The 288,358-nt window shown below is 42.6% G+C and overlaps 2 protein-coding genes across 2 annotated transcripts; both read left to right on the plus strand.

Moving 5' to 3' along the window:
* Positions 1–76,608: 76,608 nt before the first annotated feature.
* Positions 76,609–237,737, plus strand: ELAPOR2 (endosome-lysosome associated apoptosis and autophagy regulator family member 2). The gene is made up of 22 exons (XM_082253203.1): positions 76,609–76,737; positions 136,793–136,913; positions 158,740–158,935; positions 162,595–162,742; positions 163,863–163,949; positions 168,729–168,834; positions 177,264–177,416; positions 181,804–181,892; positions 182,970–183,150; positions 187,031–187,159; positions 191,196–191,286; positions 194,597–194,699; positions 201,123–201,260; positions 202,937–203,200; positions 204,140–204,313; positions 209,620–209,809; positions 211,668–211,761; positions 214,769–214,870; positions 218,659–218,785; positions 232,957–233,135; positions 234,965–235,130; positions 237,141–237,737. The coding sequence occupies exons 1-22, from the start codon at positions 76,648–76,650 to the stop codon at positions 237,198–237,200; spliced, it is 2,988 nt and encodes a 995-aa protein (XP_082109329.1). The 5' UTR covers positions 76,609–76,647; the 3' UTR covers positions 237,201–237,737.
* A 38,930-nt stretch (positions 237,738–276,667) lies between these two features.
* Positions 276,668–278,266, plus strand: LOC309552577 (general transcription factor II-I repeat domain-containing protein 2-like; the record flags this gene model as incomplete). The annotated part of the gene is made up of 1 exon (XM_082253525.1): positions 276,668–278,266. The coding sequence occupies one exon, from the start codon at positions 276,668–276,670 to the stop codon at positions 278,264–278,266; it is 1,599 nt and encodes a 532-aa protein (XP_082109651.1).
* Between the last annotated feature and the right edge of the window lie 10,092 nt (positions 278,267–288,358).

Below are 288,358 nucleotides of genomic sequence, written 5' to 3' on the forward strand. Positions count from 1 at the left end.
GCCAGAGGTCAGGAACCAGCAGGGTAGTCAGACGAAGCCAGGATCAGGAACCAGCAGGGTAGTCAGACGAAGCCAGGATCAGGAACCAGCAGGGTAGTCAGACGAAGCCAGGATCAGGGACCAGAAGCAGCAGCAGTCTTAGAAGCATGTGAACACAGGAGGACCAAGCAAGGAACTGAAGCCACAGACCTCCTAAATATATGAGCTAGGCATCCAGCTCCTCCCAGTGGGAAGGAGGAGCCGCAGGGTGGGAGGCTACAAGAAACCCAGAAACCAAGATGGCCGCCAGCACATGTCAAACGAAGGAGAACAGCAAGAAGGTAAGACCATGACACCTGGACTCTGCTCAGGCAAAGGTGTTCTTGCCGGAGGACAAGCTCCGGACCTTGCAGGACGAGATCAGGTCCCTCAGGGACAATCCGTCCTTGTCACTCAGGACCTGTATGCGAGGCCTGGGGTTGATGGTTTCGGCCTTCGAGGCGATACCCTCTGCCCAGTTTCTCACGCGGGCTCTCCAAGCGGAGATCCTGGCGAGGTGGGACAAACTCCCTCAGTCCCTGGATCTTAGTATCTCTTTAAGTCGCCAGACCAGATTGGCTCTTCTGTGGTGGCTCCAGTCCCCGACGGTGTCGGAAGGCAAGTCGTTCCGTCCGTTACTGTGGACGGTGATTACCACGGATGCCAGCCTGTCAGGCTGGGGTGGCGTCCTGGGCAACCTGTCTGCCCAGGGCCTTTGGTCGGAGGAGGAGTCTTCTCTCCCGATCAATGTGCTGGAATTGAGAGCGATCAAGCTCTGTCTCTTCCAGTGGTCGGACTGACTTCGGGGCCGTCCTGTTCGGGTACAGATGGACAATGCTAACGCGGTGGCTTACATCAACCACCAAGGGGGCACCAGGAGTGCCCGGGCGGCCCGGGAGGTGACCGATATTCTGTCGTGGGCCGAGACTCATGTCCCGGCGATTTTGGCGGTTCACATTCCGGGTGTGGAGAACTGGCAGGCCGACTATCTGAGCCGTCAGACCCTGGACCAGGGGGAATGGTCCCTGCACCCGGAGGTCTTCCAGATGCTGTGTGCGAAGTGGGGATCCCGGACGTGGATCTGTTCGCATCTCGGTTAAACCAAAAGGTGGAAAGGTTCGTTGCAAGAACGCGCGATCCTCTGGCAGACGCCTTGGATGCGTTGGTGGCCCCTTGGCATCAGTATCGTCTGATGTATGCCTTTCCCCCGATCCAGTTACTATCCCGGTTCCTCCGCAGGTTGGCCTCGGAACCGCACCTGGTGATTCTGGTGGCGCCTCCGTGGCGGCTGCCAATGCGGGAAGATCTCCTGTCTCAAGGTCCGATCTTCCATCCTGCTTTACAGTCGCTGGCTTTAATGGCCTGGCTGTTGAGACCCAGGTCCTGAAGGACAGGGGTTTATCCCCTGAGGTCACCCCTACCCTTGTCAAGGCTAGAAAGACCTCCTCTGGTAAAATCTACTACCGTACGTGGAAGGCCTATTTCGCCTGGTGTGAGTCCAGGGGGTTCTCCCCTCGTTCGTACTCGGTGTCTAGAGTGTTGGCCTTCCTCCAGTCTGGGGTGGACCAGTGCCTGGCGCTGGCCATGATAAAAGGCCAGGTGTCTGCACTGGCCGTTCTTTATCAATGCCCTGTGGCGTCTCATTTCCTGGTTCGCACCTTCATTCAAGGTGTGCGACATTTGGCTCCTCCCAGGAAGGAGCCTCTACCTCCATGGAACTTGAACTTGGTTCTGTCCGTGTTACAAGGTGCTCCGTTTGAAAACATACGGAAAATATCGTTGCCTCTGCTGTCCAAGAAGGTTGCCTTTTTGGTGGCGATCACTTCGGCTCGCAGGGTTTTGGAACTGGCGGCGTTATCTTGCCGTTCTCCGTACTTAGTGATTCACAAGGATAAGGTGGTTTTGCGTCCGCAACCCTCCTTCCTTCCTAAGGTGATTTCTGAGTTCCACCTTAATGAGGACATTGTCCTGCCTTCGCTTTGTACGAAGCCTAAGCATCCGAAGGAGATTGCTCTGCATTCCCTGGATGTTGTCAGGGCGATCAGGGTTTACCTGTCGTCCACGGAATCCTTTCGGAAGACGGATTCCCTCTTTGTCCTTCCTGAGGGACCTCGGAAGGGCATGGCTGCGTCTGCAGCGACTATTGCCAAATGGATCAGACAGACCATTGAACAAGCTTATGCTTTGAAGGAACGGGTTCCACCCTTCCCTGTTAAAGCGCACTCTACCAGATCTGTGAGTGCGTCTTGGGCCTATTGGCATCGGGCCTCGGTGGCCCAGGTGTGCAAAGCTGCGACTTGGTCGTCGGTGCACACTTTTTCCAAATTCTACAAAGTAGATGTTCTGGCATCAGCTGATGCCTCCTTTGGCCGCAAGGTTCTCAGTGCGGCAGTGCCATGAAGGACCCTCGTTTCTTTCTATGGGTCCCTGGCTATTGGTGTTTGCTTTCCTGGGCTGTTGCTCCTGTTGAGCATTGTTTTCTGTTGCCCAGCAGGTTCTCTTACTGTGCATGTAAGGTTCCTTTCTCTGATGTGGGTACTGCGTTGCCTTTTCTACGGTTGCGTCTCCCACCCCTCATGTCTATACTGCTTTGGGACATCCCAACAGTGATGACTTAGAGGCGGCGGCGACTGTCGGAGGACTTAAGAGAAAACTGAATTTTTGTAAAATCTTACCTGTAAAATTCCTTTCTCTGAGTCCTTCGACAGTCGCCGCCCCCGCCCCTCTTTTGGGGTTGTGTTATTATTACCTACTGCTATGCTACCAAACTGAGTTGGGAGTGACCATGCAGGGGGGGTATTGACCAGAGGGGCAGCCCGCGTGGGTGTGTATATGCAAACGCCTTTGTTCTTTTGACTAAGTCTTTATGCCTAACCACACCTGCGGAGCGGAAGTCAATACCCAACAGTGATGACTTAGAGGCGGCGGCGAGTGTCGGAAGACTCAGAGAAAGGAATTTTACAGGTAAGATTTTACAAAAATTCAATTTTTGAACTAATTTACAATATAATACAAGTTAGCAAGTGATATGGGTATTGTCCCATTACATGAACATATTAGTGACATGGGTTGAGGCCCATGGCGATAAGTGAAAGGAGAAGTGTAGAAGTTTGTGACAAGTGAAAAGAGTGACTTTTGTCAGACTTTTGTTCTCTCTGTTGTTCCGTAAATTGGGAACTGTGTTCAGAAAGAGGTCTGTATTGTTATCCTACGCGTTTTGGCCAAGTATGGCCTTTTTCAAGGATTAGTCACCAATTCTATGAATGACAGTAATCAACATAATATTAGTATTGATGTGTACATACAATACTGTTTCGATATAATTAAGATTTTGATGTGTTACATACATCTTATTTTGAGTCCTTTCCATGCATATATGTATGCCTTTTCCAGTGTTATTAGATTGCAGCAGGAACTCTGGCTGCTCCCATGCGGGTAGTATAGTGATGGTGTGTTCTTAGACCTCCTGATGGGAGGAAAAAGAGAGGTAGTTTTTCAAGACCATCAGACATGTCTTTAGTGTTAGTGATTTTTTTGGCTGAAAATCCAATCATTGGTAAAAGAGGGGGGGGGGGGTATATATAATATATATTTACTTTTATCCAGTAGTTGGCTTTTGACTGCGGCGGTATATTACTGATTGTGCGTTCCCTTAGGCTTTAAATCCCGGGGAAGACAGTAAGCTTGGAGTCTAAAAAGATTTGCAGATTGTATCAATATCTGATGGAGATGAGACAGATTGAAAAGTAATTTTTGTTATAAATAAAACACATATTATTGAGGCATGCGGGGATCGGTAAGTGTCCTAGAAAGCTCAATTTTGAGAATCCATATGGAATTTTTCACAAGAATCTGTTAGGGCACTCACTGTTAGCTTTAGATTGCAGTCTAGAAATGTAGTCTGGATGGGTCGCTGCAGTGTCTCTCACAGTCCTGTCCTCTCCCTCTGCTGGAGCCGGACTGCGGACTGAGAGTGTTTCCCGGCCTTTTTATGTGAGGCGCTGCGTGACGCCGCGTGACCGGCCTGTGATGTAAGCCGTTGGAGGTGTGCATGCGCAATGCGAAATTGCATCCCTTGAGGCCGTCCGGTCGTGTCACGTAGACCGCCAACACGATACTGGGGAGTCTTTGCTATCCTGGATGGTAATGGATAGCGGGAGGTGCTAGCACCTATCCTTAGACATAAATTATAAGCAGAACGTAATACATTATAAGTATATAGGCATGTGAATATACACATTTAGTTACATAGTATGAACAGCAGTTTATAGAATATAGGATAGGAAGTGGTACCTAATTGGTACCTTTTTATAGGGTATACTTGGGTTGGCGAGGAGGGTGGCCACCCAGAGATGAGCACAGTCCAAAGTATCATGGCAAGGTAGATTTGTGCCTTTTTGAGGATATAGGCTGGTGATAAGAAAAAGTTGGTCTATATGTTTATATTCAGAGTTTGGAGAGATGATATCGAGGTTTTTTATTGTTTTGATATGGGAATTTATTTCTTTTGAGTGATGGAAGTATTTTAGTCGGTTTTCCCTGAGGAAAAACCTTCTAGAAAGGGGGCGAAAGCTTTGAGCTTCGTTCAGCCCTGGTGGATGTGTAGCCTTGAGTCGATTGATCCATCGCATTTCCATCTGTAAAAGGATTTTATTCCAGTCGCCGCCTCTGGCTGGAATATGGAGTCAGTCGAGGGGCAAGAATTTTATCTTCGGCATCTTGTACTTGTGGTCGTACACCACATGTCTACCTAGTGGTACACAGTAGTTCCCAATATGCATCGTATGTAGATGTTTGTTCACTCTTTTCCCAAATTCCTGTTGGGTTTTCCCGACATAAAATGAACCACATTCGCATATCATGATGTAGATTATACCTTTTGTTTTACAGTTGCAAAAGTGTCTGGGTCTGAAGTGGTCTCCATTGGGGAGAATAAGGTCGATGGTTTTGCATATAACTGAGCACTGGGCACAGCTCCCGCAAGGAAAGGTTCCCTTGGTTCTACAGGGATCTCTTCTTGAGCCCTCTTTATGTTCACTATGAACTAGGGTTTGTTTGAGAGAGCCTGCTTTCCTTAAGGTGATGGGGGGGTATTCGGGTAGTAGGCTAGAGATACTGGGTTCCTCTTTTAGGATGGACCAGTGTTTTGATAGGATCCGTTTAATTTGTTTATGTTCATTGGTGAACTTCATTATGATCCTTGTGGTGGGTTCCTTCTATGTTTGTCCTTTATTGTCCTTAAAGAGGAGTTCCTCTCTTTCTTTTTGGTTTGCCTTATTGAAGGCTTTTCTTAATGCCGTTTTGGAATACCCCCTAAGTAGGAGCCTATTGGTTAGGGCGTTTGCTTATGTCTAAACTTTATTTTAAATAAGTTAGCGGCACTTCTGGTCCCCAATGTCGTCATTATGCGATTCCCTTGGATTCCTGTGATATCGGTGTCCTCAATCCCAGAAGTCCAAGGGAAATGCCTGATTCTCTTTTGATTGACAGGTTGCGATAACAACGAGGCAGGAACTTCCGCTGCCGCCGCCATCACTATGGCAATCTGCAATCAGAAAACTGCGCAGGCACGAGATTGGGAGGTGCATGCTGGGTAGCCAGCTACAATTAATCCCGGAAATAGACACAAGTGCGCTTCAGATGCCCAGAACTGCGATGGCCCCTGCCTGCTTCCGAGATCGGGTCATTTTTTTACAGATTAAATAAACATACATAGTTACATTCGCAACAGTATCCAGACGGTAATGTACAATATGTGCCAATCATGGGGGTGCTTTCAGAAAAAAACTGATTATGGTGACTGGAGCTCCACTGTAAGGGCTCAATTAGGCCCCTTTCACATTTGTGCGACTTGGGGCTGCAAAGTTGCATGACAAGTCATACCCCATTATTCCAATTATTTCAGTCTCTCAATGTGCAAAACTGATAGAGACATACCCCAAGCGACTTACAGCTGTAATCGCAGCAAAAGGTGGCGCTACAAAGCATTAATATAAGGGAGCTGAACCCAATTTTTCAGTTTTTTATTTATTAAAAAAGTTTGAAATATCCAATAAATTTCGTTCCACTTCATGATTGTGTCCCACTTGTTGTTGATTCTTCACAAAAAATTACAGTTTTATATCTTTATGTTTGAAGCCTGAAATGTGGCAAAAGGTCGCAAAGTTCAAGGGGGCCGAATATTTTCGCAAGGCACTGTATACAGGTATGATAATTTGTTTCATCTCTGCATATCACCTAGGGCTAGTCACCTCACTGGGTATATATAAGGGTTTACAACCACATTGTCAGGGCACTACCCAAAAACAGAGGTGTGCATCTGCTAATTCTTAGGCCTGCACTTCCGCCAGTATCTTGCATGGGTGCGCTCATCTGTGTGGGCGCACAAACAGGCACCCAAGCCCAGAACTGGCACCAAACACCCTATTTAAGGGAGGAAGCAGTCACAAAATATTGCTGGATGACCTATAGCTTTTATCTTCCCCAGGGGTGCTTGGACCACAGCCTCAAGAGGATCCCTCTTGTTACTTCAGCTTCCAAGCCAGTATTTGACAGTATCATCTTGTCAGGATGTCTGGGGTCGAAAGAGGTGCTTCCCTGCTGGAGACCTTATGCCAGCAAATTTCCAGCTGGAAGGTCGACTCCAGAATTTTACTGCCTCTGCTGCATCATTTACCCATGGCCCATCAGGAAGGTCTACAGTGGGGATCGAAAGTTTGGGCACCCCAGGTAAAAATTTGTATTAATGTGCATAAAGAAGCCAAGGAAAGATGGAAAAATCTCCAAAAGGCATCAAACTACAGATTAGACATTCTTATAATATGTCAACAAAAGTTAGATTTTATTTCCATCACTGACACTTTCAAAATTACAGAAAACAAAAAAATGGCGTCTGCAAAAGTTTGGGCACCCTGCAGAATTTATAGCATGCACTGCCCCCTTTGCAAGGCTAAGACTTGCCAGTGTCATGGATTGTTCTCAATCATCATCTGGGAAGACCAGGTGATGTCAATCTCAAAGGTTTTAAATGCCCAGACTCATCTGACCTTGCCCCAACAATCAGCACCATGGGATCTTCTAAGCAGTTGTCTAGAAAACTGAAACTGAAAATAGTTGACGCTCACAAAGCTGGAGAAGGCTATAAGAAGATAGCAAAGCGTTTTCAGATGTCCATATCCTCTGTTCGGAATGTAATTAAGAAACGGCAGTCATCAGGAACAGTGGAAGTTAAAGCAAGATCTGGAAGACAAAGAAAAATATCAGACAGAACAGCTCACAGGATTGTAAGAAAAACAATTCAAAACCCACGTTTGACTGCACGATCCCTCCAGAAAGATCTGGCAGACACTGGAGTTGTGGTACACTATTCCACTATAAAGAGATACTTGTACAAATATGGTCTTCATGGAAGAGTCATCAGAAGAAAACCTCTTCTACGTCCTCACCACAAAAATCAGCGTTTGAACTTTGCAAATGAACATATAGACAAGCCTGATGCATTTTGGAAACAAGTTCTGTGGACCGATGAGGTTAAAATTGAACTTTTTGGCCGGAATGAGCAAAGGTACGTTTTGAGAAGAAGGGGCACAGAATTTAATGAAAAGAACATCTGTCCAACTGTTAAGCATGGGGGTGGATCAATCATGCTTTGGGGTTGTATTGCAGCCAGTGGCACAGGGAACATCTCACAAATAGAAGGAAAAATGGATTCAATAAAATTTCAGCACATTTTGGATGGTAACTTGATGCCATCTGGGAAAAAGCTGAAGTTAAAGAGAAGATGGCTTCTACAAATGGATAATGATCCTAAACACACCTCGAAATCCATGGGGGATTACATCAAGAGGCATAAACGGAAGGTTTTGCCATGGCCTTCACAATCTCCTGACCTCAACATAATTGAAAATCTATGGATAGACCTTAAAAGAGCAGTGCGTGGCAGACAGCCGAGAAATCTCAAAGAACTGGAAGACTTTTGTAAGGAAAAATGGGCAAAGATACCTCAAACAAGAATTGAAAGACTCTTGGCTGGCTACAAAAAGCGTTTACAAGCTGTGATACTTGCCAAAGGAGGCAGTACAAGATATTAACTCTGCAGGGTGCCCAAACTTTTGCAGACACCATTTTTTTGTTTACTGTTATTTTGAAAGTGTAAATGATGGAAATAAAATCTAACTTTTGTTGACATTATAAGAATGTCTAATCTGTAATTTGATGCCTTTTGGAGATTTTTCCATCTTTCCTTGACTTCTTTATGCACATTAATACAAATTTTTACCTGGGGGTGCCCAAAATTTCAATCCCCACTGTATGCTACAGCCTCAACTTCTAAAGATCAGCATGTTGAAGCTCGTTTAAAGTTTGCTGCACAGTATTTAATGAAGTCAGTGAAATACTGGCAGAATATAGTCTGTTCAGATAAAACCAAAATTGAACTCTTTTGATGCCATAATAATAATAATAATAATACACACCATGTTTGGAGGTCAAATGGCACTGCCCATCACCCCAAAAACACCATGCCAGCAGTAAATTTGGAGGTGGGAACATCATGGTATGGGGCTGGTTTTCAGCATAGGCTACTGGCAAACTTCATATCATTGAGGGAAGGATGAGAGGAAAAATGTACCAAGATAGTCTTGATAAAAATATGCTGCCATCTACCAGGATGCTGAAGATGAAACGAGAGTGGATATTTCAGCAAGACAATAATTCCAAACACAAAGCCAAGAAAGCTCTCAATTGGTTTCAAAGAAAGAAAATAAAGCTGCTAGAATGGCCCAGCCAATCATCTGACATAAATCCAATAGAAAATCTATGGAAAGGACTAAAGATCAGAGTTCATAGAAGAGGCCCATGGAACCTTCAAGGTTTGAAGACTGTTTGTGTGAAAAAATAGTGACCTGCTGCTGGCAACATGTGAGGCATACGGGATTTGGAGGAATGTCCCTTTGGGGTAGGCCCATAGACATACATGGGAGAAGGACATTAGAAAGCTGATTGGAAGGCTGAGCGGTAACGCCTCGTTTGATGCAAGAGTTATCAAAGATTGTTTATTTGAACAAGTACCAAAGTGTCCTATGGAACCAGTATGAAGCATAAAAATATGTCAGTAGCCGAAATGGCAATGTTCCCCATAATCAAGATGTGTGATACCCCATCTCATTCCTGTTTCAGAAAGATGAAGAGAGGGGCCCTGGGCCAACATGACTGTTGCTGGTGGTCAACCACGGGTCTACTTTCAATTCTACCTATATTAGAGCAGCATTAGCAATACCTTTGATCATCACACCTGTATAAGGATAACATTAGTGGTGCCTGAAATCTTCACACCTGTATAAAGGCAACATTAGTGGTACCTGAGCACTTTACACCTGTAAAAGGGCAGCATTAATTGTCTGAGATTTTAACACCCATATAAGGACAGATTTAGTACTACTGGAGATCCTCAGACCCATATAAGTGCAGCATTTATGTAACTGAGATCTTGACATTGATATAGGGAGGCATTAGTGGTACCTGAAATATTTGCACTGATATAAAGACAGAATTAGTAGTACCTGAGATCTTCACATCCATAAAAGGGCAGCTTGACCACGATATCATGGATCAGCAGCCATGATTACCATGATCACTTTACCTAGGGGGACACAAGAACAGGTTAGAGATACCTGAGATCTTCACACACATATAAGGGCAACATTAGTGTAACTGAGATCTTGACACTCATATTAGGGTAGCATTAGTGGTACCTGAGATCTGCACACTAGGGTTTCCACCTCATCCCTTTAAACCAGGACACACATTAACTACACAGGTTCTGTGGCTGATGAAGGTGGTAATTAAACTCACTTAGTACCTTATGTGCATTATATTAGCCTCAGAACCTGTGTAATGAATGTGTGTCCTGGTTTAAAGAGATGAGGTGGCAACCCTACTGCACACCCATATTAGAGCAGCATTAGTGGAACCTGGGACCGGATTTTGGAAACACATCCTTGATTGAATATTTTAATTTTGTAAAATAAATATATTATATAGTACATTTTAACATATGTAAATTGTGATTCTGATTTCTTGCCGCAATTTTATCTTTTTGGACCCTGGGAGGTATTGCTATCACTTTCTTTGACTAATATTCTAATTAGAGCAAATATGGCAAATGCAAGCATATTACATCTGCATGTACAACAATCCTCATTGTCGGAATATATGGGCATTTAAAATGTATTGTATCATTATACTGTACAATAGATGTTTATGTTACCTACCTTTATTTAAGCATTTACTGTAATAAGACAGCATAATGTACATGTTCTTTATAATATTGATTCCAGTTCCATTAGCTTATATATATATATATATATATATATATATATATATATATATATATATACACACACAATATAGGACACATTGTAAATCTGCATTGTCATGTGTAAAACACCAATCTTGTTTCATGTCTATAAACATTATACCTGCAGACAAAAATAATAAAATATTGCTATGTGAATTTTTAGCACAATAATGTATTATTTTACTGTTTCTATGGAACTGCTATGTTCCTCCACAGACTCTCCACCTGCAGAATTAAGCATGCATAATAATAGCATCTTGTCATTCTGACACACAATGTTACGTTTAACGTGATTATTATACTTTTACTAACAAAGGTTAAATCAGAACTCCAATAAAATAGTGAAAATAAATATTGCTCATGTCTTGCGTGTTGGACTTAGCATTTCTCTACTGCAGTGAATAGTACTGCTTTGTCAACCACATCTCCCTTTCCCTGATGAGATCACTCTGCTTTCACCTCCTGCCAGCATTCTTTACTGTGTACTGCAACAGAGGCTTATTGACTTGCAAAATAATGCTGTGGCTTGATGTTTGATCCTATGATCTGAAATACAGAATCTTACATTTTCCACCATTGTAGTGCTTGGCACTTAGACTCCTAATCCAATGATCAGATCTTGAAGAGATCTCCCATTGCCTGCCACTGTTCATCTTTGTAATTATCAATAGCTACAAGTTAACTGATTATATATGTTAAATTTATATTTATATTTGCTATTTATATATTTAAATAACACACACGCACACAATTAAAAAGAATAAAAAAAGAAAAGAAAAACCCTGGCTGGACGCCATTTGAAAGTCTATTTACACTGTTATACAAGCTATGCACTCATTACTTTACATTGAAGCAAAGTGTAATTTCTTAAGTGTTGTCACATGAAAAGATTTAATAAAATATTTACAAAAATGTGAGAGGTATACTCACTCTCTATTAATAACTATATATACCCAATTATGTGTGCACATAACATGATAACGACCCCAGACACACCTCCAAGACGACCACTGCCTTGCTAAAAGAGCTGAGGGTAAAGGTGATGGACTGGCCAAGCATGTCTCCAGACCTAAACCCTATTGAGCATCTGTGGGGCATCCTCAAAGGGAAGGTGGAGGAGCGCAAGGTCTCTAACATCCACCAGCTCCGTGATGTCATCATGGAGGAGTGGATGACGACTCCAGTGGCAACCTGTGAAACTCTGGTGAACTCCATGCCCAAGAGGGTTAAGGCAGTAGTGGAAAATAATGGTGGCCACACAAAATATTGACACTTTGAGCCCAATGTGGACATTTTAACTTATGGGTGTACTCACTTTTGTTGCCAGCGGTTTAGACAATAATGGCTGTGTGTTGAGTTATTTTGAGGGGACAGAAAGTTTACACTGTTATACAAGCTGTAGACTCACTACTTTACATTGTAGCAAAGTGTAATTTCTTCAGTGTTGTCACATGAAAGAATGTATTAAAATATTTACAAAAATGTGAGGGTGTACTTACTTTTGTGAGATACTGTACCTTCAGATGTATGTTGCAGCAGAGTCCAATTGCAGGGGCCCCTGAGGATGTCTTTGTGCCTGAAGATAAGATCTGTGGTCAAAGGGAGATCCTCTAACCGTTCTCCAACCTGCCTGCAATGGGGCTTCTCAGCGGCAGGAACTGTGGTGTGGTACTGGAACTGTGGCACGGGAACTCAGAGTCAGCCTATCTACTCTGTGCCTTAGTCCCTCCCTAATAGTTTCTTATATAACATGCAGCCGGATCTCTACGCTAATGATACCGACATGGTCACTGGATGCCTAACCTGGCTCGAGCCCTAAGCTAAAACTACCTAAAGAATCCAAGACCAGAAGGGACAGGGTTACCTAGAATTTATCTACCAATATGCTGGAAGGTGACCACTACACATAGAGTGGACAGACATAGCTGTCTGGCACCGTGCATGTAAAATATTAACCAGGACGTGGCAGAGATGCCCTGTCGGCCCTAAGGATTTAGATAGACACTTAGCAGCTGCAGTTAAACTATCAGATCATAGAAATACTTGGATAATAGTCCCTTCTGGCTTGGGGTTTAGCAGCCTGGACAGGACATGTGGCTGAGACTTTCTCTCTTTCTCCACTTCCTCCTTCCAGAATTTCAAAGCCAACAACCAAGGGACCAAAAGTGTATTAATACATAATACATAATATTTATAATAATAATAATAATAATTATAATAATAATAATACATGTACATAATATTTACAAATTCAGACAGTATAAGGCAGCAGATCTCTACACCAGGTTTGGTATATTTTTTCATAGTTACATTGGTCCATCTTGGACCAATGTAACTATGTACAGTATATACCATACCTGGCAGATGCCCCTGGAACAGGGTTGCCAACCTCCCGCAGCATTTTTTACTGACAAAACATGGGAAATTTTACATTCATGCAGAGAATGAAAATCATTCTAAGAATGGCACTCCTGCTGAGTGGCCAAACTGTGTTCAGAAAACAGTGCGGGACCAGGAAGCTAGTGGAAATGAGTGTAGTAGCAGTGCCTACTTCAGTGATTTACAACTTCCAGGGGCATCGGCCAGGTATGGTATATACAGTCAGGTCCATAAATATTGGGACATCGACACAATTCTAATCTTTTAGGCTCTATACACCACCACAATGGATTTGAAATGAAACAAACATATGAATATGACCAATATTATCTGCTCATATTCAGCCAAATGCTTCAGAACTCATTGGATGGCGCTTCACAGTGCACATGGACAATGACCCGAAGCATACTGTGAAAGCAACCAAAGAGTTTTTCAAGGGAAAGAAGTGGAATGTTATACAATGGCCAAGTCAATCACCTGACCTGAATCCGATTGAGCATGCATTTCACTTGCTGAAGACAAAACTGAAGGGAAAATGACCCAAGAACAAGCAGGAACTGAAGACAGTTGCAGTAGAGGCCTGGCAGAGCATCACCAGGGATGAAACCCAGCATCTGGTGATGTCTGTGCATTCCAGACTTCAGGCTGTAATTGACTGCAAAGGATTTGCAACCAAGTATTAAAAAGTGAAAGTTTGATTTATGATTGTTAATCTGTCCCATTTCTTTTGGTCCCTTAAAAACTGGGAGACACATATACAAACTGTTGTAATTCCTACACCTTTCACCTGATTTGGATGTAAATACCCTCAAATTAAAGCTGAAAGTCTGCAGTTAAAGCACATCTTGTTTATTTCATTTCAAATCCATTGTGGTGGTGTATAGAGCCTAAAAGATTGGAATTGTGTTGATGTCCCAATATTTATGGACCTGACTGTAACAATGTAACTATGTAAAAATACACAATGCCTGGAATTTTTAAAGTGTTACTAAACCCAGGACCCTGCATTCACTATAGCTGGTCTCCTACAGTACACAGAATATGGAAATGCAATTATTTTAGTAATATAAACTGTTAAATACCTTTTTTCATTAGCAGTATTTAGCAGTCTTGCGACTTCTATCAGTGTTCAGCCAAGCAAGCACTGGTTTAAGCTTGTAGGAGGAGTTTTCATTCTCCTCTGATTGTCCTATGAGGCTATCTGACTCGCTATCTAGATAGTGCTGATTGGACCTGTGCTGATCACATGCACCCTCCCAAATAAAAACCAAAACTCTCTAGCAATACACACTAAACTGAGCATGTACAGAGTGCCCCCCCCCCCCCCCAGGGATCTATACTATGGATGGAGATGGACTGGGGACTGTGGAAGAAGGGGAGGATCAGAGAAGACAGGATCGAACAGCCTTTTAAGCAATGCAGAGGATTAATCTCTTAAGTTCCGCAGTGAGTATAACAAGCATGCTTTACTGCATATGCAGGCTGCTTATACTGTTGTGGATTTAGTAACACTTTAAGTGCACTTCTTTATACTGTGTATGTGGTTTGAACTCACTTTTCACTGCTCAGAAAAAAACTATATTAAAAATGCATCTGGTACATATGAATTTTCTAGAACTAACCTGTGTGTGACTGTAACCAAAAGAGACAAGCTGTAGCACTCTTATTTGAGGTGTTGCTTGGAATCATTCAGCTTTTAGTTTGTGGTGAAAAGGCCATCTGAGCATTACCATTTTCCTTTGGATAGTCAGCTTGCTCATTCTTTTGGAAAGTGCAGGACTTGTACATGGGACTGCAAGCAGCTAATTTCCAGACAGCTAAATTAAATAAAAAAACACTCCACAATAAACTTGGAATAATAATTTGGCCGTGGCCTTTATTTATTGGTTTAAACATAATAATATCAAATATCATTAAACAACATCATAATAAATTTCCAACAGAATTCATCAATAACTTTTTCTCCAAGCATGAATATAAATATTGAAATAAACAACTCAGCTATTGTAGCTTGAAGTGTATTAATCCAGCCATAAATGTAATAATAACTTGTCCCCAATGATTTAGGAGACCCAAAAAAGGACTCCGGACTACAACCCCCAGCCCTTGGCCTGCTCAATAGCTGTCTTGAAATTTAAATTTAATATATCCAAGCCTAAGGCCCCATGCACACGGGACGTTTTTAACGCCGCTGTAAGCAGCGTCAGGCGTTTTCTTTTTGCAGCCTAAAAACGCCCCTCCATGTTATTCTATGGCCTCATGCACACTCAGACGTTTTTGAGCTGTAAGTGGCTTAGACGTTTTTAGGCTGCAACAAGAACCCACCACCTGCGCGTTCTGAGGACCAGCGTTACAGCGTTAAAAACGCCTGACGCTGCTAAAAGCTGAATAACTTTGCTATAACGTTGCTTAACGTGCGTTAAGCCACGTTATACGTTTTTTTTTCTTCTATTCAAAATCAATGGTTCCCTATGGGATCCTATTGATTTGAATGGAGGTCGCACCGCAACACCGCAAGTCGGATCCGACTTGCGGGGTGACTTGCGCTGTGGGAATCTTGAGGGGGAACGCCACACCAAAATGGGAAAAAAACGGCGTGGGGTCCCCCCCAGGGTTCCAAACCAGGCCCTTCGGGTCTGTTATGGAATTTGAGGGTAGCCCCATGCCGAAAAAACGGCATGGGGTCCCCCCCCAAAATCCATACCAGACCCTTAACCGAGCATGCAGCCCGGCAGGCCAGGAAAGGGGAGGGGACGAGCGAGCGGCCCCACCCCCCCTGGACCACACCAGGCCACATGCCCTCAACATGGGGGGGTGTTGGTGCTTTGGGGCAGGGGGAGCTCTGCACCCCCCACCTCAAAGCACCTTGCCCCCATGTTGATGAGGTCAAGGGCCTCATCCCCACAACCCTGGCCGGTGGTTGTGGGGGTCTGCGGGCAGGGGGCTCATCGGAATCTGGAAGCCCCCTTTAACAAGGGGGCACCCCAGATCCCGGACCCCCTCCCTATGTGAATGGGTATGGGGTACACTGTACCCCTACCCATTCACCCCATAAAAGGCAGTGTATGGAAATAACGACAAGAGACGTTTTGGAAAGTTTATTAAAAATCTTCATCCGACTCTTCTTGTCTTCTCCTCTCCGGGGTCTTCTCCGGGGTCTTCTGCTCTTTTGCTGTCCGCCCTTCTTGTCTTCTCCTCTCCGGGGTCTTCTCCGGGGTCTTCTGCTCTTTTGCTGTCCCCCTCTTCTTGTGTTCTTCTCTCCGGGGTCTTCTGCTGTCCCCTCTTCTGCTGTCCTCTCTTCTTTTCTTCTCCTCTCCGGTCTTCTGCTCTTTTGCTGTCGGCTGTCGGCTGTCTTCTTCCTCCGGTCCTCCTCCGACGACGTCTCCGCTGATTATGCCTATCTCCGGTCTCTTCAGCTTATTATATAGCCATTAGGGGCGTGGCCCCGATGACGTCATCTGGAGGCCCCGCCCCCTCGTGCCACATATGACGTCATCTGTGACATGAGGGGGCGGGGTCTTCAGATGACGTCATCGGGGCCACGCCCCTAATGGCTATATAATAAGCTGAAGAGACCGGAGATAGGCATAATCAGCGGAGACGTCGTCGGAGGAGGACCGGAGGAAGAAGACAGCCGACAGCCGACAGCAAAAGAGCAGAAGACCGGAGAGGAGAAGAAAAGAAGAGAGGACAGCAGAAGAGGGGACAGCAGAAGACCCCGGAGAGAAGAACACAAGAAGAGGGGGACAGCAAAAGAGCAGAAGACCCCGGAGAGGAGAAGACAAGAAGGGCGGACAGCAAAAGAGCAGAAGACCCCGGAGAAGACCCCGGAGAGGAGAAGACAAGAAGAGTCGGATGAAGATTTTTAATAAACTTTCCAAAACGTCTCTTGTCGTTATTTCCATACACTGCCTTTTATGGGGTGAATGGGTAGGGGTACAGTGTACCCCATACCCATTCACATAGGGAGGGGGTCCGGGATCTGGGGTGCCCCCTTGTTAAAGGGGGCTTCCAGATTCCGATGAGCCCCCTGTCCGCAGACCCCCACAACCACCGGCCAGGGTTGTGGGGATGAGGCCCTTGTCCTCATCAACATGGGGGCAAGGTGCTTTGAGGTGGGGGGTGCAGAGCTCCCCCTGCCCCAAAGCACCAACACCCCCCCATGTTGAGGGCATGTGGCCTGGTGTGGTCCAGGGGGGGTGGGGCCGCTCGCTCGTCCCCTCCCCTTTCCTGGCCTGCCGGGCTGCATGCTCGGATAAGGGTTTGGTATGGATTTTGGGGGGGACCCCATGCCGTTTTTTCGGCATGGGGCTACCCTCAAATTCCATAACAGACCCGAAGGGCCTGGTTTGGAACCCTGGGGGGGACCCCCACGCCGTTTTTTTCCCATTTTGGCGTGGAGTTCCCCCTCAAGATTCTCACAGCGCAAGTCGGATCCGACTTGCGGTGTTGCGGTGCGACCTCCATTCAAATCAATAGGCTCCCATAGGGAACCATTGATTTTGAATGGAAGAAAAAAAAACGCTGCTAAAAGCAACGTGTCAAAACGTGCTATAACGCCAATGGAAAAAGCTACTGAAAGCACGTTTTTACAGCTGCTTTTTCCGGCGTCAGAACTAACTTTGACGTACGTTTTTTCTAACGCCCCGTGTGCATGGGGCCTTAATCTGAAAGATAGATTCCATCTCTCCTATGTAGACCTGGAAACCTACCCTCTAAGTCCCTGTGCCTAAAAGATGAACCGTATCCTAAATTCATAAACTTTTGATACACTTCTGATTGATACACTTCCTAATCTTTTCAAATACTGAAAAAACTTCAGATTTTAACCAAACTAAACGAGGAATTATTTCTGAGAATATAATGTCATTGTTGGGTGATAAAGCCTTAAATCTTCGAATTGTAGCACAAATCTGAAATGCTAGATTCACCGTTTTTTGTCTACCTATATTATTTCCACCCAGATGTATTATGAACATATCTGGCAGTGGTCATCCGTAAGACAATCTACCCAAGACTAACATCAACTCTCCCCAAACCATTCCTCGTCTACCAAACGAATAAATGTTAAACATTTTCAGATCCAAATCCAAATTTTTTCCATAAACTCTTTCCATTGCTCTCTTATGAGACCAGAACACAAAGGACTGTCCAATGTTCCAAATAATTCTCTTTTTTCCTGAAATTCAAAAAGACAAGTTAGGTCTGATATATGAAGCATAGACATTTGATTTTCATCTACCTATCTTCTTAATCTTATCCTTATCTAACCCCAGCTTTGCAGCTTCAGTCGCTGCTCCAAAACCTGAATGAATGATGTGAAATTGGGATTTCTTCTAACTGCAAAACTTTCAAACAACTGTTAAGCACTCTAATGAACTGAAATCTCGTCAGTCGTAAAACTACCTTCATGTATAAATAGTAACTAACGACCTAAAGGTCTAATACTAAGGTACTGATTTAAAAGCCTTACCGGACAAATTACTGGATTATTACATGTATATAAATTTATCCTTTATGGACCTTTACCCACTTGGAAAGTTGTAAGAAAATCCTAACAGAATAAGTATTAGATAACATTGCTTTATTATGTGGTACTAGTTCAGAAATACAAAGGGTCGCAAAAAAACATATTGAAAAAGCTGCTTTGAACAGATAACTTTCAAAAGGAGAAAAACATATACCCTTAGTTCCTATGCAAAGCTTTTCTAGTATCTGAGGACAGGGGCGTAACTACAGGGGTTGCAGGGGTTGCGATTGCTACCGGGCCCCATGCTCCAGGGGGCCCAGTAGCAAACCAGTGGGTGAACTTCCAGGATTGCAAAAGTCACACTTGCGACCGGGCCCTGGCATTGCACCACTGTGGGGAGGCCCCAAGATTGCAGGAAGGGAGCCCACTGCAGAACTTGTGAAAGGATCCTGCTGCGGGACCGTAATAAAAGGCCATGCAACGAGAATAAAGAGCCCCAGGATTAGTGGGAAGAGCCCTGGGCTTGAGGGGAAGGGCCCCGGCCAGGGATCTGGGGGGGCCCTTCATGGTTTCTTGCATCGGGGCCCTGAAGGCTCTAGTTACGCCTCTGTCTGAGGAGTAATGTGATGTCTATTTTCTGGTGAAAGTTTAGCTTTTTTTTATAACTCTTCATGGCCTGTTGCACTGAAAGAAACTAAATATAGAAGGGAAGGCATGTAATTTTAGGAAAAAGGAAACTCCACATAATATTTTGTTGATATGTGACCATGAATACTTTCTTTCTAATAATGAATTGTGAAACGAAAGCGCTACATTCTCATCAAAAGCGGACCAAGGTATATGATTTCCATTAAGAAAAGCTATCCATGAAAACCAGGCCAATGAATAACTTAGCCACCTTGCAGGCGCCAAGAATTTCCTTGTATTTTCATATATTACATTATTTCCCAAAGATGCTGTGGGCATACTGTACCAACTTTGTCTGCATCCGGTAGAAGTTCAAAAAAGCGGGTCATCTGCAACTGAGAGAGAGCGTCTGCTACTATATTAACTTTCCCTGCAATATATTTTGCCTTCAACCAAATATTTAGAGTTAGACATTTGGATACTATGTAACATAACAATGTTGTCACTGGTAGGGATTTGGATGATAAACAATTAGGATTCATGTACACGGGACGTTGCTAAAAGTCCCTTGAATGCTGGAATTTTTTTTTTTTTTAGGACGTTTAAAACGTCCGTTGTGTCGCGTTTGCACCCGTGTTTAGCGGGCGTTTGCGGGTTTTTGCATTTAAAACCGTTCCTAGAGGTCAAAAAAATCATTCCCCTTTAAAATGGAAAAACGCGAGCACTAAACTCGGGTCATCGTGTTCAGTCGCGTTCGGACGCGTTCGGTCGCGTTTTTGCGTTTTAAACGCTGGGAAAAACACGTTCGAATGCAAATATTTGCTTTCCAAAAAACTTCCCTGAACTCAACTGCCTGCAAATGACTGTAAACGATCCTGTGTACCTGAGATAAGATAACATAGAGGTGGGTTCAGGGGCTTCTGAAAAAAACGCCCAACTGCTCCTAAACGGCCGTTTACAAGTTGCAGTGTACATGGACCCTAAATACATAACTCCTTTATTATCCATACTAATAAGAAGGCGGTGGTTACTGAAATATTCACCCCAAATGTCTAGTGCTACTACAATATGAAAACGCGCCAATAAAACATTATTTTTTAACCAACCCTGATTTTTCCACCTTAATGGCCACTTTTCAGCATACCAATGATTTCTCCATATTGCAGCAAAACCAACAGAACCTGCTGAATCAGTGAATAAACAAAATTCTTTATCTGAAATAAATTCATGCTGCAATATGGTTTTGCCATTGAAGTGTGCTAAACATTGAATCCATACTAACATGTCTTCCCGCATATCATGAGACATGTGCACATGTGAATAAGGGCTCTTTAAACCAGCTATTGAAGAATAGAGTCTTCTTGAAAAAATTCTACCCACAAGGAGAATCCTGATTGCAAAGGCTAATGAGCCTAATAAATTTTGCATTTCTTTTAATAACACTTTTTTTTTCACAAATTAAACCCATTAACAAACCAGAAATGTTTTCCAATTTTTCTTTGGGCAAGCGAAATTCCAAAAGAGATGCATCTATTGTGATTCCTAAAAATTCTAAACAAGTGGTTGGTAAAACCGTTTTTTCTTTTGCAAGCGGAATCCCAACTTTTTCACAAGTATCCTAAAATAACTGTAACAAATTTAGGCAATCCACTGAACCAGAAGGGCCTAAAAAAAATCATCTAAATAATGTAATACGTATGGGGAATCCTGAAAAATCTTTAACTACTCATTCCACAAAAGTGGAAAAAGCCTCAAAGTAGCGACAAGAGAGGGAACACCCCATTGGTAAACATTTGTCAAAATAGTATCTTTCCGATAGAAACCTAACAAATTGAAACTATTCGGATAAATAGGCAATATTCTGAATGCTGATTTCACATCTGCTTTTGATAATAAAGAATTTGGACCAAGCTTTTTAAGTAATATTAGAGCATCCTCAAATGATGCATATTTAACCGAATATGTCTCTTCTGGAATTTCATCATTAGGTGACTTGCCCACTGGATAGGATAGAAGATGAATCACTCTAAATTAAATTGGTTCTTTTTTGGGTAAAATGCCCAAGTCCGAGTTCACACATATGTGATGCGGGAACCCTGCGAATCTACTGCGGGTTTCCGCATCACACTCAACTCGCAGGCAGTTCACTATGTGAATCGCTGAGGGTGTCAATACAAAGTTAACGACACCCCTAGATCAGTTCGCATTTTGCAGTGCGAAGTGTCAGTTTGAACATGAATCAGATCGCATAGGGGTGAACTCCCATGCAATCCGATTCTGGTGCGGACCCAAAAAAGGGTCCTGTGCGAGTTTGGTCCGAATGCAATACGAATTCAGCCATACAATCTGTATGGCTGAATTTGCATTACACAGACATCTCATGTGATTTGGAGAGCAGTGAGCTGCGATCTGTCATCGCATATGTGTGAACCGGCTTTAAAGGTGATATCTGAAAATTTTAAAAAGGTGGGTTTTCCAAAGGACCTGCTATTCTTTGCTCAATTAATTCTTTATTTATTTTTTCCCTCACTATATCTGCTATACATCAACCGATTTTAAATGTTTTACCATTTTATAACCTGTTCCTTTAAATCAGGCATGTCCAACCTGCGGCCCGGGGGCCACATGCGGCCCGGAACCCCAGGCAATGCGGCCCACTGCCCCCTGACAATTTTTTTTTTGCTGGGGAGGAAGGAAGTCGGGTTGGGGGCATGGCCACAGCGGCTTTCGACTAATGGTAGGCAGAGGCTGCCTTGGAGGGGAGGCAGGGGGGGGGGGGGGAGGCGAGCATGTGCAGTGTTTCTGACTCCTACCACCATGACCACTTTTTCAAATCACTGAAGTGGTCATGGTGGTTAGAGTGTTCCTTTAATATCTCTCAGAAGAAGTAAACCTCTGTATACTGATTCCATTTCATTTGATCATCCTCTAGTTGTGTTAAATTAGTGTGGGGGGGGCTGCGGCGGCACGGGAAGGGCATGGCGGCATTTTATTACTTATATACCTTAACTATAGTATATATTTTATATGCGGCCCAAGAAAATTTCTCTACACTCAATGTGGCCCAGAGAAGCCAAAAGGTTGGACACCCATGCTTTAAATGAAGGTACCTCAAAACCTTAATTTAAACCATTATAAAGCATGAGTGCTGTCTGCTGATCTGGATACCTGTGCAGCCATGGCAGGATGTTTGACAAAATCACCGGTGATGGAGCTTTTAGGAAAGGAATCTTTTATTCTGATATTGCATAGAAGAAGACGTTTTCTTAAAGCCCTTTATGACTGGATGCGGCCCAGAACAGAACGCACACTCATGTCTATAATAGCAATATGAAGCCCTTTTACATTGGGCATTATTAAAAGCAAAACAGATGCCTTTTTTTATATGATGCAGGGTTACTATTGACTTGCAAATTCTGTTGATGTACCATAGGAGATTTTTGTGTCAGTAAAAGATTTAACCATGACCCAATATCTTTGCTTCCCCAAATTAGTTTTTTTTGCACAGTCAATTTTTGTTTAAACGACTAGTCGTAAATAAACCAACCTAAACCTCCAAAATGTTTGTAGAATTATATCAATATTATGAAATAAACCAGTGCTGCGCCCTGGAAATTTTTCACAGATGATACTTGAATAAATACAAAAAGGCCAGAAGCCAGTTATTAAACGATCTGGCCACAGGCCTTCTTCTATCATCCTTATTTTTGTCTTTGTCCTGTCTGAGAAATTCCTTGCTCGATGGAAGTAATGATAATAAATCAATAAATTCTTCATTCCATATTTTTTTTTTTTAACTGTAGCTGATAATTGAAAGCCTAATGGCGTTGGAGTGCAAGGCATACTTTCTTTTGTACAAATTTCTGTCACACCATGCATATTAGCATTACTTCAATCTAGCTGAGAAGAATCTAAAACTGTAAAAGTTGCCGGTCTAGGAACAGCATTGGTTTGCTGCTGTGGCACTGCTCATACACTAGAAACATTCTATATGTTATTGTTAACAGCATTGACTGACAGACACTAAATGGTTGATATAGAGGACACTAGTTGAGATATAGACGTGGACAGATTATTCAGAACTTCAGCATTAATTAATTCACTAGATACTGCTGAAGCAGCCAAAGGCATCTCTCTGCAGCTGGGAAATTCTGTTCCCTTCTCTGCTGTAATTTGATTTGACCTTGCTGGGCTCTCTTGTCTGCCTGTTAAGCGCTGCAGAAGCCGCTTGTGATTAACCCTGACACTGGCATCTGTGGTTGCCTAGAGAACCAGCTTCTTTTCTCTGCCTCTACCAGGCTCTGAGCCCGCCTTTTCTGGGCCACGCCTTCAGTGACGTCGCTCCATGTCTGCCATGCCCCTGGCGAGGCCAGCCTCCCCGATACTCCTCTTCGTCCGACCACTGGGGGACTGTACGGCCACCGGGACTTTCCCATCTTCTTCACCCACCTTCCGATGTCACCAGCTCATCCTGCCGTTTCTTGACCTCGCCAACCTGGAACTGGAAGGAAGCCGTCTTCATCTGGAGAGATGCCTTCTGCATGGGCCTCCTCTTCAAGTTCTCCGCCTCTTCCCAGTCCGCTGCCGCTCCTTTTGTCCGCTGAGCCTGCAGCCTCCAGCCCGTTCAGTAAGGTGAGGCATTTTCAAATCCAGGCATCTCCTCATTCTGCCTCGGTTCGTTCCAACAGCTGCCGGAGTAGAATCTTCATGTCGCCTAAGGAGTTAGTGGCAGAAAAAACAGTATTATAGCTCTGCAGTCCCATGAGAAAAGGGGTCGGGGGATCTTGAAATCCCCTATCCCTTTTCTTTTACATTCTAATTTTACAAGCATGTCTAAGAGCAGACAAACATTAATTTTTTTTTGTTTATCTAAAAGCAAGAATTTTTCTCCTAGAGAATGATTAGTCATCCCAATAAAAGTTCATTTTATACTGCATATGTTCAGTTCTAGAATTAGTGACTAAGAATGAGTATCTAATACAGAAGTAAAAATATATAATACTATAAAGCAGTGACATACAACATATTTTTATTATTTTTCTGATACCACAAGATATTATAAACCTCCAGTTTACTAAATCCCATACCTGTAGAAATCTGTAGTCTTGTTCAACTCATGTCAGACAATATGTTCATCAGGGTCAATGCACAGTGCTTTGAGCCATTATCACAACAGTGAAGAGTAACTAAACCCAAAAACAAACATTTAAAAAGAGAAGTACTGCCAAAGCTTGTTTGGCTGTATTTCTCCTGTGGATCACAGGAGTGTAGTCCGTTCTGCACTCCTGTGACCAGTTTTCAGCAGACAGCGGCTGACGTCCTCAGAGCTGGTACAGGCTCAGGCAAGATCGCGACACTGGAGTCAGGATCCGCCCACATACCTGGATCGGCACCTGGCTCAGCCTATTAAGGAGCTGCTGAGAGCCTGAGCTGGCTGCTCCCGCCCCACCACAGCCCAGTACTCCAGTGAGCGAAGAGGGGCAGAGCAGAGAGCGGTGACTGACAGTCAGACAGCTCCCTGTTTGGGGAGCTATGAGAACTGAGCGATTGGTAGTGTTTGATCGCTCGGTTATCAGTGTTAGAGGTGACTGGATACAGATGCAGCATCAGACCGGTGCTGCATCCACCTAGGTAAGTATGAGTCTGCAAAAACCCCAAATCCTATACTTCTCTTTTAACCACCTCATTACTGGGGACTTTCACCCCCCTTCCTTCCCAGACCAATTTTCAGCTTTCAGCTTTCAGTGCTCTCGCACTTTGAATGACAATTAATCATGCTACACTGTACCCAAATTAATTTTTTTTATCATTTTGTTCACACAAATAGACCTTTCTTTTGGTGCTATTTATTCACCACTGGGTTTTTTTTTTTTATTTTGTGCGATATAAGCAAAAAAAGAGCAAAAAAAAAAAAACAATATTTTCTACTTTCTGTTTTAAAAGAAATCCAATAAAATCAAATTTCATCATAAATGTAGGCCATAATGTATTCTGCTACATGTCTTTGGTAAAACAAATCCTGATAAGTGCATGATAATAGGTTTGTGTGAAAGTTATAGAGTCTACAACTAGGCTACGTATCATTGAAAATTGATCAATCCTGATGTACTGACTGCCTATGTCATTTTTTGAGGCCCTAAAATGTCAGGACAGTACAAATACCCCCCAAATTACCCTTTTTTGTAAAGATGACAGTCTAAGGTATTTATAAAAGGCATAGTGAGTTTTTTGAAGTTGCAAATTTTTTCTGACAATAGTTTGGGTAATGAAGATTTTTCCCCACAAAATTGTCATATTAACAAGTTATTTCTTACACATGGCATACAGTGCCTTGCGAAAGTATTCGGCCCCTTGAACTTTTGCCACATTTCAGGCTTCAAATATAAAGATATATAACTGTAATTTTTTGCGAACAATCAACAACAAATAGGACACAATCATGAAGTGGAAAGAAATTTATTGGATATTTCAAACTTTGTTAACAAAAAAAAACTGAAAAATTGGGCGTGCAAAATGATTAAGCCCCTTTACTTTAAGTGCAGCAAACTCTTTCCAGAAGTTCAGTGAGGATCTCTGAATGATCCAATGTTGACCTAAATGACTAATGATGATAAATAGAATCCACCTGTGTGTAATCAAGTCTCCGTATAAATGCACCTGCACTGTGATAGTCTCAGAGGTCTGTTTAAAGCGCAGAGAGCATCATGAAGAATAAGGAACACACCAGGCAGGTCCGAGATACTGTTGTGGAGAAGTTTAAAGCCGGATTTGGATAGAAAAAGATTTTCCAAGCTTTAAACATCCCAAGGAGCACTGTGCAAGCGATAATATTGAAATGGAAGGAGTACCAGACCACTGCAAATCTACGAAGACCTGGCCGTCCCTCTAAACCTTCAGCTCATACAAGGAGAAGACTGATCAGAGATGCAGCCAAGAGGCCCACGATCACTCTGGATGAACTGCAGAGATCTACAGCTGAGGTGGGAGACTCTGTCCATAGGACAACAATCCTATACCTATACTATTCTGCACAAATCTGGCCTTCATGGAAGAGTGGCAAGAAGAAAGCCATTTCTTAAAGATATCCATAAAAAGTGTCGTTTAAAGTTTGCCACAAGCCACCTGGGAGACACACCAAACATGTGGAAGAAGGTGCTCTGGTCAGATGAAACCAAAATCGAACTTCTTGGCAACAATGCAAAAGGTTATGTTTGGCGTAAAAGCAACACAGCTCATCACCCTGAACACCCTATCCCCACTGTCAAACATGGTGGTGGCAGCATCATGGTTTGGGCCTGCTTTTCTTCAGCAGGGACAGGGAAGATGGGTAAAATTGATGGGAAGATGGATGGAGCCAAATACAGGACCATTCTGGAAGAAAACCTGATGGAGTCTGCAAAAGACCTGAGACTGGGACGGAGATTTGTCTTCCAACAAGACAATGATCCAAAACAAAAAGCAAAATCTACAATGGAATGGTTCACAAATAAACATATCCAGGAGTTAGAATGGCCAAGTCAAAGTCCAGACTTGAATCCAATCGAGAATCTGTGGAAAGAACTGAAAACTGCTGTTCACAAACGCTCTCCATCCAACCTCACTGAGCTCGAGCTGTGTTTCAAGGAGGAATGGGCAAAAATTTCAGTCTCTCTATGTGCAAAACTGATAGAGACATACCCCAAGTGACTTACAGCTGTAATCGCAGCAAAAGGTGGCGCTACAAAGTATTAACTTAAGGGGGCTGAATAATTTTGCACGCCCAATTTTTCAGTTTTTTATTTGTTAAAAAAGTTTGAAATATCCAATAAATTTCGTTCCACTTCATGATTGTGTCCCACTTGTTGTTGATTGTTCACAAAAAATTACAGTTTTATATCTTTATGTTTGAAGCCTGAAATGTGGCCAAAGGTCGCAAAGTTCAAGGGGGCCGAATACTTTCGCAAGGCACTGTAGATAAAATTGCAATTACACCTGGAAATATAATCTGCTACTTCTGAGTATGGCAATACCGCATATGTGAGACTTTTCCACAGCCTGGCCACATACAGAGGAACAACATCCAAGTAGCACAGTCAGGCTTTCTAAAGGCATAAATTACACATTTCATTTCCTGAGTACCAATCACATTTTTGAAGGCCCTGAAGCACCAGGACATTAGAATTACCCACAAAATGACCCCATTTTGGAAAGAAAACACCTCGTAGTATATTCTACGAGGCATAATGAGTTGTTTGAACATGTCATTTTTTTCCACATGCTAATATTTCTAACACATAGCATGTACATAGCAAAAAATACACCCCAAAATACATTCTGCTACTCCTCCTGAGCAAAGGGTAAAAAAAAAAAGGGATTACCTGTGTTTTAGCAGGCAGGAATACTGTCCAAGCGCAGGAAAAGACATTGGTCCTGAATTTCTGAATGTCCAAAGTATTGGTCCTGGTAGTAGTTCAGGTAGCAGGCATAGGCATGGCCAGTTCAGGTGGCAGGCATAGGCATGGCCAGTTCAGGTGGCAGGCAGAGGCATGGCCAGTTCAGGTGGCAGCAGGCAGCACTAGGGCTTTGGCCAGGTAAGACCTGAGGACAGGGGTAGAGGCTTCTCCCACCCAAATCTCTTTGAAGCCTCAGACCCTCATCCAAGAAAACAAAAACCTGGAGAAAAAAGTTTTCTCCACTTGAAAAATAAATTCTGGAGCCCTTCACATATGGGAGACCCCTGTGCTGTCTTGAATTCCACTAATACAGTGGCAGGGCAAACTATCAGGTTCAGGAGGCAGGCATAAAGCATGGACATTTACCAGGCCGAGAAATGTGGTTGGCAGAGGCATAGTCGATAAACAGTCCAGGTCATACACAGAAATAGCAGAAACTGGAAAAATATCTTCACATCATAGTCGATAAAGAGTCTGCGTCATACACAGAAATAGCAGATAGTGGAAACTGGAAAAATATCTTTACTTCACAAATACTTCACTAATAGTGTAGTGAAGTGTGATAAATCTGCACTCTCCAATACAGAGGCCTGGCTGGGAGGGACATTCAAGACAGTAGTATTGGGTGTCACGGCAAATTCCTCTACTTGAACATACACAACATTTTTTGGGGGTTTGCAGCATGTTTGGGTAAGAGGGAGGTTACCGGGGAAGTGCCTTTCATGAAAGTTGTCTAATGTATCTGAGTAAATTTGTTCAGGGGCATGGCCATGGGGCGGAGGGAGGATAACGTCCTCTTGAAATTTTAGATAGGTTAGGGATCTTTGTGTGCACTTGGAAAAAATAACACATGAATTGAACAGGGCTAGTTGAATCAAATAAATGGCAACTTTCTTATACCAAAACAGTGATCTCCTGGTGGCCAAGTAGGACTCCAACAGCTGGTTGTTCATATCCAGCCCCACCATGAATAGGTTATATTCATGAACACATTTTGGCTTCTGGACAGGACCTCGTCTTGTTTGAAGTTCCACTGAAGTGTTATCATGTGTTGTGGAAAGGATGTAGACGTCTCTTTTATCTCTCCACTTTAGAGCTAGTACCTCTTCATTCTGCATACTGGCTTTTTCTACCCGTTTCAATTTCATGGTGACCAATCTCTGTGGGAAGCTCTTGTAGTTGGACCATGCTGTTCCACCAGGCCACGGTCTTCTTTAGGTAGAGATGGCGGAAAAGTGGGAGACTCGTGTAGAAATTGTCTACATATAGGTGGTAAGGTATCCCTTCCCAAACAATGGTTCTATCAGCTGCCAGACAATTTTACCACTTGCCCCCATATAGGTAGGGCATCCAGGCAGGGGTCAAGTTCTGTAAACTCACCCAAGACCCCCCCTCACCTCAAAAATATAAAAATGTGGCTTTATATATAAACTGACCCACGGTCTACATCTGACACTCTTAAGAGGTGAATGGAGAGTCCTATTGGGTCCACCTGAAAAACAGACAGGCGGACCTGATCGGACCGATCATGTGAAGGGGCCTAAAGATGCGGTTTACCTGCAACTCAACTGACCTCAATCTTCACTTCTTCCTCAGGATTCCTGCAGGCATCACTGACTGCTGCTGTCCCCCAGCCGGGTATGGCTGATTGCTGCTTCTGGCTGTCCTCCAGGGCTGGTACTGCTGGTGGGTACTGCTGGCTGGTAGTTTTGGTGGGTACTGCTGGCTGATACTACTGGCAGGTACTGCTGGTTGGTACTACTGACTGGTACTGCTGGTGGGTACTACTGCCAGGTACTGCTGGCGGGTACTACTGGCAGGTACTGCAGGTGGGTGCTACTGGCTGGTACTGCTTGCTCGTTTTACTGGCTGGTACTGCTGGCTGGTACTGCTGGCTAGTACTGCTAGCAGGTGCTGCTGGTGGGTACTGCGGTAAACTGACTTATTCACAAAAAATAACTTTTCCTATTTATATTGTGAGACCGAGTTCATTTTGCCAGTAGGTGCTGCTATTTTGCCACTTGCATGGCACAAGGAAAAACCAGGCTTGCATGTCAAAGACACCACCATGCGTAAAGGGTAACTTCACTTTTGTGGGGAAAAGATAGCAAATAAAGAAAAAATAATATAGCTTATACAATTGCGACACAAGTCCTATTGTAATTGAATGTTATTAAAAATTACCTTTCCTTTTCAATCTGCAGCCCCTGTAATTTTCTGAAAATGCAATGCAATATGGCTACCTGGAGTTGTTCTGTACACAGAATGTATACTGATCACACCCCAGAAACATAATTTCCTGCTTGTGTGATTGGTTCACTGATTTTCCCAGAAGTCTGCACTAAGATACAAGTTAGATTTCTGGCATCCTCTGCAACAAAAATTTCATTTTTTGGTGAAATACTCCCTATAGTAACACGTCTAAAGGGATGCAGGCCCAGCAGATTTTTTCATTAGAGCCCTACAGCTGCAGCAGCTGATTGATAATTATGAAACCACTCTCATTAGACTCACTTAGCACAGGGGCACAGAGGAGCAAACAGAATAACAAAAGTTAGGAATCTGCAACAAAGGTTATTATTGTCAGTGTTGTGTTAGCAAAGAAAGTAGACTGGACATATCAGGAATCAAGGGTAGACCCACAAGGTAGATATCTCATGATAAAAGGAACAGTAGCTCAAAGAATAGTGACATTGGTCAACGTTTATTTTCCAAATGTTAACCATTTAACATTTTTACAGCAATTAATACCCTTGATACTGGATTTCCGGGAAGGTCATTTAATAATGGGCGGAGACTGGAATTATGTGGCAGAACCCCTGCTGGATACTTCATGGGGCTCTTCCCATTTATCATATGCAAAACTCAATGGGCTTAGGAGGGAACTCGCCCTCCTCGACCTAATTGATCCGTGGAGGATTATGCATGCAGGGGAGAAAGACTATTCATACTTCTCCGCATCTCATAACACATATTCAAGGCTGGATAGATTTCTGATCCCTCAGGGTGACCTGGGCAGGGTCAAGGCTACCGCTATTGGGATGCCCATCATGTCAGACCATGCGCCTGTACATATGGTGATTGACTTGGACTCTGTACCACCGAAAACCTCCTACTTGGAGATTAAACGAATCCCTATTGCAATCTCCGGAGTTGAGACTAGAAGTAGAAGTAGCTTTGGCAAATTATTTTAAGGAAAACACAGACCTGCTAATATCCCCGTCTATAGTATGGGAAGCACATAAATGCGTGATTAGGGGGATATTAATGCAGCTGGGTTCTCGCCGTAAAAGGGAATATGAAAAAAGCGTAACGGAACTGACGACGCGTAATAAAGCACATAAAAAATCATTGGCGCAGGAACACCTGCAACCTCTTATCAGGACAAGGGAGGAGTTAAATAATCTTCTATACCAAAGAACAGTAAAAAGCTTGTCTCTGATGAGGAGACAATTATATGAATTCTCTAATAAACCGGGAGCCATGTTGGCTAGGGCACTTAGGGGACCCCAAAAAAAGACAGCGATTGCACAGATACAATCAAAACAGCATGGAAAAATTACTGAGGGGAAAATTGTAGAGGAATTTGGGAGATTCTATCAATCCCTTTATAATATAGATACAGGGGGAGATAAGGACGAAAGGGCCAGATGCTTGCTTCCAAAAGTACGGGAGTATATCGAAACATCCGGGATGCCCTCGTTAAAAAAAGAGCAGGCGGAGGCAATGGAGGGAGACATCTCAGAGGAGGAATTAGATTATGCCCTAAGTCAAAATAAACCACATAAGGCCCCGGGCCCCGATGGTTTAACTTTACCGTACTACAAACAATTTTGGGCACAGCTAAAAGTCCCCTTATTAGCCCATCTTAACAGCATCGGGAAGGGGGGTTCTCTGCCCTTAGATAGTTTGCGGGCATATATCTCACTGATACACAAAGAAGGTAAAGACCCGGCATTATGTGGTAATTACCGCCCTATAGCTTTACTGAATTTAGACTTGAAACTATTCTCTAAGGTTATTGCAAACAGAATTATAACATTTATACCTCAACTGATCCACTTTGACCAGGTGGGCTTTGTCCCCTCAAGAGAGACAAGGGACAATACGACTAGAGTAATAGACCTCATATTCCATGCCCAGAGTATACAAAAGCCATTGATGCTTCTATCTGTTGATGCAGAGAAGGCATTTGACAGGGTGGCCTGGGACTTTATCCGGGCCACCCTGTCACATATTGGGCTGGGGGAGTGGATGAGAACTTGCATCATGGCTCTATATTCAGGACCTACAGCAGCGGTAAAAGTTAACGGCTGGAGGTCTAATTTTTTTTAAATTAAAAATGGTACACGCCTGTAACGCTCCTGCGTTTTTTGTAGTAGGCTGGATTTGCAGCTGCAGAATCTCCACTCAGTAGTCATGTAGAGATGTGTTGAATAACCAGATCCAACTCTCCAGACTCATCACTGTGGGCCTGTCAGCTTCAGCATACAGATATACACACTCAATAAGATGTTCCTGGAGTGATAGGATGTATATGATAGTATGAAGATGATGTGCTGAAGGGACAGGTGTGAACAGTGACAGAGATGGTAAGCACTTGATAGAAATGTTCAGGAGAGTATTGGATGGTATTTAGGTAGAATGCAGATAGGTTAGTAATCGAGTATAAGAGCTGCATAAAGGGATGCTCACACCAACTGTGTTAGTTTGAAAAAATCTTTATTGAAGAGCAAAAAGACACATTGTCTAAAATACCCCCTGTGGGGAAACAGTATACAAGGTATAAAGGTAACAAATGGTGAAAATAAACAACAGACACGACACTCAACATGAAACAATGACTCACACACACAAGGCCGGCCACACATTCACACCGGAGGTTTTGACCCACAGAATAACATACGGGCTGCATACGTTCCTGAACGGAATCTATGGATGCTGCTCTGTTATGAGTCTGTAGGTCGGCATGCCACAATTACAAAAGTTACACCACAAAGTAATATCTAAGTCACTTCAACTTAAGGTGTCATCACAGTGCAGTACACATATTGCATATGATATATGCCTAATTAGTCAGCAGGCTGCTTATAAACCAAGTCCCTAAATTTGATTGGAGTTCTGAAAGTCAAAATTCAACAAAGGATGAGAAAAATAGGATAAACCAATAGATTTTCAATCAAAGGCAATGTATGTCATTCTTGAACTCAATTGGATTGTAATAATTTTTTTTGGGACTCTGCAACTTCAATTGAAGTCCTCAAAGACTGGAATGCAGTTGGAGGAATATCTGTGTGTCACTGCTGACAGGCTGGATGTAATATCAGTTCATTTAACTGAATAGTGATAAATGACTCCCAGTGGGTGACAAAGACAATCCACTTTGATTTTGGGGATAATAGGGTCAGGCCAACATGATCACCCTGCCACAATGAAAGTCTCTCCTTGTTTTGGAACCAAATACGGGAGCTGGGGAGAGACGCAGAATTGCTTGCTAACTGCGCAGGCTCACACCACTTCAGGGCTATGTCTGGTATCGAAGCATAGTGATTGACACTTAGTCGGCCTCAAAGATATGAGTATCAGCTGGATATTTAGCCCAGACCTGCCGGTGTTCACTGCCCTTTCTCTATCCCCTATTGCCAAATAAACTGTAGCTCACCGTAAGTTTCTCCAGGCTGAAAGAGCTGCTCAGAAACGGGAGACCGCTGTGACCCCTCCGTGGGTGAGGTGAGCATGAAGGCTCAATGTTTGCGTTCCGCTATCGGCGTGCCACGAGGAGGCTGCATGTACCATACGTCGCGGACTTGTTACGCCATGAACAGGAGCTGGAACGCATCGGTGGCTCTTCCGGGTGTTGTGCGGCTGGCGTGTGACGTCAACGCGCTTCGCGTGCATGACGCACGCTTCTTCAGGACGTCATTGGTTAGTAAGGAAGATCAATATAAAGGGGTAGCCTGATTGGTAAGTGCAGACAGGTGACAGCACAACAGACATTCCTCAAGTACTGCTTCCTATTAAATTAAAAGACCGGATGGTGTAGCACCATCTTGTGGTTAAAAACCGGTAATGCTAGTTATTTCATATTCACTGGCTATTTTTGGTGTGGCTCAAGGGCTTGATTCAGCATAAATATTTAAGCAGGATCAACAAAGGTATAGCGATATGGTGGAATTACTTTAAGTTAATTACATCACTTAATGCAAATTTTGCTGCTATAGTTCGGCTTCATTTACTAGGTGACAAAACGACTATTCCCAAGATGGATTCAAATAGACATGCTAAAACGTACTTGAAGTTAAAAAAGTCTTCATAAGGGATTTATGAATCGAAATGAAGTTCAGGCCAAACCGTAGCCTGCCATTTTTAGCATATACAGAAAGTAACTATATAGGTGGAGTTCACTCATCAATCCATAGAGGGGAGAAAATAATTAATAATGCTATTGTAGGCATCACCAAATGCTATTGTGAGAACCTACAGCATTATTTTCTTAAATAGAGGGAATTAATGCCTATAATGGTATGAAATTAGGTAAATCGACCAAGGCAGTTATAGCATAATGTCCCAGAGAGAAGAAAATGGCCCGCATAAAGTGAAAAATATATAATACATAATCCAGCCTGGTTCACGGGCAACAGGGATGATGTCACGTGAAAAAATCAATAATCAAGTGGTCATATTCCCCATTTTATCTATACCATATTGGGACTCTATTCTCCTATAATTAGATTTTCCCAAACAGATCTTTCCACCTATAAAGTACCTATTTCTTTAAACCAGCCTGGTCCACCTACTCTTCAACAGTACCTAGGTATTATGGTTCCAGAAAGATACGAAGACTCATCTCTGTATTCAGGCCTAGAGGAACTAAAGTCTGGAGTCTGAATATCCAGGCCTTCTCCTCTTTTAACAGGACTTTATCAAAGTCTCCTCTCCTAGAGGATATCTTAAGGGCCCAGAAGCCTATTACCTTCAGACCTGAAGGGTCACTATTATGCTTCTCGGCAAAGTGTGTGCCGATGGGAGTATCTTCCTTGAGGCGCACACTTTTGAGGTGTTCTCCTATTCTAATGCGTAGTTGCCTTTTGGTTTTTAACTTCAAGTACGTTTTAGCATGTCTATTTGAATCAATCTTGGGAATAGTCGTTTTGTCACCTAGTAAATGAAGCCGAACTATAGCAGCAAAATTTGCATTAAGTGATGTAATTAACTTAAAGTAATTCCACCATATCGCTATACCTTTGTTGATCCTGCTTAAATATTTATGCTGAATCAAGCCCTTGAGCCACACCAAAAATAGCCAGTGAATATGAAATAACTAGCATTACCGGTTTTTAACCACAAGATGGTGCTACACCATCCGGTCTTTTAATTTAATAGGAAGCAGTACTTGAGGAATGTCTGTTGTGCTGTCACCTGTCTGCACTTACCAATCAGGCTACCCCTTTATATTGATCTTCCGTACTAACCAATGACGTCCTGAAGAAGCGTGCGTCACGCACGCGAAACGCGTTGACGTCACACGCCGGCCGCACAACACCCGGAAGAGCCACCGATGCGTTCCAGCTCCTGTTCATGGCGTAACAAGTCCGCGACGTATGGTACATGCAGCCTCCTCGTGGCACGCCGATAGCGGAACGCAAACATTGAGCCTTCATGCTCACCTCACCCACGGAGGGGTCACAGCGGTCTCCCGTTTCTGAGCAGCTCTTTCAGCCTGGAGAAACTTACGGTGAGCTACAGTTTATTTGGCAATAGGGGATAGAGAAAGGGCAGTGAACACCGGCAGGTCTGGGCTAAATATCCAGCTGATACTCATATCTTTGAGGCCGACTAAGTGTCAATCACTATGCTTCGATACCAGACATAGCCCTGAAGTGGTGTGAGCCTGCGCAGTTAGCAAGCAATTCTGCGTCTCTCCCCAGCTCCCGTATTTGGTTCCAAAACAAGGAGAGACTTTCATTGTGGCAGGGTGATCATGTTGGCCTGACCCTATTATCCCCAAAATCAAAGTGGATTGTCTTTGTCACCCACTGGGAGTCATTTATCACTATTCAGTTAAATGAACTGATATTACATCCAGCCTGTCAGCAGTGACACACAGATATTCTTCCAACTGCATTCCAGTCTTTGAGGACTTCAATTGAAGTTGCAGAGTCCCAAAAAAAATTATTACAATCCAATTGAGTTCAAGAATGACATACATTGCCTTTGATTGAAAATCTATTGGTTTATCCTATTTTTCTCATCCTTTGTTGAATTTTGACTTTCAGAACTCCAATCAAATTTAGGGACTTGGTTTATAAGCAGCCTGCTGACTAATTAGGCATATATCATATGCAATATGTGTACTGCACTGTGATGACACCTTAAGTTGAAGTGACTTAGATATTACTTTGTGGTGTAACTTTTGTAATTGTGGCATGCCGACCTACAGACTCATAACAGAGCAGCATCCATAGATTCCGTTCAGGAACGTATGCAGCCCGTATGTTATTCTGTGGGTCAAAACCTTCGGTGTGAATGTGTGGCCGGCCTTGTGTGTGTGAGTCATTGTTTCATGTTGAGTGTCGTGTCTGTTGTTTATTTTCACCATTTGTTACCTTTATACCTTGTATACTGTTTCCCCACAGGGGGTATTTTAGACAATGTGTCTTTTTGCTCTTCAATAAAGATTTTTTCAAACTAACACAGTTGGTGTGAGCATCCCTTTATGCAGCCGTTCTACGGAGCTGTTCTATAGCCCCCATCCTCTTTTACTTTGGTATTGCTATTTGGCTGCGGTGGCTCCCCACGACCTAATAGAGGCTATCTGATATACTGATTAGTCTCCAGACGGAGTGTGTCAAGTATACACAGACACCACAAACTCAAGGCCCAGTGTATACCTCCTATTTATTAGTAATCGAGTATGGTAACAGGTGGTAAGGACAGCAGATGACAAATACGGGATAGACTAACCCAGTGCAAGGATAGATGGTAGTAGACTCAAGAGCTAGCAATCTATGTAACAGTGCAGATGATAGAATTAGTATGCATAGATAGTAACAGTCCTTAATGTGCAGAGGTAGATAGTGTAAGTAAGGTTATGGAGGATTCCCCTGTGGGGTACTTATCACCAGTAAGGTTAGTAGTAGAAGGGTCCAGTAGTGAGGGAGTGATCCAGTAGCGAGATACAGGGATCAGTAGCGAGGTTCCGGTCTGTTTCCAAGTAAAAGAGAATAGCTGGAGGTTCCGGTAGCAAGACAAGCTTGTAAGCATGTGGACACACAGGCAGGTTGAACGAACAACGTGAGAGAGAACGCCGGCGGTTGAAATAGCCGCTCTGCGGCGATGACGTCATCCGTCTTAAAGGTGTATGCGTACCACCTAATTAGAAAGGTGGGACGCATATCGAAAGAAAATAGAAAATAAGGGTACAAGAATCTTACAGTACCCCCCCCCCCTTAAGGCCGGCTCCGGAAGGCCTATAGCACTGGTTTCTCCGGGTATTTTGAGTGAAACCTTCGTATAAGCCTAGGTGCGTGAACCTCAGTGGTATCCAACCAGGTGTCGTCTTGGGGTCCATAGTTCTTCCATCTTAGGAGATACTGGAGTCTTCCTCTGTGGATACGAGAATCCAAAATCTCCTTAATCTCATATTCTTCTCCGCCTTCAACTTGTACTGGAGGTGGAGGCAAGATGGTAGGCCTTATTCCTTGATTAGGAACATGGGGTTTCAGTAGCGACACATGGAAGATGGGATGGATCTTGAGATCTGCTGGTAAGGTGAGCTGTACTGCAGCTTTTCCAATAAGTTTCTTAATTGGGAAGGGTCCCAGAAATAAAGGTCCAAGCTTTTTGCTAGGGATCTTTAATCTTAAATTTCTTGTCGATAGCCAAACGAGGTCCCCAATAGCATACTGAGGAGAAGGTCTTCTACGTAGGTCGTAGTACCTTTTTTGTTGGCTGTGGGCGTGTGAGATAGTGGTATTAAGTAAACCCAGAGAGTCCTTTATTTGGGTAAGATAGTCTGAGGCTACTGGGTTACTTGATGGTAGGATGCGTGGTGGAAGAAGTGTGGGGTGAAACCCATAGTTCAAGTAGAACGGACTTTGCTTAGTAGTACTGTGGGTTGCGTTGTTATAAGCAAATTCCGCCAGAGGGAGAAGGTCCACCCAATCATCCTGTAGGTATGATGTGTAGCAACGCAGATATTGTTCTATACACTGGTTGACTCTTTCAGTCTGTCCGTTGGTCTGAGGGTGGTAGGGAGAAGTGAGCTTTCGCTCAATCCGTAATATTTGACAAAGAGCTTGCCAAAATTTGGAGATGAACTGTGAACCATGGTCGGATAAAAGAGTCTTTGGAATTCCGTGTAACTTGAACACATGTTTCATCAGTAGTTCCGCTGTTTGTTTGGATGAAGGTAGTCTACGGATAGCGATGAAATGTGCCATCTTTGTCAGGTGGTCCACTGACACTAGAATGGTATTAAATCCTTTAGAAGATGGTAGTTCCACTATAAAGTCTAAGGACACAACTTCCCGTGGAACCTGGGGTATTGGTAGACTGCAGAGTAGACCAGATGGTTTTGTAGTGTCAATTTTGGACCTTGCACAGATGTCACATGAAGATACAAATTTTTGTACAGACGTCTTCATATCAGGCCACCAAAACTGCCTAGTAAGCAAATTAAGGGTTTTCGTCATACCCATATGTCCTGCCATGGGCACATCATGTGATAACTCCAAGATCTTGGTGCGCATAGTAGGGCTAATGTAGAGTTTGTCGTTGTAGTAGACTAAGCCTTCTGCATCAGTACTTAATTGTGGTGGAGGTGAATCCAATCCTATACTGTGCAAAATTTCTTCCTTCAGGGAACGAACAACCCCAATAATACGTTCATAGGGTATTATAGGAATAGAAGGGATTTCAGCGCAGTTACCTTCGGTTAATCGTGATAGCGCATCCGCTTTTTTATTTTTGTCTGCAGGCGTGTAGGTCACTAAGAAGTTGAATCTTAGGAAGAATAATGACCATCGTACCTGCCGGTGGGAGAGAGTTTTGTTAGTCTGGAGGTATTGAAGGTTTTTATGATCTGTATATATGAGTATGGGTAACCGGGTACCCTCAAGTAGATGTCGCCAATTCTCCAGTGCCAGTTTTATGGCAAGCAACTCCTTTTCACCCACTGGGTAATTCACCTCTGGGCTGCTTAATGATTTTGAAAAGAAAGCAACTGGGTGGAGTGGTGAAGTATTTGTTGGTCGTTGGGAGAGAACTGCTCCTACTGCCATATTTGACGCATCTACCTCCAGAGTATATTGGAGGGATGGGTCTGGATGGCGTAGTATGGGAGCAGAAGTAAAGCTTGATTTTAACAAGCAGAAAGCTCGATTTGCTTCTTCTGACCATTTGAATGGTTTCTTTATACTTGTCAGTTGTGTGAGAGGTCTCACAATGGCAGAAAAGTTCTTGATGAACTTCCTATAGAAGTTTGAAAATCCAAGGAATCGCTGTAATGCCTTACGAGTTGTTGGTATAGGCCAGTCCAGAATACGGGATATCTTGCTCATATCCATCTTAATTCCGGTTTTGGATATGATGTATCCTAGGAATAATATTTCTTCTTTATGAAATAGGCATTTTTTTAATTTCACGTATAGATTGTGTGCGAGTAATCTGGATAACACAAGTCTTACATGTTTTATATGTTCAGAGAGAGATCGAGAATAGATAAGTATATCGTCCAGATATACTACAACACAGACATCAAGTAAGTCTCTAAAGATGTCGTTTATGAACCTTTGGAAAGCTGCGGGAGCATTACACAACCCGAATGGCATCACAAGATATTCGAATAATCCGTATCTGGTTCTGAATGCTGTTTTCCACTCATCTCCGTCACGGATTCGGATTAGGTTGTATGCCCCTTTCAGGTCTAATTTAGAGAAGTAAGTAGCCCCACGCACTTGTTCAATGAGTTCAGGGATGAGCGGTAAAGGATAGCGATCCTTTATTGTAATCGTATTTAATTGCCTATAATCGATAATAGGCCTAAGACTTGAATCCTTATTGCGGACAAAAAAAAGTCCTGCAGCTGTGGAAGAAGTAGAGGGTCTGATGAACCCTTTTGTCAAATTCTCATCCAAGTATTCCTTGAGATGAGAAAGTTCATCCTGTGAAAGAGGATAAACATGACCGAAAGGCAATTTGCTGTTAGGGAGTAGATCGATAGTGCAATCATAATCCCTATGGGGAGGCAACATTTGAGCATTTTTTTCAAGGAATACTTCGGACAGATCCTGATAGCATAGTGGTGCAATCTCATCTGACACCACAGACAGGATCTTTCCATAAGATGGGAGGTTACACGTAATCTCACAATAGTGAGAAGGGAAAGACAAAGTCCGTCTTTTCCAATCTATGATTGGTTGATGTGTGTGTAACCAGGGGAGTCCCAAAATAATAGAAAAATGGGGTGAAGATAGTATATCAAAAGTGGTGGTCTCCATATGAGACTTGTTAGTAGTGACGAGGAGTGCTTGTGTCTGGTTGGTGATTGGACCAGAAGATAGTGGAATACCGTTAATGAAACTAACAGAAACAGGTTTAGGTTTTGAAATAATAGGTATTTTATTTAAGGTAACAAAACATGTATCAATATCGTTTCCACAAGATCCGGTGTCGATCATAGCCTTGGTGGTAATCCTAGTCTGGTCCCACTGCAATGTCAAATGAACAAAGAGGTAGGGGTTAGAAAAGGAAGTCATTAATCCTCCTAGCAAGACATGTGAACACTCACCCTCTTTTTTGCGGACAAGGGGACAGACGCTTATCAAATGATCCGGGGATGCGCAGTACATGCAGAGGTTTCTGGATCTTCTTCTGGCTCGTTCAGTAGTTGATAAAGGTGGGCGTATGGTTCCTACCTCCATGGGAGTAGGGTCAACGGCCGAAATCCGAGAAGGACTAGACAATGGCATTCCCATTTTCTCAGCCTTTCTTTCACGCAGTCGCCTGTCGATGTTGATACTGAGTTGTATTAAGGCATCCAAGGTGCCAGGTAAATCCGCTCGGGCGAGCTCGTCTTTAACAGCTTCTGACAAGCCGAGTCTGAATTGAGTTCGCAGAGATGTATCTGTCAGGGATACCACATGCAGGCATCCAGCAAGGGTGATCAGATCAGTTGGCTGCACCAAGGAATCAGGACCCAGATGGATAAGATGTAAATAAGTTTATTAAGCAAAATGACACACTCCAATACCAACACCAGTGACCATAAACAAGTAAACAAAATATAAATGATAACAGTACAAAACCCCAATAGAACCTAACAAACTATATACAAAGGGATGGAGCAAACAATAGCAGGACAGGACAGGGACAGGAGACAAGGAAAGCAGGGAGCCAGGTACAGGAAGCAGGATGCAGGGAACAGGACTCAGGATCAGGATACAGGTTTCAGGATACAGGTTCAGACAGGGACACGGCTAGCAGAGAAAATACTGAAGCACTGAGCCTCAGTGAAGGGCGGGCTTATATTCCCTCAGCAGTCCTCCTCAGGTGCAGCTTAATTAAAAGAACAGTCCAGCTGCTGGGAGACACCCGCTGGTGGGCCCTGGAACTGCGCCCCTCAGTTCCAGGAACAACAGTGCCACCAGCAGGTGACCCATGTAATGACACAGATCCTGACAGTTCCCCCCCTTTAAGGAGCGGCCTCCGGACGCTCCATTGTGCTTCTACCCCAAAAGTCCAAAAAGGTCTCCCCTCCATGTCTGCGGGTCTTCTAGCACTCTCTAGGCCAAAGTCCTTTAACTTGCCGGAAAGGCGTGCCACCAGAGTCCAGCAATTGATCATGCGCCCCACCACCAGGGTCTGGAAGCCGTCTTGGCACCCCACAGGTCAAGTTCCTGAAGAGGCGTAACATTAGGGATACACCTGCCCTCATTGCAACACATGTCCCAACACTGGGACTGAAGGCAAGCTGGACATCAAGCAGGGGAGCGCCAGCGGCATGCAGGATATCCAGCAGTGGCACACCAGGCTGGGCAACAGACAGTGGCACATCAAACAGGGCGGCAGACCGTGGCTCAGCAGGCACTGGATCAGCAAACACTGGGTCAGCAGGCACCGGAACAGCAAGCACTGGGTCAGCGGGCACTGGAACAGCAAGCACTGGGTCAGCAGGCAAAGGATCAGCAGGCACAGGATCAGCAGACACATGATCAGCAGGCACAGGATCAGCAGGCACAGTAGTGGTCACCAGAACAGCTGGCACCGGATCAGCGGGCTGAGTAAGAGACACCGGATCAGCAGGCACCGGAACAGCAGGCACTGGGTCAGCGGGCACTGGAACAGCAAGCACTGGGTCAGCAGACTGGGTAGTGGTCACCAGAACAGCGGGCACCAGAACAGCGGGCACTGGATCAGCAGGCTCAGTAGGAGGCACCGGATCAGCAGGCACTGGACCAGCAGGCATTAGAACAGCAGGCACTGGATCAGCAGGCTCAGTAGGAGGCACCGGATCAGTGGGCACTGGATCAGCAGGCTCAGTAGAAGGCACCAGATCAGCGGGCAATGTAACAGCAGGCACTGGATCAGTGGGCACTGGAACAACAGGCATCAGAACAGCGGGCACTGGATCAGCAGGCTCAGTAGAAGGCACCGGATCAAAGGGCACTGGATCAGCAGGCTCAGTAGGAGGCACTGGATCAGAGGGCACCGGAATAGAAGGCACTGGATCAGCGGGCTCAGTAGGAGGCACCAGATCAGCGGGCACTGGAACAGCAGGCATCAGAACAGTGGGCACTGGATCAGCAGGCTCAGTAGGAGGCACCGGATCAGTGGGCACTGGATCAGCGGGCACTGGAACAACAGGCATCAGAACAGCGAGCACTGGATCAGCAGGCTCAGTAGGAGGCACCGGATCAGTGGGCACTGGATCAACAGGCTCATTAAGAGGCACCAGATCAGCGGGCACTGGATCAGCAGGCATCAGAACAGCAGGCACTGGATCAGCAGGCTCAGTCGGAGGCACCAGACAAGCGGGCACTGTAACAGCAGGCATCAGAACAGTGGGCACTGGATCAGCAGGCTCAGTAGGAGGCACCGGATCAGTGGGCACTGGAACAACAGGCGTCAGAACAGCGGGCACTGGATCAGCAGGCTCAGTAGAAGGTACCGGATCAGTGGGCACTGGGTCAGCAGGCTCAGTAGGAGGCACTGGATCAGCGGGCACCGGAACAGCAGGCACTGGATCAGCGGGCTCAGTAGGAGGCACCAGATCAGCGGGCACTGGAACAGTAGGCATCAGAACAGTGGGCACTGGATCAGCAGGCTCAGTAGGAGGCACTGGATCAGCAGGCACTGGAACAACAGGCATCAGAACAGCGGGCACTGGATCAGCAGGCTCAGTAGGAGGCACCGGATCAGTGGGCACTGGATCAACAGGCTCAGTAAGAGGCACCAGATCAGCGGGCACTGGATCAGCAGGCATCAGAACAGCAGGCACTGGATCAACAGGCTCAGTAAGAGGCACCAGATCAGCGGGCACTGGATCAGAAGGCATCAGAACAGCAGGCACTGGATCAGCAGGCTCAGTAGGAGGCACCAGATCAGCGGGCACTGTAACAGCAGGCATCAGAACAGTGGGCACTGGATCAGCAGGCTCAGTAGGAGGCACCAGATCAGTGGGCACTGGATCAGCGGGCACTGGAACAACAGGCATCAGAACAGCGGGCACTGGATCAGCAGGCTCAGTAGAAGGCAACGGATCAGTGGGCACTGGATCAGCAGGCTCAGTAGGAGGCACCGGATCAGCGGGCACCGGAACAGCAGGTACTGGATCAGCGGGCTCAGTAGGAGGCACCAGATCAGCGGGCACTGGAACAGCAGGCATCAGAACAGTGGGCACTGGATCAGCAGGCTCAGTAGGAGGCACCGGATCAGTGGGCACTGGATCAGCAGGCACTGGAACAACAGGCATCAGAACAGCGGGCACTGGATCAGCAGGCTCAGTAGGAGGCACCGGATCAGTGGGCACTGGATCAACAGGCTCAGTAGGAGGCACCAGATCAGCGGGCACTGGATCAGCAGGCTGGGTAACAGGTATAATTGTAAGTGTTGGGAAAAATCTCCTTTTCTTTTTAGGTTTAGATACAGAAATCTTGCTAGTGGTTGCAGGGCTATGAATAGATTGTGAAGTAGATGGAAGCGAAATGGCAGTATTGGGAGATGGTGGAAAAGGAGAGACAGTTACAGAGGAGAATTTCTGAGAGGTTGCTAGAGGCAACAGAGTAGTAGAGGAAGTTTTCACAGAGTTAAATGCAGGAAAAGTGCAACTCGTTAAGCCAGGATATGAACAAGCAGTGGAAAGCAAACCATACCTAACTGCAGCTGTGGTTGCTACGGGTAACGGAGAGGATAAACTTTGAGAAAACTGGTGTCCAGAGGCAGAAGTGGATTGGTGTGAGTTAGCTGATGCTAAATTGGAAAGATCTGACCAGGTTTGCAATAAGGCCTGAACAAAACTCAATTTACAACCCCCTTGTCTGATTAGAGAATATACAGCATTCATGCAATCCAACAGGGCCTCTGGAGAATACACTGAATAATGTTCAATAAAATAGGGTTTATCATCTTCCAAGAGCCACACAAGAGATACCACCTGAGAGACACTAAAAGGAGGAGAATAATCATCACCACCCTTAGGGGTATTAGATAAAGCCAACTCTGCACAGAGCTGAATAAGTGGCTGAATCTCTTTGAACAAAACTCTGCCTTTGTCAACAAACGAGTGGGCCAGACGGATGCATTCCAACAACTGCTCGCTAGTGTAAGTTTTCAAAATTTGGCGACAATATTCCCTGTCTTCTGTTACAAGCAAAGAAAAATAAAAGACCTCCTCTGACTGCATCTTGCAACAACCAGAAAATTCCCAATTCCCAGGTGCAACCGATCTGATCGTTAGTGGCTTCAGTATTCTGTCAGGGATACCACATGCAGGCATCCAGCAAGGGTGATCAGATCAGTTGGCTGCACCAAGGAATCAGGACCCAGATGGATAAGATGTAAATAAGTTTATTAAGCAAAATGACACACTCCAATACCAACACCAGTGACCATAAACAAGTAAACAAAATATAAATGATAACAGTACAAAACCCCAATAGAACCTAACAAACTATATACAAAGGGATGGAGCAAACAATAGCAGGACAGGACAGGGACAGGAGACAAGGAAAGCAGGGAGCCAGGTACAGGAAGCAGGATGCAGGGAACAGGACTCAGGATCAGGATACAGGTTTCAGGATACAGGTTCAGACAGGGACACGGCTAGCAGAGAAAATACTGAAGCACTGAGCCTCAGTGAAGGGCGGGCTTATATTCCCTCAGCAGTCCTCCTCAGGTGCAGCTTAATTAAAAGAACAGTCCAGCTGCTGGGAGACACCCGCTGGTGGGCCCTGGAACTGCGCCCCTCAGTTCCAGGAACAACAGTGCCACCAGCAGGTGACCCATGTAATGACACAGATCCTGACAGTATCATTCCACCCTGAATCAAGGGTCCATCTTTTGAACTCAGCTACAAAGTCTTCTACAGGTCTCCTTCCTTGTTTTAAAGCCCTCAATTGAATATCAGCAGTACTCTGCCTGTTGGGATCATCATATAAACTAGCGAGTTCCGCTAGGAATAAAGAATAGGAGTTGAGAAGCTGATCATTTTTCTCAAAGAGAGAGTCTGCCCAGGCCCATGGATCACCCGTTAAGTATGAGATAACGGTACAGACTTTAATTTGATCAGTAGGGTATGTACGAGGTTTTAACAAAAAAAGCAATTGACATGCGTTTTTGAATTCACGAAATTTTTTCCGATCACCTGTAAACACTAGAGGAGGGTTTATTTTAGGTTCAGGGGGTTGAGCAGCAGTGAGCCGTGAAAGACGGGTTACCTGCTGTATCAGAGTCTGATTTTCTTCTTTTACTTCAGTAAGAGCAAGCATTAATGCATTTACTTGTTGTGTTAATTGTGTCACTTGAGTGGGTAATTCTGCTGAATCCATTTTTTAGGTTCGTTCAATCTGTAACGCTCCTGCATTTTTTGTAGTAGGCTGGATTTGCAGCTGCAGAATCTCCACTCAGTAGTCATGTAGAGATGTGTTGAATAACCAGATCCAACTCTCCAGACTCATCACTGTGGGCCTGTCAGCTTCAGCATACAGATATACACACTCAACAAGATGTTCCTGGAGTGATAGGATGTATATGATAGTATGAAGATGATGTGCTGAAGGGACAGGTGTGAACAGTGACAGAGATGGTAAGCACTTGAAGGAAATGTTCAGGAGAGTATTGGATGATATTTAGGTAGAATGCAGATAGGTTAGTAATTGAGTATGGTAACAGGTGGTAAGGACAGCAGATGACAAATACAGGATAGACTAACCCAGTGCAAGGATAGATGGTAGTAGATGGTAATAGACTCAAGAGCTAGCAATCTATGTAACAGTGCAGATGATAGAATTAGTATGCATAGATAGTAACAGTCCTTAAGGTAGATAGTGTAAGTAAGGTTATGGAGGATTCCCCTGTGGGGTACTTATCACTAGTAAGGTTAGTAGTAGAAGGGTCCAGTAGTGAGGGAGTGATCCAGTAGCGAGATACAGGGATCAGTAGCGAGGTTCCGGTCTGTTTCCAAGTAAAAGAGAATAGCTGGAGGTTCCGGTAGCAAGACAAGCTTGTAAGCATGTGGACACACAGGCAGGTTGAACGAACAACGTGAGAGAGAACGCCGGCGGTTGAAATAGCCGCTCTGCGGTGCTCGGCGATGACGTCATCCGTCTTAAAGGTGTATGCGTACCACCTAATTAGAAAGGTGGGACGCATATCGAAAGAAAATAGAAAATAAGGGTACCAGAATCTTACAACGCCAAGGATGTCCGCTATCTCCATTAATTTTCATATTGACACTAGAACCATTATTATGTAAAATTCGGAATGATTTAGAGATTAAGGGCCTTCAGGTGAAAGGGACGCACCATAAATTAGCAGCTTATGCAGATGATTTAATTTTCATTATAACCAATCCAGAGCAAATGCTACCATTAATTCTAGGGGCAATCCAGGAATATGGGAATCTCTCCTACTTTAGAGTAAACTTAACAAAATCAGTGGCATTAAATATCTCAATCCCCAATGATAGATGGAGGGAATTACAACCACTTTATACTCTTAAGTGGGCAAAAGACTCACTAGTATATCTTGGGGTGCATATTACATCTAAAATAGAGGACATGTTTGAGGCTAATTTCCTCCCTTTGATGAAAACCCTGAAGAGAGACACTCTGAAATGGCAGTCTCTAGCCTTAACGTGGTTCGGAAGAAGTAGTGCGTGGAAGATGAATGTACTCCCACGAATGTTGTATCTTTTGCAGGCATTACCAATAGAAATACCAGAATATTTTTTCAAGCAAATGAGAAGTCTATTGAGAACATTTATATGGGCCAACAAATCCCCGAGGATAGGTATAAATACTCTCTCTAAGCCCAAGTGTGAAGGGGGGATAGGGTTGCCGGACTTAAAGGGTTACCATAGGGCGGTACACCTTACGCGGGTGCTTGATTGGCATAGTAATTCGTTAACCAAACAATGGGTGAACTTGGAAAATGAGATGATAGATCGACCAATCCCCCTGGCCCCTTGGGTTCCAGTGTCAAAGGATGATCCTATACTTTCTCATCTGTTGATAGGAACCACAATCAAGGTATGTAGGCACATACAAAGAAACGCAGGGATTGCACCCACAATCTCTCCAATGCTGCCGTTAGCGGGAAACGCGGACTTCCCGCCAGGATACTCAAAGGGGAAGATAAGAAATCTTGCCCGGAGGGATAAAATTCGTTTGGTAGACATATGGAGGCGGGAGAATCCTCCCACTTTGAGGGAGATCGTGTCCTGGTCGGAAGAGACCTTGGATGTGTTCTCTGCGTTTCAAATTAGACATTATCTCAGTAAATTACAAAAACAGGGATATTTTCCTAGATCTCTGACTCCATTTGAATCCTTATGCAGAGGAGGTAGTCCAATCCCACATGCCTTATCTTTTTTCTATTCCCTTTTATCTAAAGGACAGGATGAACAAACACTGACCTTTTTTGGTAAATGGGAACGAGAGTTGGGGATTAATTTAGATTCTCAACAAAAAAAAAAATACTCGTACTCACACATAAGGCCTCTATAGCTAACAAATACCAGGAGATTAGTTATAAAATATTGACAAGGTGGTACAGAGTCCCAGCAATATTGCATAAAATGGATGGGAAAAACCCAGATAATTGTTGGAGATGCGGAGAAGGAGGTGGATCAATGCTCCACATCTTTTGGTCATGCCCTCGGATTAGGGGTTACTGGTCAGAGGTAGCGAAAGTGATAAAAAATCTCACTGCAGTTGAGGTGGGAGGGGACCCGGCCTTATGTCTTTTACATGCGACAAAGTTATCAATTAGGAAATATAGAAACTCCCTCTTGAGTCACTTACTTAATGCAGCTAAAGCAGGTATTCCGGGGGTATGTAGACAAACCAACCCGCCTGCCTTACATACCTGTTTTTCGAAGGTGAATGAGATACACCGAATGGAAACGTTGATAGCGGTACGCAATGGGAGGGAGGAGAAATTGCGTAAGTGTTGGCAGTCCTGGAATGCCTATACTTCTTCCGAAGACTATCTGAGGGTTTGGGGAGATGGGGAGGAAGAGGGACGAGATATATAGAGAGCCTGATGGTTGGGTGTTAGATACATACTGTGTACAGAATAGGGATTGTTTCGTTGGGGGGGGGGGAGGGGGAGAGGAGATAACCCCCTTTTTTTTTTGCGTATGTCATGGTCTCGCTGTGGGTTGGAGGGGATATATCAATGCTTGGCAGTAGATAGGGAGGTATATGGAGCTCAGGGGGACACAAATCTCATATTTTTTTTTTTCTTTTTTCCTTTTCTCTCTCTTCTTTGTTTCTTTGGTTGATAGATAAGGTTATGATTATGGTATATTCGGGTTTTTGTATTTCACTTATATAGTCTTCAAGATTGTGGACCGTTTTTAAATAACATATATGTGGTCATGGGTGGGATGTGGTTTTTAGGGTGGTAATTCGATTGAGGGAAATTTTTTTTTTTTCTTTCTTCCCCTCCTTCTCTCTCGTACTCTCCCTCCCGTCACGGGAGGGGAGGGGGAAGAGAAGGAAGAGTAGCACAAAGGAGTTTGGTTGGCGGAGAAGGTTTGGTGTTTGGTATACCTCGGTATGCCCTACATTTCACTTATATATTCTACAAGATGGTAGTCCTTCTCAATAATATGTTTATACGAATGGTGGGGTTTTTTTTTTTTTCCCTCCCCCTTCAGCCCTTGTGCTCCCCCCTCTGGGATGGGGGTGGAGGGAGGGGGGGGAGGGGTAGCACAACAAGTTGGGTTGATGGAGTTGGTTTCGGGGGTGGTATACTTTAAGTATGTCTTACACTATTCCTTTATGGTTTACAATTATATATATATATATTTTTTTTATAAAATGTATATAAGAGTGGTGGGTGGTTTTTATGAGGGTTGATCACCTTTCTCCCCCTTTTTTTTTTTCTTCCTTCTTTTTCCTTCCTCCCTTCTCTCTTGCATTTCCCCCTGCTGGGGATAGAGGGAAGGGAAGGACGGGCAGCACACATGAGTTGGGTTGTTGGAGATGGTTTTTGAGTTTGGTATATTTTAGTAAGTCTTATGCTTACATAATCTACAAGTTTTGTAGTCCTTTTCAATAAATATGTGTATATGAATTGCGGGTGGAGGGGTTTTTTTTTTTTTTTCTTTCCTCTCTTCTCTCTTGCATTTCCCCCTGCTGGGGATAGAGGGAAGGGAAGGATGGGCAGCACGCATGAGTTGGGTTGTTGGAGATGGTTTTTGAGTTTGGTATATTTTAGTAAGTCTTATGCTTACATAATCTACAAGTTTTGTAGTCCTTTTCAAGGGGTTTTTTTTTTTTTTTTTTTGGGATTTGTGGAAGTCGGGGTGAATTTACAGAAGGGAATGCTTCTTATCTTAATAGATATACAGGCAAACAAGTACTGTCAATTTGTTTTTGGATTGTATGATATGTTAATGTTTTGTATTTCTGTTGAAAAATAATAAAATTGGAATTATAAAAAAAAAAAAAAACAAAGGTTATTATAATCCTTGCAATGTACAGAGATCACCCAGAGGGGAATGTTTTTTCTCAACAAAAGTAGAGTTACGCTTTAATGGGACAGTTCGCAGGATGCAAATACCTGCCAGTTGTTTTTCCTTGGGGCAGCTTTTGATAATAGGAATACGATAGTTTAGGCTACAATGCCCAACTATTGTTGTTTACCCATAGATAAGTAGCAATGAGAGGATATTTTCTTTTTCTGTCCCATTCCTCAGCACTAATATATTTGCGTACTCTCAGCAAACTAAATGTGTCTGAAAAGCTCTCTTCAACAAATATAGCCTGAGAGAGTTTACATCAGGTCTGCATGCCTGACTGCCCACTAGGGTCTATGGCAGCCTTTTTCAACCAGGGTCCCCAGGCACCATGGGGTGTCTTGAGGCTTCTTCAGGGATGCCTTGGCAAAATGCCTAAAATGTGCCCAAAAATTATATACAAGCTGGCGTGTGGATGAAGGCTGCCTTTTTAGTTACACAAAGCCACAGGTTTTCATTGTACACCATTACAACCTTCTATCTGTCGGCGTCCTAATGACCAATAGCATGATCAGTTGTGAGGAGGATATCAGTCGCCTGCATAACATCCTTATTTGACCCTCCCTTGCCCGTCTCCATCAGTGTTAGGGGTCACATTAGCTGAGTGATGGAGATAAACTGAGGGAGAAGAGAAACATTGGAACATTGGTCAGCACCAGTTTGCAAAAGTGTATTTGCTTTGGAAGAATAAATCCCTCTAATGTTAGGTGTCCTACATGGACCTGTGGATTTTGCTGCATTATGTAAAACTATTAGAATAGCTTTTAGATTTTGGAATAGGGTGCCTCGAGACTGTCCATAATTTTTAATGGGTGCCTTGTGACTGTCCATAATTTTTTATGGGTGTCCCAAAACTGTCCATAATTTTTAAAGGGTGCCTTGACTGAAAAAAAAGGTTGAGAAACGCTGCTCTATGGACACCCTAATGGTACTATAATGGGGCACTATTTATCACACATTAAAAGCATTGGTGCTATAGATAGTATGTCACTATCTGTACAATTTAGATACAGTATCCAACAAAAGTGAGTACACCTCTCACATTTTTGTAAATATTTTTTTATATCTTTTCATGTGACATCACTGAATAAATTACACTTTGCATGTTTAGACACAGTGGGAGTCGGGCCAGGGAAGAAGAGGTGGCAATTGCCGCCTCCCTCCCCCGATCGTCGTGGAAATGGTGAGAAGACCCGCCAGCTTATGTAAACAAAGCAGGCGGATCTTCTCATGTAAACAAAGCAGGCGGATCTTCTCAGTGACAGACAGGAGGAGATCACAGGATTCAGCATAGCTGAACCTGCGATCTCTGTCTCTGTCACAGAACCCCCCCATTTCAGTAAGCATGAGGCATACATTTAACCCCTTGATCACCAACAGTGTTAACCCCTTCCCTGCCAGTGTCATTATTACAGTAACAGTGCATTAATGTCACTGGTCCCCCCAAAAGTGTCAAAAATGTCAGTTAGGGGTCTGATCTGTCCGCTGCAATGTCGCAGTCCCGCAAAAATTCACATATCGCCGCCATTACTAGTAAAAAAAAAAAAAAAACAATAACAATACAACTTGTCATGAGACTTTGATGTCCAAAGTTGCATGATAAGTCGCACAAGTGTGAATGGAGCCTAATTCTGTTGCTTTTAATCAGAACAAATTGTCCTGCAGATGTAGCAGTTAAGCTGGCCATACATGGGTCATTTTTTTTCTTTTTTTCAACCAGGGGGTTGAATGAAAAAAACTGACACGATTCCCCCATATCCATACATTTGATGTGGATGGGGAAATCCTCCCTACCATGTCATCGTATTCTGATGGCAGGGAGACTCCCTCAATACACAGCTCAGCACTGCAGCCTATTTGGACCATCTGTGGCGCTGATCGAGAGAGAATATACTGAAAGTGCAGTTGAGTAGAAGTAATTTAGTAGATCGACTTTTGTTCAACCACAATGACAAAACATGGATCAAAATTCAGCTGGTCCCTGCTGACCTGGACAAATTGCGATCCAGATAGGCCCAGCCTTAGAGGGTTGAGACAAACCATATACCACTGACAGGTGCTTACAATGGTCAGCTTTTATTTATTTATGTAAAGCCTTTATCTCAAACAAAACTGTTGCTGTAACTGCTCAAAAAGTGTTAGCTGGAGTTTGGCTTCAGTTTGTTAGTGTATCTAAATCTGCTAGTGTATCTAACTCTAACTTCCCCTAGACTGGCAATGCTGCTGACCAAAGGTGTCACTGTTGCTCCTTCATCCTTCTGGCAGAGAGTAAAGCCTCGTACACACGCAACGATTATCGGCCGACTTTTGTCCAAGTTGTGTTTTGTTGGTTGGAATGTGCCTAGACTGCACACTAATTTTCTCGGCCAACAAAATTCTACTTCAGAAGTGATGTCATGTGTTGGTTTGTTTTCTTTGTGTTCTTTCTTCTCTGAGCATGCCCAGACTTGCTCATCAGATTTTTCCCTGTCGAAATCTGTACTGACTGCACGAAAATCGGCCGTTGTGTTGACGGCCAACAAAAATTTTATAGTCTGCACACCAGATTTTTTTCGGCCGAAAAGTCGGAGTTGGTTGTCGGAAGCATCATACTAACAAGCCGAAAATCGGCAGATCGGACATTGGCTGAAAATTCCCTGCTAATTTTTGACGCGTGTGTACGGGGCTTTACTGGTCTGATCACTAGGGGAAAAAAAGGGGAAAAAGCTTACAAAGAAAACTACTGCAATCACTACATCTAAAGATTGGTAAGCTGCAATTTATACAATTTTTGGGTTTAACCACTTGCCGACCGCTGCAAGTACATTTACTGTGGCAGTCAGCCGCTCCTGGGCAAAGTGACATAGTACTACGTCGCTCGCCCAGGAGCCTGTAGGGGGCGAGCACGCGCCGCCGGAGGCGTGCTCCCGCCCCCACTCATTTACAGGGATCCCCGCGCGTGTGACCGGCGGCTCCGATGTCCGCCAGCCACTCGCAATCTCCCGCAGGAGAGGGAGAAAGGTCGACGGCTGATGTAAACACAGCTGCCTGTCATTCTCCCTGATGTAAGAGCAGAGACTATATGATCCTGCTATGCAGGATCGTATGTCTCTGTGGTTACATCACAAGCCACGCCCCCCACAGTTAGAATGACGCCCCTAGGGATACATTTAACCCACTGATCACTAATAAAGTTAACCCCTTCCCTGCCAGTGTCATTTTTACAGTAACAGTGCATATTTATAGCACTCATTACTGTAGTAATGTAACTGGTACCCCCAAAAGTGTCAAAAATGTCAGTTAGGGGTCCGATCTGTCCGCCGCAATGTCGCAGTCCCGCAAAAAAAAAAAACGCAGATCGCCGGCCGCCATTACTAGTTAAAAAAAACAAACAATTTACTAGTTAAAAAAAAAAACAATAAAAATGACATAAATCTTTCCCGTAGTTATTAAACGCAATAACTTTTGCGCAAACCCATCAAAATATGCTTATTGCTATTTTTTTACCAAAAATTTGTAGCAGAAAACAAATTGGCCTAAAATGTTAAAAAACTTAGATTTTTACTTTTTTTTTTTGGGAGAATTTCATATAAAAAATTTTGAAAAATATTGTTATTTTTTCAAAATTGTTGCTCTTTTTTTGTTTATAGCACAAAAAATAAAAATCGCACAAGTGATCAAATACCACCAAAAGAAAGCTCTGTTTGTGGGGAAAAAAGGACGTAAATTTAATTTGGGTACAGCGTCACACGGCCACGCAATTGTCTGTTAAAATCACGCAGTGCCGAATCGCGAAATAGGGCCTGGTCTTTGAGCAGCCAAATCCTCCGGGGCTTAAGTGGTTAATGCTGCTTTAAACCTGTACATGAAGTTACACTATAGTCCATTTAAAGGTGGCATTTTATGTATACAGCGGCCAGGGATCTGTAATTTAGCAGCAGTATCACTATCACAGCTAAATGACCAATCTCCAGCCAGCTTCTGAAACCACCTCCAACCAGGGATCTGTCATTTGACGTCACTCAGAATCAGTAAGAACTTAGAATCAGGAAATATTGTTTGCTGGCAGGTTGTTGTGGCAGCGGACCATTGTGACTGATGCTGGATCTGTATGAGATGATTGATGCCTGATGATTGATTTACATTGAGGGACATTACTTGTTTTGAAAGGAGGGGAGATGATTTAATACACGTTTTTCTTTTTCTTTTTTTTTTTTTGTGAATGAATATCAAAGAATACTATGTACTTCACAGTCATTCATGTAGGGGGGAAGAAAATACTTGGCAGAAAATGGGTCATGTATAGAGAAAAAACTTGTCTTAATTCAATTCGTTTTTTTTTTGTTAAGTCTTTTGCTCATGCCCCTATGTGGGACCTGTTTTTCTTGTTTGCTGTTTGCTTTGCTTTACACTTCTCTTGTGAATAAAATGTATTGCAGTAATCTGCTGTAAATCTCCGGTCACAATGATTGTCATTTGCATGCTAACATGGTAGTGCATTACAAAGAATATATAAACATAACATAGAATACTTGTGAAATGTATTTTGAGTCTTTACTTGTATGCTACCACCATGTTAACCCATACTTTCAACACAATGCTTGTTAAATTAGAACTGTCAGCAACCATGACCATGTTATATATTGCTACGTATAATCTCTTCCTGGTTATAGCAATGGTATAGTACTCCATAATGCACACGGCAAGCAGATGGTAGACTGCAGATTGCTCACTCACTTCCACATTAGCTGCTAGAAGTAAACGCAGCAATGACCAGAGATAACTAAGTAGAACTACTTCACTACTGTACTTAAGTACCGAAAGGCGGTATCTGTACTTTCCTAGAGTATCATTTTTTTCTCCTACTTCCACTTTTACTTCACTACATTTTTTCGATGATTTCAATACTTCTACTCCGATATTTTTTTTCTGTGCTGCATAGTTACTCGTTACAATTATAAAAATTACCACTGCCAGAACAGTAGATGGCAGGTTTCATTAAGCTCAAAACATGTGTATTATCAGCGCATACGAAAATAAATGCTACTGTATGCATAAATAAAAGCCGCATTTGAAATAATAAAAGACAATATGATGTTCAAACTTTTGACTTCTTTCTTTAATAACTACATAACACAGTACTTGTACTTTTACTTTCAGTACTTGAGTAGCAATTTTTTTTCAAAACTACTGGTACTTTTACTTTCAGTACTTGAGTAGCAACATTTTTACAAAAACTACTTGCAATACTTAAGTACAAAAAATGTTGAATACTTTAGTACTTCTACTCAAGTCACTTTTTGATCGAGCACTTCCACTTCTACTCAAGTCACTTTTTGATCGACCACTTCCACTTCTACTCAAGTCACTTTTTGATCGAGCACTTGTACTTTTACTCAAGTATGGGTTTCGAGTACTTTATACAACTCTGGCAATGACATGATCACTGGTTACCTTTGGCACTGGCGGGAACCTTGCAGAGGACTTATTTGTCTTCTGCCCTGGTCTTCCAGTAGCCACCCTGGGAAAGCCTGTGTCTGATTGGACACAGAACTTTTCTGAGATATAGGCAGCCATTGTGCACCTAGAAAGGCTATATACTGTAAAGCCCCTGCTGGGTTATTTTGGGCCCATGAGGAATGAGTAGATAGGGATAGATCCTTGCTGGCTAGTAATAGATCAGAAACAGCGATGCTGTGCGCCACAGACACAGCAAACGTTCCAGAGCATGTCGCATTCGGTGGGCACTACCACCACTGAATACAACCAATGCAAATCTATGGGGCAGTGCTGCAAATTTAGTTAAATTAGGTGATATGGAGGTGACTTATTGCCTCCTCATCGTCTTTCAGATGCCCTCTAAACAGTGATCACCTGCAGATCACTTTTCAGAGAAACAGCAAGGGCTTCCGCACATGTGAGCGAACCCTAAAGGGACCTGTTTAAGGCTGGGTTTGTCAGGGGCCTGTTCAATGCTTCAGGTGCTTATCTGGCCCGCATTTTTGCCTGAATGCACCTTAATTGGACCCAAAACCGCGCAGGACCCTCCATTGAGAAGAGCCAGTCACATTCCCCTGTCATGCGAATTGGATGCGGGGAAAGCCGCATTGAATTTGCATATATGTAAACCTGGCCTAAAGGAGCACTGGCATATGTACCTTTTGCATAATTTAACTGCCTTGCTATGGAACAGTAAAAGTGCCTTATATTACATAAACAAGAACATTCCTAAAGATGTGCTCTCTTTAAATTAGCAAGCAAACTTGCCCCACCCACATGCTGCGACCATTACAAGGGGCTTCTATACTGAAATTGTAATTCATTTAATATTTAAATAATACAACAGAGGGAAGACTTAAAACTTCAGAGCAGACAGGAGTAGAGCCCAGGGCAATATAGGTAGGCCTGAAGTCCAGCCGGAGTTTCCATAACATATAAGAAACCAACAAATATCCTGTAATTATAGTGTATGTGTTTACCATAACAGTAGAAAACACTATACCTGAGCCTGAAAGGAATTATGAAACCTGACCAGTGCACATCTTGGTTTCTTGAAGCAGAGCCTGGAAGTAGAGCGTAAACTTTATAGCTTGGTGGTGGTGACGCTTGGAACGTTTCACTGAATAGTGGGAATGTAAATTTCACAATAGCTATAAGCACCTGCTTATTGATTCTTGGGTATATCACCTCCCCTGACGCTGAGTGCTCACAACATGGGAAGCATCATCCAAAGCAGACATTATATCTCACCTGAGGTTATGGAGCCAAGTAAATGTTCACTTAGCTTAATGAATAAGGAGAATCTAAGCGAGTAGAATGACTTCTACTCCTTTAGCAGGAACTTTCATGACTTTAGCCATTCGTAACATTTCTTCCACATGTGCCCAGTGAAAAGACTAACGTTTTCTCCAGCTATTCTTCAATATTTGTCACCCCGAGAATGTTCAATAGCACACAAGTTCAATGAGGAAATAAAATGAAAACTACAAGACATAATATATGTATGAAACCTTCTGTACACAGAGGTGCCATGTGATGTGTTATCTAGAGAGCTTGACTGCTAACATTTTCTCAAAAGAAACAAGGGGGGGGGGGTCCCTAACCCTTTCCTGTTTGCCCCAGCGCCCCTTTAAATAGTTTGAAATGCCTGGGGGGCATGGAACATCGGTTACCATGTAACCATTGTCCAAAGCTCCCAACTGTCCCTGATTTCGAGGGACTGTTCCTCATTCGGCATAAAGTCTTTAGCCTCGTACACACGTACTGATCGTCGGCCGAACGATCGGCCGTCTTTTGTCCAGGGCTGTCGTGTCTGTTGAAAACTGCAAAAGACTGCACACGAATTTTGTCGGCCAACAACAGCCGACTGCAGAAGTGATGTCATGTGATGGTTAACTTTCCTTGTCTTTTTTTCTTTTCTGAGCATGCCCAGTCTTGCTAATCTGCTGTCTGTCGGCCGAAATCTGTACTGACTGACGAACAATAGGTGGTGACGGATAACAAAAATTTTAAAGTCTGCACGACAGATTCTGTTCGGCCGAAAATGCGCTGACAGCTGTCGGAAGCATCATACTAACAAGCCTACAATCGGCCGATCGGTCGTCGGCCGAATATTTTCGGCCGACAATCGGTACGTGTGTACGGGGCTTTTCTGTCCCTCTTTCCCCCTTATTTGTCCCTCATTTTGGTCTGATCTATATAGTTGTGTTATGTAATGGTATCAGCCAATGATCAGACCAGTGGTGATGTGCAATTTCTACTTTACTTAACAATGTGGAACGTAGATTACACAGGAGATCATGTGAACAGGGGTTTGCAGTACAAAACAGCAATATAAGGAAAGGAGAAATATTCATAAAACGTGTGAAAACAATTATATTGCAGTTCTAGTAATGGCCACTAGATGGCAGCAGAGTGTTCTGAGTTCAGTTTACAGATAGGAAAAGATCTGAATATTCTCACGTGTTCCCAGAGATTGATCGTTCATTCAGCAGACTGGGAGTTGAGGGTATTTCCTGCTGGCACAGACTTCACACAGGCACTGCTGATGCTGACTTTGGTCAGGAGGCTCTGGGGGCCGTAGATAGGACCAACCGACTGCTTGGACAACTTCTCCACATGGACTGTAACAGAGTCCTCTCCAGTGACTGGGGCTTGGATAAATACTGTGTGCTCTTGTGCTCACTGCTGGAGGCCCACACACCAGACTTATCGAATGAGGACCCAGCACCTGGGGACAGCTCACTTGCCCAGTCACTGCTGTCCCATCAGGCAGGATCTCTCTGAGCACAGGAAGCTGGGCGGAGCTGGCATTTATACTCCCTGGGCATGTCCTGGAACTCAGGGGATGCTGGGAGCCCAGAGGATTGTGGGGAATTGAGTTAAAGGGACTTGCACCTGCATCTGGATAAAGGGGCACACCACTACACTCCACCCCACTTGAACTTGCGATCCCAGGCAAGTTCACAGACGATACAAAGTCCTCTTGTGCAAAGCGTTCCGGTGGTTTCCCAAAGTTGCGCCTCTGAGAACATCTCAAGGGTTGAGGTTCAGGCTCTTCTCCAGGAGCAGGCAAAGGTGCATCCTCACTTTCAGGCCTCTCCGTAGACAGTGGGTCAGAGGGCTCCACAACAGGAGTAGGAATCTGAGCTGGGCAATCATTGGGCTGTACGGCATCGTCTGTACCTGTAATCTCTCCTGAGAGACTTGGAGGTAGCAGTGGGGGAACAGGGAATAGCCAACACTGATTCTCTGTTGGGGTTGTTACTGGTGGCTCTGAAACCTGTTCTTCTGGCTCTCTAGATGAGCTCCCATGAATCTCCCTGTAGCTTTCAATAGACTTAAGGAGCCTGCGGTGTAGCCGTCTTGGCCTGTCTTGAGTATTTTGCTTCTGTATGTCATAGACTGGCACTCCTCGGATGGGTTGCCGTAACACAACTCCAGGCATTTCCTCCCATGGAATTTGTAGCTTACCCTGCTGATGTGCACCTTTGCGCCGGATCAGGACCCTGTCTCCAGGTTTCAGGTCATGGACCTCCGTTCCTGACTCTTCTTGTTCCACCCAGGTTCGATCCTTTACGAACTGTTGGACTTCTGACAGGCGTCGCCTCCAATCTTGAATCCAGGATGCTGAAGTATACTCCAGTTCTTCAGTGGGGACAACACCCCATAGATCTGTGGGTCCCCCAAGAGTACGGCCGAACATCACATGGTAAGGAGAGCGACCTGTCGCTGAGTGCACAGTATGGTTATACTTCCAAACCAATTCAGCCAAGTAATGGGTCCATCTGGTTCGTTTCTCACGGGCCAGTCCTCTCAACAGCTGTATCAGGGTACTATTAAACCTCTCACATGCTCCGTTACCCTGTGGGTGGTATGGGGTCGTATGCGTCTTTTTGACACCTAAGGAGCGACACCATTCCTGGAAGAACTCACTTTCAAAGCAGGGCCCTTGGTCTGAATGTATCTTCTGAGGGCAGCCATAAGGGAGACAGAAATGCTTCACACTGCTTGGGCTGCAGTCTTTGCAGTCTGGTCATGAGTTGGCACGGTTACTGCAAACTTAGTAAAGTGATCCACCATAACAAGGACATAGCGATGTCCATCTTCTGACATGTCAAGGGTGAGAAATTCAACTGTTAGTACTTCCAATGGGGCAGACGTGTTCCAAGTCATGGGAGGCACCTGGGCCTCAGCCCCTTTTGTCACGGAACATACCGCACAGTGCTGAGATATCTGATTGATCAACTGGAACAGCCCCACACACATGGCTTGCCTTTTGAACCAGGCGAATGTCTTGTGGACACCCCAATGTCCTCCTTCCACATGGATTCTTTCTGCCACTTGTCTAGCTCTGGCCCGAGACAGTACGACCTGCCAGGTTACCGAAGAGTCATGGGGGAACATTATTCTGCGATACAATATGCCATCTCTCAAGAAGAAACGTGACCATTCACCCAACAGTTTTTGTGTCTCTGGCAGCAGTCGCGATCTTTCTCTTCTACTGGGCCACCGCTGTAACTGCATCGCTTCTCTTACTGGGGCAATCACAGGATCATTCTTCTGTATTTCCGCCCAGTTATACTCTTTCAATACATGGATGAGGTCCACCCGTGGTTGACTCTTAGGTCTAGCCCTCATTACGGGTGGAATTTCTTCTTCTTCAGCCTCTTCATCCACATCTCGCTGTGGTTGTACTGAAGGGTACCGTGATAGGGCATTGGCCACGTGTTTGTCTTTTAGTGCTGCCAAGGTAAGAAGCAGATTTCTAACTTCTTTAGGTGGTCCCAGGTGGGTAGGACATCGTTTCAACAGCTTGGGCTTCAGCCCCTGGATGATATTCATGCCCAATATCACCTGCGGCTGTCCTTTTCCAGATACACGTGTAACCACCACACCTTTTTGGCCAAGGTCCTGTCCCCATAGTTTTACCTTCATCCAGGTAATCCCAACCACTTCTATAGGAAGTTCGTTGGCAGCTGTCAGTGAGGACCATGGGGTATCTCGACTCATTTTCTTCTTTGGGAAGTATTGCTGGAACAAAGGTTCTGGTAGAATAGTGACTTGGGAGCCAGTGTCGAAGAGACACTTGATCTCTTGGCCATCGAAGTACCCATGTACCACAGGGCAATCGACCCCCACGTCCTCTGTGTGTGACTGGGGAGTCGTTTTGCTGGACCGCCCCACTGCTTGACTCCTAGCGGCGGGGCGCTCTGGGTTTAATGGCCCCCTTGGTATTTGATCAGGACAGTCCCTCAAGCAATGTCCCTTTTGTTGACAGCCCCAACATGGGGAGGGTGACCTCTCCCTTCTTGGTCGCTGGTGGGGCGGTGATCGGTTTCTCCATGAAGGGATGTTCTCCCTTGGCCCCCTTGGATTATCTCGCTCGCGCCTCAGCGTGGCAAGTTCTGTCTGGAGCTGGGCCATTCCTTCAGTCAGCTTGTGGATGGCCACCTCCCATGGAGCTATTTGTTCAGTTTGTGGCAGTTTACATGGTTTATCCCCTGTGCTGGCCATGAGAACGTCCACACTGGCACGTCTGTGCTCTGAATACAGGATAGCTGCTTCTAAAATTTTGTGGAATTTTAAGTTTGGGTTACTTCTGTCCTTTTCTTGTAGCTTTTCCCTGACTTTGTCAGACAGAAGTCCATCCAAAAACTGATCCTTCAGCCACCTGTCTGTATCACTCCAGCCAGCACATCCTGCTCGCCTCTTCTCATTGCGTCGGATCTCGGCTGCTATATCCTGCAGTTCCAGAGCGTACTGCGGAATGGATTCTCCCACTCTCTGCCTTCTACTGATAAAGCGAGCCCTAAGATCCCCTAATGCAACCGGTTGGGTGTACACTGCTTCCAAGCGGCTGATTATCTTGTCTAGGGAATCCTGGTCCTCTGCTGGAAGGTGCAAAATTAACTTCCTTGCTTCCCCTTCAAGGGCATTAATGGCCAGATCTGCCTGCTGTGTGGGTGGCACCCTATATGACCGGATCAAGCCCCGCAATCTCCTAACCCAGTCATCCAAGTCCTGATCTGGTCCTGTGTACTTAGGCAGTTGCTGTGGTAGCAATCCTGCCAGCAATAGGGAAGCTATGGCAGACTGTTTGACACCCTCAGTGCTGCTTCCCTCACCACTGACTGACATGGCTGATCCTGTTCGTGACGCCAAGTGTTATGTAATGGTATCAGCCAATGATCAGACCAGTGGTGATGTGCAATTTCTACTTTACTTAACAATGTGGAACGTAGATTACACAGGAGATCATGTGAACAGGGGTTTGCAGTACAAAACAGCAATATAAGGAAAGGAGAAATATTCATAAAACGTGTGAAAACAATTATATTGCAGTTCTAGTAATGGCCACTAGATGGCAGCAGAGTGTTCTGAGTTCAGTTTACAGATAGGAAAAGATCTGAATATTCTCACGTGTTCCCAGAGATTGATCGTTCATTCAGCAGACTGGGAGTTGAGGGTATTTCCTGCTGGCACAGACTTCACACAGGCACTGCTGATGCTGACTTTGGTCAGGAGGCTCTGGGGGCCGTAGATAGGATCAACCGACTGCTTGGACAACTTCTCCACATGGACTGTAACAGAGTCCTCTCCAGTGACTGGGGCTTGGATAAATACTGTGTGCTCTTGTGCTCACTGCTGGAGGCCCACACACCAGACTTATCGAATGAGGACCCAGCACCTGGGGACAGCTCACTTGCCCAGTCACTGCTGTCCCATCAGGCAGGATCTCTCTGAGCACAGGAAGCTGGGCGGAGCTGGCATTTATACTCCCTGGGCATGTCCTGGAACTCAGGGGATGCTGGGAGCCCAGAGGATTGTGGGGAATTGAGTTAAAGGGACTTGCACCTGCATCTGGATAAAGGGGCACACCACTACAGTTGTATATAAAAATGCACTACTTATCTATCAAAAAGTGTTTTACAGTGCTAAACCTTTCTTCCAATTTCTAAATTTCTGCATTTGTAAATTCCAAAAACCAATAAAAAGTAGTAGTGGTAAAAAAGCACTTGTGGAGTTAACCAATGTTTTTTATAAGGGGGCATGTCCTATGCCTAAATACTTTTGCAAATAGGTGTCCCTTATTCCCATCCCAGAAGGTTGGGAGGTATGCCATTGTCACAGTGGTCACATGATGGGAAACCGATTCCGCCAGCTACAGATCATTACTCTGGACCAAGGCTGTCTTTAACCAGGGCAGACATCAGGCCCCTTACACACTTTGATGTTTGGGTCCCCCTGGTCCTGACCACCAACATTCCCCAGGGCCAGCCCTCTTCCTGTGCCGCCAAATCTGCCCACTGGCCATCCAAAGTGCACCCACTTTTATTTTAACACTCTTACAAATTAAAATATATCCTCCATCCCATGTCCTTCTCCTCCTCTAGTCCTATCTCCTCCTCCAATCCCTTCTCCTCCATCCCACATTCTCCTCCTCCTCCTCCTCCTCCAGTCCCATCTCCCCCATCTTATGTCCTCTTCCCTCTTCATCCCATGTTCTCCCTCTTCCTGCAGTCGCATCTCTCCCATCCCACGTCTTCCTCCTTTTCCAGTCTCATCTCCCCCATTCCATGTCCTCCTCTTCCAGTCTCATCTCCCCCATCACATGTCCTCCTCCATTCCATGTCTTCCTCCTCTTCCATTCCATACCCTCCTCCTCCAGTCCATGTTCTCCTCCTCCATCCAATGTCATCTTCCTCCAGTCTCATCTCCCTGCCATGTCGGTCCTCTCTCACGGTGTCCTCCCTCTGTAGTCCCTCTATCCCTCCTGTGCCCTCAGTACAGCCCTGATCCAGGTGATATACCTCAGTGTACAGTCCCTCCTCGGTCCCAGGGCTCACTTCGCTCTCTCTGGACACACAGCTCTGATCGATTACACTTCCATATTCAAACTTCCCGCTGCAAATCTCTCACCCTGTTGCAGCTTATTGGCCCAACTTATTAAAGGCAGAGGGTCCGGATTGCGCGCTATGCACCCCTGATTGGACAGACTGCAGCAGAGGTGGAGAATTGTGGTGGGGGGAGATGTTGGAGAGGGCCAGGAGAGAGACAGAGCGGTGGAGGAAGATGCAGCAGCTAGAAGAGAGAGCAGACAGGGATGCTGCTGTACCTGCAGCTCATATTTTAATAACTCGGGACACAGCCTTCTCAGTACAGCTTAATGAAAATCGTGGCAACTATGTCGGCAGCATGGGCTCAAGGGGCAGCTGCTTTGTGCCCCTCAACAATGATTGAGAACAGAACACCTGCCCCTTTTTCCCCATGTTAAAGACAGCCCTGTTTGGGTCTCAGTGAGGGAGGAGAGTGCCTGCTGCAGGAGTTATGTTGGGGCTTCATGAAGACCCCAGCTAGTGAATGCAGCCACTGAAAAATCAGAACACAGCTTGGGGGGGGGGGGAAATCATATCAATCCCTAGGCATTCACCTACAGATCCGTTTACAAAGATCTGTGATTGAAAGGCTACAAATCCCATCTGCCACCACAAACTGAGGGGCTAGAGGTTCTCAATAGACCATTGGTCTGCAATCTGACTGTACAATCTCCTAAAGATCTACCAACAACTAAATATTCCAAAAAATCTGCCTGATTGGATACAAATTGATTCAATAGATTTGAATCAATTTGATTTTAGATCCTCATAATAATAGTTTTGGTAAGCCTAACATTGATTGCAAAGAGGTTCTATAGTCAAATTGTAAAGTGTATGGTGCAGTGGCGGCCCGTGCATAGGGGGCGCCAGGGCGCCGCCCCCCTACCCCTAAAAAAAAAGAAAAAAAAAAGAAAAAAAAAACAAAACGAAGAAATAAAGTTGTACAAAAAAAAATTGGGTTCGCCGGCCTCGCCTGAAGGAACTGGTGGCTAGGGGGGGGGGGGGGGGGTTACGTCCCAGAAGAGGCGCCGATTAGCTGCCTTCTGGGGGGTAGGGGGGTATCCTGGGCGCAAGTCTTTGCGATTGGACACCCCCACTTTCTGATATCCTGGCTGTGATTAGTCCAGTCTACAGCCTGGACCAATCATCATCCAGGATATCGCTGACGTCGCAATGGGGGCGGTGCCGGTGCGTGCGCCAGTCACTCACCGTCACCGCCGCTCAGAGAAAAGGAGAGGCCGCCCGCCGGTTCCCGCCGCCGAGACGAGGGAGAAGGACCCGCCGCAGAAGAGGAGGAAGAAGCTGAGCCGCGCCGCCGCCAGGTAAGTTTGAAGGGAGCAGGCCGCCCGCCGGTTCCCGCCGCCGAGATGAGGGAGAAGGACCCGCCGCAGAAGAGGAAGAAGCTGAGCCGCCCCGCCGCCAGGTAAGTTTGAAGGGAGCACGCACGCTGGTCTCTGCATCAATTGGGGTACAATGCTGGCACTCTGCAAACATTGGGGGACAATGCTGGCACTCTGCAATCATTGGGGGACAATGCTGGCGCTCTGCAATCATTGGGGGACAAAGCTGGCGCTCTGCAATCATTGGGGGACAATGCTGGCACTCTGCAAACATTGGGGGACAATGCTGGCGCTCTGCAATCATTGGGGGACAAAGCTGGCGCTCTGCAATCATTGGGGGACAATGCTGGTGCTCTGCAAACATTGGGGGACAATGCTGGCACTCTGAAAACATTGGGGGACAATGCTGGCGCTCTGCAATCATTGGGGGACAATGCTGGCGCTCTGCAATCATTGGGGGACAATGCTGGCACTCTGCAAACATTGGGGGACAATGCTGGCGCTCTGCAATCATTGGGGGACAAAGCTGGTGCTCTGCAATCATTGGGGGACAATGCTGGCGCTCTGCAAACATTAAGGGACAATGCTGGCACTCTGCAAACATTGGGGGACAATGCTGGCGCTCTGCAATCATTGGGGGACAATGCTGGCGCTCTGCAATCATTGGGGGACAATGCTGGCACTCTGCAATCATTGGGGGACAATGCTGGCACTCTGCAATCATTGGGGGACAATGCTGTGGCGCTCTGCAATCATTGGGGGACAATGCTGGCGCTCTGCAATCATTGGGGGACAATGCTGGCGCTCTGCAATCATTGGGGGACAATGCTGGCACTCTGCAATCATTGGGGGACAATGCTGGCGCTCTGCAATCATTGGGGGACAATGCTGGCACTCTGCAATCATTGGGGGGAGGAGGAAGAAGCCGAGCAGCGCCGCCGCCAGGTAAGTTTGAAGGGAGCAGGCCGCCCGCCGGTTCCCGCCGCCGAGATGAGGGAGAAGGACCCGCCGCAGAAGAGGAAGAAGCTGAGCCGCCCCGCCGCCAGGTAAGTTTGAAGGGAGCACGCACGCTGGTCTCTGCATCAATTGGGGTACAATGCTGGCACTCTGCAAACATTGGGGGACAATGCTGGCACTCTGCAATCATTGGGGGACAATGCTGGCGCTCTGCAATCATTGGGGGACAATGCTGGCACTCTGCAATCATTGGGGGACAATGCTGGCGCTCTGCAATCATTGGGGGACAATGCTGGCACTCTGCAATCATTGGGGGACAATGCTGGCGCTCTGCAATCATTGGGGGACAAAGCTGGCGCTCTGCAATCATTGGGGGACAATGCTGGCGCTCTGCAAACATTGGGGGACAATGCTGGCACTCTGAAAACATTGGGGGACAATGCTGGCGCTCTGCAATCATTGGGGGACAAAGCTGGCGCTCTGCAATCATTGGGGGACAATGCTGGCGCTCTGCAAACATTGGGGGACAATGCTGGCACTCTGCAAACATTGGGGGACAATGCTGGCGCTCTGCAATCATTGGGGGACAAAGCTGGCGCTCTGCAATCATTGGGGGACAATGCTGGCGCTCTGCAATCATTGGGGGACAATGCTGGCACTCTGCAAACATTGGGGGACAATGCTGGCGCTCTGCAATCATTGGGGGACAAAGCTGGCGCTCTGCAATCATTGGGGGACAATGCTGGCGCTCTGCAAACATTAAGGGACAATGCTGGCACTCTGCAAACATTGGGGGACAATGCTGGCGCTCTGCAATCATTGGGGGACAATGCTGGCGCTCTGCAATCATTGGGGGACAATGCTGGCACTCTGCAATCATTGGGGGACAATGCTGGCACTCTGCAATCATTGGGGGACAATGCTGGCACTCTGCAATCATTGGGGGACAATGCTGTGGCGCTCTGCAATCATTGGGGGACAATGCTGGCGCTCTGCAATCATTGGGGGACAATGCTGGCGCTCTGCAATCATTGGGGGACAATGCTGGCACTCTGCAATCATTGGGGGACAATGCTGGCGCTCTGCAATCATTGGGGGACAATGCTGGCACTCTGCAATCATTGGGGGACAATGCTGTGGTGCTCTGCAATCATTGGGGGACAATGCTGGCGCTCTGCAATCATTGGGGGACAATGCTGGCACTCTGCAATCATTGGGGGACAATGCTGGCGCTCTGCAATCATTGGGGGACAATGCTGGCACTCTGCAATCATTGGGGGACAATGCTGTGGCGCTCTGCAATCATCGGGGGGCAATGCTGGCACTCGTCAATAATTGGGGGACAAAGCTGTGGCACTCTGCAATCATTGGGGGACAATGCTGGCACTCTGCAATCATTGGGGGACAATGCTGTGGCGCTCTGCAATCATTGGGGGACAATGCTGTGGCGCTCTGCAATCATTGGGGGACAATGCTGTGGCCACTCTGCAATCATTAGGGTACAATGCTGTGGCACTCTGCAATCATTGGGGGACAATGCTGGCACTCTGCAATCATTGGGGGACAATGCTGTGGCGCTCTGCAATCATTGGGGGACAATGCTGGCACTCTGCAATAATTGGGGGACAATGCTGTGGCGCTCTGCAATCATTTAGGGACAATGCTGTGGCCACTCTGCCTTCTCCCATCCTTTGGAATGCCCTACCCCAATCTGTCCGACTATCTCCTAATCTATCCATCTTAACACGATTACTGGAAGCCCTTCTCTTTAAAGAAGCCTATTCTGCTTCTAATATGGGATTTGGGAACTGGAATTGATTTACTAAAGGTACAGTGCCTTGAAAACCTATTCACACCCCTTGAAATTTTCAGAATTTTGTCAAGTTACACCCAAAAACGTTAATGTATTTTATTGGGATTTTATAGGATAAACAAACACAAAATAAAAAAAAATAATTGTGAAGTGGAAGGAAAATGATAAATGGTTTTCAAAACGTTTTACAAATAAATATCTGAAAACTGTGGCGTGCATTTGTATTCAGCCCCCTTTACTCTGATACCCCTAACTAAAATCTAGTGGAACCAATTGCCTTCAGAAGTCACCTAATTAGTTAATATAGTCCACCTTTGTATAATTTAATTTTAGTATAAATACAACTGTTCTGTGAAGCCCCCCAGAGGTTTGTTAGAGAACCTTAGTGAACAAACAGCATCATGAAGGCCAAGGAATACACCAGATAGATCAGGGATAAAGTTGTGGAGAAGTTTAAAGCATGATTAGGTTATATAAAAATATCCCAAGCTTTGAACATCTCACTGAGCACTGTTTAATCCATCATCTGAAAATGGAAAGAGTATGGCACAATTGCAAACCTACCAAGACATGGTCATCCACCTAAACTCACAGGCTGGGCAAGGAGAGCATTAATCAGGGAAGCAGCCAAGAGGCCTATGGTAACTCTGGAGGAGCTGCAGATATCCACAGCTCAGGTGGGAAAATCTATCCACAGGACAACTATTAGTTGTGCACACCACAAACCTGGGCTTTATGGAAGAGTGCCAAGAAGAAAGCCATTGTTGAAAGGAAGTCATAAGAAGCCCCATTTGCAGTTTGCGAGAAGACATGTGGGGGATAAAGCAAACGTGGAAGAAGGTGCTCTGGTCAGATGAGACCAAAATGTAACTTTTTGGCTTAAAAGCAAAACGCTATGTGTGGCCAAAAACTAACACTGCACATGATCCTGAACACACCATCACCACAGTGAAGCATGGTGGTGGCAGCATCATGTTGTGGGGGATGTTTTTCTTCAGGAAGGACAGGGAAGCTGGTCAGAGTTGATGGGTTGATGGCTGGAGCAAAATACAGGCAATCTTAGAAGAAAACCTGTTAGTCTGTGTAACCATGCCCCTGCAGAGACTGCTGGATACTGACTCTGCGGGCTCCCCTGGTTACCAACACATGGTTATAAGTAAATACAGTTCCTACATTCCTCTTGGCTCTTCACTGCAATAAACAGTCCAGGGGTATTGGGTTTTTGTTGTATATTTTGTAATGGGGATAGGAGAAGGGAATAGTGGGATACTCCAATTTAACTATTCACAATATCTGAGGACTTCAATCTTCACAACTCCGCTTGTAGATATGGAACAGCCAGGCTGTTAATTCATACTGCCACTTAAGATGAATGGGGTTAAGTCTCTTGTTTTCTTTATCCTCTCTCACAAGACGACTTCATGAACAATATTTTATCTTCAGGATACTCTCCCTAGCATCCTCTTTCTGGTGACACCAGCCCACTGACTATCCTATGAGCAGGGGTGGCCCCCCTCAGGTCAGGCCCCTTGACAAAGGTTCCTATACTCACGATACTGCAGAAACAGGATTTCCAGTGCCTCCCCTCTCAGTCAGCTTCCCTTGACCTCTGGGTTCAGCTCCTGTCGTCCATCAGAACGACCTCCTGAGACTGCATGGCACCTCTACAGAGAAGTAGGCAGTCGCCCCCTCCCTCTGGGACTCCGCTCTCCAATGAAAGACCCCAAGCACATGTGCTCCTGGCTTTTACACAGTATCCCAGCATGCACCGAGGCGACCTGCCCTCTGCAAATCATCAGGACTGTGTCAAAAGCCTATGCACCCATTCGTCTGGTTTACTCCCACTGTCCAACATGCCTCCCTTTTGGACCAGCGTGAAACACTCTCTAGACTGAATGAATCACATACTGAGCACAGTGAGTAGACCTCGCTAACAGAGCCTGCTCTCTGGTAGGCAGAGAACAATATAGATTTACCTGCAGCCCCTCTGGTAAGCAGACTGAGCTCAAAGCTATACTCTCTCACTAGCACCTACCTAGGAGGGTACTACACTCCCCCCCCCCCCCGCCAAAATGAGCCATGTCCTTACTGGCTCTGGGCAGCCGTCCCTACAAAAATTCTTTGTACAAAAATTTCATGGAGTATCCCACAAACTTGGAAAAGGGTTAAAGGGAAGTAACATATGTACAGGGCCATGGGACATACCCCATTTGTGGCCAGTGAATACAATAAGTTAAGTGGAAAAATATATGACTCTGCTGTACAAATCTTCACACATTTATGTACATATACACATACCAAGTGCATTTAGACCAATGTACCCCCCCAAACAAAAATCTGCTTGACAGGTAAAGGCATTACCCTATCTAACTAACTAGACACAACACCAACGTTGTATAGAAGTTTACATTGAACAGTGGAGGGCCTATTCAGACCTGGAAGTCCCATGCAAGCCTGCAAAGGAAACAAAGGTTAAGCACAAGATGTACATTGTTACCTATTCATGGTGAGACTGCCCTCTCCTCAGAGGCTACCTTTCACCAACATTATCTCTAACTGTGACATTTCCGTAGAGATCTTCATCACTCCAGGCCCCCTAAGGGCACGCTTGACTTGTCGTTCTGTTGTGTACCTGTAATAGACAACAAACAGATCCTGCCAAGCTGACTATCTACCACTTCACCATTGATTCCTACCGAGAATCATATTTTTGACTAAATAATTGGCACAGTCCCTCTCAGACACCAGGGCACTGATTCTCTCTCCTATTATAGCCAGACCCACAAGTTCAGAATGAAGAAATGCGGAGTCCACCTGGCTAGTGTTCACAGTGTCCTCTCGTTCTGTAACACAGAGGCAACACATCTTCTTCTAGTGACAAGCTATTTTTCTGGAGCCTGAGCAAACTTGCCTACCTTGTGAGTCTCTGCAAATCTCTTCAAGGGGTCCTTCACTCTGGCATCCCCCTCTCCGAAGAGACAATAAGCCACTACCTCCTTTTCCCAAGGTGGCAACTCACACAAATTTCTTTCAACCGGCCCACTGGCCCGAAAAGATCTTCACAAAGTGTCCTTTGAGCAAAGTATCTTTGTAAGGCATCCTCTTCCATCCTTCAGCCAACCTGGCCCACTGGCCCAAGTTCTCCCCAGAATGTCTTTATCAGCATTTCATGATCCTGGCCCGTTGGCCCAAGAGCATCCTTGACAGAGCATCCAGTAGACATGGCTTCTTGTAGCAAGCTGTTACACAAAACTAATTGTCTACTAAAGTTCTTTGAACAGGAAGTCTTTGTGTGTTAGAGGGTCATCCCTCTTCCACATAGAAAACTGCACAGTGGTAGTTGTTTTGTTGAGTCCCCAACTCCTCTTGCAAGGATAGAAGGGAAAGGGGATTTGGAAATATGGCTTCCGGCCCTAACAACAACTTTGAACTCAGTAAAAGCTCTTCAGGCACTCTAGCCTCTTTTACTGTAACATCACATCTCAAGCAACACTCTGACTAACTAGCCTCTTAATGAATCAGCTCTCCTGATAAGAACAGTGACTCTGCACCCTCAACAATAGTAATCAGGATGAGGAATCCAGACAGTTTTTCCCGCAGAGTCCTGAATTCGAACAGCCCAAGCCTGGCCTGTTCAATTTGGGCGGTGAACTTCCACACGGTCTCTTCCGGTTGCGATATGGTTTGGGGATGTAAAAGGAAATCCCAAACTGCTTCATCACACCATCCCTCCCTCTTGGCCTCTATCTCCTCCATAATCTCCCGAGGAGCGTAGGGGTAGTCATACCCGTATTCTAGGGCCACCTTCTTCTGGATCAGGCACTGGCATCGAGAGAACCTGGGAGGTCTCTATCTGTCTCCTCTCCCAGGTAGGGTGTATAGGGTCTCCTCCCTCTTGATGAGATTTACATAGGCTTCATTCTGATCCCAGGCCCCGGGTGTAGGTGCGAGATGGGGATAAATCTGGGACCCTTGTGGCAAAGGCCTTACAGAACCCCAAGTTCCTGGCACACTGCATACGAATGACAGCCCCCTCAGTCTCATCACTGAGTGACCTAGGACTTGCAGAACTGCTCCTCCTCTCTGTTCCCCAGTCCCATTCAGTCTCCTCTACTGACTTCCACACATCGATGCCCTCTTCCAGGGACCCAAACCGACATTGGAAGCGGGGTGACCCTATGTCAATGGCTCCAGCCTCTTCCTCACTGGATACACTAGAGGCTTTCCTCTCAGGAGCCCATTGATTCCCCTCCGCCACTTTAGGAGCGGTGCATTCTGCCTCTGCAAGGATTACTGGCCCTCCTTACGGCCGAGACTCGGTCTGCACAATCTGTGTGCATCTCACCTCCGAGATACGGGTCTCCCTGGCCTGGCATACTGTGGTGTAGGTCTGCGCTACTGGTCCCGGTCCCAGCAGTGCTCTCAACACTCCTCTTCCTCTGCCCTCAGGGATCCCCATCGTAGGTGCCAGAAAATCCAGAGTGACTCATGCCTCCCAGCTCACACTCTTCTGGGCCGACAATCACTCTGCACCACCTGCATGAGCATATCACCGCAGTGCCCACAATGACTCCACACCCGCAGCTGCATGGACACATTCAGGTATTGGCTACATACCAGCCCGAGATGCTCCTTGTCCCCTCCATTGCACAAACCCAGTCTCCCAATGGGCACCAATCGCACTCCTGTTTCCCACAGGGTCGAGTTCGGTGATTCTGCTTGCTCCTCTGGTATTCCGCCAACACGTGGGATAGACCCTGCGCTCACTTGCTCCTCCACACACATGTCTGCTCCTCAGCTACACCCGATGGCAGAAGTGATGTCTCAGCTCTCTTCCTCCACTCAGACTGGCAGCCCGCAGGCGGCGATCTCACTAGCACCTACCTAGGAGGGTGCTACATCTGCAAAAGACTTGAGACTGGGGCTGAGGTTCACCTTCCAGCAGGAAAACAACCCTAAACATACAGCCAGAGCTAAAATGGAATGGTTTAGATTAGGGAACCTCAAACTATGGCCTTCCAGCTGTTGCGGAACTACACATTCCATGAGACATTGGAAAAACTCTGATATTCACAGACATGACTAGGCATGATGGGAATTGTAGTACCTGAACAACTGGAGTTTGAAATTTGAAGACCCCTGGTTTAGAACAAAGCATATTCGTGTGTTAAAATGGTCCAGTCAATGTCCAGACCCAAATCCAATTGAGAATCTGTGGCAAGACTTGAAAACTGCTGTTCACAGGTGCTCTCCATCCAATCTGAGAGAGCTTGAGCTATTTTGCAAAGAAGAATGGGCAAAAATTCCACTCTCTAGATGTGCAAAGCTGGTAGAGACATCCCCAAAAAGACTTGCAGCTTTAATTGCAGTCAAAGGTGGTTCTACAAAGTATTGACTCAGGAGGGCTGAATACAAATGCACGCCACACTTTTCACATATTTATGTAGCACCCTACAGGTAGGTAAAGGTATAGTGGGCCTTGTCTGCCTAACAGCAGGGCTGTTATTTATTAGTCAGGGTGTCATGGTTTCCAGGTGTGCCTGCTGAAGGGGGAGTCTCCCCACTGGCTCCTGTGAGAGGCTTCTCATAGGGCGGTGGAGGAAACCCAATCAGGGGACACATCCAGGCTTGTAACTACCCCAGAAGGCAGATTGTGCTGCAAAGGATTCTGGAAGTGGGTATAAATTTTAGGGGTGGAATATTACACGATGTCTTTGGCGGGAGCAGAGTCCCAGGAGGGAGAGAACGGCTGTCTCTCCTCCTGTCTGAGGAAGTGGATGTCTCGGGGTGTTGCTTGAGAATCCAGAGAGTGCTGAGTTGAGCTGAGGGGATCCGGTGTGCCGAAAACCAGCGGAGAGCAAGAGGGGTCCAGTCCCAGGAAAGCCTACACAGGTCGTGAGTACTGAGGATTGCCCCTGGGGGTCTGCCTGAAGAGTTAGAGGGGACCACTCCAGAAGAGGTTCTGGGATCCAGTGCCAGCTAGCTGAAAGGGGGTACCTAGGTTGAGGAACCTGAAGTAATAGAGGGGGTACATTGTCAGTGGACCCTGAAGAGCTTAAAGTGTAAAGAGGGCGCCTGTGGTTTGGGCCCTGAAGTGATAGTGCACAGTGAGAAGTGTGCCAGTTGAGAGTTGCAGCAGTAAAGGAACTTACAAGGAGTTTCTCAGCCAGTGCAGTGCTGGAGGGAGCCATTCAGTGACTCTGAGCCAGTGGCGGCCGGTGTACTGAGGGCGCAGGGGCGCGGCCGGACACATGGAGTTCAATGGGGCTTTTTTTTTTTTGGAGTCACCTGATTAGAGCCAGAGGCTCTAATAGGGCGATGCAAAGGGTGGAGCCGGGGCGCAGAGCAGTGCGTCCCGAGCCCACCCATTGTGTGACAATAGCGAATGAAAATTTGCTATTGTCACACCGATCCTCCTCCTGGCTAATCAGGAAGCGCGTCCGATACGTGCTTCCTGATTGGCCGCAAGGCAAATCCCATGCCATTGGCCGAGGAGGAGGCGGGAGCGGGAGGACTGGAGGAGACGCCCCGCCGGGACTGAGGAGAAGCCGACGCCGAGAGACTGATGAGAGGCCGCCTGCCGCCGCTGCTGCTCCAGGTAAGTAAGGGGGCACGCACGCTGATCTCTGCATTGGGGCAATGTATGCTGGTCACTGCATTGGGGGCATGTATGCTGGTCACTGCATTGGGCATGTATGCTGGTCACTGCATTGGGGGTATGTATGCTGGTCACTGCATTTGGGGGAATGTATGCTGGTCACTGCATTGGGGGCATGTATGCTGGTCACTGCATTGGGGGCATGTATGCTGCTCACTGCATTGAAGGGGGCATGCTGGTCACTGCATTGAAGGGGGCATGTATGCTGGTGTCTGCATTGAAGGGGGCATGTACGCTGGTCTCTGCATTGAAGGGGGCATATACGCTGGTCACTGCATTGAAGGGGGCATGTACGCTGGTCACTGCATTGAAAGGGGACATGTACGCTGGTCACTGCATTGAAAGGGGGCATGTACGCTGGTCACTGCATTGAAGGGGGCATGTACGCTGGTCACTACATTGAAGGGGGCATGTATGCTGGTCACTGCATTGAAAGGGGGCATGTACGCTGGTCACTGCATTGAAAGGGGGCATGTATGCTGGACACTGCATTGAAAGGGGGCATGTACGCTGGTCACTGCATTGAAGGGGGCATGTACGCTGGTCACTGCATTGAAGGGGGCATGTACGCTGGTCACTGCATTGAAGGGGGCATGCACGCTGGTCACTGCATTGAAAGGGGGCACGCTGGTCACTGTGCATTGAAGGGGGCATGTACGCTGGTCACTGCATTGAAAGGGGGCACGCTGGTCACTGTGCATTGAAAGGGGGCACGCTGGTCACTGTGCATTGAAAGGGGGCACGGTGGTCACTGTGCATTGAAAGGGGGCCCGCTGGTCATTGTGCATTGAAAGGGGGCCCGCTGGTCACTGTGCATTGAAAGGGGGCACGCTGGTCACTGTGCATTGAAAGGGGGCCCGCTGGTCACTGTGCATTGAAAGGGGGCATGCTGGTCTCTCTGCATTTCACACTTTTGCGACCTCAAAGTCACACAATTTTTTACAGCGTTTTTTGCCGCAAAGCAATGCCTATTACATTTTTCTGTTTGTGCCCCCCATAAATTTTGAGCACCAGCCGCCACTGCTCTGAGCTATTGTAGTGTTACAAGTCAAGCAGTTCTACAGTCCTGGATCTTCTGGACTAACGTTGAGGACCCAGCACAGTTTCAGTAATTACACAGTGTTCAAGCGTCAGGAAGCATTGGCTAGTGTCGGCTGGCGTCAAGACAGCGCCAATAGGCATTTTTTGCCAGAAAAGTCCCACAATTGTATCTAGTTGAGCCTAAAGGAGTATCCCACTCATTCCCTTCTCCCATCCCCTTAAATACAATAAAACCACAAAACAAAGATGTCGGAGTTGTCAATGTCTCAGTGCTCACACCCAGGGCCGCAGCTTACAAGGGCTGGAGAGGTAACCGGTACCGATGGCAGACCCACATCAAGCCACAGGCCTGGAAAACCTGCTACATTTATTTGTAAATAAACAAATCATTTGTAAATAATTTGTAAATAATTTTGAAAAACATTTATCATTTTCCTTCCACTTCACAATTATGTGTTGGCCACTTTGTGTTGGTCTATTAGATATAATTCCAATAAAATACATCTACATTTTTGGTTGTAACATAATAAAATGTGGAAAATTTCAAGGGGTATGAATACTTTTTCAAGGCACTGTAAATAGTCTGCGCACTGCAAGTACAGTGTATATATATAATGTGTTTTGTAACTGTAATGTCTACGCAAACTGATGGCCCTATATAAATCCTGTATAATAATATTAATAATAATATTAGTTTTAAAAAAAGTGCAAGGAAAACATGTTATTTTATTTAAATTAAATTTGTTCATTCATAAAACTTTTTCCCCATGAATATTTGTAAAATGCATGATCAGGCCCTCCAAAGTTTGGATTCTCCTGCTGTGGAGGGTTACAGGGAACCCTGGCTGAGAGAAAAGCTGTAGAATAGCAAAGCTTAATAAAATGGGCATCTAGATCAGCACATGTATGGATTCTGTAGAAGAATAGATTTCTATTGTATCCCATTCATTCTCAGAATGCAGATGTCATCCTCTGAACTCATTCTAGTGCTCAGATAGTAGATCGGGAGGATGTGTCATTGTTGCAAAGGGAAAACAAATACATTAACCCTTTCCCCAGCTTTCCTATCACAGCTCTGTGCTGTGTCCCCCCCAGTGAATGTGTGTCACCCAAGCACAGCCCAGCTCAGCCCTCCCCCTCCCTCCTCCTTTGTCTCTCCACCTTGTCATGATGTCACAGGCCGGCGTTGTCAATGCTCCTTTAGCCCAGCGATCAGGTGAAGACAGCAGCAGAAGCAGTAGCAGCAGCAGAGGGAGCATCCTCATCCTCTCCATCTTATCCTGAGAGCCAGGACTCTGCTCCATCAACCCCTCCAATCTGATTCTGACAGCCCGGACTCTTCTCCATCATCTACTTCAATCTGATCCTGGCAGCCAGGACTCTGCTCCATCATCCCATCCATCTGATCCTGAGAGCCCGGACTCTGCTCTATCATCCCATCCAATCTGATCCTGACAGCCAGGACTCTGCTCCATCATCCCCTCCAATCTGATCCTGAGAGCCTGGACTCTGCTCCATCATCCCCTCCAATCTGATCCTGACAGGGACTCTGCTCCATCATCCCCTCCAATCTAATCCTGAGAGCCTGGACTCTGCTCCATCATCCCCTCCAATCTGATCCTGACAGCCAGGACTCTGCTCCATCATCCCATCCATCTTATCCTGACAGCCTGGACGCTGCTCCATCATCCCCTCCAATCTGATCCTGACAGCCAGGACTCTGCTCCATCATCCCCTCCAATCTGATCCTGAGAGCCCGGACTCTGCTCCATCATCCCCTCCAATCTGATCCTGACAGCCAGGACTCTGCTCCATCACCCCCTCCATTCTGATCCTGACAGCCAGGACTCTGCTCCATCATCCCCTCCAATCTGATCCTAAGAGCCAGGACTCTGCTCCATCACCCCCTCCAATCTGATCCTGAGAGCCCGGACTCTGCTCAGTCATCACTATGCCATTCTTCTGCTGGACTGGATGCTTCGCGATCTGCCTTCAATTGCTGCTGGGAACAGCTCTGAGCAATCTGCCCACATGCAATGAGGTGAGCCTGCCATTTCTCTAAGCCTATTACATGAGATCCATGAGAGGCAGCTGACAATGTGCCCTATATTAGAGGACCAGCAAAGCAGCCTTTGTTGTTCATGTCTTGTGAATTGGCCATGGTGCCTGCAGGGAATGCTCTATATTTACACTGCTCAGCACTGGGCAGGGTTCTATACAGCTGGGAGAGCAAATACACCTTGTACAGCTTCACCCTATCTGCTTGATCTCCTATGATTCTAGGCTAGGCCCTCTGATCACCACTAGGCTCTGTGTGCTATGATTGAATTATATAATGTCTGCCTAGGCATGGCATAGACGATCTTTTCATTGTTATATGTTGAGGATTTCTATATGATTCACATGTAGCAGTATTGTAAATCATCCACACAGTGACTGTAAACCCAGGGACATATCTCTAATGCATGCCTTACAATGCCACCATAACCAAGGATCTGATCTTATTCTTGTAGTTCCAAACAGTATTTTCTATTATCTGTACATTCTGATTAATGGGATGAAGGGAAAATCCTTTCCTCTTCCTGGCAGTGCCGGCTGGAACGTAGAGGCCAGGCTTCCTGCTTTTATTACGCCAGGGAGGCTGATGAGCTACAGGCTGCTACAGACCTGTCAGATATGTTGGGCTAATTTTTGTTTGTAAGTGACACTAAACTGGTTAAAGAATTCCATTCAAGTATGCGTCCTTAGAGTGTTTTTTCAGTACCCCCCCCCCCCCCCCCCTAAAAAAAAAAGGGTAAAAAGTCAGCAGCTACAAATACTGTAGCTGCTGACTTTAAATAAAGGGACACTTAGTGCCAGGTCAAACATATGTGATGACAGACATCACATGTGATTTGCACCACATTGCTGTGCAGATCACAGGCTATGTCTGTGCGATGCGAATTTAAGCCAAAAAAACTGTATGGATGAAATCGCATTGCTTTTACACCAAAATGGTGCAGGACCCCTTTTTTGGTCCACACTGTAATGGGATTGCATGGGTATTCCCACCTATGCAATCCGATTCCTGCACCATTGCACGGTTTCCACTGCGATCTGTTAACCAATGTGGGAGTGTCATTAACTTTACATGGACACCCCAAGCTATTCTCAGATCTCCGTGTGAACCACTGTGCAATTCAGGTGCAATGCGGGCACCCGCACTGAGTTGCAGGGATTCCCACATCGCACCAGTGTGACCAGGGACTTACCTCTCCAGAGATACAACGCCATTCTCACCTTGGTGGGTTTTTTGCTGGTCTTTAGGTCCCCGGCTCTGCCATGCTAACTGTGGGAAACTAGCTGTGACTTCTTGCAACGTCACAGCTGGCTTCCCACTGCGCATGCGCGGGTGCACTGTGCTGTGTGAATGGTCCCGCAGCTTTCTGCGACCTGTGAGGTGTTCCAAGAGACTACGAGCAGTGGGGGGGGGGGGGGGGGGGGCGACTTTCACTCACATTGATAAGGTTAGTGGTTGTCGACCTAAAACCTAATGGGGGCTTTAGATGTGGCCCCCCGACATTACAAAAGGGCCGCACATTTTGTTTAATATATGTGATGCTTGAGAGGACTGTGAAATTGCAGCCCTAATAGCGGAAATGAGGGTCATGCTACATTTTTAGCTGAGGATATGCTGCAGAAGACGATATGAATTGAGTTACATAAAGCTAGTAGCGATTAATGCTATTAAAGATACACTTAAGTACGCCCATTATAGCCAGTGTGCCCACTATAGACTGCTGAGGTCCAAGGGATGCACAGATGCACCCCAGATGCTTTGGAACTACATTTACCATGATGCTCACCTACACTTCAGAGTTCATAAGCATCATGGGAAATATAGTTCCAAAACATGATCTGGGGTGCCAAGGTTCACCATCACTGGCCTAGGATCCTATGAATAAAGAGGAGCCCTTAATAATCAGTTGCAGCAGAACTAGTGGAAGGGACTCAGAGAGTGCTAAAAGTCCATGTGTTAGGGGGCGCAAATAACTTGCCTCGCTCCGAGCACTGACAACCCACGCTATGCCACTGAGTGGGTGCCTGTCAAAACCAGGTGCCTGCTTCCCCCCCCCCCCCCAAAAAAAAATATGTATTCAAAAGTTGAAAGTTTGGTGCTTGGTTGCAGAAAAGTGGAACTTTTCCTTTCCTTTTGGGTGAAGTCCAGCTTTTGAAAAAGTACCTTCTATTGCTCTCAGCCTCCTCCAAATCTCCAAATTCTTTTTTTTTTGTGTTTTGATGCTGTGATCTGGCTTCCTGTTAGAGGGTGGCTACATTTATTCTCCATTGTGCCACTGTATGTAGGAATGTAGCCACCCTCTCTTGTTTTACTCTGGACATGCACTAGGGACTATGGATTATGGTATTTGGAGTGTGTATGGGTTATTTTTTGGAGAATAAGGATATAGTTTAGTGTAACTTTAATTCTTATTTTTACTGAAAACAAAAGAAACAACACATACCCAAAAGCAAAATCAATGGCAATGCAAAATACAGTTGTCATATTTGTGTTGGTGTGTGTTTATACATCGTGGAGGCAAACAATAAACATCAGATCCTTTTTCTATATCAAAATAACAGCAAATATTTATAGGAAAAAGTGAGAAAGATCTGTCATTTTATTGCATTAGTCTTACACATGATGAACCTGATCTCCCTGGTTCCCATTTATAAAGAATAATGAAGCCTGAGCATGTCCTATACAGTACACACAGGCTTTGTCCGGAGGATACTGGGACTTGTAGTGTTCACTTGTACAGGTTTGGCTTCCGCAAGCTAAAATCTGATTGGCTTTTGTTACTGAACTTTGCATGTCATCATTAGGCCGTGATAGTGAGTGTGTAGCTATAGGATCAGGGAGGCTGGGAAGGAATACTTTAATATATGCAAAATAAGGAGAAAATCATATAGGGACACCTAGGAGACAATGGTTGACTTCAATTGGACTCCAAAAATTAGATCTACCCTTGTAGAGGCCCCCCCCCCCACACACACACATGGTTACATGCTTGTTTAGCCTAGAGGTGAAGTGAGAAGGTATAGTACTTACCTTATTCTGAAGAAAAAGCTGTTTGTTAGGCTATGTCATTGTGCAAAGTGAATCTGAATGGGAGTGACGTTTTCATTATTAATCAGCTGATGCACTTGCAGTGTTCTAATGAGGTAAAATTGCAGTCTCTGCATCCCTTTGGAAGGGATTAACTCTTTGGGAGTATCTCACCAAAAATTACATTTTTGTTGCAGGGGATGCCGAAAATCTGACTTGTATCTCAGTAAAGACTTCTCGGAAAGTCAGCGAGCCAATCACACAAGCAGAAAATTACATTTCTGGAGGTGTTCTGTACAGAAGGCCTTGCACTGAAATTTACAGACATTTACAGCACTGCAGATTGAAAAGGAAATGTCATTTTTAATAACATTATAGAGGAAGTAAAGTCTACTTTTTTTTTTTTCTTTTTTTCTTACCTGCAAAGTAAAGGCCTAATGTGCTAGTATGCATCACATACTAGCACATTATGTGACACTTACATGAAAAGGAAGCCCTCGTCGTCCTGCTGGAGGCTGCATCCATCTTCGCCTGTCTTCCTTCTGGGTCCGCGGACTTCGGCTGTGATACTGGCCGGAGCCACGTGACATCACTCCCGTGCATGCAGACGGAAGCCGCAGGTCATGGCACAGGGCTCCAAAGAAATGTCATTGGCGCAGTATACAATAAATATCTCCTAAATGGTGCAAGTTTAGGCGATATTTACAGTACCTATAGGTAAGCCTTATTATAGGCTTACCTATAGGTACAAACATTATAGGGAAGTTTGCAGCCACTATAAAGAGGAGGTCCAGTCTGGGCAAAAAATAAATAAAAGTCAGTAGCTACAAATACTAAAATAGACTTTCCTTTCCAGGGATCCAAGGGTGTCAAAGCTTAAAATGGCCATATAAGGTACTGCAAAATGACGACAATTTATGATACCCAAAAGTTTTCGTAGGTGATGCCTAACCACTTGTTGACCGCAATGCGTATATTTATATATATATATATATATATATATATATATATATATATATATATATATATATATATATACACGTTGCAGTTTACAAGTGGTTTATCATATCATATCAGCCATAACCCTGGTATTGTCTTCTCTTTCATTCATTCACAGACACAGCTCCTGGTATTCATAACCATTGGGTTATACTGCCCCCTATAATATTCAGGGCATTCCCCTGCTTATGCTGTCCCAGAAGGTGGCCTTTTGGGTGGCTATCAACTCTGCGTGCAGGTTGTCAGAACTGGCAGTGTTATCCTGTTGTTCACCCTGTCCGGCAATTCACATAAGGTGGTTCCTTGCCCCTGTCAGTCTTTCATTCCAAAGGTGGTCTCTCATATTCATTTGAATGAAGACATTGTGTTGCCTTCCCTGTGTCCCAGGCCTAAACATCCGAAGGAAATTGCCTTGCATGCCTTGGATGTGGTCCGGGCAGTTAGGGTGTACTGGGCAGCTACAGAGTTTTTCAGAAAGTCAGACTCTCTATTTGTGCTCATGGATGGACCTCGAAAAGGGTTGTCCGCTTCCTCTGCAACCATTTCCAGATGGATCAGACAGACGGTGGTTCAGGTCTATTCCATCAGGGGTCAGGTTCCTCCTTTCCCTGTTAAGGCGCACACTACTAGGATGCTTAGTGCCTCCTGGGCCTTCTGTTATCAAGCCTTAGTGACGCAGGTTTGCAAGGCGGCCAAAAGGTCATCGGTGCACACTTTTACAAAATTTTATAAAGTGGATGTGTTGGCATCTGCGAATGCTTCTTTTGGCCGGAAGGTTTTGCAGGCTGCTGTTTAAGAGGACCTGATCCTTTTTGAGGGTGTATTGTTTTTTTCAGGCGGGCTCCAGTTGTTTGGTTGAGCTCCTGTTGCCTGGTTGGCTAATGTGTAGCCTTGGGAATTTTTTGGTTGTTCCCACCCCTCATGTTTAACACTGTTTGGGGTGTTCCAATGGTTAAGAATACCAGGAGCTGTGTCTTTCAATGAACGAAAGAGAAAATGGGATTTTTGACTTACCGTAAAATCCATTTCTCTGATGTTTATTGACGGACACAGCACCCACCCCTCTGTGGAATTATTATTCTCCTGACACTGCTTGTAACAAGTGAGTGGCTATAGCAGAGAGAAGGAGTATACCCCCTGGGACTGTCCATGGGTATAGCCAGAATTCTTTTCTGCCTAGTGTCCTACTCCTGTAGGGGGGAGTATAACCCAATGGTTATGAATACCAGGAGCGGTGTCCGTCAATGAACATCAGAGAAATGGATTTTACGGTAAGTCAAAAACCCAATTTTTCACAGCCGGCGGCTGGATTTGTCTTGAAAGCCTCCAGAGTGGCTCATGAGCTGCTGGAATTCTCTTAGAAGAGGCAGGATGGAATGTTAACCCCCCGCGCCGCTTACCGGTGTTTCTCGGACAAGCCAGCAGGAACGATCTGTCGGTGCAGCTGGCTGGTTTACAGTGAAATCTAGTCTTTGATCGTCCCTATGGCCTTGGAGGACCAGAGCTGGGTCATTGTGTCACTTCTTGTCTAGGGTGGAAGTAAACAATTTTTTTTAAATTCTTTGCTTTTAAAGGAAAAGGAGAGATTTGGGGTCTATTTGACCCCAGATCTCTCCATAAAGAGGACCCGTCATGCTTATTTCTATTACAAGGTATGTTTACAGTAATTATAACAAGAATAAAAGTGATAAAAAAAATTAAAGGGAAAGTGTAAAAATAAAAAAAAAAATAAATAGGAAAAAAAAAAAAGCACCACTATCCCTCTGTGCTCGCGCGTTGAAGCGAACACATACGTAAGTCGCGCATGCATATATAAATGGTGTTTATACCAAACATATGAGGAATCGCCGCGAACATTAAATTGAGGGCAGTAATTGTAGTGCCAGACTCCCTCTGTAACTCTAAATAGGTAACCTGTAAAGGCATTAAAAGCATCACCTATGGAGTAATATAGTTTGCTGCCATTCCCGAGCGTGCACAATTTTAAAGCGTGACATGTTAGGTATCTATATACTCGGCGTGACATCATCTTTCATATTATACAAAAAAATTGGGGTAAATTTAATGTTTTTTTTTTATTCAATAAAATATATTTTTTTTCCAAAAAATTGCGTTTGAAAATCCACTGCGCAAATACCGTGTGACATTAAAAGTTGTCATGATTGCCATTTTATTCCCTGGGGCCTCTGATAAAAAAAATAAAATAAAAAAAATGATATATATATGTATATATACATACGGCACAGTGGTGTAGTGGTTAGCATTTTCACTCAGCAGCAAAAGGGTCGCTGGTTTGAATCCCAACCATGACACTACCTGCCTGGAGTTTGTATGTTCTCCCTGTGCCTGCGTGGGCTTTCTCCAGATACTCTGGTTTCCGTCCACACTCCAAAGACATGCTGGTAGGTTAATTGGCTCCTGTCTAAATTGGCCCTAGTGTATGTATGAATGTTTAATAAATAAGCAAAAAATTGGGGGAGCACACCCTGAACATGTATATCTAAAGCCGGTGCAGCTATGAACCAAGCGGCATGTATATTAAAAAAGAATAGCGCAACCGTGCAAAAGAAATGAATCAAATATAGAGACAATCCATAAATAAAAATGGGGATTTGGTCCCACCATATGGCCATATCTTGCTCAAGCCCACCACTACATCAAAGTACCCCATTGTCAGTGGGTTCTACACTATCCATAAAAAAGGATGAATCCAGCCTCTCTAACCCTTGGAGTTATATCTACTTTATGGATTGTCTCCATATTTGATAGTCATTTCTTTTGCATGTGTGCGCTATTCTTTTTTAATATATATGTATGAATGTTAGGGACCTTAGATTGTAAGCTCCTTGAAGGTAGGGGCTGATGTGAATGTACAATGTATATGTCAAGTGCTGCATAAAATTGACAGCACTATATAAGTACCTGAAATAAATAATATATTTATAATAATATAATATATAATGTTTGGGGGTACTAAGTAATTTTCTTGCAAAAAATACAGATTTAAACTTGTAAACAAAAAGTGCCAGAAAAGGATTTTAAAAAAGACTTTACAGCTCATCGATATATACAGTAGATATGGCCCTAGATTAGAAATAATATTACCTAGCTGTATCTGCTTTCAAGTCTTTCTCAGTCCCTGTTCCCTGCATACAGTAGTTGTCCATGGTCAGAGACTGAAGACATGGTATCAGTGACCCAGGGACCCAGGGAACTAGCATTCTTAGGAGGTGAGCTGTGGCCGCCTCATATTTTCTGCTACAGGTTTCTTTTAAAATTAGAAATTAAATATACATTTGTAGTATTAGGAGGAGGAGACATGAACAGAAGAGTGGGGTTTTATGTAGAAATTCCAAAATATATTAAAATGCTGCTTTCAGTAGGCAGACTTTTTAGCTTTTATCTAAGGCCTCATGTACATGGGCACTAAGGCCTGTACAATGTGCATGAGGCAATTGTTTACAAATTTAGGGCTGCCTTGAGCTGCGTGCAGGCTGCCCATATAAATGAATGGAGACGCAGCAGTTGTATGGGCACAGCTGTACATCTGAGTTTGACAAGTGTGCACGGGGACGCCTGTCAAACTCATATGTGCCGCTGTTTGTACAGCCATTCGCTTCTATGGGTGGCCTGCATGTAGCTCCAGGTGGCTTCAAATGTGTAAACAGATGCTTTATTGACAGGCTTCAGCGTTTGAATGAATGAGGCTTAATTAAAAAAACAAGTGCAAGTAATTATGCAGTGCTACTAGTAAGTAACAATAAAGCAATATTATAAAGTCAATATTACATACCAGAGTACATATTACATACTTATACATATTACATACTTATTACATACTTATACATAGTACATACGTATTACATACTTATACATACATATTACAATATTACATATGAGAGTAAACCTAAAACCCAACTCCAGGAATTCCAAAAAACAGCCCTTACAGTGGGACCCCCCAGCACTGCAAGGATTTATTGCTTCTTAATAATACTAGGGATAGCATTAGGGTTTAGGTGCAATACTAATTGCACCTAACTATTATACCTTTATCCGTGCTCTGGTAGGCTCTTTCCATCTGTGTATCCAGTTGTCTGAAGCTGGCTGGACACTAGTAGAATTTATTACAAAATGTTTCATTTCAGGAATGTTTGTTTATTTTTCTAATTGTATATGTGGCCAAATCGATGTTTCTTTTTAGCCCCCGTTCACATAGGGGCGACGCTACTTCGGAGCGGCCGCCACGGACTTCATAACATTGAAGTCTATGGCGGTCGCCTCCTGGTCGACCCAAAGAAGCTCCGGACCCTTTTTCTAAGTCGGAGCGACTTGTGTCGCTCCTATTAGAACGGGTCCGCAGCTTCCCTATGGGAGGCGACCTACGGCGACCTGTGAGGCGACCAGGTCGCCTCACAGGTCGCCTTAGTGTGAACGGGGGCTTAACCTCCCTGGCGGTATGATTCTTTCGGATTTTAGGTGCTGAAAGCAGTACCATTATTTTGCATGTAATTCTTAAGAATGAGCAGCCCAAACCAACTATTTACATATGATTTTTCTTTTACTGTGCGTTCTTCTTTATAACATATTGGGTATGATAAAGTTTGAAACACAAAATAATAAATTATAATATAATAAAAAACTATAAATAAGTTAAAGTATGTATATATATATAAATATATAAATATATATATATATATATATATATATATATATATATATATATGTATACATATATTATATATATATATACATACACTCCTATGTATGTATGTATGTATATATATATATATATATATATATATATATATATATATATACATACACTCCTATGTATGTATATATATATATATATATATATATATATCTATATATATACGTATATATATATATATATATACACATATACACATATACAGTATACATATATATATAGATATAATATATATATATATATATATATATACACACATATATATATATATATATATATATATATATATATACATAAAAAGTACAGTAAAACTGCAGGAAAGGGCACTGGGGGAAAACGAATGTGAATTTATTTTATTTTGCATTGTATCAGTGTGTTTGGTGTGTTTTACATTTGAATTTGCCGCCGGTTCCGCCCCAATGCGAACATCACGTCGCAGGAGACGGAAGCCGGGGCACACAGAGGATCGGGAGGAAGATCCGCCGCCACACATCGCCGGGATACATCGCTGGAACCCGGTGACAAGGTAAGTAACCCCTCTACCAGGATCCAGCGATCTTCCTAGCGGTACTCCGAGTGTGGCTCGGGGTTACCGCTTTTGACACTGAAATTTAACCCCGAGCCACACTCGGGAATACCGCTAGGAAGGTTAACTGGGGTGATTAGAAAATTTAGAGATGCATTTTTTTGCTGCACAGGAGTATGGGTGGACAAGGACAGTATGCACCGCCGTACTCAAAGCAGCAAAAACGAAGCACAGACACAATTAGCATTTTGACAAAAGCAGTCAATCAGTGTCAACAACAAAGACATGGATGAGCAAGTTTGGGGTGGAGGAACTTGACTGGCCTGACCTCAATCCGAAAGAACACCTTTGGGATGAAGTAGAGCGGAGACTGCGAGCCGGGCCTTCTTGTCCACATCAGTGCCTGACCTCACAAATATGCTTCTGCAAGAATGGTCAAACATTCCCATAGACACACTCCTATACCCATAGACAACCTTCCCAGAAGAGTTAAAGGCTTGAAGCTGTTATAGCTTCAAAGGGTGGGCTAACTCAATATTGAACCCTATGAACTTATGACTGGGATGCCATTAAAGTTCATGTGCGTTTAAAAGCGGCATCCCAATACTTATAGTAATATAGTGTAAATATACAGTATATATATTTGTTGTTGACACTGATTGACTTCCTTTGTTAAAATGCTAGTTGTGTCTGTGCTTTCATTTTTGCTGGTTTGAGTATGGTGGTGCGTACTGTGCGTACTGTGCCGCCCATCTCTTGCTATGATTTTCCTTATTTGGTGCGCCCACTCTCGTCCCTTTCTTTCCAATTTATTTCGGCTCACTACATTGGGGATCAAGTTTTGAAGAAGGAGCCTTGTGTGCATGCTCTGAAATGCGCCACTGCTCCTTTCTTGACGGTATTTCCGGCATGTGCAGTCCACCGGGGTCCCAGAAGAGCGGTGGCCATCTTGATTTGGTGATTCTATCCTCCCTCACAGCTAATGGCCGGCACAGGGAGATGGAGAGACAGTGGCAGGAGCCCCGCCAGGAATGTTTTGCTATGATGAGCCTACTAAACGTCTAATTCTTGTAGATGTTTTTAGCTGTGTTGTTTAATAAACTGCTGGCATTCTGCACTTAGAGACACCTTCTTTGTTCTTCTCCTGAAATTATTGAATTTAATAAGAATTTTCATAGGAATGTTTATACAAATTTTCATTCAAAAATATACTGGGTTATGGCCAGTTTAGGATGCCCCGGAGTCGCTTTCGAACAATGAAGTATATGTGAACCTTTACATTTAAAACAACCCATTCAGTTTAAAATAGAAATGCAAAGCAAATCATTTGAGTATATATTGTATATATAAAAAACATTTTAAACACCTTTTTTTTCTTTCTTTTTTCTTTAAAGTGATTACATAATCACTGTTCTGCTGCAAAAGGGGCTTAGAGAGCTAGGGATGGGGAAACAGTAGTGCACTGATGGGGTGTCAGCACCAGTTGGACTATTGTAGGACTGGCAGGCTGTGCACTGTGCTCCCAGCACATCCAGAAAACTGACCACACTGGGATAGATGTTCTCTCCTGCTTAGCATGGTCATTTTGAAATACGAAAGCAGAGGGACTGGTAGGATCACCAGGTATTTCACACAAAGCAAGAAATACAAAGAGAACAGGAAACTTTTAAACACAAGTACCTGGCACAGCAGGCACATATGAGGAATGCAGAATGTTAGGGTAACATATTCTTGAAGTATAGCAGGGGTGAAATTCCTGGTTTGTACCTGAGGATGATAAGGGAGTGCGCACAGGCTGGGGCAGAGGAGAGCGCTTGAGCCTGCAGGAGCATGTTAAAATAGAAGTATGGCCAAAGCTCTTTTGGTCATACTTTTCACGTGGGTCACAGGAGTGCACTAAAGCCCGCTGTCAGCTGATTTCACAGAGCGGCTCCAGACTCTGGAGGGAATCTGACAATATTATTGGGATCCATTTAGATGACCCACAGGCAGCTGGTTGAGCCTCTCTCTGCTCAGAGCGGACGCAATAACTGAGTGATCAGCGGTCACGTAATTGCACAGTTCTTGGGCTTTTGCTGGCAGGCGACTGCTGCAGCATTGACTGATGCTGCAACAGGTAGGTGAGTATGTATGTTTATTTTTTACATTCCCTCACTTCACCTTAAGTATTACACCTTATTTTTCTACCCCTAGAGTTAACGAACATTCCACCCTTGCATTGCAATGGTAATTCCTAAAGCTGGGCTTTAGGCTAGGTTCACATCTTTGCAGGTGGAGAACGCACAAGAAATCATGCATGTTCCTGACCCACAGAGAAACACGCTGCACTTCAGCAGACGTGTGGGTGTGCCATTAATCTTTAGTGGCATCTCCACGCATCAGCGACCACGGCATATTTTCACGCTTGCTAAACCAGTGCTAATTCAGCATGGCTCAATTTAAAAAAGGGTCTGGGACCTTTTCCCCTGCGTTTGTGCAGGAAGGGGAGCCCATTGAAATGAATTGGCTGCCTACACTCAGAACTCAGACCCACACAGATCTGAACAGAGCTTTAATGCACACCTTTCATCAGGTGAAGGTTCTTTAAATAAACACTCCAAAGTGCTGTATATCTTCCCCATGGTCTTTTCCCCCCCAAAATGCATTTCAATCACAATAAAGTAAATCCCTGGCCAAGGTTTGATCATATTCTTAACAAACACTAAAGGTTTTTTAAAACAAGCAATCACTGACCATTTTAGCAGCCTTTGTGACCTCTGTGGAGCAATTCATCTTCAAAGACCACAACAGTGGTACTAAAAATGTAACTAAAGGCAAAACATTATTTTTCATTTTAGATAAGGAAGTAGGAAAGGTCAGTTTGTTTAGTTTTTTGTTTTCCTTCTGTATCCCACTGGGGAGATTTTCATTCACTTCCTGTCCCATGAATTCTGTATAATAATAGTCAAAACAGTAAGTGTAGCACCCTCCTAGGTAGGTAGGTGCTAGGTAAATGCATTGATTGCTCCTTCTGCTTATCAGGTGAGCCTGATCTATTAGGTTGCCGGTTACATGTTTCCAGGTGTGATTCACTGAGTCTGAGGGAGTATCCCCACTGCATCCAATGAGGGAGCTTGTTGGACAGTGGAGGAAACCCAGCCAGTGACACATTAGCTTTTATGGGAGTCCCAGTGGGAGGGCATTCTTGCAGTGCTCATAAAAGCTGAGGGGGCATGTGACAGGGCGTCTTTGTCAGGAAACAGAGTCCCAGGAGGAGTCAGATGGCTGTCTCTCCTCCTGCTGTGTGTTAGGAAGGTGGTCTTAGGCAGTCAGCCTAGTGAACCAGGTGTGGAGCTGAGCTGCCGAAGATCCAGTAGAGCTGACAGTGGAGCTGCTGGCAGAGTCTCTCTGGAAAAACAGTGTCCGTGAGTACTGTGGGACTTTCCAAAGGGTCGGCCCAGGAAGGGTGACAGCTCCAATGAAGTCAGGGGATCAAGGAGCTAGCTCACAGAGAGAGAGAGAGCTACAGGTGCCGTGTAGAACCCTGAAGAATAGGGATAAAGGGGGTGCCTAGTTAGGCCCGGAAGAGCGATTAACAGAGTAATACAAGTTCATTAAATTCTTCTTCACTGCTAGTGACAAGGTGAAGCACTCAGCTACATCTAGACGTCCCAGCAAATTGTCCATTGTTCATTCAAGTTGGAGTATCCCACTCATCCCTTCTCCTATTCAAGTTCTCAAATAAAACTACAAAAAAACAAAAAATCTAGACTGTTTCTTGACTGAGGTAAGCACTTTAAAGATGCTAAACTGTCGTGTTGTTGCTATGGGTAACCCTGGGGAACCTGTAACCAGCAGCTCCCAAGGGAGTAGTGCTACAGTAAGTGCCGGTTCACACTACGTCGCTCCGACTTCGGGGGCGACCTGTGAAGTCGCGTGCACCGCGACTTCGGCGCGACTTGCACGGACTTCATATAATGAATGTCTACGCAAGTCGCTCTGAGGTCGCCCCGAAGTAGTACAGGACCCTTTTTCTAAGTTGGAGCGACTTGTGTCGCACCTATTAGAACGGGTCCTGTAGCACTGCATGGACGCGACGGACCGCGACTTGTCAGGCTGACAAGTCGCCTGACAAGTCGCGGTAGTGTGAATGGACACTAAGTGATAGACAATCCTGCCAAAGTGAGAGAATCTCTGGATGTAAATGCGATCAACAGAACTAATGTCCCCATTGAAAGATTTCTGATGACAACCCAAAATTTGGGATTTTCTTTTAGTTTCACTTTTGATGAAAACAGTTCTAACAGGAGTACAGAAAGCAATAAAAACTGACAGGTGTACTAATCCTTCTACATTCTATTAAAAAAAAAAAAAAAAAAATCTTTCCCTTTAGTTATACTTTTTATAGCCTTGTGATTTCCATACAATTAATGTTTTCATGTAAAACTAAAAACTGCAGTGCTCTGTGAGAGTATAAGAAGCCAAAGGATAAATTCTTAGGCCATGGCCAACCAATAATCCTTATTGTTTCTGGATTAAGAGTTTGTCTGTTTTTTAGGGCTGGACAAAAGTTCAAATTTAATCTCTTCTTATTTACGCTATTTAGGTGTTTGCTGTGTGACCGGTTCCCATGTCTTATTTGTAATGATATAAGACCTATAAAGTCTAATAGGTGCTGCTCTGTATTTCTTTTTACACTTCTTTACAGGCAGTAGACAGAATAGCAAACAGAACAGAAGTTGCAGCCACAAATAAGTCTAAATTTCTTTGAGCACCTCTTGCCATTTTTAAGCATTCAGTTAAATTCAAGCTCTTAGCCTGGCTATACACAAGAAATGAAATTTGTACAAACATTCCTATAATAATTCGGGGGCCCACCCCCCCTGCCGAGTCCCCCCTGAGCAAGTCCCTTGCTATGGGGACTCATGTGTGCTCAATCCATAAGACACAGAGAGTGTGGCTTAGCCCTGTCCCCTGCTCCCTATTTACTGGGTGTGATTGACAGCAGTGGGAACCAATGGCTCCTGCTGCTGCATCTCAGCCAATCAGGAGACCTGGGAGAGCCGCTGCTCTCACGCATATTGGGGTTGAGATCAGGCTTAGGTTAGTGTTAGGGAGAGCTGAGGGAAGAGCTTCACACTGAAGGTGTTTTTTTACCTTTATGTATAGAATGCATAAGGATAAAAACTCTTCAGCCTTTAAAACCACTTTAACTGCTTCCGGACCGCCCGCCGCAGACTGCGGCCCGCAGTATATAATATGTTATACTGCAGCAGGGCGGCCCTCCTGCGCGAACCGACGTAGGTATATGTCGGTCGCGCGCCTGCAGCTTGGGGGCGAGCGAGCCCCGCCAGCGGCGTACTCCCGCCCCCACTTGGCAGCGTGGGACTCCGATGCACGGGGCTCCGATTGCCGTCTGACACCTGCGATCGCTCCCTGCTGAGAGAGAAGGACGATCAGCTGTTGTAAACACAGCTGACCGTTCTTCTCTCTGGAATGATCACAGAGTCCCTGTGATTCTTCTATGTAGGATCACAGGTCTCTGTGATCATTTCACAAGCCCAGCCCCCATACAGTTAGAAACACGCCCCTAGGTACACATTTAACCTGTGTTTTACTGTGTTAACCCCTTCCCTGCCAGTGTCATTATTACAGTAACAGTGCATATTTTTAGCACTGATTACTGTAGTAATGTCACTGGTACCCCCAAAAGTGTCAAAAATGTCAGTCAGGGGTCCGATCTGTCCGCCGCAATGTTGCAGTCCCGCAAAAAATCGCAGATCCCTGCCATTATTAGTAAAAAAAAAATACAAACAATAAAAATGACATAAATCTTTCCTGCAGTTTGTAGACGCGATAACTATTGCACAAACCAATCAAAATACGCTTATTGCAATTTTTTTTTTTAACCAAAAATATGAAGCAGAAAACAAATTGGCCTAAAATGTTAAAAAAATTTGATTTTTACATTTTTTTTGGGAATGTTATATAGCAGAATGTATAAAATATTGTATTTTTTTTTTCAGAATTGTCGCTCTTTTTTTGTTTATAGCGCAAAAAATAAAAATCGCAGAGGTGATCAAATACCACCAAAATAAAGCTCTATTTGTGGGAAAAAAGGACATCAATTTTAGTTATGTACAGCGTTGCACGACCACACAATTGTCCGTTAAAGTAATGCAGTGCCGAATCGCAAAATATGGCCTGGTCATTAGGGGGCAAATCCTTCCGGTCCAGAAGTGGTTAAAGAGAAACTGAACTCTGAAAGTTCATCTCCCTATAGCTTATCTTTCCCTCCTGGCTGCCTCCACTCATACACACTGTGCAGAGGAAGGTGAAGAAGGTACCTTCTTCTTCACTGCATCTATGAGTGGAGGCAGCCATCTTGAAGGAGGCTGTGCTTTTCTTCCTCATGTCAGAACCTTCAGCAAGCAGGTTCAGGTCCCCTTTAAAGTACTTGAACTGTGACTTTATTTTAGCTTCCTCTAATCCACTGTACACCAAGGCTTGGATTGTACAGGAGGTTTCAGTATTGTCAGCCAATCAGAGTTCAAACTGCATTGCTTCTTGCTGTCAGTCTATGGGATTGTGTATTCAGACATTGCGAGCGCCAGAACTATTTTCTACGCCCCATACAATTGCACTGGGATGCAAAAACAGCTTTAGGTAAAAGAAAGTTTAGATGATGTACCTCCATTTGATAACCTTTATGACTTATAATAGACAATTTTTCCCAGAATTTTAAACATTTTAGACTTTAAATGTTGTTGCCTATTGTTGCTGGGCATATATATTTACCTGTGACAGTATTGAAGTCATTTATTCTGGGGATCTTTGTATAGCCTCCTTTGAAAAATTGCCCTATTCCTCTAAAAATGTGTTGTGTATGTTCCTAATCACCCTTTTTGGGTACAGCATGCCACTGGGGGTCATTCAGCTCAGAAGATTAGGGGCCCTACATTGCTGGAATAATAAGTCCGCAGGGGATGGCACCAAAGATAGGATGAATGTAGCAGCAGGATTTGTTTCATTTTTCTATTAATGCCGGTGACAAATATTTACTTTTTTTTACTCCTGTATCGGGGCCTTAATGTGTTAGGCTAAGTCACTGGACAGGACAATATATATATTTTATATATATATTTATATATACCGCATATGATTTCAAATATGTATTTGCTTTTTGATTTCAATATGTATTTGCTACATTACACCACACTTTCAATATATATCTATATCTATCTATCTATCTATCTATCTATCTATCTATCTATCTATCTATCTATCTATCTATCTATCTATCTATCTATCTATCTATCTATCTATCTATCTATCTATCTATCTATCTATATATATATGCAATATCTCACAAAAGTGAGTACAGCCTGACATTTTTGTTAATATTTTATTATACCTTTTCATGTGACAACACTGAAGAAATGACACTTTGCTACAATGTAAAGTAGTGAGTGTACAGCTTGTATAACAGTGTAAATTTGCTGTTCCCTCAAATTTACTCAACACTCAGCCATTAATGTCCAAACCACTGACAACAAAAGTGAGTACACCCTTAAGTGAAAATGTCCAAATTGGGCCCAAAGTGTCAAAATTTTGTGTGGCCACCATTATTTTCCAGCACTGCCTTAACCCTCTTGGGCATGGAGTTCACCAGAGCTTCACGGGTTGCCACTAGAGTCCTCTTCCACTCCTCCATGACGACATCACGGAGCTGGTGGATGTTAGAGACCTTGCACTCCTCCATCTTTCGTTTGAGGATGCCCCACAGATGCTCAATAGGGTTTAGATCTGGAGACAAGCTTGACCAGTCCATCACCTTTACCCTCAGCTTCTTTAGCAAAGGCAGTGGTCGTCTTGGAGGTGTGTTTGGGGTCGTTATCATGTTGGAACACTGCCCTGCGGCCCAGTCTCCGAAGGGAGGGGATTATGCTCTGCTTCAGTATTTCACAGTACATGTTGGCATTCATGGTTCCCTCAATGAACTGTAGCACCCCAGTGCCGGCAGCACTCATGCAGCCCCAGACCATGACACTCCCACCAACATGCTTGACTGTAGGCAAGACACACTTGTCTTTGTACACCTCACCTGGTTGCTGTCACACAAGCTTGACACCATCTGAACCAAATACATTTATCTTGGTCTCATCAGAGGACATATTTCCAGTAATCCATGTCCTTAGTCTGCTTGTCTTCAGAAAACTGTTTGCAGGCTTTCTTGTGCATCATCTTTAGAAGAGGCTTCCTTCAGGGACGATTTGATGCAGTGTGCAGCGTATGGTCTGAGCACTGACAGGCTGACCCCCACCCCTTCATCCTCTTCAGCAATGCTGGCAGCACTCATACGTTTATTTCCCAAAGACAACCTCTGGATATGATGCTGAGCATGTGCACTCAACTTCTTTGGTGGACCATGGCAAGGTCTGTTCTAAGTAGAACCTGTTAAACCGCTGTATGGTCTTGGCCACCGTGCTGTTTCAGGATATTGGCAAACGTCTTATAGCCTAGGCCATGTTTATCTAAAGCAACAAATATTTTTTTCAGATCCTCAGAGAGTTCTTTGCCATGAGATGCCATGTTGAACTTCCAGTGACCAATACGAGAGAGTGAGAGCGATAACTTCAAATTTAACACACCGGCTCCCCATTCACACCTGAGACCTTGTAACTCTAACGGATCACATGACTCCAGGGGAGGGAAATTGCTAATTGGGCTCAATTTGGACATTTTCACTTAGGGGTGTACTCACTTCAGCGGTTTAGACATAAATGGCTGTATGTTGAGTTATTTTGAGGGAACAGCAAATTTACACCGTTAAACAAGCTGTACACTCACTACTTTACATTGTAGCAAAGTGTAATTTCTTCAGTGTTGTCACATGAAAAGATAAAATGAATTTTTTACAAAAATGTGAGGAGTGTACTCACTTTTGTGAGATACTATATATATATATATATATATATATATATATATATATATATATATATATACGTATACATAGATTATCAGACAATCAGTAATGACACCACATAATTGCAAATTATGTACAACACTAATAAAATTTAGGGCAAAGTAGATAAATCCTAATACATACATTTTTCTTATTTCCATGTGTTACCTGGATTAAAAGGATATGATGATAATGCATTCATCCAAAAAAAAGCATTATCCTGGTATTTATAGCCTGAACCAACATCATACCACACACATGCCCCAGTTTATGCTTTAAAAATAGAAGCCTTATGCCGTTGTTATAGTACTGTATTCCAGTTATGAATATTACCATCAGACAGCAAAATTTTGCCTAAATATAGTGTTGAATATTCCTGACGTCATAAGCTTCCATAATCTGCACACTAGCTATGTCAGTCTATACTGAGGCACATGTGATAAGGAAGTATGCAGGTAAGAAGTACATAATATGCTTTGCATTTAGAAAATACCTGCGTGGAAAGCACCGATTCGGTTAATACATGTTACATAACTGAGAAAACTGTGGGGTTGATTTATCAGAACTGGAGATTGCAAAATCTGGTGCAGCTCTGCATAGAAACCAATCAGCTTCCTTTTTTTTTTTGTCAAAGCTTAATTGAACAAGCTGAAGTTAGAAGCTGATTGGCTACCATGCACAGCTGCACCAGATTTTGCACTCTCCAGTTTTAGTGAATCAACTCTTGTGGTCAAGGCCCCTTTCACACGGGCTTTCCGATCAGGTCCACCTGTCTGTGTTTCAGGTGGACCTGATTGAATGCTCCATTTACCCCTATGGGGCAGCGGATGTCAGTGGTGATATGTCCGCTGACACCCGCTGCTATCTGATCCGATCCTGTCTGTGAAATCCAGGTGGATGATAACCCTATTCTCCATCGTCTGGCGAATTGGATGAAATCGGATGAAAACGGACAGGCGGTCCATTTCCATCCAATCTCCTCATAAAGGAGACCGGGGCTCTGATAGGTCCGTCTCTGCACAGTGATCGGTGGATCGACCCCCCGCTGAGCAAACGGAGCCTACTGGGCGGAACGCTTGTGTGAAAGGACCCAAGCAGATTCAGATTTGTGGGTTACCCACAATGGTTGGGGCTTGGACAGCAAGCCCACTAAAATTGGCATAGAATGGCCTGATCCCTAAACAAATCTGTTGTTTGGGCACAGCAGTATCACTAATGCCCCATACACACGTGCAGATTATCTGCAGACTTTTGTCTGCAGACTTACCTTTTCTATGTAGTGCAAGGGCCTGCCGGATTGCATACAAATTGAAAGTGTTTAGGTTTGACCTCATATTATATGGTTTTGGTAAGTCTGCAGACAAAAGTCTGCAGATAATCTGCACGTGTGTATGGGGCATAACTCTATAAATTTCTGCCAGTAAACCGAGCTCTACTTCTACAACTAGAGGGGAGCATGTAATGGTCTAAGAGTATTGCTATAAACCTTTCCTATCTGCTGGTATTTTCCCTCTTCCTGCAGTAGCTTATGGGCAGCTTACTGACCATTAGGGCTTGAACTACAGGTAGTGTATCCCAATGTCTCTTTAGAAGTATGTGTCATAATGTTAAAGTAGAAATAAAGGCAAAATGCTGTTTGGATAGAGTAAGTATAACTGTATTTTTTTATCCATCTGTGTCCCATTGGGGAGATTTCCCTCCACTTCCTGTGCCATAGCCAAAACAGGAAATGAAAGAAAATCCCTTCAAAGTGAGGGAATCTCTGCTTGTCTCCAGAGTCATCAGTGTCCCTGCAGGAAAACTTCCTTTATTCCTGTTCTAGTGACAAACCAACATTCTTTGACTTTCTCTTTCAGTGATAACACTGGAACACATAGAGAGGGTGAAACTCTTTAAAGGAGTTGTAAAGTCAGAAAGTTTTTTTTTTATCTTAATGCATTCTATGCATTAAAATAAAAAGCCTTCTGTGTGCAGTAGCCCCCCTAATACTTACCTGAGGTCCCTCTCTGTCCAGCGATGTCCATGAGTATCTCAGCCGCCTGAGATTCTCCCTCCTGATTGACTGAGACACAGCAGCGGCGCCATTGGCTCCTGCTGCTGCTGCCAATCAAAGTAAACTAGCCACTCAGGAAAGAGAGAGGGCGGGGCCGGGTCGAGGCTCAGTATCTGAATGGACACAGAGAGCTGTGACTTGGCTCAGGTGCCCCCATAGCAAGCTGCTTGCTGTGGGGGCACTCAACAACAGGGAGGGGCCAGGATCACAGAAGAGGGACCTGAGAAGAGAAGGATCCAGGCTACAAAGCAATTACGCAGAGCAGGTAAGTATAACATGTTTGTTATTTTTATTGGAAAAAAACAAGACTTTACAATCACTTTAAGGCAGGGTTCACACTTGTGCAATCACAGACATGGCATGTGATTTGCACCGCATTGCTTTGAAGATCACATGTGATGTCTGTGCGATGCAAATTCAGCCAAACAAATTGTATGGCTGAAATTGCATAGCATTTGCACCAAAATGGTGCAGAACCCTTTTTTCGGTCCGCACTGGAATCGGATCACATGGACGTTCACACCTATGCGATCCGATTCCTTCACCATTTAACCACCATTTGACAGTTCGCACATCTGGGGGTGTCATTAACTTTACAATGACACCCCCAGCGGTTCGCAGATGTCAGTGTGAACTAGTGTGTGATTCAGGTGCGATGTGGGAACAGGCACCGAATGGCAGGGTTTCCCGCATCGCAACAGTGTGAACCAGGACTAAGGGGGAGCACAGAAAGCAATAAAAACCTAAAAGGTGTTCTCATCCCTCTCCATTCTATGCAAAACTAAAAAAAAAAAGTTCTGCCTTTAGTGATACTTTAATATGCAGAGTGCTACAATAAATCGCACTGAAAAACCACATTCTGGAATAATTCTTTCTTCAACTACATGATATTTTTTAATCTTAGAATGAAATCTAAGACAGTGAATCAAAGCTTTGCTTATTGACTTAGCTAATTGATACAAAGTAAAGAAGGCTGTGAAATGAGCAGTCTCCTGAGGTTTATTCCTCTATATCCAAAATGCCTTTGGTTTCTTTTACCCTTTTCATTATAATGTGTTTCTGTATGCTTGTTCTTAGAAATGAATCATTTTTAAGCATGCCTAGGTTTGATAAAAAAGCACTTGAACTTTGTATTAGTGACTTATCCTCTAAATCCAATGCAGAAATATTCATTTGGTACAGTATTCGTGACACTTCAATTACGTGTTGGTAATTTCAATTGGAAATAGAGTTACTAAGAATATCCGTGTCTCTTATAATTAAAAGCTTGAAAGTCCATGTCAGAGGTGTAACTAGGGATATCTCTGCCATGTGCAAAGAACATGTACTAATATTTTCTCCCAATAAATAACTCCAACCATACTATATTTTTCCCATGCTTTTTGTTGATTTTTTTTTTTTAATCAGGTTAATGTTACTTTGGAATAATTGCCATGTTAAGATGAAAGTTCACTGTTCAACCTCAAACAGTTATATTAAAGAAACTTTAACCAGTTCTGGACCGGAAGGATTTGCCCCTTTAATGACCAGAACATTTTATGCGGCACTGGGTTAACGGAAAATTGCGCAGTCATGCAATACTGTACTGAAATAAAATCAATGTCCTTTTTTTCCCCCACAAATAGAGCTTTCTTTTGGTGATATTTGATCACCTCTGCAATTTTTATTTTTTGCGCTATAAACAAAAGAAAAAGAGCGACAATTCTGAAAAAAAAAAAACAATATTTTCCACTTTCTGCTATATAACATTCCCAATAAGAAAAAAAAATTAAAGAATACATTTTAGGCCAATTTGTAATCTGCTACATATTTTTGGTAAAAAAAAAAAAAAATCCCAATAAGCGTATTTTGATTGGTTTCTACAAACTACGAAAAAATATTTATTTCATTTTTATTTATTAATTTTTTTTTTTTACTAGTAATGGCAGTGATCAGCGATTTTTAGCGGGACTGCGACATTGTGGTGAACAGATTGGACCCCTAACTGACATTTTTGACACTTTTAGGGGGGGGGGCAGTGACATTACTACAGTAATCAGTGCCAAAAATATGCACTGTTACTGTACTAATGGCACTGACAAGGAAGGGGTGATCCCAGGGGTTAAATGTGAGCCTAGGGGGTGTTTTCTAATTGTGCGGGGATGGGCTTATGGAATCAGCACAGGGACCTGTGTTCCTAAATAGGAGGAACACAGGAGCTCTGTGTTGATTGCTGAGAGAACAACGGTCTGCTGTGTTTACAACAGCAGAGGGCCATTCTCTCATCACGGGGAGTGACGCCGGCCCCGCGGATCAGCTTCCCTGCTGGCGAATGGGCGCGCAATTCGCGGGAACCTGCCGCCGTACATGTGCGGTGGCTGGTCGGCAAGTGGTTAAAAAATGTTTTATTTTTCCATTTATTGTTATCTCTTGTCTAGTATCTGACCCTCTAAAGCCTTCTATAGAGAAAACCTTTACTGAAAGAGATGCAAATATGGCCAATGTATGTTATTTGTTCTGCTGTTTTTCTTCTTTAATTTAATGTATATTTAAAGTACGACTATAGGCATTAATTTTGGATAGAGTAAAGCCTAGTACACACACAAGCCAAATGTCGGGCAACATTAGCCGGTTCAATAAAAACCAGCCGACATTCAGCCCATGTGTATGGAAGCCGGCCCGGCTCACTTCTGTCATACGAGCATGCTGGAAAAACAGCAACCGACCGGCTCCCGATCAGTGCTCCAAGCCAATTGGCTGGTAGCACTGACTGGAGTGTTCTGGTGTAGGGGCCGTCCCCTTCAGAACACAATAGAACAGCAGGGGAGTTTGCTGTACTAACATTGTTAGTACAGCGACTCTTACCGAGCTGGGTTTGAGTGGAAAAAAAAACTAGTGGTGTGTACTAGGCTTAAAACTGGCTACACATTGTACAATTTCCTTGTACAATTTTTTGTTAGATTTACCAAAACCATGAAATATGGGGTCAAACTTAAATACTTTCAAGTTGTATGCAATCAGGCAGGCCTTTGCATAACATAGCTGAAAGTAAATCTAAAGGAAATTGAGCAAAAAGAATTGTATGATGTGTAGCCAGCTTAAGGGAGGGTTATAAACCCTAAGGCCCCTTTCACATGGGTGTGTTCCGTCGATGGAGCCGTTCTGCTCAGTGGGGGATCGATCCACCCATCCCCTCTGAGCAGGCGGATGACAGCTCCGTCTCCGCTGTCCTCTATGGGGGAATCGGAGGAGAACAGACCGCCTGTCCGTTCTCATCCGATCCCATCCGATCCGATCCACTGGACGGATGGAAAATAGTGTTTCCATCCATCCGGATTTCACACGCAGAATCGGATCGGATAGCAGCGGGTGTCAGCGGACATGTCTCCGCTGACATCCGCTGCCCCATAGGGATGCATGGAGGATCCTATCAGGTCCGCCTAAAAAACTGACAGGCGGATCTGATCGGATCATTCGTGTGAAAGGGGCCTATCAGATTTTTTTTTCGCTATTTGTGTCCTATTGTGGAGATTTCTGTTCACTTGCTGTCCCATTGCCAAAACAGAAAAGTGAAGGGAAAACTCTGCAAATATTTTTTCTTGGGGACCCCAGGTCACCAGAACCAGTGTCCCCATTGGAAAATTTCCCCTCTATTACTTTTATGGGTACAACCCAAAATTTGGGATTTTCTTTTACTTTCACTTTCCATTAAAATGGTAAACAGGACAAATAGAGAGGGTGAATCTCCTTAATGGGAGCACAGACAGCAATAGAAACTGACAGGTGTTGTAGTCATCTCCCCTCTATCCAAAACAATAATTTTTTGCCTTTTAATTATGCTTTAAATCCAAAAACAAAAATGGTGCTTAAAGTTTAGTAAAAAAAAAAATAGCCATGTACAAGAAACAGACTTAAAGTCAGTACAAGAGATATGACTTACTATCAATGCGATGTGTCCCTTGTACTGCTGTCTACTGCTTTAGATGAAATCTTTCACCTCCATTTTCCTCCTACCTCTGTGGCCATAATCTTCCAGTGTGGTGGAAGTTAATAGAGGGACATGTCACAAGCACTCAGAGTGCCGACTATGCCCACTCTTTCCACCCCACCCCCTATTCAATAAAGCTGTACTGTAGCCAGGGCGGGTGCTTCCACTAGGCAAACTAGGCAGCCGCCTAGGGCGCATTGCAACCTAGGGGCACAGCCATGAGTCGGCACTCTCTGTCCATCATGAATGATCCTTGTGAGCTGAGGGAAGGGGGCGGCAGTGGGGGAGGAAGAATGGACAGAGGAAGATGCCAGGTGTCTGGGGCAGGGGCTGAACTACCAGGCCCTGGCTTTCCACCACTGTTGGGGGGGGGCCAAGAGGCAGGAAGGGAGCCCACAGAAGTGCTGCCTGCATGATGATCCTCTTTGGCTGGAGCTGAGTGGTGTAAACCCTGAGCAGGAAGTGACTCTCTGCACTGAGTGGTGGGCAGCCGTTCATTTCCTGGGTCAGTATTAAGCAGGGAGTGGAGGAGAGCTGAACCTGACCCCAAGCTTGGCACTGGAGGGCGGCACCTTTACTGGAGCAGAAACGACGAGGCACTGGAATCGTCTGAGGAGGTTGGGGATTAGGGACGTGCGGAGTTCTCTGACTGCTGCTTCTCCCTTCACCAGGAGCCGGTTGGAGCTCTGGTGAGCACTGTGGTCCAGAAGAGGAGCATCCTAGGAGAAGGAATCAGAAGGATCACAGTGAAGGAGGGCAGAGTGCGGGCCACTCTCTTCATACCGCCCAGTGAGTGTCCCCAGAACAGGGGATCAGGGTCCCTGGGTGTGACATGGAGGTTCCCTGGTGTGAAAGGGAATCAGGGTCACCAGGTGTGCCATGGGGGATAGGGGTCACCGGGTGTAATAGGGTTTCAGGGTCACCAGGTGTGCCATGAGGAATTGGGGTCCCTGGGTGTGCCATGGGGTATTGAGGTCCCCAGGTGTGACATGGAGGAACATCAGGGTCCCCAGGTGTGACATGGAAAAACATCAGGGTCTCTGGGTATGACATGGAGGAACATCAGGGGCCCCTGATGTGACATGGAGGATCATCAGGGTCCCTTGGTGTGGCATAGAGGGGCATTAGGGTCCCCAGGTGTGACATGGAGGAATATGGGGGTCATCAGATCAGGGTCACTGGGTATGACATAAAGGAGTTTTTAACCCCTTCCCTTTTTATTTAATTTTTTTGGGGGTGGGGGGCGCAAGTAGCTGATCTTGCCTAGGGCGTAAAATAGTCTAGTATCGGCCCTGACTGTAGCTTCCATGAAGGAAAAGTGATCTATGAAAGGAGGCTGGACGGATAATATAAAGGTTTGTCCTCCGTTCATAAATCATTTTTCATTAATGGAGGCTATAGTGCAGCTTCTATGAATGGAGGAGGTGGGCAGAAAGAGCGAGCATAGTCGGCACTCTTGAAGAGTGCGCATGTCCAGGACCCTTGGCTTTATTACCCTAGCCTCACCGGAAGATTATGATGATAGATGTGGTGGATGATTTGAATGTGGTGGCTGCATACGTTTTCTTTTTCAAGCACTTTTACCCTTTATTTATTTACTTATTTTTTAGTGATTTTGTTAGACACACTTCCAATTCTAGAATGACGAAACCTCCTATCCCTTCTGTATCAGGGCAATATAAACAAAATAGGACTGCAGAACCCTGCCCTCTTCTATTATCTATACACATAGAGGAGCATGATTATGCAGTCCTCAGAGATGCAGTATCTGAGAACATAATTGTTGGTAGCAGTAATGTGAGTCAGAGTCAGGAAGTTATCTCATAAGATCTCTGGCAAACCAAACGGTATATTTTTTTTAAACAGATACAATTTTTACCAGTCCAAAGGGGACCAAGTGAGAGAAGTTCATTGTTATATGGTAAAGTGTCCAGATCAGGGTTTCTCAACCAGGAACACTAGGGTTCCTCCTGAGGTTGCTAGGGGTTCCTTAACCACTTTACCGCTAAGTACTGTAATAGTACTGCGGCAAAGTGGCTCGTTCCCGTCTGACGACGTAGACCTACGTCGTCAGACTCCTCCCCTGTAGGCGGCGCTCGCGCGCCGCCGGAGGCGCGCTCCCGCTGTTTTCATTCACAACGGGAGTCAGGCCAGGGGAGGAGCGGTGGCGATCGCCGCTGCTCTGCCCCGATCGTCGGGGATCTAGTGTGGAGATCCGCCCGCCTGTGTAAACACAAGCGGGTGGATCTCCTCAGTGACAGGGAGTGACAGATCGGACTATTCAGCATAGCTGGACATCCGATCTGTCCCTGTCTCACAAAGTCACCTTCCCCCCACACGTCAGTAAGCACCAGGCATACATTAACCCCTCCCTCTCCAATAAAGTTAACCCCTTCCCTGCCAGTGTAATTTTTACAGTAACAGTGCATATTTATAGCACTGATTACTGTAGTAATGTCACTGGTACCCCCAAAAGTGTCAAAAATGTCAGTCAAGGGTCCGATCTGTCCGCCGCAATGTCGCAGTCCCGCAAAAAAAATCGCAGATCGCCGCCATTACGCGTTAAAAAAAAAAAACACCAACAATGACAAAAATCTTTCCCTTTGTTAGTAAACGCAATAACTTTTGCGCAAACCAATCAAAATACGCTTATTGCGATTTTTTTTACCAAACATAGGTAGCAGAAAACAAATTGGCCAAAAATTTAAAAAAAATTGGTTTTTACATCTTTTTTGGGGGGAATTTCATATAAAAAAATGTGAAAAATATTGTTATTTTCTCAAAATAAACGCTCTTTTTTTGTTTATAGCGCAAAAAGTAAAAATTGCACAGGTAATCAAATACCACCAAAAGAAAGCTCTGTTTGTGGGGAAAAAAGGACGTCAATTTCGTTTGGGTACGGCGTCGCACGACCGCGCAATTGTCAGTTAAAGTCGCACAGTGCCGAATCGCAAAAAGTGGCCCAGACGTAAGACAGCAAAATGCTGTAGTGGTAAAGTGGCAAATTTCTGCCTCTCAGATAAGTTTCCAATGACACCATTGTTACTTTTAACTATCTGTAAGGGGGTCATTTTTCCCAATGATGACATCAGTAAGGAAGGAGCATTCTTCCCACTGACTGTCACGAGTTGTAGATTTTTTATTTTTAACAGGGGTTCCCCGAGACCAGAAATTTATTTCAAGGGTTCCTCTGTGTTGAAAAGGTTGATAAAGGCTGGTCCAGATCATGAAGTCAGTTACTGTATAACCCAGAACTTCTACATACTTCTCCAGGCCAATGAATTGATAAGTACTATAACCAATGAAGGACTCAAAAACATATTTTCAGAAGGAAAGGTCAGCAATGGCAGCCTCCATACTTCCTCGTTATAGGTTTCTTTTCAAGTATTTTTGGTGTTTATTTTACATGGAAAACTGGAGACATTCCAGTGTGTCTGATGTTAGTTACATAACAGTTATGTCAGGCAGCTGTCCTTGTTGTATGGCAATAAAAAGACAACTGGGTCCAATAATGGACCTATTGAAAATAACAGGAAACGTGTAGGAAGCCCTAGTAAAAGAAAAGACTAGTAGAAAGACTTCTGCCAATGTCTGTCAGTAGATTTTGTGCTCATTGACGCATAACCAGACAACTATAAGAGCAAGTTTTCAGGGTACAGAAAATAGAACAGTTCTTAATTCTTCTGATCTTATTATTAAAAAATGTAATAATATATATATAGATATATAGATATATATATGATACAAATCAATTGAAACTGGTTACCAGCTTCTCTGTACATGAGGGCTGGAATTTGCCAGAAAGAAGCGACACAAGGAGCCAATCAGTTCATGTGTTGACCTAGGCTCAGAGGAAGTGGCTTGAATGATGCTGGATGGCAGACTGAGGACATCTAGAGGCAGAAAATAAGTACTATGGGGGAGATCTCGGGATTGCAGGTGAACATTGCAGCAAAAATGTATTTTTTTTCTTTTTTTTTTCCTTTTATGGGCTTTTTATTTTCATCTTTTAAGATTTGGCTTTGAGCTTAATGAAAAATGTATTTGAGTAGGGCTAATCTAAGATAATTAGATTGTTTATCATATCTTTTATTTGAGGTTGCCTTTCAGTTTGATCTTGGTAAGAACTTGATTTAAAGCGGTTGTAACCCTAAAGAAAAAAAAAAAAGATACTATTGCTTTAAAGCATGATATACAGCACGGTGCCTCTGTAAACTTGTTCTATTGTATGTTATAATATATCTGGTTGGTCCTGCCTGTTGCTGTGTCCCCCTAAGTGTGCTGACCACAGTAATCATGGCTGCTGATCCATGATACCGTGGTAAATTTACCTGCCCCTGGTATTCTGCAGTCTCTCCCTCTCCCCTTCCCTACCTACCTGTCAGCTCATTAGTCATGATGTGAGAGCTGATCTGCTCCCTCCCCCTCCCCTCCCCTCCCTTCCCTTCCCTTCCCTTCCCTTCCCTTCCCTTCCCTTCCCTTCCCTTCCCTTCCCTTCCCTTCCCTTCCCTTCCCTTCCCTTCCCCTCCCCTCTTGCTGCTATTTCATGTGGCTGTAAAGTCACTATGCACAATTGCTGGAATCCCCTCTGTTATAGCAAGCTATGTTGCACAGTGTATGTGTTTTTTTTTTTTTTTTTTTTTTAAATATGCAGCTAAATACCTTATTTCACAGCACTGCTGTGCCGTCACGTGACTTCCTGACTGATGTCAGAGTGGAATCTCAGCCCCTCCAGCTGTAGTCCTCAGATCGGGGAAGGAGAGCGCCGGGAGGTCATGTGACCGCACAGACGGGATTCCAATAATTATGCACATTGACTTTACAACTACTTTTAGTTGGTCATAGATGTGGGGATTAAAGTGTCACTAAACCCACATCAATAAAATGCTGTATGACATGTTGCTCATACTCCCTCTTTGACTATGAGATTAGTTTCTGTATTCTGCAAACAAACTGGTTGATCCTCCTCTTCTTAGTCTTTACCTTCTGTACATTACTTCAGTTCAGCTAGGGATTTTGCAGCTGAGGTGGCAATTCTGCACATGCTCAGTTTTCAGTGAGTTTGTATGCTGAGCATTTCCTCCCTATCACATCTGAGCAGCCCATGTGACTATAGAGTCACACATGTGGGCGTATACACAGCGGTAAATAACAGCCCACTCTATCTCTCCTCCTCCGTGCCCACTAACCATCTAAACACAATGAGGGCGGGACATTACATGTAGAATAATTGGGGTTTCACCTCCCTCTTATTCTAAGACACAGACTGGGGGGGGTGACACAAACAGGAGGGTGTGACACAGTCGGGGGGGGGGGGGGCGTTACACAACCTGTGACTGGCAGAAATCCGCCCACACCATGTTATTTCAATAAAATAATAAAGATTTGATTTCAAATATGTATTTATATGCCAATTTTAAACAGTTTATTGATATGAATTATTTATTTTTCCTCTGTATTCCAAAGGCTGTTTTTTTACCAGCAGCAGATGATTAGAAGCTCCTCCTGCTTATGATTCCCTGCAGACAGCCTGGGAAAGATCTAGGTCATGTAACAGCTGTATATCGATTAGGAAAAAGATACTTAGATGGTGTTTTTTTTTTTTTATTAAAATAAGTACATTGCCGTCATCCACATACAGAAATAGACAATGTAAAGTAAACAGGGGGTGTTTAGTACCACTTTAAGTAGAATTCTGATTGTATCTTGACTATTGGCCATGAAGAAGAACATTTGGGACACACAAAGGGTTCCATTTAGGGTATGCTTTAGGTTCATCACATACATTTTTCTGTACAATCACAATTTGATCCACCAGCAACTATGTTGTACAAGGGCATAGCTGATTAGATGCAGATTGATTGAATAGCTTATGTAGATCTAAATATTACACAGTTTTGGTAAATCTAAAGTTAATTGTAGAAAGAATAAAAAAGTCAGATTGTAACACATGTGACTAAACAGTTTAAGGGAAAGGGAAGAACTGTCAGCTGGGACCGTCTGAGGCCTCCCAAAAAGTGATTGGAATAGAAAACTGTCATTATGGGGTTGATTTACTAAAACTGGAGAGCGCAAAATCTGGTGAAGCTGTGCATGGTAGCCAAGCCAATCAACTTCTGACGTCAGCTTGTTCTATTAAGCTTTCTTAAGGTTTCTATGCAAAGCTGCACCAGATTTCGCACAGTGTCTACTGTAACCTCCCCTCAGCCACCAATCAGATTCAAGTCTGCTGTGGACATTTGGTGGCAACTCTTTGAAAATATCTACAGTTCTTAGCAAGATCATGTCATATAACTCCGTTCTAAAGAGCAAGGGAGTTTGGGCAAATGCCTTAACACTTAAGTATTAGGGAGGTGAAAGGGGCTGCTGCACACAGAAGGTTTTTTTTTTTTATCTTAATGCATAGAATGTATTAAAGTGTTACTAACCCCACAACATTAACCACTTTACCACCGGAGGATTTTGCTGTCTTCCGTCCAGGCCACTTTTTGCGATTCGGCGCTGTGCGACTTCAACTGACAATTGCGCGGTCGTGCGACGCCGTACCCAAACGAAATTTACGTCCTTTTTTTCCCACAAACAGAGCTTTCTTTTGGTGGTATTTGATCACCTGTGCGATTTTTACTTTTTGCGCTATAAACAAAAAAAGAGCGTTTATTTTGAAAAAATAACAATATTTTTAACATTTTTTTATATGAAATTCCCCCCAAAAAAGATGTAAAAACCAATTTTTTAAAAAATTTTTGGCCAATTTGTTTTCTGCTACCTCTGTTTGGTAAAAAAAATCACAATAAGCGTATTTTGATTGGTTTGCGCAAAAGTTATTGCGTTTACTAACAAAGGGAAAGATTTCTGTCATTTTTGGTGTTTTTTTTTTTTAACGCGTAATGGCGGCGATCTGCGATTTTTTTTGTGGGACTGCGACATTGCGGCGGACAGATCGGACCCTTGACTGACATTTTTGACACTTTTGGGGTTACCAGTGACATTACTGCAGTAATCAGTGCTATATATATGCACTGTTACTGTAAAAATGACACTGGCAGGGAAGGGGTTAATTTTATTGGAGAGGGAGGGGTTAATGTATGCCTGGTGCTTACTGACGTGTAGGGGGGGAGGTGACTGAGTGAGTCATGGACAGATCAGATGTCCAGCTATGCTGAACAGTCTGATCTGTCACTCCCTGTCACTATGGAGATCCGCCCGCTGTGTTTACACACAGCGGGCGGATCTCCACACTAGATCCCCGGCGATCGGGGCAGAGCAGCGGCGATCGCCGCTGCTCCTCCCCTGGCCCGACTCCCGCTGTGAATGAAAACAGCGGGAGCGAGCCTCCGGCGGCGCGCAAGCGCCGCCCAGAAGGGGGAGTGTCTGACGACGTTAATACTACGTCGTCAGACGATAACGAACCACTTTGCCGCAGTACTATTACCGTACTCGGTCGGCAAGTGGTTAAAATCAGTGTGTATATGCAGTAAAACGTGTCTGTTATACTCACTGTGGAACCTAAGGGGTTATTCCTTTGCATTGTGCATCAAGGCTGTTTAGTCATGTCTCTCTGATCCTCCCCTTCTTTCACTGTCTACCAAAAAATAACCTGATATTTAGAGAGCCAGGGAACGGGCTGCACATGCTCAGTTTGGTGTGTATTACTAGAGAGTATTTTTTATTTTCTTGGGAGAGTGCATGTGATCTGTACAGGGCCAATAAGCACTGTCCAGACAGAGGATCAGGGGAGAATAAAAACTCCTCCCACAAGGTTTACTAGGAACTGATAGAAGTCACAAGACTGCTATAAACTGCTGATAAAAAGGTATTTATCCATTTAGTTTTACTAAAATAATTATATTTCCATGTTCTGTGTACTGTGGGAGGCCAGATATAGTGAATGCAGGGTCCTGGGTTTAGTAACACGGTTTTATACCCCCCAAAAAAACAAAAAACAAAACCCTCCAAGACAAAGGCATAATGTGCTAGTATGCATCGCATTCTAGCACATTATGAAATACTTACCTTAGACTGAAGCCCCTGCAGTGGCACCTGTTCACTGCTGAGGGGGCTGATATGTTCCCCCCAGTCTTTCTTCTTGGTTTGCGAGCTCCGTCACTGGGAGTGGCTGGAGCTGCAATGATGTCACTCCCGCACATGCGCGCGGGAGCCCTCGGTTCCGGCAAGAAGCTTGGATATGCCAGACTTTCAGAGCGCATGTGCCACTGACACCAGCGGCTGCATGCAGGGTGAATATCTCCTAAACTATGCACTTATTATAGGCTTACCTGTAGGTAAAAATAACAAAGTGGGGTATACAACTGCTTTAAAAAAAAAAAAAAAAAACCTTCTACCTTAAGAACCACTTTAACGTTTATAGTCTGTTTATTGTGTATGAAAAATAAATTGTCCAATAATCACAACATTGTATCTAGTGTGCAATGAAAAAAATAGCATGAAAATACTAAAAAGAATAGACATCTCCAATCCAAAAAGTAACGGCACAAATGTGCGCAGTGCCATTTGATTGGATCCAGTTTACTAACACGTAGTGTTGAGAGCTCTGCACTCCATGAGGTTTCCTATAAATAGAAGAGACTAAAACACTGATTACATGACAAAAGCAACACGAAGATAGAAAGTTACCGCGACTTCTGCATTGTTTCTAAGTGTACCTTGGAACAGGATTGCCTTTTATCATTATTTATTACTAATTTTAACAAACAGATGTGGTTGTGATATACCTATTATACAATATTATACAATATTACATCAGCACATTTCAACAGCAGCTTCTGTTAATGCATAGAAATATATCATTTTGTCATATGAATAAGTATTGATTTCCAGCGCAACCACAGACTTAATGAATGGCTAGAAATTGCTGGCACAGTAAACAGACCTTTAGTTTTATAGGGCCTGTAGAGATCATTATTGGAATATAATAGGCAGACAAACAGTTCTGATGAATGCTTTAAATGTGTCCATAAAAATCATAGCGTGCCTTGCGAATAGAAGTAACATCTTAAAACGGAGTTCCAGCCTGTAAAAAATTTTTAAAAATTAAAAGTCAGCAGATACAAATACTTTAGCTGCTGCCTTTTAAAGAGGTTGTAAACCCATACAATTTTATTTTTTTTTTGCAACCTGAAAGAGAAACACATAATGTATACTAGCTCATTATGAAATACTTACCTCAGAATGAGCCCCCGCCGTGCCGCCCGCTGACCTGTATGACGGGCGACTGGGATCGCGGCATCAGGCCATCTGATTGGCCGGAGCCGCGGTGACGTCACTCCCGCGCACGCGCGCGGGAGCCGATGGTCACGGCACGGGGCTCTGAAGAAATGGCACCAGCTGCCGCTCATTCAGAGCGCATTCACCAGTGACGTCACTGGCTGCATGTAAGGTAAATATCTCCTAAACGGTACATGTTTACAGTACCTATAGGTAAGCCTTATCATAGGCTTACCTATAGGTAAAAGTTGCAGAGGAGGGTTTACTTCCTCTTTAATATAAGGACACTTACCTGTCCAGGGATCCCACGATGACGCACCCTGGCCAATTCGTTAATAGGCTTTGGGTGCAGGCGTCGGCATCTTCTCTAAGGGAAGCAGAAAGTGAAGCCCTGCGGCTTCACAGCCTGTTTCCTACTGCACATGCGCAAGTCACACTGCGCTTTCTAAATGGTCCCGCTGTCTTATGGGACCTGTGTGTCTCCCAGAACGCAGCAGGGGGAAGTAGGAGGGGCTGGAAATTTTGTAGATCACAAAGTTTGCCGTGCAGCGATCTTACCCGGAAGTGGGAGCGGGTACCTGGTTTTGACAAGTATCCGCTCCCCCCAAAAAAGTGTCAAATCTGGCAGTGGAGGGTGCGAACAAGTGGAGCTTTCTCTTTTGGGTGGAGCTCCGCTTTAACTTATAACTAAAGGCAAAAAAGTTTTTTTTTGTTTTGGATAGAGGGGAGAAGAATCAGAACAGTTTTTATTGCTTTTTGTGTCCCGGTTAGGGAGATTCCCCCTCTCTATTTGTTCTGTTTATCCTTATTATTTAAAGTGAGAATAAAAGAAAATCCCACATTTTGAGTTTACCCCAGAAAAGCAATAGAGGGGAAATCTTCCAATGGGGACACTGATTCTGGGGGGCCCAAGATATTCCCTTAATTTGCAGGAATTTTCTCTCACTTCCTGTTTTGGCTATGGGACAGGAAGTGTAAGGCAGTCTTCCCAATGGGACACAGATGGCAAAAAATATACTGACTGGGGTTATGACCCTCCCTTACTATATCAAAAATGAAAAAAAAAAAAAAAAGCTTTGCCTATAGTTCTACTTTAAAATAATTGCTTTCAACTAACCTAAATAATGTTTTGTTTTAAATTTAAACCCTTGCCACAGATTCACAAATTTGTCCTAACCTTCTGTCCACCGAGATACAATGAGTAACACAGTTGTCCAACAACAGTAGGGAATGGAAATGGGAATTGTAATGGTGTGATTTTAATGGCACCAGAAAAGTTATGTACAACCATAGAAATTGCAAAAAGTTTATTGTACAAATATTTAAAAAAAAACAGACACATGGACTTAAAAACTGTACATTAACTGTGTACATTGGTCACATATATAGATACATATATACCCTGAAAGGATCACACTATATGCAACATGTGTGAAGATGCACCCTGACAGGTTTCAACTTCATTTTGGTTGTCAGCTCCCTATGTCCCTATCGTTGCAGGCTTGCCTACCCTCTGAAGAAGACTACTGAAGTCAAAACGCGTCAGTGCATCTTCACACTTGTTGTATATAGTGTAATCCTTTCAGAGTATACATGTATCTATATTTGTGACCAATGTACAAAGTTAATGCACAGTTTTTAAGTGTATGTGTCTGTTTTTTTAAAATATTTTTTCACAATAATTGTTTTGTATTTTCTATGGTTGTATATAACTTTTCTGGTGCTGTTAAAATCCCACCATTACATTTTCCATTTCTAGTTTACTAAGGGATGTGGCACTGTATTTTGGGACACATGTTGAATGTCTGACCTTATTACAGTTAACAGTAGAGAATGTACAGTATGCTTAGCTAATGTCCCTTTCCTTTTCCATAAAACAAAGGAAATTTGCCAAAGGGGTTATTTAGGCAAAATTGGCTCCGTTCTATTATATTAGAAATATAAGCAGATATGTTAGAAGAAGATCTCCAGAGCAAAACTTTGATCTTCATGTTAATTAGTAGTTTTTTTTTTTGTTTTTTGTTAACTTGAGATTTATTGAATTTTCAAAAATGCAGAGTACAAGGTGATACAGTGGTTTTTATGGATACATTCCGTATGTAAAACATAACAATACAAAAGGTACAAGATATAGAGGATACATTCAAACTGTATGATAAAGAGTTCAACAGGTGATAAACTGTGATTTTAACATGGAGGGACAGTTTTGAGGTTAGCACAGAGGTGAAATGAAAGCATTATGCCAGGAGGGGCTGTTCAAATTGGGTATGGATAAGGTATAAAGGCCAAAAAGCAAGAGTAGGTCATGGGGGTTTAGGCATTTGGGGTGACGGAGCCAGAGTCCCCATTGCGTTTGAAATTTTGGGAGTTGTATATGAGCCTTGGCGTACATATACTCCATCAGGCAGTTGTTGTTGAGGATTAAGATCACGTCTGAAATAGAAGGGGGGTGTAGGGATTTCCAGTTTCTAGTAATAGCTAGCAGCTATGAGTACATGGGGGATGAGCTGAATTAGTAATTTTAAAGTCTACCTAAACCCAAACACAAAAATTCTATTGCAGTCTAGCATTTCTTTGATGCATTGTCCTTCTGTATCAGGACAACAGGAATTGAAGATAGGACTGCAGACCTTCACTAGCTTCCGGGTCCTGTGCCAAACGGCTGCTCTGCTACATTCTGGTAGGCAGATGGGGGAAAAAAAGTTGGCGCAATCAGACAGTGTGGGTAGCTGCCGCAGTGTCACCTGTGGGCAGAAAATGGGGGGCGATCCGATGGCTGTGCACTGGGATGGCTGCAGGCTTGTAAAGGGTGAAGTAACCCTGTAAGATACCAAGAAGAGAGAGAGAGAGAGAGCCCAGCGCCGATCTGAGTGTAGCACAGCAGTACTTTAATGACACACAAATTACAATGCTACTCACAAGAGGTAGATAAAAGCAGGCATCTAAAATCAATGGGGGGAAGTCTCTGTAGTCACATCCACGGTGGAAGGTCCGGTCAGGCGGGAGCGCTGTGATGAGGGAGGGCAGCCGATGTCCTCATGTGGGAGGCGGGGGACGTGCCGATCCTCTTTGATGTTGATGCAGCGTGGGACCGCCGGTCGGATGGGTGCAACGTCACTCAGGAGACACCAGGGGATCAAACGGCGACGCGTTGATCGGCCTGAAGAAGGAGCTGAGCTCCGCAACGCGTCGCCGTTTGATCCCCTGGTGTCTCCTGAGTGACGTTGCACCCATCCGACCGGCGGTCCCACGCTGCATCAACATCAAAGAGGATCGGCACGTCCCCCGCCTCCCACATGAGGACATCGGCTGCCCTCCCTCATCACAGCGCTCCCGCCTGACCGGACCTTCCACCGTGGATGTGACTACAGAGACTTCCCCCCATTGATTTTAGATGCCTGCTTTTATCTACCTCTTGTGAGTAGCATTGTAATTTGTGTGTCATTAAAGTACTGCTGTGCTACACTCAGATCGGCGCTGGGCTCTCTCTCTCTCTCTTTTCTGCTACATTCTGAGAGGTGGGGCAGTGACATCACACTCTCCACCTTGTCCAATCAGAGGACGCCCTGCATTTATTGAGTTGGAAGCTACTAGAGATCACTGGAGTAGGGGTACCTAATACAGTGATTTCTGGTTTCTAGAAGGATCCCACAGCTATATATGAAGACATATGGAAATTATCTTCGCCCGTAGGCAATTCATTTGTATAATCTTTAAAAACATCTACATGCTAATCCAAGAGACAGGTGTTTCCATTCACTCCCTGTGGCTTACTGTTCTCTTTTGTCTCATATATGATACTGTAGCAACTATCTTTTGTTTAAAAGACGTGACAACAATGAAGGAGCCACACAAATTGAGCCTCGCATATCACCTTCAATTTGAAGAGAAAAACGTTTTTGCAGATCAAAATCTATTAAGATTCTCCATTTAAAGCAGAACTTACCAAAATTTTTTGGCCTACCGCCCCCTTTTCAGAAAAAAAATTACTCCACGCCCCCCTGGACATCTCCCCTAATTACGGGAACAAACAGAAAGATGCAGTAACAAAATTGCATTCTTTTACATATCTATGTTCTACCCATATTCTACAGAAGAAAGATAAAAGGCGATATACTTATTAGATCCCAGCTCCTGCACCCCCGCACTCTAGCGGTCTTAAAGTCCCAACGTCGTCAAGCCCAGAGCAGTGTTCATAGCCCTGCTCTGATCATGAAGACTCCAGGAGCAGTCCACCGCTGGATTGTGAGGAAGTGCTGTTTGCCGGGCGGGGGGGGGGGGGGTGGTTAAGATTCAGGTAAGTTTAAGGGTTTCTCCTCTCTTCTGGACCCAAGAAGTAGATGACCCTTTCAGTGCGGGCGCATCCCCACTGCAAGAGATATTTTTTTCAAGCCCGGAGTTGGATTTTAAGACCTGCCAGTGGACCACTGATCGGTTATAACTTGCATTTTGTGTGTTTATTTTGGAAAATAAAGTAATCAATACGGATTTAACTCAATGTTACACAACAGATGAAACAAGTACAAATGTTTTTTTTTCTTTTTGCTTCCACCACCCCCTTAATTTTATTCAGCACTTCTCAGTTACTTCTGAGGCTGCTACTACCCCCCCCCCCCCCGGATTCTTCTAGCACCCTCCAGGGGGCAGTATCACACACTTTGGGAAGCAACTGTACAGTATGATAACTAACAAACAAATGCAGAAGCTGCTGCCATCTCTCCACTCCCATATTACATATATCACAGATAAAAAAACAGTTCTTCTTAATATGTGACAGCCTTCTACAATTCAGTTGTCGGGACCTGGGTGAACAATCTCTGAACCACAGCTGTCTGCTTTATGGCCCAGGGGTTTTCTTTAAAGTGGTTGTAAACCTCTGAAATGAAAAATGAACAAAGCATATTCTTCTATAATATGTACTTGCCTCTATTCAAAGCACTATATTTAAATTCTGTCTTCTGTATCCTTCCTCTGCTATTTGCATGAGTCACCTTTTGACAGGTAATGCCAACTCACAGAGATCCAGGGGGATGGAGAGGGGTCTCAAGCACACAGCCTGTGATTGATAACCCCAGCTGTGTATGTCTCCCTATGAGACTCTTTAGTGGGAGTTGCCTTTCCCTCCACTCAGTTCTCAGATTACAGCCCTGCTCTATGCTGTGCAGTGTGCAACATCAGATCCCTGCCCCCTCTCTTCTGACAATGTTGTGTAAACTGTAAACTTTGAACTGCTGTGGATAAAAGATAGCTGCAGATAAACAGGTACAACATAAGTAGGAGGAGCCTGAGTCTAGTCACTTCAGAAGGTAAATATACAGGTTTACAGTCACTTTAAAGCCTAGCATCAGACAGTTTTTTGGTTAGCATGGGGAAGGGTTAGAAGTTTTGGTTCCTTTTTAGGAAAGTTCTTCTCATTTTCTGTTCTGGTAAAAGGTGCTTCCACTGACAGTGGCTGGTCTTCTTAGTGGGGAGACAGACAGCAATAAAAATAATAATTTTGACTTGAGTTGGCCTTTAATTTAACAAATTAGAGATGGAAAATGTTGCTGTGAGCAAACAAGATGGCTCTCAATCAGCATTGGCTATTTTTGGCTAAAGTAGAAGCAAAACTTTTTTTTTTTCATCTTGGATAGAGTAAGGGAGGGTTATAATCCTTTTTTACATTTGTTCAGTTTCTTCCTGGTTTACAAGCCTAGGCAAATTATGTCATATACCCCAGGTATCTTCAGGAAAGGTGTTTTACAACTAAACATGCCTTCCTGCCTGCATGCCTATGCTAAGGGCAGATGAATTCCAGGATGTAAACGCTATATGAATCATCTGCCCTTACTCAAGATGACCACAGCTAGGGGGAATTTTTTTACATGGATTGTTCAGCAAAATAAAGCATGGATGGATAGGCAAGTTTGCTGTGAATATTAAAAATAAATAAAATAGCCTTTTTTGTTTGCTGTGCACAGATGCAGTATGGTTCCGCTTTAATTTCCATTTTATGTAAAAAATACTCATAGTAAACCTATGTAATATTTATGTGTTTGAACTGGACATTTTCATAAAATAAATGAAACGAGTTAAAGCGTAACTCCACTTTTGTTGAGAAAAAACTTTCCCCTCTGGGTGATCTCTGTACATTGCAAGGATTATAACAAACTTTGTTGCAGATCCCTGTTTGTTCCTCTGTGCCGAGTGGGTCCAATAAGAGTGGTTTCACAATTATCTATCAGCTGTGGCAGCTGCAGGGCTCTAAAGAGGAAATCTGCTGGGCCTGCATCCCTTTAGACATGTTCCTATTGGGAGCATCTCACCAAAAATGACATTTTTGTTGCAGGGGATGCCAGAAATCTGACTTGTATCTTAAGCAGACTTCTGGGAAAATTGGTGAGCCAATCACACAAGCAGGAAATGATGTTTCTGGGGTGTGGTCAGTACACATTCTGTGTACAGAACAGCTACAGGTAGCCATATTGCATTGCATTTTCAGCTGCACATTGAAAAGTAAAGGTCATTTTTAATAACATTCAATTACAATATGATTTGTGTCGCAATTGTATACACTATATTGTTTTTTCTTTATTTGCTGATTTTTTTCCCACGAAAGTGGAATTACCCTTTAATATAAAGATTCGAGTTTCAGGTAGATTTTTAACATTTAGAATTTCTAAAAAGGAACATCTAATAATTGCCTAAAAAACTGAGCATTTTGAAAAACAGTGATTAAAATATGCGTATTTAATTGCTCTCAGATCTTTCTGAAAAATGTCACTTTAAAAGGTCATGCTACCTGCAGCAAATTTCTGAGTGCAGTGAAGAATGTTTACAGGTTTTTTTTTTTTTTTTTCCTTGTTAGTAGCTAATCATTTATTTACTTGTGAACTTACTTTTTCTGCAACTGGTTTGTATTTTGCAGCATTAAATGTAGAGTAGCAAGATGACACTGTCATTTGTACATATAGGTGACATACCATGGCCGGTCAGACTACTTTCCCTAGGGTCATTTACAACAGCCGCTGGCAACCTTTGTTCTAAAAAATAGTAGTGATTGATATATTCATATGCAGAACCTGTTTGGATAGCACATGATATACACTCCCAGATTTCTTTCTTTGGGCAACTGTTTCAATATGGACACAACAAGATACTCAGCTACACAATACAAGAAAAAACAAAGTTACATTGGAAGATTGACTGGAGTTAGGGGTAAGGCCACCCTAAAACTAAAATCCCTGCATCTATAGATCTCCATGATCTAACACTAACCTATATAGCCATGTAAAGAAGAAATCAGTATACATACCAGTCAATCCGACCCGGTCTCCAGCGGCAGAAGCTCTGCAGAGGACACGGCCAACAACAGCTGTGAAATGAATGGAAAGTGACGTCGCCCATAGACTTACTATGGGGCTTCCATTGTTGGCTGTGTCCTCCGCACCCGCCTTCACAGCAAAGTCGCCACTGACAGCTCAGCGTGGGATCGGGTCGGATCAGCTTAAAAAAAGTAAGTATACATATTTCTTCTTTACACGGCTAGATAGCTTAGTGTTAGATCGTGGAGATCTATAGCTGCAAGGATTTTAGGGTTATGGTGGACTTTGAAATTCATATTAAATGACAAAATACTGCATGTTAAAGCGGAGTTCTGGCCGAAAAGACCTTTTTTAATTAACAATACCCCTTTAATAATAACACATAGCTATGTACAGGACCTCTATTTTCATATCTATAACTAGTACAGTATTTTATGGTATACAAATTCTTACTTTTAAAAACGTTAGCAGAGCGTGGCCATCTCCATTGTGGGCATCTGAAGCCGCTGTGGAAGCCGATGTGTCCTTCTTCCTGTTTCCAGTGCAAGCTGGCTACCCAGAATGCACCTGGCAATCTCACGCATGCGCTGTAGATTGCGATCTGCAATTGAGAGGATCGGCCGGCGATGCCCATTGCCTCCTGGGATTGATGACAAACATTTCCCAGGATGCAATTCAAAGCTGGAAGTGACGTCAGGGGCCGCAGCCGCAGAAGGAGGAAGTATTACCAACTATACCAACCTATAATAAGGTAAGGGATCCCAAAAAAAAAATTCTTATTGCCCAATTCTTTTTTAACATACCTATCACTGCTGGAATAACTAAAGTTTAAAATTAGGGTGGAACTCCGCTTTAACACATCATTTCCAGGACAGGCCTGAAGGGAGAAATACACTGATACATGCAATAATTACATTACTTATTAGATAAAGGAGCAGTAAAGTGGTCTGCACTTCTTCCACACTCTGACACATTTGCCGTGGCCGAGTGATGAAAGCCAGCACAGACGCCTTTTCAAAAACAGTTGTTTCTTTTTTAAGTCTTGCAAAAAAGCCCTTGTTAGTAATGCAGAGTGCTGACATACACTTCATGTGTGGCATATATTATCAGCACTGAATTTAAAAAGGTATTTAATCTCAGCTCACAAAAGCTATAAAAAGCAACACATAGTATTTGCTGCTACTAACATTATCTAAAGGCCCATTAACACCAGCGGGCGCACATTATAGTGTTCATAAGACCCGTAGCGCATCACAGTATTTACTATTTTCCAGGTTTTTTTTTACTTTTTTTTCACTACTTTTAACTCTATGCACTTCAGGGTGTTGCAACACGCCACCAATTTCTAAACAGGTTTTGTGCATTTTATGGCATAAAAAAATGCGGACATGCTGCATTTTTAGGCGACACACACCAAACACACTTGTATAGTGTGAACAGGGCACCTTGCTCTGAGCCTACATTGATCAATGCAATGCACCTGGTGTGGAAAAGCCATATAGCCAGACTTGGGCCACTTTCACACTGGTGCACTTTTGCAGCACTTTTCCAGGGTGACAAAAGTGCATGAAAACTTTTCCCCATTGAATACTATGTAACTGTTCTCACAGAAGCTGCACTACGCTATAGAAAAGTCCTGCATGCTGCATCTTTGCAGTTTTTCAAAAGCACATCAAAATGCACTTTCTATTGTAAGTGAATGGGAACACATTAAAAGCGCATCAGTGTGAAAGGGCCCTTAAGCTGCACAAAATTGCATGAGTGTGAAAGAGCCCTTATGTAGCTTGAATTTAAGCCAGTTCTTGCCAATTTGACCAAAATCTGAGCTGTGGATTGCCCTGCCAGCACCACTTGGCTCTACAAAAGTTGATTCAAAAATCAACTGAGCCTACTGGAAAATTCTTGGCTCATCTGTGATTGCATCCTAACAGATGTAGTCATTGTAAGTGGTAGTTCAGACATATGCGATGCGGGAACCCTGAAAATCCACTGCGGGTTCCCGCATCGCATTCAACTTGCGGGCAGTTCACACTGACATATGCAAATCGCTGGGGGTGTCAATACAAGGTTAACAACACCCCCAGATCAGTTCACATATTGCAGTGCGAACTGTCAGTTCGAACATGAATCGGATCGCATAGGTGTGAACACCCATGTAACCTGATTCTGGTGCGGACCCAAAAAAGGGTCCTGTGCGAGTTGTTTCCTAATCCGATGCAAATTCAGCCATACAATCTGTAAGGCTGGATTCGCATCGTACACAGATCGCATGTGATTTGCAGAGCAGTGCGCTCCAAATCACATGCGATGTCTGTCATGGCATATATGTGATCCGGGACTTAAGGTATTCAGGCAGCCATGGGTGCTGCAAGGGCCTGAATACAATAGCAGTCAGCCGATACTCTTCCATCCATGCTGTGTATTGTGGATGGAGGAATCTTTCAATTTTATCTCATTAATCCAGCAGATATCTAGTGTAGTTAGATTTCTTTTTTAAAGAGTCAGCCTACATTTACTTTATAGTTTGGGGAAATGGCACAGATCGGAGGACTTGGAAGTGGTGTTTGGGGACAGGGGAGCTGAAAAATAACTGGAGCAGTTTTTATAACCTTAATGCAGAGAAGGCATTAGGGTGAAATATGCCCAGAATTTGGTACCACTTTAGAGTGGAACTGAACACCACAAACCAAAAATACAATTTAATTCATTTTTATTATTCAACGCAATCTCCCCCATCCACCCATGTCCCCTTGCTTTATGTTGCTGAGAAATCATTTTTAAAAACACCCTCTAGCATTTCTGGTTGTGGCCATCTTGAGTAAGGGCAGATGATTCATGTATTATTTACTTCCTGGAATCCATTTGCTCTTAGTTCAGGCATAGGCTGAGCTGAGATTCCTCCCTCCTCCCCTGAAGACTCCTGGGGTGTATGACATAATTTGCCTAGGCCTGGAAACCAGGAAATAACTGAAGAGATGTAAACAAAAAAAGTTTAAAACAAGTAAATATCATATCACTTTCCTATTTATTTACTAATGCAGCATAAGGACTAAAAATAGTCAATGTTGATTGAGAGAGTGAAGTTCCCCTTTAAGAGTTTCTCTATGTCACATGTGTCAAAAGCAATGGCCCACCAGGCCATTTCATGTGGTCCTCCCACCTCTTCTGCATCTGCGGCACCCCCTTGTCTCTGCCCCCACCTTAACTCAGCAGTTGGCAGCAAAGAGAAGGACAAAACACCTCTGCCAGATCCTGCACTTCTTCATGCAACCCCGGAGAGGCTTGCCTCTCCCAGCCCCCCACTTCAGTAGTCGGCAGCAGAGAGGAGGACAGAACTCCTCCTACAGATCCTGCACCTTTCTTAGCAGCCGCAGCACCCCCTCGCCTCTGTCTTACCTGGACTCAGTATAGCTGACTCCAACCCTCCTCTAGTCCTCCTTCAGACCCTTCACCTTTCTGAGCAGCCGCAGCACCCCCTCGTCTCTGTCTTACCTGGACTCAGTATAGCTGACTCCAACCCTCCTCTAGTCCTCCTTCAGACCCTGCACCTTTCTGAGCAGCCGCAGCACCCCCTCGTCTCTGTCTTACCTGGACTCAGTATAGCTGACTCCAACCCTCCTCTAGTCCTCCTTCAGACCCTGCACCTTTCTGAGCAGCCGCAGCACCCCCTCGTCTCTGTCTTACCTGGACTCAGTATAGCTGACTCCAACCCTCCTCTAGTCCTCCTTCAGACCCTGCACCTTTCTGAGCAGCCGCAGCACCCCCTCGCCTCTATCTTACCTGGACTCAGTATAGCTGACTCCAACCCTCCTCTAGTCCTCCTTCAGACCCTGCACCTTTCTGAGCAGCCGCAGCACCCCCTCGTCTCTGTCTTACCTGGACTCAGTATAGCTGACTCCAACCCTCCTCTAGTCCTCCTTCAGACCCTGCACCTTTCTGAGCAGCCGCAGCACCCCCTCGTCTCTGTCTTACCTGGACTCAGTATAGCTGACTCCAGCCCTCCTCTAGTCCTCCTTCAGACTCTGAACTTCCTGCTTCCCAGCTCTGCCCCCAGCTTCTTCCCGGTAGCAGCACAAGGTAAGGGGGGGGGGGGCATTCTTATGTAAGGGAGGGTGGGGGATTCTTGACTTCTGAGGGTGGGCGGGCATTTGACATCTGATGTAAAGGGGAAGGGGTGCTCTGCACATCTAGTCTTACAGGGCAACCATAATGCTGATGCGGCCCATAATGAAGTTGAGTGTGGCCCGCCTACTCTATGGTTTTGTGTTTTAAACCATGCTATTACATTACTTACATCATGCTAATTCTTTGTAAAGCATTGCAAGTATCTGATTGGTGCTTCCTGTTATAGCAATGCTTTGTAAATAACAGTAGCATGACTCAGGCTTTATAGGTGTTGAAAGGAAGCTGTGTGTTTCTGAAACAGGGCTGATAAGGCATGTCTAATCAAAGATAAAAAACTCTTTTAGTGTTGACTTCCAACTTCCATAAGGTCCCATAGGCAAGGGCTTCAGTTTCTGCAGGAATAGTTGGAGGTCTCCTTTTTCATAAGTCATGCAGCAATTTCACAATACACATATTGTAGGTGTTTTATAAGGGACTGTAAAGTGTTTTATTTTTTAATACATTATATAGTAAACTGCGTGATTATTCTGGGTGTCTGTGTGCGCAAGATTATTTGAAGCTTAGATACCCTCACAGTTTAGCAGTGTCAGGTAACTTGATTTTTAGTAAGCTTGTGAAAACTCATGCACTTATTATCATATACACCAGGGGTCTTCGAACTATGGCCCTCCAGTTGCTCAGGAACTGCAATTCCCATCATGCCCTAGTCATGTCTGTGAATGTCAGAGTTTTGCAATGCCTCATGGGATGTGTAGTTCAGCAACACCTGGAGGGCCAAAGTTTGAGGATCCCTGCTATACACTCACTGGCCACTTTATTAGGTACACCTGTCCAATTGTTTGCTTGGTAACACAAATTGCTAATCAGCTAATCATATGGCAGCAACTCAATACTTTTAGGCATCTAGACATGGTGAAGATGACTACACCTGTCCAATTGCTTGCATAGGCGTGCGCACAAGGTGTGCCAGGTGTGCCTGGGCACACCCTAATCACCCCTTGTTGTGCAGATTCCCCTAGTTTAGACTCCTGATTAGAGATGTACCGAACGGTTCGCCGGCGAACGGTTCCCGGCGAACTTCGAACGTTCGCGTTCGCCGCTGCGGGCGAACATATGCGATGTTCAGTCCGCCTCCAATACATCATCATTGAGGCAAACTTTGACCCTGAACATCACAGTCAGCAGACACATTCCAGGCCAATCAGCATACCTCCCTCCCACACCCTCCCACCTCCTATAAATAAGCAAGGGCAGCATCCATTTTAGATCATTTCTGTGTTACTGAGAGCAGGGAAAGTGCTGCTGCTGCTGTTATAGCTGGGGACAGTTCCCGGTCTTGTTAGCCAGTGTTCTTGGTACACTCCTGCTGTAAGGACAGCACCCCAAAAAGCCCTTCCTAGGGCTGGTATTTGAGGTTTTTTTTGGATAAATATATATATATATATCTATTGTCCCCAAAAGCCCTTTTGAGGGCTGGTATTTGTGTAATTTTTTTTGTTCTGTGATATATATATATATATATATATATATATATATATATATATTGTCCCCAAAAGCCCCTTTGAGGGCTGGTATTTGAGTATTTTTTTAATATATATATATATATATATATATATATATATATATATATATATATGTAGCATGTCCAGAACCAGAAAAAAAAGATCATATAGGTGTAAAAGGGGTTCCCACCATCCCTGCTCTACTGAAAAATTATCTTTTTTTTCTGGTTCTGGACATGCTACAGAGCTGAAACTTCACAGGTACACTTTTTAGACCCCCTAGACACTAAATCACACAAAAAAAGTTCTTAAAAATTGTCATTTTTGATAGAGAGCCAATTATTGGAAAAAAAAAAACTTAACAAAAAAAAAAATTTCTTTGGATTTATTGTCTGGGGGGTCTAAAAAGTGTACCTGTGAAGTTTCAGCTCTGTAGCATGTCCAGAACCAGAAAAAAAATAGAATCAGGGCTAGGGTTAGGGTTAGGGTTAGGGTTAGGGTTAGGGTCAGGGCTAAGGTTAGGGTTATTTTTAGTGCTTAGGGTTAGAGTTAGACGGGTAGGGGTAGGGCTACTAACTCTAACCCTAAGTATCTCACCTTAACCCTAACCATAGCCCCTAACACTAAACCTAACCCTAACCCTCTAACCATAACCCTAACCCTCTAACCTTAACCCTAACCCTCTAAGCCTAGCCATAAAAATAACCCTAACCCTAAACCTAACCCTAACCCTAGCCCTAGCCCTAACCCTAGCCCTAACCCTAATTCGTATTTTCTTCTGGTTCCGGACATGCTACAGAGCTGAAACTTCACAGGTACACTTTTTAGACCCCCCAGATGCTAAATTTAATTTTTCCAATAATTGGCTCTCTATCAAAAAATTACAATTTTTAAGAACTTTTTTTTGTGTGATCCCTCTCCGGCATGCCACAGTCCAGGTGTTTGTCCCCTTGAAACAACTTTTCCATTACTATTGTGGCCAGAAAGAGTCCCTGTGGGTTTTAAAATTCGCCTGCCTATTAAAGTCTATGGCGGTTCGCAATGTTCGCTGGTTCGCGAACATTTGCCGATGTTCGCGTTCGCCGTTCGCGAACAGCGAATTTTATGTTCGCGACATCACTACTCCTGATATTTCACCAAAGCTCCCTAACTGGGCTAACAAAAAAATAAAATTGTAAAAAAGAATAAAAAATAACAATAAAACTACAGACACCGATCTCTACCCTACTGACACCATTAATATATACACATGGATATGTGTTTAAGCTTTGGGGTGCACACCCTAATGCAATAGGCTGCGCACACCTATGATTGCTTGGTTAGTAACACAAATTGCTAATCAGTCAGTCACATGGCAGCAACTCAATACATTTATACATTTAGGCATCTAGACGGGGTGAAGAGGACTTGCTGAAGTTTAAACCGAGCATCAGAATGGGGACGAAAGGAGAATTTAGTGACTTTAAACATGGCAATGGATGTTGGTACCAGACGGGCTGATCTGAGTATTTCAAAAGCTGCTGATCTACTGAGTTTTTCACACACAACCATCTCCAGGGTTTACAGAGAATGGTCCGAAAAAGAGAAAATATCCAATGAGCGGCAGTTGTGTGGAGGAAAATTCCTTGCTGATGTCAGAAGAGAATGAGCAGACTGATTTGAGATGATAAAAAGGCAACAGTATCTAGCACCCTCCTAGGTAGGTGCTAGGTAAAAGCATCTGTTGCTCCTGCTGCTTATCAGGGGAGCCTGATCTATTAGTTTGCCTGTCACATGTTTCCAGGTGTGATTCACTGGGTCTGAGGGAGTGTCCCCACTGTATCCAATGAGATAGCTTGTTGGACAGTGGAGGAAACCCAGCCAGTGACACATCATGTGTTATGGCAGTCCCAGTGGGAGGGCATTCCTGCAATGCATCCTGGGATTGACCATAAATACGGAGGGGACATGTGACAGGGCGTCTTTGGCGGGAAGCAGAGTCCCAGGAGGAGGCAGACGACTGGTCTCTCCTCCTGTAGGTGTGAAGAAAGTGGTTCAGGCAGTCGGCCTTGTGAACTGGGTGGTGCTGAGCTGCAGAGGATCCAGAGTGCTGACAGTGGAGTTGGTGGCAGAGTCTCTCAGGAAATCAGTGTTGTGAGTACTCTGGGATTTGCCACAGGGTCCGCCTAGGAGAGGGGACCACTCCAGAGAAGTCAGGGGGATCAAGGAGCTAGCTCACCCAGGAAGTTTAACAGTAAAGGGGGTGCCGTGTAGTTGACCCTGAAGAATAGGAACAAAGGGGGTGCCAGGAAGGGCCCTGAAGATTGTTCTGCAGTACAGTACAGTTTACCTCAGGAAGGTTACTCAATTCTACTTCATTGCTTATGACAAGGTGAAGCAGCGGCCTAGCCGTGACTAGCGTTATACAGTGCTATTCAGCGTTAATCAGCATTAATCAGTCATCCCAGCTGTGCATAGTTATATAAGTTGGAGTATCCCACTCATTCCCTTCTCCCATCCAACTTCTAAATAAAAAAACACAAAAACCAAAGCCACTGGACTGTTTCCTGACTGAGCCAAACATCACTTGGAAAATGTTGAATTGTTGTGCTGTTGCTAATGGTAACCCAGGGGAACCCGTAACCAGCAGCTCCCAAGGGAGTAGTGCTACAAGAAACTCAAATAACCACTCGTTACAACCAAGGTATGCAGAATACCATCTCTGAACGCACAACACACCGAACCTTGATGCAGATGGTCTACAGCAGCAGAAGATCACACCGGGTGCCACTCCTGTCAGCTAAGAACAGGAAACTGAGACTACAATTTGCACAGGCTCACCAAAATTGGAAAATAGAAGATTGGAAAAGCATTGCCTGGTCTGAGGAGTCTACATTTCAGCTGCGATTTTCAGATAATAGGACCAGAATTTGAACAACATGAAAGCGTGGATCCATCCTGCCTTGTATCAACAGTTTAGGATGGTTGTGGTGGTGTAATGGTGTGGGGGATATTTCTTGGCACACTTTGAGCCCCTTTGTACCAATTGAGCATTGTTTATATGCCATGGCCTGTGTGAGTATTGTTGCTGACCATGTCCATCCCTTTATGACTACAGTGTCCCCATCTTCTGATGGCTCCTTCCAGCAGGATAATGCACCATGTCACAAAGCTCAAATCATCTCACCACTGCTTTCATGAACATGACAATGAGTTCACTGTACTCCACTGGCCTCCACAGTCACCAGATCTCATCCAATAGAGAAATTTGGGATGTGATGGAACGAGAGATTCGTATCATGGATGTGCAGCCAACAAATCTGCAGCAACTGTGTGATGCTATCATGTCAATATGGACCAAAATCTCTGAAGAATGTTTCCAACACCTTGTTGAATCTATGCCACGAAGAATTAGGGCAGTTCTGAAGGCAAAAGGGGGTCCAACACAGTACTAGCAAGGTGTACCCAATAAAGTGGCCGATGAGTGTATGTTTGCACATGTCTACTCGCACATGACTACTATGTGGTCTTTACCTCACTGATGGTATGATTGTACCTCACTCCTGTATTGATTGTGTTCAGAACAAATCCCCCCTCCCCCAACAGCTGTATATACATATGTTTAACTCAGTTTCTTATCTTTTCTGTGTATTGTTGGACAACCTAAACAGGTGCATTACTGTGCTACACCCTCCTTATTCAAATAGAAATAAACACTACAGGTTAATAGTTACCCTGGTTACTCACCACTTTCAGCAATTTGCTTTAAATGGAATTTCGGCCAAATATCCAGGGACAATTAAATAATTCAAAATGTACAGAATAAGTATTTTTTTATATTTTTGCATTAGACATTATTGTCAGAATTTTATTATTAGCTGCTATTAGGTTTGTTCAGTTAAACTATTGTGATCCCCGTGCTATGTATGTGTGTGGAATGCGTTTATAAGACTTCTGCTGTGGTGTAAGGTGTGTGTTCCTCTCAGGTATTTTAATGTGTGTACCCAGCGCTAAGGTGCTTAATATGTATCTCTATTCATTATTTGTGTAGAAACATAATATTTAAATCACAATACATAATACTTGTAAAAAATAAGAAATAAAGTGCAATCAGTGCACAAAATGTGCATGAACAATAAGTCCTTTAACCACTTCCCGACCACCCGCCGCAGATTTACTGCGCGAACCAACGTCGATCTACATCGGTCGCGTGCGGGAAGCTAGGGGGCGGGCGCACTTTGCCGGCGGCGCGCTCCCGCCACCACTCGGCATCGGGGAAGCTGAGGCACGGGTCAGGCAGGTCTGATTGCTGCCTGACACCCGCGATCGTTCCCCGCTGAGAAAGAAGGACCGTCGGCTGTTGTAAACACAGCCGACCGTCCTCCCTGAAATGATCACAGAGCTCATGTGATCCTTCTATATTGGATCACGTGTCTCTATGGCTCTTTTTGCCGATCATGTGTCTCTATGGCTCTGATTGCCGCCTGACACCCGCAATCCTTCCCCGCTGAGAGAGAAGGACGGTTGGCTGTTGTAAACACATCCGACCGTCCTTCTCCCTGGGATGATCATGGAGATCATGTGATCCTTCTATATAGGATTACATGTCTCTATGGTCATTTGACAAGCCACGCACCCCCACAGTTAGAATCACTCCCCTAGGCTCACATTTAACCCATTGATCACCCATAGGGTTAACCCCTTTCCCTGTCAGTGTCATTATTACAGTAACAGTGCATATGTATAGCACTGATTACTGTAGTAATGTCACTGATACCCCCAAAAGTGTCAAAAATGTAATTTAGGGGTCCAATCTGTCCGCTGCAATGTTGCAGTCCCACAAAAAATCGCAGATCGCTGCCGTTACTAGTAAAAAAAAAAAAAAAAACAATAAAAATGACATAAATCTTTCCTGTAGTTAGTAGATGCGATAACTTTTGTGTAAACCAATCAAAATACGCTTATTGCGATTTTTTTTTTTTACCAAAAATATGTAGCAGAAAACAAATTGGCCTAAAATGTTAAAAAAATTTGATTTTTTTATTTTTTTTTTGAGAATGTCATATGGCAAAATGTGAAAAATATTGTTCAAAATTGTCGCTTTTTTTTAGCACAAAAAATAAAAATCGCACAGGTGATCAAATACCACCAAGAGAAAGCTCTATTTATGGGAAAAAAGGACATCAATTTTATTTGGGTACAGTGTCGCACGACCGCGCAATTGTCCGTTAAAGTAACGCAGTGCTGAATCGCAAAATAGGGCCTGGTTATTAAGGGGGCAAATCCTTTTGGTCTTAAAGTGGTTAAAGTGCTGGTTATCTTATTCTTCCAGTGCCAGTATGCTCCAACAAGTGCTGTTGTGCTCCCCTCCTTATGTTCCCTTATTTACCAACTAGTGATGGGTTAAACACCTGTATTTCAAAAATAATCCTCCAGTGGCAAAAAAATATTTTTTCTTTTTTTTGTGACTTTTGTGACTGCGGCAGGTTGGACGAAGAACCTCATATGAGTGTAGGGAGATAGAATCAGGAGAAATTCCAAGTGTAACTCCATTTTTATTATTAAGAAAAAAACATATAAAAGCCAATTCGCACTTACAAACCTCTCCTCTTGCATGTGAGCATGTAATGACGCTGTTCTGGAATTCAAAAGTCGCGGTTTGCATTACAAAGTGCGGACGTGACATAACCAGAAGTATCAGCCCGCTTAATGCAATTTGCTCCACCCAAGAAATGACTTCAGAAGCTGGGGGATTCTGGTATCTGATTCTATATTTATATGGCTAGCACCTCCTACTACACCCATCATTACTTCCTCCTTTACCTATTACACCCATACTTTCTCCTTCCTGTTTGCTCGATTATTTCCCTCCCATCTGCAGTACGTTTTGTATAACTGCCTTGTGTTTACATCGTAATCAGCTGTCATTGGACACAGTTGATCACGTGGTAAAAGGCTGCTGTGATTGGCTCTTTACCCCAATCTGTGATCAGCTGAGTCTGAAGGATTAAAGCAGAGTTCCGGGCACAAAAACATTTTTTCAATAAACATACCCCCGGGACAGTCAGGGCTAGTACATTCCACAATGGCTAGCCTCTGATCTGTCCCGCTTCGCACTTACCTGCAAGAAGAAATACTCACTTATAAAATGTCTTCTACAGCATTGCCATCTCTGTTGTGGGCAGCTGAAGCCAGCGCGATCATCTTCTGCGTCCTCTTCCGTGTCCTCTTCTCCCAGAATGCGCCTGCACCGGCCCCTCTCGTCACTTCCGGTGCGACGCCGCATTCCTACACAGCTTCTGGGCATGCCCAGAAGCTGTTTAGCAGGGAATGCGGCGTCGCACCGGAAGTGACGAGCGGAGCCGGTGCCGTCGCTTTGATTCCTGGGAGCGATGACGTTCAGCTCCCAGGAATCATTGCAAACCGGAAGTGACGGCGCGGGCCGTGGCCACAGAGGGAGGAAGTGGAAAATAGGTGAGTATTTCTTTCTACAATTACAAGGTAAGTAAAAAAAATAAATAATCCTAACTATCCAATTCCTTTTCAGGTGAAGAAGAGCAAGCGGATGGCCACAAAATCGATTAGGTCGATTTTGTGCCCGGAACTCCGCTTTAAGCGATCACAGAGCATGCCAGAGTGCGATCACGGGAGGACCTCTATGTACGCCCTCCCAGCAAAGTAAGCCTGTGCTGTTACAGTCTTTCGGCTATAGCGCGGGCGGAAAGTGGTTAAAAAGGTTAGCAGCAGGGAAGCTAAGGTATATGGCAAAACTTGCAGTTCATTAGTCAGTCTACATCTCTGGTCATTAGTCCTCAATTATAGCTCATGAGCGTAAGTGATATAGGCTGACTGAGTACAGTAAATGGCAGCAATCGTGTTTCTCCTGAGGGTTCCTTGGCCTATAGTGTGTGACAGTCTGAGAACTTCAGTTCTTGAAGAACACTATGGACTAGAACTTCTCACCTTCAATCATGAAGGTTTCCAGGAACATGCAGCTTCATGTATTTTCAGGGGTAGATCGAGAATATGCTTTAAGTATTACAAATCTAAGTTGGCCTGGGAACACTTTGGAATTTCCGAAGAGCCTTACCCTGTTGTCTGAATAAGAGATGTTTGGGCTATCCTGCTGTGTTAGCTACACCATCTGTAGGCGGAAAATGTGATGAAAAGTTTGTTTCTTAGCTTTAAATCTCCACGTAAGCTAATTTAACACACTGCAAACACTTGCTGCCCTTGGAGAACTTCACTTAGCTGCTCTCAGTTAATGGGTCATTCAGTATAATCAGTATAATCCGACGTGACATTTTTTTTTTTAAAGATATTTTTATTGAAATTTCAAACAAACATACAAATACAACAAACCAACAGAAAACAATACCTTCTTGACAAGAAGGGAAACAAACATTTCAATGCTAATAAGCATTACCTAGATTGCTGATGCTCCCCGGCCACACCCCTCCCCGGATCAACAAGATAGGATAAGCCGTAAGTTAAAGCGGAGTTCCACCCAGTGAACTTTTTTTTAAATAAAAATAGACAGTCAGGGCTAGTGCATTCCACAATGGCTAGCCTCTGATCGGTCCCGGGTTGCACTTACCTGCAAGACGAAATTCTTACCTTGAAAATGTATTCTCCAGCGCTGCCATCTCAGGTGTGGGCAGCTTGAAGCCAGCGCGATCCTCTTCTGTGTCCTCTTCCGTCTTCTTCGGTTCCACGATGCACTGCACTGGCCCCGCTGTCACTTCCGGTGCCGCAGCGTCATCCCTGCACAGCTTCTGGGCATGCTGAGAAGCTGTTTTGCAAGGTATGACGGTGCCTGCACCGGAACTGACGTCGGGGCCGGTGCAGGCGCATTGATTCCTGGGAGCGATGACGTTCAGCTCCCAGGAATCATTGCATGCCAGGAAGTGACGACTCGCCGCGGCCGCCGAGGGGAGGAAGAAGGAAGTAAGGTAAGTATATTTTCTTCTAAACGAGGTAAGTGAATTAAAAAAAAAAATTGCGATTATCCATTTGTTTTTAAAGGAGACACAGCCAATAATACGAAAAAATAAAGGTTTAAACCTCTCTTCAGTATATCCAGAATAAAAAAAACTACAAAAAACAATGTCAAGTCGAGACAAGTTCCCCTTCTGCTACCCCGTAAGGAATTATAACTGCCGTTCCGAGTGTTGAGTGCACCATATCTTGTCTTGAGTATTGACTTGTACCTTTTGTCTTGTTAAAGTGGAGTTCCCCCCTAAAATTATACTTACCTCCATCTTCTCGCTCCGGGTCACCTGAAAAACAAATGGATAATCGCAATTTTTTTTTTGATTCACTTACCTCGTTTAGAAGAAAATATACTTACCTTACTTCCTTCTTCATCCCCTCGGCGGCCGCGGCGAGTCATCACTTCCTGGCATGCAATGATTCCTGGGAGCTGAACGTCATCGCTCCCAGGAATCAATGCGCCTGCACCGGCCCCGACGTCAGTTCCGGTGCAGGCGCTGTCATACCTTGCAAAACAGCTTCTGGGCATGCCCAGAAGCTGTGCAGGGATGACGCTGCGGCACCGGAAGTGACGGCGGGGCCGGTGCAGTGCATCGTGGGACCGAAGAAGACGGAAGAGGACACAGAAGAGGGTCGCACTGGCTTCAAGCTGCCCACACCTGAGATGGCAGCGCTGGAGAATACATTTTCAAGGTAAGTATTTCGTCTTGCAGGTAAGTGCAACCCGGGACAGATCAGAGGCTAGCCATTGTGGAATGCACTAGCCCTGACTGTCCTGGGGGTATTTTTATTAAAAAAAAAAGGTCACTGGGTGGAACTCCGCTTTAAAGATATTGCTGCTCAATTGTGACCCCCTGTCAAACTGTGGCCCACAGGCTGTCACTTCATCTGAAAGAGAAGAAAAATCAGACATACTGACTGCATTAAAAAACATATTAGAGGTTATAATATTTGAGCACAAAGAGAACAAAACATCGTCCTAGGTTGGTCCACTGTTCCACCTTCACTGCGCACTGTTAGGTGCTGGCCCTGTTTGAAGCAGTCTTCATAGAAGAAAAAGAGAGAGGATTTGGTTGGCCGCATATCTAAAACCTTACCTTTATTGTAAAGTCTTCAATAAAGTACATCTCTACAACAAGGCAAGGAATACAGCATTCATAGTTAACGTGCTTTGCCCTAAAGCAGCTCTAAACCATAACTAAGTTACTAAAAATATTCTTCTACACAGCCAAAGGCCTTACCTTCTACTCATTCTACACCTGAACTCTCCTAGAATGCACACCTCACTGTATATATATATATATATATATATGTGTATATATATATATATATATATATATATATATATATATATATATATATATATTCTGTATATAGTTATATATATCGTGTGGGGGTGCAACATACTGGCCGGACAGAGAAATGCTTTCCTTCACACCTTCCCCTTATGGAGATGAATAGAGGGTAAGGTGGGCTGTAGTCCAGCAGAGGATAACTGGGCAGGGCTGACAACACAGCTTGGGCTTTCAGTGCAGCAGAAGCCCTGTGTTGTCAGCTCAAACAGGAAGTTAGGATCCAACTGGATTTCTAGCAGTTCAACGGGTACTTTTCTCTATTTGTATCATTTTTAAAGGAATAAGATGTATTTTAAAAATGTACCTGGTATACCTACATATGTTTTATTTTATCTAAAAATTCAATTTAATACAATTGGTCTTTTTGGCTTCTCTCAAAATCTCAAAAGTAGTTTACTACAGCGCAGTACAGCATGACAGCTACTTATATCAATTGTGGTCTGTGTTTGCTATGTAAATAGAATTATAGGTTGTAGTATTTGTGTAACTGACCACATCTATATATATATATCTTAGTAGTTACATTTGTGTATGGCATTGGACACACATCTGCTTACTTGTGCTAAATCTAAACCTACATCTAAGTCCTACATTGTCTTTTATTAATAACGCCAACCATACACACACATACTGTAATTAGTACATTTTAATAAACTTGTCAGTATGAAATCATAATTTAACTGCTGAATATATCATAATTGCATTTACAGTGGAACAGTATAAGGAAAATACAGATTGTTCCACCATGGTCACAGCAGCACCTCCCAGGGACAAGAGCATAGTAGCTATCACTGCTGGTGCATGGTACTATGCTGCTGCAATCAATGATTCTGAAACTGGTAAACAACCCAATATGGTATTCGGACATTTAACATTGTCCAGTGCTGTCTTCCCTCGGCCTATTCTTCTCACCTTACAGTGCGAAAGATCCCAGCAAGTTCCCAGCACCAACATTTTGGATTTGTGAGCCAGCTGTAACTTCTGCAAGAACTTCAGTGCGGCTGGTGCTTCATGGGCAGGGGGGCCATACCCCCCCCCGGCCCACACCAGCTCGCCCAGCACCCCTCCCCCCCCCCCATCGCCAGCTCACTTACATTAAAGCGCCAAAGATGCCCTGGAACACTCCTGCCTGGCCCCATTAAAAGGCTCCCATCAGCTTCATCTCCGGCGGCGGCTTCCCCTGGCAGCGACGGCGGCGGCTTCCCTGGCGTCTCCTCCCTCCTCCTCATTGACCAATAGCATGGCCTCTCCTTTTGGCCAATCGGGAAACGGGTCTCATGACCCACTTCCTGATTGGCCAGGAGGAGGATCCATGTGACAATAGTGAATTTTCATTCGCTATTGTCCCACAACCGGGTGGGCTCAGGGCGCACCCTTTTTTTAGCCTGTGAGAGCCTCTGGCTCTAAATACATGGTTAAAAAAAAAAATCCCCATTGAACTCCATGCTTCCGGCACCCTGCATGTAGATTAGGGGGACGGACGCATGGATAGGGGGGGCGGGGCCCCTGCGCCCCATATACACCAGCCGCCACTGTTCAGTTGGCTCCCCACCGTGGACTGTGAGATGGGGCGGTGCAGGGTGACTCAACCTGTAGCCTCTTGAGATGTATGAGGTGCCCCAGGAGGCTGTGGGCAAGGAGTGGGCAGGGTGAGCCTTGTTTTTCTAGCCTAGGTGAGAATTGAGGAAGTGGGAGCGGGTACCTGTTAAAAAAAGTATCTGATCCCTGTAGGGGAAAAAAGCCTTTAAAAGTGTTTTGGGCAGATGTGGGGAGGAGGATTAGCAGCCCTTTAACTTTTGAATGAAAATCCACATAAAATTAATTAGTTGTCAACTGGGGTTTCAGTGAATTATCAACATCTTGAACCATGCCCATAGCGTATGATTACAGCTGTACTGGGTGATGATATAATATCTGTGACGGCACACAGTGCCTTGGATTTACATGGATAAGTTGTAACACAAAGGGGTTGACTTACTAAAACTGGACGGTGCACAATCTGGTGCAGCTTTGCATGGTGGCGAATCATCTTTTAACTTCAGCTTGTTCAATTAAGATTTGACCAAAGAACCTGGAGGCTGGTTTCTATGCAGAGCTGCACCAGATTTTGCACTCCCCAATTTCAGTATATCAGCCCCAAAGTCTTAAAAGGTATTGTACACACATAAAAAAATGCCAAGTCACCATCTAGTCAATTATGATGTCAAATGAAAAAAAATCATATTTTTTTATCCATCCATTTTGCAATGCAGTATGTATCTCATAGCATAACAAGGGAGTATAAAACAAATGTCACCACATTCTACTATAGTATCAAGTTATTGTATTGATGAGTTACATCAGACATCCTTGCAGTGCACTTATGGTATTAGATTGCATGTAATAAAACACTATACAGAAATGCACTTTACTGCTTGACCCGCATACTGTATAATAAGAACTAGTGGAAACTCCCATAGAAAAATAATTCAGATAAAAAGGAAGTAAAATATAATGGATAAAAAAATGACAAAGTCCAAAACCCATCTTTTTTTTTTTATTAGCGTATCATTAGAGGTAGAACTTTAAAAAAACGAACATTTTTTTTTTTTTTGATGTTTCTGTCCCTAATGGATAAATGTTTCCTCAGAGGTCAGTGATGTGATGTCTCTCCAGTGGAGACGAGAACAAAGAAACACTTTTCTAGTCTGTCTTGCTTCCCTACTAACCCATTTTTCTTATTCCTTGTTCTGGTATCATAGGGGTAGAAGTGAGATGACATCGTTCTAGTAAATAAAATTGTAAAATATGTTCTAACCCTTCCCCGCTCAGTCCAAAGTAGAATAAAAACTATGGTTTACAATTAAAATGATATAATTTTAGGGTATAGTCATGTGATCATGCACACAATTTTCCTTTTTCTTATATAAGGAAGAATAGTTTGGAGAATACCAAATCCCAGCCAACTACTCATTAGTGTTCTGAATGCTCTAGGTTAAAGTGATTGTAAAGTCTTGTGTTTTTTTCTTGTTGTTTTTTTTTTAAATAACAAACATGTTATACTTACCTCCTCTGTGCAGTGGTTTTGCACAGGGCAGCCTGGATCCTCCTCTTCTCCGGTCCCTCTTTGCTGCTTCTGGCCCCTCCCTCCTGTCGAGTGCCCCCACAGCAAGCAGCTTGCTATTGGGACACCTGAGCTGAGCTGCAGCTTCATATGTCCATTCAGACATGGAACTGCCATTCGGCCCCACCCCCTCTCTCTCCTGATTTGCTAATTGACTTTTATTGACAGCAGCGGGAGCCAATGGTGCCGCTGCTGTGTCTCTGCCAATCAGGAGGGAGAGTCCCAGACAGCCAAGGGACTCGTGGAGATTGCTGGATAGAGATGGGGCTCAGGTAAGTGTTAGGGGTGCTGGGGCAGCTGCTGCACACCGAAGGCTTTTTATCTTAGTGCACAGAATGCATTATTATTAAAAACCTTCTGCCATTACAACTCCTTTAACTTGAAAAGAAGTCTGAATGCCGAGGCATTCTGCACTTTGTACATTATTACAGCTCTTTCTAATGGGTTTATTATATTTTATTTTACTGTGTTACAAAATAGGTTACAGGTCTAATGCTGGCAATACACAAAATGATAAATGAATGATTAGTCATATATTTGATTCATTTGCACAATCTTTCCTTAAAATCAATTACAAAAACAGAAAAACAATTAGATTTAATCACATTTAATCTGAATTTCTGAAAAACACAAATTTTTTCCCTTGGAATGAGCTTTATATCATGTCATAACATGCATGGGCAGCATTACTTGAATACTGTACCTGTATTGATAAATTAAGATCTTAGTTTAATATAGGCACCTAGCCACGTGTGGCTAAACGTTAACAGAAGAAAACACCTACACAGCCATAGGGTACTCCTGATTTCCCCACAGATTTTAGTCAAAATAACAGCTTGTTATAAAAAATTATAGCCAGGTCCACTAAGGCCCTGTTCACACCTGAGCGTATTTCAGCTCGTAAAATGCTCATTTCTGAAGTTTCAAAGTGCCCAACAAGCAAAATCTTATTCATTTCAATGGCGCCCTGTTTACATATGAGCATTTTGTCGTCTGAAACAAAACACCTGAAGCTCAAAAAAGTAAAATTTTTGTTAGATTTCAACGCCTGCCTTCAAACAACTGCAAAAAACGCCTGAAAAACGCCTTAAAAATGCCTGAAAAAATACCCGAAAAACGCCCAAAAAAACACCTGAAAATGATACGCTCAGGTGTAAATGGAGCCTAAATGTGTTTCTTATACATTTTATATATTTAATAAATCTGCAATGTGTTTTTCTTTTAGGGTGATTATCACTATGAATACACAGAATGTGACAGCACTGGATCAAGATGGCGAGTTGCTGTACCAAACGAAGGGAAGTCATGTGCTCATCTGCCAGATCCAGTTAAAGGGAAAGACTGCAGTAAGTTGATTTTTTCACCACTCCAGAACACTTCTTACAAAAAAATGTTACACCTTTTCAGTAATGTGTTAACATTAATTCATTTTTTGTACCAACCAAAAAATACCCTGTAAATTGGTACCGTAATATTTATCCAATCATAGTCGCATACAAGCCATTTGCTAGATTCTTGCTTTGCTCCCCTGTTTATGAAATAGTATGGTACATACTGTCCAAACAGTGAAGGAAACAGTGGTACAAGCAAGAGACGTTTGTCAAGTCTGGTTATGAAAGTTCATTGAATCTTATCTATGTTCAAACACAGGCTGCTCATAATCCTTATTATTATAATGGGATCGATGTGCTTTGTTTAAACTACATAACAATATTAGTAAAAATCCTGATTCCATTTTTACCAGGCTTTTAGTTTGTCCAACCACAATACATTCTTTGAAGGAGCCACACTGACTGTAAGACAGGCCATATATGGTTCAAGTCATGTATGCTCATGCTGAATCTACCAAGTTGATCAATCGATCTACTTGGGCACAACCAGCATGCTGGGTTTTACCTGTGATTATCGCTAGCGGCTGCTAAAGAGATTTGGTCTGTATATGGCTAGCCTAAGGGCTCACAAAAAAAGATTGTTGAAGTTTGTCAATACTGTTAAGGGGATTGTAAAGCTAGAAGGTTTTTTTTTTAAATCTTTTTTATCTTCAGTGCAATAAGATAAAAACCCTTCTGTGTGCAGCAGCCGCCCTCAGCCCCTCTAATACATACCTGAGCCTATCTCTTTCCAACTATGTTGATGGAGTGCCTCAGCTGCCCTGGACTCCCCTCCTCATTGGCTGAGACACGATTGGCTCCTGTCGCTGTCAATCAAAGTCAGGCAGCCAATCAGGAGAGAGAGGGGCGGGGCAGAGTCGCGGATCCGTGTTTGAATGGACACGGAGATCTGTGTCTCGGCTCGGGTGCCCCATAGCAAGACTTTATAATCACTTTAAAGCTTTAACAAAAGTTAGCAACTTTTTAGATGTGGGAGAGAACAACAATGGTCCTCCAAGGACTGGACATAATACAGATAATACTGATTAAGTGTTTCCCAAAAGCCTACATAGCATTTGCTGAGTGTTTGTTCAGTTATTTTTGTTGACTTGGAGTGCCAGTGCAACCAGAAGGCCAAACAATGTGACAGTGGACATTTTCATCAATTAAAAGCAATGGCGGTGAACACATATGTGTGTGCACACTTGGACACTTACATTATAAGCTTTGACAAGAATCATAATGAGTCATTGTTGAGTTGGTAAAAAAAAAACCAACGCTATAAAATTATGTCTGTATGTATAAGCCTTAATGAATCTAAGTATTTAGGTCAGCCACACATGTATATGGCCAATTTAAGTAAGATCTAAGCAATCAAACTGAGCTACATACACTGTATACTAAATATATAAAATATATATGTGGACAATATACCCCAAGATCCAAACGAGATCAACCTTTCATTTGCTGACACTGGCTAACACGGTGCTTTTTGAGTTGTCCTGTGAGTGGCGACAGTAAGGATTAGTTCATAAATATCTTAGATCACAAAACATATTTTCCAATAAAAAATAATAATAAAAAAAAAACAGTAATTTATCTATTTACAAAACATTATCTATATTTTTATGCATTATTTAGTAAAAGTATTAGAAATAAGGGTTGAAATTATGGCAATTTCTGCATTGTTGTAGTAAACCAGATTGCCTTTCTGAATAATACATATTTAAAAATGACTAACTGAAATGAATTAAGTTGTTCATTGCTAAAAAAAAAAAATAATAATAATTAAGCTGATCATTGCTAAAAAAAATAAATAAATAAAATAAAATAAAAGTCCTACCATAATACTTGAAAGTCTCCTAGAGGAGGAAGTGCATGTAGGACTTTTTTGATTGGTACTGTGGATACTGAGCTACTGTGGTCAACGGTGCACCCCCCTCCCCCCACTGCGGTCTGACCTCAATGCTAACAATAGGATGAATATATAATTAGCTGTGATTGACAGGGCTAGTCTCGGGCAGCACGTGCACACCCGGGTTGAGCACCCGGGTTGAGCATGCATGCCATTGGCTCCCACTGCTGGCTGACCTCTCTGCTAACAATAGGATGAATGTATAATTAGCTGTGATTGACAGGGCTAGTCTCGGGCAGCACGTGCACACCCGGGTTAAGCATGCATGCCATTGACTCCCACTGCTGTCAATCACAGTCAGTAATGAGGGAGCAGGGGGCAGGGCCGAGCTGTGCTCTATGTGTCTATGGACCCACTGAGCAGGCTTGGGAGTGAGCTGTATGAGTGCCTCCAGATCAAGCAACTTGCTATGGTGGACACTCGGCAGGGGGAAGAGCAAGGAGCTCCGGCTGGGGGAATCCAGAAGAGGGGGACTGGGGGTGCTCCGTGCAAAACCATTGCATACATAGAGCAGGTAAGTATGACATATTTGTTTTTTAAAAAAAATAAAATTTGATCCTTTACTATCACCTCAACTTGTTAAATCTTGTCGCAAGGAGAGAATGAAAAGAGGAGGAGAGCAAAATTGGCAGTGTGAGGTCGGGGAATGACTGTGGAAGGCCAGAGTATAATATAGAGGTCCTGGGAGACAATGACAGCAGGAGGTGACAAGAAAACGAAAAACCAAACAGGGGAAAATGAGCAAGAATGACAGCGGGAGGAAATTGCAGAGGGGCCCTGCCGGAACTGCCCCTTGAGAACACCCAAAAATCATGGTTCACTTACACGTGAAGCTTACAAGCAAAAATACAATGTTTCTGCCTTTCAATTCCAAAATACCGATTTAAAAAAAAAAAAAAAAAATTATAATGTAAATGAATCTATAGACCAGCGAGTTACCTCCAATTCTTGCTGAGACTTCTTTAAATGCAGCATAACAAAACACATTATAAGCAGCAAATGAAGGCTGGAACTTTGTTCTTGGAGCCGTTAATTATAAATGCCACTGTTTATCAGAATGTTGATTACATAAATTTGCTGCAGTGTAGAGATTTATTTTCTAATAAGCAAGCAAAAGCTGCTTGTTGAAGATAAAATTTACAGAGTGCAGTTGTCTGTTAAAATGATTGGATTCACACTCTTTTATAGAACAGCGCTGTGCCTGCTCACAATGCATTGCAGTGAGTGCACCGCCTTTCATAACATCATGAATAAATCATTGCTTGTACCATGTTGTAGATAAAAGTATCTAAGATCCAGGTTATGGAGACAGATGGTTAATTTGTAACTGTGATACTAGGGCCTAACTAGGAAACCGAGCAGAAATTGTTTACTCCAGAGGCGTAACTAGATTTCTCAGGGCCCCGATGCAAGAAATCATGAAGGCCCCCCCCCCGAAAAAGCATGTTTTTGACCCTTTTTTTTTTGCAACAAAGTAAAACATTTCTGTTTCTGGTTTCAGGGCTGGTGAAGAGGGGAATGGGATCAGTAATAGTGCACCAACCATGGCGATGGTGGTGAGGAGGGTGGGAGCAGTGGCAGCGGATGGTGCGGGGTGTGGGATCAGAGGCGGTAATGGTGGGGAGGGGGGTGGGATCAGTGGCGGTGGTGGGGTGGAATCAGTGGCGGCGGTGGTGGGGAGGGAAGTGGGATCAGAGGCGGTGATGGTGGGGAGGGGGCTGGGATCAGTGGCGGCAATGGTGGGGAGAGGCAAGGGATCAGTGGCGCGGTGGTGGGGAGGGGGGTGTGATCAGAGATGGTGATGGTGGTGAAGGGGGAGTGAGATTAGTGGCGGCGATGGTGAGGGCGGTGGGATCAGTGGCGGTGGTGAGGAGGGGGTGGATGGTGGGGTGGGATCAATGGTGGTAGTGAGGGGGTTTATGGTTGGGAGGGGGGTGGGATCAATGGTGGTGTAGGGGTGATGGTGGAGAGGGATCAGTGGGGGCGATGGTGGAGGAGGGGTTTTATGTGGTGTCATCCTTCCCAACCACCACCACCTCTGTCTCACTGATCCCATCCCCCCACCACTGCAGATCTCATCCCTACACCCCCCCCAACACCTCTGTTGTAGATAGGGATGAGATCTGTTCTGTGGCAGGCATGGGATCATTAAGGCAGCAAGCCAGCAAGGGTGGAGTTTGGGATCAAAATTCAAGGCAAGTTCACTTACAATTAGCAGTCAGACGATTATTATGAATCCCCTTCACTCAGCAACTCCAGGCAGGCAGGCACGCTTCTTCTAGCAGGAACAGGAAGCATTTGGTGTCTCTTCGCACTCGCAGAGGGGAGAACTTCTCCTCCCCCTGCACTCTATTGGTGTCAGCTGGTCAGCTGACTTTCTTCTTCTTCTTCTTGACATATTTAAATGTCCTAATTTACTATGGCTAATAGTTGCAATAGTTGCAAACAATCTAATACCCATTGGGGTTGATTTACTAAACTGGAGAGTGCAAAATCTGGTACAGCTCTGCTGAGAAACCAATCAGCTTCCAGGTTTTTTTTTTTTGTCAAAGGTTAATTTAACAAGTTGAAGTTAGAAGTTGATTGGCTACCATGCACAGCTGTTCCATATTTTGCACTCTCCATTTTTAACACTGGTTTACACTGATGCGATTTAGGATGTATTCCAGAACACATAGAATCGCATGACACGTAAAATAACATTATTTTCAAAGGAGGACGGTCACACATATGCAGTTCGAATGCAATCTGATTTTAAAAAGGGTCCTGTGTGTGTCTTTGAAGCGTTGGGGTGCAATTTCGAGCTCCATATAGTTGAATGGAAACCGCATGCAAAACGCATATCTGTTCAAAGACAATGCAATTCTGTGCTGTGCTTCTGACACTGGAACTGATCCTTGAAAGCATACTAGAAATCACACTAGAAAACTCATTTAAATCACATCAGTATGAACCTAGCCTTAGTAAATCACCCCCATAGTATCTGATAAACACCACTATAGGCGAAATTTGGGGCTGTCATTGCTGATCTAAATGATTGTTGATTGGCATCTATGCTATTCCTGTGGCTTTATCTACTAAAAGAATAGAGGCTGTTTATCTTTAACACAGGGGATTCGATCAGTTTCACCGGTCAGTTTTTCAAGCGGATGTGATAGGACCCTCTTCTATGGACCAGCGGATGTCAGCGGGCACATGTATGCTGACACCTGCTGCGATCTGATCAAATTCTATTCCCCATCTGTCTGGTGGATTGGATTGGATGGCATTAGATGGAACCGGACAGGTGGTACATTTCCATCTGATTGCCCCATAGAGGAGAGCAGGCTTTGTCCGTGTCTGCTCTGCATAGGGGAGCAGACACAGACCTATCATCCGCCTGCTCAACGGAGATCAGTGGAGAGATCCCCTTCTGAGCAAGTGGATCCCTCTTCAAGGAGGCGCCCCTTGTGAAAGGGGCCTGAATGTTAGTGCCCGGCTGATTAGTGTACACATGTGTGGCCTTTTTCTGTGGGGCTGCATATGTGTGTACCTGTGTTTATGCTGGGAGCACACTCTTGGTCTCTCACTCATGACCACTATAATATGTATGGGTCAGTATGTTTTTTGGTAAAATGAAAAAAACTTTTTTTACAGTGTCATTGTGTTTTTGGTAGGATAAAAAAAAAGCAAAATGCACACTTTTGTTTCTGGACCCTACTAAGTACAACAAATAATATACACATACGAGTTATCACTGCAATAGCCAGAAGTAGGAGAGATAATTTTGGGTTATGGTAATGGAAAGAAATATACCATTAAGGTTAAAAAAAAAATGTTTTTATTATTATGGGTTAGTTTTTCTTTGATAATAAAAAGTAAAACATATCTATTTCCATTTACCATCAAATTATGATTCAATTTGTCCTGAAAAAACAAGGTATAATTCACCTGGATACACTAAGTAGTTGCAAAGACACGTGCATTTATACTGACACGCCAAAACTGCAAAACTGGTTTCAAGCCTTAGGACTTGTTTGGACCTTTGTCCTTAAGGAGTTAGTAAATAAGGTGAACTTGTGTTCACTTTAAACATGTATGAGGGAGATAAAAAAAAAAAAAAAAATGGAATTTTGCTAAGACATGATAGAGGAGAACACAATTTCATCTTATTTAATAAACTTAGTGAACATTCACTTTACAGAGTCATTTCCTTCTACTCTTTCCATAAACCAAGCACAATAAGTCTATATGTTGGAGTTGATCTATCTATTCACTTAGAAAAGTGAATGTTCACTTTAAAAGCTATACGTGAACCTATGTTCTATTTAAATATTCTAGATCTTATGGAAAGAAAATTTGAAAAAAAAAAGGGCTTGATACCTAACCAAACCAGTTCACCATGTCTCCAACACCTCCCTTTTCTCAGGGAGGGTTGATTCTTACCAAATGTCACTTATGACCTCTGTTTTAAAATTGTCTGTTATTTTTATTCATACTTTGTGATGACTACACTGATTGTTTCTTTATACTTCACAATCCCATTTTGCCTAATGTGAGCTAGACCGTGTTTTTTTAAATTTTTTTTATATACTCTATGGTGATGTTTATATCTGAAAATGCAGTCAATAAAATATAATAAAAAAAATAAAAAGGACTTTTGCTAGCATGTAATTAGTTAAATGAAGTAAACCCAGCTTCATCTTTTTTACTAAGCTCAGTGAATAGCCTCCATTCCTTTAATAAATTAACCCCATTGAGTCACTGACCAGAGATTCATATTAGAAAATAAGGTTAGCCAATGCTTGCCATTCAGCATCAAGGTATTGTGAATTGTGTATGTGCTTACTGGGTAAGTGAATATTTTCTCCGGGTTATCTGATTTCCTAAACAAACACAGTTTTCGCTGTTCAGTAGAAATTTGAAAAAATCCAGAGTTCCTAAAAAAACAACAGCCTTTTATTTTCATTTGGTTTTGATTACAACAATGTACACAAAAAAAGATTCTGAAGCTAATTTTGGCTCAATTTATTTCAAGTTGTAAAATCCAATTTATTATAAAAATAGAAATATAGAAATTGAGTGCTCAAAAATGAACAAATATTTCTTAAAACCAACTGAGAATGTATAGTAGTAATTTCTTTTATAAAGTAGTCTTTATAACAGTAGTATGGATCAATAGTCTCAGTTTTAGACAGTGGAAAGAGGCCAAGGAGACATACAGGAGCTGTCCCAGTTGCATACAACTTATTGAAGGAAATTAATAATGGAAACAGTTTTATGATCCCTTATTAGGAGCAGGGAATTTCAGTGTGCTGGGGCAATGAGGGTTACACTCACTTTGGTCTTAGGTACAGTGCTCCAAAGGGTCATTAGTTACCCATGGAACCAGTGTCCAGGGACCCTTTTTTGCTTCAAACTGCTTCTTTCCCTATACAAGTCAATGGGAATGTAAAAACAGCTGAAGCAGGCCAAATGCACCTTAAGCGACATTTGAATGAAAGGCTTTGATGGGCAAATCCAGCTTTTGTCAACACAGGCACTAATTCTTTTATTATAAATTAAGAGATTATCAAAAGTATCATAGGCAAGCAACTTATTGTGAGAGTCCAAACTCTATTTTTTAAGATTGAGGCACCCTTGGAACATAAAGGTTTATATTGGTATGGCTTTAGCGCTCCTTTCTTCCTTGCCGTGAAATTGAAAACCTTTGTTCATTGTAGACTTGGCTAAAGTAAAAAAAAAAAAAAGCCTAATAAAGCAGAAGACCAGGCTGGAAAAAGTTATGATTGCAAGGGATCTCCCTCCGCACTGCAAGGGTTAGATGTTTTTGAGGATTGGAATAAGGTAATGCAGGCTTCCTCTTTTTTTAGGTGACCTATCCACCGAAGCCAGTGCTCTTCGCTGATTGACCAGTCGCAGGTCTGTAATGGGATTAGATTCAGGACTAGTCCTTCTGCAATGTACATGAAGACACTGAGGGGGTGGCTGGTAGTAGAGAAAAGTGAATGCTGCCAGAGGAACAAGTAATTCCCTGGCAATTCATCATCCCCTAAATGGGGGCTCACTGCTAAGGGTCATTTATTTCCAAACACAAGTATAAGAGGAAGTATAACTAAAACAAAACAGAGTATATCAGATGTTGGAGATACTTTCCTCCAGGTTGCAAGCTATGCCTCCAATTGAACGCTGGATGATTTTTGGTATGTTTTACCCCTGGTTTGCCCAAAGTCTTTCACAGCTTTTTCCATCACTGCATGCTATCTTTCCCTTTTAGCGGCTTTCCAGAAGTAATAATCTTTGCATCTGTATTGTGACCTGACATCTGATGGGAGTTAAGTTACCTGGTTACATGCTCTCATCACGTTCACTTCTTTGTAGATGAAATTTATCTTCATTTTATTCAATAAACAATGTTTTATTTGCACGGTCAGGTACACTCTGTTTTTTTTTAACTCTTACTTCCAGTTATATTTGCCTTTCGATTGACATGGAGCCTGCAAGAACAAGCAGACAGCCGAATGAGGCGCAACACATCTGGAGATTTCTCCAGCCTGTAGTGCAGCTTTAAAAATCCATAAATGTTACACAATGCTCCCAAAAAAATTATACATAAATAGATTTTCTAATTGTATGCAAATTACCAGCTTAATTCTATTGCTCCTGAATCACTTAAAGTACTCGTCCACACGTGCTTTGCTCTTTGACAGACAGTAAGGAGGCATTGTATCACAGTTGCAGAGCACTTGCAGAGCGTTTTTGTTCGGAGTGACAGGGTACATAGTTCCTGCCGCAGTGGCGAAGCAAGTTATCAAGGCGGCGGTATGTGTACACCCTTGGCTGCTGCCTCTGCAGCTAAAGAGGGTAATGGTTGGGGGGCATCTCAACCATGGGGTTTTGCTGCCTCAAAACCTCATGTATGAATGAGCCCAATAGTGAACAATTCAACTTAATTTGACTAAACGATGCCATTGTTTTAACTTGGAAAATACTATTTTACTTGCTGCATGACATTTTTCTAAATGCTGTTTATGATAGCAGAGAATAATAATTAGGTAATAATTACCTAATAAAATAAATAATATGAACAGTGGTATCACTATATCTATCAAAAGGGCCGTAGATAATTTTTTGTCCGGGGGGGGTTCAGCATCAGGTACCAAGTGGTAAAAGGGGGGGGGGGAGCCAGCCTATGGATAAAGCCTTCCTTTTAGTTACACAAAGCCACAGGTTTTCACTGTGCAACCATACAACCTTCTAGCTGCCCGCGTCCTAACAACCAATGACATCATCAGTTGATAAGATGGATGTCAGTTACCTGCATAGCATCCTTGTTTGGCCCTCCCCTGCCCCTCTCCATCAGCATTGGTCTCACATTAGTTGAGTGATGGAGAAAAACTGAAGGAGAAGAGAAACACTGGAATACTAGTCAGTACAGGTTTGCAAAAGTATATTTGCTTTGGAAGAATAAAATACCTCTAATGTTAGGTGTCCTATGTGTGGATGTTGCTGCATTATGTAAAACTATGAGAATAGTTTGTACATTTTAGAATGGGGTGCCTCAAGACTGTTCATAATTTTTAAAGGGTGCCTTGACTGAAAAAAGGTTGAAAAACACTGATTTAGTGCCAGACATACTACAGGAGATGGTCAAAGACTGCAGACATACTACAGGAGATTGTCAGAGACTGCAGACATACTACAGGAGATGGTCAGAGACTGCAGACATACTACAGGAGATGGTCAGAGACTGAAGACCTACTACAGGAGATGGTCAGAGACTGAAGACATACTACAGGAGATGGTCAGAGAATGAAGACATAATACAGGAGATGGTCAGAGACTGAAGACATACTACAGGAGATGGTCAGAGACTGCAGACATACTACAGGAGATGGTCAGAGACTGCAGACATACTACAGGAGATGGTCAGAGACTGCAGACATACTACAGGAGATGGTCAAAGACTGAAGACATACTACAGGAGATTGTCAGAGACTGCAGACATACTACAGGAGATGGCCAGAGACTGCAGACATACTACAGGAGATGGTGAGAGACTGCAGACATAGTACAGGAGATGGTCAGAGACTGAAGACATACTACAGGAGATGGTCAGAGACTGCAGACATACTACAGGAGATGGTCAGAGACTGAAGACCTACTTCAGGAGATGGTCAGAGACTGAAGACATACTACAGGAGATTGTCAGAGACTGCAGGCATACTATAGGAGATGGACAGAGACTGGGGGGGGGGGTTAAACACCCCAACCCCCCCCCCCCGCCCCTTATATACGGCCTTGTCTATCAATAAGAATTCATCTTTTATTGACCTTCTAGCTTAAACTTCTAAAAGGTGAAATCTGATTGCAGTGGGTTAATGCATTTTGATGGGGGTGGGCTCTGTGTTCGAGTCAAATGTAAGTTCGACTTGAACATCAGTTGTTCGTGTGTCCGCACGGGAAGTTTGCCCGCCGATGAGCGCCCCATAATGCACTGTTGCTTTAGGAACAATGCACTGTTGCAGTGCATTGATTGCTGATGATTGGCCAAAACATGCACCTGACCTGTATGTGTTGGTTATTCACAGAACAATGTCTTGCCCCACACAATGTAAGGCTGCCGCTTATACGGCAGCCGTGTGTAGTGTGTGACAATAGAGATTAGGCAGGCAGTTAGTGGACAATGAGTAAAGTCAGTTTAGTGCTGTCAGTGTAGTGTACAGGCATACTCCACTTTTAAAATGTATGTTGTAGTCCTGGGTCTTGCCAAGTTTTGTGTCCCTGATAGTTCGGGACCAGTGCCATGTGAAGCTGACCAATATTTTCCATAGACGCCAATGTTAAAAACAGGGAGCAGTGCTTTGCCAAGCTGACCAAGATTTCCCATAGATGCCAATGTTAAAGACAGGGAACAGTGCCATGCCAGGCAGACCAATATTTCCCATAGACACCAATGTTAAAGACCGGGAGCTGTGCCATGTCAAGCTGACCAATATTTCCCATAGATGCCAATGAGCACTGAAAGCTAAAAATTGGTCTGGGCAGGAAGGGGGTGAAAGTGCCCTGTTTTAAGTTGTTGAGGGGAACCCTATGAAAGAATTAAAAAAAAAAAATGTCATGGGGTCCCCCCAAAATCTATGCCAGGCCCTTTGGGTCTAAGATAGATTTTAGGGGAACTCCGAGGCCAAAATGTAAAATAAATATGGCGTGGGGTCCTCCCAAAATCCATACTATGCCCTTTGTGTCTGGTACAGATTTTAAGGGGAACTCCAAACCAAAATGAAAAAAAAATGGCATGGGGTCCATACCAGACCCTTATCCAATTTTTGTTACATGTTGTCCGTCTTGTTTTCTGTTTATCGTTGAAACATCATGACTTGTACTGCACAGTGTGCATTTCACACAAAATTATCATAATAAATTGACCTATTATCACATCATTTATGTGTTACCTTGTGCATCATTCACCCTCCATATAACCAACTTTTTTCTGCGACCTATGCAAAACACTTTTCCCACTTATCCAAGCATACAGCCTGGCAGGCCAGGAAAGGGGGTGGAAGAGCGAGCACCCCCCCCTCCTGAATCATACCAGGCCACTTGCCCTCAACACGGGGAAGGTGCTTTGGGGTGCCCCCAAAGCACCTTGTCCCCATGTTGATGGAGATAAGGGCCTCTTCCCGACAACATTGGGGTGTGGTTGTGGTGGTCTGCAGGTGCGGGGCTTATCGGAATCTGGAAGCCCCCAGATCCCGGGCCCCCACCATGTGAATGGATATCGGGTATATAGTACCCCTATCCAAGTGTAAAAAAGTAAAAACCACAGAACACAGTTTTTGACAAGTCCTTTATTAAAAAGAAAAAAAAATTGTGTCCCTTGATGTAAATCCATTGTCAATCACTACACCCACCAGACCAGAAAAATAGAAAGAAATCCAAAAACGCTTCCAGCTCTTCAGAGGCTACCCGCCGTATGCCTGCTCTTCAGCTTTGACAGCTCTTTTATAGGCAAGGGGCGAGGCCAACGGGTTATGTCACACATTGACACTGCCCCCTTTCTGACGTCCCATAAACTTTAATAGAGATAGCGTGTTCGCTAGAACTTTTTGCATGTTCGAGATGTTCTGTTGCGAACCGAACAGGGGGGGTGTTCTGCCCATCACTACATTTTGAACATCATAACGGAAAACAGAAATGCTATATTTCCACTGGTTGCCTGGGTTTAACCTATATTAATACAAAACAGACAAGACTAAAGTAGATTTGTGAAGGACAAGTGTGCTTTATATACATACTGACATCAAGTAACCTAATATTAGGACATCTTTGGCGCTAAGATACTGTGGTCATTATAACATATGTATTTATCATCGCTTTTAAATATTTTTATCAGAATAGATAAATATTTTAGCTGTTGTGTTCCAATCAACCAAATCGCAACTAGCCTAATGTATCTCTAATTATCATGCTGTGCCAGTAACGGAGAGCCCACATCCAGACATCTGTCATGTATTCTCTTGCCATTAAGCCTTTTTAATCTCTAGGTTTTTAGGCAGATAAGCCGAACTGGACTTTTGTTCTTTGCTTCATTTATAATAGTTCTATTTTATTCATTTCTGTGTATTATGTTGTTCATCGATGATCAAGACACTTGCAGTTCAGTTTCCATGGCAATTTGCTAAATTGCCAGTAGTTGCAAGTTATACAGCCTCAACCACGCAAGATCCTCAAATCTGCACCCAACATGTTTTCCTAATTCATGCTGAGTATTCCCCTTCACTCAAAAAATTAAGTTCAATTATATTGAATATACCAACATAAAGGGTGCTTAGATAAGTATTTGATTCAAATGACATTGCATTTTACCAATAATAAACATACGTAAATTGCAATGTCAGTCTGCATTTAGATCCATGTAGAGGCTGCGGATCAGTTCCCGTAAATAGGTTCTCCTTCCAGATCAAGGATTGTGTGCACAGTTAGACCTCATGCACACAGGGAGTTTTTACAGTTGCTTTTAGGAGCATCAGACGTTTTTTTTTTTTTGCAGCTTGAAACCGCTCCTCCATCTTATTCTATGGCCTCATGCACACACAGGCTTTTAGGGGCTGTAGGTGGCATAGGCGTTTTCAAGCTGTAAAAAAAAAAACAAGGGCCAGTGGGTTCTGGAGCAGCAGCATACGGCTGTAAAAACACCTGACGCTGCTAAAGGCCGCATACAGCGTTAGGCCACCTGAGATGTTTTTAAGCTGTAGTAGTTGGATTTGAGGTTGAAAAATAGAAGAGGGTAGAGAAAGACTGCTAAACACTAACGCTGCTAAATGTGGCTAAAACGTGCATTAACACCAATACAAAACGCTTCTAAAAGTACGTTTTACAGCTGCTTTTTCCTGGTGTCAGAACTGGCTTTGCAGCTCGTTTTTTCAAATGCCCTGTGTGCATGAGGTCTTAGTCTAGGGCTACTGCTTGTTTACAGTTATCTCATTGGAATCACATTGATTGCAGTATGTTGCAAATTAGGTGACTGCCAAAAAAACTCTGTCATCAGACAAATTCTTTAAAGGTAAACTACGGCCTTCTAATAAAAAATATGAGCATAAGAACTAAGGTTTCATGCACTTTGGGTATTTAGCCCTGTTGCATGAGATCCTGGCGTTTTGGTGCTGGAGAAGGGCACAGGTGCACTGTCCAGCCCTGCTACCAGCAACCAGTAACACACTACAAGTGGCTGAATGTTGCTTTGGCTGGACGAGGTTGGATGATGTCAGGGCCAGGACAAGAGTGAGCAGAAGGGGCTTCTGCCCTGGGCGCAATGGTTTACTGTAGGGATGGGGGCACCTTCCTTCTGTTACAAGGCTGACAGGAGTAGTGATAGCGGCAGTGATTTTGACAAGCGAGTGACTGCTGGGCGCAGGATCCCCTAAGTTTACACATCATGAATGGGGTGGGGTGCAGTTTGGCATCTTTGCCCTGGGTGCTGGATGAACTTGTGCCGGTACTGGATGATGTACTGAGTGATTCTAACATTTAGGACAGTATGCGCTCAGGGATGAATGCCCAGAGCATACACTGAGCAAATGTATGCAATAGTCTATCTGTTATCTATAGCCACGTTAATAGTTCAGCAAAAACTGTTAAAATAATTTTTAACTGACAAGCTACAAGTAGTTAAACACATTTGTTTTAAGTAGAATAATTCACATAAGAATGCTGAAAACGAATTACTAACCGGTTGGTTGAAGACAGCCTCTGTATGTTTTCCCCAAGTTAGTGAATAGTGTTCAGTTACTTCCTTAAGGGATTTTTCACTTTGCATTCCAGACATGGTAATCACTCTTGAGTTAGCACCCTCTAATAAAAAGCTGTCATTTATGTCATCCTTTTCAATGCAAATTTATCAGAGAGTGACAGATTATTCTATTTATTTTTGTTATGTGATCACTAAATTCTAACAAATTGTTTGATCTGATGTGAAGAAGTGTCACATACCTTGTGGCAGAGCCTGATGTATAAAGGGAGGCCTCTCTTACAGCCCTGGCTCTGAGACCACTGATGTTGTGACAGTGGCCGCGAAAGTGCGGCAAGGTATGAGTGCCTGTAAGATGTCCTGCCAGCTGTGGTAGTGGGTAGCAGGTGCGACTGGTCAGGTCGCTGGAACAGCACATGGCAGCAGAGACAGCTGCCCCCGAATTAGGCAGACAGCAGGTGGCAGGCACTTGACAGGCAACTTTTTCAGGCACCAGGTGCAGAAGAACTGGCAGCACTCAGCAGGTGAAGGACAAGGTAGAATGCAGAGCAGGACAGGTGGATAACTGGATGGAAGGTCTGATGAGCCAGGTCAGCAACAGACGGTCAGATAAAGGCATGAACGGCAGGCAGAAAATTGTCAGGATAAAAGAAGAAGTCAGTAATGTAGAATCAGGCAGATGGGCAGGAGGCAGAGCAAATCCAGAAACAGGCCAAGGTCAGGGCAGGTAGCATTCAAGCAAGGTCAGGGCAAGCCGGGTCAATAACAGAAGTCAACACAGGAACAGATACAGGGAAATGGGTAATAGCTGTAGATCAGACAGCACTGGCATCTGTGTACCTCTTGAGGCTTCATCGGTACCATGGCTAGTGCCTTCCCGACAAGAAGAATAAAGTGCAGCATGTGATCATTTTAGTTTATAATTAGTTGTTAATAAAAACGTTTTTACTAATGGCCTTATTGAGGTGTTCTGATTTTAAATGGTAACTCCTAACTGCAACAACTCAAAGCACCCAGTCTAAAACTGTATCTTCTATCATCTGACATCGCCAGAGTGAATTCTGATTGGTTGTGTGCTTTATTTTACTTAAAAGTTAGTGCTGAAGAGTTAGAACTATTTATTGAATAAATAAACAATTTGATTATCTGACCTGATTATTTAGAAATTTGTTTTTCATGAGGTCTAAAACTGACCATTGATTTGCAAGCATAATCAAATCATCATAAGATGTCTTTTAATCCAGCTTTAAAGATAAACACAAGCACATGAGCCCCAATTATTCATGTTTATGGTATAGAACAGGGAGATAAGTTCAGACACTACTAATTGTACAAGTTTTTTTTGTTTACCTCATAGTGATTTTTATTTCCTTTACATTTTTTTAGCCGGTTGTCTCCAGGTTCCTATAGTTAATAGTGTGGGTTTGATGCTACCATAGGTTTGCAGCAAATCCTGTGAGTGAGGTTCACAGATTCAAATAATGTAGGAATTTGTCATAGTAACAATAGTGCCTGTCTGACCTTTGAAAGTCGGTCAGCTGGCTTAGAGGGCCTTTTATGTAGGGGTGAGTTCACAGCGGCCATAATGACAATGTGCTTTAGCTGTGATAGGGAAAGCATAGGGTTTGTTGCTAACAAACTGCATAGAGAGAGATTAGTGTAGGGCTTGTAGGCGCTGAAAGGTCTGTTAAAGTAGATATAAACCTTCACTGGATGTCATTTTGGTGCAAAATGCAAAATGATTGGGGTATTTTCCTTTTTTTTTTTACATTATAGCTTTTAGCTTGGGGTGATTTTAGCAGATCAGGTAGCTGTTGTAGAAATCCATTGAAGAGCTGCCTTTTTTCGCTGCACTTCAATGTAAAAAAACAAACAAAAAAAAAAAAAGTAAAAATAATGTGCACCCAAAACACAGCACACCCCCAACTTGGGGGAAAAACCCTGCTTTATCCTCATATACCATTTGTTTCAAGTATGAGTGCTATTGCCCTTAGACGTGGTTTGGTAGAAATTGGCCACCATCAGGACAGTATGTGAATGTGCCCAGGTAGAATAAAACAAAATGTGGAAACACAAGCCAGGCAGGGGCCTTGCTACACTAAAAATGTATTTGTAAAACCTAAGGGGAAATTGACCAACAGCAGGGCAGGTTTGTGCGCAGACTGAAGAAAATAATGTCTAAAGCTGGCCATACATTATTAATTAATCAGTAGTGGGGGTCAAATCAATGTTTGTTTTTGATTGCAGTGATAAGAAAATTCAAAAGAGTAGGATAAAAGATTGTTCTTGAACAAACAAAATTCTACCTTTAAGGCCACATGCACACTGGACATTTTTACAGGTGCTCCTAGGGGCGGCTGGTGTTTTTCTCCTTGCCTCTAAACTTCCTGCATGTTAGCCTATGTGTCCATGCACACATTGGCTTTTAGCAGCATTTAGTGGCAGTAGAGTTTAGAGGCAGGAAAAAAACCCACTACCAGTACATCCAGGAGCAGAACAGTTGTGGCAGAAAAAAAAATGCTTGATGCTCTTAAACACATGTAAATGCGAGTTAACCCTTTGCATGTTTTGCGCTTTCGCGATAATTCATTTCAATGGCCAAAATAAATAATTTATTCTGGCCAACAAAATAAATTATCACCCAAACGCTTGGTGTGGGTAAACATGGCTAAAGCATTACACAGGCGTTAGGTATTTTTCTGCCAAAATGCTGCTGCCAAGAGGATGTCTTCTAGGAGAGTTTAGAAAACATCCAGTGTGCATGAGGCCTAAATGTGTTTTTTGTTCGGGAAGGTCCATTCCTTACAAAACTGAATGTTAAATAGTAACTGCAATTTTTAAATACTTTTCATTAACATTTACCAAGTCATAAAATGTACTGAGAAATTTTGTGCAAATTTGTTTTAAAAATGTTCATATGAAAATCTTCTAGTATATGGCCAGCTGTAGACAAAAAGCAGACTCTATAGGGAGAAACTTCAGAAAAGATTGACCAGCAGCAAGGTGGTAGCTTGGTGGAAAAGTTAAAGCTGTGCGGACACAAACAAGACAAGTTTCTGCAATTAGTTTCTTCAATTAAAAATACAATCATTTCTGAACTATGGCCATCGTAACTTATGTGAGACTACATGACTGGCTTATTCTATGCATCCTTCAGTTTAGTATTCAACAGTATGGCAGAAATAACTCTGTTCAGTGAAACTTGTTTAAAACTTTTCCTGTATACCTTAAATATTCTGTTGTCAGAGGGCCTGAGAATACAGAATTGGTCCTAAAATAAATCACTAGCCATTTCACTTACGCTATCCTTGAGGGCCATTGAGTAGCAGAAATATACATCAAAATGTGTAAGTTTAACTATGCAGTAAAAGGCAGTGAAACAAATATGCGGGTTGGAAGCATGTGAGAGGTCTGTAACTCTTTAGAACGGGGTTTCTCAACCAGGGTTCCTAACAGGGTTGTTAGGGGTTTCTTGAGGAATGAGCATCTTCTGCCTCAGATAAGTTCCCACTGGCACCATTGATTTTTTTTCTTTAGCTGTTTGTAAAGGGGTAACTCTTCCCAATAACCATAAGTGCAAGGAGCATTCTTCCCACTGTCCATAACACTAATTTACCATGAGTTGTAGCTATATTACTTTTTAGCAGGGGGCTCCCTGAGCCTGGAAAGTAATTTCAAGAGTTCCTCGGTGTTGAAAAGGTTGAGAAAGGCTGCTTTAGCTAGTGAAGCCAGAGCTAGGAGGGCAGCTTTGCATGTTTCGTCGAACTTTTTTTTGACGTTTTTGGTATAGCAGTACTAGTAAATGAAACATTTAATGGCACTTCTAAATTCTGTTTTGTAGACACACATTATTATGTGTAATCTAGTCAGCAGTGGTCCTTACCTCATCCACAATTGACTTTTTACACTCAGGCCATTTCCACTGACACTGCTGTTTCTCAAAACTATCCGAAGGCACAGAGTCTATATACGTAATACCACCAGCATTTTTTTTTTTTACCTGACTAGAATTCTCATTTAAGATTGGCACCAGAAATAGTTGCTTTGTATGCTGTAGGCACAGTTTCAGGCAGAGGAGTGAGCTATTATAGTGATTTTAAACACGCAGCTTCAGGTTATGCAGTGTGAACTGAATTTGTTGAGCAGTCAAATGCCAAACAAAGCACTCGCCCTAAGTCACATTCACAAGAAGTTAAATATGTGTAAAAGTTCTACAGAAAAGATGTACCTCTTCAAGTCCTACAGGAAAGACTTGAAATTCTGGTCTAAAGGAATGCCAAGTAAAGATAACATCTAGAAACTGATTACCATAGTGGACTTTGCATTGTCCCTCCCATATTTTTTTGAAAGCATTGCAAAAATGAAGGCATCCTTATGTATTAAAATTAGTACCAATCTGGTTGCAGTTATTTTCCAGAAATTGAAAACTGGTTGGCAGCTAAGCAGAAACATGAAGAAGCTATTATTGTGAGCATTGTAGTTATTGTGAGCATGTAACATTTTTTGTAAGCATGTAATATTTTACAGGTTATTCTAACAAATTATTGTGAGCATGTGACATTACAGTTTTCCCCAAACTAGGTTCGTTCAGATCATGTTTCCAGTGCTTTATCTTTACAATGTACTGGGGGTTAATTACTAAAACCGGAGATCTGGTGCAGCTCTGCGTAGAAACCAATCAGCTTCCAGTTTTTATTGCCAAAGCTTAATTGAACAAGCTGAAGTTAGAAGCTTATTGGCTACCACGCACAGCTGCCCCAGTGGGCCTTATTTACTAAAGAAAATGAGCAAGAGCAGGAATGAATTGCGATGGTATGCATGCATTGCAGGTTTGCATGTGCATGTGAATATCTGTGAACATAGTATATGAGATTTGTTAACCCATCTAGCAAATCATACACTGATATGGGTGGCACAGTGGTGTAGTGGTCAGCACTTTCACCTAGCAGCAAGAGGGTCGCTGGTTCGAATCCCAACCACGGCACTACCTGCCTGGAGTTTACATGTTCTCCCTGTGCCTGCGTGGGTTTACTACAGTTTCCTCCCACACTCCAAAGACATGCTGGTAGGTTAATTGGATCCTGTATAAAAAAAATTTCCCCTACTGTGTATGTGAGTTAGGGACCTTAGATTGTAAGCTCCTTGAGGGCAGGGACTGATGTAAATGTACAATGTATATGTAAAAAGCGCTGCGTAAATTGACAGCGCTGTAATGGCGCTTTTCCACTGCATGGAACCGTACCGGTTCGGCACGCTTTTGTGCTTTTCCACTGCGGTACCGCATGGTATAGGGTCGGAACGGTTCGGTACGGTATAGGTTTGCTTTTCCACTGCATGGAACCGAACGGTACGGTACGGTACGGCTCTGAAAAAACAGTACCTACTCGATTGTGGTTCCAACAGGTACCAAACTGGTACCATATCCCACAATCCTTTGCATGCAGTCACTACTAGCCACTGATTGGTCAGAGAATCACACCCACCCCGTTGTTATCCCACCCACTTAACTTTAGTACTACTTTAGTTTAAAAGCAAACCTATACCGTACCGTACCGAACCGTTCCGACACTATACCATGCGGTACCGCAGTGGAAAAGCAAACCGGGCCAAGCAGGGCCAAGTAGAGCCGAGCCGGTACTAGCCGGTACTTGCAGTGGAAAAGTGCCGTATAAGTACCTGAAATAAATAAATAATATTTATTGTATATATTGTAGGTCTAGTTTGCCTTTTATGTAAAACATCAAAATAATGCTGCATTTGTGCATTTTGTTCCAATGTTGTGCAAGGAATGTGCAACTCGGCATTTTACTTTAAGGCCTGGTTCACATCTATGCAGGTTGCATGTGCATTTTGTGTTTTTCAGTACACATTTTTGATCCACTGAAGTCTATGGAACCAAAAACACAACCTGCTGGTCCCTGGCCCTTTCCATAAAATGCACAGATGTGAACGTGACCCATAAGAAACCATATCTCAATGGACTGTAGTGTGTTTCTACAAAACTGAAAACGCACTAAAAAATGCATAGGTGTGAACCAGGTCTAAGAGAAGCTTCAGCCTTAATACCTAAAATGAAATTCCTATCATCTGCTACCTGTCACTGTATGAGAATAAGGCTTGAGTCACACCTATGCATGTTGCTTTTGAGCATTTTTGTAGTGCTTTTTGCTGTGCTTTTCAAGTTTTTTTTAACAGCGATTTTGCTGAAATTTTACTGCGATTTGCATTTTGCGTTTTTTTTTTTAATTTGTTGTTGGACAGATCTAAAAATGCAAACTGCAAATTACAGTAAAAACGCACTACTTGCGTTTTGGATGCAGATCCATTGAAGTTTATTACATGCAAAAAGCTGCATTTTGCAGGAAAAAAAGTCCCCAACCCTTCCCAAAAACGCAGAGGCACAAAAATGCATTGATGTGAACGTGTTCCTTAGGAACCCATGTTAAAAAAATGAAATGCATTTCTGCAAAAAGCATTAAAAAAAATGCAGTGTGAATCCAGCCTTAAAAAAGGCTTACTTACCAGTCTATGCAGTCCAGCATTGTCTACCTTGCAGCCCAAGTTTACCTTGGACTGCTCTGCTCTAAAAAAAACAAAAAAAAAAAAAACACATTTTAATTTTAATTATGCCATGTTTGAGCTGAATTACATTTGGATGCTAGAGATTCGATACCAAACCACACTTATTGCTAAATAACCAACGTATTTGCCATAGCCTGTTCATGTACATCACAGACACCTAGTATAAGGATGCGATGAGGGGAATTTACTAAAACTGGTGCCCTAACAATCTGGTGCAGCTGTGCATGGTAGCCAATCAACTTCTACCTTCAGCTTGTTTAATTAAACTTTGACAACAAAACCTGGAGGCTGATTGGTTTCTATTCAGCACCAGATTTTGCGCTCTCCAGTTTTAGTAAATAACCCTCAGTGAGCTTGCCTAAACTATAATGACCTGGCATATGCTAAAATCTTATAGTGACAATAGTTTTCAGAATCTGGTTTTAAAAATGTTGTATTTTATGAATTACTATAAGTCACCAGCATTAGTTGAGTGAATGGTCACATAAAAATTAACATATAAAATGATCATTAGAATTATCATATAAAAATTATCATATAAACTCAGAATGATTATTAGAATGATAACATAAAAAAAAAAAAAAGATACCTTCAAGTACTTATGTGGGGCCATATCATTCCTAATATAATTTTGTGGTAGGTGGACGAAGGCAAATGCCAGTGAATGCCTTGCAGTGCACAATAATTTGCTGCTTAATGTGTACCCTCTACCAATTCAGGAAGTTACAATGAATAAATATTGCTTCCACTGCAGACTTACAATATTAAGTAGAACAGAAATAATTTTCTTGCACATTAATTAAAATGAACATTTTGCAAAAATGCACTGCAATCTAATACAGAAGATTCCTTACAATTTGTTATGCTTATGGGCTTATGCTACTTATTTAGCACTGTTACATCCAGGTTTGATGCTTTTGCTTTTAGGTCATCAAATTCGGGCTCAGGAGCTGAGTCAAAGCTTCTGGGTTATGGTTATGAACCTTTCTTTTTTGGTTAAATTCATTTTTTTTTCAGTTCTTGATCATCAGTCCATGGCCAATTTGCATTTACCAGATCTTATTTGTGTATTGCAGCTTTTTCTTGTGATTCGGGACAATACTTGGACATTAAGAACCAGTCATGCAGTGAATGTGCTGCAGGAACATATTCCCTTGGGACTGGGATCAAATTTGATGAATGGGATGAGATGCCATCAGGATTTTCCAATGTGGCAACATTCATGGAGACAACTGCTGACTTTTCTGGAAGCAGACCTGATAGCTGTGATAAGTATGTTTTTGTCTTATAAAAAAAAAATATTCTGTGCAGTTTTATCACAGTTTGCTCTCCTTAGCTACTAAAAGTGGAAACACACTGCAGTGTTTTTAAGTATTCCCACTCCAGTGCTTATTCATTCCTATCTGTTAATTTCTAATCGTTTTGAAATACGTGGTCAGTATTGTTTGTTTCTTGGTGACTCACTTGGCTTGATTTACTCAGAGTTGTATAAAGTACTCGAAACCCATACTTGAGTAAAAGTACAAGTGCTCGATCAAAAAGTGACTTGAGTAGAAGTGGAAGTGCTCGATCAAAAAGTGACTTGAGTAGAAGTACTAAAGTATTCAACATTTTTTGTACTTAAGTATTGCAAGTGGTTTTTTTTAAAAATGTTGCTACTCAAGTACTGAAAGTAAAAGTACCAGTAGTTTTGAAAAAAAAATTGCTACGCAAGTACTGAAAGTTAAAGTACAAGTACTGTGTTATGTAGTTATTAAAGAAAGAAGTCAAAAGTTTGAACATAATATTGTTTTTTATTATTTCAAATGCAGCTTTTTTTATACATACAGTTGCATTTATTTTCGTATGCGCTGATAATACACATGTTTTGAGCTTCATGAAACCTGCCATCTACTGTTCTGGCAGTGGTAATTTTTATAATTGTAACAAGTAACTATGCAGCACAAAAAAAAATATCGGAGTAGAAGTATTGAAATCATTGAAAAAATGTAGTGAAGTAAAAGTGGAAGTAGGAGAAAAAAATTCTACTCCAGGAAAGTACAGATACCGCCTTTCGGTACTTAAGTACAGTAGTGAAGTAGTTCTACTTAGTTACTATACATCTCTGGATTTACTAAAACCGGAGAGTGCAAAATCTGGTGCAGCTGGCAAAGTAGCCAATCAGCTTCTAACTTCAGCTTGTTAAATTAAAGTGTTACTAAACCCACAACAGTAAAACCAGTCTGAATATGAACCTAAGGGGTTCATCCTCTGAATTGTGTAAAAAGGCTGTTTGATCCTCTCTTCACTGATCCTCCCCTTTTTTTTACTGTCCCCAATTCATCTCCTGATAGTACAGAGCATTAGGAGGTACTCTGCACATGTTCAGTTTGTGTGTATTGCTAGAGAGGTTTTTTTTTTTTTTTTTTTTTTTTGGGAGGGTGCATGTGATCAGCACAGGGCCAATCAGCACTGTCCACACAGAAAGTCAGGGGTCATGCAGCCTCATAGGACAGACAGAGGAGAATTAAAACTCCTCCTACAAGCTTTAACCAGACACTGATAGAAGTCACAAGACTGCTATATACTGCTGATGAGAAAAAGTATTTAGCAGTTTATATTTACTAAAATAATTGCATTTCCATGTTCTGTGTACTGTGGGAGACCAGATACAGTGAATGCAGGGTCCTGGGTTTAGTAACACTTTAATCTTTGACATTAAAACCTAGAAGCTGATAGGTTTCTATGCAGAGCTGCACCAGATTTTTTACTCTCCAGTTTTAATTAAAAAAAAACCCCACTGTCTTTTATATTGCTTAGTAAATAAAGCAATCATTACCCTTATATTTCATCTACTTCTATATCCAGTTATTTGCTGCTGAGCTAAAACCAGATGCTATATATGGGTCTCCCAGGTCCTGAATGCAGACAGCAGTAATTTAAATCTAGCTATAGACATGAGATGGCAGTCAAACGTTCTCCATTTATAAATGTTGCAGCATGTCCACAATGGTTTTGGAATCTGATCATTATTGATCAATAATTATCTCATGTCTACATGTAGCCTAGAGGTGCCCGGCAGTCACTGGGGAATGTTAACTCGATACAATATCTAATGGCCAGAGAAAGAATTGATTGACTGTGATGAATATTATTATGTTACAGGCCATTGCGTGCAATGCTCCCCCTTTCCTCTCCATAAGTACAAACATTCAAGTAAACCTGATGCAACCTGGCATGTCTGCAATTCTGTACAATGATTGTCTGTAAAAAACACTTTATGACTTCTTGACTTCAAGCATTAACTAAGTAGTTCCTCCTGGAGCATCTTTAGATGGTTTGTGGAATCTTACTTATTTTGGGGATAGATATATAACCAAGGCAGTAAGTTGATGTTGTGAATAACTCAACAACAATATGGCCTCATGTACACCGGACGTTTGAAAAACTCTTCTGGATGCTGGAACTTGACAGCTAGTGAACAAAGTTAAAAAAACCCATCCGTTTGACCACTTTTACATGCCAAGTTTACCGGCATTCATTTGTGTTTTCATTTAGAAATGTTTTAAAGATAACAGTTTTTACTGATTTTTAATGCCTACAATATTCCCTCCCTCCCTCCCTCCCTCGCTCCCTCCCTCGCTCCCTCCCTCGCTCTCTCTCGTTTTTTCCCTATTGCAAATTGTCAGCATAAGTATCAAAATAGGTGTAGCGCTATCCTTAAATGGCTGCTGAATTATGTGACCTTAGAAAATTGAAAAAAACTATTAATGCAGTGACACGTGGGTAAAAAAAGCACAATAAAACCAATAAACATACACAACTATCTACCTCTAATTAATGAATGTCCACTTTTGATATAGGAATATCATTTTTGTGTATTATTTATTTATTTTTTATTTCAGGTACCTGTCAATTTACGCAGCGCTTTACATATACATTGCACATTCACATCAGTCCCTGCCCTCAAGGAGCTCACAATCTAAGGTCCCTAACTCACATACATACACAGTAGGGCCAATTTTTTATGCAGGATCCAATTAACCTACCAGCATGTCTTTGGAGTGTGCTACACATTTATTCACATTCTACTTTTTGCACAATTGCACTATGCACTTTTAGAGCTTATAATTGTTTACTCTTCACATTATCTACTTCTTATTAATTCATTTTCTCTTTTTATGCATATTGATAATCATTTTTGTGTATTACATATTTTATCCACATTCTGCATTTTTGCACTTTTGCACTGTGCACTTTCAGCATTATTTAATTGTGTATGTTTAATGGTTTTATTGTGCTTTTTTTTTTACCCACGTGTCACTGCATTAATAGTTTTTTTTAAATTTTCTAAGATCACATAATTCAGCAGCCATTTAAGGATAGCGCTACGCCTATTTTGATACTATTTACATTTTAGTCGCTGAGGATTAGAGTGTTAGCTGCAATCCTATAGTACTCATTATCCTTTTTTTCACTCCTGTATACTTATAGCGTGAGAGTCTTCCATATTTATTCTCAAATTGTCAGCACTGTTTTCCTATTACAAACATCTATAAACGAAAACGCCTATAAATGTTTCTACTGCGTTTAGACACGTTTGCACGCTGTTAGAAGCATTTGGGGTTTCAAATGCCTAAAAACTTCTGTCCTGAACACATTTTTTTGCTTTTAAGAAAATGCCACTAAACTCAACTGCCTCTAAGCGACTATAAAAAACTCAGAGTACATGGACAGATAAGATAACAGAGGAGAGTTCAGGGGCTGCTGAAAAAAATGCCCAACCGCTCCTAAACGTCCGTTTATCAGCAGCAGAGTACATGAAGCCTAAGTGTGAATAAGCACTGAGTTGCTATTTTAATTTGTACCGCTGTCTGTTTAATGCAAGAAAATTGACAGTATGAAAAATGGTAAATAATATACATTAAAATGTTCCTTTCATGTCTTCTCAGCTCATCGTGGATTCCTAAAGGCAATTACATAGAATCTAATCGGGATGACTGTACTGTTTCCCTCATCTATGCTGTGCATCTGAAGAAAGCTGGATCGGTGTCATTTGATTATCAGTATCTTGACAACAATATATTTTTTGAATTCTTTGTAAGATTTATTTTCTATAATTTTGTTTTTTTTATTATTTATATTCCTGACATCCTTTTTTACAGTCACAGGCCATTGCGTGGCCATTTGCGTTGCTCCACAGTAAATGATTACACCACAGTACATGATTAATTAAGACAATTAGGAAAGAATTTATAAACTAGTACAATGAACACTATATTAAAATCGCATTATTTTAATATTTCCATATTTATTACTCGTGTTGCCAGGACAGTAGATTAGAGAACATGCTTGACTTTCCCACAATTGAGTGGATCAAATGATAATGGTTAAGTTAATTGTTTTTTAGAAATGTTTTTTCAAAGTTTCTTTAACCACTTGCCGACCGCCGCAAGTACATATACTGCGGCGGTCAGCCCCTCACAGACAAAGTGACAAATTGGCCTAAAATGTTAAAAAATTTAGATTTTTTACATTTTTTTGGGGGAATTTCATATAAAAAAATGTGAAAAATATTGTTATTTTTGCAAAATTGACGCTCTTTTTTTTGTTTATAGCGCATGATCAAAAAATCGCACAGGTGATCAAATACCACCAAAAGAAAGCTCTGTTTGTGGGAAAAAAAGGACGTCAAATTTGTTTAGGTACAGCGTTGCACGACCGCGCAATTGTCCGTTAAAGTCACGCAGTGCCGAATCGCAAAATAGGCCCTGGTCAGGAAGGGGGTAAAATCTTCCGGGGCTTAAGTTGTTAAAGCTGGTCATTCAGGCAATTTTAAGTCAGACTTTTTATCTCTCAAAACAATCTTTCTTTCTTTTTTTTTTTTTACATTTTTCCAGTAAGTGTATTGAGATGTGTGTACACATCACAAACATACATGCACTTAGCATACCTCTCTGTTACCTTGGGAAGGAAAAATAGCCGTCAACTGGAAATACCAAAATCAATTAATAGTCTTTTCTTGTAGTATTGACTATCAAGTGGTGTCTGCTGCAGTGTAAATGTTCCACACCTATCATTGATGGTCATCCAATCCTTCTTATATATATTGACAGGAAATGTGATGAGCATGTAATATCTGTGGGTACCTTAACTGTTTTCTTTTACTTTGATTCTACTCCCATCTGTTATTGACTTTTAGTTGTTTTATGTCTCACAGATTCAGAATGACCAGTGCCAGGAAACAAGCTCTTCGGGTGACAAGTGGGTGAAGTTGTCCGATAACGGTGAATGGATGCATCATTCGGTATGTTTTTTTTCTTAACAATATTTTATTACTGATAACTTGTATATCTCATACTCTGTGGCAAATGTTCATTACTGCATTCATTGTATATCTAAATCTGTGGCTAAGACAAAGCCGTAATAAAATTTATTTATACACCAATGTCATTTTCTTCAAACCTCTTTGAACGACTGCAAAACCAATAAAGTTTAATCTCCTGAGCCTTTTGGGTCCATAACTTTAAATAATTAAAGTAAGTCCCCGTTCACACTGGGGCGACCTGTGAGGCGACCTGGTCGCCTCACAGGTCGCCGTAGGTCGCCTTCCATAGGGAAGCTGCGGACCCGTTCTAATAGGAGCGACACAAGTCGCTCCGACTTAGAAAAAGGGTCCGGAGCTTCTTTGGGGCGACCCGGAGCGACCGTCATAGACTTCAATGTTATGAAGTCCGTGCCGGCCGCTTCGAGGTCTCGTGGCGAGCAGCGTGCCGCGACCTCAGAGGTCGCCCCGGGAAGTAGCGTCGCTGCTATGTGAACGGGGCCTAAAACAAACAATGTGACAGCTAGGCAACTAGCATTTTCAGAAAATTGGCAGTTGGCTCTCCATGTTTTTGTTTTTACTTTAAATAAATAAAGGATATCCATTCCTCTTGTAGCCAGCATATCTTCAATAATTTCCTTTGTCTCCCTTTTTCATGCAAAAAGGTATCACAGCTATGAGCTCCTTCATCCCAATTTTTGTTTCCCAGCACACATAAAAAAATATATAATGAATATAACTAAGAAAACGAAAAACAGTCTCTAAGCATATAAATGCTGCTTCTTATTTGTATGATTTAGAACTCATAGAATAGACTTAAAATACCTACCTTAGTGCCCATAGGCGTGCGCAGCCTATTGCATTAGGGTGTGCACCCCAAAGCTCAAACACACATGCGTGTGTATATATATATATATATATATATATATATATATATATATATACACACACATACACACACTATATATATATATATATATATATATATATATATATACACACACACATAAACACTTGTCAAAAGTATTGGGACACTAAAAGGTTTTTGCACTTAAGTTAAATTGTATGGCAAATATCTGTAGAGGGGTTCCACCATCACTGCTAAGTTTTGAAAAAGATGTATGCCTTATTTTCCTTTTGATGAGTATTACAGGTGAAATTACATGTGAGGCACTGATATGGACTGATAGGCAGCACTAATAGGCGCTTGTTCTCAGCACTGACTGGCACTGATGAGGCTGCACTGATGGGTACTGATAGGTGGCACTGATAGGCAGCACTTATTGGCAGCACTGATGGGCACTAATAGGCATCACTGATAGGCGGCATTGGTGGGCACTGATTGGTGGCACTGATAGGAAGCACTGATAGGCACTGTTAGATGTGTCTGATGGGCACTGATGAGGCGGCACTGGTGGGCACTGATAGGTGGCACTGATGAGGCGGCACTGCTGGGCACTGATAGGCACTATTAGGTGACACTGATGGGCACTGATGAAGTGGCACTGGTGGGCACTGATAGGTGGCACTGGTGGGCACTGATAGGTGGCACTACTGGGCACTGATAGGTGGCACTACTGGGCACCACTTATGGACACTAACAGGGGAGAGGGGGAGTTTCACATTCAGCAGACAGTGAGACTTGCAAGAGCTGCTCAGTGTGTGTGCAGTGGCGTACCTAGAGAATTTGGCACCCGGGGCGGATCCTATATCTGGCACCCCCCCCCCCCCAACTTTAAAATGTAAGCACCCACAAAAATTTGTAATGTTTTCAGGAATATTTATTGCACAAAATTCACAGCCCCCCCCCCCCCAATCACAGTGCCCCTTGCAGTCTGCCCCCTGTCTCTCTAATCACAGTTCCCCCTTTTGCACTCTCTGCCTCCCCTGCACAGTCCTACCTTCAGCATAAATAGATAGCTAATATTATTAGCAATGTGTTTACAGGAGATGGTCAGAGACTACAGACATGATAAAGGAGATGGTCAGAGACTGCAAACATGATACAGGAGATGGTCAGAGACTGCAAACATGATACATGAGATGGTCAGAGACTACAGACATGATAAAGGAGATGGTCAGAGACTGCAGACAGGATACAGTAGATGGTCAGAGACTGCAGACATGATACAGTAGATGGTCAGAGACTGCAGACGTGATACAGGAGATGGTCAGAGACTACAGACATGATAAAGGAGATGGTCAGAGACTGCAGACGTGATACAGGAGATGGTCAGAGACTGCAAACATGATACATGAGATGGTCAGAGACTGTAGACATGGTACAGGAGATGGTCAGAGACTGCAGACGTGATACATGAGATGGTCAGAGACTGTAGACATGATACAGGAGATGGTCAGAGACTGCAAACATGATACATGAGATGGTCAGAGACTGTAGACATGGTACAGGAGATGGTCAGAGACTGCAGATGTGATACAGGAGATGGTCAGAGACTGTAGACATGGTACAGGAGATGGTCAGAGACTGCAGACATGGTACAGGAGATGGTCAGAGACTGCAGATGTGATACAGGAGATGGTCAGAGACTGCAGACATGATACAGGAGATGGTCAGAGACTGAGGACATGATACAGGAGATGCTCGGAGACTGAGGACATGATACAGGAGATGCTCGGAGACTGAGGACATGATAGAAGATAGAAGAGCACTAGGGGGGCCGGAGAGCACAGGGCAAGCAGAGAGCACTGGAGGAGCTGAAGGCTGAAGGGCACGGTGGGGGGGGGCTGGAGAGAATAAAGAGGGGATTTGGAAAGCATTGTAGGGGGGTTGGAAGGCGCGGGGGGGGAGCACTGGGGGGGGGGCGAGCACGGAAAACCAGGAGGGTGGAGAGCACTGGGAGGGACAGCGAGCACTTGGGGGGCGGGCAGGGAAAACCAGGGGGGTGGAGAGCACTTGGGGGGCGGCAGGGAAAACCAGGGGGGTGGAGAGCACTTGGGGGGCGGCAGGGAAAACCAGGGGGGTGGAGAGCACTGGGTGGGGGACAGGGAGCACTTAGGGGGCGGGCAAGGAAAACCAGGAGGTGGAGAGCACTGGGGGGGACAGGGAGCACTTGGGGGGCGGCAGGGAAAACCAGGGGGGTGGAGAGCACTGGGTGGGGGACAGGGAGCACTTAGGGGGCGGGCAAGGAAAACCAGGGGGTGGAGAGCACTGGGGGGGACAGGGAGCACTTGGGGGGAGGGAGATGAAAAGCACTGTGGGGGGCTGAAGAGCATGGGGGGTGCTAAAGAACAGGGGGGTCTAGTGCCTTTGGGGGGGGCTAAGAGCAGAGGGGGGGATTACGAGCACCGGGGGGCTAGCAAAAGAAGTTGTATAGGAGGGGGATGGGGCAGCTGCATATAGATGAATTGATCTTTCCCTATTCTTCCTGCAGGAGGGAGAGGAGGAGAATCAGTTATTCAGCAGCTGCAGAAAGAATAGGGAAAGATGAATCCCTCTATATGCAGCTTCCCCACCCCCCTCCTATCCAGCACACACACTTGAGCAATGGGAACGCACTCACCTTCTTCCCGCCGAGGCTCCGCCCCCTTCTTCCCGCCGAGGCTCCGCCCCTCCCCGCGAGGCTCCGCCCCCTTCTTCCCATCCCGGCTCCGCCCCCCGCTGGCAGCACGGACTGAAGGAGCTGCCACTGCAGCTGCCTTCACCCTGCGATGTGGGATCTCAGAGAACGCCGGCTGACACCCCACATTGGTACCCCACTGTGTGTATGACACTGTCATGTAATGTAGCTGCTTTCAGGGAGAAAGCCCAGCTGTAAAAAAAAGCGGTGATGTCGGGGGTGGGCGGGATCAAGCAGCTGTCAAACACCAGCCAATGATTGGGCTGCTTAAGAAAGGGGCGGAGCCACATAAACGAAGCGGCCGCCCAGACCCCATCCTATTGGCTGGTGTTTGATAGCTGTTCGGTCCCGCCCACCCCCGACATCACCCCTGAGTTTTGACAGCTCGTCTTTCTCCCTGCAAGCATTAACATTACCTAACAGTGTCACACACACACTGAGCGGCTCTGACAAGCCTCACTATCTGCTGGAGCCAACAGCACAGCCGCCTCTCCACCAAGTATCTCACTACCCTCAGTGGCATAGATGGAGAAGCCGACCCAACACTAACAGACACAGGGTGATTAGGGTGTGCCCAGGCACACCCGGCACACCCCGTGCGCACGCCTATGTTAGTGCCTAAGATTTTCAAAGAAACATAATTTTTAAATAATAGAAATTAAATATTTTTCCCTATATAGTTGTGATGGTGCAGTTATAGGCTATTTAAAAGATAATCCTATATATTTAATTTATTTAGTATGGATATTTTTGGAGTAATTAAAAACCTGTTTGGCCTGTTTTTGTGTGAACCACCAATACCAGATTTATATTTGATCTATTTTTATGAGATTTCTCAGTAACAATATTTTAAATGTGAATTAGGCTGGTCATTAACCATTCAGTATTTGCAAGAGATCTATCACTATGAAATTGAAATGAGGGACACCTTTTTGCATATGATATTTACACAATGGACTTGTCCCTGCTATACCCCCTAATCGCATGGAATGGCATAAAACAAGAATCGCCTAAACTGACTTGAGCTTTTTTTTATACTTTATATTAATTTAAACTTTACAGAGTGCAAGTGTTTGGTGATTCCAGAGAAGAGACAAATCTCTCTACACCCATCATTCTTGACTGTACTTATCCAAAGAAGAAAACAAGTAACTTTCATGATCATATTTTTCTCTTTCAGGTACCTCTAAAGTCTGGAAGTAACATTCTGTATTGGAGAACTACAGGCATTCTTTTAGGGTCAAAAGTGGTGAAGCCTGTGTTGATAAAGAATATTACAATAGAAGGTAACAGGAATATTAAAACCCCATATACCAGATTTATGTTCTAGTTCTAGGAATTTTTGGCTTTCTTGGCACGGTGAAAAAAGTTTTTAAAGTGTAATACCACTTTTGCAATCAAATGTGAAAAAATCATGTTACCGTTCACAAAGTAATGCAAAAAAATATTTTCTACCATTTGGATGTTTGTTTGGAGCAGGCCTTTGGGTAGATGGCAACCTGCTTTGAACAATTTGACATGAAAACAAACTCTGTCTGTTCACAAGAAGGACACTCTGAGTTTCAATATAATACAATACATTGGTGAGTCAAGCTTCTAGATCTTTAACCCTTTGTTAGGATAGACAGTGTTTAAATCTAGTTTACAGCTGATAATGAGATCTGCCAACAAAGTTCAGACAGGCATTAGTTATGATAAATGTTAACTCCCCAGCCCCATCATAAACATTATTTTTAACACTTTGTATTAGTTTAGATTTTTAACAATAATATAAACACATATCCACACGCAGGGCCATCTTTAATATTGATTGGGCCCTGGGCAAATATTTTCGTGAGCCCTCCCGAATCCACTTTCCAGAAATTTGCACACAGTGCGGGCTCAAGGGGCAGCTGCTTTGGGCCCCACAACAATGACTGGGCCCGGGACAGCTGCCCCTTTTGCCCTGTGTTAATGAAGGCACTGTCCACACGTCACAGTATAATAAAACATGGACAATATGTGTAAGCAAATCGTTCATCCTGATAAGGAAAAATCAAGTGTGATACAGATCAAATGTTTACACTGTGGGAAAATAATTGGTTGAACATAAAAAATGTACATACGTGAATTATCATTCAGTTAGGCACGAGCGGCAATATACTTTGAGTATAGTTTTGCTGGTGGTAATAGCCACCCCCCCAGCATAGTGTGTTTTGTGAACAAAGGAACAAAAGGATATAAGAGGGGAGAAGATGGAGAAGGAAACATGTGAGAGTACAAATAGTTTGATCTGTATAGAAGGGAGGGAGGAAAAGGGGATATAAAAGAGGAGGATTTATCTAACTAAATAATGCTAAACCTTCTGGTCCATTATTTTGGCCGAGGTCCAGCACATCTCATTATATTGGCTGTTTTGAACCAGGATCTGAGTAAGGAGAGACACCTCTATAAGATAGGGAGAGGGAGGGAAGGAGGGAATGCATTAAAATGAAATAAGGGGAACGATCACTAGGTTTGTGCATAGATAAATAGTGGCCCTGTGTCTAATATAGGTGTGACAAGAAATGATTTTCCCATCCATTTTTTATAGCCTTGTATGATTCTGATCTGTGTAATCTCAAAAGCATTACAGAGAAAGGGAAGTTAAAGTGTTACTAAACCCAGGAACCTGCATTCACTATATCTGGTCTCCCACAGTATGCAGATCATGGAAATGCAATTTTCTCTTACGTCCTCCGACAGTCACCGCCCACTCATACAGTCGTCACAAATGGGTATTGACTTCCGCTCCGCAGGAGTAGCTAGGCATAAGACTTGTTAGTAACAAAAGCTTTTAGCATAGACACACCCATGGGGGCTGTCCCACTGGTCAATACCCCCCCTGCATTAAGCCATCCCAACCCAGTTTGTCTCTGCCTAGCGTCAAGGAAATAATTCAATCAGGATACAAGATCGAATTCCTTTCACGGCCTGCGGACAGATTTTTCCCCTCAAATCTTCAGTTGACCCCGGGCGTTTACAGGACCTGCATCAAGTGGTGCAGGATCTCCTGGCTCAGGGGGTGATTGTCCCGGTGCCTCATCGGGACAGGTTTCGGGGGTTTTACTCCAATCTGTTCACTGTGCCCAGAAAGGAGGACAAGGTGCGTCCAATCCTGGACTTGAAAGCTCTGAACCGATTTGTGCGCGTTCGGAAGTTCCGCATGGAATCCCTCCACTCAGTTGTAGCCTCCCTGAGTCCAGGGGAATTCCTGGCCTCTATCGACCTGAAGGATGTGTACCTTCACATCCCCATCTTCGAGGGTCATCAGAGGTACCTCCGGTTCGCCATTGCGTAGGATCATTATCAGTTTGTAGCGTTACCTTTCGGTCTCGCTTCGGCTCCAAGGGTCTTTACCAAAGTGCTGGCGCCTGTTCTGGGCCTGTTGAGGGCACAGGGCATTGCGGTCTTGGGATATCTGGATGATCTCCTGTTAAGATCGAGTGTCAGTCTGAGCCTGACGTGCGATCTGTCAACTACGGTGCAGACGCTTCAGGAGTTCGGTTGGACCATCAACGTTCAGAAGTCGACGTTGTCTCCTTCGGTTCACCTTCCCTATCTGGGAATGGTTCTGGACTCCGCTCAAGCGAAGGTTTTTCTGCCGGAGGACAAGCCCCGGACCCTTCAAAACTAAGTCAGGTCCCTCAGGGACAACCAGTCCTCGTCGCTCAGGACCTGTATGCGGTGCCTGGGGTTGATGGTATCAGCCTTCGAGGCGATCCCGTTTGCTCAGTTTCACACTCGATCTCTCCAAGCAGAGATTCTGGCCAGGTGGGACAGACTTCCTTAGTCCTTGGATCTGAGGGTCTCGTTGAGTCGCCAGACCAGAAGGGATCTTCTGTGGTGGCTTCAGTCCCCGGCTGTGTCGGAAGGAAAATCCTTCCGTCCGTTACTGTGGACAGTGATTACCACGGATGCCAGCTTGTCGGGCTGGAGTGGGGTCCTGGGCAACCTGTCTGCCCAGGGCATTTGGTCGGCGGAGGAATTCTCCCTTCCGATCAACATTTTGGAATTAAGAGCGATCAAGCTCTGTCTCCTCCAGTGGTCGGATCGACTTCAGGGCCGTCCTGTTCAGGTACAGACGGACAATGCTACCGCGGTGGCTTACATCAACCACCAAGGGGGCACCAGGAGGGCCCGGGCGGCCCAAGAGGTGATTGGCATTCTTTCTTGGGCCGAGACTCATTTCCTGGCAATATCGGCAGTTCATATTCCGGGTGTGGAGAATTGGCAGGCCGACTATCTGAGCCGCCAGACCCTGGACCAGGGGGAATGGTCCCTACACCCGGAGGTCTTCCAAATGCTGTGTGCGAAGTGGGGATCCCCAGATGTGGATCTGTTCGCGTCTCGGCTAAACCACAAGGTGGAAAGGTTCGTGGCAAGAACGCCTCAGATGCGTTGGTGGCCCCTTGGCATCAGTATCGTCTGATGTATGCCTTTCCTCCAATTCAGTTGTTGTCCAGGTTCCTTCGCAGGCTGGCCTCGGAACCGAACTTGGTGATTCTGGTGGCACCGGACTGGCCACGCCGGTCCTGGTACGTGGACATCGTTCACCTAGCGGTCGAGCCTCCTTGGCGGCTACCACTGCGGGAAGATCTGCTGTCTCAGGGACCGATCTTCCATCCTGCTTTACAGTCGCTGGCTTTAACGGCATGGCTGTTGAAAGCCAGGTCCTGAGAGACAGGGGTCTCTCCCCAGAGGTCATTCCATTCCTACAGAGTGGGCAACGACATGGCAAATGAGGTTTAACGTGGAGAAGTGTAAGGTTTTGCACTTGGGGACTAAAAACATAAAAACACAATACACGTTAGGAGGGGAACCCTTGGGGGAATCAAAAATGGAGAAGGATCTGGGAGTCTTGGTTGATGATAGATTAGGCAACAGCATGCAATGTCAAGCGGCAGCTGCCAAAGCCAGCAGAACGTTAGCATGCATAAAGAAAGGGATGTATTCCAGAGATAAGACTATAATCCTTCCACTTTATAAAACTCTGGTCCGACCGCATCTGGAGTATTCCGTCCAGTTCTGGTCGCCAGTCCTCAGGAGGGATGTGTTGGAGCTGGAGAGAGTCCAGAGAAGGGCAACTAAACTAATTAGGGGATTGGAGAACCTTGAATATGAAGAGCGTCTACAATCGCTCGATTTATTCTCCCTGGAGAAGAGACGTCTGAGGGGGGACATGATAGCAATTTATAAATATCTTAATGGGGATCCCAGCTTAGAAAAAAAGCTGTTCATTCGAAGGGATTGCATGGGGACTCGAGGGCATACAATGCGATTAGAGGAGAAGCGTTTTAACCTCAGGCAACGAGGAGGGTTCTTTACTGTTAGGGCAACAAGATTGTGGAATTCTCTACCACAAGAGGTGGTTTCTGCGGGTAGTATTGTGGATTTCAAAAGACTCTTAGACTTACATCTCAAGGATCAGAACATTCAGGGGTATGTGAGATGATTACAGCCACACACACCTACACAGGTTGAACTGGATAGACTATTGTCTTTATTCAACCTCACCTACTATGTAACTATGTAACTATGTACTTTAATCAAGGCTAGGAAAGCCTCCTCTGGTAAGATTTATTACCGCCCCTGGAAAGCCTATTTTGCCTGGTGTGAGTCCAGGGGGTTCTCTCCTCGCTCATACTCGGTGACGAGAGTGTTGGCTTTCCTTCAGACTGGTGTGGACCAGCGCCTGGCGCTGGTCACGATAAAGGGCCAGGTATCTGCACTGGCTGTTCTTTTTCAGCGCCCTGTGGCGTCTCATTCCTTAATTCGCACCTTCATTCAAGGTGTGCGACATTTGGCCCCTCCTCGGAGGGAGCCTCTACCTCCATGGGCCTTTACTTGAACTTGGTTCTGTCCGTGTTGCAGCGTGCTCCCTTTGAAAACATCCGGGAGATATCGTTGCTTCTGCTGTCTAAGAAGGTTGCTTTTCTAGTGGCGATCACTTCGGCTTGCAGAGTATCGCGGCGTTGTCTTGCCGCTCTCCCTACTTGGTGGTTCACAAGGATAAGGTGGTCTTGCGACCTCATTCGTCTTTTCTCCCTAAGGTGGTCTCTGACTTTCACCTTAATGAGGACATTGTTTTGCCTTCGCTCTGTGCGAAGCCTAAGCATCCTAAGGAGGTTGCATTGCATTCCTTGGATGTTGTCAGGGCGATCAGGGTTTACCTGTCGTCCACTGAATCCTTTCGGAAATCGGATTTCCTCTTTGTCCTTCCTGAGGGACCTGGGAAGGGCATGGCTGCGTCTGCAGCACCCATTGCCAAATGGATCAGACAGACCATTGTACAGGCCTATGCTTTGAAGGAATGGGTTCCACCCTTCCCTGTTAAGGCACACTCTACCAGATCTTTGAGTACGTCTTGGGCCTACCTCGGTGGCCCAGGTGTGCAAGGCTACGACTTGGTCGTCAATGCACACCTTTTCCAAATTCTATAAGGTCGATGTTTTGGCATCAGCTGATGCCTCCTTTAGCCGCAAAGTTCTCAGTGCGGCAGTGCCATAGGGGACCCTTGTTTTTTTGTGGGTCCCTGGCTGTTGGGGTTGTTTATCCCCTGGGTTATTTGCTTTCCTGGGCTGTTGCTCCTGTTGAGCTTTTTCCGTTGCCCAGAAGTTTCTCTTACTGTGTGTGTAAGGTTCCTTTCTCTGATGTGGGTACTGCGTTGCCTTTTCTACGGTTGCATCTCCCACCCCTCATGTCTTCACTGCTTTGGGACGTCCCATTGGTGACGACTGTATGAGTGGGCGGCGACTGTCGGAGGACGTAAGAGAAAACGGAATTTTTTGTAAAATCTTACCGTAAAATTCCTTTCTCTGAGTCCTCCGACAGTCGCCGCCCCGCCCCTCTTTTGGGGTTTTTTTCTGGTACACCTACTGCTATGCTACCAAACTGAGTTGGGATGGCTTAATGCAGGGGGGGTATTGACCAGTGGGACAGCCCCCATGGGTGTGTCTATGCTAAAAGCTTTTGTTACTAACAAGTCTTATGCCTTGCTACACCTGCGGAGCGGAAGTCAATACCCATTGGTGACGACTGTATGAGTGGGTGGCGACTGTCGGAGGACTCAGAGAAAGGAATTTTACGGTAAGATTTTACAAAAAATTTCGTTATTTTAATAAATATAAAATATGAAATACCTTTTTTCAGCAACAGTATATAGCAGTCTTGTGACTTCTATTGGTGTCCCCCGGAGCACTGGTTAAAGCTTGTAGGAGCAGTTTTCATTCTACTCTGACTGTCCTGTGAGGCTGCATGACCCTTGACCTTTTGTCTGGACAGTGTTGATTGGCCCTGAGCTGATCACATGCACCCCCCCCCCCAAAAAAAAACAAAAACCTCTAGCAATACACACTGAGCTTGTGCAGAGTGCCCCCTAGTGCTCTGTTCTATTAGCAGATGGATTGAGGATAGTAAAAAAAGGACAGGATTAGAGTAGACGGGATCAAACAGCCTTTTTTCACAATGCGCAGGATTAACCTTTAGGTTCCACAGTGAGTATAACAAACATGCTTAACTGCATATACACACTGATTTTACTGTTGTGGGTTTAGTAACACTTTAAGCAAGATTTTTATGCAGCAATTGTAATTATTTTTTTAAAGTTATGCTAAGTGAAAGGGAACATGTAACAAATATAAAGTAAGGGCCCTTTCACACGGGCGCTCCGTATGTCCGCAAATCATCGTATTTTTTTGCGGATGATTTACGGACATAATGTAAGTCAATGGCATTGCGGATGTCAGCGGAATACCATCCGCTGACATCCGATTTTCTTCCTTTCAGTTCTGTTCCATTTTTTGGAACGGAACAGAACCCTATTTTTCCTCCGTTCAAAAAACAGAAAGGAAGCAAAATCGGATGTCAGCTGTGTCATCCGCTGACATCCGCAATGCCCATAGACTTACATTATGTCTGTATATCATCCACAAACGAATGGGATGATATGCGGACATACGGAGCGGATGACACAAGTGTCATCCGCTCCGTGAAAAAAAAGAAAAAAGGACCGGAGCGGAGAAAATAAAAACTGATTGCTCGTGTGAAAGAGCCCTAAGTGTTAACACAGTTTGCCTGCAAAAGTGGAGTAAACTTTAAGCCTGAATATACATTGTTGCAGGATAAAACATTCTGCTTTGTACAACGTAAAATATTCTATTTAAATTTCACACAATAGAATGCACAGCTGCCTGAAATGTCTCTATCTACAATAAGTGCAGGGCACATGAACTTCTAGGTATGAAGAAAACCTTACAACAGAAACATATTGACATATTTTACATATTTTACATGCACATATTTTACATGCACATCTGCTAAGTTGTTAGCACTCCTGCCTAGCAGCAGGTGGGTTGTGGGTTCGAATCCTCACCATGGCAGTGCTTGCACACAATTTGCATGTTCTCCCTGTGCCTGCGTGGGTTTCCTCCCACACTCCAAGGACATGCTGGTAGGTTAATTGGCTCCTGTCTAAATTGGCCCTACTACATGTATGAATGTGAATTAGAGACCTTAGATTGTAAGCTCCTTGAGGGCAGGGACTGATATGAATGTGTTATATGTTTTACGTGCTGTGTAAAATCATGGTGCTAGATAAGTACCTGTAATAAATAACAGGCAACTTGACAAAGCGCATGCGCGCGAAACATGTAGTTGCGGCAACCAGAAAGCAAGATTGTTGACACATGTGACCAGCCCGACCTCCGACCTCCGGATCGTCACTTCCGGTGACGCGATCCCTACGTCACTTCCGGTGATCGCGGAAGTTGCGGACAACCCGGAGATCCGACACAGGCAAGCTGCAGTTATCGTAGGGCCGTGCGGCGGCCACGCACAGTGTCCTCCCCTCAGCTGGACTACGGCACCCACGTGCCCCTCGAGGTACCCCACTCTTTATTCCATCATTTTTACCCAACATCTGTATCAAGTGGGACGCCAGCAGACTCCCAAATAACATCGGTCATCAACCTGTTGTTGGTACATCCCCCCTTGGTATCCCACAGCAACCCAAGGTGGGGGAGGTTTGTCGGGACTGTCATGGTTGATCTTTTTAACCCTTTATGATTTCAATAAACATGAGTGATATTACACAGAGACATTTTTTGGTTTTGTATCTATAGAGGACAGTTACCCATTGACACCAGTGAGCACCACCCTTCTTTACAGTGTTGCCTATTCATGATCTCATCCCATGTTTAGGGTTTGGCAGCCTTGGAAGGTCACAGTTTACAGCTTATTTATACATTATTTTCACAATTGGTTCCATTATTACCTAGGGACATCGCTAGATGAGCGCCTGGACTATTTTTTTTTTTTGTGTTTTTTTTTGTGTATTACCTGTAATAAATAAACTGCCCAATCCTAAGGCCTTATGATGAAGCAGTTCTTGCAAAACTTGGCAAGCTGCTTCTGGTCATGCCCATGTTGTGAAATGTTTACTTTAATGAGGATTCTCTGTAGCTAGCAGTTTGTGTGCAGTCCATCTATTGTGGAAGGAGACCTTTTAATAGGGCAAGTTGGGACAAGGCATCTACACTACGGTTGCTGCAGCTACCTGTTATTAATCACCAAGATAGTTGTACCCCTCTGCCTTTGAGATATCAACTGTTATATGTGGAACTCATCACTGGCTTACTGCATCACCCGTTTACTGCATCTTTCATGTTGCTAAATCCATCTGTTACAATCTTTGCAGGTGTTGCCTACACATCAGAATGCTTTCCTTGTAAACCTGGCACATACAGTGATACAGCTGGATCCTCCTCTTGCAAGTTGTGTCCCAGAAACAGATTTTCTGACAAAGGAGCCAAGGAATGCACTGTGTGCAATCAAGAAACCCAATATTCAGGTAAATTCTTACTGTCATGTTGTAGGCACTGAAACGAAAATGCATACAAATACCAGTCATTAGTGTATAGTATTTAGGAATACAATATCTAACAAAAGTGAGTACACCCCTCACATTTTTGTAAATATTTTATGATATCTTTTCATGTGACAACACTGAAGAAATGACACTTTGCTACAATGTAAAGTAGTCAGTGTACAGCTTGTATAACAGTGTAAATTTCCTGTCCCCTCAAAATAACTCAACACACAGCATTAATGTCTAAACAGCTGGCAACAAAAGTGAGTACACCCCTAAGTGAAAATTGGGCCCAATTAGCCATTTTCCTTTCCCGGTGTTATGTGACTCATTCGTGTTACAAGGTCTCGGGTGTTAATGGAGAGCAGGTGTGTTAAGTTTGGTGTTATCACTCTCACTCTCTCATACTGGTTAATGGAAGTTCAACATGGCACCTCATGGCAAAGAACTCTCTGAGGATCTGAAAAAAAGAATTGTTGCTCTACATAAAGATGGCCTAGGCTATAAGAAGATTGCCAAAACCCTGAAACTGAGGTGCAGCACAGTGACCAAGACAAGCAGTTTAATAGGACAGGTTCCACTCAGAACAGGCCTCGCCATGGTCAACCAAAGAAGTTGAGTGCACATGCTCAGCGTCATATCCAGAGATTGTCTTTGGGAAATAGACATATGAGTGCTGCCAGAATTGTTGCAGAGGTTGAAGGGGTGGGGGGTCAGCCTGTCAGTGCTCAGACCATACACCGCACACTGCATCAAATTGGTCTGCATGGCTGTCGTCCCAGAAGCCTCTTCTAAAGATGATTCACAAGAAAGCCCACAAACAGTTTGCTAAAGACAAGCAGACTAAGGACATGGTTTATTGGAACCATGTCCTGTGGTCTGATGAGACCAAAATAAACTTATATGGTTCAGATGGTGTCAAGCGTGTGTGGTGGCAACCAGGTGAGGAGTACAAAGACAAGTGTGTCCTGCCTACAGTCAGTCATGGTGGGGGGAGTGTCGTGGTCTAGGGCTACATGAGTGCTGCCGGTTCTGGGGAGCTACAGTTCATTGAGGGAACCATGAATGCCAACATGTACTATGACATACTGAAGCAGACCATGATCCCCTTTCTTCAGAGACTGGGCCGCAGGACTGTATTCCAACATGATAACCACCCCTAACACACCTCCCAAGACGACCACTGCCTTGCTAAAGAAGCTGAGGGTGAAGGTGATGGACTGGCCAAGCATGTCTCCAGACCTAAACCCTATTGAGCATCTGTGGGGCATCCTCAAACGGAATGTGGAGAAGCGCAAACATTTACCTTTATCCTGTCTTAAAGTGATTGTAATCGGTCACCTTGTAAAACAACCCATTCAGTTTAAATTGAAAGGAAAGGCAAAACATTTGTGTATAGATATAGAAAAAAGAATTATAAATACCTTTTTTCCCTTTTTTTAAGTGATCACATTCCCTCTGCTCTCAGCTGCATAGGAGCTGGGAGGAGGAGAAGCAGCAGCAGCATACTGAGCTTGCCAGTGAATGGCTGTGCAGTTTGTGTGTGTCAGGAAAAGTCTGATCATTGGAGGAGAGTACACTGAGTCCCCAGGCTAGCTAGAGAACTGACCACGGTGTGTTCTTCTGCTAAATGTGGTCAATTTTTAATGGGAAAGCAGAGGGACTGACAGGAACAGCAGAGATTTCACATAGGAAGGAATACAAAGAGAACAGGATACTTTCTCATACAATTAGATAGTACAGGAGGTAAAAATCAGGAATATGACATTTTGGGGTAACAAACACTTTAAATATGAGGTTAATGTTTTTACAATGATTGTTTGATCCATGATTGAGTGATCCATGATAAGTGATTCTAAAGCTTATTTTATTTAAATGAATAAACATGTTATACTTACCTGCTTTGTGCAATGGTTTTGCACAGGGCAGTCCCAATCCTCGCAGGCAGTCTGGGGAATGTAATGTATAACACAGTGTTCAGAACAGGGCAGTTTGCGGTACATTATGTACAAATGTGGACAGTGAAATCTACTGGGTATGTATAGTGACGGTCAGTGGAAAAGTGGGTAGGTACAGTGACGGTCAGTGGAGGAGTGGGCAGGTGTACAGTAATGATCATTGGAGAAGTGGGTAGGTACAGTGACGCTCAGTGGAGAAGTGGGTAGGTACAGTGAGAGTCAGTACAGAAGGGGGTAGGTACAATGATTGTCAGTGGAAAAGTGGGTAGGTACAGTGACGGTCAGTGGAGGAGTGGGCAGGTGTACAGTAATGATCATTGGAGAAGTGGGTAGGTACAGTGACGCTCAGTGGAGAAGTGGGTAGGTACAGTGAGAGTCAGTACAGAAGGGGGTAGGTACAATGATTGTCAGTGGAGAAGTGGGTAGGTACAGTGAGAGTCAGTGGGGAAGTGAGTAGGTGCAGCAATGGTCAGTGGAGAAGTTGTTAGGTACAGTGAGAGTCAGTAGAGAAGGGGGTAGGTACAATGATGGTCAGTGGAGAAGTGGGTAGGTACAATGAGAGTCAGTGGAGAAGTGAGTAGGTACAGCAATGGTCAGTGGAGAAGTTGGTAGGTAGAGTGAGAGTCAGTAGAGAAGGGGGTAGGTACAATGATGGTCAGTGGAGAAGTGAGTAGGTACAGCAATGGTCAGTGGAGAAGTTGGTAGGTAGAGTGAGAGTCAGTAGAGCAGTGTTAATTTTGGCAGCAAATTTCAATTTAGTTTTAGTCTTAGTCTTAGGACTAAAATGGCATTTTAGTTTTAGTCCCATTTTAGTCTTCTGCAAGTGTTTTAGTTTTAGTCGTATTTAGTCGACTAAAACTCCAGTATATTTTAGTCGACTAAAACGCCCTACATTTTAGTCGACTAAAACTCATTTTAGTCATCTATAATCAAATGGGTGTAGTTCAATTGTAATTTGTAATGCATTATTTAATTATTTCTCTACAATTTCCAAACTCATTATATACTAGTGCTGGTCCTGGAGTGAAAAATCTAATATGTTATTATTTATGCTTTGAGCATGCACCAGTGTTAATTTTTGGCAGCAAATTTCGATTTAGTTTTAGTTATAGTCTTTTGACTAAAATGCCATTTTCGTTTTAGTCGTATTTTAGTCTTAAGACTAAAATGCCATTTTAGTTTTAGTCGTATTTTAGTCACCTGAATTGTGTTAGTCGACGAAAACGTTTTAGTCGGTTTTAGTCGACGAAATTAACACTGCAGTAGAGAAGGGGGTAGGTACAATGATGGTCAGTGGAGAAGTGGGTAGGTACAATGAGAGTCAGTGGAGAAGTGAGTAGGTACAATGAGAGTCAGTGGAGAAGTGAGTAGGTACAGCAATGGTCAGTGGAGAAGTTGATAAAAAGTAAGGTTGACCCACGCTGTGGACCTAAATAGTATATAAGGTTGGTACGTGCAGCTGCTGCCCTCACTGCGGACTGCCACCTGGTGGTAGTGTCCCATAAAATACAAAAAGTGCTAATGTGCAAGTCAGTAGGGGCGCTGCCTATTATAAATTCTAAACTGAATATAAACAATTGTTTACTGTATATTCAGTTTAGATAGAATTTATAATTGGCAGCACCCCTACTCACTTGCACATTAGCACAGTGGAGAAGTTGGTAGGTAAAGTGAGAGTCAGTGGAGAGGTGGGTAGGTACAGCAATAGTCAGTGGAGAAGTAGGTAGATACAGCAACGGGCAGTGGGGAAATGCATGGGTGAAGTAGCTGTCACATGAGAAGTTCAACGGTTGTTACTAGAGATGTATGTACAGGATGTGTAGTGGCAGTCAGTGGACAAGTGTGTAGGTATAGTGGTGCTCATTGGAAATTGGGTAGGTGAAGTAACAGTCAGTGCAGAAATGAATAGGTAAAGTGACATCCAATGGAGAGTAGGGTAAGTGTGGAGATGGTCAGTGGAAAAGGCGGTAGGTACAGCGATGATCAGTGGAGAAATAGGTAGATAAAGTGAAGATGAGAGTTGAGAAATGCATAGGTGCGGTATCTGTCACTTTAGAAGAGTATAAGTTCAATGACTGTCACTAGAGAACTGTGTGGGTGTAAGAAGGGGGGGGGGGGGCAAGATTCCCTTAATTTGGGATGTCTTCTCACTTCCTGTTTTTTTCTATAGGACAGGAAGTAAAGGTAAATCTCACCAATGGTGCACAGATGGCTAAAAACTGATGGGTATAATCCTACCTTACTCTATTTAAAATGGAAAAAAAGAAAAGTTTGCCTAGTGGGTTTACTTTAATGAACATTGCAGTCCCACCAAGAAAGTGTCATATTTACAGTGCATTACATTTAGCTCACTCCAGGAAGCATCTAATAAACAATATTCAAAGCTATTTTTGTGCATGTTTCTTTTTCAGATGAAGGATCCAGCAAGTGTGTGGAGCGTCCTCCGTGCACAAACAAAGATTTATTCCAGATCCATACACCCTGTGACATGGAGGGAAAGGTATGATGAAATGCTGACTTCACTCTCTCAATCATTTCTGATTATTTGTAATCCTTAAGATGCAAGCATTAGTTAATAGATAGGAAAGTTTATCATGTTAACTTGTTTTAATCTTTTTGTGTACATTTTTTCAGTTTCTTCTTGGTTTCCATGCCAAGGCAAATGATGTCATACATCCCAGGAGTCTTCAGGGAGGGAGGAGGGGTTTGCTGAGCTAAGCACACCCTCCTGCTTGTATGACTGAGCTAGGAGCAGATAGATTCCTGGACGTAAATGTTACATGAATCATCTGCCCTTACTCAAGATAGCCACAGCCAGAAATGCTGGAGGGTTTTTCTCGAAGGGACTTCTCAGTAGAGCCTTAAAGCAAAATCACGTACCTGTACGTGATTTTGCACCTAAGGGCCATCCTGCCACAGTATATGTACGGTGGGTGGTCCTTAAGTGGTTAAAAACCAAAAGTTTTAGATCCAACCGATTCAAAATGTATTGATTTGAACGCTTCGAATCAGAAAAATCTGTAAATTCAAAGAAAATTTGAAAAATACATAAAACAAATTCTGAATACAAATCCTGAATACGAATTGAACGAATCAGCCTCGGTTCACACTGGGGCGACCTGTGAGGCGACCTGGTCGCCTCACAGGTCGCCGCAGGTCGCCTCCCATAGGGAAGCTGCGGACCCGTTCTGATAGGAGCGACACAAGTCGCTCCGACTCAGAAAAAGGGTCCGGAGCTTCTTTGGGGCGACCAGGAGGCGACCGCCATAGACTTCAATGTTACGAAGTCCGTGGCGGCCGCTCTGAGGTAGCGGCGCGCTGCTCGCACCGCGACCTCGGAGGTCGCGGTGCGAAGTAGCGTCGCCCCAGTGTGAATGGGGGCTCAACCGAATTTAATGAAACAAAATAACTAGATTAATGAATCTAAATGAAACAAAACAAAACAATTTTTTTGGTCATGCACATGTCTAGAAATTGGTATTGTAATGCTTTGAACTTTTAAAAGATTTAAACATTACAGACAACACTGATAATGTGAGAATAATATTCATAATTTTTATTTGACACTTTTGATTAGACACAAATCATATATAAATGGATAGAACCAAAAATATGCAGAGAAGACCTACCTGGTGCCATCCAGCTTCCAGCATCAGGACAAAAGGAGGCCTGTCCACCATGCAATCCAGGATTTTACACTAATGGGACATCTACTTGTACCCCTTGTCCATTTGGGACCTACTCAGATGGAAAACAAGGTAAGATGGGTATTAGATATGTCATCCCAGTACATAATGGCTGAGCAAAACCCATTTTCCTCCTCCTGTACATGCTTATTGGTCATTAAGGCCACCCATCACAATGATTTGCTAATAATGAAGTGGCGGGTGGGGAAAGGCTTTCACCTATGGGAGCTGATAAAAAATTGCACATCAGACCACCTTAGTATTTGGTGCTCACATGCCACCCAACAGAAAAGTAAAGTGATTAGGTGATAAAGTACATTCAGATGGAGGCTTCTACTTTGTCGGAGTACAGGACTTCCATGACATAAAAAAAAAAACCCAAATCTTGTTTTTGATGGAATAGGATAGTGGGGTTCACCATCCTGAATGGTCAGCTTTCATAACTGCAGCAAATAAAACCAGGTATAGCAGTGAAGTGAAGAAATAGTACTTTATAGATTGCTCTTAGATAGATCCTGCTCTTACCTACAATAGGTGAAGGTGTAGGAGAGCGCCCACCATCTTCTTTAATCCATAAATGTTCCCACGGTTTTTATAGGCTTACTGAAAAAATAACATTTATGAATGCTTATAGCATATTTCCTGTTACTTGATTCTTATAACAATGTTAATTTTTATGTCAAATTTCAATTTAGTTTTAAACATAGCCTTTTGACTAAAATGCTATTTTAGTTTTGGTCGTCTTTTAGTCATCTGAATTGTTTTAGTTTTAGTCATATTTTAGTTGACTAAAATCTCCAGCACATTTTAGTCAACTAAAATCAAATTAGTTTAGTTCAATTGTAATGCATCTTTTAGGCATTTCTCTAAAAAATGTTTTTTTCTTTTTAAGTCAGGTAAAGGTTTATTGAGATGCCACTAATTTGTACAACCAGACATTAAAAGTACATGTAGTTCACATCAGATATCAATTCAGCATACCAGTATTGTAGTTCACGTCAAGGGAATGCTTTAAGTGCCCTTTAGAGCCGTATCTAGTACAATCGGGCCACTAGGGCCACTATAACAAAGCAGGTAGACAAGACATTTGGAAAGCAAGGGATGCAAATTTCAGCCATAACATTACTAGCTAAAGTAATCCCTTCTGGACCGCCCTACGCATTTATACTGTGGCAGGGCGGCCCTCCTGTGCGAAATCACGTACCTGTACGTTATTTTGTTTACTGGGTCTGGGCACGCATGATTGGACACATCGAGAGCCAAACAGCGGGTCCAGCAGACCCAATGTTCGCCGGCACCTCTTGACCATTCTCGGGAGAGGCAGAACGGCGGTCTACCTATGTAAACAAGGCAGACCACCATTCTGTCAGAGGAGAAAATGGAAATCTTATGTTTCTGCCTAGTGGGAACTTGGACCTCTGTCTTCCCCCTAGTCACAGCATCTCCCACGCAGTTAGAAAGCACTCCTAGGGGGCACATTTAACCCTTTAATCACCCCTGATGTTAATCCCTTCCTTGGAAGTGTCATTAGTACAGTGACAATGCATTTTTCTTTTTGCGCGGATCACTGAATTGGTGTCACTGGTCCCCAAAAACTATCACTCAGAGTCAGATTTCTCCGCTGCAATGTTGCAGTCTCCCTAAAAATCGCTGATCTCCACCTTTACTAGTATAAACAAAACAAAACAAAAAATACAGATTCCATAAATATATCCCATAGTTTGTACACGCTATAACTTTTGCGCAAACCAATCAATGTAGTCTTATTGGGATTTTTTTTTACCAAAAACATGTAGCAGAATACATTTTGGCCTAAAATTATGAAGAAATTTTGATTATTTACATTTTTTTATTGGGTATGTTTTAAAGCATAAAGTAAAAAACATTTTTTTTTTTTCAAAATTGTTGTTCTTTTTTGTATATAGCGCAAAACATAGGTAAGGTAGGCAGAGGTAATCAATTACCACCAAAAGAAAGCTCTATTTGTGGAAAAGAAAGGACATCAGTTTTATTTGGGTACAGCGTCACATGATCGTGCAATTGTCAGTTAAAATAACACAGTGCCATATTGCAAAAAAATGGCCTTGTCATGAAGGGGGTAAACCTTCTGGGGCTGAAGAGGTTAAACATATCCACTTTTGTCATCTATTTCACAACAATACCCTGGTTATTACTAAATCAGCTGAGGCCAAAGCAGGAGAAGTCAACTAACTACCCCATACCTTCTAAAATTTGTAAAAGCTATCCCTATGCTGATATATCAACCTTTCTATCCTCAACATTGTGCCCATCTATGCAGGCCACATTTGAAGTGAAGGGGGAGTACTGGAAGTCCAATGAAGTAAAATGAGCCTGCGAGCCTGAAACAATGCTCTGGATGCGGCCTCTTTACCACTTGCCTACTGGGCACTTTCACCCCCTCTCTGCCCAGGCAAATTTTCAGCTTTCAGCGTTGTCACGCTTTGAATGACAATTGCGCGGTTATGCAACGCTGTACCCCAAATTAAATTTTACAAAAAAAAAATAGAAAAAAGACCAAAAATTTGAAGAAAAAAAAGTTTCTGTCAGTCAATTTCGAAAATAAGTAATTTTTCTCCTTCACTGATGTGCACTGATGAAGCAGCACTGATTGGCACTGATAGGCTGCATAAATGGGCACTAATGAGGTGGCACTTATGAGCACTGATGAGGCGGCACTGAAGGGCGCTGATTAGGTGGCACTGATGAGGAGGCACTAATATGCTACACTGATGGGCACTGATATGCGGCACTGGTGGGCACTAATAGGCGGCACTAGTGGGCACTAATAGGTGGCACTGATGGGCACTGATAGGTGGCACTGATTGGTGGCACTGATAGGTGGCACTTATGGGCACTGATAGGTGGCACTGATGGGCAGCACAAATAAGCAGGCACGGAGGAGCGCTGACTGGCATCACTAATGGGCACTGATTGAGGTCACTGATGGGCACTAATTGGGGTCATTGATCAGTGCCTTGATTACCTGTCCTGGTAACCCCTTCGAGGAGGAGCCGCTGATCAGCTCTCCTCACCACACATTCTCACAGTGTGAGGCGAGGAGCGCAGATAAACGGCACCTCCTTATTTACATGTGACCGGCTGTGATTGGACACAGACGATCACATATGTAAAGAGCTGCGTCATTGGCACTTTACCAAGATCTGGGTCATGCCGTGTCCTAGTAATGAGCCATTTTGGGGAGCTGTCATATGACATCGTCCCAGAACGAGCGCCGCACCACTCTGCCGTCATTTGGCGGTGGACGGGCGGCAAGTGGGAACATACCTATGTGGTATTACAGCATCAAGCAAACCTAGTGTATAGTGTTTAGGATCCATGTCTTTGGAGATCTGAAATGCAGAGTTCACCGTACTAGCCACAGCATTCCAGTAGCGATGAAGCTTCAGGCACCTCCATAGCAAGTGTATTAGGTCCCCTACATCCCTGTTACATCTAGCGCATTTGGAATCAGGGCATACGCCCATAAAATGTAGCCTGAGTTGGGTACGGTGGATTCTCAATAGAATATATAATTGTGACAGTCTTGAACATGCACTACAGATGCAAATTTATAAGTTATATATCACAAAGGCTAAATCTGTGTCCGTGCATTACAATTTACCTAAACCCATTTGATTTTAGTTAACAAAAATGTCCTGATTTTGATGATATCTAGTCGTAGTCTTTTGACTAAAATGCCATTTTAGTTTAAGTCGTATTTTATTGATCTGAATTGTTTTCGATTTAGTCGTATTTCAATAGACTAAAATAGTGTTAATTTCATTGATGAAAATATTTTAGTCAACGATATTAACACTGGCTTATAAGCAAACCTAATACAGTAGCTGTCTTTGCTGTATGTTGATTTGCATTTTGTGTAATTTAATTAGAATAGTGTTAGAATATGTTTCGTGCCTTTTTTTACCTGCAGAGTGTAAGAAGTGTGCCGCTGGCACAGAGCCGGTCCTAGGCTTTGAGTACAAGTGGTGGAACATCCTTCCGTCCAATATGAAGACTTCTTGCTTTAATGTTGGAAATTCCAAGTGTGATGGAATGAATGGTAAGCTGCTGCTGCCTATCAACTGTTATATCCATTTGCAAGGTTTCATTATTTTTCAAATGAATAGTGTAACATTTTATCTATTATTTTGCAGAGCTTTTAGGCCCCTTTCACAGGGGGGAGGATCCACTCAGTGGAATACGCTAGCTCAGCGGGGATCGCTCTGTTGATCCCCGCTGAGCAGGCAGATGACAGGTCAGTCTCCGCTCTCTGTGCAGAGACAGACCTGTCAGAGTCCCGCTCTCCTCTATGGGAAGATCGGATGAAAACGGACAGCATTCATCCGATCCGACCCGCTGGACCGATGGCAAAGGTATCACCATCCGTCTGTTTTAAGCGGATCTTGTCGGATTGGATGACAGACGAGTGTCAGGGGACACAAATCCGCTGACATCTGCCTCTCCATAGAATAAAATGGGTGGCCCGATCAGGTCCACCTGAAAAATGTACACGCGGACCTGATCGGTCCGATCATGTGAAAGGGGCCTAAGTCAAACTAATAAACATTTAGACTAACCATTCTCAACCAGGGTTCCATGGAACACTAGAATTCGTCCAGAGATTGCTATGGATTCCTTGAACCATGAGCAATTTGTGCTTAGGTAAGCAACCACTGACACTGATGATCTCTTTAGCTATCTGTAACGAACGGGGAGTATTCCCAATGACCACAAATATAAGGAAAATTTTCCTCAGTGACCATAATACTAATATACTGTGATTTGTAGATATAACAATCATTAGAAGAAAAGGTTGAGAAATGCTGTTTGCAGGTTTCTCGCTGCACAGGCATCATTTTTAGTACAATGTCTCCCCCTGCAGGCGAATTATCATTACTATATTTTTCTGCAAGTCGTATTAGTGTGTGTTTGCGAATATATATACAATATACAAACCCAATTCCAAAAAAGTTGGGACACTGTACAAATTGTGAGTAAAAAAAGAACATACTAATTTACAAATCTCATAAACTTATATTTTATTCACAATATAATATAGATAACATATCAAATGTTGAAAGTGAGACATTTTGAAATGTCATGCCAAATATTGGCTCATTTTTGAATTTCATGAGAGCTATACATTCCAAAAAAGTTGGGACAGTTAGCAATAAGAGGCCAGAAAAGTTAAATGTACATATAAGGAACAACTGGAGGACCAATTTGCAACTTATTAGGTCAATTGGCAACATGACTGGGTATAAAAAGAGCCTCTCAGAGTGGCAGTGTCTCTCAGAAGTCAAGATGGACAGAGGATCACCAATTCCCCCAATGCTGTGGCGAAAAATAGTGGAGCAATATCAGAAAGGGGTTTCTCAGAGAAAAATTGCAAAGAGTTTAAAGTTATCATCATCTACAATGCATAATATCATCCAAAGATTCAGAGAATCTGGAACAATCTCTGTGCGTAATGGTCAAGGCCGGAAAACCATACTGGATGCCCGTGATCTTCGGTCCCTTAGATGGAACTGCATCACATACAGGAATGCTACTGTAATAGAAATCACAACATGGGCTCAGGAATACTTCCAGAAAACATTGTCGGTGAACACAATCCACCGCACCATTCGCCGTTGCCGGCTAAAACTCTATTGGCCAAAAAAGAAGCCATATCTAAACATGATCCAGAAGCGCAGGCGTTTTCTCTGGGCCAAGGCTTATTTAAAAATGGACTATGGCAAAGTGGAAAACTGTTCTGTGGTCAGACGAGTCAAAATTTGAAGTTCTTTTTGGAAAACTGGGACGCCATGTCATCCGGACTAAAGAGGTCAAGGACAACCTAAGTTGTTATCAGCGCTCAGTTCAGAAGCCTGCATCTCTGATGGTGTGGGGTTGCATGAGTGCGTGTGGCATTGGCAGCTTACACATCTGGAAAGGCACCATCAATGCTGAAAGGTATATCCAAGTTCTAGAACATATGCTTCCATCCAGATGTCATCTCTTTCAGGGAAGACCTTGCATTTTCCACCATGACAATGCCAGATCATATACTGCATCAATTACAACATCATGGCTGCGTAGAAGAAGGATCCGGGTACTGAAATGGCCAGCCTGCAGTCCAGATCTTTCACCCATAGAAAACATTTGGTGCATCATAAAGAAGAAGATGCGACAAAGAAGACCTAAGACAGTTGAGCAACTAGAAGCCTGTATTAGACAAGAATGGGACAACATTCCTATTCCTAAACTTGAGCAACTTGTCTCCTCAGTCCCCAGACGTTTGCAGACTGTTATAAAAAGAAGAGGGGATGCCACACAGTGGTAAACATGGCCTTGTCCCAACTTTTTGGAGATGTGTTGATGCCATGAAATTTAAAATCAACTTATTTTTCCCTTAAAATTATACATTTTCTCAGTTTAAACATTTAATATGTCATCTATGTTGTATTCTGAATAAAATATTGAAATTTGAAACTTTCACATTATTGCATTCTGTTTTTATTCACAATTTGTACAGTGTCCCAACTTTTTTGGAATCGGGTTTGTATATAGTATATGCATTTACATACTTACCAGATGAGATTAAATTTGAAGTCCAGGCATTTTTTTTGTTTTTTTTTTTTTAGGATCTACATTGCTCAACAAATCACTTTATCATATTTTCATAATAAAAAAAAATCCAATAAATCATGCATTTTTACCTGGTGATCAAATGACAAAGTTAACACACCATGATATCCTTATTTTAAAAAGTGACATTTATTCTAATTTGAGCTCAATAAAATTTGAAAAAAAATTGCCACATGGCTGAAAATAGTTTGCCGTAATCTGGTGTTAAAGTTTGACTCTAATGTCATATACAATGCACACAATATTTTGTGAATTAAAACAACACTCTTGACACTCTTGTGTTAAAGTGTCTTATTTATGCCCAATAGTATATGCCTTGTAAAAAAATGGGGCTATAGTACTGCAAAAAAAATAATAATAATAACATAAGAAAGGTTTTTACAGTGGTACTAAAATTGCCCAAAAAAGGTCCCCTTGCAGGCTTCTGTCATAATGTGCTAGTATGCGCCTCATCCTAGCAGATTATGACAAACTTACCTACAAAATGGATCCCTGCAGGGGCACGCTGTCACTGGTGACAGGGATTCCATCTTCACCCGGTCTTCCTTCCAGGTTCGTGGGTTTCCGCCTTTTAAATGGCCGAACCACAATGACGTCACTCCCGCACGGGAGCCACAATCGAGGCACAGCACTCTCAGTGAACGGCAAACTCGAGTGTGTCGTTCATTAAGAGCACAAAGTGCATGCGCCGGTGACGTCACCGGCTGCTACACATTGCAATATCTCCTAAACAATTTATGTTTATGTTAAATACATTTAGGAGATATTCATTGTACCTACAGGTAAGTCTTATTATAGGCTAACGTGTAGGTACAACATAAAAAACAGTGTTTACTATGGTTTAAAGCTCTACATTAAGTTAAAGTGGTTCTGAAGCCTAAACATTTTTTCTCCTAAATGCATTCCCTGTATTCAGGTAAAAAAAAATGTTCCAGTCATGTATCACCACCCCACCCCCCTAAATACTTACCTGAGTCGTCAGTTGATCCAGCGCTGTGCCCTCTGTAGCGGCTCTCCCCACTCTCACTGCATTTGCCTTAGGCAGCAGGAGTCAAATCCTGTGATGATGGAGTGGGGGTGGGACCGAGCTGCGCTGCCTGTGTCTATGAACGCAGGCAGCATTGTTTGAAATTGAGACCGCGGGTGTGTCACCATAGGAAGTGGCTTTCTATGGTGGTACACTGAGAAGGGGAGAAACCTGAAGTATCGGCAGGAAACCCCAGAAGAGGAGGATCAGGGATGCTCTGTGCAATTCTATTACACAGAGCAGGTAAGTATCACATGTCAACAAATCAAAAAACGATTAGGTGGGGTAAAATAGTTACAACATATTTTGTGAGCTTCCCGACTTTCTGCATGCAGAATTTTTAGTAATGTGGCTTTGTTTCCACTGAAATAGCAGCAATCTTGTCAGTATTCCATATTCATAATCTGGGGCAGTGATTGATATGGCCTTTTTTTTGTAGGGTGGGAAGTTGCAGGTGATCATGTCCGGAGTGGATCAGGGGGCTCAGATAATGACTACCTTCTGCTGAATATGCATATCCCTGGATTTAAGTAAGTTATGCATTTTTGGTAAAAAAATATTTTCCTTTGGTATTTCCTTGCACTTTCTTTACATTTTAATAACTTCTAAGTTGTAGCAGTATTTCAAAACAATACAGGGCAGGTAAGAAGCTGAATAGTTTAGTTAAAATATTTTTGGGTATACAGCACAAGGGATATAACTTACCTGTAATGAAATGCATCCCTTGTCCTGTTGGTTGCTGGATACTATCAAAAAATCCTCCCTTTGGTGATGCTGAATCCCGCTCAGAACATTAATCCTCCAGTGCTGCATGAGTTAAAGTGGTTGTAAACTCCTACATATACCTAGTGAAGTAACTGGCCTTGGGTGATACACAGAGATTAAACAAATGCTCCTACATAAATTGTACCTGTCTATCTGCAGTTTTCTTGTCTCTACATCCTTTCAAAGTGCAGAATTGTTGTCAGAAAAAAATCGTGCAGAGAGCTGAAATACACTCTGCAGAGCTCAGTGAGGAGAGTTCTGAGAGCTGATTGGAGGGAAGGGACACAGCACACAGGAACAGAGCTGAGGCTGTAAATCTGCTGGAGCTATCTCCCCAGTCACTATTTTTCTCTTGGTGTCAGAAGTGATTCATGCTGATACAGTAGTAGAGGAACAAAGCAGCAGACAGAAATGGCACTTCGTGCTCCTAATTGAGACAAGCACACACTATAGAAGGATATGATTTGTTCATATTTCATGTCGGAGATGTACAAACACTTTAACCTTCCTAGCGGTATTCCCGAAGCTCTGCATTGGTGCACCTTCAGCTAGCATTTGGACAGTGAACTATACCGAGCAGGTTGAAAGTTATTACGCAGAAGTTCTCTATGAACTTTATCTTGTAGCAGGTAAGGCAGAAGCTTTTATGGCAGAAGATACATACAGAGTCTATTCTGTAATAAACACCTACCTCCTAGCAACTTTAGTTCCACTTTAAAGAGTACCTCATTTTTTGTTGAGAAAAAAACATTCCTGTCTGGGTAATCAATATACATTGCAAGGATTTTAACAAACTTTGTTGAAGATTCCTACCTGGTTCTGCTCTGAAGAAAAAGCTGTTTGTTGTGTGCAGAGTGAAACTGAATAAGAGTCAGTTTTTCCTTCGCAATCAGCTAATGCGCTTGCAATGAGGAATATTCTAAAGAGGAAAGTTGCTGTGTCAGCATCCCCTTATAAATGATACATCCTTTGGGAGCATCTCACCAAAAATGTAATTTTTGTTGCAGTAGATGCCTAAAATCGGACTTCTGTCCTAGTACAGAATTCTGAGAAAATTAATCACACAAGCAGGAAATTACTTTCATGGGGGCGTTCTGTATACCTATGATGTACGGAATGCCTTCAGGTAGCCATATTACACTGAATTTTACAGAGCTGCAGATTGAAAAGAAAAGGTGATTTGTATTAGCATTTAATTACAATATGGCTTGTGTAACAATTATATATGAAATAATATTTTTAAATGTGCTTTTTTTCCCATGGAAGGGGAGTTACCCTTTAACATTCTTGTGAAAGGGCAGACTTGTGCATGATGGACATTGTAATATAAAAGAAAAACACTGTAGGGTGCTGGAATAGTATAGTAAAATGGAATCATATGCCTCGTTTCCACTGAGCGGAATGGTTCGGGTCGGTACAGTTTGGAAGGGTTAGAATGGTCCGGTCTATTCGGGTGAGCTTTTCCACTACAAGTCGGGCCACCGGGGACCATGCGGGGTTTACGCCAAATGAGGTTTTTGTTTTGCTTTTTCATTTGACGTGAGCATTGAAGTTTTCCTGTCCGCCAATCAGTGAAATCTATCGTGTGATGCTAGTACTGTATTTTCTGGCGTATAAGACTACTTTTGAACCTCAAAATAATCCCCCAAAATAGGGGGGTCGTCTTATACGCCCAGTCGTCTTATACGCCGGAAAATAGGGTAGCTCTGCCCTAACCATACCGTACCATTTCCTATGGCCCTACATCTGAAGCAGGACCAGGAATGGTGCGGTTTGGTTCGGTTGCATGGGCCACTTTCATAATGGAAACACCCAAATTAGCGTACTGTACCGAACCGACCCGAACCGATCCGCTCAGTGGAAACGAGGCAATATTTACACTATATTGTCAAAAGTATTGGGACACCTGCCTTTACACGCACATGAACTTTAATTGCATCCCAGACCTAGTCCGTAGGGTTCAAAATTGAGTTGTCCCACCTTTTGCAGCTATAACAGCTTCAACTCTTCTGGGAAGGTTGTCCACAAGGTTTAGGAGTGTGTCTATGGGAATGTTTGACCATTCTTCCAGCATCGCATTTGTGAGGTTAGGCACTAATGATGGACGAGAAAACCTGGCTCGCAGTCTCCACTCTAATTCATCCCAAAAGTTTTCTATCGGGTTGAGGTTAGGACTCTGTGCAGGCCAGTCAAGTTTCTCCACCTCAAACTCGCTCATTCATGTCTATATGGACCTTGCTTTGTGCACTGGTCCAAATCATTTGGTGGAGGGGGGATTATGGTGTGGGGTTGTTTTCAGGGGTTGGGCTTGGCCCTTTAGTTCCAGTGAAGGGAGCTCTTAAGGAGTCAGCATACCAAGAATTTGTGGACAATTTCATGCTCCCAACTTTGTGGGAACAGTTTGGAGATGGCCCCTTCATGTTCCAACATGAGTGCGCACAAGTGCACAAAGTAAGGTCCATAAAAACATAGATGAGCGAGTTTGGGGTGGAGGAACTTGACTGACCTGCACAGAATCCCGACCTCAACCCGATAGAACACCTTTGGGATGAATTCGAGCTTCTCGTCCATATCAGTGCCTGACCCACAAATGTGCTTCTAAAAGAATGGTCAAACATTCCCATAGACACACTCCTGTACCTCATGGACAGCCTTCTCAGAATAATTGAAGCTGTTATAGCTGCAAAGGGTGGGCCAACTCAATATTGAACCCTACGGACTAAGACTGGGATGCCATTAAAGTTCATGTGTGTGTAAAGGCAGACGTCTCAATACTTTTGACAATATAGTGTATAAGGATAAACAGATCTCATTTACTACACTATGCAAGTGCCCCCTGGTGTACATTTTGTATTATAGCTGTGATGATCTGAAAAGTACAGAATTCATTCTAAATACATGTGGAATTGCTCTTCTGCTGTAAAGCTTTTATTATCTTAAGTGCTTCGAGCACTGTGGAAGTGATTATTGTGCCATCCATTTGTCCACAGGCCTTAAAATGACCAAATAGAATAACAAAATAAAAGTTGTAAAATGTAGTTTGAAGTGTATTAATAGTTTTGCTTTACAATTTAGGCCTCCAACATCAATGACTGGGACAAATGATGCAGAGCTGGGCAGGATTACATTTGTGTTTGAAACCATTTGTTCTGCAGACTGCGTGCTATACTTCATGGTGGTAAGTGACACGCCAGGAAATATTGTTGTTGATTGCCAGTTATTCTGATCATTTATAAAAAAAATAAAGCTGAAGTAATTTCAATTTCTGCAAGTGTACCTGCAATGGCAGAAAAATATTTATGGCCTGAACCACCCATTCATTTTAATCTTATACATGCTTCAAAAGTGTTTTTTCTAGGGGCATCAAGGTTTTTTATTCAATAAATTGGGAGAAACAAAGGGAAAAAAAAAATCACAGTAACCAAATTGACTTTAAAAACATCCTGACCAGTATGCTTACCTTTGAGAAGGGGCCTTACATTTGTCTGCCTAGCATTCAAGATGTAGAAACCACAATTTTCATTGTGTTCACCCAATGTTCTATTAGGATGTAATTTATGCATTCGCACATTCAGTCATTCTTCTAAACAGGGCTTTTTTTTTTTCTCAGGGAATAGGTGCAGGGACTCCCCTAGGGTTGCCAATATTTCTTCAATCCAAACCCGAACACGGAGGCGCACAGTCATTTTTTATTGTATATACTATAAGATTGTAACAGACTTGGAACGTCTTCAAAGAGAATAGTAATATGGCGCACATAGTGCACCTGTTCTGTCAGAATACCACTACCTATCAGATTCTGCTACTGGAAGTGACGTATGGACTAGAACAACTTACTGCGCATGCGCCATGCGTTCCAACATGGCCGCTATGCATTCCAATAGGTTTCCTAATGTGACAGAACACGAAGCAGCGACAGACATCTTCTTACACCCACGCAAGAATTGAATTTTACATTTATTTTAGCAGTAAACTCATCTTATATAGTAAAATAGGCTATTTGACAGCGACCGAGTGAAATAGTCTATTTCACTATATAATCAGTTTGTCGCTGAGCAGTGCGGGGTGTACCAAGATGGCTGTCGCCACTTTCTACCTGCAGGTTTCTTGCTATACTTACGAGAATACAATAATAATACAAATGTAATACTGTGATTTAGCATATAAGGTGAGTTTAATGCTAAAATAAATGTAAAATTCAGGACTTGCGTGGGTATAAGAAGATGTCCGCTGCTGCTTCATGTTCTGTCACATTAGGAAACCTTTTGGCACGCATAGCGGCCATGTTGGAACGCATGGCGCATGCGCAGTAAGTTGTTCTCGTCCGTACGTCACTTTCAGTAGCAGAATCTGATAGGTAGCGTTATTCTTATAGAACACCCCCTCACCCTCCTGTCAGGCTCTGTTCTGATTCACATTCCTGTCTGAATAATGTGTCTGTGTTTCAGGTAAACTGACACCTGGACACATGATTAAAAACCCAGACTTTCTGGGCGAATCCCGGACAGGTGGCAAACCCTAGACTTCACCCCTTGTCTCTGTACCCTACACACCCCTGAGCACAATCCTCCGCAGCCATGAACAACAGGCCACCCTAGCTACAAGAGATCCCCAAGCAACAAGAGATCCCCCAACAACAATAGATCCACTCCAGCAACAATAGATTACCTCCAGCAACAATAGATCCCCCAGCAACAATAGACCCCCTCCAGCAACAATAGATCTCCCCAGAAACTATAGACCACCCAGCATTAATAGACCCCCAGGAACAATACATTCCGACAGTAGATTCCCTCCACCCCAGGTACAATAGATTCTCCTATGCCCAGCAACAATAGACCTTCAGCAACAAAATGCTACTCCAACAACAATAATCCCCCTGCAGCAACAATAGGCCCCCAATATAATAATAGAGTAGCAGCCAGCAACTATAGACCCTTCCCTCAACATTAGATCCCTCCCAGCAACAATTGACCTCCCAGCACCCAGCATCAGTAGACTCTACGGCGCATCCCCAGCACCCCATTCAGTGCTGGAGGTGCCGGAAACAGGTTCTCCCGTGTAACTCTTCTTCTAAAGCTTTAAATATTCCAATCTACTAATATCATTATTTAATCTATGAATGCTTTTAGCATAAATTGGATGTAAACTTTAATGACTAACTGTTAGTTTGATAAAGATTTGTGTATTTTAAACAACTCCCATATATTTTTAAAATAAAAAAATACTTATTTGAATTCCTATCTTATCACTGCTGATCTCCTGCAGCCATTTGCAGACACTTCCTGTCTACATGCATGCACTTCAGCAACTGTTGCTAGCCATTAGAGTTTTTTTTTCTGAACTTGGCAACAGTGGAACATAGTTGTGCTGTGTGAGTTGACATGGCCACTTGTAGTCTCCTTGAGCAAGCATGTGCAAGGGATACAACTAGAAGACAAGGACAGAACGTTGTCACCCTGTACCATGAAAAGCCTGGACAAGGATAACCAGGTATTTTTACAGATTAAATATTTATTACAGCTATAGATTTAAAAAAATTGAGAACAACTTTTGAAATGGCTTTAATATACATATTTAAACCTGTACTAAAATCAACATCCAGATAGCTATTACCGACTTCATTCTTAATTTGCTAGTTCTTTGGCTTTCTCAGGCTTGAACACTAAGTTATTGGCCTGGAACAGGGATGGAGCAGGTGTAATCAAACCTCTGCATACTTGTTCCGGGTCAGTAATGCAAATGTACACTATATTACCCAAAGTATTGGGACACCTGCCTTTACGTGCACGTGAACTTTAATGGCATCCCAGTCTTAGTCCGTAGGGTTCAATATTGAGTTGGCTCACCCTTTGTGTGTCTATGAGAATGTTTTACTATTCTTCCAGAAGCACATTTGTTAGGTCAGGAACTGATGTGGACGAGAATGCCTGGCTCTGCTCTAATTCATCCGAAAGGTGTTCTATCAGGTTGAGGTGCAGGCCAGTCAAGTTCCTCCACCCCAAACATGCACATCCACATCTTTATGGGCCTTGCTTTGTGCACTGGTGTACCTCATGTTGGAACAGGAAGGGGCATACCCCAAACTGTTCCCACAAAGTTGGGAGCATGAAATTATCCCAAATGTCTTGGTATGCTGACACCTTAAGAAATCCCTTAACTGGAACTAAGGGGCCAAGGCTAACCCCTGAAAAACAACCCGCACCAAAATCCCCCCCTCCACCAAAGGATTTGGACCACTCCACAAAGCATGGTCCATAAAGACATGGATGAGCGTGTTTGGTGTGGAGGAACTTGACTGGCCTACACAGAGTCCTGACCTCAACCCGACAGAGAAGCTTTGGGATGAATTAGAGAGGAGACTGCAAGCCAGGCCTTCTCGTCCATTATTAGTGCCTGACCTCACAAATGCGAATCTGGAAGAATGGTCAAACATTCCCATAGACACACTCCTAAACCTTGTGGACATCTTTCCCAGAAGAGTTGAAGCTGTTATAGCTGTAAAGGGTTGGCCAACTCAATATTGAACCCTACAGACTAAGACTGGGGTGCCATTAAAGTTCATGTGCGTGTAAATACTTTTGGTAATATATTGTGTACTGAAGCCATTAGGTCAGCATAAAAGCCTTACAACTAGCATATTTAGATGTCTAGGTCAGTAATGGCATTTTATTGGTGGTGCCTTGGGACTCTCTAATAAGGCACCCCATTACCTGGTGGTAAGTTGTGCTTGGCCCACTCTAATAAAAGTATATCTTGGTTAGTGCTTTATAACTTTAATGAAAGCTCCCTTACTGTCAGGAACAGAGCTTTTCAGAGAGGATCACATTGATTAGTGCCCGGGGAAGTAGTCTGCATTTTATTAGGGTAATCTAGCATCCCTTACACATTTTTTCTGTTATTATTTTCTCTGAGAATTCACTGGGGTTGCCAGTGCCTGTAGAATCTCTGAGCCAGGGGCATATTAAGAAACCAGTGGGCCTGTGTGCAAGATCATAAGCTGGGCCCCATTGCTTGATAAAAAGGGTAGGCATGGTTTTCATTGTGGTTGGGCTGTTGCTAGGATTTTTAAAGACCTGAAGCATGTTTGGGAACCTCAAGTGGAGTAGTAATGTAGTGCGTAGCAATATTTTTACATTGCTGTGCCACAAGCAAGTGTCTCACAGACATGTATAAATCTCAGCACAATCTTTAAAAAAAATAAAAATAAAATAAAACTTTTCCGTTACATTTGAGAGTTAACACTTTGTCTGAGCCTACCTTAAAGAAGACCTTCATTAAAATAGTCAGGGACTGCTTAGCAACCAGCAACTGTTGACAGACAATGAACACTTTGGTGAGACACATGAAATGTGCAAATAATGGAAGTAAAGTGTAAATAAAGCAGTAGTGAGAATGTCTACACAGCCCCACCACCCTCATTCTTCACAGCCCCCCCTCCATTCTAAGTCTGCACAGCTCCCCCATCCTCAGGCTGCACAGTATCCCCTATCCTCAGTCTTCACAGTCCCACCCATTCTTAGTCTTCACAGTCCCTCCCCCCCATCCTCAGTCTTCACAGTCCCCCCCATCTCCAGTCTTCACAGCCCCCCATCCTCAGTCTTTACAGTCCTCCACATTCTCGGCTGCACAGCACCCTCCTTCCTCAGGCTGCACAGTACCCCCCATCCTGAGTCTGCACAGTCCATCTATCCATACTCAGTCAGAACAGTTCCCCCATCCTAATGCTTCATAGTCCCTCCCATACTCAGTCTGCACAGTCTCTCCCCATCCTCAGGCTTCACAGCCCATCATCTTCAGGCTTCACATCCCCTCCATTCTCCATCTTCACAGTTTCCCCATCCTCAGTTTTCACAGTCCCCCCCCCCCCATTCTCAGTCTTCACAGTCCCACCATCCTCAGTCTGCACAGCCCTGTCCCCCCATCCTCAGTCTGCACAGCCCCGTCCCCCCATCCTCAGTCTTCACAGTCCCATCTCCCCATCCTCAGTCTGCACAGCCCCGTCCCCCCATCCTCAGTCTGCACAGCCCCATCCCCCCCCATCCTCAGTCTGCACATCCCCGTCCCCCCATCCTCAGTGTTCACAGTCCCGACTCCCCCCCATCCTAAGTCTGCACAGCCCCCCCTATTCTCAGCCCTTACAGTCTTCTTCCCATCCTCATGCTTCCCAGCCCCCATCCAGCTCATCTGCACAATTCCTCTTCCTCCATAAATTCACGGACCTCACCAGGCTCAGGAACATCTCTCACAGGCATGGAAGATTTCTTTCTTCCAGGCTCCAGAAGATGGCATCAGCACCCCCCCTCTCCCCCCAAAGACTCAGTATCTGCCCCAGACAGCTGCTCTCAGCTCTCATATCCTACAAGAGGATCTGTGTGTGATTGAGAACTAAGTTCACACAGGATCCTCTGCAATAGGTGCCAAAAAGAGGGAAGTGACAGGCTGCAGCACCTCAGGCCTGTATTGATCCATGGGTGCAGAGTGGGCTAGAGCTAGAGTTGGCAAAACAGTTCAAGCCGAGCAAAAGTTCGGCCCGAACATTGCCTGTTCGCCCGTTCGGTGAACACCCAAATTAGCCTACTCATTCACCAAAAAAAAAAGTGTAAAAAAGAAATAAAAACCCACGCACAGAGTTTGATAATTCCTTTATTGAAAATAAAAAAACAATGTCCCCCCACTGTAGATCCATTGTCAATCACGACGCCCCCCGCACTGCCGCACATCGGGGGGACATTGTTTTTTTTTTATTTTTAATAAAGGATTTGTCAAACTGTGTGTGTGTTTTTATTTATTTTTGACAGTTTTTTGGTGAATGAGTAGGGGTACTATGTACCTCATACTAATTCACATGGGAGGGCTTAATCTGGGGCCCCCTTGTTAAAGGGCGCATCCATATTCCATTAAGCCCCCTGCCTGCAGACTCCCCCAACCACGGGGGCCCTTGTCCCCATCAACATGGGCAGAATCCCTCCCTGCTCCATAACATCCCCCCACCAAGTTGAGGGCATGTGGCCTGGTATAGTTTGAGGAGGGGGTGCTCACTGGCCCCTCCCTTTTCCTGGCTTGCCAGGCTGCATGGTCGGATAAGGGCCTGATATAGATTTTGGGGCAATGGTATTGTACTGCATTTAAATGTAATTTTTTCTTTTTTTACAAATGTCAGTTTTGCTGTAGCAAGTTTTATATACGATACAGATGCACCACTTTACTTTATTATGCCTGTTAATGGCAATTGTATTTTTCAAAGCATACATTTCTCTATCACTGCCCTTTCTATATTTTGTTGTTAAAGTGTATATAAACCCAAAATCCAAGTATGTTTGCCATCAGATTTCACTCTATACAGTTTTTAAAAGCAAATAATTGTTTTATGAATCTGGTATAAAATGTATTTCCTGGAAATTCTAACATTAGCAGAACTCCCTGGTACATGATGACAACGCTAAGCCGCTGGCTTCAAATGAGCAGCAGGGCTGTTAGTCTGCTGTGTGCTCTCCTTCAGATGTTTGTTGGTCCGTCACATGGGAACTGTTGAAAGCTGGACATTGGAGATATTGTTTCAAATATTTTTATCTTTGTGAAATTATTTTCATTCCTATAGGATGTAAACAGAAAGACAACAAGTGTGATAGAATCATGGGGAGGAAACCGGGATAAGCAGTCTTACACTCACATCGTACCCAAGAATGCTACATACATGTTTACATGGGCATTTCAGAGAACCAACCAAGCCCAATTTGTAAGTATATTACCTACTGAAGTATTTAATTTAGAAAGTACAGGCTAATTATTGTATGAAACACTTATGGCATATGCCATTCCCTTTTAGTGTGCTTTGAACAGTCTGTGAAATGGTGCAAATATTTAAAAAAACCAACAGATTTAATGATGTGAGAACCGAACACACATTCATTATTTTATACTGATTATATGTTGTGTACGCAAGAGACACAAGTAGTGGAAACTCATATAAGTTGTATTTGACAAAGTTGATATTGAAAAATAGACTGGTTTTGCAATGTTTGGTAGTGAAGGAAGGGAATATATGAAATGGAATTTCTCATACTATAGAGTGTAATTCAATGTAATAAGCACACTTTTTGGTGGTAGACCACTGGAAGGAGTATGCCACTAATCATTAACAAATCATGCAGGTGTATTGCATAAGACAATTGCATTTCTTTGATAAGTTTTAGAATATTTTCAAAGTTTTATGGCTTGAATTGATAGAAATAACTATATGGGAAAGTGATAGCGTCACAATTAGCATATTAGCATAACAAGCATTATAACAAACTAATTGCACCAGAGGATGGCTATAAGCCACATAAGGCAACAGAAAGGGCAGTACAGTGGCTAAGTGGTTAGCACTTCTCCCTGGCAGCACTAGGGTCGTTGGTTCGAATCCCAACCACAGCACTATCTGCCTGGAGTTTGCATGTTCTCCCTGTGCCTGCATGGGTTTTCTCCCACACTCCAAAGACATGCTGGTAGGTTAATTGTCTTCTGTCTAAGTTGTCCCTAGTATGTGTATGTATGAATGAGAGTTGGGACTTTAGAGTTTAAACTTCTTGAGGGCAGGGACTGATGTGAATGTTCATTGTATATGTAAAGCACTGTGTAAATTGACAGTGCTATATAAGTACCTGTAATAAATATATATCTGAGTAGGTGTTTGCCATCAGCCACTTTAAATTTTGTCCCATCCAAGTCATTGCCAGTTAATGCATGGCCCATAAATTGCCACCACAATGATTACAATGGACAACCATGATATAAGATGCTGACCAATTTCTTAAATGGCCAAGGTGGAAATATTTATCTGAGTTCCCACAGAAAACAATTTGCATTACCCTTTGTCCTAACGTGAGCAGTCTATGTGTGTTTTATTGTGCAATATTTACTCTTTTTTATGTATAATAATGTACTCATAAGTGAAACATTTTAAAGGCAGTTGCTACAAATGCATTTTAAAACTAGACTGGTGAAACATATTAAGTGGATTCTTTTCCTCTGGCTAAAAGATTTGGAATACATTTTTTCAGTTCAGAAGATTTGGGCACTATAAATATGCTCCCTGGAAATACCGTAGACAAATCTTTTTAATATGCTATCTTATAAACTCCTGCATAAATATCTTGCTTTATGGAATTTACATTTGCCATCATAGATAACTTTACAAATAACGAGAACATTTTTTTTTTATCTTGGTTGTTTGTGTAGGCAGAGGCATATTACACTCTTAATAAGACTGTCTCCGTTTATTTAAAAGGTCATTGATCACATTTTTATTGTGTTGGGATGGCTAATATTGCAGCAAAATATGAGTTGAAATTAAATTATAATGATTTGTTCATTGTTTATTTAGCAGCGAGTGAAAAAAAACCTTTGTGCTAAACCTCTGTTTTCTTTCAGAGCCGACGTTATATAAATGATGTTGTGAAGATCTATTCAATAACTGTAACCAATGTTATGGATGGAGTAGCATCAACCTGCCGTGCCTGTGCCATGGGTTCTCAGCAGCTAGGATCTTCCTGTATCCCATGTCCTGCAGGACATTATATTGATAAAGAGAGCAGTACATGCAAAGAATGCCCGGTCAACACATACTTATCTTCACATCAAGTGTATGGAAAGGAGGCCTGCATTCCTTGTGGTCCTGCAAGTAGAAGTAACAAGGTACCTTATGCTAAGTGCGCTATAGCATGCCCATTACTTTCTGTCTGATCTGATAGCTTATGCAGTATAACTCTCCCGTTATCTTTTGTCAGATCTGATAGTTTAAGCAGTGTTGCTCTCAGCAACCATTTGCTGATCTTTAGGCTGAGGACAGAGGAAACAAACAGTCCATGCTCTGTAATTAAAAATGTATTGATAAAATGACATAGACTGGAACAAAAGTGCTGTTATATTTTGTAATGATTAAGTGCTTAAGCATGAGAAGTGGCCTTAAGTGATTATGGATGAGAAGAATCATTTCTCTCACACTGTATATGAAATTCCAGGAACATCTGACATTACAGGTCTTAAAACATTTAATTCATCTGAACTAAACTGTACAAAAGCCATCCTTCTGTGCACAAATAAAATATTGCTTTACATTTATTAAATCTGCTACAGGGATCTTCCTGCTAAGCCTTGTACTTTTTTTCTTGCCTTAGTTAGAAGCACGTACCAAACTTTTAAGCATATGCCATGCTTATGGTGATCTGAAACCACATCCCCTTTCCTTTAAACCCCTCCGCTCTCAGTCCATGTTATTGTGGTTGGTGAAGAGAGCTTCACTGCGGTTACATGCTGTATATATGAGGAAGTGTATAACTTGTAATTACTTAATTACTGTCCCAAAAACACTATGTTTTATGGCAAAATTTCACTGAAATGAAAGAGTTTGATTTTTTTTTTTTTAGAGTTGTTCTATAAGAAGTATATATCATCATTACCAATATTTAAAATGATAGAGACTAATATAGAAGGCATATATATTGATGTGTGTGATCTTTAAATGGCTTCTTTAATTTTTACATTTTATTTTGGTTTATTAAGTTTAAGTATTAGCAGTTTATTATTTTAGAATGAAAACATCTTATGCCTAATAACGTGCATTCTTTTTTTCAGGATCATTCAGCTTGCTTTAGTGACTGCTCCTGGTCAGTCATACATCAAAACCAGAGTTTAATATACAATTTCAACAGCCTAAGCAGTGTGACAACCCTTACAAATGGACCCAGTTTTACTTCCAAAGGGACAAAATACTTTCACGTATTCAACATCAGTCTATGCGGAAATGGAGTAAGAACTTTACCACATATTATCACTCTAACACCTTCTCATCCTGTCCCCGAAAACTCTTCTCTACCTTTAACTCTCTACTTTGTCTTCCACTGCCTCCACCTACTAAATCACTCACTGCCCAGGAGATTGCTAATCAGTGGTGTATTTTGGTTTTGTGCTGCCCTAGGCAAGACTAAAATTGGTTGCCCCCCTCCCCCTCCTTAGTAAATTTTCCCCACTCCTTCCTCTTTAACGGATGTAACTTCAAAAATTGAAGGTCTACAAGTCCTCACCAGGGGGTGAGAGGGGGTGGGAGAGAGAGAGAGAGGGGGGGTGGGTGAGGGAGGGAGAGGGGGGGAATGAGAGTGAGAGAGAGAGAGAGAGAGAGGGGATGAGAGTGAGAGAGAGAGGGGGGATGAGAGAGACAGAGGGGGGTGAGAGAGAGAAAGGAAGAGAGAGAGAGAGAAAGAGAGAGAGAGAGAGAGAGAGGGGAGATGAGAGAAAGAAAGAGAGTGAGAGAGAGAGGGGGGGAGGTGAGAGAGAGAGAGAGGGGGGATGAGAGAGAGAGAGAGGGGGGAGGTGAGAGAGAGAGGGGGGATGGGAGAGAGAGAGAGAGGGGGGATGAGAGAGAGAGAGGGGGGTGAGATAGAGGGGGGATGAGAGAGAGGGAGAAAGAGAGAGAGGGGGTGAAAGAGAAAGAGGGGGATGAGGGAGGAGGGGTTGATAAAGAGAGAGAGAGAGATGATAGAGAGAGAGAGATGGGTAAGGGAGTGAGAAAGAGAGAGGGAGGTATGCGAAAGAGAGAGAGAGAGAGCGAGAGAGAGGGGGGAGTGAGAGAGAGAGAGGGGGGTGAGTGAGTGAGAGAAAGAGAGAGAGAAAGAGAGAGAAGGGGATAAGAGAGGCGGCTCTAGCAATCAGTGGCCAATAGAGTCTCAGGTGCAGTGGGGTGGATTTTTTGCTGCCCCCCTGCAAAATGCTGCCCTAGGCCTGGGCCTTGTCGGCCTAGGCCAAAATACAGCACTGTTGCTAATCACTTAAAAAATAGGATTGACCAAATTTGTGATGAAATCTCACTCTACAGGTATCTCCCCCACTTAACACCCCATGTCTACAGGTAAAATCAACATCCTTTCTAACACCCACCTAACCACCTGTCCCCTGGACACTATTCCCTCTCAAATACTATGGTTACCCTCTTACTCTATCCTATACTCTCTAACCCACATCTTCAATCTTTCCCTCTCTTCTGGCATCTGCCCCAATGCTCTAAAACAGTGTTTCTCAACTCCGGTCCTCAGGGCACACTAACAGGCCAGAAAATTGAAATACATCACAGGTGATATCATTTGCTACTCAGTGATTGCAGTATTTTAGTCTGCATCTCCCCAAGGTAATACTTAAAATCTGGCCTGTTAGTGTGCCCTGAGGACCGGAGTTGAGAAACACTGCTCTAAAACATGCACTTATAAAGCTGTCCTTGGACCCTACCAATCTTAACAATCTACAACCTATCTCCTTGATCTCTATTTCCTCTAAACTCCTTGAACGCCTGGTTTACAAACAACTGAGTGACCACCTTATTAAGAATAACCTTCTTGATCCTCTTCAGTCTGGATTTCGCCCTCAACACTCCAAAGAAACTGCTCTTTTAAAACTCACAAATCACTTACTAACAGCAAAATGCAATTTACAGTATTCTGTACTCCTAAATCTGGACCTTTGGCTGCCTTTGATACGCTTTCCACCCCCTACTACTCAAAAAACTGCACTCCTTTGGTCTCTGTGACTGTGCTCCTCGCTGGCTGTCGTCCTACCTATCCCACTGCACCTTTAGTGTCTCTTACAATCAGTGGCGGCTGGTGCTCAAAATTTTTTGGGGGGGGGGGGGGCGCAAAAAGAAAAATGTAATAGGTATTGCTTCGCGCCAAGAACGCAGTAAAAAATTGCGTGACTTTGAAGTCATGGTACAGGCATGGCACAGGTGATGGGATAGGCATGGCACAGGTGATGGCACAGATGTGGTATAGGCATGGCACAGATATGGTATAGGCATGGCACAGATATGGTATAGACATGGCACAGATATGGTATAGGCATGTCACAGGTCATGGTACAGGAGATGTATATGCCCCCTTTCAATGCAGAGACCAGCGTACATGCCCCCTTTCAATGCAGAGACCAGCGTACATGCCCCCTTCAATGCAATGAACACTGTGCTGTGCCCCCTTCAATGCAATGAACACTGTGCTGTGACCCCTTCAATGCAATAAACACTGTGCTGTGACCCCTTCAATACAATAAACACTGTGCTGTGCCCCCTTCAATGCAATAAACACTGTGCTGTGCCACCTTCAATGCAATAAACACTGTGCTGTGCCCCCTTCAATGCAATGAACAATGTGCTGTGACCCCTTCAATGCAATAAACACTGTGCTGTGACCCCTTCAATGCAATGAACACTGTGCTGTGACCCCTTCAATGCAATAAACACTGTGCTGTGCCCCTTCAATGCAATAAACACTGTGCTGTGCCCCCTTCAATGCAATGAACACTGTGCTGTGCCCCCTTCAATGCAATGAACACTGTTCCGTGCCCCCATCAATGCAGAGTTCCACAGCATTGTCCCCAATCACTGCAGAGCGCCACAGCATTGTCCCCAATCACTGCAGAGTGCCCACAGCATTGTACCCCAATGATTGCAGAGTGCCACAGCATTGTACCCCAATGATTGCAGAGTGCCACAGCATTGTACCCCAATGATTGCAGAGTGCCACAGCATTGTACCCCAATGATTGCAGAGTGCCCACAGAATTGTACCCCAATGATTGCAGAGTGCCAACAGCATTGTACCCCAATGATTGCAGAGTGCCACAGCATTGTACCCCAATGATTGCAGAGTGCCAAAGCATTGTATCCCAATGATTGCAGAGTGCCCACAGCATTGTACCCCAATGATTGCAGAGTGCCACAGCATTGTACCCCAATGATTGCAGAGTGCCACAGAATTGTACCCCAATGATTGCAGAGTGCCATCAGCATTGTACCCCAATGATTGCAGAGTGCCACAGAATTGTACCCCAATGATTGCAGAGTGCCACCAACAGCATTGTACCCCAATGATTGCAGAGTGCCACAACATTGTACCCCAATGATTGCAGAGTGCCCACAGCATTGTACCCCAATGATTGCAGAGTGCCCACAGCATTTTACCCCAATGATTGCAGAGTGCCACAGCATCGCACCCCAATGATTGCAGAGACCAGCGTGCGTGCTCCCTTCAATTTAATGCACTTACCTGGCGGCGGCGGGTTCTCCCCTCCTCGATCCAGTTCGTCCTCTTCTGCGGCGGCAGCGCAGGAAGGTGAGCGGCTTCTCCGTCGTCCTCCGAGCGGCGGTGCCGGTGGGTGACTGACGCATGCACCGGCACCGCCCCTGACATCAGCGATCGGATGTCCTGGATGATGATTGGTCCAGGCTGGAGACTGGACCAATCACAGCCAGGACATCACGAAGGTGGGGGTGGCCAAGCGCTCTTTCCGGCACCCAGGTTACGCCCCCAGAAGGCAGCCAATCGGTGCCTTTCTGGGTCATAAACCCCACCCCCCCTTTAGCCACCACATAGGCCAGTCAGGCCGGCGAACCGATTTTTTTTTTTACTAACTTTATTGTTCTTTTTTGTAATTTTTTTTTTCCTTTTTTTAGGGGGCGGCGCCCTGGCGCCCCCTATGCACGGGCCGCCACTGCTTCCAATTCTACTTCCTTCTCTCCTCTTCCTTTCTCTGTTGGGGTCCCCCCAAGGGTTTGTTCTTTGATCTCTCTTATTTTCAATCTACACCTCCTCCCAGGGTCAGCTGATCTCCACCCCTCAGCTCACTCCATCAGTCTCCTTACGCATCACTAAAATACTAAGAGACATATCTGTCTGGATATCACACCACTTCCTCAACCTCAACTTGTCCAAAACCAAGCTGATTATATTTTCTCCCCCACGTGACTCTTCCCCTGATTCTCGGTCAAGAACAATGGCACAACCATCCACCCATCACCGCCCTTCCAGGGTACTAGGGGATTTCCTGGACTCTGAACTCTCCTTTAAGTCCCACATAGAATCACTTTCCAAGGCTTGTCGCCTCAACCTCCGCAACATCTCTAAAATATGTCCCTTCCTAACCAATGAAACCACAAAGTTCCTTATTCGCTCCCTGCTTATCTCTCTCCTTGACCACTGCAACTCCCTTCTCATTGGCTTACCTTTAAATAGGCTATCCCCCCTTCAGTTCATCATGAATGCTGCTGCCAGACTCATCCACCTTATAAACCGGTCAGTGTCTGCTACTCCTCTCTGCCAATCCCTCCATTTGCTCCCACTGACCCAACTAATTAAATTCAAAATATTAACAATAACATACAAAGCTATCCACAACTCGGCCCCCAGCTACATTATTAACCTAGTCTCAAAATACCAACCAAGTTGTACTCTCCGTTCCTCCAAGACCTCCTGCTCTCTAGCTCCCTCTACACCTCCTCCCATATTTGCCGCCAGGACTTCCCCCAAGCCTCTCCCATCCTTTGGAATTCCCTAACCCAATCTACTCGACTATCTCCAACTCTATTCACTTTTAGGCGATCCCTGAAAATGTTTCTCTTCAGAGAAGCCTATCCTGCGCCCACCTAACAACTTTTCTTTTATTCTCGTCATCAGCTCATCCCCCACAGTTATTACCTTTTGTATCACTTGACCCTACCTCTTAGATTGTAAGCTCTAATGAGCAGGGCCCTCTGATTCCTCCTGTATTGCAGTGTAACTGTAATGCCTGCCCTAACATCGTAAAGCGATACGCAACCTGTTGGCGATATGTAAATCCTCTATAGTAATAATAATAAAAACATATTGCACATATACTTAATTCAGTGACACCATACAGCAGAATAATCGGCTCATACAGAATGCAATTTTAATTTATATAGAAGAATGACTATCCAAAAGTAATGGAATGTGTAGCAATAATGTTTACAGACTTGTGTACTGCCATTAGTGACACATTTGTACAATGGGTCATATTTGTCTTCTGTGTAGGCTAACCACTTGTGAAACCCAATAGATCTATCACTTTACCCTTTCTGGTAACACACATCCTATAGAGTTTTAAGATTTCAAGTTAAATGGTATTTTACCATGGAACATTGTTTAGGAGAAGCATTCAATAAATATTATTTCCTGCATTTCGTACTGTATATATTTATGCAGAGCAGACAATTTTGAGAATTTCTAAAGTAATGGACATTTGTGAAATTTCTGAAGTAGTGTGTTCTTTTTTTTTAAGGGGGAAAGAATGGCTGTATGCACTGATAACATTACTGACGTCACAGCCAAAGACATGGAAGCAGAGCCTGAAGACATTGCTAATTTTGTAAAAACATTTGTCTGCCAATCCACTGTCATTCCATCTGATAGCAAGGGATTCCGAACAGCTTTGTCATCACAGTCAGTCAGCTTGGCTGATACTTTTTTGGGTATGTTTCAATACAGCACTATAGTCCTTTTTAAAATGTACTTGCCGCTAAAAGGCAAGAACTCATTAGCAACTGATACAAGTAAATGTCGTGGTGTGTGACTGTAATGTATGTATTTGCAAACGGGAAGAAAACCCATAAAAACCAGACTAGCTCAACTCTGTAAATAACAACATACAGGCTTAATGCATTGTGATAATAGGACAACTGAGAAATCATTGAAAGTTTTTCAAAATATCTTGGCAGCCTGGATAATATACGAGGACACCTCCAAATTCCAAGGCCATTTTCTGACTTAACTGTTTTTCCCACTTCCTGCTGGATTGCAGTCTCTGATACCTCTTTACCCTTTCTTCCTCTTCTCCCTTCCCCTCTTCTATACCCCCCCCCCTTTTCCCTATTATCCCTACTCTTGCACATTTTCATTGTTTTTCTTTTTTCGACAGATGGCAGATTAAAACTTGTGAAATTCCTTTAACAGTTTTGAGATACTTATTATCTTCTTATTTAATGCTACTGTATATGGATATTATCTCTTGCTGTATTTGTACATATAGACCAAACATGCTCCATAGAGGCTCCTTGTCAAATGGAAAGAATTGCAAAAATGTTGGGACCGGCGCTACCACTTATAAAACGTGCACAAGCAAAAATAGAAAAGTGCATATAGTGCTAAAGGTGCACGCAATAAGATATATAAAGTGCTACGTGCTGTTTATGGGCTGTGCCTAGTGTACCATACTGTAAACATCATATGTTATGCATATACTTATACAAATAAAGTGCCGAGTGCTGATATTGCCAAAACCCCGTGTAGTGATTAAGAAATCAAACAAAGTATGGTGTCGGTAGGTGATTCACCGAAAACACCGCTGCTTACCACACTCTTTTGGCCGATACCTCGACACTTCTTCGGTCACTAAAATAAAGGATAAGCCTCCATTGCGTAGCTGAGCGTGGTTCACGTACGTCAATACGTCACTTCCGGGAACGGTGGTTTGAGCCGGTGGAACGCGGAAGCGGTCCGGCGAACACCTCTCCAAGCTGATAGTGAACTCCCTAACTGTGAGTGGATGCTACGTTTGTTTGTCTGGACATAACATATGCTACGCAATGGAGGCTTATCCTTTATTTTAGTGACCGAAGAAGTGTCGAGGTATCGGCCAAAAGAGTGTGGTAAGCAGCGGTGTTTTCGGTGAATCACCTACCGACACCATACTTTGTTTGATTTCTTAATCACTACACGGGGTTTTGGCAATATCAGCACTCGGCACTTTATTTGTATAAGTATATGCATAACATATGATGTTTACAGTATGGTACACTAGGCACAGCCCATAAACAGCACGTAGCACTTTATATATCTTATTGCGTGCACCTTTAGCACTATATGCACTTTTCTATTTTTTCACATGCACGTTTTATAAGTGGTAGCGCCGGTCCCAACATTTTTGCAATTCTTTCTATTTTACTACCTCAGAGGTAGGTTGGAGGCAGCTTACACCACCTTTTTAAACTTTTTAAGCCTGATTCAGTATACGGAAAACTCCATAGCGCTGGTATACATTCCTTTTTTCCTTGTCAAATGACCTGGTTATATTTGTATAACTGCCTTTTTTCCCTTATTTGTGCCTGATTTGTATAAAAATACAAAGTAATATATTATAAACGTAATCAATGCATATCTCTCAAGCCTGAGCATTAGGCCTTAGGCCACTCCTGGCCTAAGGCTGCAGAGTTTCAGAGGTTGACTTCTTGTTTTATTACACATTTCTATCATCTGCGAGCATGCCCATCTAAACTAAGAATGGATACTGTTGTATTATTTTACCTATTTACTACTGTTTTATTAATGCAGGTGCTACAGCCAACACAAACCTAAGTGGAACCAACATTAAGCCTGATGCATTTCCTGCCGCCAACAAGATACCAGATATAAATTTCTTTTTCAAGTAAGTTTGGAATTGGTTAATATTACTTTTTTAATAAAATATATTTCAGAGTCATTTGTATCATCTTGTCATAATCATAGTTATTCCTTCAGCATAATAAGACTTTTAGTATTATCTACAGAAAAAAAAGTAAGTGTTCCAAAACTAAGGCAAGATATTTGCAAGGGGTCAGCAGTTTTAGTGTGGTAAAGAATTTACTCACATAATGGAACCAGAGCATGTCAGGGCACCAATAGCAGAAGGACTCTAGGACCCAGCATCTCTCAGGGTAGGAGAAGGGCTCTAGGACCCAGCATCTCCGCTAGCACCTCACATGGGCCTTTATAAGGAAGCCAGTCCTTGGCTGAAGTGCTGTTTGATCTTCAGCGGTTACCGATGTTCCCGTGTTTCCTGTGATTCTTGATTACCGACCTGATTTGTTCCAGACCTTGACCTCGGCTTGTTTAATAGATCTCCTCTGCCTGCTACCTGTCCTGACTTCAGCTTTCACCTGACCTCGTCTCCTCTGCTACCCACCTGGCACCGAACCTTGGCTTGAACCGACTACCTCCTGTCTCAGTGACCCTAGTTACCTGCTACATCTCACAGGCGCCACCTGCCTGCAGCAGCCCCGCAGCACATCAGCGGTGTTCCTGAGCCTTTTCTGCAAGCAACTCTGCAGGCGACCTTTGTGCTACTTTGGGCCTGACTCCTCCTATCTCATCTCCAGGGGAGTCTGGAACTTAGCTGGCTGCAAGGGAAGCCCTCTCTCCATTGGCCTCCAACATCTTGGTACCTTATAGAGCAGGACATTTAGGGGCATATTTTTTATGGTAGTAAATGTGACTTTTACCAAACATTCACTGGTGGCGAATCAGCCACTGTCACTGTATGTAAGATATGCACCTGGAAGATTTACCTGCAGTAAATTATTTGTGAATGTCAGGTTCTTTGCTTTATAAATATGCCCTTTGGAAACAAACATACAGTTAAACAGAATAGTCATGTGTAGATAAATAAACGTTAAAGTATAACTAAAGGCAACATTTTGTTTTTAGTTTTGGATTGAGTGGGGAGGGATTAGAACATTTACCAGTCTGTGCCCCTCTTAGGGAGATTAACCCTCTCAATTTGTCCTGTTTACCATTATCAAAGTAAAAGTAAAAGTAAAAGAATATCTTTGGGTTGTCCCCATAACAGGAATAATGGGGATATCTTCCAATGGAGACACTTACTTCACTTTAGAGGGACTTTCTCTCACTTTCTGATTGTCATAACCCTACCTTACTTTATTCTAAATTAAAAAAAAAAAATGCCTTCAGTTCTACATTGGTCACTTCCTGTCTGGATACGGCCAGCAGGGGCTCTCCCTTGATCGGGAGGCGTCACTGGACGTTCTTCTGTTTGCGGGGCACTCAGTAGTGTGATCGGTGGACACAGTGGATTACAGTGATCGGTAGCAGGTTGCTGTGATTGGCCCAGGGTACCATGTAATCGCTGTGACTAATCACAGTGATCACATGATCACAAGTTAACAACTGTCATGAATGGCTTTCATTCATGATAGCATTGCTTACTATTGTGATTTCTGTGATTTGTCACCATGATCACATGGTACAGGGCTAATCACAACAGCCATTTATCATGTGATAGTTGTAGCCAATCATATAAAATGAAATGGTGCGCTGTTCAAAAATAGTAATAAAACCTTACCACTTACAAAACTCTAATGAATACCATGTAAGTGCAAGATACAATTCTAAATTCCATATAATATTCCATGAAAATTTTCACTATTCAATATTTTCACGGAATAGTATATGGGATTTAGAATTCTATTTTGCACTTACATGGTATTTATTTGCATTTTGTAAGTGGTTTACTCCTCTTGAACAGTGCACCATTTCCTTTAATATATTTAATTTTAAGTGGTTGAAGTTTACCATAGATAGTGGTTGCGGCAGTTCCTTTCTACTGCACATTCATTGTTTTTTGCATTGCAGCGCATAAGTAACCCACAACAAGTTGTAGCCAATCAGAGCAATCACAATAGTAAACAATGAGTCATGAATGAAAGCCATTCATGACAGTTATTAAAACAATTGCTTTTACAGTGATCATGACTATAATAGGCAATCATAGTGTAAAAAAAATGACACTGGACTACTCTGTCACCAGTTAGTGTCTCTTATCACTGCCTCACACTCACAGTGGGAGTAAGAGTTAAATACGGCAATGGAAATGCAATAAAATACCACATGTGGAAAATCAGTTGGGAAATGTAAATTTACTAAGAGGTTAGCGTTAAATTCCGAATGTGTTATTTGTTTGATTTAGCTATAATTACAGCATTATTTATAGCTGTAATTTAATGCATTGAGCTGGTTACTAAGGAGTGTGCTGGAAATTAAGAAGTAAAAAAAAGCCGACAATTAAAAAGCATGAAAAAGAAATAGCATGGAGTCCCCCTTCCCAGTACATACCAGGCCCTTTGAGTCTGGTATGGATTTTAGGGAAACCCACACTAAAATTAAAAAAAAACATCATGTGGGTCCCCCCAAAATCTACACCAAACCCTTATCCAAGCATTCAGCCCAGCAGGTCAGGAAAAGAGGAGGTAGGGGGTCCTAAAAAAAAATAAAAGGATAACATTTTAATTTGGGTACACTGTTGTATGACTGAGCAATTGGTATTCAAAGTGTGGCAGCACTGAAAGACTAAAAAACAGCCTGGGCAAGAAGAGGGTGAATGTGTCCAGTATTAAGGTGGTTAACACTGCACTACTTCAGTCACACACAATAATCTAAAGCTATAATTAATAATTAAGAAATATGAAATTCATGACATCAGCATATATTGAAATAAAGATTTTTTGTCATGTTTAAAAAAACAGAATTATTTTTCTGTGCTGAATATTTTTTTTTTTTAGATAGATTTGAATGTTTATAAAAATAATGAAAGCTTAAATTCAATTGTTTTCTTTCTTTAAACCAGTTTTCTAATTATGTGTGGTGTGTTTTCTTCTCAGATCTTCTGCAGCTACATCATCGTGTGAAAAAGGTAGAGCTACAGTTATATCTTTGAGATGCAACCCTACAAAACTTGGTCATGGAGATATTTCAGTGCCCAGGTAATTTATTGCAGATGCCCTTTGTTATATTTATAATGACATTTATTTGTGTACTGTATTTTTTCAGATATTTAGTAAATCAGAAAACTGCTTGCATGTGTAAGTCGCAATTTGTCTAAGAAAATTGTACCAGAATTTTATTTATTAGTAAGTCTATGTTTTTGTTCACGAAGTCAGATTCCCTGTATTTGGGAAGGATAAAAAAAATCTAATGAGTGAGCTTTATTATAGTCGTTGTAAAGCCTAAACATTTTTTACCTTAAGGCCCTGTTCACACCTGAGCTTTTTTCAGCTCGGAAAACGCTCATCTCTGAAGTCTCAAAACGCCCAACAAGCAAAACCCCATTCATTTCAATGGCCCCTGTTCACATATGAGCGTTTTGTTGCATGAAGCAAAACGCCTGAAGCTCAAAAAAGTACATGAGCTTCTTTTTTGGCAGATTATTGGGGTTTTTGTTAAATATCAATACCTGCCTCCAAACACCTCCAAAAAAATGCCTGAAAAAAGGCTCAGGTGTGAACAGAGCCTTAAGCATTTCTTGTATTAAGGTAAAAAATTGTAAGGTAGCAGTATCCCCCCCCCCCCCCCCTTATAGTTACCAGAGTTCTCACTTGATCAAACACTGTGCCCATCTATAGTGGCTCTCTCTCTTCTCCCTGCTCTCACAGACTCCTCCGGCTGTCAGTCAAATCCAGTTAGGAGGAAGTGGGGGTGGGGCTGAGCTGCCCTGTCTGTGTCTATCAACACAGGCAATGTGGCTCGAGAGGGAGCCCACATGTTTTCCCCCAATGCAAGTGGCTTGCTATGGGGGCAAATCAAGAAGATAAGCAGCCTGTAGCAACAGCAGGGGACTCCAGAAGAGGATGTTCAGAGGTTCAGAGCTGCTCTCTGCAATTTGATTGCACAGAGCAGGTAAATATAAACCTTTTTTTTATTTTTAAAAATAAAAAATAGCAGTAGCTATCCCTCTGGAGCTCCATAAAACTATCAGATGTAAATTACAGAGATATGTCTATGAGGTTGGATGCATGTGTATGTTGCCCCAACATTTCATATTCCTGATTTGTGTTACCATGTACTTGTATAAAGTATCATGTTCGCTTTGCATTGCTTCCTTTTCTTGAAATACCTGGTGATTCTTCTACTCCTTTTTTAAACTGACTATGCCAGTCATGGAAGCACATCCATCCCAGTGTGGTCAGTTTGCTTCTTTGCATTCTACTTGGGAGCACAGCCTGACTGTACTCCAATGGTTAGACTTGTGTTGACATGCCCCCTTGCCAAGCTATTCACTAGGAACATCAGTGTAATGCTGTTTCTCCTGCCTTCTGCTGACACACCCCTTTACAGTCTCCATCCTCACCTCTCCAAGCCCCTTTATGTCACTTATTAAAAAAAAAGAAAAAAAAAAATAGCTGGCATCTTGGCAATAGCATATTTTTTTGAAGGGTCATCCAAATAGATTTTCTGCAATTGGGTCTTTGGCATTTTTGGCAGCATAACCAGTGCAGCTTAGTAAACAACGTTAGGGCTTGCTAACAAGGCAAAGATTAAAATCCAGTCACCTTTATCCACTATCAGTAATTGTTCTTTGCTAATTATCCTGAGCTTCTTTTATTTTGCTATGTGTACCATATATTGCCAGCTAAAGCATGTTTGAGAAAATGTCTTTTTTGGCTTTATTAGTAGGTAATAAAATGGTAATAAAATGGTCAAAAGGTTGTGGATGCTTCATTTTTAAAGGAAAAGTGCAGTGCTCACAAAAAATTGATTACATATTGGGAAAAATGTATATGGAATTGTATACAAAAAATAAATTCATATATGAAACTTAAAATCTTATATGACAAAAAATTAGAATCAAATAAAAAAATATTAAATTGAATGTGAAAGGAATGTGCAAAATAGTGATCCCACAAAAATACAAAGATAGAAATAATAAATTATGAAAATTCATATACATGTGATAATAACGGTGAAAAGATCCAATGTATATAATATAAAAAAATATATATAAAGTGATCAAAACAATCACAAAACGTACAAAAATAACAATAGTACATCATAAAAAGTCCATTTGCATGTGACAATAAAAAATCCAGCAAAGTTAAATAGTAGAAGATATTGAAGCAAAAAAATGTGTGTAGAAAGCACCACCAGACCCAGCATGCGTGAAGGATAATCTCCAAAAGCAACTCTGCTATGTGAAAAAGTACCACACCAAACACTGAAGATGATGGCAGCTTACCAGAGTCAGATGGCCCCCAACTTAATGGGGAAGCCAAGAACGCTAAATAGATATCCCAGGCATGTAGAGACATCAACACTTATTCATTTGACCAAAACCTCCAAAAAGCATGAGGGTTCCAATGGATGTAAATAGAGAAAGAATCATAGCTTAACCACTTGAGGATTTGGCTGCTAAAAGACCAGGGGGTATTTTGCGATTCGGCACTGCGTGACTTTAACGGACAATTGCGCGGTCGTGCAACGCTGTACCTAAACTAATTTGACGTCCTTTTTTTTCCCACAAACAGAGCTTTCTTTTGGTGGTATTTGATCACCTGTGCGATTTATTTGATCACGCGCTATAAACAAAAAAAGAGCGTAAATTTTGCAAAAATAACAATATTTTTCACATTTTTTTATATGAAATTCCCCCCAAAAAATTGTAAAAATCAAAATTTTTTAACATTTTCGGCCAATTTGTTTTATGCTACATATGTTTGGTAAAAAAAAATCGCAAAAAGCGTATTTTGATTGGTTTGCGCAAAAGTTATCGCGTTTACTAACAAAGGGAAAGATTTTTGTCATTTTTGTTGTTTTTTTTTTAACGCGTAATGGCGGCGATCTGCAATTTTTTTTGCGGTACTGCGACATTGGGGCGGACAGATCGGACCCTTGACTGACATTTTTGACACTTTTGGGGTTACCAGTGACATTTCTACAGTAATCAGTGCTATATATATGCACTGTTACTGTAAAATTACACTGGCAGTGAAGGGGTTAACTTTATTTGAGAGGGAGGGGCTGTGTGTGTCCCTAGGGGCGTGATTCTAACTGTGATTGGCTGTGGCTTGAGCTGTAGGAACAATGATCAACGGTCCTACATAGTAGAACCGTATGATCATTTTTTCTACACAGAGGAGAATGACAGACGGCTTGTTTACACTAGCCGCCTGCCTTTCTCCCTCTCCCCCGACGATCGCTGACATCGGGTCCGCCGGTCACACGCGCGGGGGGGTCCGTGACCGCGCGGGAGCGCGTCACTCTGCCTATGAGGGGCTGACCGCCGCAGTATATGTACTTGCGGCGGTCGGCAAGTGGTTAATACAGTAAAACCAAATCAATTTATTAAAAAGGATTGCACTTACAAAACTCGAGGATAAGAAAGCATGTATCATATGTCAGAAATCCCATGTAACATCAAGCTGCAGTGTACATAGATGAAAAAAGACCAGCCGGAGTAGCGTGGTGATGTCATGTCTGGTCCCACCCAACGCGTTTGTCACAAGGTTGACGTTGTCAGAGGCGTGGCTACCAGACGTTCACCATGCTATTTATATACGAGAAGTCAGGGTGGAAGAAGCTACTCAAAGCTGTTTCATTTTTCCATTGATCTGTTATTAATATATCAGTAAAAATGATTCACTCTTGAATAACAACTTGTATCCGGGTGCTAATGAATAAGAAATGTTCTTTCTGTATGTCTCATTGTATACATTTTTACAGATGAATAGATATTTTAGAATACTTTTGTACAAAATTAGCTTTTTTTTCCTTGTAGATCGTGTCCTGCTGGTACATGTGATGGTTGCAATTTTCATTTTCTTTGGGAAACAGCAGAAGCATGTCCTCTCTGCACGGATAATGACTATCAGAAGATAGAAGGAGCTTGTCGAAAAGGGCAACAGGTATTCAGTAAACTTCAGTCTACGATTTCTGTTCTTGAAAGTGTTATCTAACTCCCAAAATGAACCCTTAACACGTATTGTCAACCTAGCACTTAACCCTTGGAGGATAAGGTCACCTTTGGAAATATGTTACATGTTCCACCCATTTTTAGGGAGGAATGTGTAACATGTTCCCGATCCTGCAGTCGCTTACTGATCCTGCTCCTCCCACACGGCCGTTTCAAAATGAGGGTGAGCCTAAAGCTTATGTTTTAGGGTGACTTAGGTGTTAAGGCTCATGTTTTAGGGAGTAAAGTGACAGTATATGTTTCAGGCTTAGGAATAAATGTTAAGAGTAAGTGATTTATTAAAGGTAAGTATTGCACTCACATGAAAATCATCTTGAATAGGGCATATATTAAATTATTAAATAGCAGTGATCCTTCTCTGTGTAAAATTTCCATGTCTCGGAGACACCCAAAAGTCACTGGCTCTGTCCAACGCATTTTGCCGCTGGTGATGAGACTTCCTCAGGGTCCTGAGTGAGTGCATTACTTACCGTTATAAAAGAAGTGTGAAGATTGGTGGTGGCGCTACCTCTGAAATAAAAATAAATATAAAGAATGCCCCTTGTGAAGTGTAAGGGGAAGTGTACTGGTAGACAATAACCCACAAATGGTGCAATATCTAAAAATAATATTAAATAGATAACGAAGATATATTCAAATCAAATAATGCATGCGAAAAAATTGTATATATATATATATAAACCGATGTTGTGACAAAAGACCCACAACCGAAGATATGTGAGTGATTTCCAAATGAATGTGCCACTTGATCTGTAACAACGTGAGTGAAAACATATAAATAAAAATAAAAATAAAAAAGTGGATAAGTGAAATTCCACGAGTGGCCACTAGGTGGCGCAAATAGCTTGGTACAACCTGTATGTTGATGTATGGAGATGTTCCTTTTCGAGATGAACGAGCAGTCAGAGTAGTCAGCGGCGGGTGCCCTGAGTGCTCACATGAAAGGAAAAATACCCCATGGTGAATAAAAGTAACATACAGTGGTAAATAAGCGGCGTAGTAGACTCACTCGTACAGTAGATCAGGGTCAGAATAGTCGTGTTCGCCGGGAGGCTTCCGCGTTCCACGGCCGACAACCGGAAGTGACGTTTGACGTCGGAGACTCCGCCCTACGCGTTTCGTCACAATGACGTCAACTGGAGCGGCGTCAACATAGCGTACTCCCGGAATATTTATAGCCGCCCGTATCCAGGTAACAGAGGGGACGAAACAAACACCGCCATATTGCTACTCCCTCTCCGGAAGCCATATTACTCAGCCACTAGCTTCATTATGGATGTGCAAGGGAACGGCCATACTTCATCATATCTGATCTCATTAATTTGTCCGAGTGTGCTACGAGCCTTTAGCTTACTAAAAACATAACTTTATTGTAATCATATAAAACATGCTAAAAAAGCCCGGATTATAAAAAGTGAAGAATAGATAAAAGAATATACATAAAAAAAAGAGGGCCATATCTACGTATATATCATACAAAAAAAATTTATATAAGTGTGAAGAAAAAATTGTGAGATATATATACATAAATATATATAAAAACTAAAAAATACAAAATATAAAATATAAAATATAAGAGAGTGTGAATACAAAAATCCTCGAACTATACAGGACAGGTCTTATGCAGTCTATGTAAACACGCAAGGGGCATCAAAAGTGGAGATGGTTCAGTGCGGATAAAAACTATATATTTGTGTGATACCTGTGCATAGGATTCAGGACATGAAACAATGTGCATATATATGTGTCACTATTACTAGGTGAAGAGGAGAAACAAAAGAGGGTGGTACACACCAATGTGTCAGCGATCAATGATGCTGGATGAGAAGGTCAGGTGCCATGAAAAAAGGAAACAAAAAAAAGGAAACAAATAAAGGACGGAAAGTCCACATGTATATCCAAAGGTGGATATTGATGTGAAAGAAAAATTGTAATAGATACATGAAAAAGAATACGTACAGTGCGGAGCAAGAAAAAAATTTTTTTTAAAATTTTTTTTAAAATTTATAAACTTATTTTGATGAGACTGATAAGCTAAAAGAAGTAAAAAATATATATAGTATAAAATCAATATAAAAAGGTAATTCATATAACTGTATCAAGGAGGGCATGGGAGGAAAAACAGAAATGTATTTGAAAGAAATCAAATATATATTCAAAAAAAATATTCAAAAATTGCTATATTCAAAAGAATATGAGGATGGAGCACTAAATTGTGTACTTTGGGTAGCAAAAAAAGAGAGAGAGAGGAATTCCATAGATGCTGGATGAGAAGGGTGGTTCAAAACATACCTAAGTATAAAAAACGGTATGTTTTACGGTTAAGGTAAACAAATGATAGAAAGCCGCAAATCATTAGTAAAACGTCTAATGGTAAAAAAGACTGGTTTTTAAGAGCTTTCTAAATAAGACTATATAAAAGAACTGGTTATATATAAAAGTATATTTTTATAAAATATCCTTTTTAAATGTTTAAAAAATATATAAAAATTGTATAAAAATTGTATAAAAAAGGGGGGAGGATAAAAGAGTTCATGTATCCGTAATAAAGCAGTTCAGGTCTATGTCAGTATTTAGTCCTTCGGGCCGGAGAGATCTCATCAAGTAAATCCACTTGGTTTCATTGCGTGAAACCATTCTGCGTTTATTACTACCTCTCCAATCGTCTTTGATCTTGTCTATCCCATAAAAAATAAGGCCCGAGGGATCTTGACCATGTGCCTCTTTAAAGTGCCTGGAAAGGGTGTGTTTCTCAAACCCCTTTCTAATGTTTTTGACATGTTCGCGTATCCTGACGTACAACTGTCGGGTAGTTCTTCCTATGTACTGTAAGTGACATGGGCACTCAATGACATATGTCACATAGGAGCTAGTGCACGTGATGGTATCTTTTATCCTGAACAACTCTCCTGTGGTGCTAGAAGTAAAGTTGGTGATCTTCCTCGGCTGTTTTTTATTCGTTTTACACGGTAGGCATTTCCTGCATCTAAAAAAGCCATTAAGGCTAGTCGGAAGAGTGATCCGTTTTGGAGGGTTAATCACATTTTTCACCAGTTTGTCTCTTAGAGTTGGGGCTCTTCTGTATATAAAGGTAGGTTTCTTTGGTAGAATTTTCTTAAGTGTCTTGTCTGCTGCAAGGATGGGCCAATGTTTTTTAATTATTCTTTCCACCTCTTTATGCTGTCTGTTAAAACCGGTGATGAAGGCAAATTCATAGTCGTTCTTCTTTTCTTTTTTATCTTTATCCCTAATGAGTTCCTCCCTATTCATATCTCTCACTATTTCCTTAAGGTTTCTCATTTCCTTCTTGTTATATCCCTTCTCAATAAATCTCTCTATAAGGAGATCTGCTTGTATGTCGTAATCCCGGGCATTACTACAGTTCCTGCGTATACGTAACAACTGTCCTTTGGGGATATTCCCCAGCCATTTTGGATGGTGGCAGCTCCTCTTAGGTATGTAGCCGTTCTTATCGGTCTTTTTAAAGAATGTTTTACTGAAAATACTTCCATCCTGTTTGAACAGCTCTAGGTCCAGATAGGATATTGTTTGTTTGTCCCAATTGCCTGTAAATGATAATCCATATCTGTTTCCACTGATTTCGTCAAAGAAAGTCTGTAAACTTTCAACATCCCCTCGCCAAATCAGGATGATATCATCTATATATCTCTTATAGTATTGCAAATTGGGTCTTTCTACACTAAAAATCTGTTCCTCCTCCCATTTCTGCATAAAAATATTTGCAACACTAGGTGCATATTTGGCTCCCATCGCGACGCCCTTGGTTTGTTCGTAATACTTCCCCTTATACCAAAAATAATTGGAATTCATGGCCATTTGCAGGCCCTCAAGAATAAAGTGCATCTGTGCTTGTCTGAGGTCAGTGTATTTGTGCAGCGCCCATTCAACACTGTCTAACCCATCACTCTGTATGATGTTAGTATATAGGGAATTTACATCAATAGTTACCAGAAGGTCTTCTTCTGTGACAGTTAAATTTTTAATTTCATTTAATAGTTGTTTACTATCCCTAAGATATGATCTCCCCTTGGGAACCAGGGGCTGCAAGAATTTATCTAAATACTCCCCTAGACGTGAGTGCACTGAATTAATGCCACTCACTATGGGGCGTCCTGGGGGCTTTTTTTCATCTTTGTGAATCTTGGGTAAAAAATATATAACAGGAGTTCTTGCTTCTTCCAACTGGAGATATTCCGCTTCCTTACTATTTAAAATCCCCATCCTCTTTCCTTTTTCAATAAAATCCTTTAAAACTTTTTGTAGTCTCATCTTAGGGTTTCCACGAAGTTTCTTGTACGTGTCTTCTGCGCTTAATAGCCTTTCCAACTCCTCCTCATATTCTTTTTGGTTTAAAATGACCAAACCACCCCCTTTGTCAGCAGGTCTGATGACAATCCCCTTCTTTTTTTCAAGTTTTCTTATTGTGTCCCAAATATTCTTCTCTTTCCTCCTCTCAATTTTCAAGTTCCTAATTTCATCCTCTACCATTCGTTTGAACACTTCCAGATTTTCGTTTTGTGGATTTTTGGGATTGAAGGTCGATTTGTTTTTTAAACTAGTATGTTTAAATTTAGTGGGTGCTGGGGGGGTGGTTTTGTTTTTCTTGATCTCAAAGAATTTCTTTATGTTAATCTTTCTGATATATTTTTGAAGATCGATGTAGGCTTCAAACTTGTCCAAATTCTTATCAGGGGCATATTTTAGGCCTAAATCCAAGATTTTTAGTTCCTCCTCATCAAACGTTATTCCACTGAGATTGAATATTCCTTTTCCTAGTAAACCCTTCTTCTTTTTCTTTGTCCCTCCTCGTTTTCCCCTTGGTTTTCGTTTCTTCCGTATTCGAAGTACCTCGGTGGTTCTTCCCTCCTGTTGGAATTGAACCCTTCTGGTCTCCATATTTCTCCTTGATATCCTTGGGGTCTTGGACCTCTCTGTTCCCCCCTCCATGGAGTGTGTCGGCCATTGGGTGGCCCCTGGTATCCTCTTGGTGCTCCCCATTGTCCTTCTCGTCTCCAGGGTTGTTGCCACCCTTGGTTCCTCCCACGGTCCTGTTGCCATCCATTTCGTCTTCCTTGTTCCTGTTGCCATCCGTGGTTCCTCCAGTCGTTGAAATGTCTTGGTGGGGCCCCTCCTCTCGGGGGCCTTCCCCAGTTGCCCCTTGGAAAAAAATTTCCATCTCTGGGGGGGCCTTGATCCTCGTATCGGACTTCTGGACGGTAATTTAACGGGGCAAATCTATTGGATGTACTAACCCGGGCTTGATTTGTTCCTGGAGTTCTATTTGCTCTGGTATTGGTGTGTGTGTTGGACCTAGAGTTAGACGTTGATGGTTCTGGTTCCCAGTCTGTATCCATATTATCTTCAATTTCGGTTCCTGGAGTCCTGGGTGTCCTGGGGGTGCCTATTTCCAACCAGGGATCGTTCTCATCATCTCCTATTTCAGAGGGGTCCCTGGATGTTAAATCAATGGGATCCACACTGCTGCCTTGTCCATTATAGAGTTCATCCAATTGCCATTTATAAACGTTTTGGTTTCTGTAATCCAATAGATGAACTCTATAATGGACAAGGCAGCAGTGTGGATCCCATTGATTTAACATCCAGGGACCCCTCTGAAATAGGAGATGATGAGAACGATCCCTGGTTGGAAATAGGCACCCCCAGGACACCCAGGACTCCAGGAACCGAAATTGAAGATAATATGGATACAGACTGGGAACCAGAACCATCAACGTCTAACTCTAGGTCCAACACACACACCAATACCAGAGCAAATAGAACTCCAGGAACAAATCAAGCCCGGGTTAGTACATCCAATAGATTTGCCCCGTTAAATTACCGTCCAGAAGTCCGATACGAGGATCAAGGCCCCCCCAGAGATGGAAATTTTTTTCCAAGGGGCAACTGGGGAAGGCCCCCGAGAGGAGGGGCCCCACCAAGACATTTCAACGACTGGAGGAACCACGGATGGCAACAGGAACAAGGAAGACGAAATGGATGGCAACAGGACCGTGGGAGGAACCAAGGGTGGCAACAACCCTGGAGACGAGAAGGACAATGGGGAGCACCAAGAGGATACCAGGGGCCACCCAATGGCCGACACACTCCATGGAGGGGGGAACAGAGAGGTCCAAGACCCCAAGGATATCAAGGAGAAATATGGAGACCAGAAGGGTTCAATTCCAACAGGAGGGAAGAACCACCGAGGTACTTCGAATACGGAAGAAACGAAAACCAAGGGGAAAACGAGGAGGGACAAAGAAAAAGAAGAAGGGTTTACTAGGAAAAGGAATATTCAATCTCAGTGGAATAACGTTTGATGAGGAGGAACTAAAAATCTTGGATTTAGGCCTAAAATATGCCCCTGATAAGAATTTGGACAAGTTTGAAGCCTACATCGATCTTCAAAAATATATCAGAAAGATTAACATAAAGAAATTCTTTGAGATCAAGAAAAACAAAACCACCCCCCCAGCACCCACTAAATTTAAACATACTAGTTTAAAAAACAAATCGACCTTCAATCCCAAAAATCCACAAAACGAAAATCTGGAAGTGTTCAAACGAATGGTAGAGGATGAAATTAGGAACTTGAAAATTGAGAGGAGGAAAGAGAAGAATATTTGGGACACAATAAGAAAACTTGAAAAAAAGAAGGGGATTGTCATCAGACCTGCTGACAAAGGGGGTGGTTTGGTCATTTTAAACCAAAAAGAATATGAGGAGGAGTTGGAAAGGCTATTAAGCGCAGAAGACACGTACAAGAAACTTCGTGGAAACCCTAAGATGAGACTACAAAAAGTTTTAAAGGATTTTATTGAAAAAGGAAAGAGGATGGGGATTTTAAATAGTAAGGAAGCGGAATATCTCCAGTTGGAAGAAGCAAGAACTCCTGTTATATATTTTTTACCCAAGATTCACAAAGATGAAAAAAAGCCCCCAGGACGCCCCATAGTGAGTGGCATTAATTCAGTGCACTCACGTCTAGGGGAGTATTTAGATAAATTCTTGCAGCCCCTGGTTCCCAAGGGGAGATCATATCTTAGGGATAGTAAACAACTATTAAATGAAATTAAAAATTTAACTGTCACAGAAGAAGACCTTCTGGTAACTATTGATGTAAATTCCCTATATACTAACATCATACAGAGTGATGGGTTAGACAGTGTTGAATGGGCGCTGCACAAATACACTGACCTCAGACAAGCACAGATGCACTTTATTCTTGAGGGCCTGCAAATGGCCATGAATTCCAATTATTTTTGGTATAAGGGGAAGTATTACGAACAAACCAAGGGCGTCGCGATGGGAGCCAAATATGCACCTAGTGTTGCAAATATTTTTATGCAGAAATGGGAGGAGGAACAGATTTTTAGTGTAGAAAGACCCAATTTGCAATACTATAAGAGATATATAGATGATATCATCCTGATTTGGCGAGGGGATGTTGAAAGTTTACAGACTTTCTTTGACGAAATCAGTGGAAACAGATATGGATTATCATTTACAGGCAATTGGGACAAACAAACAATATCCTATCTGGACCTAGAGCTGTTCAAACAGGATGGAAGTATTTTCAGTAAAACATTCTTTAAAAAGACCGATAAGAACGGCTACATACCTAAGAGGAGCTGCCACCATCCAAAATGGCTGGGGAATATCCCCAAAGGACAGTTGTTACGTATACGCAGGAACTGTAGTAATGCCCGGGATTACGACATACAAGCAGATCTCCTTATAGAGAGATTTATTGAGAAGGGATATAACAAGAAGGAAATGAGAAACCTTAAGGAAATAGTGAGAGATATGAATAGGGAGGAACTCATTAGGGATAAAGATAAAAAAGAAAAGAAGAACGACTATGAATTTGCCTTCATCACCGGTTTTAACAGACAGCATAAAGAGGTGGAAAGAATAATTAAAAAACATTGGCCCATCCTTGCAGCAGACAAGACACTTAAGAAAATTCTACCAAAGAAACCTACCTTTATATACAGAAGAGCCCCAACTCTAAGAGACAAACTGGTGAAAAATGTGATTAACCCTCCAAAACGGATCACTCTTCCGACTAGCCTTAATGGCTTTTTTAGATGCAGGAAATGCCTACCGTGTAAAACGAATAAAAAACAGCCGAGGAAGATCACCAACTTTACTTCTAGCACCACAGGAGAGTTGTTCAGGATAAAAGATACCATCACGTGCACTAGCTCCTATGTGACATATGTCATTGAGTGCCCATGTCACTTACAGTACATAGGAAGAACTACCCGACAGTTGTACGTCAGGATACGCGAACATGTCAAAAACATTAGAAAGGGGTTTGAGAAACACACCCTTTCCAGGCACTTTAAAGAGGCACATGGTCAAGATCCCTCGGGCCTTATTTTTTATGGGATAGACAAGATCAAAGACGATTGGAGAGGTAGTAATAAACGCAGAATGGTTTCACGCAATGAAACCAAGTGGATTTACTTGATGAGATCTCTCCGGCCCGAAGGACTAAATACTGACATAGACCTGAACTGCTTTATTACGGATACATGAACTCTTTTATCCTCCCCCCTTTTTTATACAATTTTTATACAATTTTTATATATTTTTTAAACATTTAAAAAGGATATTTTATAAAAATATACTTTTATATATAACCAGTTCTTTTATATAGTCTTATTTAGAAAGCTCTTAAAAACCAGTCTTTTTTACCATTAGACGTTTTACTAATGATTTGCGGCTTTCTATTATTTGTTTACCTTAACCGTAAAACATACCGTTTTTTATACTTAGGTATGTTTTGAACCACCCTTCTCATCCAGCATCTATGGAATTCCTCTCTCTCTCTTTTTTTGCTACCCAAAGTACACAATTTAGTGCTCCATCCTCATATTCTTTTGAATATAGCAATTTTTGAATATTTTTTTTGAATATATATTTGATTTCTTTCAAATACATTTCTGTTTTTCCTCCCATGCCCTCCTTGATACAGTTATATGAATTACCTTTTTATATTGATTTTATACTATATATATTTTTTACTTCTTTTAGCTTATCAGTCTCATCAAAATAAGTTTATAAATTTTAAAAAAATTTTTAAAAAAAATTTTTTTCTTGCTCCGCACTGTACGTATTCTTTTTCATGTATCTATTACAATTTTTCTTTCACATCAATATCCACCTTTGGATATACATGTGGACTTTCCGTCCTTTATTTGTTTCCTTTTTTTTGTTTCCTTTTTTCATGGCACCTGACCTTCTCATCCAGCATCATTGATCGCTGACACATTGGTGTGTACCACCCTCTTTTGTTTCTCCTCTTCACCTAGTAATAGTGACACATATATATGCACATTGTTTCATGTCCTGAATCCTATGCACAGGTATCACACAAATATATAGTTTTTATCCGCACTGAACCATCTCCACTTTTGATGCCCCTTGCGTGTTTACATAGACTGCATAAGACCTGTCCTGTATAGTTCGAGGATTTTTGTATTCACACTCTCTTATATTTTATATTTTATATTTTGTATTTTTTAGTTTTTATATATATTTATGTATATATATCTCACAATTTTTTCTTCACACTTATATAAATTTTTTTTGTATGATATATACGTAGATATGGCCCTCTTTTTTTTATGTATATTCTTTTATCTATTCTTCACTTTTTATAATCCGGGCTTTTTTAGCATGTTTTATATGATTACAATAAAGTTATGTTTTTAGTAAGCTAAAGGCTCGTAGCACACTCGGACAAATTAATGAGATCAGATATGATGAAGTATGGCCGTTCCCTTGCACATCCATAATGAAGCTAGTGGCTGAGTAATATGGCTTCCGGAGAGGGAGTAGCAATATGGCGGTGTTTGTTTCGTCCCCTCCGTTACCTGGATACGGGCGGCTATAAATATTCCGGGAGTACGCTATGTTGACGCCGCTCCAGTTGACGTCATTGTGACGAAACGCGTAGGGCGGAGTCTCCGACGTCAAACGTCACTTCCGGTTGTCGGCCGTGGAACGCGGAAGCCTCCCGGCGAACACGACTATTCTGACCCTGATCTACTGTACGAGTGAGTCTACTACGCCGCTTATTTACCACTGTATGTTACTTTTATTCACCATGGGGTATTTTTCCTTTCATGTGAGCACTCAGGGCACCCGCCGCTGACTACTCTGACTGCTCGTTCATCTCGAAAAGGAACATCTCCATACATCAACATACAGGTTGTACCAAGCTATTTGCGCCACCTAGTGGCCACTCGTGGAATTTCACTTATCCACTTTTTTATTTTTATTTATATGTTTTCACTCACGTTGTTACAGATCAAGTGGCACATTCATTTGGAAATCACTCACATATCTTCGGTTGTGGGTCTTTTGTCACAACATCGGTTTATATATATATATATACAATTTTTTCGCATGCATTATTTGATTTGAATATATCTTCGTTATCTATTTAATATTATTTTTAGATATTGCACCATTTGTGGGTTATTGTCTACCAGTACACTTCCCCTTACACTTCACAAGGGGCATTCTTTATATTTATTTTTATTTCAGAGGTAGCGCCACCACCAATCTTCACACTTCTTTTATAACACTTGCACCTTAACCCCAAGGTCTGATTGGGGCAGCTTACACCTCTATCTAATATATTTCTCTCCCAAACACCTAGTCCGTAGCGCTGGTCATATTTCTTTATCATTACTTACCGTTAATACGTTTTATTAATACCAAACATATTGCTCCATGTATGGTTTCTGCTTATATATTTGAGCCATCTTCATGGATTTAAAGGGGATTGATACAGCAAGAAGCTGACACTGTGAATCGAATAGTGGATCAGTCAGCCAAATCTTGTTTATCTTCATTTACTGGCCTTTATGGTCTAAGCTTAAGGTGAGTGAGCATTGCACCTGGAGGTGACTGGTGATTGGAGCACGTTTTCTGGATATTCACCATATATATTCTTTATTTGAAATGTGGACCTCAGTGGAGCACTGACATCACAAAATGGACACTTTTTTGTGCTTTTTCATTGCTTTACAGATACTTAGCAGCGCATGAGCTTGATTTTCACAATGCTTTGTTCCTCTGCTATCAGCGTTACTTCTGACAAGTTTTCCTGACAAATAAAAAAAAAAGGTGACAAGAGAGGGAGCTCCAGCTGATTGACAGTCTCAGCTCTGTTCCTATGTGCTGTGTGAAGGGGGGTGTGTCCGTTCCCTCCAATCAGTTCTCTGGGCTCCCCTCACTGAGCTCTGCAGTGTGCAGTTTCAGCTCTCTGCCCCCTTTTTTTCCCCTGAGAGTTCAAACATCTTTATAAATTGTGTTCTTTGAACTGACCTAGAGAAGAAAAGAGTGCAGATAAACAGGTATAACTTATGTAGGAGGATTTGTTTTATCTCTGTGTATCACATGAGGCCAGCCACTTCACTGGTTATATATATGTAAGGGTTTACATCCACCTTAATTGTAACCTAAAAGGTAACCTTAACCCCTTATGTGTGCCAAAAGTGGTGTTATTAAACCATTACAGTTTTGTGCTGAACTCATAGCTGCCTAAATCAACTGGGTGGTCATTATAATATCCCACACACCTCTCTTCTGTCTTCATCAAACTGTGTAGGAAAAGTGAAAACCTCTGATGCAGACAAGTCAGAGTTCTTACTGCCAGGAATGTCCTTTTGATGTCATCACACACGCTTGACAAAACAAAAAAATAGCTGTCATCAAAAACTTGGAGTACATATTTAGGACAAGATCACTCCTGTGGCTAAGCCCAGTGCATAAGTGACATTTCAGAGGACACCGCATTTTTGCAGGATATAAGCAGTACTCAAATCCAGGCAAGCTAAGGCAACATAAACTCTGACTTGTATGAATATGAGGTCTAAATTTCTGTTTTATAATTTGAGGTGCAGGGCGAGGAAGGGGATAATTATTTTGGGTACTTTTAACCTGTATGTTAAATAAATACAGCTAAGCAATCTGGAATGTTTTTCAGTGGTAAAGAAGGAACAAACTGGTCCATCTTAAGTTGAACTGGGTCAACCAATGTTTTTATTTGCTAAAACAAAAGAAAAGGTATGGTGCTACTCAATTAAATCAATAAAGCTTAAAGAAAAATATAATTAACAGTCCAAAAAGTCCAAAACAAACTGTAGCAAGATCTTAAAAAAGCAAGTTTATTAAAAACTAAAATCAATGATAAAGAATATAAAATGCTCACTTACATTTGATGTTGCTAAAGTCAGCACCAACATATGCAGCCTCAATGTGCGCTAGCTGTGTACTCCAGAAGCTCCAACAACCAGATACGCGACCCAGGGTTACCCATTGGTGACGTCAGTGATGGCAGCCGCACAGCCTCAATGCATTTTGTGGAAACCGCTTCATTAGGAAGCTCGCCGTATCCGGGTCACGTATCCAGTCGTTGGAAGGCACGCTGCTTCTGGAGTACACAGCAAGCGCACATTGAGACTATATATGTTGGTGCTGATTTTAGCACCATTAAATGTAAGTGCACATTTTTTATTCTTTATGATTGATTTTAGTTTTTAATAAAGGTACGGCATGATGATGTTTTTATATATGATTAAAATGTTTGGGCTTGAGAGCTGATGTTACCATAGGATCCCCTTAATGGATGGTGGTTAATGAGTTGGATTATATTAAGGTGATTTTTACCATAGACGGTTGGTGAGTGTACATTTTATACACACTTTTTGTGGTGGAGCACAGTGTAAGAAAAAGTTTAAATAACACACATCTTTTCATCATGGTGATTGGATTGCTTTGTGCAGATCTTGCTACAGTTTTTTTTAGGACTTTCATGAGTCTGGACTGTTAATTATAATTTTTCTTTAGTATTTATTGATATATTTGTTGATATATTTGAGTAGCGCCATACCTTTTCTTTTGGTTTAGTAAATCTTCAAGTGGTTATGTGTAACGCTCCTGCGTTTTTAGTATAGGCTGGATTTGCAGCTGCAAAATCTCCACTCAGTAGTCATGTAGAGATGTGTTGAATACCAGATCCAACTCTCCAGGACTCATCACCATGGGCCTGTCAGCTTCAACATACAGATATATACACACTCAATGAGATGTTCCTGGAGTGATAGGATGTATATGATAGTATGAAGGTGATGTGCTGAAGGGACAGGTGTGAACAGTGACAAGGATGGTAATCACTTGATAGGTTTGTATAGGAGAGTTCAAGATGGTATTTAGGAATGCAGATAGGTTAGTATCGAGTATGCTAACAGGTGGTGAGGACAGCAGATGACAAATACAGGATAGACTAACCCAGTGCAAGGATAGATAGTAGTAGACAGGAGAGCTAGCAATCTATGCAGCAGTGCAGATGATAGATGGTAGTAGGCTCAAGAGCTAGCAATCTATGTAACAGTGCAGATGATAGGATAGTATGGATAGGTAGTAACAGTCCTTAATGTGCATAGGTAGATAGTGCAATAAGGTTATGGAGGGTTCCCCTGCGGGGTACTTATCACTTGTAATGTTAGTAGTTTAGAGAGGTCCAGTAGATAAGGAATGATCCGGTAGCGAGATACAGGGATCAGTAGCGAGGTTCCGGTCTGCTCCAGGTAAAGGGAATAGCTGGAGGTTCCGATCGAGAGACAGGCTTGAAAGCATGTGGATAACAAGGCAGGTTGAATGAACAATGTGAGTGAGACCGCCGGCGGTTGAAATAGCCGCTCTGCGGCGCTCAGCAGTGACATCATCGTTCTTAAAGGTATATGCGTACCACCTGAAGAGAAAGGTGGGACGCATTACAGAGAAAGTGGTGATTAAGGGTACCGGAGGTACCAGAATCTTACATTATGTCACTTTAAAGGGGGCAGCTGCACTCACACATTTTTTTGTGTTTTTCTTTGTGTATTTCTGAAAAATTGGCTTCTCCACTTACCACTCTTTGAAATATAAGTGTTTTAATTTAACCTGACCAACTACAGTATGTTATATGCTTGTACTAAGTACTAATGTTATTAAAATTAAACTTTTTTTTGGCTTACAAAAAAATATTTATATGGTATTCTTTTGTGATTTAATTTGAAGGAAACTCATTATGTGTGGAATGAGCCAAAACTGTGCATGAAAGGTGAACCTCTACCAGAAAAAAGGGCAGCAGCCTGTGAATCAATAGACTTCTGGTTGAAAGTGGGAGCTGGTGTTGGTGCCTTCGTAGCAGTTCTGCTTGTAGCACTGACCTGTTACTTCTGGAAGAAAAACCAAAAGTGAGTGCAATTACAGTGCAGACTTGAATTTGCTTTTTTTATATGCTTTGTAAATGTTACTATTTAAAAAAATATGCATATACAAGTGTTTTTCTAAATAATGGACATGAACACAGCTGCATTGTTTTCAAAGGAGCCAGTCTCACACGTGTGTGATCATGCACTGCATTTAAATCTAACACAGAAATCAAAAATCTGCATAAAAGAACATGCTATCCCCCACATATAAACACATATACGTTTCAAAGCTACAACTCACAGAAATGCATAGATGGGAGGCAAGTTCATAAAAAGCGTGAAAATCCACTTTAACAATATGTAAACATGTTCATAGTCTAGGCACAGGTGAAATTGAACATAATGCAATACATCCTAGGCACACTTTAATAAAATAATATTTGCGACTGTAGCTCCACTTTAACTTTCATACTGGCAGTCACTAGGAGAAATAAGGAAACAATTAAGGTGTTAAAGTGCAGTATAACGAAAGGCAAATTTTTCTTTAGTTCTGGATAGAATGAAGAGGGATTAGAACACATGTCAGGTTATTGCTTTCTGTCCAATGGGAACAACCCGAGATTCCCTCAATTTGGAGGGATTTCCTCTGATTTCTCATTTTGGATATGGGACAGGAAGTGAAGGGAAATCTCCCCAATAGAACACAGATGGCAAATAATGACCAGGGGCTAGAACCCTCCCTTACTCTGAAAGTTCTGCTTTAAAGTAATTGTGAATCCTAATTCTATTTTATTAAACTAATAAACATGTAATAATTACCAGCTCTGTGCACTAGTTTTACACAAAGCAGCTTGATCCTCCCCCGCCAGGTGACCCCATATTGATCTGGGTCCACCCTTCTGTTAGCTTTGCCAGCCAGAATCTGCGATCGATGCAGGAAATACACATACGCCCATGTGAATAAAGCCTTTAATACAGTGGGGGAAAAATAAATATTTGATCCCCTGCAGATTTTGTAAGTTTGTCAACTTACAAAGAAATGAAGGGTCTATTTATTTATTTATTTCAGGTACTTATATAGCGTTGTCAACTTACGCAGCGCTTTACATATACATTGTACATTCACATCAGTCCCTGCCCTCAAGGAGCTTACAATCTAAGGCTATAATGTTTATCATAGATGTATTTCAAATAATAGAGACAGAATATCATCCACAAATCTAGAAAAAACACATAAAACAAATGCTATAAATTGAGTTGCAGTTTGGTGAGTAAAACAGGTATTTGATCCCCAAGCAAAACATGACTTAATACTTAGTGGAGAAACCTTTGTTGGCAAGTAAAGAGGTAAGACATTACTCGCAGTTACCAGGTTTGCACACAGAGGGGCTTTAGGTCCACTCTTCTTTATAGATCTTCTCTAAATCCTGAAAGTTTACTGCATTGAGTGGCTGACTTTGCTGCATTGAGGAGCCAATGGACAGAGCCATGTATTGTAAAATCTTGCATGAGAACCTTCTTCCCTCAGCCAGAATCCTAAAGATGGGTCTTCTAGCATGACAATGACCCAAAAAAAAAACCGCCAAGGCAACAAAGGAGTGGCTCAAGAAGAAGCACATTAAGGTCATGGAGTTGATATTCTGTCTCTAACATTTAAAATACATCTATGATAAAAATTGTAGACCGTTCACTTCTTTGTAAGTGGGCAAACTTACAAAATCTGCTGGGGATCAAATAAATGTTTTACTCACTGTGTATGCCTGTAGGATTTCTAGTGATCAGAAGGAAATGGAGGACTATGTATTAGACAACTGGTGCAGCTATTAATATTCTATATTCTACATTTATTCTTATACTGTTTTTTACTATAGGCTTGAATACAAATACTCCAAACTAATCATGACCGCTAATTCCAAAGAGTGTGAGCTTCCTGCCCCTGACAGCTGTGCCATAATGGAGGGAGAAGACAATGATGATGACGTGGTCTATTCTAATAAGCAGTCAATACTGGGAAAACTGAAATCATTTGCAACAAAGGTAAGGCAATGTAAACAATTCCTATTTATATGTAAAGTAGGTCAATTTTAACTTCTAAACTTTTTTTTATTGGATCAGTGCTTTTCAAGCTTATTTTATAGTGACACACTATGATTTTTAAGACACTTAGTACCACTTCTGATTATGCATTTTGGGAGGGCTTCTGCATTCTACAAGAGAACAACCCAGCAAATCAGTAGATAATATAATATCAAAAATTTTCTTGTGTCCCTACTTTGATGTTACCTAAAGAAAAATGAGCCTTGAAAATGTCATGTTTCTCTATATCTCACCAACATAAAGAATCTGGCTAAGGTACTTGCTAATTGGTTAAATATTGTTATATTTACGATAACACACTCACTGATCAAATAAGCTTGATGCCTAACCTTTTTACAGCCACCAATAAAAGATTGACATTTCTTCATTCAGACCCTGTCTGATATAATGAGCAATAGGACACTATTGATCCTCTATGCTGTCAAATCTTTTCCTCCAAAAATTTTAGATTGCGTGATAAACATTGGAAATAGTTGGGTTAAGTAGGAGGCACCACGAGGAGAAATTCATGCTTTATTCTGACAATATCCCTCCATTTATCTCCAACACCAAATTCTTCCTTTCATTAGCAATGCCTGTTATCAGCAAATTTAGTAGATATTCTGGCCTGTGTTTCAACTAGTAAAAATGTTGTTATCCCTCTTCCCAAGCATCTGGCCTCAGCTCTTTCCCACATTAAAATGGCCCTTCATATTAAATACCTGGGGGTAGTTATTTCTAAACAGTTGTATGACTAGACTATGTCCCCTTTAGCCCCCCTCCTTTACTTGGCAAATTTCACTCTTGGAGCAAAGCATGATGCAAACTTTGGTGGTTGGATGCACCAATTTACTTAAGAAGGTCTGGATGCCTCATTTGTTAACCACTTTAAGACCGGAAGATTTTCCTGCTTAATGACCAGGCCCTATTTTGCGATTCGGCACTGCGTTATTTTAATGGACAATTGCGCGGTCCTGCAACGTTGTACCCAAATAAAATTGACATATTTTTTTCCCCACAAATAGAGCTTTCTTTTGGTGATATTTGATCACCTGTGCGATTTTTATTTTTTACGCTATAAACAAAAAAAGAGCGACAATTTTGAAAATAAAACAATATTTTTCACAATCTGCTATATAACATTCCCAAAACAAATGTAAAAATCAACATTTTTTAACATTTTAGGCCATTTTGTTTTCTGCTACATATTTTTGGTAAAAAAAAAATCACAATTTTTGTTTTTTTTGATTGGTTTGCGCAAAAGTTATTGCGGCTACTAACTACGGGAAAGATTTATGTCATTTTTATTGTTTTTTTTTTTACTAGTAATGGCGGTGATCTGCGATTTTTAGGGGGACTGCAACATTGCGGTGGGCAGATCGGACCCCTAACTGACATTTTTGACACTTTTGACAGTGACATTACTACAGTAATCAGTGCTAAAAATATGCACTGTTACTGTAATAATGCCATTGGCAGGGAAGGGGTTAATACTATTGGTGATCAAGGGGTTAAATGTAAGCCTAAGGGAGTGAAGCTAACTGTGGGGGGTTGGGCTTGTAAGATGATCACAGAGACATGCGATCCTATATAGCAGGATCACGTGACCTCTGTGATCATTGCAGGGAGAAGGACAGACGGCTGTGTTTACATCAGCCGTCCGTCCTTCTCTGTCAGCGGGGAGAGATTGAGGGTGTCAGGCGGCAATCGGAGCCACCTGACACACGCACTGGCTCCCCGGCTGACGATCGGGGGCGGGAGCACGCTGGCGGCGGCGTTCGCTCGCCCCCTAGCCTCCTCCGAGAGGCTGCTCTGTGCAATTCTATTGCACAGAACAGGTAAATATAACATGTTTTGTTATTAAAAAAATATTTAAAAAAACTTTACAATCAGTTCACAAGCAAGAAAACCTTTTGATTTTAATATGCTGTTAAAATGATATATTCGTAATCAATGCTATTGTTGTTACAGGATAAAGAACACAGTTTTGAATCAGTACAGCTGAAATCCTCAAGACCACAAAATATATAAAGACCAAATATTGCCTTTTAGACTCAGAAAAAAATGATTTTTTTTAAAGAAATTTAAAACATATCATTAGAAGAAATTATTGTGAGATACCCAAGAAGATCAATGAAGTAGGAATCAAAGATGAAAGCAGACATCATATGAAAAAAAAAAAAAAAAAAAAAAAAGCTTGGCTGCCTTATTACATGACAGAATATTTTGCCAAAAATGGATTGTTTGTAAGTTGGATTTCAGATTCTACTCAGGAAGAGCAAAGTGATGCAGACAATGTTAATTTTCTTGTACAATGCTTGCGTATGCTGTATTATTTCTTTTATCACCTCCCAGTGCAACACAGAAGCAACAGTTGTGCAGTTTACAAGTGCTTTCAAACATTTAAAACTGGGAGAGAAAAGAGGAAATTACGTTTTTTTTTCTACTGAAAATGATGTATATGGCAAGTGGAAAATAGCGGAACATTAACAAATTTAAAAAAAAAACTTGTTGATGTAGAAATAAATTATACTAGTATTTTTATTAAATGAAAGAGCAGAGGCCTGAATGGATTTAGGCAAGGCATTGGAGGCCCATCCATGCAATGCAGCAACACATACTAAGATGGGCATTCAAACCTGCATTACCGTAACATGCATCTGGCCAACTGCAGTGTGTTTTGTTGTCATTCATTGTAAAAACACCATAAACATTGTACAGTTGAGGCCAACGTACAGTAGATCACTGTGTGTTGTGGTGCGCTGTGTTGTAAAAAAGGGTTGTGCGCATTTTTTGTTTTTCACGGTGCACTGGCAACCTATTCATAATGAAAGGGCTGCAAAAATGCAGCAAACAGTAATGCTTTGCAAATGATTGCATACGTTTAAACCCAGCCTGAATATTCATTCTTAAAGACTACCAGTCATGACTGCGTTAATGAAAACTTTTACCCCTTTATTTCGTTTTTCTTACACTGTATAAGCAATGATTGTGACAGATTAGAAGCTACCTAAAGCTGGATACACACTATCCAACTTTTGTGGTTAGATTTCCTTCAGATTTACCTTTTCTATGTAGTGCAAGGGCCTGCCAGATTGCATACAAATTGAAAGTGTTTAGGTTGGACCTCATATTATTATATGGTTTTGGTAAGTCTAAATGAAAAAGTCTTCAGAAAATCTTATAGTGTGTATGGCCCTTAAGCTCTGACAATGACTGCGTTTTAGCTGCTGGACTTCACGCACCGTCTACCAGGTCCTAACTATGCTTGGCGATGGCAAAATACAGAGGCCCATAGTTAAAGGGGAACTCCACTTTCATAGAGGAAAAAAATAGCAAATAATGAATAAATAATATAGCGTATACAATTGCGACAAGTCATATTGTAATTATATTTCAATCGATTTTTATTGAAGTTTTACAATATACAGATAACAAGAGGTGAATAAGGAAAAGAAAAAAAAAGAAAAATAGGAAGCGATGTTGAACATGGTACAGAAACGGTACAATCTCCAAAAGTGGCTACTCTAATGTGAACAGGTGGTTCAATTGGCAAACTTGCCAAACCAGGTGGTCCATTTTTCCCATTTATTAATATTTAGGTTGTTGGACAACAGCAGTCATATTGTAATTAGATATAATTAAAAATGACCTTTCCTTTTCAATCTGCAGCTGTTGTAATTTTCTGAAAATGCAATGCAATATGGCTACCTGGAGCTGTTCTGTACACAGAATGTGTACTGACCACACCCCAGAATCATGATTTCCTGCTTGTGTGATTGGCTCACCAACTTTCCCAGAAGTCTGCCTAAGATACAAGTCAGATTTCTGGCATCCCCTGCAACAAAAATGTCATTTTTGGTGAGATACTCCCAATAGGAACACGTCTGAAGGGATGCAAACCCATCAGATTTCCTCATTAGTGCTCTGCAGCCTCACAGCTGATTGATAATTATGAAACCACTCCCATTAGACCCACTCAGCACAGAGGCACAGAGAAACAAACCGTGATTTCTTCAGAATAACAAAAGGTAGGAATCTGGCACAAATGTTATATTACTTGCAATGTACATAGATCACCCAGAGGGGAATGTTTTTTTCTCAACAAAAGTGGAGTCATGCTTTAAGTGAGATGTAAACAGTTACAGGTCTCTGTTGTTTGAATCCATTGTTCTGGCAGTATGTGGGGTTAAGCAGTTGACCCCGGGTGCCAAAGCTCAAGTGCCAGGCTCAATCAAAATAAGTAAAGCTAAGTCAGGCTGATCGAAAAAAAAAAAAAAATATGAACAGATTCACCCATCCACCCAAGTAAGGTGGATGGAGGAATGCTCCCCGCTGTGCCATTGCATTCTGACAGCGGGGCTCTTTCACTGTCAGAATACACTGATCAATGGCTGATGGAGAACATTTTTTCCAACAAGCCAGTTAAAGAGAAATCGACAATTAGATCAGCTTCTGTCGAATAGGAGTGGCCACACATAGATCGAAATTCCGCCGTTCCCTGCTGAACCGGGCACATTTCTATCCATGTCCAGCTTAAGCCAGTATTATACATGCATTATGTATGATAATGCAGTAAAGTAGAATGTGTGAATGGGCCCAAAGTTGGAAATATAAAACATTTAGAAATGTTAAATGTATGCTATTCATATATCCCTTTATATTACATGTTCATAAATGGAAAAATGTATGCAAAGGAGGAAAAAGCTAAATTGCATTGCAGCCCTTAGCAACTAATCACATATTTCACAGATGTCCTCTTTTCAAATTTACAGTGCGAGCATGGGAAGTGGGAGCGTTTTTCATACTTGGGGCACAATTGTGCAATTAGGACTATTTTACATCTCTGTATTTTTTGTGCAGTTATAGTGTGGCACATAAAAAAAAAACCTGCTTGCTGCATCTTCGGTGTTGTTTTAAGCAAAATGCACCCACCATAGATATAAATTATAACACATGTAATACACTCCTAAAATTGAACTAAAAATGTACCTCAAATGCAGAGAAATGGCCCCTTAAAGAGAATCTATTTTAGAAAAAACACTATTCACAAGGCATCACAAGGTATCTGTGCATATCTTTAGGTGTGATCAAAGTTTCTTCAGCAAGATCTGGGACCTGGGAGTCTTTCCTTATTGCCCAGTGAGGCATGACCATTGTAATGTGGGATGCTGTGGATATGTTAGCGCACTGATCTGAGCCACAAATAATATCTACTGACCACAACATACCACTGCTTATACAGGAACCTTGTGATGCCTTATTTTTGCGACTTGTATATTTTCTGTTATGGCAACTTGCTTTAATCTATCCCATAAAAGTCCAAAAAATCTTCTAATAAAAAATCCCAAAGTAGTGCCTTCTTCTACAGCTATGTAAAAATATAAAACATAAATTAAGTATGATGACAGCAGACGTAGCTCCTAATTGAAAGCTGTCTACCTCTTCTGCTTTAATTTTCAATACTGTTCACTGCTGTTCTATACCAACAACCGTGTCTGTTGGGGTGTAGATGTATTACTTAAGTGATTCACTTGCCAATGGACTGTCTTAGTTGGTGTGACATACCACACTAAGTAGCCATGTAGGTATGATTGGCCTCTGGCCACATAAAGATAACACTGCATGGAAACCTGCCAATAAGAAATTCTCTTTTAATGCCCCAAATAACCATATGCTTTTTAATAAGATGAAAAACTGTGTGCACACTGCAGTATCTGATCACAGCTCATCTCCAGGTACTCGTTTGTCACCTCGGCTTATTGTTGCAGTGCCTGGGATTCCCCAAAAAGTAGGCAATTAACAACCTCAAAGATTGCTGATCAAAAAGTCGCCCACCTTCTCCCTTTCCTCACTCCTCTTTATTGGACAGTGAGACCAACCCAAGGTAGCAACTGATAAGAAGGCATGGATCTCACGAGGATGGGGGGCAGGTAGCTGTGTGGTTAATTGCTGCCCAAATAAAAGCTAGGGTTTGGGAATTTTAGGCACTTTGAATTTAGACTGAACCAAAATCCAAGCATCTTGTGGTGCCCGGTTTATGGACATTGAAACACCTTTTAAAGTAAGGTGATGCTACTAGGTCACTTTATGATCATATTTTGCAGACCACGCCAAACTAAAATCTGATTGGCTGCTATGATTAACTGCAGTTTAAAAATTATAATTGTCCTTTGCCCTGTATTAAGAAATAAGCCAATTGTAGTTGGAAAGGGTACATAAAAACATTCTTTTAGTGGTGTTACTTTTGTTTTTGCGTTCAGAACAGTTGCCTAGGAAGATCTGGTCAATACATAGACATTTGATTATATTAAATGTAAATAAATTCCATAAAAAAAAAAAATTGTATATTGCTGTTGGTGTACATTTTTGTTATTAAATGGATTATAGAATTTTGTTTTATAATGTTTATGACTTATTTGAAAAAAAAAAAAAAAGATCCTACTATTTTAAGAAAAAAATATAACGTTTGCTGATTTTGTTGTTGTTTTTTTTTTTTTAAGTAAATTATTGCAATCCTCAAACAGAAATTTTTACAGCAAAAACAAAAAAAGTCTTTTTTGTGTATAATGTCTTTGCATTTTTCATGCACCACCAGTTTTTTTTTTATTTTGTGAAATATGATTATTTTCAATGATGTATTCTGTGAAACATGGTACATACATGCCATACTTGTTTTAATGTTAGTCACTGTGTAATAAAAAGCATTTGGCTGTTTAGTTGTTGTATTTGTACACAAAATGGTGTTACATTCATATGCATAATTCCCCAAGTTTATTTAGGCTTCAGTGCAATGGGCAATATTAGCTCAGAATAATGGAGTCATGTTATTGATAGATGTCTTCAAGTAGACCGAAAGCCAAAACTGTGTCCGATTGGAGAGATTTCTCTTCAGTTCCTGTGTTAAAGTCACAACTCAAGGTTATTTCCAAAGTGAGGGAAATAACCTGTTAAACAAATGTCACCAGAACTAGTGTCTCCTCTTGTAGAATAAGACAATTTTTCCTCTATTTCTGTTATGGGGAAAGCTCAAAATTTGGGATTTTCTTCAGTTTTACTCTCAGTGATAATGGTCACCAGGAAAAATAGAGGGTGAATTTCTGTAATTGTTCTAAACCCTCTTCACTATCCATAACTTAAAAAAAAACAAAGCATTTGGCTGCAGTTGCACTTTACACTGTTTACTTTGGAAAGATGTATACTTTTTGACTCATATAGACTGATCTACAAAACTAGAATGAAGTTAGATCTATTTCCTATGGCAGTCAATCAGTTGGGTAATCTAAGGTTGTTTGAAAATAGAAATTTCCTGGAAAAAAAAATCAGTTTGAAGTATTATATTTAGTTTGTGGTTAGTATCTCTCTTTTTGAGTTTTGTTTTTGGATTCACCGTTAATGCAGAAACAGCAGTACAGATACATAAAAATTGTTTTTAAAGATGCTTAAATGGGTGGATAGACTAGGCACTAGGTTGAGCTTCCACTGTCTCACTAAGCTGGCTGGAGTCCAAGATAAAATAAGATGAAAAAGGAATGTGCCGCTCGATTCACAGTCACAATATTAACCAAACATCTGCTACCAAGTCCACACACCCTATTCTATTTCTGCTGAGCCCTTAAGAAAGTGTCATGTCTTAGCCACCAGAAGGCATTGGCTTTGTGCACACTTTTAATTTCAATCATTGCAGAACTTTTAACAGTTTTAAATGGCTGCCAGCTTTTCTGTTTCAATCATTTTTATTAATATTTTGACAATATAAAAGTAACAAAAGTGCTGTAAAATATAGGGCATCAAACAATCCTCGAATGCCCTATTTAGACAGAGTAATGATACCTTGGTAGGGGGAACAGATCAACAGAGAAACTCAGAAAGCAGATCATATCTTCTTAGAGATCAAGGATGAACCGTTAGTTATTGAATATAATATAAAAAAACAGGTCAATATATATTCTGTGGAAAACATAGCTATAGAGAGACAAGAACAATCTAGTCACTAGTAGTAGAATATCTATATATGATCATTGATTAAGGCTTTATATGGAGCATTGATGCCCCAGACCCTGAGATCAAAACTGTCTTGAACTGCACCCACTGGTCATAGACCACCCCGAAGGGACGCACACGAGCAGCGAATCTGGCTCTCAGCAAGTATTAAACATTTCCAAGTATTACGATGGATCTATTCATAAGGTAACGAATCTCTGAATTTAGCATTTATACCTCGAGATAGGAAAGGGGAAACATAAAGAATATGATACCAGACTAGTAGGGGTCAGAGGAGTAATGAAAAGGAATAAGAAAGGGAAAAAAAGAAAGAAAGTAGGTGGGTGCATCTGTCCGGGTGTCCCCCATGTCAATACATTTGTGTGTTTTTGGTTCATTCTTCCAGAACTTGTAAGTAGGCAAGCCAGGGGTACCATATTTTGTTGAAAATAGTTTGTTTGTCCCGGAGGACACTCACAAGTTTTTCATTCAACATGATCCATGTGAGTTTTCATTTCGCTATTGCAATATCTATGACAGGGCTTTTTGGCTGCCAGAAACATGAAGTAAATTAATGTTTGAGTATGTCTCTGAATATTTTCAATAGGCTTATTTAGCAGGGCGATACTCGCATCCTTAGTGATATTTACCTGTGTGACTTAAAATGAAGGAGTGGATTCTCATCCAGAAACGGTGAATCTTGGGGCACGTCCACTACACATGCAACGGTGTATCTATCTGTCCACAATCCCTGAAACAGTAGGCTTAGGTGCCCGGGAACATTTTGGCCAAGCGTTCTGAAACGAAATACCATCTGGCCTGGACTTTGTACCCTGCCCCTATTAGGGAACGTTGAGAATGCCTTTGTGGATTCTTGCACTCCATTTTTTCCAATCTTCCATCTCAGGGGTAATAGACAGATCGCCCTCCACGCCATCTGATACGATAATCTATTGGCAGAGTTTACCTGTAATTTACATAGCATGGAGACACCCCTGCACTGAGCAGCATCCTGCATGCATCTATTTTCAAACATCGTTGGAACTGTCATGCCTGAGCTTTCCTTTTGCAGAAATTTAAGAAAATGGTAAATTTGTTGTAAGTGGAAGTTCTCTGCTGGAGGCATCTCCAGGCTGCCTGTGTAATAAGATGGGGGGGGGGGGGCATATGCTCCTGTAAACAAGATAATCACCTATACGATACAGTCCCCTGTTTAGGCACCAGCCAAATCTATTAGGTTGCATACCCGATGGAAACAGGATTTCCTAAAAGGGGAGCAACATGGGTTTGTGCTGGAACGTAACGGCCACCTTCTGCAGACAGCAAAAATGGGGAATAGCGGGCATCCTTGCTGGGTACCCGATAGAATATGTATTAGGTCCAACGAATGGCCACGCATAACTATCTGAGCAGTAGGTGTACAATATAATAGGTGTAGCGAGGCCAAGAACTTGGGACCAGAATTCCATCTAGATAATATCCGGAAAAGGAAGGACCATGACAGGGAATTGAAGGATGTATCCCAGCAGCCCTTGCGAATCGCTGAGTGACGAAATCGTACATTATTACACCGGCACCAGCTGTACTCGGATGTATTGCATTGAGTCCGTGCTCCGCCTCTGCCCCGCCTCCTCTCAGTGAGCTCTAAGGGATGTATTGCTTTGAGTCCGTGCTCCGCCTCCGCCCCGCCTCCTCTTAGTGAGTGCGGACTGAAAGCATTACATCCCGTAGAGCTCACTGAGAGGAGGCGGGGCGCGGGTGGGGCGGAGCACGGACTCAATCCAATACATCCGAGTACAGCTGGTGCCGGTGTAATAATGCGAGATTTCATCACTAGGCGATTCACAAGGGCTGCTGGGATACATCCCAACAGCCCTTGCGAATCGTCAAATCTTGTAATCGCCTATAGGTGGCCGGACCCGGAAGTGCGGATGAATAAAGTAGAAAAAAAGGTATTTCCTTGCAAAAAAAAAAGTTTCCATTGGTAAAAGTATTTTTAAAGGGGATTACATACATCTAAGGGAGCTTAAAGAGGACTTCTTCATTAAGGAAAGCAATCAAAAGTCAGTTCAGCGTTAACCGGCAGCAGGCCAGCATTAACCAGCGTTAATCGGCATTGACCAGCATCCAGCCAGCGTCAAGTCAGTGCCAAACGGCATTTTTTAAATTGTCCCTAACAATTTGTGCATAGTTGAGCTAAAGGAGTATCCCACTCATTCCCTTCTCCCATCCAAGTTCTCAATAAATATAAGGTGAGGGAGGGCATATATTGCACTGTGTACACCTTTGGGACACTGACAGATTAATTGCTATGAATTTAAATATGAATTATAATTGGTTAATAATTATAAAGTCAGTTTAATCCGTTTTTCCTAGGAGCTGAAGCATATGTAAGTGCAAAACTGTGTCAGCAGTTTAACAATCGGCGGGGACAGAAGAAGAAGATTGTCCCGCCCTCCCTCCCATGTCACGGTCCTTTTAAATGGCATTAAAGTCCCTTTCTTTGAGAAGGGATGGTTGTTGTTGATTGATATTAACTCGAGCTGTTATAGCTGAGTCAAGAAATGGTTATATTTATGGTATACTGGTATTTAATATAAATTTTTCTGTATGTTATATATATATATATATATATATATATATATATATATATACATTTTTGGTTTTAATATTAATGCCAATAAAGGGCCGCGGCCAGTTCAATCCAATAATTGGTTGTGTTATTTTATTATATATTTTTATATCGGTTTAAGTGTTTATTTCCTGGAGGGTTCTGTCTACTGTCCCATATAAAAACCCAAAGATACTGGACTGGTCTTTGTCTCAGTGCTCACGCTTGGAGAACATGCTTAAATGTGCTGTTGTTGTTAGCGGTAACCCAGGTGGACCCATATCCAGCAAAATGGCTGGAATTTGGGCTACATACAGTTTAGATTTTGTACTCATACTTTACTAAATGCAGCCCTCCAAGCTAACCTGCCCAAGAAAATATTTGACACAAGTAAAATATAACTTGTGTATTTATCATATAAAATAGGATTTCTGAAAAAAATGCATTATTTTATATACTGCAGTATTTCCTTAAATTTGCATATATTGGTATCCACTTTATAACATACTGTTCTTCTCTAAAATTGAGAATTTTGCAACACAACAATATCCTTGCAAATGCAAGCTACTGTGATTACTCCAAAACTGAAACTAAATACCCCACTCTTCATTGAAGGAGGGTGCTGCTTATTAAAAGAGTGTGATATGATGAGTTTATGTATTTTCAATGGTTTTGCATATTCATTTTCATTATCTTTGAATCATTTTCATTACTCTTAGCTGCTTTCATTTAAGCGGTCTCAGGATGAGAAGCCGTGTTGAAGTCTAGCCCAGTGATGCATTATTACCATATTTCTTATTAAACATAATTGCCATAAATTGGGAAAATATTAATATGTATGTAAATCAAGCCTAGTCACAGTAGTGCTTATAAAAAGAATGAAGAAGTAAAAATGAATACTGCGGTAATAAATCTCTGTTTGAAATTTCATTTAATTGCAGCTTAACCAAGTTTGGTACATTTATTAAACTGTAATATTTAATTAAATTTATGAAAGCACAATTGTCAAAACTGCCACAAGAAGGCAGCATTTTCATTTGTATCTTCACTGATTTAACTAACTTACCGTCTTGGATTCTAAAACATAAGAACAGTGTTGGAAAATGCTGTATTAAGACATTTAGATAAATTTTTCTTGGTTCCCCAGGACCATAAAAGTGAATGCAAACATATTAATACATTTCTCTTATTTGCTCCCTTTTGGGTCTATTAAATATACCATTGAAATTATTTTATATTTGTGCAAAAATTGTAGCTGTTTATCCAGTCAAAAATCTTGTGAGCTGATAATTTCCTTTTCCCTCTGCTTCTGCACTCTTATCCCTTATCTCTGTGGAGATAGCTAATTCCTGCCCATGCAATGGAGAAGAGATGGAGGTGTTGTGTAGTCCTAACACGAATAGACAATAGGACCATACATAAAACGTGACTTTAAATATTCTCCCCCTGGAAGTTTTCAGCACACGTGTTAATATCAATTGAAAGAATCACGTCAAAGGCACAAAAAAAAAAAAAAAAAAAAAGAATTGTGCTTTTATTGTACAAAATACACAAAATATCTCCAAACATATGAAAGAAGGAAGGAAGGAAGTGTGTTAATGACAGGATTGCCAGATTAAAAAAAGAAATGTGAAAAGGGCTAGTAAGGTGAAATACTATCATTTTTTTCTCGGGTCCAGTTAAGCTTCGAGCCTTTTAACCACTTCACATCCTTCCTGACCAGGCCATTTTTTGCGATACGGCACTGCGTTATTTTAACCACTTTACCACCGGAGGATTTTGCTGTTTTACGTCCAGGGCACTTTTTGCGATTCGGCACTGTGCGAATTTAACTGACAATTGCGCGGTCATGCAACGCCGTACCCAAATGCAATTGACGTCTTTTTTTTTACCACAAACAGAGCTTTCTTTTGGTGGTATTTGATCACCTGTGCGATTTTTACTTTTTGCGCTATAAACAAAAAAGTGCGAAAATTTTGAAAAAATAACAATATTTTTCACATTTTTTATATGAAATTCCCCCCCCAAAAATGTAAAAAATCAAAATTTTTTATCAGTTTTAGCCAATTTGTTTTCTGCTACATATTTTTGGTAAAAATATTGCAATAAGCGTATTTTGATTGGTTTGCGCAAAAGTTACTGCGTTTACTAACTAAGGGAAAGATTTCTGTCATTTTGGTGTTTTTTTTTTAACGAGTAATGGCGGCGATCTACGATTTTTTTTGCGGGACTGCGACATTACGGCGGACAGATCGGACTGACATTTTTGACACTTTTGGGGGTACCAGTGACATTACTACAGTAATCAGTGCTATAAATATGCACTGTTACTGTAAAAATGACACTGGCAGGGAAGGGGTTAATTTTATTGGAGAGGGAGGGGTTAATGTATGCCTGGTGCTTACTGACATGTGTGGGGGGAGGTGACTGAGTGACACAGGGACAGATCTCAGGTTCAGCTATGCTGAACCCTGCAATCTGTCACTGCCTGTCACTTAGGAGATCCGCCCGCTTTGTTTACACAAGCGGGCGGATCTCCACATTCGATTCCCCGGCAATCGGGGAAGAGCAGAGGCGATCGCCGCTGCTCCTCCCCTGGCCCAACTCCCGCTGTGACTGAACACAGCAGGACCGAGCCTCCGGCGGCGCGCGCGCGCCGCCCACGAGGAGAGGAGTCCAGCGACGTAGGTCTACGTCGCTGGACGATAACGAGCCACATTGCCGGAGTAGCAGCAATGTGAGCGGGGGTAAAGCGGTTAACTGACAATTGCGCGGTCATGCGATGCAGTACCCAAAAAAATTGTATATCCTTTTTTCCCACAAATACAGATTTCTTTTGGTGGTATTTGATCGCCTCTGTGGTTTTTATTTTTTGTGCTAGAAACAAACAACGACCGTCAATTTTGAAGAAAAAAACACAATATTTTTTACTTTCTGCTAAAAAAAAACACATCCAATAAAAAAATGTAAAAAGTAAGATTTCTCAATTTGGGCCAATATGTATTCTGCTACCAATTTTTAGTAAAAACTCCCAATAGGTGTATATTGATTGGTTTGCGCAAAAGTTATAGCATCTATTTTTTTTTTTAACTAGTAATGGTGGCAATCAGCAACTTATAGTTGGACTGATCGGACACCTAACTGACGCTTTTGACACTGATTATTACAGTGTCACTGTAGTAATGACACTTGCATGGAAGGGGTTAACATCAGGGGTGATCAAATGGTTAACTGTGCGCCTGACCTCTTCTTTACTAGTGTGGGGGAGGTGCTTTTCCTAATGGGAGACATGAATCCATGTCCCTGCTTTACAGGAACACAGGACCCATGTCTTCTGTACTGACAGAATGACAATCTGTCTTGTTTATATAGGCAAACTGCCATTCTGTCAGTGTACCAAATGATCAGTGGGTCCTGGCAGATATCAGGTCCACGGGACCCGCTGATCAGCTCCCACTGTGTAAAATTACAGCGAGAGCTAGCCGGAAGTGGCGCGCACTCACGTCAAAGACTCGAAAGTGCAGTATCATGTATATATACGTGATTCTGCACAGCATGGCTGCCCTGTAGCAATAAATTTGCTATGGGGCGGTTAGGAAGTGGTTAAATATACACTCAAGCTAGGGTTTCCACCTGTCTGGGATTCACCCGGTTAGTCCGGGTTTTGAATCATGTGTCCGGTTTTTAGTGCGCCTGAATATCTGACACATTATTCAGTCTGGACTGTGGCTTCCTAAGATAGCAAGAGAGAGGATTAGGTGTTCTCTTCCCTCCAGCCTGCAGGAGGCAATAGAAAGCCAGCACAGCTGAGTCTCACCATGGCACTGCATTGAAGTGAAGACAGTCTGTTTGAAAACTGGAGAGAGGAAAAAGAAGAAGCCTTGTTTGCAGTTTATGATCTGCGTGTACAGGGGGAAAGGAAGGGGGGACAACCCTGATGTGGGCAGGGACACCTGATATAAAAGGAAACTGATGTAAGGTGTACTCTGATGTAAGCTGTGACTGAAAACAGCGAGCGCCGCCTACAGGGGGAGGAGTCAATGTGGCTGGTCGTAAAGTGGTTAAGTCCCTGAGTCACTGTCTACACACTCCAAGAAGAGAAAACCATTTAAAATGTTATCTAAACCCAAAAACAAACACTTAATATATTGCATCTTACTAGTCCTTAGATCTGGTTGTTTTATTCCTTTTTACAGGCTTTTTTGCTTTAAGTCTACCTGGTAAACCTGAGAATAACATACTTCCTGTCTTAGGGTGGCTACACTCACTCACTTCTTAGTATCCATGATTGTCCATGATTGTCACCCAGTCTGGACAACAAGCATATCTTCCTCTCTTCATCTCTATTACGTGGGTGAGTGGGCAATTAATAGTTTAATAGAAGTATGATAGGGTAATTGGCGCTGCCAATAATTTTGAAGAATATATATATATATATATATATATATATATATATATATATACACAGGGGAGTGGTATATCTAACAAATGCAAGGACGATGTATGAAAATGTGATAACAATAGTATAAATAAAGGTCCTTATATATACCCAATGGTTTCAATGTAATGCCACAGTATGTATTCTAACCAACACTTGATGAACTTATAGCATTAATAAATAATTAATTAATCATAAACCAATAAAATGAAGCAACATAAATAAATAAAATATGTGCAGTGCCAACAGGCAATAAATATATCTCAACCGGTGGAAAATAGGTGAATCTAAAAATAAATAAATAATTATGGTGGCTGGTGTAATAAATAATATAAACACTAGGTGGCAGTGTTGATAAAAGATATAAAGTGTGGATATCCAAATAAAACAATTGTAAAGTGATTAACCTGTGCCAAGTGGTATATTAATATCAGAAGAAAAATGTCAATGCCAAAAAAGTGAGATAATGGATATCCAAGTGAAAATCAATATGTAAAATAAATATTAAAAATTAAATATCGTGCCAAGTGAAAGTAAAATAGTTTGGGATCTATAAAAACACTTTTTAGGAATTTCAAGAATAAATATACACAAATAATTAAATAGTCCGTAATAAAAGTGAAGAAAGTCCACAAATATTGATCAATATAATGATCTTTCAAAGTGGTGTAACAATAGTGTGCTATAAAGTGCCAGAAGAAGTTTTCATGGATGGAGGGGGTGCTTCCCAGTGATGGATCAGGTTGTGGGTGTCGGGTGAGGGAATTTCCGTGCTCCCCTTCCTATATAATCCGCACTCACCAGAGAGCGGCACCCCTACAGGGGTAACCAGCGTTGGATTAATGGGGTGTTCCCCGAAAAAACTACGGTGAGCCTCTCCACTCCTTCTGGGATCAAATGCACTTCCTCCTTCCAGTAATAAGGTAATTAGGCAAGCGATGTGGTATGGGATCTTGGGCAGCGCTCCAGAGTGTTAGGAATGATGTCCGAGATTATATGGATAGAAAACGCTGATATAGGGATGTACCGTAAAATGTGTCCATTTATTAAACAATTAACATGAAGTACTCACATTTAAAATAAAGATACAGTGTCCGTAAGCAGGTAGGGACCGTGAACCCCTCGTATAGCGGTACTTCCGGACGCCGTGCGTCTCAGCAACCGGATGTGCGTCTCAAAGGGCGGAACTGACGTGCCTACGCTCTACGCGTTTCGTCATCAAGCTGACGTCATCAGGAGCAGCATTAATTATTTATTAATGCTATAAGTTCATCAAGTGTTGGTTAGAATACATACTGTGGCATTACATTGAAACCAGTGGGTATATATAAGGACCTTTATTTATACTATTGTTATCACATTTTCATACATCGTCCTTGCATTTGTTAGATATACCACTCCCCTGTGTATATATATATATATATATATATATATTCTTCAAAATTATTGGCAGCGCCAATTACCCTATCATACTTCTATCAATTTTGATATAGTTTTTACTATATTTTTGGGGTAGGCTGCAGCCAATTCAGTAACCAGATCCATTTGCGCGGAATTTTTCTTTCAATAATTAATAGTTTAAAGAAGCAAGATAAAATTGGTTCTGTGCAGAATCCCATATATATGGGATTCTGCACTTCCGCGCACAAAAGCCGATCTGCGGGTGTCGGGCACTGGATGGATTTTGTGTTCCTGAAAAGCGGGGAACAAAATCCATCTCTTCCCTTAGTAAAAGCACCTTACATAGTAGACAATAACACTGGCTAGGCACACAGTTATCCCTTTAAATTGCCCTAGATGTTTAACCCCTTCCTAGCCAGTGTCATTAGTAAAGTGACAGTGCATATGTTTAGCACTGATCACTGTATTAGTGTCACTGGTTCCCACAACACCAGCAGGTGACATGGCTCCCCAAATCTTTACGAACTGTGGAAAACTTTGCATTTCATTTGGAAATCAAGGTCCCAAAGTTTGGAGGAAGAGTGGAGAGGAACAGATCCAAGTTGCATGAGGTCCAGTGTGATGTTTCCACAGTCAGTTATGATTTGGGGAGCCATGTAATTTGCTGGTGTTGGTCCTCTGTGTTATCAAGTCCAAAGTCAGCGCAGCCCTCGACCAGGAAATTCTAGAGCACTTCATGCTTCCCTCTGCTGACCAGCTTTATAGAGATGCTGATTTAATTTTCCAGCAGGACTTGGCACCTGCCCACACTGCCAAAAGTACCAATACTTGGTTTTATTATCATGGTATCATTGTGCTTGATTGGCCAGCAAACTCGCCTGACCTAAACCCCATAGAGAATCTGTTGAATATTGTCAAAAGGAAGATGAGACATCAGACCCAACAATACAGGTGAGCTGAAAGCCACTATCAAAGTAACCTGGTCTTCCATAACACCTCAGCAGTGCCACAGGCTGATCACCTTAGTGCCACGCCGCATTGTTGCAGCAATTCATGCAAAAGAAGCCCTAACCAAGTATTGAGTGCATACTATACTGTACATACTTTTCAGTAAGCCAACATTTCTGTATTAAAAATATATATATTTTTCATTGGCCTTATGTAATATTCAAATTTTTTGAGATACTGAATTTTGGGTTTTCACTAGCTGTAAGCCATAATCATCAAAATTAAAAGAAAGAAATGTATCACTTTTTGAATTGAATTTCGGAAATAAATGAACTTTTTGATGGTATTCTATTTTATGAGATACACCTCTATATACCATAGTTTGCAAACGCTATATCATAAACCAATCAATATACGCTTATTGGGATTTTTTTTTGTACCAAAAACATGTAGCAAAATACATATTGACCTAAATGTATGAAGAAATTTGATGTGTTTTATAGCAGAAAGTAAACATTTTTTTTTTTTCAAAATTGTCGGTCTTTTTTTTTTGTTTATAGTGGAAAAAATAAAAAACACAGTGCTGATCAAATATCAACAAATGGAAGGTCCGTTTTTTTGGATAAAGTGCCGCATGACCGCACAATTGTCAGTTACCCACTTAAGCCCCGGAAGATTTTACCCCCTTCCTGACCAGGGGGTATTTTGCGATTCGGCACTACGTGACTTTAATGGACAATTGCGCGGTCGTGCGATGCTGTACCTAAACAAATTTGACATCCTTTTTTTCCCACAAACAGAGCTTTTTTTTGGTGGTATTTGATCACCTATGCGATTTTTTGATCATGCGCTATAAACAAAAAAAGAGCGTCAATTTTGCAAAAATAACAATATTTTTCACATTTTTTTATATGAAATTCCCCAAAAAAAAAAAAATTTAAAATCAAAATTTATTAACATTTTCGGCCAATTTGTTTCATGCTACATATGTTTGGTAAAAAAAAATCGCAAAAAGCGTATTTTGATTGGTTTGCGCAAAAGTTATCGCGTTTAATAACAAAGGGAAAGATTTTTGTAATTTTTGTTGTTTTTTTTTTAACGCGTAATGGCGGCGATCTGCGATTTTTTTGCAGTACTGCGACATTGGGGCGGACAGATCAGACCCTTGACTGACATTTTGGACACTTTTGGGGTTACCAGTGACATTACTGCAGTAATCAGTGCTATACATATGCACTGTTACTGTAAAAATACACTGGTAGTGAAGGGGTTAACTTTATTTGAGAGGGAGGGGCTGTGTGTGTCCCTAGGGGCGTGCTTCTAACTGTGATTGGCTGTGGCTTGAAGTGTAGGAACAATGATCAACGGTCCTACATAGAAGAACCGTATGATCACTGTTTCTACACAGGGGAGAATGACAGGCGGCTTGTTTACACTAGCCGCCTGCCTTTCTCCCGCTGTCAAGGACGATCGTGAGTGAGCGGCGGACATCGGGTCCGCCGCTCACACACGCGGGGGGGTCCGTGACCGCGTGGGAGTGGGAGCGCGCCTCTGGCGGCGCGCGCTCGCTTCCCAGAGCCTCACAGGCTAGTGACGTAACGGTACGTCACTTTGCCTGTGAGGGGCTGACCGCCGCAGTATATGTACTTGTGGCGGTCGGCAAGTGGTTAAAGTAATGCAGTGTTGTATCGCAAAAAATGGCTTGGTCATAAAGGGGGGTAAATCTTCTGGAGGTGAAGTGGTTAAAAACAAAAAAAAAAAAAGATTTCCCGCTATGAAAAATCTAAATACTGGATACTTCTCACTAAATAGGTGCACTGTCACTTTTAGGTGCTATTTATACTAATGTAGATACAACAACAATGTGCAAAAATGAGTGCAAAAATGTGAGGAAAATTAAAAGAAAAATAATCAAAGAAAAATAAAAAGTCCATATATGTAAAATAGGGTAAAAATGTCCAAAAGTTGACAATATAGCACTGTGAATCAATCCAAATGATAAGTGTCCTCCAAGTAAATGACACCAGTGCTCACTCACTCCTTACCAAATGGAGAGATCTTAAAAACAGAAATCAACTGTGCTTTGCTGTGATACAGCCACAATATGCCCAATGACCGTGCTCTGCGACTGACTGTGCTCTGTGACTGTCTGACCGGCTCTGCGACTGACTGTGCTCTGCGACTGACCATGCTCTGTGACTAAATAAAGTGAAGATAATCAGCGCAATCCTCAAAATAAAGTGAAAAACACAAAGCTGCAAGCAATCAGTGCCAAACACAAAACACCCTTAGTAATCAATAAAGTAATATTGCTGCGCTAAGTGAATAAAAATATCGCTTAAATATGTGACAAATAATGCTGTGATACTGGTAAATCAATAACACTTGAATAAGATAACAAATAATATTGTGATAATCATAAATCACTTGAATAAAGTGTCCCAATAAGTGAGCAGTGACTTTAAATAATATAACAAAAGTCCCAATAAACAGTGCAGTTTCAGTGATATAAAGATAAACAAATCTTCATCTGTGCAGAATGTGCTGCATGCTTCACTCTCAGTGCTCCAGTGACAGATAGTGAGATTAGCAGCTCACCTCAAATGGAGACTCAAATGAGTCAAGTCAGGCACATAAAGCAGTATTCACAATCGCCTGGTGATCACCTCTGCCTTCACCTCCAACCAATCTCTCAAACTCCAGGGATGTGGTGGATGAAAAACAAATAAAGGAGATCTAATGCTCTCTGTGTTGATTGGGGGGTTATTTATTATCAGTATATATATTGCACTTACATAGACGGGCACTTCAGCCGTGCCAGCTAGCAATTGCCTCCAAACACTTCCTGGTACCTCCGGACCGGCGTAATGACGTGCAGGCTCCTCCCCCGTACGCGTACGGGGGAGGAGCCTGCACGTCATTACGCCGGTCCGGAGGTACCAGGAAGTGTTTGGAGGCAATTGCTAGCTGGCACGGCTGAAGTGCCCGTCTATGTAAGTGCAATATATATACTGATAATAAATAACCCCCCAATCAACACAGAGAGCATTAGATCTCCTTTATTTGTTTTTCATCCACCACATGCTCTGTGACTGACTGTGCTCTGCGACTGTCTGACCGGCTCTGCGACTGACTGTGCTTTGCGACTGACCGTGCTCTGCGACTGACCGTGCTCTGCGACTGACTGTGCTCTGTGACTGACCATTTTCTGCGACTGACTGACCGTGCTCTGACTGACCATGCTCTGCGACTGACCATGCTCTGGGACTTACTGTGCTCTGCGACTGGCTGCGCCCTCTGAATGACTGTGCCCTGTGACTGACTGTGCTCTGCGACTGACCATGCTCTGCGACTGACTGTGCTCTGCGACTGGCTGTGCTCTGCGACTGGCTGCGACTGACTGTGCTCTGCGATTGACTGTGCTCTGTGACTGTCTGACCACCTCTGCGACTGACTGTGCTCTGCGAATGACTGTGCTCTGTGACTGACTGTGCTCTGCGACTGACTGTGCACTGTGACTGACTGTGCTCTGCTACTGGCTGTGCTCCTCGACTGACTGTGCTCTGCGACTGACCACGCTCTGCGACTGACTGACCGTGCTCTGCGACTGAGTACCTGGGAGGACTGATAAGTATCTTAGCGACTGGTGAGTATCTTAGCAACTTGTGAGTACCTCAGGTATAGTACCAGGGGAGATAGAGGTAGTGTAGGTAAGGAATAGCAGGTTGTTACTAATTATCCCCATAGAGTAGAGGGTAATAGTGTCCGACACCGTGCTCTGCGACTGACTGTGCTCTGCGACTGTCTGACCCGCTCTGCGACTGACTGTGCTTTGCGACTGACTGTGCTCTGTGACTGACCGTGCTCTGCGACTGACTGTGCTCTGCTACTGGCTGCGACTTACTGTGCTCTGCGACTGACTGTGCTCTGCGACTGACTGTGCCCTGGGACTGACTGTGCCCTGCGACTGACTGTGCTCCTCGACTGACTGTGCTCTGCGACTGACCGCGCTCTGCGACTGACTGACCGTGCTCTGTGACTGAGTACAAGGGGGGACTGGTAAGTATCTTAGCGACTGGTGAGTATCTTAGCGACTGGTGAGTACCCCAGGTTTAGCACCAGGGGAGATAGAGGTAGTGTAGGTAAGGAATAGCAGGTCGGTACTAATTATCCCCATAGAGTAGAGGGTAATAATGTCCGACAGGATTGGGGATGCCACTCAGTGCACTTCTTGCTCCATGTATGCCTTCCTTAATGAACCAATCGAGGCCGAATACTGCTGTGCAAGATGTGTGAGACTTGTTTCTCTGGAAGCCCAGATCCTGGATCTAGAAAACATAGTGGCAACACTGCGTAGCATCAACAACCTGGAAAGGAGCTTGGACATTACCCATTAGGCGCTGGCAGGAGCCAGCATAGAGGTGGGAGGAGTAGAGGAGACGCAGGCATCAGACGTAGGCAGTTGGGTGACCGTTAGGAAGGATAGAGGGAAGAGTGCCAGGGAGGCCAGTCCTGAGTTAGTACACCCTAACAAATTTTTCAAGTTGCAGGTTGAGGGGGATATAAGCTCAGGGGTGGCAGGGCTGGAGCAGGCGCCCTCCCCCAGCTGCCAGGGGAGTGGCGGCTCCAGGAAGAAGGGGGGGCGAGATTCAGGAAAGGTTAGACAGGTTGTGGTAGTGGGGGACTCAATCATCAAGAGGTTAGAGAGGGCAATCTGTCGAAAAGATTGCGGTAGCTGGACAGTATGTTGTTTACCGGGTGCTCGAGTTCGGCACATCGCGGATCGGGTAGACAGATTATTGGGCGGGGCTGGGGATGACCCAGTGGTCATGGTGCTAGTGGGCACTAATGACCAAGTAAGAGGAAGGTGGAGGATCCTAAAGAATGATTTCAGGGACTTAGGGAATAGATTGAGGAATAGGACCTCCAAGGTGGTTTTCTCTGAAATACTGCCGGTACCTCGAGCCACACAATAGAGGCAGAAGGAGATTAGGGAACTTAACAAGTGGCTGAGGAATTGGTGTAGGAAGGGGGGGTTTGGGTTCCCGGAGAACTGGGCTGACTTCTCAGTCGGCTACCGGCTCTTTAGTAAGGATGGACTGCACCTTAATGGGGATGGTACAGCTCTTTTGGGGAGAAAGATGGCCACCAAGTTGGAGGGGCTTTTAAACTAGGAGACGGGGGGAGGGCTCAGAAGTAGAGTCAGTCAGGAGGGAGCAAAGGACAGAAGGCAGTATTAGAGTCAGCAGCGACAGTAGTTCCATAACATCAATTTGGGGGTCTGTGCGGGAAAACCTCAGACCAAACAGGAATAAAAATAATCACCATTCACTATCAACTTCCACAAAACTAAGAGGGGTATATGCAAATGCCAGGAGCCTAGCTAATAAAATGGATGAGTTGGAAATGTTAGTACATGAGGAGGACATAGACCTTGTGGGAATAACGGAAACTTAGTTCGACCCCTCACATGACTGGCTGGCCAATATCCAAGGGTATTCGGTGTACCGGAAGGACAGGGTAGGAAGAAGAGGGGGATGGGTATGTCTCTATGTCAAGAATATTGTAAGGGTGATAGAGAGGAGTGATATTATGGAAGGGATGAGTATGGAGTTAGAATCTGTGTGGGTAGAACTCCATGAGGAAGAAGAAAAGGGAAAAGTAATTGTGGGGGTTTGCTATAGGCCACCCAACCAAAGGCAGGAGGTAGAGCTGGGATTTATATCATTGTTGGGTAAAGTGGCAAAACTGGGATCAGTCATCATATTGGAGGACTTCAATTATCCCGACATTGACTGGGAAGAGGGGACTACATACTCACAGAAGGCCCGTCTATTCATGGAAACCTTGCAGGACAACTACATGTCTCAGTTGGTGGATTCTCCTACTAGAGAAAATGCAGTCCTGGATCTATTGATCACTAATGACCCAGACCTAATCTTGTCGGTAGGAATCTAGGACAACCTGGGCTCTAGCAATCACAGGATGATCACATTTAGCGTAAATAACAATATAACAAGGCAAGTGGGGAACATAAGAACCCTAAACTTCAGAAGGGCAAACTTTCCCAAATTGTGCTCAATGATGGAAAGGGTAAACTGGGACCAAACCCTGGCAACACTGACCACGGAGGAAAAATGGGAATGCTTTAGGAACATATTAAATAAATGCATCTCGCAGTGCATTCCTATGGGAAATAAATTTAGAAGAGACAAAGCCAAACCTGGCTGGCTAAACCGTAATGTTAAAAAACTTATTAGGGGGAAAAAAATGGCCTTCAAGAAATATAAATCAGAGGGCACAGTATCGGCTTTCGAGCACTACAAGGAGGCAAATAAGAAAAGTAAATACGAAATCAAAATGGCTAAAATCAACTTTGAGAGACAAATAGCGGAGGATAGTAAAAAGAACCCAAAGAAATTCTTTAAATATATCAACAGCAAAAAAACTAGAGCAGAGCATATTGCACACATAATTAATGATGATGGGAGGATGGTTACAGAGGACACTGAAAAAGCAACCGTGCTGAACGCTTTTTTCTCATCAGTCTTTACACAGGAAAAGGAGGGGTACACTGACCACGACTATATGGTTAGTAGTAATACACAGGACTTGCCGCTATGGCTAACAGAGGGTGAAATCAGGGAAAGGCTTGATAAAATTAACACAAATAAATCACCAGGCCCGGATGGCGTATATCAGAGAGTACTCAAAGAACTTAGTAAGATTATATCTAGACCACTGTTCCTGATCTTTGCTGACAGTATTATGACAGGAAATGTACCAGGGGATTGGAGGAAAGCTAACGTGATACCGATATTCAAAAAATGGCAGAGGCATGTCCCGGGAAATTATAGGCCTGTCAGTCTGACATCGATAGTATGTAAACTTCTGGAGGGGATGATAAGGGACTATATCGTAGAGTTTGCTAAAGACAACAACATCATCAGCAGTAATCAGCATGGGTTTACAAATGGGCGTGCTTGTCAAACCAATTTCTTAACATTCTATGAGGAGGTGAGCTGTGAGCTAGATAGGGGAAGACCAGTGGATGTGGTGTACCTGGATTTTGCTAAGGCGTTTCATACAGTTCCCCACAAGCGGTTAATTTATAAAATAAGGTCTGCAGGCATCGACCGCAAGGTTTGCTCTTGGATACGGAACTGACTAAAAGGGCGTGTCCAAAGGGTGGTAATAAACAGCGCATACTCAGACTGGTCTGAGGTGGTAAGTGGGGTCCCCCAAGGCTCAGTCCTGGGACCAACCTTGTTCAATTTATTCATAAACAGCGGACGGGATCAGTAGTTCTATATCAGTTTTTGCAGATGACACAAAATTGGGCAGGGCAATAACTGCACAGCATGAAGCAGATATCCTATAGAATGACCTGGACAAAATAACAGAGTGGGCAACGACATGGCAAATGAGGTTTAATGTGGAGAAGTGTACGGTTTTGCACTTGGGGACTAAAAACATAAAAGCACAATACACTTTGGGGGGGGGGGAAGTTTTGGGGGAATCAAAAATGGAGAAAGATTTGGGAGTCTTGGTAGAGGATAGACTAGGCAATAGCATGCAATGTCAAGCGGCAGGTGCCGAAGCCTGCAGAATATTAGCATGCATAAAGAAAGAGATGTATTCCAGAGATAAAACTATAATCCTTCCACTTTATAAAACTCTGGTTCGACCACATCTGGAGTATTCTGTCCAGTTCTGGTCGCCAGTCCTCAGGAGGGATGTGTTGGAGCTGGAGAGAGTCCTGAGAAGGGCAACTAAACTAATTAGGGGATTGGAGGACCTTAATTATGAAGAGCGTCTGCAATCGCTTGATTTATTGTCCCTGGAGAAGAGACGCCTGAGAGGGGACATGATAGCAATTTATAAATATCTCAATGGTGATCTCAGCATAGAAAAAAAGCTATTCAGTCGAAAGGATTGCATGAGGACTCGAGGGCATACAATGCGATTAGAGGAGAAGTGTTTTAACCTCAGGCAACGTGGGGGGCTCTTTACTGTTAGGGCTACAAGATTTTGGAATTCTCTACCACAAGAGGTGGTTTCTGTGGGATGTATGGTGGCTTTCAAAAGACTCTTAGACGTACATCTCAAGGATCAGAACATTCATTGGTATGAGAGATGATTACAGCAACACACACCTACACAGGTTGAACTGGATGGACTATTGTCTTTATTCAACCTCACCTACTATGTAACTATGTAAGGTTTGCTATGTCCCCAGACAAATGGAAAGACCGCAACATATAGAGATCAAATGTGCCACATGGTGACCCAGCCACAATATCTCTAACAGCTACTCAGATCTCCCACGGCTCCAGTTATATGGCATATGAGATAAAGACAGAAAAAAAGACAGAAAAAAAGGCAAACTCATAGTGCAACAAATATTAAAATTATAAAAATGTATTGCAGTAATCCACTCACATGAGGTAAATGGGAAAATTATAGTATACAGAAACCAAGAGGATGTCACAAGCCTAGACTTTTGCTCAACCCATTTCCACCACACAGTCATCATTTGGGAAGGAGAATTCTCCTTCCTCGAAGATGACTTGTAGTGGAAACGCGTTGGTCGGAGTCTAGGCTTATGACAGTGCACCTAATTAGTGAGAAGAATAAAAATGTTATTAGTCTGAATAATGAAAACGAATGAATCCACTACATCCAAGGACTAGTAAGCTAAAATATATATGACAAAAATGTTCTTAGCTTTAGATATTGCAGCATCAGTGAGGACCAACACTGTAGTCCACATCTGATTCAGTAGGGCACTACACAAGGTAAAGCTTCACTAAGCTCTGATGCATATTGAGCCATTCAATAAGCTCTTTAAACTCTGGATGCTGTAGGAAGCAATCTTGCAGCTCTTCAGAGGATCAAAACACATTTTTACAAAAATATATTTTTACTGTAAACAAACCTTTGGTTCATCCTGAAAGTCTGAGATAACAACCTGTTATCAGGTAAAACATTGCTAAATTAGACAATCGAAGTAATTTGGGTGTTAACTATAACAGAACACTACTCAGGGCTCTCGGCCCTTCCGACCCCCTCCAATGCTGTCCCTCGCCATCTTGGAGGGTACCTGGTTGAAATGTATGCTTTTTTTTTAAATATGTACATTTAATAGAGTCTTCTCTGTAAAATTACAATGCCTTGAGAAAGTATTTATACCCCTTGGAATTTTCCACATTTTGTCAACCACAACACAAAGAAAGATGTTACACCCAAAAACGTAAATGTATTTGTACATGTAAATGTATTTGTAGCACCCTCCTAGGTAGGTGCTAGAGAGAGAGGCATGTTTTGGATCTTTTCTGCTTACCATAAAGATTGCCAGGTAAATCTATATTGTTATCTGCCTACCAGAGAGCAGCATCTGCTAGTGAGGTATGCTCATGGTGCTCATGTGCAGCTCAGTTTTTCTGAAGTGTTTGAAACTGGTCCAATAGGGAGGCATATTGGACAGTGGGAGGAAACCTGACAAATGAGTGCACAGGTATTTAGTACAGCCCTGGTGATTGGTAGAAAAAAGTGTGTTGGTGCATGCTGGGATACTGTATAAATGCCAAGGGCACATGTGCTAAGAGTCTTTCAGTTGGAGAGTGAGGTCCCGGAGGGAGGGGACAGCTGGCCCTCCTCCTTGGAAGTTGACATGTGGACTTAGGTGGTCGACCTCAGGGCCTGAGAGTTACAGAGAAACTGAACCCGGAGGTTCTGCAGAGCTGACTAGAAGGGAGACACTGGAAAGGATCTTATTCTGCATACAGTGAGTACAGATCTGTGTCATGGGGCCTGTTCTGAGAGTGCCATCTCTTCAGCTAGAAGAGTCAGTGAGTGGACTGGTGTCAGTAAAGGGGAAGCTAGGGAGTGTCCTAAAGATAATGTAGTGCATCAAGTATGTTGCTGGGGAGAAGACTTAACCCCTTTCATACAAGTGGCAGTATGATTAAAGCAGTGTGACTGCTTCCACAAGTAATCTGGTGAGGCCAAGTGAGAGTTGTCCTTATCAAATGTAAAAAAGTTCAAGTTGGAGTATCCCACTATTCCCTTTTCCCATCTAAGTTCCACAAACAAAACCAAAAACCAAAACCCTTCGACTGTTTAATGAGTAAAGAGCCATTGGGAGAAAGGATGGATGTGTGAACTGTCCCTAAGTGACTGTCTGCAGGTAATCAGAGGAGGCCCAAGAAGTCTTCATACAGCAAGCCCTTACGGGGACAGTGCCTAATTTTTTTTGGATTATATGTGATAGACCACCACAAAGTGCCACAAACTTGTAAAGTGAAAGGTAAATGCTAAATGGTTTTCAATTTTTTTTACAATGAAATATCTGAAAAGTGTGGCGTGCATTTGTATTCAGCCCCTTTACTCTGATACCCCTAACTAAAATCTAGTGGAACCAATTGCCTTCAGAAGTCATCTAATTAGTAAATAGAGTCCCCCTGGATGTAATGTAAATACAGCTGTTCTGTGAAGCCCTCAGAGGTTTGTTAGAGAACCTTAGTGAAGAAACACCATCATAAAGGCCAAGGATCACAGCCGACAGCTCAAGGATAATGTTGTGGAGAAGTTTAAAGCATGGTTAGGTTATAAAACAATATCCCTAGCTTTGAACATCTCACAGAGCACTGTTCAATCCATCATCCAAAAATGGAAAGAGTATGGCAAAACTGCAAACCTACCAACACATGGTTGTCCACCTAAACTGACAGGCTGGGCAAGGAGAGTAATAATCAGAGAAGCAGCCAAGAGGCCCATGGTAACTTTGGAGGAGCTGCAGAGATCCAGAGCTCAGTTGGGAGAATCTGTCCACAGGACAACTATTAATCGTGCACTCCACAAATCTGGCCTTTATGGAACAGTGGCTAGAAGAAAGTCATTGTTAAAAGAAAGCCATAAGTAGTCCTGTTTGAGGGAAGCCGTGTGGGGGATGATGAGGTCAGATGAAAAGCAAAACGCTATATGTGGCGAAATAATGACACTGCACATCATCCTGAACACACCATCCCCACCATGAAACATGGTGGTGGCAGCATCATGTTGTGGGGATGATTTTCTTCAGCAGGGACAGGGAAGCTGGTCAAAGTTGATGGGAAGATGGATGGAGCCAAATACAGGGCAATCTTAGAAGACAACCTGTCAGAGTCTGTAAAAGACTTGAGACTGGGGGCAGAGGTTCACCTTCCAGCAGGACAATGACCCTAAACATACAGCCAGAGCTACAATGGAATAGTTTAGATCAAAGCATATTCATGTGTTAGAATGGCCCAGTCAAAGTCGAAACCTAAATCCAATTAAGAATCTGTAGCAAGACTTGAAAATTGCTGTTCACAGATGTTCTTTATCCAATCTGACAGAGCTTGAGCTATGTAGCAAAGAAGAATGGGCAAAAAAACCCCTCTCTAGATGTGCAAAGCTGGTAGAGACATCCCAAAAAGACATGGAGCTAAAAAATTACAGCGAAAGGTAGTTCCAAAAAGTATTGGCTCGGGGGCTGAATACAAATGCACACCACACTTTATATTATATATATATATATTATAATATTTATTTGTAAAAAAATTGAAAACCATTTATCATTTTCCTTCCTCATCACAATCATGTGCCACTTTGGGTTTGTCTATCTGACTCTATCACATAAAATTCCAATAAAATACATTTACATTTTTGGTTGTAACATGACAAAACGTTGAACATTTCAAGGGGTATTTTTTCAAGGGGCCACAAGGGGGTATACTTTTTCAAAGCACTGTACATGTGCATACAAGGCATACAGGGTCCATGTCACCCCACATTCACAGAATCCCCTTGGTCTTTTGGATTAAAGTAGAACTAAAGGCAAAACTTTATTTGTAATTTTGGATAGAGTAAAGGAGGGTTATGACTCTTGTAAGGTTTATTTTTGCCATCTGTGTCCCATTGGAGAGATTTCCCTTCACTTCTTATCCCTTAGCCAAAACAGGAAGTGAGGGAATCATTTGGGGTTTTCTGTTACTTTCACTTTCAATTATAAAAATAAAAAGAACAAATAGAGGATGAATCTCTATTCACATGTGCACAGACACCAGTACAAGTCTGACTGGTGTTCTATTTCCCTCTTCACTTTATCCAAAATTTTAAAAAAGTTTTGCCTTTAGTTATATTTTAACCAGTTCTGGACAAGAAGGATTTGCCCCCTTAATGACCAGGCCTTTTTTTTGCGATTCTTTACCTGAAAATTGCGCTGTTGGTCGACACTGTACCGAAATAAAATTGATGTCCTTTTTTTTCCAAAAAAAGAGCTTTCTTTTGGTAGTATTTGATCACCTGTACGATTTTTTTTTTTTTGTTTGCGCTATAAACAAAAAATGAGCGACAATTCTGAAAAAAAAAAAAAAAAAACAACTATATTTTTCCCATTCTGCTATTTAACATTTCCAAAAAAAAAAAAAAATTTAAAATCAAAAATTGTCATCCTTTTAGGCCAATTTGTATTCTGCTACATATTTTTGGTAAAAAAATTGCAATAAGCGTATTTTGATTGGTTTGCACAAAAGTTATCGCGTCTACAAACTAGGGGAAAGATTTATGCCATTTTTATTTATTTATTTATTTTTTACTAGTAATGGCGGAGATCTGCCATTTTTAGCAGGACTGCGGCATTACGGCGGACAGATCGGGCACCTAACTGACATTTTTGACACTTTTGGGTGGACCAGTGACATTACTACAGTAATCAGTGCTAAAAATATGCACTGTTACTGTACTAATGACACTAGCAGGGAAGGGGTTAACACCAGGGGTGATCAAAGGGTTAATTGTGAGCCTAGGGGAGTGTTTTCTACCTGTGGGGGGAGGGACTTGTGAAATGATCATAGAGACCTGTGAACCTTTATAGAAGGATCACAAGCACTCTGTGATCATTTCAGAGAGAACAATGGTCAGCTGTGTTTACAACAGCTCGCCATCCTTCTCCCTCAGTGGGGAGCGATTGCGAATGCCCGGTGGCAATCGCGGCTGCCGGTCCCGTAGATTGGCATCCCCGCTGACTAGTGGGTGCAGGAGCGCACTGCTCCCCGATCACCACTCCCACAAACCAATGTACCCCATCTTCGATTTGCGCAGCCGAGCCAGCCTGCCGCAGTAAAACTGCGGCGGGTGGTCGGTAACTGGTTAAAGTGCATGTAAACCCGATTCATGAAATTTGACCTGAGCACATATATCTGTAGTGTTTACTTTCTCTCTCCAAAGCCCTAAGTCCCGTGTCTTTCTGCTGCTCTGTTCCTCTGTTATCGCCATGATAACTTTTGACAAGTTCTCCAACACATGAGTTGAAAGCAGCTGAAAACTTGTGTCGGGGAGGTTGCTATAAATACTGTAGATTAGCAGAGAGCTGATCTATTCACTGCACAGCTAAAGCTGAAGACAGCAGATATACATGTAAATCATATGCAGGGAGATTTGTCTCATCTCTGTGTATCATCTGAGGCTGTTCACTGGGTATATGTGAGGGTTTACATCCACTTTAAAGACATGGGGCAAATCTAGTGGCAGAAAGCAATTACCGCAGGGGACAGTTACAGAGAAATAGTGAGTATTGGAGCCAAAGCTGCTTTTTTTTTTATTTTCAACACCTCTTGGGAACCCAATTATAAAAAAAATGCCCATAGCTGTACTTTACAATGAACCTCTAAAGAAAAGAAATATGGAAGCTGCAATTACCTTCTGAAAAATTCTGGTAGTCTGGTTGTTATGTTGACTGTCTGGCTTCACTACTTTCTAAATCATATATCTGGAACAAGTATGCCAATCAGGAAAGTCAGTAACTTCAGAAATATTCATCTGCATATTTTATCTGGGTCAGTGAATCAAAGTATTAGTCAGCAATGCCACACTCTGCGTCAGGAAGCCTTTCAATTAAAGCTGGACTCCAGGAAGATATAAAACTAAACCAACTCTTTAAACATTATTACATCAATGTATTTTTTTAAATGTAAGCTGTATACATACCTGCATTTGGCACCTGGCGTCAGTCCATGTACTGCAGGGCTCAGAGAAGGGAAGACAGGTGGAGGATAAAGGGCCAGGTCAGAGAGGAGAATGACTGAGAGAAGAGTTCATTGGTGTGCTGCTCCTTTTTTCATTGTCCAATCACAGGGTGAGGGTGGGAAGGGAACCCATAAGTGAAATTGTGATTACAACAGAGAGATATTAGTCTAAATCTCAGGATTGGATAGGCAGAAATACAAATCCTTTTGTAGGTATCTCTCATATATGTATTTCACCTGTTTATTTTGCTGTTTGCCTGGAGCTCAAATTTTCTAAGCTTCTTTTCTTTTACTATTTTCTTTTGATTCATGTATAAAACATTTTTTGTTCTTATTATTCAATTAATTCAAATAATTCCTCTTCTTTTATCCTACACTACAAAATGCTGTCAGATTTGTCAAGAGTATAAAATGGTTATTTGTACTTTCATTAGGGAAATACATATATTCATTAAATATATTTACCAGTCTGAACGTGGCAAAAATGATTCACTGATTGTGAAAACCAGTGAAAATGCTAAGCTGAGGAAAATCGCAATGATAATTATATACAGGTGCATTTAAAAAAAAAATAGAATATCATCAACAAGTTAATTTAGTTTAGTAATTCGCTTTAAAAAGTAAAACTCATATGTTATATAGATTCATTACACACATAGTTATATATTTCAAGCATTTCTTTCTTTTAATTTTGATGATTATGGCTTACAGCTAGTAAAAACCCAAAATTCAGTATCTCAGAAAATTAGACTATTTTGAAAAAGTTCAATATTGTACACTCATGGTGTCAAACTCATCAGCTAATTAACTCAAAACACCTGTAAAGGTTTCCTGAGCCTTTAAATGGTCTCTCAGTCTGATTCAGTAGGTTACACAATCATGAGGAAGACTGCTGCAGTTGTCCAGAAGACAGTCATTGACACCCTCTACATAGAGGGTAAGTCACAAAAGGTAATTGCTAAAGAAGCTTACTGTTCACAGAGTGCTATATCCAAGCATATTAATGAAAAGTTGAGCGGAAAGATAAAGTTTGGTGGAAAAAGGTGCACAAGGAAGCTTCCACAGTCAGTTATGATTTGGGGAGCCATGTCCTTTGCTGGTATTGGTTCACTGTGTTTTATCAAGTCCAGAGTCCACAGTACACAGCCCTCTACCAGGAAATTCTAGAACACTTCATGCTTCCCTCACTGACCAGCTTTCTGGAGAGACAGAATTAATCTGAACTTAAGTAGGGCTTGGCACCTGCCCACACTTCCAAAAGTACCAATACCTGGTTTTATTATCATGGTATCACTGTGCTTGATTGGCCAGCAAACTCGCCTGACCTAAACCCCATAGAGAATATGTGGGGTAATGTCAAGAGGAAGATGAGCCACTATCAAAGCAACCTGGGCTTCCATAACCCCTCATCAGTGCCAAAGGCTGATTGCCTCCATGCCATACTGCATTGTTGCAGTAATTCATGCAAAAGGAGCCCCGACCAAGTATTGAGTGCATACTATACTGCACATGGACATACTTTTCGGTAAACCAACATTTCTGAATATAAATATTCTATTTATTGGTTTAATGCAAAATTCTAATTTTTTGAGATACTGAATTTTGGGTTTTCACTAGCTGTAAGCCAATATCATCAAACTTATAAGAAAGAAATACTTGAAATATATCAATCTGTGTATAATGAATCTATATAATATATATGAGTGTCACTTTTGTTATTGAATTACTGAAATAAAATAACTTTTTTATGATATTCTACATTTTTTAAGTTACACCTGTAGTTAGGATTGCTGTGATACAATTTTTTCTTACTATCTATTTTTACCCCTATACATATGAACTTTTTTATGTAAAAAATCTGGGTCTGGTTTAGGGAAAATTCAGAGATATGCAGTGCATTAATGCATGCCCCTTAATTATTATTATTTTGTATTATTTTGAATGGACTGCCTATATACCACAACAACCACAGGGTATAATGCACTTGTAGCATTTCTATGTGTCTTATCTTTGTGTTGTGGTATACTAAAACACACCTGCTTTGTGGTGTACTGGTTAGGTGTGTTGGGCTGTCACATTGCAGCACACATCGGTTTCTATTTATAAAAGAAAAATATCAGTTTGCAAATGTCTCAGCAAGTGTAAGGAATATTATCAATAATGTTTGTAATATGTGTGTAAAAGTTTCCTTGCTTCCTTTCACAGGGCGAATGTAACATTTCCTAACATTCGAGAAAAAAAGCTGAAACATTTTACTATGAGAGTTAACATTCACCAATAGAGATAATGACCTTACACTATAATCTAAGAACATTTGACTGGAGGAGAATCATATGAGGGAGTCTATGGAAAATCCTAGGTGAAAAACCAAATAGATGTATGGCTGAGAGAACTTCTAGCTGCAGCAGGAAGCAAAACATTTAGCAATAGTATTATTACCACTGCTAAATGTGACAACTTCCTACTGGTTGTCAGGGAACTGTCACCCGCCAGAATCCTAACAACTAGTGACTTATCCCCACCCATCACATTCAGCTGTCACCCGGATTCCCAATTAACAGGTGAATGTAAACAAATAGCAAGCATTTTGTAAAATAAAAAAGATGCCCCCCCAAAATTCATATCAGTCTCTTTAGATCAGGTGTAGATTTTAAGGGTGACCCCATGAAGAAAACAGCATGGTGTCCTGAAATTGCATACCAGCGTTTGCTGTGGATTTTTAGGAGAAACCTCAAGCAAAAATAGATGGAAAAAAAAGAATGAGGTCCCCAAATGTTAGATAATGTTACATTTGCCCAGCAAATGGCAGCAAGGAAACGATTACAGATATATTACAAACATTACCGGTATTATTTGTTATGCGTGAATGAATATTGAAATATTCACAAAGCGGAATTTTTATAACTAGGCCCCATGATGTTTTAATGAGTTAAAGTAACGTTCAGTAAAACTTTTGTTTATTGCATGTTATCATACTGCGGTTCTGAATCTAGTCTTAAGGCCCGCACACACGTAGCGATTGTCGGCCGTAAATATTCGGCCACCGTCCGATCGGCCGATTGTCGGCTTGTTAGTATGATGCTTCCGACAACCGACTGTGACTTTTCGGCCGAACAAAATCTGATGTGCATGCTTTAAAATTTTTGTTGGCCAACACCAGAACGGCCGATTGTTCCTTAGTCAGTACAGAATTCGGACGACAAACAGCAGATGAGCAAGACTGGGCATGCTCAGAGAAGAAAAAATACACGGAAAGTTAACCATCACATGACATCACTTCTGCAGTCAGTTGTTGTTGGCCGACACAATTCGTGTGCAGTCTTTAGCACTTTTCAACCTACACGACAGCACCGGACAAAAGACGCCCGATCGTTCGGCCGACAATCGGTGCGTGTGTACGGGCCTTTAGGCTCAGTTCACATCTGCAAATTGGATGCATTTTTAAACGTATTCAAATTTGCATAACATGTGAATTGGACTGACTTTCAATAGAGCCCATTTACACATGTGCGGGGTCGGCTCGTGGTGTGGTTTTAAAAAGGGTCACGTACGATTTTGGGTCCGATTCAGGTGCAATTTTAGGCATAAATTTGCACCTGAATCGCACCTAAACCGTTGAACAAAACCGAACCGGACTCCCGCACTGAAACCGCGGCTGCATATGTGTGAACAGAGCCTTACTTTAATTGCACATACAAATTTGTAAATTGACAGAGATTTACCACAAGCCATTGTAATGAAATCATTGTCTAATAGATTAAATATTTTGAGAATTAATTATTGATGCCAAATGCTTTCATGTAGTTCCCAAGCTCAAAGGTCCTAATATACCACAACAAATTATTTACAGTCATACTGAACACAGTCCATGGGACGATTACGTTTAACCAGTTTCCAGACCGCCCATGGCATATATACTGTGGCAGGCTGGCCCTCCTGCGCGAATCAACTTGTCCTGCAGCTAGGGGGCGCCAGTGCACGCCTGCCCCCACTCGCCCTTCTGACACCCACGATCGTTCCCCGCTGAGAGAAGAACTGTCAGCTGTTGTAAAGGTCTCTGTGATCATTTCACAAGCCCCTCCCCCCACAGTTACTCCCCTAGGCTCACATTTAACCCCTTGATCACCCACAGTGTTAACCCCTTCCCTGCCAGTGTCATTATTACTGTAACTGTGCATATTTTTAGCACTGATTACTGTAGTAATGTCACTGGTCACCCCAAAAGTGTCAAAAATGTCAGTTAGAGGTCCGATCTGTCCACCGCAATGTAGCAGCCCCGCTAAAAATCGCAGATCGCCGCCAGCCCCGCTAAAAATCGCAGATCGCCGCCATTACTAGTAAAAAAAAAACAATAAAAATTACATAAATCTTTCCCGTAATTAGTAGACGCGATAACCTTTGTGCAAACCAATCAAAATACGCTTATTGCGATTTTTTTTACCAAAAATATGTAGCAGAAAACAAATTGCCCTGAAATGTTAAAAATTTCAGATTTTTTACATTTTTTTGGGGAATGTTATATAGCAGAAAGTGAAAAATATTGTTTTTATTTTTCAGAATTTTTGTTTATAGCGCAAAAAATAAAAATCGCACAGGTGATCAAATACCACCAAAAGAAAGCTCTTTTTGTGGGAAAAAAAGGACATCAATTTTATTTGGGTACAGCGTTGCATGACCGCGCAATTGTCCGTTAAATTAGCGCAGTGCCGAAACGCAAAATATGGCCTGGTCATTAAGGGGGAAAATCTTCCAGTCCAGAAGTGGTTAAAGCTGGTGTTTTTAGTTCCAGGCTGCTCAGGTAAAAAACATCTAGTGCTACGTTAGTTATAGAAAAGTTAGCTCATGCATTAGATGATTTTGTACTAAAATTTTCATCTTTCTAGGAAACCTGTACTTCGCATAGAAATCCCTCAGGCACTGTAGTTTAGCTTGTAGTAAGATAAAACATTAAGGGGACACTCAGTCTACACCATATGTCGATTTTCAGTGCTCATCTTCTTGCTTACTAGTGTGATCATGTATTTTGAAAAATGTACTTTTTTTTCTATACCTTTCACAATCATGTGAATCGTTTTTTTAAAAAACAATACATTTGTGTAAATAAATCTTAAAAACTCAATAAACCAAATTAAACAAATCAAATATTTTAACAAAGAACTTGATTATTATTTGTCACGTATTTCCAACATTTTGGTAGCAATGTCCTTGATGACAGTTCCATTTAGAAAACTCAAATTTGGAGAGGAACTCAGAAAAGGATGTTACTATAAGGACCGAGCAGCTTTTACTAACTGAATCTTTATTGAAAAATTGTCATGTCATATATTCATACAAAAAAGTGGGCATAAAAACCATCCCACAAACACCTCCACCATAGTTGAATTTAACCCATTGGAGCTGGAGCCTTTCTGCCCTTTAAGGGGTTTAAAATGCCGGGAGGTGGGACGGGGCTTGTGGCCATGTGGCTGTCACAGTAGTAACATGATTGGAAATCTCCCAATCGCAAGCGACGATCGTGAGCTTTCCATTAGCGGCCGGTAACTGTGTCGGGAGAGCGTACGCCTTCAAAACAGCTCTATTTGCACTAATGCATGCAATATGCAGGCGTTCGGTGCCAAGGCCCACCTGCCGAGAGGCTGCATATTTGCGTGCGCTCGGCGCCAAGAAGTTAAAAAAGACAACGTTGTCGTTAAACATTCTGCCTTCTATTTGCAGCTTTAATAACTTGGTGGCTAGTGACTGGTGACTTTAGTTATGCAGACAGTGAAACTAGGTGTGTCAAATCTGCCTGCTTCATAAGCAGATCCATCTAGGTTATTGTTTACAGTGCAGTTACCTTAAAAGGCATTACTGAAATATACCCCTAAACATCCCTCTCTTCCTCTAGAGCATGCCCAGGAATTTATTTTTCTTTTACTTTGTTTCTACAGCAAGCAACAGCTTTTATTGCTCCTTTTGAAATCATTACCAGGCTTAAAAAAATCCCGCAGGGTAGCTCCTGATAAAGTCATCATAGCTCTAATAGTTGTGTTGTAGCAATGGTACAAAACTGAAAAGGACTAGCTGAGAAGCATACACCTCCATCCCACCGTGCGATTTTCGTGCGTTTTTGGTGGATGCAGTCTGATTTTTTCATATACAGGGATGGAGACCAATAGCATGACTTGCTTGTGTCTTATTTAAAGTCCAAAATATTTTATGAAATTAGGGATGGAGGCGCTGTGGTTTACAGGCCAATGCCTCATATAAAGTCCCAATCTGTGTTTTTAGCTGTATCCGCCAAGGGGATGGGGATAGAGGTGTATGCTTCTCAGCTAGTCCTTTTCAGTTTTGTACCATCACTACAACACAGCTTAGAGCTATGATACATTAGGCCAGTCATAGATGGGAGCGGGTTGGGGGAGGTTTGGGCTGTCTCCCCCCCCCCCCCACCTGTCTCCCATCTATCCATTAGCAGCCATGTGCTTCCATTGTGGAGACACTCAAAATACTCAGTGGTAGGACTGCAAGTAACACAGGGTGCCATGTAGAGGCCTTGCAGCTTACACATGCATTTTCAAATGCATGTCAACTAAACCCCTGTTCTTTATTTTTATCGTGACACGGGTCTACTTGGTTGGTTGCAGACTGGAGGGTGAGTACATCACACTGGGGGCTGGCTGGCTTCCATGCACCTTTTTTAATCCTTTAAAAGCTGGGCATTACCTGCTGGTGTCTCACTTAAAGTCCCAAATAGCATATATTGTTCCCCCAGACCTATGTCTCCCAAGAGCCTTTTCTCTGTTGTATGGGTAGGCTTTTGTAAGCAATGGCAGAAGCAAATAAATAAATAAATGCTTGCATGTGGAGAGGGACAGTGAGAGGTGGGGGGAATAGGTGGAGTCCTTTAGTCCAGCAGGCAGGACTCACAACACTTATTGGGATTTCAGTGCAGCAATTCCACTGTATCAACAGCTCAAATATAACTATATTGATCGATATATAACGAGTGCACACTGTATTAACAGTTATTTTTTTGTACTTAAAGAATAATAACTATTTTTATTTATATACTGTAGTGAGACAGAATGGAGAGGGATTAGAACTCATGTGAAGTTTTTATTGCTGTCTGTGCTCCTGTTACTCCTGTTTATGGCTATCATCGAAATGAAAAAAAACCCACATCCTTGGACTCAAGGGGATATAGGGAAAAAAATGCCCTGGGCTCAAATGGTTAAAGAGGACACCTCCCCACTTGCATCAGGCTATGTTTAGGCTGCTTTTCTGAGCACATTGTACAGCATCTGAATAAGACATATTTCCACTGAGTTCTTTGCACTGTGCTCAGTAAAGTAGCCAAATGCATATTCATATAGCAGGATTGTTGCTTCTAGCACTCAATGAACCTTGTTAACAGCATGTGGGTTGTATTGAGTACAATCCAAAATAAGTGGGGATTATAAAGACTCTGAAATGGCTGCCTACACCCAGCCTTTTTTAGGACACTAAACTCTGCTTTTAAAACATTCTGTTAAAGTATGTGTTTGCAGCCCCTGGGAGGCAGCTGCTCCAGTCCACAGCACTGCTCTGTTTTGCAGCAATGGACCAGACTACTAGTCTTGCCTTCTCTCCTCCTGTCAAGCCACCAGAGAGCTAGAGAAGAGGCTAATGCTTGAGGGCTGTGTGCATCCAGAGGAAAGCCCCATCCACCACCCGGGAGGACAAAGAAAGAAGTAATGTTGTTACTGTGCAGTCTGGGTAAGGATATAGCCTATTGGGAACAGCAAGGACTTGTGGGAGATGAAGTCCCCAGAGAGACTGTACCTGGTTTTGCAGAGTGTTCTGGAGCTAAAAGTGCCAGCAAGACCAGGGATCTGCAGGAAAGAAAAGGGCAAAGAGTTCATGAGCTTGAGTCCGTAATTTGACTCAACCATGTGCAGTACACATCAAGGTGGTCACTGTATTGGTTAGAGCTGTGAACTGGATGATTAGCCACAGTGATGGAGATGCATAGAGGCTTGTCTGGTAACATTATCAGGTCTATGGGTCCAACATCACCGAGTCCAAAGTCATCATCAGATCTGTGAGAAGGACATGGCCATTGAGATGTGTTACAGCTGGCACTACTGAGCAAAGACAAAAAGCTGGAGGTGATGAGTCATCAACTTGTGTTGTGGTCAGATGCTGCTAGCCATTATCTTTTGGCCATTATTTAAGGAGACATTATTACCTGTTTTGGACAATATTTGGGCACCTACCCCTGGGTTTTAAAGACTCATGTTTGAGCATTTCAATGCCAACAGCTCACTAGCAGGGGTGGGGGGGGAGGGTTTGACAGAGGCTAGGGATCTCAAATTCTTGTGTCACCTTTAGTTAGGATACCTGCTAATAGAGGGCTTAGGGGCAAAGATAATAGTCCGCTGTTATTTTTAGAGTTACATATTATTTTGCAACTGATCTTGCATACTTGTATAAGTGTTTACTGTAGCTTTCCACTCTTTTGGTTACTTTTTACTGTGTGCTGCAATTATAAATATTCACCCTTCAGTCTTGGTGTGTTGGAGAGTGTGGTGTTGCCTAGAGAGTCTTTGGCACTGGGAACAGTGGATCCAAGAAACAGTAGCCCCTTGGGGGTAATTGCATTAAGTGGGAATTCTTTTCCAGGATTCCTGCCCCTTGAGTGACCAATGGAGACTATAAGCCAGAGAGTCATTGTGGATCCTGTTGCCATCAACGAATGGTGTTAGGAGCAAAATGGCCGAGTGGTCGAATGTAGTGGCCAGCATTATCAGAGATGCCTGGACAGAAGAGCAGATTTGCCAAGCAGTGAAGGAATTAGCTCTTGCGTTGGGCAGTAAGAAATATTTGAGACACTGGATATATTGTGTCCTCATGCCCTAAAAATACACGGTGCGCCCTCTTATGCGTCCTATTTTAGCTCCATGTGGCTATATCTTTATAGCCCGTCCCAAAATAAAGATATAGCCACATGGAGCTAAAATAGGACGCATAAGAGGGCGCACCGTGTATTTTTAGGTTTTACTTCCTGGTGTCGGCTCTTCAGCCCGAGGATTATTTTCACCGTCCTGTATGCTGAAATCAAGTCCAGGAGCTGTTAGAAAAGCAGACATTTACCAGACCTGGCCACACGGGTGGTGCATTTGGGGGACTGTGTGAGCGAAACTGAGCTGGCCCATGGGAAATTTTGAATCATGATGCCTCTTGTGTCCGTATGAGCGCATTTAGTTATCTCCTATCGGTACTACAGGCGATATATTTACCAGCATCTGGTAAGCAGCTTATATGTTGGTGGAGGATTGATCACTCTGGGTGGATTGCACATCTTTTTTCAATTGTTCACTGTGTGTCACATCCCCTGATTGGGCTTATGGACTTTTATTAAAAATTTTATTTACATATTTTTTTCACCCAATTATTCATTGTATTTCTGATCTCTATTCATTCACCTTTTTTGGTACTGAGTTAATATATGTTGATCATTTATTTGAGCACATGATTGCACAATCTAGTTGTGTTTTTGAGACTAGTTATTTATATCTTTTTTCCCTTAACGCAGCTTGTTTATTTACCCTGTATAAAGCGCACTCCTGAACCGCACATTCCTGAACTCTGCACTCTGTATATAGCACACTCCTGGACTCTGCACTCTGTACACAGCGCATTCCTGAACCCTTCACTCTGTACATTGAGCATTCCTGAACTCTTCACTCTGTATGTAGCGCATTCCTAAACTCTTCACTTTGTACATACTATACTCTTAACTTCTGATGGTGGAGAGCTCTTGACATCTGATGTATGGGGGGTGGGGTGCTCTGGGTGTCTGCTTATAACTATTTGATTTATATCATCTTGTGGAAGATACCAGCAATGTGTGACACTCCTTTTTGGACTTGCATTATCTGGTACAGCAGTGTAAGTGGGCTCCGTGCTGGTCTGCACCTGCCCTTCACAGCACTGCAATGGTAAAATAATATGGCAGGTGGAGCAGTAAACTTTGGATATACTGACCAATTCCATGTCACTTTACAGAGGTATAGGGACCCAAAAACTACAATCAAATCACCCCAAAATGTCCAAGAAAAGAAAAGTCGATGCAGAGGGAAGGCAATTTAATGAGAGATTGGAAAGTGAATACATGTTTGTACTTGATGGAGACAAGCCGGTATGTATTATTTGCTACGAAGCAGTGGCAGTGATGAAGGAATACAATTTACGCCGGCACTTTGAGACCAAACATGGAGCCAAATATGCTAACCTTAGCCACCAAGAAAAGCAACAAAAGGTCCAGGAATTAAAAGGCAGACTGCATTCTCAACGAAATATTTTTGCAAAAATGACAGCAAAAAATGATGCAGCAGTGAAAGCCAGCTTTCTTGTGGCTGAAGAAATTGCGCGGGCTTCAAAGTGTTTTTCAGAAGGTGCATTTGTAAAGCAGTGTATGCTAAAGGTATGTGAGCAGGTGTGCCCTGAGCAGAGACAGGCTTTTAACAATGTCAGCTTGTCAAGAAACACTATCACAGACCGGGTCAGGGACCTAGCATGTAACCTTACAACACAGCTGGCTGAAGAAACATGCAGTTATCTGGCGTTTTCATTAGCTGTTGACGAAAGCACCGACAATACTGATACAGCTTATCTAGCCATTTTTGTTAGAGGTGTGAAGGGCGACTTGTCTGTCAGTGAGGAGCTTTTGGATGTGGTCGCTATGCAAGGGACAACAACTGGGAGGGACATCTTCAACGCAGTGGAGGAATCCATAAATAAAATGAAATTACCTTGGGAAAAGTTGGTGGGGCTTACTACTGATGGAGCACCTGCAATGTGTGGAGAGAGAATAGGCTTGGTTGGACTGTTAAAAGAGAAAATGAAAATAAGTAACTGCCACACGCAGCTGATAACTTATCACTGCATTATCCACCAAGAAGCTCTGTGTGGCAAGGTTCTGGAACTGGATAACATAATGTCCACGGTCACGAAAACAGTGAACTTTCTTCGTGCACGGGGCCTGAATCATCGCCAGTTCCAACAATTTTTGAAGGAGGTGGGCACGGAACATACAGATGTGCCATACCATACAGATGTAAGGTGGCTGAGTAGGAGCACTGTTCTCAAGAGATTTTTTGAGCTTTTGGAAGAAATTGCTCTTTTTATGCAAAGTAAAGGGAAGCCCTTGCCTGAACTGTCAGATCCAAATTGGCTGTGTGATTTTGCCATGCTGTGTGACATAACAGAGCATCTCGCCCAACTGAGTCTGAGGCTGCAGGGCCGCAAACAAGTCATAACGGCAATGTATGATGCAATCACAGCTTTCCAGGAGAAACTGCGCCTATGGAAGTCACAGCTTGAAAAAGAAAGTCTTGCCCACTTTCCTATCTGTCAGAGCATCTCAACCAAATTCCCAGGTGCTTTTTCATGTGCTCGATTGGCTACCAAAGTGAACTGTCTGATTGATGAATTCAACCGATGCTTTTCTGACTTTAAGGAACAACACTTAACCTTTAGCAGCTTTGCCAATCCCTTCAACATCCATGTTGACAGTGCACCACATCACCTTCAGATGGAATTAATAGAACTTCAGTGCAACAGTAGCCTGAGAGCAAAGTTCCAGGATGTGGCAGTCGACGACTTTTACCGTCTCCTCCCCCCTGATTTGATGCCACAGCTCTGACTTCAAGCTGCCCGTGTTCTGTCCATGTTTGGGAGCACCTATCTATGTGAACAGATGTTTTCAGTCATGAATCTGAACAAGACCAAGCTTAGATCACGCATCACTGATGATAACCTCCATGCTGTTTTGCGGATTGCTACAGCACAAGACCTAAAGCCAGACATTGATGGACTGACCTCAGGAAAACGGTGTCAGTCACCCAGTCAGAAAAGTTGAACAAAGTTAATGCCTTGTGTTTGCCATATGTGTAATAAACAGTGCTTGGCAATATTTGTATGTTTAAAAAAATGTACTTTCTGTTACCAAAACGAATTGTTCAATAAATTGTACGATAATTGTATTGTTGAATATCGGCTTGCCATTATTACTTCTAAGCTTCTGCTTTCAGAGTTAGTTATTACTTAAATTATTACTAAAACCAGTAATAATCGAACGCAGTTACAATTATTTATCATAATACAGAGTGGACACATAGTCCTACAGATACCACCGGCCCCTTGAGGGCAACTATACTGCTGATGCGGCCCCCAATTAATTTGAGTTTGACACCCCTGATCTATAATATGCAGTGTAAGTGTTTGTGGAAATTGAAGCATCTAAATACCATTTTTGCAGATTACTTCAGGCCGGTCACGTGACTCCCGGCCGCACTCAGCCCCCATCTAAGGGCTACAGCGGGAGGAGCCGAGCGGCCAGCACTGCAGCCACATGACCTCCCAGCTGACATCAGCAGGGGATCTCAGCTCCTCCTACTGTTTCCCTGGATCGGAGTAGGAGAACAGCTGGGAGTCCAGCCTGAATATATCTGCAAAAACATTATGTAAACACTTTGTTTTCCACAAACACTTACACTGCCTGTAAAACAGTAAATTAATACCCGCGCTGTGATGAATAAATAGAAAATTATATATATTTTTATATAACCTGAAGCTGCTGCTCACCAAGTAAAACACCAGGAAAAACTGAAAAACATATAGGCAGCGCTAGCAGGTAGAATATATAAATAAGTGCTTAATAATTAAAAATTGGTATACTGTGATAAAATGTTTAAGATTCTTCTAAAAAATTAGGTGTATACAAATTCAGTAAATATAAATTCATAAATTCATAAAGTGCGACAATAAATATGATTAGGTGTATACAAAATCATTGAATATAAATTCATAAAGTGCGACAATAAATATGATCCAGTGTCCAAAATGTAATCATGAATAAAGTGCAAGATGTATTTAAGGTGCAGTCCAAACAAATATTCTTCCAAAGAAGTTATGGTGCCAAAAAGGTGCTCAAAATCCAAATAAAGTGCCCAAGTGCTCTTCAAGGAAAATCCCCCTATGGGGATGCACTCACCAAATTTAGGATGTGAATGAGCCTTAAACGAATGTAATATTCCGATTGGAAAGGGTAAATGCAGCCTCACGGATACCTAAGATCTCCCTTGCCCGGATGGATGGATGGCTGCAATCTTTTACTTTTGGCTCCTTATTAGCTCCTCTCAACTTTTGTTATTCAGAAGAAATCACTGTTTTTTACCCTTTCCAACCGGAATATCACATTCGTTTAAGGCTCATTCACTTCCTACATTTGGTGAGTGCATCCCCATAGGGGGATTTTCCTTGACTTACACTGCATGTTATAGCTGGATACAAGAGAGGGGCTGGCAGCTCACATGCAATGTAAGGTAACAAGCACTTTATATCCCCTTGTCTCAGAGACTGATCCAGCAACAGAGGGTGTGCAGCCCATGCGGTGGTAGGTAAATCAATGCTTGGTGCAAGAGCATAAACCCCCAGCAGAAGGAGTGAGGAGGCTGGACAAAGGTGGAAGATACTGCAGCCAAGAGAAGTAACAAATCCATGTGCTTCAGTCAAGTTTAGCTGGGTCCAGCTAGGTCTCTTTGTTGCCCTTGAAGTTGTCCCACAGGGAAAGAATACCATGGTAAAGTTAATCCCTGAAGTAGTGTTGACCATGGACTTGCAATAAAATCATGAAGGAATTCCTGTCAGTGTTCGCAATACTACTGACTCTAAAATTAAGTTACGGGACCAAATGCTGATAGGACACAGAAATCCAGCTACCCTTGTCTTACCATCTGTTTTGGTGGATATTTTACCCAAAGAGTACCTTGATTACACCTGAATGAAGGAGAGGGATTGAGTTAAACACTTGAGATGTCAGGAAAAAATTATTTTGACGTGGGGTCTGCTAAAAGTGCCCAACGCACTAGGTGATTTAGAGGACTTTCTAGAACAGTTGGCAGTGCTGAAGAGGATGGGAATTACTATATTGGAGTCCCAAGTCCCCCCCAAAGTAGGGATCCAAAAGAGGAATGTCTCCTTCAGGAATTGCATTAACTATTACACCCTCCAAGGATAGAAGATGCTCTGCATACCTGTCCATGCCAAAGAATTTCATTGTGTTGGACTTAAGGAGTGGGAAATATTAGGTTTCCATGCCCCCTGAGGACCAGGAGAAGACCACTTTCATCTGCCCATTGGAGTTCTATGAGTTTGACTAGATACCGTAAGGTCTTTCAGGATCCTCTGTGACCTTTCAGCCAGTAATGGAGCAGATGGTGGGAAACATGAACTTGACTGAGGAGCTATGTACTTGGACAAGATAATAGTTTTAAATTGAATCCTTAAATAGAACGAGGAATACTTGAAGAAGGTTTTAAAAGAATTCACAATCTTTTCCCTCTAGAGGTGCCACAATGGGCCACCTACAAAATCAAGGATTTATGTAGTTGGAGCGCATTGACTTCTTGTGTCGAGAGCTTAATTCAAGAGGGCAGCTAAAGGTCCTGGTGGTGACAGATCACTTCACCCATTAGGCACAGGGATTTCTGACGAAAAGACCAACAAGCATTCATGGTGGCCACAATTTTGGTGGAGAAGTTCTTTGTTTATTATAAGTTGCCCCCAACAAATCCACTTTGATCAGGGAAGACTTTAAGAGCTAAATCACCCGTTAACTGCTAGATCTGTTAGGTGTTTATAAGGACAGGGTGACCCCCTCTCATCCATAAGAGGACCAACAGCCTGAGACACTCTTCTCGACATGCTGGGTGCTCTGACTGTGGAAAAGCAGCAACACTGGAGCAGGCACATCTCTGCAGTTGTGCATACATACAACAGCACTGAGAACGAAACCACTGGTTACTCCCCATATATACCTATGTTTGGAAGAGAAGCCTGACAGCCTATTTACTTTTGTCAGCTCTCTGGATCAGACATCTGTTACATGTCACAGAAGGTATGTGGGTCATCTCAGGAACTTAAAGACAGCTTACAAGAAGGCCCAAGGTGCATCAGATATACAAGGTCAGCAGAATAGGAAGAACTTTGACCTTAATGTTAGAGCCCAGGATTTGCAGGCAGGATTGGGTGCTTCTGAGAAATGTGGGTGTCCTTGGAAAGCACGAACTAGCTGAGATCCAACCTTACATTGTCTGCAAACAACTACTGGGCTTGCTAGTAGGGGAAAACAGGTCCACTAAAGGTCTGACACCAAAGTCATCTTCTGTCTCTGGAAGAAGCTGTTCGAATGCACCAACAGACTGATCTGTCCTCTGCTCGAGTGTCACTTTCAATAAAAAGACCAGTAACCCAGTCACAGCCTTCTCCACCAGACAGGAAAAAGGAGGACAAGAAGAAGTAAAAGATTGCTACATGGACTGATTGTGGCCATCGGTGTCCATAGATGCCATGCCATCTACCTCTGCTGTGAAGATTATTTTGGGGACCCTTAACCCTGAATTCATACCTTAGACCCACGAGACAGAAAGACAGGAGGAGCTTTCCATTCTACTTGTTGAAGTGGAAATAGAAACCCCTCAGCTATCTCTGAACTTGCTGAAGGGCCCTCAAGAGAAGGACCATCAAAGTAACAGAGAACCAAAGGGTCAATACGCCCCTCCAAAAAAATTGATGTACTGTATAACTCTTTAGGCCAAATTTCAGAAGAGATTGTGTCCATTGTCCGAAGGTCCTAAGAGATGCAGGTACTTTGCACTATGGCTCTGGTGGATAATGGCTCTGGCCTACCTCTTGATATACCTAAGTAGGAAGCCCCACTATCTGTGGCTCATGACAGGGGTAGTTACTTAGCCTCTAAAAAATGGTGGGAAGCCTTGTCAATGTTATAAAAAGGTGACACTGGAAGTGTCGGTCTCCTCTTGAAAAAAGGGGGGGATTTTTAAGGCAATGATAAACTGAAAAGCAATATATAATAAAATAGCATTTATTGGACTAAAAAATGACAGATTGTGCCATTATTATACAATTAAAGAGACACCATGACCAAACGTGGAACACCACCATAGGTCATGGATCACAGAACAAACACACAATGCATATAAACATGAATGGTGATACATGGAAAAAAGAGAAAACAATGGAAAATATGGTTGTGAAGGGAAACAAGGGATAGAGGTATACCCCTCCCACACCGGGGATCAAAGTCCCAGGTGGGGGAGAATGTTCAATCCGACGCGTTTCGAATGTTTGTGTTGAACTTTTAGTTCCACTCTTCCTCAGGGATATGTGAACTGGTAGTCCCTTCGTTTTCCTGCCAAATTCTCTCGGTAATAGTGAAAGACTATAGTTGCCATGAAGATACAAGCTTCAAATGTTGGTGATACAGTTGTTGACCACGAGAAGGGTAGGAACAGCTGATATGCTGTCCCCCAAATAGCGTTGGAGTAAACAGTCTGCCCATCCGGTAGGCCCACGGGGTGTCAAATGATAATAAGAGTACCCCTTAAAAAGTGGTGCACTCAAACAGGTGTGGAATTCCCTCACAAGGTGGAGCAAACAGCTCCAGTTGATCTCAAAATAGGGTCCATGGTGGCTCAAAAATAGGAGAGCAAAAAAGCATGTATATGAAACCCCTAGCTTCCTCCTGCAATGTGAAGGAGCATGGGGATGAGGCCACCATGGACCCTATTTTGAGATCAACTGGAGCTGTTTGCTCCACCTTGTGAGGGAATTCCACACCTGTTTGAGTGCACCACTTTTTAAGGGGTACTCTTATTATCATTTGACACCCCGTGGGCCTACCGGATGGGCAGACTGTTTGCTCCAACACTATTTGGGGGACAGCATATCAGCTGTTCCTACCCTTCTCGTGGTCAACAACTGTATCACCAACATTTGAAGCTTGTATCTTCATGGCAACTATAGTCTTTCACTATTACCGAGAGAATTTGGCAGGAAAACGAAGGGACTACCAGTTCACATATCCCTGAGGAAGAGTGGAACTAAAAGTTCAACACAAACATTCGAAACGCGTCGGATTGAACATTCTCCCCCACCTGGGACTTGGATCCCCGGTGTGGGAGGGGTATACCTCTATCCCTTGTTTCCCTTCACAACCATATTTTCCATTGTTTTCTCTTTTTTCCATGTATCACCATTCATGTTTATATGCATTGTGTGTTTGTTCTGTGATCCATGACCTATGGTGGTGTTCCACGTTCGGTCATGGTGTCTCTTTAATTGTATAATAATGGCACAATCTGTCATTTTTTAGTCCAATAAATGCTATTTTATTATATATTGCTTTTCAGTTTATCATTGCCTTAAAAATCCCCCCCTTTTTTCAAGAGGAGACCGACACTTCCAGTGTCACTTTTTTATTCGATATATGGGATGATGGCAATTACATGTCACTGATCATCTGGGATTATTTTTTTTAGCCTTGTCAATGTTAATTTAATATTCAGATTGCTGTTCTACTGTTCTGCAATCCTATGTAAGGTTAATACTATTTCTTTCACCAGTACCCATGTTGTTTGTTTGGGGACAAAAAACTTTTGGTGGGGGAGTGTGTAGCTCCTGGTCTGCAGCTGCCCTTATCCCCTGTCCATCCACAAACAAAAGAAGCTGTAATGCTGTTTCTGTTCAGCCTGGGAAAAGATAAAGCATGCTAGGAGAAGCATGGACTTGTGGGAAATGTAGTCCCCCCTTAGAGACTAACAAACAAAATATGGTTGGTAGTTCCCTGCAAGGCGCCTCCATCCCTATTGTACATACAATTGCAGAGTTTTGCCTATTGGATCTTTAGATGAAGCGCCACACAACCAGTAATAAAAACACAGCAGACATTTTGGACTGCAGCATCCTGCATCTTTGTGAGTATGGATCCCTTAGTCTGATTCCCACATTCCAATCTACCTGATACATTTCCATGTTCATTGCTATGTTATATTTTTTAACCATTTTGGATTATGTCTATGCATCAACCCCTGAAGAGTGAGACTGAACTCATGAAATGTGTCTGGTCACCATAGATGCTATGACACATTTACCATGGACTATTTTATTACTGTATGTAACCATGTAATGGATTTGTATATTTGGGCCAATTGTTTGGCATTAAGACACTTTTTCCCAGTTCCATTGCTGGCATACTTTGTACTATGTTTTTATTACTGGTTGTGTGGCGCTTCATCTAAACTCCCAATGGGCAAAACTCTGCAATTGTATCCCCTTAGAAACTGTACCTGCAGAGTCTTTTGGAACTGCAAGCCCCAGCAAGATTAGGACTCTGCAGGAAATTAAAACACAGAGAGTTTATGGGCTCGCGGCAATCATTTGGAGGATAGTGTGCAGTATACTTCAATTATGCCACTGTGCTAATGACAACTGTGAACTGGATGATTTGCTGCAGTTATACATAATTTTGCATGAACTCCTTTGGGGTAAGCGCTACATATTCCTAACTCAAACAAGTGTCCTTTATTGTTCGCAGCCTCAACAAAATCTCAAAATGTGTTTGTTTTTTTTTTTTCTTCCTGCTATGATTTTACCAACTGTTGGAGGGTGCCTACGTTTGTTGACCATGTATGTAGGAACATAGCCACCCTCTCATGCTGGAGTAAGGACTTTAGATAATGGACAACAGAATTTACAGTGTACGAATGGGAGTGAGTAGATTACAGGGTCATTAAAAAGTGAATGTATATGAATGATTTTTTTGAGAACAAGGATATTGTTTGGTGTTACCTATTTGGTAGTTCTTTTATATTTAATTGGAGTCCAGCTGAAAGAATAATCTAAGATCTCTTTATTAAATATTGTATGTGTTAATCACTTGTAGGTACATCTCTAAAGTTTCCCATACACCCCTTTGAACTCTATAAATGCTTGCACAGTGAAAAACAGATATTTATTTTAATGATCTGTAAAGGAGAAAACTGACAAAGTTGAATACTATATATACTGTAGTTAAACAATGCAATGGACAGCTATAAATAACTTCTTAATCGTTTTTGACATATTCATCTTTTTTGGTGAAATAAAACAATATTGAGCGCAAACAATGGAAGTGTAGCCAGTTTTAATGTAAAGCTGGATGATCCTAGTGAGAATTGGGAATATTCTCACTGGCAACTCATGAAACAACAACTGGCTAAAGTGCTTCATAGAGGTTTTACACGTTTCACAGATTTATTTTTGTGGCATATGGACAAGAAATATAATGATTGCAAAATAAATAGAACATGTTATTTCAACACTTATCTTGTCCAGAATTTTGTACATTCCTATGGGAAAAAAACAATGTGTTTCCATATATGTGCACTAAAATAGCATTTTGTTTATCTCAGTTTTAAAGTGTACCTGCTATCTTCACAGGGAGAATCAAGCACATTGGATCTAATGTAATATGGAACCTACAGGCTATCAGTTGCCTTAGAAGTGCTAATATCACTGAAGTATTGGGCACCTTAGTGCTGATGCAACTGTGTCTTCACTAGTTTCTATTCGCTGTTCAAGAATGCCTTTTCTGTAGATATTAATAAGATCCTTTATTCTATCATAATGAAAGTTAACAGGAACACTTCTGCTCACTCCTGGACTGAAATGACTAGCAGGTGGTATTGTAGGTAAATTATTCCATCACTTGAGTCACAACTTGACATGAGAATATTGTCCTCTACATTACAACACTGGATGAGCTAGTGGCTAAATAAAAAAAAATAAAAATAAAAAAAAAACATCTTAAGGCCCCCTTCACCCGAGTAGACCGTTCAGGTCCACCTGCCTGTTTTTCAGGCAGACTCGATCAGACCACCCATTGTTCTGACACCCGTCGGGCATCCGATTAGACAAAATCCGCTAAAAACAGACGTATGATGATACGGTCACCATCCGTCCTGCAGATCAGATTGGATGAGAATAGAATGGAAAAGGACATGCAGTCCATTTCCATCTGACTGCCCCATAGAGGAGAGCGGGCTGTGTCTGTGTGTGCTCTGCATAGTGGAGCAGACACGGACCTTTCATATTCCTGCTCAGTGGGGATTAGAGGAGAGATACCCCGCTAAACAGGCGGATAAACTCGGACGGATCTGCTTCATCTGAAAGGGGACTAAGGCATAATTAAACCCTAAAACAAAAATGTAACATATTGTGGCTTACCAGTCATTGGAGAAATAGTGGCTGTGTTGGTTAGATGGACTAGTAGATTTAGTTGGAGTTTACATACGTGGCTAACTACTTAAAGCCTAACTCCAGCAAACCCTTTTTAGGTAGTTAAAGCATCAGTTTTTTTTCTATTTGGGATAAAGGTTTTACATAAATAAACAAAAGCTGATCATTGTAGGCACCCCTGCAAGTGTTAAATGTTTTGTCTCAAACTTTTAACTACCACTTTTGCTGGACAGTTTGACCTGTTAAAGGAAGTTGAAAAATAACAGATTTACTAACTGGATTACAAGGTAATATAACTAAGTTACAGGGGGGACTCAGAAAAACAAAGACTGCTGTGTTAGGTTCCTTTCACACTGATCCACTGCTGTTTCCCTGCTGTGTGGGTGCTTCCATTAGATTGCGTGATTTTGGTGCGTTAGCTGAAAGTGTATCAAAAGCGCTTCCGAATGCACCGTAAACCGCAGGTGCCACGCGGTGAAACCAAAAGGGATAAGTGTAAAAGGGACCTTAATGCCCCTTTCACACTTATGCGACCTAAAAGTCACATGATTTTACAGTAGTTTTGCCTTGACTGGAAACAATGCCAATGTCAATGGACCTCAAAACGCATTAAAATTGGCCCAACTAGTGCAGGGACTACTTTGAAGTCGTTACGACTTGAAGTCACACACATATGAATGGTACTCATTAGAAATCATGGAGTAAGACTTGTCACGCGGCTTTGCAGTCCCGAGTTGCAGGACAAGTCGCACAAGTGTGAAAGGGGCCTAATGCTAGGGACAGACTGTATCATACTGTATATATCTTTTTTGATTTTTGCAATAGTTACCCTCGATGTGGATTAAGGTAAGCGATTTTTGGGTGGGTATTTTTTGTTTGTTGACTTTATATTTATACTTGCATATTATATTCATACATACATACTGTATACTATTATGAATGCATGTTGTTTAAGTTGGACTATTGTAGAAACAACTCTTTGCTGAACCAATGACAATGTCAATATCCATTTTATTAGGGAAAAGAAATGAAAGCCATGTAAATAAAATGCTTTGTATTGCAATATGTTAAGCTCAGTCAGAGTAGTAGTCAGTGGTAGTTTCTATTTGCATTTCTGAAATGTGGTTTATGATATGAATATAGCAATACATTATTTTTCAGAACAATGCTGTCTCCATATGTTATTAATAACATATTAATATTAAATAAAGGACTATGCTTTCTTCATATACATCATACACTCATGTTTGTTTTGCATCCCATTCAAAATCCACAGTTATTTGTCCCCGGTTGTATGATGAAAGCATCGTACTACAGAATATTTCATATTTACACTATAAATGGAAATGTGGTCAGCTTAATTTTATTAACATGTTCTGTATATATTTTTTATTTTAAATCATTGCTTCTGTTTAATTGGATAATGCATAATGTCTAAAAAACATTTTTTTTTTTTTTTTTTTTTTTTTTTTACCTTTGGATAGAGTGGGCAAAGTCTGTGTCAGGTTTTTGTTCTGTTTTTACCACTGTTGGAGTAATTTCACCAACCTTATATTGTATTACTAGAGAAGAAGTGAGGGGATTCTCTCCTCACTGTTGTTGCCTGTTATCTTGTTTCCAAGAGTACCTTACCTCTTGGGATTTTACTGGAACTGAA

The sequence above is a fragment of the Pelophylax lessonae genome (assembly GCF_965119305.1).
Source record: "Pelophylax lessonae genome assembly, chromosome: 4".
Classification (NCBI taxonomy): domain Eukaryota; kingdom Metazoa; phylum Chordata; class Amphibia; order Anura; family Ranidae; genus Pelophylax; species Pelophylax lessonae.

Excerpts from the sequence above, each read along its gene's own strand:
- ELAPOR2 (XM_082253203.1), top strand. The coding sequence starts at position 76,648 with ATGCCATTCTTCTGCTGGACTGGATGCTTCGCGATCTGCCTTCAATTG. Across the intron at positions 136,914-158,739 it reads AGTTAAAGGGAAAGACTGCA|CTTTTTCTTGTGATTCGGGA; the intron begins GTAAGTTGATTT and ends TGTGTATTGCAG. Across the intron at positions 233,136-234,964 it reads TTCTGGAAGAAAAACCAAAA|GCTTGAATACAAATACTCCA; the intron begins GTGAGTGCAATT and ends TTTTTACTATAG.